We start from the raw sequence: 260,204 nt of genomic DNA on the forward strand, positions 1-260,204 counted from the left end.
AAGGATTTGAATTGGTCCTATAATAGGGAACGCTACGGAAGAGGATTAGGGTCACATGTGAAATTCTTTTTTGAGATCTGACCGAAAGCGAATGTTTTCTCAAGATCTGAGATTAAAGTAGGAATTTTGAAAAAAAAAAAAATCATATATGGGTAGAAAATAAATCTGATCAGAAAAAAAATATTTCTTAAACATTTAATATTCTGGACAGCTCATCTTGTATTCATGAGGAATGTGTGCTGAGCGTCCTATCATAAAGTATATCCAAACTAAAGAACGATAGCAGCTATGTTTTATGTAATCTACTACAGACTACAGTGTTACTCGATGCATGTTCATCAACTTCAATGGTAACATCCCCTGCCTTCATGAATCAACCGGCTTTGAAACAGTAAACAAGGCACAAATCACTCAAGGGAAAACATATATTTAAATAATCATAAAAAAACATTAGTTTAGATCTGAGTCAAACAGCAATGATCTTCATACTGGGTTTAAGTTACTTGGATTTACCAGCATCAGATATTAGAGAAATGCTTACAGTTCATTAGAAGAAGTACATGTGTATGTTTCCCGTCTGTTCCCGTTAGTGTCGCTGTAATACAGATGAAATGCTGACTTGCCGGGAACAAGACTCTGAAGTGCTGGGTTTACTCATTTTCTTTTTGTGGAGGGGCTTAAAATTATTTGTTTTGTTAACATTTCTAGCCACACACTGGCCTTCCAAGCAGATAAAAACAAACCCAGAAATGTATTTGAGCACACTCTTTGACTCAGCTCTCGCTTGGTAAGGCTGTTTGAAGCAGCAAAGTAAAGTATCAGGATAAAAAATAGAACGTTTTAGTTAGCTCGTAGTTTCAGTTCTCCGGGATATAGTAATGATGAGAAGGACTTGTACGTCTTTCATCAGAGTTATGCAGGTCAAGGTGACATAGTTTGAGAGTGATTTCTGAACAGCTGGAGCAGGGAGTAAACAGGATGGACCGGAGTGAAACAACATGTCCACCGTTACGCTGAGCAACAATGAAAGAGTCAGAAGTCCTGAGGAGGAGTGTCATCAGTGATTGGATCTGCACCTCCACGCAGCGGGGCTGTGCTCCTGCAGCCTCCTCATCTTCTTCCCTAACCACACCCACCAGGCTAGACCGATCACCACACACACCACCGACTCCACGTAGTAACCGTCCAGTGTAGTCACACAGGCGCCGCCCTCCTTAACGCACAGCTGGAGGGACGAACGGGGACAAAGGAGTCAATTAGTAAAGTCTAACTAAATACACATGTATGTGTTCTGGTGTTTTTCGTTCCTGCAACAAGGTGCATGCCGAGTGGGGACTGCTAGGCTGCGTCGAATTTTACATTTCTCTCAGGAAGTTGTGACCCGGATATCTTTAAGTGTCAGCCATGATAAGAGCCGTTTGAATTCTCTATCAGGGGGGTCAACCTCAAATACACAGTGGGCCAACATTTAAAAATGGGTGCTAGTCGAGGGCCGGACTGGTTCAATGTTTATTGCAAAACGTATTGAAATGAACTTATTGCACATATTAAACCTGGAACAAACAAAGCTTAAATGATTGCCTATAAAAACAACATTAAACATTAAATAATCAGCTGCATTCATTTCTTATGGCTCTATCTGCAGCTTTCCAGAGTCATTTCTTATCATTACATTTTCCCACAGGCCAACAACAGCTTCAACAAAACGATTTCCCTCAAAGAAAAAACAAACATGCCCTGTTGTCGTGAGAAACAAAGTGCAGAAGGAAACATCCATTAAACTCAGTGTGCTGCTCTGTGATGCTAGTTCAGATACTTGGCCTCTCATCTTGGGGGCAAGGTCATCAATGTTTGGGGTCAGGCTCTGAGCGGAGGAGACCCTCAAGATGGAGTGAAGGTGTGCGTGCAATATACCGGCGGGCCAGATCTAATAGTAATTAGAAATTATCCTGCGGGCCGAAGTTAAATCCACCACGGGCCTGATTTGGCCCCCGGGCCTTGAGTTTGACACCTGTGTCTAGTCTAGATGATAGGAAAGGAGCTTAAATACTTCCTTTACTATCTCCTTTAGCTTAGGAAACACTGGACCATCCTATAGAAAAAGAGAGGAGATAATGCCGTCCCACAATACCTTGCGGCCGCAATGTCACACAACATTGAGACGTTCATGGAAACAACCGAAAGAGAAGCGCAGATCATGTAAGTTACGCTGCTTATGAAGCTTATTTAAAGTGCGTATATGTTCTGAACCTTCAACACTATTTAAAACCAGAAGGGGAAAAACCTGAAGGTTGAAACATGTATTAGAATTACTGTAAAATGAGCTCAGTGTTTACCGAGCTGTGTGGGTTTCTTCAGCTTTGTTTCAACATGTTTGAATGGCGATACAGGCTGAAGTACCTCGATGTCTTATAGTAGACGCTGTAGTGTCCCTACAGCGGACTCAGTAACATCCTCCCACCCAGTCCTGAGGAATTCTTCTTCTTTACATTACATGACACGTCACTTGTTAGACGCTTTTATCCAAAGCGACTTCCATACTAAATACTGTGGGCAATCCCCACAGGAGCAACTTGGGGTGAAGTGTCTTCAGGGACACAACGACATGCTGACTGCAGTGGGGTTCGAACCTGTGACCCCTGATCCCAACACCAAGCCTCTATCCACTGCGCCACACGCCTCCCCTTCACACCTTTTCTTAACCCTGCGACGTTTATCACTGAAGTAAGGAAGCTTCATTTTCCATCATTTGTTAGCAACCCTGTTGTTTCTGCCTCTCAGCCTAGGATGTATATTGGTTATATGCGTCTTTGTAATAAATCTTATAGTTTGACAGTTTTAAAGCCGTCTTTCTGTGGTGTATTTGGGTCAGTGGAGGAATTGTGTAAACCCCATAGGGCTGCTTAAGGGATTAAAGGGGGCCCTTCCAGGATCTTCCTGCGCGTGTTGCAGCAACGCAGCCCAACTGGGCAGATCTAGGAGGGAAAAAGGCCCAGGAACACAGGTAACCACACCACTGCAGATTTTACCTCCCTCCCTCCCTCCCTCCCCCCTCTTCCTCTTTCACTCACCCCCGCCTCCTCCGGAGAGCCACAGCTCTGCCCCGCCGCCCCCTGACACTCCTTAGAGGTGAGGGGGTCCACCATCCACAGAGCCAAGGTGGAGGGCCAGTTCCCCCCCAGGTTGGTGACGGTGTTCAGCAGCGTCATGTAGGTCCCCCCGATGAGGGGGTCGCTCACTTTGGCATGGAAGGCCATGCAGGCCACGTACATGCTGTACAGCGCCACCTGGGGGGCGACATGGGAAACATCTGTTAAAGCTGGTTTTCGGACTAACCATGGCACTCAAACACTTGACAGCCCGACAGCTAAAATACAAGGGCCAGAAACAGAATATATATTTCGTCAATTACTCCTAAATCCCCATCTCTGATCAATAGTTTTAATAATCCATTGAAAAGAAACATTTTCTAATGACATTTAAGATTTTCTTCTGTTACACAGTGACATCTCGTGGAAATTAAACAAAATAAAGTGTATAGAGATAGTGCAAATCGTGTTGTGTACCTTTTTAAACAATAACTTGAAATATGAGACATGACATCCAAGCTCGCAATGACGATGCACAAATGTGGATTAAATAAGATTATATGTAATTTGTTAATCCCCAAATCGGGAAGAAAAGAGGTCATAGCAGCGTATTTACAGGCATAACTCAGGAGTTACAAATATAATACAATTAAATACAATTGGTTAAAATTAAATAAAAACATAATATCTTGTATTTTTTTGCACGTGTCTTTCATATTTAATCATAAACTACGAACAGAAGAATAGGATTTGAAAGTTAAAAAAAGACCTGACTGAAAAACAAGAACTGAAACCTAGTTTTTAATCCAAGGGCACAACATTTGCAACTGTTCAGATTTGTCTAACCAACCATGAAAATAAACGTTCTCATTGAAATCATTAGCCTATAGAAATGAATAAGAACGCTTAACTATTGGTTGCACACAGGATGCAGGTAAAGGACTTAAATATATTTGGTTTGAATGGATCTTCTTTCCAACAAACAATGCAGTTGTCAAAGTGAAGTTTGTTTGCATCAACAGTAATAAACAAGTGGTGCTTGTTCTCATCAGCTCTCAAACTGTGTGTTCACTGAAGCAAACGGGCCACGCTTTACAAGGGCCACTGATTTGGGGAATGGCGTCTATTTGCGGTGCAGCGCTGCACAGAACCAACACCTGGTCCCCCTAATATAATGTTAAGTAGAAATGTGCAGAGTGTTAGGGAAATAATTGACCTAGACTCCTAGATAGGACGTACAGGACCAACCCTGACGTCTCTCATCTCCTTTAAGGACACAGGCTGCTTCAGCCATAATGTTATTGTTCCCATTCTGTGACCGGTCACCACTAGGTCACAGATGGTCTGTTGTTGTGGGTGCACTGGGACACTTCCTTCTTTGTTGTTTGCGGACTCCAAGGTATGACATCTTCGAGGCCATAGGTGACGGACGCAAGTGACTCAGTGTGCCCAACTGGTTAAACTATCTTATCAAGAGATGTTGATTACTCTGTGAAACCAGTTAAACGAGAGAGAGGCGCTCCAGAGTTGACGTGGCAACTCTCCCGTGCAGTCTCCCCGTGACTGTGTGACTTGTGATCTGAATGCTCCGGCCGTAACTCCAAATAAACCTCCAGTGTTTGACATGGAAGCTCCTGCTCCACCGTGTCTCCTTCCTCCCACTGCACTGCTCCACAGAAGCTTCCCTTACACAGAGGGTCCCGAGGCCTTTTTTAGAAGCAAACCGTCACTGTCTTACGGCGCATTGCCACTACAGCGTGGAGCGCAGTTTAAGCGTGCCGTGCCCCGTTTTTGGCTGCGTTTCCACTAGACGTAGTTCCGGTGTCGTGCCGTAGATTGAAGCCCTGTTCGCGGGGACGCAAAGGTGACGTCATCGGCTGTATTGAGCGTTCGTCTAGTGCAATACGCTTTTCTCTCTTTCCCATCAGATTACTGGCTGAATAAATAATGTGCATACAATTGCGAGGTGGCTCGTTTTCAGGACACAATCTTCGTATTGGAACAAACTTCCGTTTTTAAGTGCAGTCCCACTCCGTTATGTTCCTCCTTCCTACAGAACCGTGACAATGAAAGGATAAGATGTCCTTTGTCAGTATAGTCCTACTTCTTAAAACCTTCTCTGTTGTTTAAGTGTCTGATAAAGCCACTCATATTTTACTTTAAAGTGACATTGAATATTTTGAAAGGTGCCCTAAAATATAGTGTATTATTCATCTTATATCTGTGTCTATAACACACTATTAATGTTCCTTATTTTAGACTAGGTTTTTCCTGGTGTCCATAGGGAAGATCTGCACTGTTCTCTACATAACATGTTCAGCAGAGCAGGTATTTCTCCTGCCAGATACAGTATGGCACCCACCCTACAACTGCACCGGCAGAGAAGGTGTTGTGGCTGCCGGATATGGAAGCCCCTCTTTAGTTTTGTACCTGCTGGGCCCAGAGTAAAATGCTTTTGCGAGCACAAACTAGAGGGGAACAGCAAACACCAGTGTGATTTTGGTGAAGTTGTGACTATCCTGGACAAACATATAGGGGGGGCTTCCAAATCCGACAGCTACAACACCTGGTCTGCCGGATATGGAGCGAGCTCTGAGTGCTAACAGCTAACGGCTGATGTTGGTTTTGTGTTTCGCATTGAAGATGACGTCACGCCTCCGCCTACACTGCGTTACTATAGTTACTACCCCAGTTCCTAAACTGTAATGGAAACGCAGCATGAAGTGAGCCGGGCCTACCAAGGCCTAACTATACCGTACTAAGCCGTGCGAGGCCCTGCAGTGGAAATGCACCACTAGTGTTGCTGACAATCCTAGAATAGCGACCCAAACACGATTACATCATTTGAAAAAGGAAGAAAAACAACATATTCAAAAAGCAACAGAAAAACACACCTGATGCAATGCGTAGCTAATCAGCACTATGCCGTAGTAGTAAACAGGGAACCCTCCATCTTGTTTTAAACTGGGGGTCAACCACACCAGCAGAGCGTACCCCAGTCCTATGAGCAACCTGCAAGCACAAAACCATACGATATGACACGATAATACTTTACATCAGAGCAAGTCTGAAATGTGCATCACAGCAGCTCCATTTGCAACATAAACAAGGAACAATACTAAGAGAAGATACAAGGAAACAAACGGCAGCACTCTGTTATCTGTTATTGTATGTAATGCTAGTGCATGGCTGTGTGTGCTTGTACCTAAAGGGAAAGGCCTTGTAGAAGACATCCAGGGGTCGGGGCCCCGCGGTGTATTTACTGATGATCACAGGGAGCAGGATCTGCAGAGGCACCATGGGCACGGCCAGCAGGGCCAGCTGCTCCTTCGGGACTCCGGCCTCCACCAGCTTCAGACCTGTGACTGCGTCCGCTGCAGAGAAGCCAATCTGAAACACAGAGAAATCTGTTAATCACAACATATGTTCACGGTAAGACCAGGCAACACTCTCAAAGTCATATTTCAAAAAGATAAACCGAGTGATGGTGAAGTACTTTGGCAGTGAGGAGCAAGGCACAGAAGGTCAAGACGGTGGGCATCTTGATGATGTTGAACAGCAGCTTGTAGGTTGCCATGACGCCCTGTGTCTCCTCTTGGACTCTCTTCTTCCCTTTGCCCTGCTCGTTTTCCTTTTTCATGATGGCTACCAACGTCGTGGAAACCAGGAACACTATCCCCCAGAAAAACAAGAAGTCTGCACAGAAGAAAGACGGCATTAGAGACTTCATTCAACTCAAATTCCAATGCAAGGGTCAAAAGGTGAATATGTTTCTGGTAAGTTTATGTCAGGGATATGTGATACCTGACAAGGTCACGATGCCTGTGTCCTGGGGCTCTGTTCTGAGGTATTTGTTGCAGAAGTCTGCAGACTCCAGAGCCAGGAAGAGCACATTCCCTAAGAAGTATCCAGCTGTCTGGCCCACTGAGTTGCATGTAGAAGCATAGCCCACATTCTCCCGGGACAACATAGTCAGGGCCCAGCCGTCCACAGCGATGTCCTGAGAGGCAGAGACGATGCAGCCAATGGAGGCAAGATTCCAGGCTTTTATTGTCATGTGTACATCGCTACAGTGTAGTTATGACAAGGAAAATGGCTGGCTCCTCCAACAGTGCAACACAATAAAACAGATAAAATAGTGCAAGTAAATAAAATAAAATAAAATATAATAGGGAATAGTGCAGAGTAGTCTATATACAAGTAATTGGAATATTGATATATATAAGTTGCAAACAGATGAATGTTATGGATGTTCTTTCAAAAGTTCAGGTGTTTAACAGTCAAAGAGAAACCATCAACTTTAATGTATTTATCCTCCAGAATGTAGGATCCTGTCACAGTGACGTCCTACCTGTGTGGCTGCCAGGAAGGCAAGCATGAAGAAGACAGCTGTGAGTGTTACCACTTTTGGTCCTCCCTCACTCTGCAGCAGGGAATTGACCGTCACAGAGAGGTAGAGCATGAAGAGGCCCAGCAGGTACTGTGTGGGAACCAGCCATGACTTTCTGCAGAAAAAGGTGACAAAACATACACAGTGTACGAAAGAGGGGCAGCAAAGCCACACAGATGAAAACAGCAGCATGAACACGTCATTCTTACCTTCTACCAAACCTGCTGAAGTAGAGCGCGTCCACCAGCGGAGCCCAGAGGAGCTTGAGACTAAATGGCCAGAAGACAAAGCTGAAGAAGGCCTGGTCCTTGTAGCTGACGCTCTTACTCTGTAAAATCAGAGGGATGCTCCCCGCCAGGCCCAGAGGAATCCCCTGCAGCACGTACAGGAACAGAAGGAGCAAAACGTTCCCCAACTCTCCACGGACCCCAGCAGGCCGGACCCTGTGCCTCCTGCCCTCAGAGTCAGACCCTCTGATGAGACCCTCTGCTTCCTCCTCTAACTCCGGATCAGAAGAGCTCATCTCTACCCTGTCCATGTCCGTCATGCCCTCAGGTGAGAAGGCGACACTCGCCGCCTTCCTCTGGCGCCCGTTCTTGTGTGTCATAAAATCAGAGTGCTCCATCTTGGAGCAGTGGGCATCAAACCCGCTGTGCCCTCAGGAAATCTGCAGAATAAAGATCATTATAATAATACCAATAAAATAAAATAAATGCTTTTTGCTCAAAGTCGCTTTAAATAATATAGAAATACAATAATAAATAAATAATATAATACAAAAAAAAATCATCGAATAACATACTTTTTTTTTTTAAATAGATGAAAATAAGATACCCAAACATCTAAACTGAACGATATTTCACTACACGTTTTTAAAGCTACCATAAGTCAACCTTTGAATCCCATTCAAATTAAACTTTTTTTTTTGCACTGTCATCATGACAAAACCTCAGAACCTCCCAGACAGACAAGCAAAGATACAAACAACAATACGCAATACCGTATTGAATACACAGGTTTGTGTAATGCTAGCACACTGGATAAGTGGAAACATGCATTGAGCTACATTGAGCTCTTACCTACATACAAATAGTTGCAAGAAAACGTTTTGGTGAAAGGTGAGTTTCTGGAATGATGACCAGCAGACTAATATATGATATACTGCTTGGCACAGTGCACATGGCAAGAGGAAAGAGCAAATACAGAGAATAATTAATTATTTATTGATTATGTGGGTGAAAGGAGACACTTCCAAGGTCTCACAAAAGATCCAGGATATTCTCAATTTTAAAAAATGCTCATTACAGCTATAGCTTTGTATTTATGAGCTTAATTATTCAGTTTGGATTTTTTTTAATGAACTCTCCCACGTAAAGATGTTTTCTTTATTACTTAGTTACTAAACTATGTAAATCCCTACCAAAGGTTACAAGAAATACAAGCTTTCTGAACATATCTAAATGAAAATGGACTTTTGTTAAATGAACTATCTATCGCTTCCTTTTTATCATTCTTACACTAACCTTTGTTTCAGTCTTTTGTTGTTGTGTATAATGGGTTTCTGTTATTCCTATAATTGCTTGGTCTTAAAGAGCAGTACTTGCATTTCTTTGGTGTGTTTTAATTGATTTGATTGTCAGCAAGTTGAACAGCACTCAATGTATACTAGGTACTATTTAAGTACAATTTATATTATTATAGTACAAGTGAACTAGACAAACTGTCTGACCACATTGTGAAATAAGTCCTAATGCAAAGCAATGTTTCCACATGAATTGCTTGGCTCGCTGACACCATAGAGAGAAATTACATTAAGAATAATTATGTAAATCATTGAATGGTTAACGCAGGTGTAACGGTATAGAATACAACTGAATTACAACATGCAATTAAATTAGGAAACAATACATTTCTCCATTAGATTAATTACAGCAAATATGAAGGCATAGAAAGGGCATGCAAGCAGTTGGAAAAATCAATTTAAACAAGATTGAAGATGATTTCATGCATACCTGGTGATAACAGCATGCTAAATCACCCATGCTAAACACAAGCGGCTGGATTACAGGTGAAATCAACCGGAATTGGTTTTATTCGTTAATTATTCTTTCGCAAACAGGATGGCAACTTAATAACGGTGATAAAACCCAATAAAAATACTACCGTTTGACTTTGAACAGTTTACATCGGCGAATATCAACACAGAGGAACCAGGATACGCGGCGCGTGCAACAACTAACTGCGTCCGGCACCTACAGCTGACGTGTCAGAGCGCACGAGAAGTGAGTTCCGGTTCTGTGCTGATACTCTGTAAAGGGGAGAAGATCATTGTATTGAGTAAAGCACACATATTGTAAAGTATTGTTAAATATTGTTCCAACGTGAAGAAGTGTATGAAGTTGCATGTTGACAGTAAATGGGTTAAAGTTGAACAGAATTATTTTTATTTATTGATTAATGTATTCATCCATTCATTGATACATACATTTTCTATTATTTATTCTACTTTCATAATAAGATCAAAATCAAGAATATATAGAAATCAGAATACTCTATTTGTTCAGTAAGTGATTGGGTTTTGTGACAGTTTCTACATAATAAAATAAATACGAAATAAAATACATATAATTATAAATGGAATACAAATATCCTCCTGGGAAGTGGGAACCGAGGGAAAAGAATGTTTTCCAATCTTCTTTATTTTTTATTTCCTACCTATTTAGGGTTAAAAAAACATCTTGCAATTTAGAATTTTTAAATTGTATTTTATTTTTAAATGTTACAGTATATCCAGAGGATGTCGGGACCATTTTAGTTTGAAAAGACAGCCAAAATGAACAGATAGACTATGTAACGTATTATGGTTATATATAGAGTGATATTAATACAAGAATACATTCAGTTTTATTTAAAACATAAGTAATTGATCTGAACATTGCTGTTTATTTGGTCAATAAAAAACTAGTTTGGTTTTTGGTGAATCTTTCCAGATCTTCAAAGACTTTGTAGTCAAGGTAGTGGGAAAAGTACCTCATTGACTCCAGTCGGCACGGGCTGTAGGGTCATCTTGACTAGTTTTATGGATGTGGTCTCCATGGAAACAAACTTGGCATTCCTGAGGCAATTCTCATTTTTCATGGCTCCACTTAAAATAAAAACAACAATAAGACATACGTGCTACTCTTGGCCCACAGAGGGACATGTCTTTCCAGCTCGTCCCTATCTGTCTCTATGTCTGTGCCATCATGGAGCCTCCTGCATCTCCCCCTCCTTCTTCTTGACCCTCTTCTATCCCATGTTAAAAGGTTTAGATGTGTGAAATCCTCGTCTCATCTGAGAGCTCAAAATCTGAATCTCCCTGAACTTTCTGGTACAGAAAATGTCTGCTTCAGTTCCGTCTCCTGCAACAATATTGAGTCATTAAGTCCATGAAGATGGTCCTGACGTCCACTAGGATGGACATTTATAAAAGAGCTGTTATTTCAAAACTTGAATTATTGAATTGCTTTCAGAACTAATTATACAGTTCTTCACATAACTGTTGTTAATAAACAAGAACATATAGGATTTTCATGGTAAAAATTACAATTATTCAACAATATTTGACTTTTCCTCCTGCTTCTATAACATTTTGTTTTTGGTATGCCAGCCATTTTGGATGAAAAGAAAGAGGAACTTCCCAGCATGCAATTTTAACCAATGACATATCACTGGAAAGACCAGGATGTCCCCTGTACAGTACATCAGGGATTGATAGAGTAGCTCAAAAGAGTAAAAGGAGATGCATGTTAACAAAATGTGGGCTGGGTCCCAGGATATCTGGATATCTGGGTCCCAGGATATCTGTATAAATATAGAAAAAAGTTCATTATAAAATCTATAGTACTGTGACTAGCCTTGGAAGCTTTTTTACAATTGAATAAATACAAAATGTCTAAATTAACACATGGTTTGACGGCTAAATATGTCAATCTCATGGACATGACAAGAACCTTTATCTATTGATTTCCCTATCAGGAATAACGCGTTTAAATATATGCTAAAAAAAGTAAATGTGTTGTTTCTATATTTGACTCTATAGCCCAGGAATGTATTGACATTTTTCATCTCTTGGTAATGCCTTGTAATCACTACATGTTTATTTCCATAGTTGTCATTCCAAATGAAATGATGAGAACATACACACTCCCGTCTCAAATGTTGGGAAGTAGAAACTAAAGTGGAAATCAAATGAAGAGAGGATCAAAAATGTTTCTTGCCATCCTAGAGTTCCTGAACAGACACCACATTTAAACCCCTTTGTATGCTCATGATGCACCGTTAAACCACATTTGGGTTTGATGTAATGAATAACGGCACGCTCTGCCTTGTGTGAGCGCATGTGAAGCTGCTTATCCATACAGATGGCACGTGACAGCACACATGCATAATTATGTGGAACAGCATGTGATCACAGGAGCTCTGTGAAGCTATCATGTGAGAGAGTGACAATCTGCCTAAAATGCTCCTGAAATTGCAATATTTGTCACCTACATTTCTCTCTATGTCAGAAAATAGTATTTTATTGCACTTATAGTCACTAACTAAAAGAGAAGTTATGCTCTTATCATTCCATCAACCATCCATCCCATCCATGTTTGTTTAGTTTTTTAACTTGTTTTCACCAACTGGGCAAAATATGCATTTGTTAAGGTCCCCATATTCATTATGTCTAAGTTGGTTTGTTGAAATCTGATTACTTGCAAAACATGTTATGAATATGCAGCAGCATAAATCCTCCTGAGACCCAGAAATAAAAAGGTTTCAAATGTCCTTAGTTTTTTAGATCACACAAGTCTTTAGGGTGGTATAAACATAATGACTAACAACAACTACAAATATGTGTTTTATTTTTGTTTTATTGTGCTTCCTCTGTAGAGGACATCGGGTGTTAGTTATACAAGCAACATTAACATACAAGTACATTTAGACAACATTAGAGCACAACAACTCAATGCAACAATATTGAGCCCTCATTTGTAGTACTCCATCCTTTTTTTAAATGCAGAGATACATCTGACACTTGATGTGTGCTTTCCCACTGCATCCACCATGACCCCTACAGAAACCTACGTGGCCCGTAGTGGACCCCATTTGTGTTGTGTAAAATGGGGGAAATAAAAAGTTAGCAAATCCCCATGTCCTCCTCAGAGGACATTCATAAAAACATTTAGTCAAACAAGTATTACACTGCTCTGAAACTCACTAAACTCCTAAGATGTTCCCTTACTATAATTAATTAAAATATTGACCTCACAACACTGGTAATTACAACATTACAACATTACAAAATTACAAACTTACCATTTCTCTTTCTATAAATAGTGCTTGTGTTGATGGACGCTATTTTGAAATACAATGAAATTATCTTTTTCAAAGCCACACCCCCAAATATGTCAGATATCTGAAAAGCCCAGGATGTCCTCTGTGGAGTACAACTGGACTTAATGCTGTGGCATGTATAACCTCATAGTTATGGACCAAAACCAAATGTCCTCTACAGAGGACAAAAATGAATGGGTGGGTCTCTGGAGGATAAGCCCAATATCAGCGCTCATTATATGTATCTGTATTATCAGTTTGCTTGTGTATCTGTGTTGTAGAGATGATCCGTGTCAAAATATACATGGGGGAAAAAAGAGGGTCAACAGAGGCCCGCAGATAAATTGTCCTTTATGGATTATGCTAGACATGCTAATGGCAATGGTTTAATATGTAATATAACAAATGTGTTCACTAATTCATAATATTGCTTATAGTTTGACAGCTTGTCCAAAATTAGTATTTTTTCATGGCCATGGTAACAATTGTGTTTTCATGTGTTTTTTATTACATTTTCCACAAGATGGCGTTAATATCATGAATAAGTATCTCACCCCAGCGGTTGTCAACCTCTGGCCGTGGGGGAAGAAAGCATTACTTCCACACTGGGAACATGCTTTATTACAATATACAAGTAAAGATGTGTCAAACCTTACTTACTGTAAGTAATACTATTTAAAACAATTATAACAGTTAATGATACAAATAATATTTATATAGTGCTTTTCCTTTTTAAAATGTTTGAATAAATTCTGAAAAAAATGCTGCGAGAGCCTTTAATTGTTCCCAAACATATGCGATCCGTAGACTTTATTCACAGCAGACCTTTTAATTTGTTACAGCAGATGATGCACAAGTAGAATTAACAACATCAATGATGGCTTTCTTCTAGAAATCATGCAAAACATATGCCACCATTATAATGTAATTAGTCAGACCTGCATGTGACTAGTCTAAATGCCTGCTTTGAAAAGGTCTATTCAATTTCATTACAGATTTCCCCAGATTATGTTTGCCATTAAGGTAGAAAAAAACTGCCTTACCCTTTCTAAAACCACAGAGGACATATTCTGCAAATGTTCAGGTTCATATTAGTATTGGTTCTTCTACTCCATTAATAAAGGTCCATCTTCTATATTCTACTTCTTAATGTTCAAGAAGGTTTTTATTTTTCTCATACTGATCATGAAACCAGAGCCCTGTCTGCCTAGGTTGTGATTGGTCAACTGCTTAGACACCTCCCGCCCCTTAGCCTGTAACATAAATGTGTTGGAACTTTAGCTAATAAAAGTGTGAGCCTTACATAGTGATGAAATTATGTTCCGAAAGCAGACAAAAGAGTCCAATGGAGGCGTTTCAGGCTCGGGGGAACACAGGGATTTTAACCTTTACAGACCATTAACATGCACAAAAACCAATAACACACTTCATGAGAGGGAAACCCCCAAAGAGCAGAATGGGGCCTCTTTAAGATAGGTTTTTTTTTCAGTTTTTTTATATTGGTAATGTTAAAGACAACTAAAAACTACAAACTTGCTGTGCACAGAGTGGACTTTGACATCTGTCCGTTGTGTTTTTGATGTGACATTCCTTCTGAGCAAGTAATCTTTATGTAAAAAAAAAGGGATAGTGCATTTACATTACTATCAACCTAGGTTAGACGGCGCACCAAAGCCACATACACAATGAGCCTGAAGGTAAAGTATGCGGTAATTCATTTGAAAAAGGAAAAAGAGAAACAATTCCTGTAAGTAATGCTGTAGAAGATGTGTTAAAGTACAGGGTGATCCTCTCACATACTTGTTGTCCCTGACTGACATAAGTACGAGGCTCTGAGTGTGTGCAGATTGTATATCAACAGGACTTGTGTAGTTACTATGGGTGGGTGATATGAACACACACACATAAACTGAGATAATACAATTATTTGAACTATAAGAGATAACTATCCCTTTAATACCACTTGTTTATTAGGCCTGTTTGTAATGTTGTAAATAAAAAAGGATGACTCCCTTATGCAAATATCAAATTCATAGGGTCTTAAAATACGCCATTACAAGTAAACGTCCTGAATTTAAAATGTTTCTTGAGTAAAAGTACAAAAGTATTAGCATCAACGTGTACGTTAACTTGATTATTTATTTTTTATTATTGTGATGCTATGAACTATTTATAGTGTAAATTGGAATGATCCACATCTGTGCTCCCGGGTGTATCTGTGTGTTTTCTTCTTGTATGTTCTTGCCTGTACATGACATGAGCTGCTGCTCATAACCAATTGCCCCTTGCGGGATTAATAAAGTTGTTGATTGATTGAAAAAGTAAAAGTACTCATTGTGCACAATGGCTCACTTCAGAATAACATAAAGTACAGAAGTATTGGCAGCTAAATGTACTTCAAGTACCAACACTTAAAGGTGGGGTAGGTAAGTTTGAGAAACCGGCTCGAGATACACTTTTTGTTATATTCCATGGAATGCTCTTAACATCCCGATAGCAATGAATATTTTAAGTGCTTTGACAAAAAATCCATAAAAAAATGTCATCTGTAGAAGCTGTAATACTGTAAAAAGTACAACCAATCCGTTTAGCCGGGCCGGCTAAACGGATTGGATGGCCTACCTGCCTGTCAGCCTTCCATCAGGGCACAAACTTATCTCGTGCGCGTTCGTGTGTGTTGGAGGAGGGGCTCTATAAGAAAGTGGCAGATTTTCTCCGGTTGTGTATTTTCAAATTCTAGCGATCTCGAGCCGGTTTCTCAAACTTACCTAGGGTTAGAATGGCTCTTTCAAAATATTTAAAAAATAACAATATATTATCCTGTTTATCACTCAAATAATGTAAGCATATTGTATGTTTTTATATAAAAAGTAACTATATGAATGTTAAATAAATGTAGGGGAGTAAAAAGTACAATGCTGACCTCTGAGATGCAGTGAAGTAGAAGTACTTAGTTACTTTCTACCTCTAGTCATAAAACATAACCGGCACCCACTACCCATATTTTTTAACATGATAAATCAAATTCACACTAGTCTGTGTCTAAGCCCAGCCCTCTTGGGGCCACACTCTCCCTCAGTTTCATTTTGTGGCTGTAACTTTGCGCTCCACCCATAACACACACAGACACATTTATTTAGTCTGTTCCCACTGAGAAAGTTATTTCCAGCCGGAGAGGAGGAGTGCCTGTGACACTCCATCTCCAACCCAAGTCTGCTTTGGAAACAGTAGTCGGTTTGCTGAGCCAGGAGCTAACCAGAAGCGCCCTCTCTCTCTCTCTTTTTCTCTCTCCCTATCTCTCTCTCTCCCTCTCTCTGGGACACAGCGAAGGGAGAGCTCCTTCCACAACACGTCTCCATGGCTGTGTGCAACGGAGAGAGCAAGGTCAGTGGAGCAGGGACATAGAAGCCATCATCCTGGGTGACTTGGTGTTAAGACCCCGGGTTGCTGGTGTTAATTCCGGCCTGTGTGTGTTTGTACCTCGGGGGGGAAAGTTAGAGAGCATTACCACCAGGTCCACTGCTGTATGCCTGTTGCAATGTTTACATTAACATGTTGCTCATAGCTTCAGTCAGGTTGTCTTAATTATGTTAGAAACACATATGTTTTACATTCATGTAATCACTGACTTCTTCTCATGTTGTAGCCCCCCGTAAGAGCCTCCAAGCACCGCGTGGGTTTTAGCATAGCCCCGCTAACTTAGCCTCGGACGTGCTGCTAACATGCTAATGCTGCTAACAACTACTGTTTATAATACCAGCGAGCTAGCATGCTACACAGGCAGTTGGTAGATGTAGCTTTAGCTGGGCAGTGCGCATTTGTTGTGATGGTACTCTTTGTCCAACAACAAGTATTATTACTGCGTGTGCCTTTATTTGTGGAAAGTGACATTGAGATTGTGGTTATTTATTTGAAGCGGATGCTGTCACTCACTGTAAGCTAACGTTAACTGACAGGGTTGCTAACGTCGTCACTAAGCTATTAACGTTACTGGTGCGACAACCAGAGCCCCACATTTATTCAGTTACTTTCTAAACTGGATATTATATTATTTTACAATAATGTAACACTGTAAAAACAATCTTTCTGCATCGTCAGTACTTTTGATACTTTGAGTTCATTTAGCTGATGGTACTTCTACTTAACTAAGGCATTGAGTATACAAAAATGTAGAAAGACAAGTATAGTACATAGCCTACACGCATTATTACAAACATATACAATTTAAAATATGCTCTTAAAAGTATTTGTGAGTCATAAAAACTGAATATCATAATATTCTACATGTTAATATTGTAAAAACAACCATTCTGTATTACAAGTACTTTGAATATTGATTTTACTGCTAAATATTGTGTACTTCTATTTAACTAACACATACAAGACGTTTACTTGTTTAAGTAAAGGATCTGAGTACTTCTTCACACTCATTTCCAGTATTGTATGTCTCTGTTGCATGTTTTTGCAACTTGTTCATTCAAATTGAAATTTAATTCGTTTTTTAGGATGACTTTACAACATCTCCCCAGGGACTAAAATTATAATAATAATCATAAACCATTTTAGAATGCTTATTTCTCAAAGACACTAACGGGGTAAACAAATCATACAAAATAATCTTTTAAATTAAAATCATCTGTTTTTTAAGTTTGCTGCAATACGGATAATCTTTCCTTGCAATTAATACAATAGAAAATGTTTCTCTTCTTGCACACAAACTGATCAGCGCACTTTTATTTAATAAACATCCAGACCTACATCTTTGTGTCACAGCTAAAAAAGTGTGCCCTGCTCATTAGAGCCTTTGACTAACTTGTTGGATTCATGTGATTCCACTGATGAGCTGAATGGTTACACCACGTTTCACGAGAGTGTCTCAGTGTCTGCATTGAAGCTCACATGTCCTTAATTGTGTTAGGCCTTTATTAGGTCACATTTTCCACGCTTGAGGTCAAAAGTGGAGCCAGTGGGTTGCCTTACATCACCTCTAAAGAAAACATTAAAACAACATTTTCTTTGTGTTACTCGATAAAAAGTAAGCACTAGTGTGCAAAAGAGACTATGGGTGTACAATTTTCTGCCCACTCAGCACTTAAAACAACACGATGTGTGTTTTTTATGAATGTGTGTGACCACAGCTGGATATCAGCAGCACAGAGCAGAATGGATCATGTGAGGGGGCAGTGGCCATCCTGGATGCCGGGGCCCAGTACGGCAAGGTGATCGACAGACGGGTGCGAGAGATGTTTGTACGCTCTGAGATCCTCCCTCTGGAGACCCCGGCCTTCGCCATCAGAGAACAGGGCTACAGGTGAGCAGGGTTGGGAAGGTTACTTTAAAAAATGTATGTACGACTACTAGTTACCTGTAAAAACCAAATAAAGATGGTTACCTTTGCATGATTGTTCTCTTTCTTCTCCTTCCTAGAGCCATCATCATCTCAGGAGGTCCAGCCTCTGTGTATGCAGAAGACGCCCCCTGGTTTGACCCGGCCATATTCACTATCGGGAAGCCCGTGCTTGGGATTTGCTATGGGATGCAGGTATTTATGTACATTTTGAGTATTTTAATTTGATGTTACTTTATACTTCTACTCCGCTTAATGTTGGGGTGATATTTAACCCACATTTAAATCATGTGATGCGAGGCTTTAAAAGTCATTATGTAGACCATCTTTATACCACAATTCCTTTGTTCGAGGAAGCATTTTCATTGCATACATTTCACAATGAGTAGCTACACTTTACAATCACTCATATCCAGGCTGCTGTTATATCTCCTGGGTACAGCTGTGACTTTACAGCCTTCTTCAAGGGCACTTTAACTGAGAACATCGCTCTCTAAGCTTTCCTAGCTGGCTTGTAAATGAAAACCAGCAGCCATCCATTCTCCATCTCATTTCTCTATACACCCGGCATTCCTAACATGTTTGCAGTCGCACTAACATGTTATTTTATGCCCATGTGTTAACTCTGTTGTGGGTGTGTGTTTGTTACAGATGATGAATAAAGTTTTTGGCGGCACCGTGCACAAAAAGAATTTAAGGGAAGATGGAGTCTTCAGTATTGGACTGGACAACACTTGTTCTCTCTTCAGGTAAATGGTGTTTTCTTTTATGTGTTATTATATTATAAATATCAAACTGTATTTTGATGTGGATTCTTGGATCTGCAAGTCCTAACCCATCTACATTTTAAACTTTATAATATATATAAGAGAAAATGAAAAGCCTGTGGACAATACACTAAGAGGTTGTTAGTGCTGAAGATATACATGTATTTGATACAGGAACAAAATGGCCTGATGTAGAGAGACGTTAGTACATGGCAGACAGTATCACTACACAGTGGAACTACGTAACGTGATGGATCAGTGTTTTTATTTTACTGGCTACCATGGCCCCTTCATCAAATGTTTGCCAGTGCATGTAGCGGCCGAGGGAAGGCTAATTAAGTCCATCTGACATGAATGTAATATATTAAAGATGGCTAGTGTCGTTAAACCCTAAAAAATAACATTCAATATATCCCGTCGAGATCAGCAGGTCGATTTACAGTACCATTTATTTTCTTAAAGAGGCCCTATTATGCTTTCTAGATTTTTTTTTTGTGTGGCGTGTTTTTGTTTCCCGTTTCATTCTTTATTATTTTGAATATCTTTTTTTAAATGCAATAGGTGGACACCTGCTTTTATTTATTTTCTCTTGTATTTATTTGCATTTGATATTGAGGTGATTCAAAAGTATCGGAAAGTAATCGGGTTACATTACTTATATATTGTGATACTCGGATTAGGTTGCTTAGAATATTTTCTTTGCAGGTTACTAGTAATTGTAACGGATTAAAGTACATCTCCCAACCCTGTATATGTGTTGTTATTGTACCTCTGACATCAGTGTGTGTTTATTTGATCAGGGGCCTTCAGAAGGAGGAGCTGGTCCTTCTGACTCACGGAGACAGTGTGGATAAAGTGGCTGAAGGCTTTAAGGTGGTGGCCCAATCCGGGAACATCATTGCTGGTAAGTAGCACATGCAGTGGTATTATTATTTTACTTAATTAAAAGTGCTAATAACTCCATTACAAGTCGTGGGTTCAATACGTTACATAAAGAAGCCCTATTGGTTTTGATGTTTTACTAGTTTTGTTTTGTATGGCTTTAAAAGTAGCATTTTAAAGATGATAATTACCCAGGTTAACAGTTCCTTGGCACATCTGTGTTCCCCACCAGGGATTGCTAACGAGCAGAAGAAGCTGTACGGGACACAGTTTCACCCTGAGGTCGACTTGACGGAGAGAGGCATCGAAATGCTCCGTAACTTCCTGTTTGAGATCGCAGGATGCACGAGTAATTTTACCGTACAAAACCGCCAAGAAGTTTGCATCAACGACATCAAAGAGAAAGTGGGCAAATCTAAAGTGCTGGTGAGTAAAAAATCGTAATGTTCCCTGATTTGTGTGTTTGTTATCCAAACCATTTTCTAGGACCGAGATGACGGATCAGAAGAACACATTTTCTAATCCTGTATAGAATATAAACCTGAAAGTCTCAAGCTGAGTTGCTGAATGTGAAGTGGTGACAGCAGCAGCAGCAGTGGGAAGTAAAGTAGAACCAATTAAACTCTCAAATTAAACCCTTTTTTATCTGGAAAGAGGAAGTGGACTCCCTGAAGTGGCTTCAAACTAGGCTGCATCTCGGGGGGATATGATGAGGATAAATTAGTTTAAGAAAAACCCTCAAAGCCAGACTTATATTACAAAAAAATCTATTTCTTGTTGAACTACAGTCTGAGGGATGCATGCTTCTCTTTGTAGTTATTATGCTATGTTGTGGAACGGAGCATTTTATACGTTCAATGATTATCCAGACGGGTCACGAATGTAGCTTGCTGAATAGTTTCTGATGATTTATTCAGGTGCTGCTGAGCGGTGGGGTCGACTCGACAGTTTGCACAGCTCTCCTGAACAAAGCTCTGGACCAGGAGCAGGTGATCGCAGTTCACATCGATAATGGCTTCATGAGGAAGAGGGAGAGTCAGAGCGTGGAGGAGGCCCTCACCAAGCTGGGTATCAAACTCAAAGGTACAGATTCACATGGGGACAAAGTTCTAAATGACGCCGGGATGCTACAATAAGACCTTCAAGTCAGCGGAGTACATCTCTCTCTCTGAGTACTTCCATGTGATGGCAGCTGATATTCAGTATTACATTTAGCAGATGCTTTTATCCAAATCCACTTACAATAAGCCATACCTTTCTAAATGTGACACATTCCTTCACATTTGATGGATTATATGACTAAGACCGTGGCAACTTTGAATATCACAGTATACTGAAGTGTTGTATAATATTTATTATTGTTGCTCATAACCCAAATGTGTCTTCCGTCTTCTAAAATGTTTCTTTATTTAGTGGTAAACGCTGCTCACACCTTCTACAACGGAACAACAACCCTCCCCATCTCTGAGGAGGACCGGACGCCACGAAAACGTATCAGCAAGACTCTGAATATGACTACCAACCCAGAAGAGAAAAGAAAGATTATCGGAGATACGTTTGTCAAAGTGAGTACTCGTTTCAATCGACCCTCTACAAAAGTATTAAAGACGCTATTATCATATTCTATGATTTATGAACCTGCTGGCTAGTTTACCAGGTCCCTGTAGTGTCTGACTCTTTGCTTCGTGGTGCCCCAGGTTGCCAATGAAGTGATCGGAGAGATGAATCTGAAGCCAGAGGAGGTCTTCCTGGCCCAGGGTACCCTGCGGCCGGATCTCATCGAGAGCGCTTCTCATCTCGCCAGCGGGAAGGCGCAGGTCATCAAAACGCACCACAACGACACCGAGCTCATCCGCAAACTCCGAGATGAGGTACTGCACACACACACACACACACACACACACACACACACACACACACACACACACACACACACACACACACACACACACACACACACACACACACACACACACACACACACACACACACACACACACACACACACACACACACACACACACACACACACACACACACACACACACACACACACACACACACACACACACACACACACACACAGGATCTGAGTATTAAAAAGTAATGTCACCTGATTACTTTTGCATTACCTCAATATCAAATTCAAATAAATACAAGAGAAAATAAATATAAAAATGATGTGTATGTTGTATATTATCTACTAATATGCTCATATCTTTAATCTACCACTTGATTTCTTACAGTGGAAAACATATTGCACAACAAACAACACAATACCTCTTATCATCAAAACAATATGCTGTTTTGTTAACACTTTGAATTTTAAAAGATTACATTTTGAACTGACAATTGGAGTCGTCTCTGAGAAGAAGAACACGTCTTTGTAGCGCAGTATGATACAGCAGTTATACAGATTATCAAACTGTGCTCTCTTACAATGCTTTGAAGGAATATGTGATGCAACGGTGACATGTTATCTTAAATAAGATAACAATTGTTCAAAAATAACAGTTGCAGTTTAGAGAAGGGATTATGAAAGCAGAGCTATCAGGCACTCGCCACATGTTTAAGTAACATTGTTTGGGCGCACAGCAAACATCATATACTCCTTAATTGAAAATATACATCATCCTTTATCCGTTTTTATAGAGGCTTTCGTTTTTCAATAGTGAAGCTTCTGCAAATCACATTCGCCTTCTTTTATTTACAGTTATTTTGTGTTTCGCTCAGCTCTTTTCTTACAAACGAATCACTATGCAACACCTAAGCAAACTCCCACACTGTTTAAATGCTGATTCCTCTCCTTTGTGACCCTCCAGGGAAAAGTTATTGAACCGCTGAAAGACTTCCACAAAGACGAGGTCAGAGCGCTGGGCCGAGAGCTGGGTCTGCCGGAGGAGATCGTCTGCCGACACCCTTTCCCTGGCAAGTAACAAACGCTCGCAAAACAAAAGTGATAATTCACATCGTAAACAAAGTGTTGGTGATGATATTTCTATCACGTCTCCTTTTTTATATGCATCTTCCTTCCCCTTATTCAATCAGACAGACTCAAAACTGACTATTTGCTAAAAAGGGAACTTCCTGTCTGCTTTGCCTCACAGGTCCAGGTTTGTCCATCCGAGTGATTTGTGCCGAGGAGCCCTTCATCTGTAAGGACTTTGCCGAAACAAACAACATCCTCAAAATCATCACAGACTTCTCTGCGAGTATCAAAAAGGTGAGAGCAGTACCGAACCTAATGAACAGTCATCTGAAATTCTGTGCTTAGGGAAAAAACATCTTGTCACCGTAAATTTAAACAAGATATTATTTCTACGTTTCTTTTCCGCTATGTTAAATGACCAACACACAGACTTTTTAAGAGGACGTAATCTTCTTATTGTCAGTTTCATATTTGTATTTTATGCCTCTGCTGTGACATGTTTCCATGCTTTAACTTCAAATTCTAACTTAAAGGGGACCTATCATGCAAAATGCACTTTTTTATGTCTTTTATACATGTGTCCCCGGTGCGTCGGGGAACTCACGCAGCGTCAGAAAATAAAACCCTCTCTTTTCCTCCGTACCCAAATCTCTAAAAACGGGGCTACAACGGAGCTGATCCAGATTTGCGTCCGGTATGACGTAATATCTGAAATGTAGGCTGGCTTTACGCCCAGGGCCCTATCAGAAACGTTGCTATCAGAAACAATGCCCGACTGTTTTGGACATAATATGGTCGGTGTTTACATTAGCATCGCTAACACTCAGAGCTAACCTGTACTTTTTATATTTGTATATATCTGAGACCTATGCTAATGCCTAGAAATAGCATGATAGGTGACCTTTAACCAACTTAACAGTACATCGGAAGCTCTGCCAATATTCCAACTGAGGAGACATTTGTGTTTTTGCTGGTTATTTATAAAGTAATGTGCAACCTCTGCTGGGTGGTTGGCCACATTGCACCAAACCCTACAAAGTATACTGATGCCTTGGGGCCTGTGTCCACATAGCGCCTTTCCTGGTAGAAACATGGTAGAGATGGCATCCTCCCAGCTAAATATAAATAATATATCACTGCTGTTGTGTGGCTTAGCCCCTTTGATTTATATCATCTGTTTGTGCTACTATATATTTGTGGATTTTTTTCCCACCTTTTACAACAAATCGGAAAATTCTTGCTCTCACGTTTTTCTGAATGAGCTTCATGATGATAAAAGTACTACACTCACCAGCAGTTCCGGTTCATGTCCACTTGGCTGATTGCTACCACAAACAGGCTTTTAAACATTTCAAATATTTTCTTTTGCCTGACTCCTAAACAAAACAACAACTCCTAAACAAAAGTTACACTGGTTCAACAGGCTGCTCTAAACCTCTCTCTCTCTCCTGCAGCCTCACACCTTGCTGCAGAGAGTCAAGTCGTGCATATCAGACGAGGAGGAGGAGAAGCTCTTGCAGATCACCAGCCTTCATTCACTCAATGCCTTCCTGCTGCCCATCAAAACTGTCGGCGTCCAGGTAAACCAGTCGCACAATTAACTCATCAGTCAAACTTTTATTTTTCTGTTTTCTCTTCACTGCCCACGAAATACTTTTAAAACACGCATTTTGCATTACATTTTTACAGGGGTGTAAGAAGTCCTCGGATAGAAGTAAACGTAGCCATAACAGTCAATCCTCTATCTCACAACATGTGAATAATGCCTCCAATAATGTGTGCCCCGAATGTTTTAACCTTTTAGTCCAATTTTAAAGAGGACTTGCTGCCGTGACTGAAGTGAAAGATTTCAAAGTTATTTTCTTTAGGAGCTGTTGAGGGTTTAAATGTCTTTAGCAGTGCTGCTGGGGGAAACGGTATGTCCCTCTTTGTCTCGTTTTGTTCCAACTATAACTTAGTGGTTAACCACGAGACACACCCACACACACACACACAACGTCAGTTTCTTTCTCTCTTTAACTAAACATGGAGGCATATGTTCAGGGTTGGGAGGGTTACTTTAAAAAATGTATTCTGTTAATATTTATACGTTTAGATTCACAGAACAGCTTACAGAGAAGAAATACAAATTCTGATTATTTTACAACAAACACTAAATGCTATTTTGTTTGTTTTTTACTAGCACTGCTGGTAAGCAAATACTGAAATGTAACAGTAAGGTCTTTTTTTTTTTATGTAGTTGTAGAATAGAATTGGGGAGGGATGAGTCACACATGCAGAGCACACACAGTGAAATGTGTTCTCTGCATTTAACCCATCCTAGTACCAGGAGTCTAGTACTAGGAGCAATGGGCAGCTATTGCACAGCGCCCGGGGAGCAATGGGAGTTGGGGGGGGGGGGGGGGTGTCCGGTTCCTTGCTCAAGGGCACCACGGCAGGGCAGGAGGTGAACTGGGACCTCTCCAAGTAGCAGTCCACACTCCATATTTAGGTCTGGTCGGGGACTTGAACCGGGGACCCTACGGCTCACAGTCCAAGCCCCACTGACTGAGCCACTGCCGAATACAGTTACCCTTTCTGTATCCTTATTACCCATTACATATAATCTGTTACTCCCAAAGCCTGAATATGCTCAAACGATTGTGGCACTTTTTAGTTTCCTCCTCTGATGTTGACTCATGTTAGTCTGACACATATAAAGTGCTTTGTATCTAAAAATAGCAACAGAAACAACACTTTCCTGTGGTTACTTTTTACTGACCTTTATAGTGAAGCAAATCATCATCATGACTATTTTCGGCCAGCCAGTGACTGTGTGTGTTTCTGTGGGGGTGTGCGCTGCCACTTCCTGTTTTACATTTACCCTGAATCTGAAGTTGTGGGGCAGACGGGAGGCGGAGGACAAACACAGGCAGCCTTCACTGCCTGAGGGATTTTATGGGAGTGAAAACAGACAGATTTCCTCTATTAAAAAAACAGTTAAAAAAAACCACGAGTTTAAAAAAAAAAAAGATAAAATAAGTAATTTTAATTAAAAGACACCTCACTGTTGGTCTATGTTTGACCTTTTTTAGTTAAATTAGTAATATATGATTTTAAATTATAATAAATGTAAGCACCAGAGGACCTGATGGTTCTACTGGGTTCATAAGTTAAACTGATTTAATCAAAAGCTCGGCCCAGGACCATTTAAAGCTTTAAAAACCAATACAAGTATTTTTTTTGTATCAATCATGAAGCTCACAGGTAGTTAAAATCAGGATGCGCTCTCTCTTTCTCTCTCTTTCTTATGCTCATCTAACATTTGTTGAAGATTGATGTTCTCTTGTTTTATTTTATAACAACCCTTAGTTTTTACTTGAACTAATCAAAGTAACTGTGCTGTCCCAGGGTGACTGCCGGTCCTACAGTTACGTGTGCGGCATCACGAGTAAAGAGTCTCCTCACTGGGAGTCTCTCCTGTTCCTTTCCAGACTCATCCCTCGCATGTGCCATAGCATCAACAGGTAATACACACTCCTCTGCTTTACCCTTCGTCCCTCCTCATCCTCATTACACACTGTTCTGTTAACAGCAGTCACACTCACCCGTTCCCTTTCGTCTCTCTCTTTTCACAGAGTTGTTTATGTGTTTGGGTCTCACGTGAAGGAGCCTCCCACAGACATCACCCCCACCTTCCTGACCACAGGCGTTCTGAGCACGCTCAGACAGGCGGACTTTGTAGCTCACTCTATCCTCAGAGAGTCTGGTGAGTGTGTGTCCAAGTGGCTTTAGACTTTTAAATTGACACTATGTTTTTGGAGCATTACAGATTATTAGGAAGGATATATATATTTGATAAATATGTCTGAGCTTCTTGAGTAAAAAGGATCCAACCACAGGAATATCTATCAATACAATGTCTCTAAAACCTTTCACTCCTTTTACCAAGCATGGTTTTATTAAGTTCACATCCAGAGTGGTGTACAAGTCTGCATACTTGCATCCTCATGGGGAATTTAACGTTTCCCTAGAAGCAGACCAGTTATCTGTTCTCTTGTCAAAAAGTTTTTTGGGATACATTGGTATTTTCCTGACTGCCAATTTATGATGATATGATTAACATGGATTTAAAGATCTTCTGGATCATTGTGTCCACATTAGGTATTGGTCCGTATAGCATAACGTAAGACATTTTGCTTTCTTTGTGGATGCTACAATCCATCATACGGATTATGCTTTTTGGGGTTCTCCCTTTCCTGTAGTGCAGTGACCATCAACTGGCGGGCCAAATCTGGCACGTCAGACATTCTCACCCGCTGTGGCGCTGGCGGAGTGGTTAGTGCGGTCGCCCCCAACGTCTTGTGAGTAATGTGCAGTACCGGAGTCCAACAGAGAGGCAGCGGCTGCGGGACAGTAGCTGCGTACTGCGTAGCCTTCCCTGCCCTGAAGAAGAACTTCGTTAGCGTGAAGAGTCTGCTTTATGCGCAGTAGCCCCGGTAGCCCCCCCCCCCCCCAACATAGTCCAACAGAGAGGCAGCACCTGCGGGACAGTAGCCTTCCCTCCCCTGACGAAGAAGTGATCCTTCGTTAGCGTGAAGAGTCTGCTCTATGCGCAGTAGCCCAGCTACGAGGCTCCGGCGACTTGACGGTACATGAGCGTGCTCCACTAAAATCGCTGGCCCCCGAAAGTGTCTCGAGGAATAATGTTGGCCCTTGGACAAATGTAGTTCCCTGCTGTAGTGTGTTCTAATGGCAGCATTAACACTCTCCTCTCTGTTTGTCTTCTTTTCAAGGCTACTCCGGTAAGATCAGCCAGATGCCCATCATTTTGACCCCCCTGCACTTTGACCGTGACGCACAGCAGAAGCAGCCGTCCTGCCGGCGCTCTGTGGTGATCCGCACCTTCATCACCAGCGACTTCATGACCGGCATCCCCGCCCTGCCCGGAAACCACATCCCAGAAGAGGTAAGCCAGGGTTTAACCCCCCCACTGGGTGTTTGGCTAGATTTGGAGCCATTATTTAAACTGTCATCGTGGACATATTTCTGATCTGGCCTAATGGGCACAGACCCAGGGTCCTACTCACCTGTTGAGCTGCAGAGCCTCTGTTTAAAGTTACTGTTAATATTTATCGTTAAAAAGTCATAAATTGTAGCAAAGCGATTTAAGAAGCAAAATGTCTATCAAAACAAACAAACAAACAACCAACCAACCTCAATAGATGCTTTCACACCGCAGTACTTTTCCCACAAAGGTTCATGAGAACTTAGTTCATGAGAACTCTTTAGTTCTCATGAACTAAGTACAGATCGCGTTCACACCGGAATAAGTCCCTGAGGGAGGATTAGGCAAATGAAGCCGCTGACGTCACTTATTCTTCTTCTGCTTTGGGTTTACTGGCTGGCTGCAAACAACTTCACGGCGTATACTGCCACCCGAAGTCCCGGAGTTGGGGAAGGCTTCAGTAGAAGCTGCTGGGACTCCCAGCAGCTTCTACTGAAGCCTTCCGAGTAAATCGCCAGAACGCCGACACCTCCTCATCTCCACCGCTCCCATGTTTTCTTTTGTGCTGCCACAAGTTAGTCTCTCTGCGATTCGGCGCTGGGTGAATGCTAATGCTAATAATGCTAATGCGAGGTAGTGTTAATTTCGTTGATTAAAACTATGACGAAATATGTTCGTCAACGACCTTTTTTTCCATGACGAAAACGAGACGATGACGAGACTGCACCGACGGCAGTAAACAATAACTGCAACGAAATCATCATGCAATATCCAGGGTTCGTACGGGTGCTTGAAATCCTTGAAATTTGACGTGGTGTTTTCAAGGTTGGGAAAGTGCTTGAATTTTGGGAATGGTGCTTGAAATTGAGAAAGTGCTTGAAAATGTAAATGCTTTACTTTTAGAATAAATTGCTGTCTGACTGAATAGTTCGCTTTTTAGATTAAAAGAAAAGAATTGCTTCGCTTCTACATAAAACAGCTCCGCTGCGGCCTTCCCGCGCTATGCGCGCAACCTGCAAGTGTTTGTGTTACTGTGACCTGGGCATTCTGATGAGAGAGATAGATGTGTGCCAGGAGGTTGCCGTTTCAACGAGCGTTGGCTCGCAGAAGACAAATACAAGCCATGGCTAAGACGAGGGTCAAGCCCACGAGTAGCCTCCTGCAAAGTTTGCAACAAATAACGATGGGAGAGTCTGCGCTGACCAGCCACATGAAAGGTACGCCGTAGAAGAGCATTTTAGATTAGGCTAACGTTGCATATTACGTTTGTTTAAGCTAACGTTAGCGAGCTGAATAGCGAACTCGATTGAGGGATAATAATAATTGCAGGGGACAATCATTTCAGAGGAGCGTACCTATGTTAATATGTGCGTTACAGTCGCCATCGTGTGGTGTTCAGAGGACGAAGCACTCACGGCATTTCGTGTTATAGTCATGAAATATAATCTATTGATTCGACACAGCGATTTTGAAAGCAATGTATTTCTACTGGTAGTATGTTTCGTGCCTAAACCAAATGTGACTTGCTCTATCGAAATCAGTCGCATTGACCCGAAAACACATTTTCGTTTGTATTACTGGTCTGGGGGAAGCTCGCGAGTGTGTTTGTGTATTTTTGCGTGTATTGTGTACCGGGGAAACACTCACAAGAAACACCGGCTGTTATGCCTGCTGTGACGTTACATTAGTCCGTTCTCCGCTTGTAATTATGCCGAAGCTTCAAAGTTGTATTTATCATCTGAATTTGCCGAAACAAGTTTAATATTCTGAAAGCCAATACTTTGTTTATTTGAAAACAGATAAAAACAAACTGTCTTTTATATCAAATTGAAGTATTATACAATTAAAACTACATTTTGTTTTAATCCCATGTAATTGTAGAATGAACAGTCTTCCTTTGAAGATGTATAAGTCAGGAGTCTTGAGTAGTCAACATTACCTAAAATCATTGTACACATTTGTACATATTATTTTCCACTTGTTACCATTGTGAGTCTATTTTTATGCAGCTCTGTGTGATTTTGTGGCTACAATTCAGGCTAATACACTACCAGAGGTGGAGAAGTACTCAGATATTGTACTTGAGTAAAAGTAGAAGTACTCAGATCTTGTACTTGAGTAAAAGTAGAAGTACTCAGAACTTGTAGTGAAATTAGAAGTACTCAGGTCTTGAGTAAAAGTAGAAGTACTCAGATCTTGTACTTAGTAGAAGTACTCAGATCTTGTACTTGAGTAAAAGTAGAAGTACTCAGATCTTGGACTTAGTAAAAGTAGAAGTACTCAGATCTTGTTCTTGAGTAAAAGTAGAAGTACTCAGGTCTTGTACTTGAGTAAAAGTAGAAGTACTCAGATCTTGTTCTTGAGTAAAAGTAGAAGTACTCAGGTCTTGTACTTGAGTAAAAGTAGAAGTACCAGAGTGTAGGAATACTCTGTTACAGTAAAAGTCCTGCATTCAAAATGTTCCAAGCGAAAATAGAAAAGTATTCTCATCAAAATATAGTGAAAGACAGTAAAAGTAGTCGTTGTGCAGATTGGTCCATTTCAGAATAATATATATGATATGTTTTATAATGATTGATATTGAAAGTGTTCTCAAAGCTGGTGAAGGTGCAGCTAGTCTGAATGACTTTGTAGACTGCAGGGTAGCTTGTGGATTTACTCCAGGTGGAACTAAAGTCTGATTCAACACTTGATTAGATTTCACATCATTCATCCTCATCTGTGAAGTAACTAAAGGTGTTAAATACATGTAGTGCAGTAGAAGTACACCATGTACCTCTGAACTGTAGTAGAGTGGAAGTACACCATGTACCTCTGAACTGTAGTGCAGTAGAAGTACACCATGTACCTCTGAACTGTAGTGGAGTAGAAGTACACCATGTACCTCTGACTTGCGTTCACTACCAACCTAAAAGTACCTCAACAATTAATCAATAATGTATTGAAAAGTTATTTGGCTGATTGTTTTATATCGGCTCAGCCAGGTTATATGGGAGGCCTAGTCTACGTGCATATCACAAATTTTAAAATATTAAACTTAGTTTTCTTTACTTTAGTTTTGCATCCTCGTGTAGAATGCTATCACGAAACACACATTTGGTTGTTTATAGCATAAAGAACATCTGATTTAATGTGAGGTAGGGAAATAATCATTTGAGTATGTGTATATAAATATGTAATTTACAACAGCTGTAAGATCCTTGAAAAGCTGGAAAATGCACCTTGAAAATGCTTGAAAAGTGCTTGAATTTGACTTTGGAAAAGGTGTAAGAACCCTGAATATCGTTGACGAAAAGTGACGAGACGAAAATGTAGTTTACTAAATAAAAACTATGCCAAAATCTCTCTTTACTTTCGTTGACGAAAAATGAGAAGACGAAATATTATCAAAGATAACGTTACATTTATGATAGTCAGTTTTTCTCCCAGCAGTTCCATTTCCGGTGCTGCGGCAGAGCAGCAGCTGTTTCTGTGCTGCGCGCGGCGGTACATTTGAATTGCAGCGGCACACTGTGAACTGTCAGGAAGACTCGGGTCTAACTCGTGATCTAACTAACCTTATTTAACAGAAAATAAAATGGCAACAACAGGGCTTGGGAGCAGTGGTCGCACTCGCGTTAACCGAATACCCCCCGTCAGCGCGAGTGAGTGATACATTGTGCATTCGACAGGTAATAATGGACTATGACGGAAATGTTACAATCCTGTCCGTCAAAATGACTGACAACGAAAAAGTCTAAAGCCACCATTAATTGGGAGAAAGAAACGATGTGATATTTGGGCCCATTTTCGCTACAATGAGGCGGAGAAAAAAAGCGAATGCATTGTTTTATCAGAAGGGAAGCAATGTGGCCATAACACAGAAACCACCACAAACCTGAGCAGATACTCTGCAAAGCTGCTTAATCATTCAACCTGTGTTTTTCATCAAATAAGGACAAGATATAATCTTATTTATTTATATATATACTAAAATGACAAATTATTGGTTTTGGCTAGACTAGTTTGGAAATAGGAACCTTTTTCTCCCACGAAAGTCCCTGCTCTCTAGCAGGGATGGAAAAGGAGGTAAAAAGGTTCTCATTAACTAATTTTAGTTCCGGCTCTTTTTGGTGTGAACGCAACATTTGTAACTATATCGGAACTAAAGTGGGAAAAGTACTGCGGTGTGAAAGCGCCTAATGACGCAAAACTCAACAGACATGTTATTTGAGATGAAAAATCTCCATGAATAGATGCAATATGACCTGAAAAAGACTAAAAATGATCAAACGGAGAAACAGAATGACAAAAAACACACCAAATACGACCATCGGGACACAAAACGCAACATTTTAAGAGATGAAAAATTACCAAAAAAAGACCGAGTATGACCACCAGGAGGCAAGATTGCATCCTTTTGTAAACATACTACATCTCTTTGTACAAAGTGATCCAAAACAGATACAGAATGTGGCCACAAGGAAACATTACTCTCGAGAAAGATGTTGTGAGAGAGGCAACATGTCTACGAAAAGATCAAAAAGAGACACCAGGACACAAAACACTGGAAAATGATCTTATGGAGAAGCAAAGCGGTGTCTCTCTGAATCTGTGGCTCTTATGAAGGAGGGACCAATAATGTTTGAATCTAAATATTTCTTCAACATTTTAAAATGTATTTGTCCGATCTGCTTTCCCAGGTTGTGCTGAAGATGGTGAACGAGATCAAGAAGATCCCAGGCATCTCCAGAGTGATGTACGATCTGACCTCCAAACCCCCCGGCACCACAGAGTGGGAATAAAACACGACAGGACACACACACACACACACTCAACACACAATGCACAAACACATTTACAAATATCAGAGAGGGCTGGGGAACTTCTCTCCTTTTCTCTCCTTCCTCCCTCCCTTCCCTCACCTCCTCCCTCCCTTCCTTCCTCCTCTCTTCAACATTCCCACGGAAGGCAGAGCGTACTGTGACGGCGCACATGCAAAGGCGCCACCACTCCCCACTGGTCTTAAGATTTTTCGGTGATAGGGACTGATTAATGTTGGTTATTGATAATATATTGTCATTTTTGATCCATGTGCATCTATGTATTTCCTCTGTGTGACTATAAAAAGTAAAAGGCTGCTTCCTGTTCCAGTCATTTAAACGTGAGAAGCTGTGAGACTTCAGAAAGATGTTGTACCTCAGGTTGCATTACGGGAAGAGCTAAAAAATAACAAAAAAACAAGCAAACGAAAAAGTGTCATGAAATTTAAAGAGCAGGAGTTTTAGTAATTTTTGTTTTATTACACCGAAGACTATCCACCCTGTCCATTTACAGCCTGTATACCGAGCTATTTCTTCTTTTTTAAATCGGAACAGGCATCCTTTGTGACCAATCAATTAATGTTATGCTTTTTGTTTTGCCAAAAGTAGAATATGCCGTGTGATGTATAACATTGAGAGGATCCGATCCGAGCTACATGTGTTGACTTGTTGCTCTAACGCATGGTCAACCCCAGATTAGCTTCAGAATGATAAGGAGGCAGGAGGCCAATATAGTGGTGCAGGAATGAGTCTTAAAACGCGGATACGAGTTGGCATTTGACCACTTCCAGTGTTTAGCCTGAAATAAGTTCTGTGGTTAAAACAAGCGAAAGAGATTTTATTCAACGACATAAAATACGTCAGTAAATACCTAACTGATGGTGAACTTACAAACGGCAGTTACTAACAATTGTCTAAACAAACTGCTGTAGCTACGTGACGTACAGCAGTTTGTTGAGACAATTGTTAGCAACTGCCGTTTTAAATTCATCATCACAACGAACATTAGCCGCCTTTAGCTTAGCGGTTGTTAGCATAGCCTATAGATGTCTTTTTACTTCTGCCGATTGCATTTATGCTTAAAAAAATCACAACGTGGTATTAATTGGAGTTTATCCTGCTGAACAAAACGTGTAAGTGTCATGAACGTTTGTTTTACACCAAGCTTATTTCCCACTAAATTCCAATGGAAAAAGCCCGTTGCGTTTTGTCGATGGAACCGTTTGCGATGCTAACTCCCGGGTCGGACTATTACATAAATCAACGCTGCACCACTCTATAGTGATGGGGAACTTTTATATGTGCCCGTTGTTATCGTTTCTGTTTATTTCTTTCCAACCTGGACTCTTAATGTGTCCAGAACAGGAGGATAAAACACCGTTTCTCCTCATGCTGCAATATGTAGGCCTATGCTTTTTATGAAGAATAACACATGGCAGGAGGACTAATTAATAACAAAAGTATAGTAGAGTTTATAACCACATCGTGTACATTGCTGTTGTCATTTCATCATTATTTGGCTTCTCTTTTGCTCATGTTTTTTTTCTTCAGTTCAATATACATCCTTATTAAGTGTGTAGTGTCAAAGGTCAGGTTGAGTGTGTGTCTGTTGCCATCTCTAATGTACGTTCACTCAAAAAGGCATTTATTTTTCTGTTCTGAAGCACGTCATCACCTCTAGTCTGGTCGCTTAGAGCTCAGTGAATACAGTGCTCGGGTTTAACTGAGATGTTAAAAGTGTATTGTACCCCTGTAGAGGCATTTCACTCGGTGGTTCTCATGCCTCCAGATTACGTCTTGGTGCCTCATCCTCTGTTAACCTTTAGTGGCAAAACCCCCCTCCTGCAACATTAATGCTTTTCCTAAGTTGTCACTGTTCGACTTTTTATATATTTTTTCTGTTACATACGTCTCCATGGAAAGCTTGATACTATTGGACACATGAATTTAATTGCAATATCGTTAAGATTAAGTTATGCAATTCAGTGTCTTTCGTTTTTTGTTCCGTTTGATCGCTCATTCTCCTTAGTAACGTGCCTCAAACCAAGCCACTGCATGCTGTTTCAACTATGATGACATTTGTACAATGGAAAAACTGAGCTTTAATAAAGATCTCCATGTTGAAACTTCTCACCTACAAACTTGTCTCTGGTCGTCTACTTTCAGATTTGAAATAATTATGCCTGATGATTTTCAAGAGTGTTTTTTGTGCCATGGTTCTTTTACATTATTGGGCTTTTCAAAGTATCAATCAATCAATGTTTATTTATATAGCCCAATATCACAATGTTACATTTGTCTCAGTGGTCTTCACAGTGTGTACAGAATATCAGTATGACAATACGACACCCTCTGTCCTTAGACCCTCACATCGTACAAGGAAAAACTTCCAGAGAGAAACCCACAGTTTAAAGGAAAAAATGGGAGAAACCTCAGGGAGAGCGACAGAGGAGGGATCCCTCTCCCAGGACGGACAGACGTGCAATAGATGCCCTGTGTTGTTCACACTATTTGATTTACTTTATTTGTTATTTTTTGAAGTCAAGGATCTGATTCTAAGTGCACGTAAAAGTAGATGTGGCTTTTATTAAAGGGCCCTTATTCTGCTTATTTTCAGGTTCATATTTAGTTCCTCTCCTGTGACACGTTTCCATACTTTAATGTTCAAAAAGCTCTTGATTTTTCTCATACAGCCTGTGCTGCAGCTCCTCTTTTCACCCTCTGTCTGAAACCAGAGCCCAGTCTGTTCTGATTGGTTTGCTGACCGGCTCTGTTGTCCACTAAGGAGATGTCCCGCACCCTTAGCCTATCATGTACAATGTGTTGGTAGCACTAGCTAATAGAAGAGTGTTGCATAGGAGGGAGGGGGGAGAAACTCTCTGGAGGGAACACAGGGATTTAGCCTTTGCAGACCATTTACACGCACCAAAACTTATATAACACACCACAGGAAAAGCATAATGGGACCTCCTTAAATTAAGATGTATTCAAAATTTACAATGGTTGTTTATGCACATTATTCTATTTAACCATGCTCCTCTTTACAGATGTCTGCAAGGGCAGAAAGAGTACATTTAGAAAATTACTCGACCCAATTGATTTCTCGCAGAAGTCATCAGTGCTACTCAGACGTCTCTCATGTGGCTGAGACGGATCACAAGGCTGCAGTCACACATTCACCATCAGCAGCCTCCCTTTAGTCCCATTCCTTTAATACAGTGACATTTACACGACTGTAAACAGACAGATTGTTAAAAGACGTTTTGGACTGTATGTCCCTGTGTGTGCCTGGGGGTTCAGGTGTGTGTTCCTCCCCTCTGACTTATAAACAAGATCAGACAAGTTTAGTCAGCCATCAACACACACGCAGACACACACTCAGGGGACAGGGCAGTATTTTGGAACAGTCACCACATGCAGCTGCCAATTAACTGACGGCCTGTGGCAGATTATCCTCAGCAGCTGACTGGTGTGCAGACTGATACACTGGTTTATATGTAGAGGAGGAAATAAATACATCTGAATATGAGACATTTGATTACATTTGTTGGTGGTCCAGTTTGTGCTCTTAGATGGAGACAAAACAAAGTAAATTACAGCTACATAAAAAAACATGTTATCAGATTACTGTTACATTTCTAAAAAAAATTGATTTCTAGCAGGATTACAAAGTTATTAAAAAACTAAAAAGAGCATATTGGGTTCAAATCAAATCAAGTTTTATTTATAAAACACATTTAAAAGCGACTTTTGGTCGAGCCAAAGTGCTGTACATGTAATAAAAACACATTCCTACAATCACAATAAAAGACAATAGATATATAAACAACACAGGGAATAGTCAGGAGCCGTGCTCCGCTCTGACTCGAAGGCCAGGGAGAAGAAGTGTGTCTTAAGTGTAGATTTAAAAACCCCTAGGGTCTGGGCCGACCTCACATGGAGGGGCAGAGTGTTCCAGAGCCAGGGGCTGGTCAGCAGACCTTAAAGCTCTGGCTGGGGTGTAGCGATGGAGGGGTTCGGATATATAGGCCGGAGCCAGCCCATTTAGGGCTTTGAAAACAAATAAAATGATTTTAAAATCAATTCCGAACCGAATTGGAGGCCAGAAATGGGGCGATGTGGTCACGATTTTTATGGCCAGTCAGAAGACGTGCAGCTGCGTTTTGGACAAGCTGCAGGCGTCTAATTGAGGCCTTGTCCATACCCACACACAGAGCGTTGCAGTAATCCAGTCTTGAGGTTACAAAGGCATTAATAACCCTTTCTAGGTCTTTAAAAGATAAATACGACTTGGTTTTGGCCAATAGTCTTATTTAAAAAAAACAGGATTTGACTACGGTGCTGACCTGCTTGACGAATTTAAAAGTGCTAGTGAAGGTCACTCCAAGGACAGAGGGGAGGATGTTTTCATTGAGAGAGGGTTTGTCGTAAAAGGATCAGATTGTATTTCTTCTCTGTCAGCTGTGCTGTTCTGTAGGATAATACTTATTTCTGCTTTTTTAAACTGTAGTATGTGCTCATGTGTTTCATTGTTGGTGTATAGCCTACTGCCTGAATATGCTGAATGAAAGGCAGCTTTTCCTATACATTTTTTTTTTTTTACCCCAAATATATCGGTTTCTTTTTTTCTAAGATAATACAGGTCAGTAAAAACATCTTATTGATATTTATTATTATTTTATTGATTTGATCTGCATTTGATATTGAGGTCAGGTTACATTTAAAATGTGATATTCAGATTAGGTTACTGATTAAAATATGTTTTACAGGTAGATAGTAATTGTAAGGGAAAACATCTTTACAGTAGCACTCTCAACCCTGGTGTTAACACACATTAAGTGTCAGAATCCTCCTCCCTATTTGTGTTCCCATGTTACCTGGTGCATCTCTGCCCCTGGAGACAAGATAACACACCTGTCACACTTAGCTGTCTTCTGCCTGTCCGCCACACACTCTCTTTTTTCTGCACATATAGCATGGAAACCGGTCGCCTTTTGCTCGGATTATGTGCCTTTTTATGCTTTTACAGATCTGTTGCTTCAGAATCGACATGCAAGCTGAAGGCCAAGTTCAACCTGAGCGGCTACAAGGATGTGGAGAAGAAGAAGGTGGTTGTTGGCGGGATGTTTCCTATCCACAAACGCACCATCTCCAGTGATGGAAACACTTCGAGGCTGCCCGTCTCCTCGGGGTGTGAGGGGTGAGTTCAGCTGTCATCACTGTGATACATTATTGTTAGAATATTTCAGTGAAGTTATATTATTTTTGAATTCCTGAAACATAAATAATTCCATGATTTAATTTAATTAAGATGGAGCAGGGCAGCACCCCTGGGACCAATTAGCCTCAGTAGCACATATCATTATGGAGGCAGGCCTTTGCAACAATAATCAGCAAGTGTGTGATATGTCCTCTCGTGGCTCATTTAGGTAATAACATCAAGAGTAGTCACTATACACCAGTCAGCAAGTATTACAATTTTGCTCTATACCACTCTATACAATACATATTTTTAAACAACAGCTAAAAACAGGTTTTTTAAAAAAAAAAGCCTTTAATTGATGTCTTTTTATCTCTTTGAAAATATTTGTTCTTATTATTTAATTGTGTAGTGTACACAAATATATTTAATAATTGTGTCTCATGGGGGTTGTACTTTGTGAAATGTGTGATTATTATTATTCTTTCATATATTCCTTTTCAATTCTCTTTATTCTTTTTTCCTCCTTGTATTCCTTGAAATCTTGTTCATCATTTATGCTGCATGTGTGCTTATAAGCTTGGACCTGAATTTCATTTCTTGCCATATTGTTAAAGTACTTTGAGCTGCATCCTGCATATGAAAAGTGCTTTACGACAACATATTTGTAATTCTTTCTTTCTTTTGTACTCTGTCTAATGTAATAATACATCTCCCATCATGCTCCAGGTTTAACTTCCGTACTTTCCGCTGGACACAGACCATGCTGTTTGCCATCAACGAGATCAACGGGAGGACCGAGTTGCTGCCGAACACCGACCTGGGCTACGTGATCTACGACTCGTGCTTCACCATCTCCAAGGCGGTGGAGGGGACCCTCACCTACCTGACGGGCCAGGACGAGGCCGTTCCCAACTACCGCTGCGGGTCCGGGGCCCCTCTGGCTGCTCTGGTGGGGGCCGGGGGGTCCGACCTGTCCATCGCCACCGCCAGGATACTCGGGCTGTATCACTTCCCTCAGGTAGGCCAGGGGGGGTTAGAGGAAGACAAGAGGAAAGGAACAACTGTTATTTATTGTATTTACCTTTGGTAGACGCTATCCAAAGAGCTTGTTCATATAAACAACATCACCACAGTCTAGCACAGACATAAAGGCGCAGCAACAAGTCTCTTTCTGGCCTTAACGGTCACCTCATTAAGCAAAATCCACTTTTTCATGTCTTTTATACATCACCATGTGTCCCCTCTGAGTAAAGGGATTCTAAAAGTTTCAGGAAAAAAGATTTGCTCACTTTTTGTCCTGATCCATTTATATAAAAACCGGTCTGAAAATGAGCTGATCAGATTTTGGCCACTTTATGATGTCATAACGATTTTTTTGTCTTGTGTAACCATTAGCCAATCACCAACCATCACCATAGTCTAGCACAGACATAAAGGCTGCAGCAACAAGTCTCTTTGTGGCCTTAAAAGAAAAATAATACTTCTCTTAATTCTAAAGTAAAATTGTATCCTTTCTTTTTTTTGAAGTTGTTGAATGTTGAGCTTACAAGAGGGAGAATGGTCAATTATGATTCTGTATTGAGACACAGATTCAAACGGAGAATTGTGTAAAACAAAATTGCGAAAAAACTGCCTGGGTCTGCTCTCTTTTGTGTCTCCTCCAGGTCAGCTACTCTTCAACCTGCTCCGCCCTAGAAAACAAGTTCCAGTTCCCCACCTTCCTCAGGACCATCCCCAACGACAAGCACCAGTCCACAGCCATCGCCCAGCTGGTGCTGCACTTCGGCTGGACCTGGGTGGGCACCATCGCTGCTGATGACGACTACGGGAAGTACGCCATCAAAGACTTCACGGAGCAGGTGGAGAACGCTGGAGTCTGCATCGCCTTCTCTGAGGTCCTGCCCAAGGTGACAGCTATTTCCACCATTCTTCAATCATCTTTCTCCCTTTGCAAACTGAAACCTGCTTTGCTTGTACCATGGCAAATAACCTCAACACACACGCATACACACACAAATGGCAGCTTATCGGGGTCCCTTTGTTTACTTCCTGAACATAGTGACATCACTATGTAGTATGTAACACTCACTCTTCTATTGGCTAGCGCTCCAACATATTGTACATGACAGGTTAATGGGGGCGAAACATCTCTAAGAGGTTGACCAATCATAACAGAGCAGGCCAACTAACCAATCAGAGCAGACTGGGCTCTGGTTTCAGACAGAGGGTGAAAAGAGGTGCTGCAGCACAGGCAGTATGAGAAAAAGAAAGAGCCTTTTGAACATTAAAGCATGGAAACATGTCACATCACTTTATATCAGTCGATACTGATCATCTTTCTGTACCATGAAACATTTTTCAACCAAATGGATTATTTCTAGTGTTATCATAGATTCAACACAAAGAAGGGCTTTTTGAACATTAAAGCATGGAAACATGTCACAGGAGAGGCACTAAATACTAATATTCATTTGTATTGTCTGTTTCCTTCCTCCCAAACCGCAGGTGAGTTCCCCAGAGGACATCCAGCGTATTGTCCAGACGATAGTGGAGGACACAACTAAGATCATCGTGGTCTTCTCTTCAGACGTGGACCTCAGCCCCCTCATCCAGGAGCTGCTCCAGCACAATGTCACCAACCGAACCTGGATCGCCAGCGAGGCCTGGGTCACCTCCGCCCTCATCAACCGGCCTGGGGTGAGAGCTCAGTCCAGATATTAGCCTCTGAAATGTAGTGGAGTAGAAGTATAAAGTAGCATACAATTGATATACTCAAGTGAAGAACAATTATGTTAAAATAGCACTTGATTACAGTATTGATTAAGTTACTTTCCACCACTGTCTTGACCCCAGTTGAACACAGTGCTGGGTGGGACCCTGGGCTTTGGGGTGAAGAGGGCGGACATCCCTGGTCTTGAGCGCCATCTACTGGACATGGACCCTTACGCTGACCCACTCACTGAGGAATTCTGGGAAACGGTTTGTTAATTCAGCTATTAACACTCATTGGCAACAGGCTTTGGGAGTAATGGATAACATGTAACGGGATTACGTTATCAGGACACAAAACAGGGAACTGTATTCCCTTACACTTACATCTCTGAGCAGAGGACACATTTTTTATCCTCAATATCTTGGTTTCTTCTTTAAGGTCAAATTGTTCTGTTGTTTTACATAATACACTTAAAGGTGGGGTAGGTCATTTTGGAGAAACCAGCTCGAGTGCGCTAGAATTTGAAAATACTACACAACCGGAACAAATCTGCCACTTCCTTACAGAGCCCCTCCTCCAACCAGGCCCGGTTCCAGAACAAAATGACTCAGGGTGCATCTGAGATTAGAGAGGGTGCAGTGGTAAAGTGCTATTTTTATAAGTGGGGAGTGGACCCAACACCCTCTAGGGGGGTCCTCACCCCCTCGGGTCCTCACCTCCTCTAAGGGGGTCCGGGGGCATGCTCCCCCGGTAAGTATTGTTTTTAAATATTGAAGTTAAAAGCATCAATCTGGTGCACTTTGAGAGCAACATTAAGAGATCTATGGATCTATGTGCTCTTTGCTTGATTATGCCTTCCCAGTCCCTTATCACGTAGCCTATAAGAGCATGGCGCCAGTTGTTGTAGCCAGTTGTGGTGAAAGCATCTGACTTACTTGAACCGAAATGTCTACATGCAGAAGATGGCATCTTTTTTACATGAATATTCCAGCCAATCTCTGTTTTGAAACCATGAGCTGCAAAATGAGCGCCTCACCCCACTGTACAGGCGAGTTGGGCACTTTTTGAAATATACCTGGGCAGGCTCTGTTTTGCAGAGGTCCTCTGGCACTTGCGGGCCGCTGAGGGGTGGCGGTGTTTGGGGCAACGAAGACGGCTGCGGCTGCTCCGCCTCCGTGGGCGAGGCGGCAGTGTCCACGACAGTGGCCGGGGGTAACGTAATGTCCCCATGATCTGAACTGTTATTACCTGCAGTAGATGCAGTGTTACTGCTGGCGATAAGGGCTGGTTGTTTTAACCATTGTGTGAAGTCCATCATTGACTGCTGTGTCAGCACCTTGCAGATGACGAACGCGCAGCGGCACAGGTCACGCACACCTGACATAATAATGTTACATACCGTTTAAATTGACCAAATGAATGCAGCAAACAATGTTATTTAACCACAATTACAATTTATTTTATTTCAACTAAATTCTTATTATTATTATTATATATGTAATACCCTTATGCACCCCCGTAGAACCGGGCCTGCCTCCAACACACCACACACGAACGCGCACATGACCAATGAGGGCACGAGATAAGTTTGTGCACAGATGGAAGGCTGGCAGGCAGGTAGGCCATCCAGTTATTTTAGCCGGGCCGGCTCAGATGATTGGTCGTGCTTTTTACAGCGCTACAGCTTCCACAGATGACTTTTTTTATGGATTTGTTGTCAAAGCACTTCAGATATTCATTGCTATCGGGATGTTAAGAGCATTCCATGGAATATAACAAAAAGTGTATCTCGAGCCGGTTTCTCAAACTTACCTACCCCACCTTTTAGTAGAAACATCTTATTGAAATGTATTTAGTCTTTGATTGCTCTGCATTGCATTTGATATTGAGATTATCCAAAAGTTAAGTTTGTGACCATTTTATGTTTCCTTTATAGTTGTTTAACTGCACATTGAACTATAGTAAAGCGGTGCGGCAGGCCAGACAGAGGGCGGTGGAGGGGAACGCCACGATGCCCCGGGCGGGGAGGGGGGTCCCTGATGGTCTGTGTACAGGCGAGGAGTCAATAGCCCAGCTGGGTAACACCTACTCGGATGTGTCCCAACTACGCATCACCTACAGGTCAGTTCCCTCTGCTCATCACTAATACAGGGTTAACTGACGTTCTGCGGTGGAAGTAACTAAGTACATTTACTCAAGTACTACTTAAGTAGAACTTTAAGGTCCATGTACTTTATTTAAGTCTGGAGGGGGCTTACATGTTTTTCTTGATGTGATTTGGGTGAACTAACCCTTAAATGATAAAAATATACTGATGGAAATGTGGATGATGGTGTGTTTGATGATGATGATGATGATGATGATGTGTCCCCACAGTGTGTATAAAGCCGTGTACGCTGTGGCCAACGCCCTGCACAACCTTGAGCACTGTGAGGTCGGACAGGGGCCGTTTGTGGGGGGCAGCTGTGCTAACATCAGCAACTTTGAGCCATGGCAGGTAAACCTGTGTGTGTGTGTGTGTGTGTGTGTGCGTGGGTGTGTGTGTGTGTGTGTGTGTGTGTGTGTGTGTGTGTGTGTGTGTGTGGGTGTGTACAACTGTTTTTAGATGACTATAGTAAGGCACATGTGTAAAATGGATTCAACACTAGAAGTTGTAACAGATTACATTTTAAAGTAACCCTCCCAACGCTGACCCTCTCTCCCTCCCTCAGCTGATGTACTACCTGAAGAACGTGCGCTTTAAAGTGCCACACACTGACGAGGAGGTGTCCTTCGAGGAGGGGGATGTAGAGGGCGTCTATGACATCATCAACTGGCAGGTGGACGGTAATGGGGAGATGTTCTACGTCACTGTGGGGAACTACAACGGCTCAGCAGCCCCTGAGGACAGGATGACTTTAAGGAATGACTCCATCATGTGGAACGATGAAGGGACGGAGGTACGCAGCATCTAGAATCGAAACTAATTTAACATTACTAAAAGAGTTCTGCAGTGATGACATATGTAGGCCGTCCCATGAGTTAGCATCTCACGGGCTACTTAGACAAAAAACTAAAGGATTTGTCTGTTTATAACAGTATTATTAATGTTATTTGTATCATCAGATAACTACTTTTTGCAGTAGTTTTTCAGTGTGCAACTAATCTAAGTGTGTTTCTGTGTGTGTGGCAGCCTCCTCGGTCAGTGTGCAGTGAGAACTGCCAGCCGGGCACCAGGAAGGGGATCCGGCAGGGAGAGCCGGTCTGCTGCTTTGACTGCATCCCCTGTGCCGATGGAGAGATCAGCAACACAACCAGTCAGTAAACAGCCTTCAAACTACACATTATAGACGTGACGGTATCTATCTGAAAGGTTGAAGTATTAATGTAATATTAAAACTTAGTGGATAAAGTGAGGATATTGTATTTTCATCAAGCTTCTCTCCCACAAACTCCCCCCACTGCCTGAAACGCCTCCATTGGACTCCTTTGTTTACTTATGTAACATGTGACATCACTATGTAACACTTGCGCTTCGATTGGCTTGCGCTCCAACACATTGTACATGATAGGCTAGGGGAAGGGACATCTCTAAGCGTTCAACCAATCACCACAGAGACGGCCAGCTAAAGTCTGTTCACAAGACAACAATCATGCAATTGCAAATACACCAAAATATACTGTATATAACTTTGCTGTTACCCCCCCCCCCCCCCCCCCCTGACAGACGCTCGTGCATGCATCCTGTGCACTTACGATGAGTGGTCCAATGAAGCTCATGACGCCTGCCTACCAAAAATCATCGAGTTCCTGGCGTTCGGAGAGCCGCTGGGCATCACTCTCATCGCCATCTCGGCCTTCGGAGCGCTCATCACCATCGCTGTCGGGGTGAGAAGAAGTACTCTTATGTACGTTTTGAAATACAATGAAAAAACTAAGACATTAACTTTAATTATATGTATTATATCAACAAATAACACATAACTGTAATAGGTTAGTTTAAAGTATTAAGTTTGAACAAAAAAATACTAGATTCAACTTAATATTATTGCTTTCAACTAACCTATTACAATTATAGTAATTTGTTGACATAATACATTTAAAGAAAGTCAACGTTTCCGTTATTTCAGTGTACTTGGATTTTACTTGAGTATTTTCATTTGATGCTACTTCGCACTTCTTCCCAAGTTCTTTCCCCATTATTCCCAGCGATGCATCAGATCTATAGTTTCAGAGGTTGAGGTGATTCATCTGCTTCATGCAGGTGGTGTTTCTTGTACACCTCGGCACCCCGCTGGTGAAAGCTAACGACGCTCTGCTGAGCTTCTCGCTGCTCCTCTCTCTGGTGGTGACCTTCCTCTGCTCCATCGTCTTCCTCGGGGAGCCTCAGCACTGGAGCTGCATGACCAGCCAGGTGGGCCTCGCTCTGGGCTTCGCTCTCTGCCTCTCCTCCATCATGGGTACGTGCACTGTCAACAAAACCAATATGTTTATTACTGTACGTCCTGAATAAACTGAAACATTGACTTTAATTCAATGTATGATGTCAACAACTTTCAGATAACTGTATTAAGTTAGTTGCAATAATATGAAGTCCAACCTATTTAAACTTAATATTATTGCTTTCAAATAATCTGCATAATGAGTACTTTGGTACTTTAAGTATATTTTGAAGCTAATACTTACTTGAGTCACACTTTGAATGCAGAACTTTTACTTGTAACTGAGTATTCTTACACTGTGGTACTTCTACTTTTACTTAAGTACCAGATCTGAGTACTTCTTACACCTCTGTGTAGCTACTAATCTGAATATGTGAAGTTACTAAAGCTATCATATGGTATATATATATAGTGTAGTAAAAAGTATAAAGCAGCATACAATGGAAATACAAGTACCTCAAAATTGCACTTAAGTACAGTAAATGTTCTTCATTCATCCCACCACTGCTACCACTGACCTCTGTGTGTTTCAGGCAAGACGGTTGTCCTGATGCTGAGAGCTCGGGTTCTGAAGGCGGCTCGACTCAGAGCTAAAGCTGCAGCCACAGCAGCGAAGGAAGCAGCTGAGTCAGCAAGGGAAGCAGCTGAGTCAGGAAACAACATCATTCCTGATGTCATAGTAACCAGCTCCCTCAACACTGATACCAACACCTGCTCGGACCCTGAGGCTGACAGGATCACCTGCGGCCACCAGAGGGCGATAGCTGCTGTGGCGACATTAATACAGGTGATTCATTCAGAATGTAGCTGCCAGGATTTTAACTAAGAGACACACATTTCCCGGGTGCTGGCATCACTGCGCCGGTTACCGTTATCTTTCAGCTATTTTAAAGTGCTTTTAATGATTAATTAAGGCGTTACATAACCTCACCCCTACATACATCAGTGACTGCCTTTGATTTTATAGTCCTACAAGGACACTCAGATCCTCCAATGCCTTTACTTTAGAAGTACCTAAAGTATTTCACAAGAAATCTGGGGAGGCTGCTTTTTGCCTTCATGTCCCCAAACTGTGGACCGGCCTCCTCTTGGATCTTAGAACAGCAAACTCCTTAAAGTAAATTAAAGACTTATCTTTTTAATTTTGGGTAATTTTAGTGGCACAACTGTTCATGTTTTACTGTTTTATGGTTTTGTGATCTAACTCTTTGTGGTTGTTTTTATATCTTGTTTCTAATTATGTTCCTTACTGGGTTTTTTTTATGTGTCCTGTCTTGCTCTGTGAAGCACTTTGGGCTGCGTCTTGCACGAAAGCTGCTATATAAATAAATGTTATTATAAACACATTGGAGAAACACGGAGGGGTAGGATTGCATCACTTAATAATGAAATAATTCCCTGATATTGTTATGAAGTGTCTTACCCAACCTTCTTCTTGTACTTCAGGCTGTAGCTTGCACAGTGTGGCTCCTCATCCTGCCTCCGCACCCCGTGGAGAACACCTCCGCTCAGAACATAAAGATCATTCTGGAGTGTGATGAAGGCTCAGTGATCTTCATCTGTTGTATCTTCGGTTATGACATGCTACTGGCTCTGCTGGCCTTCGTCTTCGCCTTCATCGCCCGCAAACTGGAGGATCACTTCAGGTAGGAAACACACCAAAAACCCGGAGAGAAAATCGAGCTTTTTCCCCTTTCCTGTAGTGTGTTCTAGGGGTTTTAGTGCATGTTAATGGTCTGCAAAGGCTACAATCCCTGCGTTCCCCTCCAGACACACACTCCCCCCCCTGCCTTAAACACCACAATTTGACACCTTTGTTAACTTCCCGAACAAAGTGACATCACTATGTAACACTCTCGTTTCTATTGGCTAGCGCTCAAACACATTTTACGTGATCTCTAAGCGGTCTTTAAGCCATTTTGTTGTAAAGAACATTTCTTTGTCAGCAGCATGTTTCTCACTCTGTCTTCCAGCGAGGCGAAGTCTGTGACCTTCGGCATGCTCGTCTTCTTCATCGTGTGGATCTCCTTCGTCCCGGCGTACCTCAGCACTCGAGGGAAGTTCATGGTGGCAGTGCAGATCTTTGCCATCCTGGCGTCGAGCTTCGGCCTGCTGACCTGCATCTTCCTGCCCAAGTGTTACATCCTGCTGCTGAAGCCCGAGCAGAACCGAGAGGACATGATGAAGCCGAGAGCCAAACCGCGGGACGGGGCCTACACCGGGACGTCCGCCTCGCTCGCTACCGCCGGGACGCAGGTCAACAACTCCATCGCATCCACCGCCATCGATGATTAAAAGAGCAGCACGAAGAAGGAGGCAGATGTGTTACAGATGTTTCATCTGGCAGCTGATAAGGGCTCCTAGGCTTATTCACATATCTACTATCATTAGATCATCAGCAGGCAAAACATATACCTTACAAGATATATATACATTTCTTTTCACATATACTTTAAAATCATCATGTTTGTTCTTTAACAGGCAAGATGGTGACCTACAACATATTTTTACATTTTAACATAATTTGACATGAAAATAATTTATAGGACAAATATACTACTCACAAAATATTTTCTATACATGTTTTTCAAATACATTTTACAATATTTAATTAAAACACTATATTACTTTCAAGTACATTCTATTAACATTTTCACATTTATTTTACAATTAATATGCTTTTTATTTAATTAACAGGCCATAATATTACTTATAAAATATATTTACACTTTTACATTATTTTAAAACCACTGTGTTTTTTCTTTAATAAAAAAGAAATACTATGACTTAAAAATTACATTTACATTAACACATATTTATTTAACAATCTTTATTTCACAGGTAATGATGTTACTTAAAATAAATAATATTTATATTTTCACATACATCTTACAATCATCATACTTTTTTCATAATCAATAGCAAAATAAGTTATTTACAAAATGGTAATGTTTGCATTTTAACTCACTGATTGAATGTGTGTCAAGTCAGTCTTACCTTATTGCATAAGTTTCAATAAGTATCAAAATGTCAATCAGCAAAATCCATGAGGGAAAAAATGGGAAATCAAATTAAGACATTAACACATTTCTATTTTTTCAAAACACGTTCTTTAATTATTACATTACATTACATTACATTGCATTTAGCTGACGCTTTTATCCAAAGCGACTTACAATAAGTACATTCGACCAGGAAGACACAACCTTGAAGAAAACAGAATCATATAAGTACATTAGGTTTCATAGAGCCAAGTATTTCAAGTGCTACTCAACTGGCTTTAGGTAAGCCAGCCCTTTATTAGTATATAAGTGCTCTGTTAGCAGTTCTTTGTTAGTAATTCTATCGCTCGAGGTGGAGTCGAAAGAGATGAGTTTTCAGTCTGCGCCGGAAGGTGTGTAAGCTTTCTGCTGTCCTGATTTCAATGGGGAGCTCATTCCACCATTTTGGAGCCAGGATAGCAAACCCATGTGTTTTTGCTGATGGGAACTTGGGTCCCCTTCGCAGCGAGGGTGCAGCGAGCCGTTTGGCTGATGCAGAGCGTAGAGCACGCGCTGGGGTGTACAGTTTAACCATGTCCTGGATGTAGGAAGGGCCAGATCCAGTCGCAGCATGGTATGCAAGTACCAGTGTCTTGAAGTGGATTCTAGCAGTTACCGGAAGCCAGTGTAGGGAGCGGAGGAGCGGAGTGGTGTGGGAACATTTAGGAAGGTTGAAGACCAGACGAGCCGCTGCATTCTGGATGAGCTGCAGAGGTCGGATGGCACATGCAGGTAGACCAGCCAGGAGGGAGTTGCAGTAGTCTAGGCGTGAGGTGACGAGAGCCTGGACCAGAACCTGCATCGCTTTCTGGGTCAGCTGGGGACGCATCCTCCTGATGTTGTAAAGCGTGTATCTGCAGCAGCGGGTTGTAGCAGCTATGTTTGCAGTGAAGGACAGGTTGTTATCTAGGATCACACCCAGATTCCTTGCAGTCTGAGTCGGGGAAACAACAGAGGTGCCGATGTTGATTGTTAGGTCAAGAGTGGGACAATCTTTTCCCGGAAGGAAAAGCAGTTCAGTTTTGTCAAGGTTGAGCTTGAGATGATGAGCGGACATCCACTGAGAGATGTCAGCTAAACAAGCAGAGATGCGTGCGACGACCTGGGTCTCTGAGCGGGGAAAGGACAGAATTAATTGGGTGTCGTCAGCGTAGCAGTGGTATGAAAAACCATGCGGGCTAATGACAGATCCGAGCGAGTTTGTGTACAGGGAGAAGAGGAGGGGACCAAGAACAGAGCCCTGAGGGACCCCTGTAGTTAATTGACAAGGGTCGGACTCGGACCCTCTCCAAGTAACCCTGTAGGTGCGGTCTTTGAGGTATGAGGTGAGGAGGGAAAGTGCAGAGCCTGAAACTCCAAGTTCTTGGAGAGTGCGAAGGAGGATCTGATGATTCACCGTGTCGAATGCAGCAGACAGGTCCAACAGGATGATGACAGAGGAGAGGGATGCTGCTTTGGCAGTGTGCAGTTCCTCAGTGACAGCAATGAGAGCAGTTTCTGTGGAGTGACCTGCCTTGAAACCAGACTGGTGCGGATCCAGAAGGTTGTTCTGATGGAGATAACAGGAGAGTTGTCTAAAGACAGCGTGTTCAAGTGTTTTAGACAGGAACGGGAGGAGAGAGACAGGCCTGTAGTTTATAACATCAGACGGGTTGAGAGTGGGTTTCTTTAGGAGAGGGTTTACTCTTGCCTCCTTGAGACTGTTTGGAAAGTGACCAGAAGTTAGAGAAGTGTTGATGAAATGGGTGAGAAACGGTAGAATATCAGGAGCGATAGTCTGAAGGAGGTTTGAAGGGATAGGGTCCAGAGGACAGGTGGTAGGGCGGGCAGAGGTCATGAGGGTGAGAACCTCACTTGGAGAGAGAGGGGAAAACGAGGTCAGTGTGTGGGTGAAAGGAGGGTCTGGTGACCCAGCAGTGAGTAGAGGTGAGTCAGAAAAAGAAGAGCGAATATCATCAACCTTTTTTTCAAAGTGGTTAACAAAGTCGCTTGACAGAAGTGAGGAGGGGGGAGGGGCTTTGGGGGGGTCCAGGAGGGAGGAGAAGATGGAAAATAGTTTTTTATGATTTACTTGCTTTACTATGATATCTCTAGCTGGTGTTTCAGATGCAAGTAAATGCAACATTTTACCTCAGATATTGTGACGCTCACACCTCTCAAATGAATTTCAAACACATTTGACAATTTTCCAACATGCGATAATTAAGCCAATGTTTATAATAACCTGTTGAAGTGATGTAACTCTGTTAGCACGAAACCTTTCCTGATAGAATAATAAATGTTATTTACAGTCACTATAATACGTGTTTTTCTTATTGAAAGAATATATATTGATTTGTATGCTTACTTTCGTGCAGTACTTTTCTTATAGTGGTAAAATCTATTGAACCTTGGAAAATTAGTTTTGACTTTTCACAGTTAAGTAAAGCAGATTAATTATGATGAACCAAAGAATAATTGTTGATTCTTTTTTTGTCTTTGGTTGTTCTTAATCCCCTTTTCTTGATGTGTTGTCTATTTAGATTGCTATGTTTATGTTTATTAAGGATCCCCATTAGCTTTTGCTCTTGACAAAAGCTACTCTTCCTGGGGTCCGACACTTAAAACAATACAACAATAATACAACAACATTCAAGACATACTTCCTGACATCATTAACAACATCACCAATATCATCAACAAGTTCCAACAATCTCATCCACTTTCAATATCAATCTCAGCCAAGGATGAGTGCACAAGACACCCACCAGTACAAAGCATGAGATCAAATTAAATTAGGGTTCACAGCCCACAAGGGTACACGGTCATTAGTAGATGGCCCTTCAATCTCTTCTTGAAAAAGGATCTGGACTCTATTTCAGCAAGGTAGTTTGGCAATGAGTTCCATTCCTTTATAGCTCTATAAGACACAGAAGATTTCAGAAGATGTGTCCTGGGGTTAGGTGCCAGTAGATGGCCTGATGTAGCTTGTCTAGTCTTATGGTCATGCTCATCTCTTGTGTAAACTATTTGATCATAAAAATACAGTGGTCTTTTGCTAAATTGGACATTTTTTAGAAAAGTGATAACACAAGATTGCAGACGTTTCTCAACCGGAAGCCAAGCTATGTCGTGGTTATGTCTCTTTGTTGTCCAGTTGTGTCCTTTTTCAGCTGTTTTACATATTTTCAAACTTATTTTTGGGGTCTGTATCTGTGTTATGTTTTTTTTGGTATGATGATGATGATGATGATGATGATGATGATGATGATGATGATGATGATCCTAGTGTTATTCTGTTTCCTGTTTTATTTTTGAAATATATTTTCTATCTGTCCTCTTAAAGGTGGGGTAGGTCATTTTGGAGAAACCAGCTCGAGTGTCCAAGAATTTGAAAATACTGCCACTTCCTTACAGAGCCCCTGCTCCAACACACACGAACCCGCACATGACCAATGAGGGCACGAGATACGTTTGTGCACAGATGGAAGGCTGACAGGCAGGTAGGCCATCCAGTTATTTTAGCCGGGCCGGCTAAAATGATTGGTCGTGCTTTTTACAGCACCACGGCTTCCACAGATGACATTTTTTAATGGATTTTTTGTCAAAGCACTTCAGATATTCATTGCTATCAGGATGTTAAGAGCATTCCATGGAATATAACAAAAAGTGTATCTCGAGCCGGTTTCTCAAACTTACATACCCCACCTTTAATTTCCTGTCTTTGTATTTTCCCGCTTGTTGTGATTGTCTCCAGCTGTGTCCTATCATTGTAATTAGTCCTGTCTGTATATATGCTTGTTTTCTCTTGTGATCTCTGTTGCATTGAAAAGATGCCACGGTGAAAGTACTCTAATGGCGCATTTCCACTGCAGCGCGTTTTTTGTTACGTTTCCACTGGGGGTAGTCCCGGCTAACGGGTACTGTTTCACAGTTTTTCTGGCTCTCCAAAATCCAGGTTCTTTCCGGGCCAACAACTGGGCTGAATATGCTAAACTAGTGAGAGAATACAACAAAATGAACATATTTGACAGTGATTTAATTGTAATACACGTTTCAAAATGATGCCGAAGTAACAACATACTGATACCGGTTAGTAAAAACCATGAATTAATGCTTTGACAAGCATGGGCGGCGCCAGGATTTTTTTGCTGCAGTAGCTTAGCAGTTGCTATATGACAGCACGGCGTTGCTAGTTAATTTTCAAAATATACAAACAATACCAGTGGGCAAAGCACGAGCCTGTTCATATTGTAGCGTTCACCGCTATTCAAGATCACTCAAGCCTTCAATGTCGAAAACGTTCTCTTTATTTACAGAACCAATCAATAGTGTAACACTCATGACTTTCACGTAACACACACCGGAAAACGCACACACATATACACACCTGGAAGGGGCGGTCTCTCCCTAACTCTCACCAACAACATTGCCTAAATAACGCACTTTTCCTCCTCTCTGGCCTCACTCTGTGACTCTCCTCCTCCTCCTCCTCCTCCTCCTCCTCCTCCTCCTCCTCCTCCTCCTCCTCCTCCTCCTCCTCCTCCTCCTCCTCATTCTCAGTTCTCTTCTCCTCATTCACAATTCCCCGTGTTAGATCTCACTGTCAGCACGCCTTGAACAATGCGCCATGTCGGAAAATACAACACATTCTTGATTAATTTAAAATGACCATTTGTAACTGAGAGGAGCGACTGCTCATTTCTGAGCATGCTCAAAGGGTGAGACGCTGTGTCTGAGAATCACTGACTAGCAGAAGTTGTATATTCTGGAGTGGAGCTCTGCAGAGAGCAGGGTGGAGGAAATGAGGGCAGCGGATCATCACGGTGCGGAGAGAAGCAGCGCTTCCACTGCAGCTCGTGGTAGCAGCTAGCTGGTCCTGCTGCTGCGGGTGCAGCGGGTCAGTTGGCGGGGGCACCTGTTCTTCGTGGTCCCAATCCTCCCGGTTTTCATAGTGAACATCGGGATCCTTGTGGATAGCAGGGTTGTCCGGCTGGACCGGCTCCGTTGGAGAACGCGGTCGTTTACGCTGACTTGTGACTGTGAGAAATGTTTCCATTTTCGATCTACTGAGAATTAGCCAAGTAACAGTTCACAGTAAATTACAACGACCCGCCCCTGATAGATCCCGCGAAAATGTATCATATGTATACACATTCTCGCGGGCTGCGAGAATGTGTATACATATGATACATTTTCATGTCAAAACAATGGGGTTGCTAAGCCGTTGCTAGGCCAATTGTTGGAGTTGCTATAGCAACTCCTAGATACCCCCTGGCGCCGCCCCTGTTGACAAGTCTGCAGACAGACGGCAGGCGAAAAACCTTTTAAAATGTGTGTTTTCTGAATGGAGATCGGCTAAGCTAACCCAGTGTATGCTCCGACCGTCCACACTCACAACAATGGCCTACAGACATAAATAAACCAGCGACTGTATTCACCATGACACAGGCAGTCTGTGGTTTGTACTTGTTTAACTTTTGTCTAGTTTCTGTTTTGTGTTTCGCATTGAAGATGGCGTCACGGCTCCACCTACACTGCGTTACTATAGTTACTGCCCCAGTTCCTAAACTGTAATAGGAACGCAGTATAAAGTGAGCCTGGCCTACCAAGGCCTAACTATACCGTACTAAGCTGTGCGAGGCCCTGCATTGGAAATGCCCCTTAACACTAGAGAGAAGTGTGATATTAATGTGTGTGTAGGTGTGTTGGCTGTCCCATAAATCCAGGAGAGTCTAATAACCTCCCAATGCAGAACACAAAGAAGCCATAGTACCTTTGTGTTGTTTCATGAACCTGTGTAATCTCTTTATCGCTTGTGTGTGTGTATGTGTGTGTGTGTGTGTGTGTGTGTGTGTGTGTGTGTGTCTGGGTACAGTAAGTGTGTGTGTGTGTGTGTGTGTGTGTGTGTGTGTGTGTGTGTGTGTGTGTGTGTGTGTGTGTGTGTGTGCTCCTGCTCATGAGCACATCGCTTTCCAGGAATCTGTGAAGCTGTGAAGTCCGACCAAGCTGTCACCGTGCTCGGTCACACATCCCCCCGCTGACAGTGCTGGGCAGGAATGTATTTATCATTTATCATCAGCTGACATGAAGGGACAGGAACAGAAGTGCTAAATTAAGACAATAAATGGTGTGTTTGTGTGTGTGTTCATTTTTATTTACAAATATACAGTGGTGAAACTTCTCATAACTTTTACTCAAAGAGTTCCTATTATGCTTTTGGGGTTTTCCCTTTCCTATGGTGTGTTATATCGTTTTGTGTGCATGTAAATGGACTGCAAAGGCTAAAATCCCTAATTTCCAGAACATAGTGACATCAGTCTATAACACTCACACTTCTATTGGCTAGCGCTCCAACACAATGTATGTGATAGGCTCATGGGCGGGACATGTCTAAGCGGTTGACCAATCACAACAGAGCAGACCAGCTAACCAATCAGAGCAGACTGGGCTCTGGTTTCAGACAGAGGGTGAAAAAAGGTGCTGAACCACACAGTATGAGAAAACAGATAGACATGAGGAAAATGTAATGTATTTATATACACGCATCACTTTATATATATACGCATCACTCACATCTCACTCATCAGCATGTTTTGGGATTTCCTCCTACACTCGTCAGGGAGCACTTCTTAGCCTGAGATGCTTCTACGACAGTTTTGTGAAACTTATTGACTTCTTATTGATTTCTAATTGACAACATTCCCCTCAAGGACGTTACTCGAAATATTTTTCCGTAATTCTCCATGTGATCAATTAAGCAAAATGCAAGAATGACACAATCCAAATGAACTGTGTTTACTGAAGAAAAAATAATAGTGCAGACGGCTAAAGTTAGGCCTGATGATGTTTCGAGATGTTAAATTCACCAGTGGGGTATTTACTGACAGATCTTATATCGTAGAATAAACTTGAAAATCTCTTCAGCTTGTGTTAACCACTGACCTTATTCCAGCCATCTATCCAATAAACACTGTGAGGAATGAGTCCTTAAACTTGGAAATGACTCAGCATTTTACCACTTCCTGTTCTTTCATCTCAAAGTCAATGTTTTTTCAAACGTGTTTTTGGTTAGAAGTCACTCATCAGTAAAGAAATAATTTAACAGTATCAGACACAACCTGTGTGTGTGTGTGTGCGCCTGTGTATCGGTTTTCGTCTCCGCAGGGTTTGAGGATAAAGGACTTGAATGACTGATTTTTCCCGTTCTAGAATTTCTCTCTTGTTGACAACGACACTTCAGAGAAGTCAGATTGGGTTCACTTTGTGTGACGAACACCCCTCAGCTAGCGACCTTGAATGCAACAGGTCCAAGAGCTGTGTGCACCCCTGAGTGTGTATGTGTGTGTGTGCGCGTGTGCACACCAGTACACTACATTTAAGATACTGGGACATTAACCCCCAAGCTCTGATGCATTCAGGATCCTGTAACACAGTAAAACTATACTTGTTTTACTTGTTTATCTGTAAAAGTGGATAAAATATGGTAATGTATATAAAAGCATGGTATCCATCACCCAATATGTAATTTATTATCATCATAGGGGTGTGTTATTTAAGTAGGCAAACTTTTATTTGGAAACACCACTCAGAAAACAGTTATACTGCAGATAAAATGACACAAAGTCTTTTTACATTGATTGAGTTACAAACTTTACATTCCTGCTTTATGGCAAAACAGAGATACAAAATGGTCTGCAAAGCTATGGCACAATCCCTCTCAGGTGATTTATGTCAAGGTATTTATTGAAGTTTAGTTGAGAGCAGTGCCACTTCACTGCCTGGCTAAATGACAGTACCGCCAAGTCTCCGGTGAAAACAAAGAATTGGCGCCAAGCGGAAACAATTGTTTCATTCCTTAAAGCTGCTTTGTCATGTATTGCACGTCAACCGATTTTCCTGAGGAATAACAGTTCATGGCGAACAGAGAATAACGTTTTTAAAAGCAGTAGTGCTGAGATTGCAAAGTGACTAGAATGCGACCACAAAACATTTATATATTATGTCCCATGAAATTAACTTTTCCCCTGTTAATTTTGGGGTTTCCTTGGGAGTTGGGGGGGGGGTACTAGTGGATCGCCGGAGCTGTAGATTAACATTAACATGCTCATTGTAGTTGTAAGTGCAATGCCTTGCGGCCTGTAGCATCATCCTTGATGGAGCATATGTGTGGGCTGGACCTGTATTTTACAGGAAAGGAGTGAGCAGAGGGTGGAGTTCTCGATTCTTGTTTTCTGACTATCTTCTTCCTCACCCTCTCAGACTTTCAGTCGCGCGCTACTAAAGAGACGCGCTACCATGGAAACCAAACATCGCATTTGTGATATTGGGCTATATATAAGTAAACATTGATTGATGGTGTAGCTGTATTAAAGTCCGAGTGGAAATAGTCGTGAGTAAATCTGATTTTGTCAGAAATGCGGGAGAAATATAACCCTGGGAGGAAACAGGGTGAGGGCAGTGAAATCGGGAGTCTCCCGCGAAAATCGGGAGGGTTGGCAAGTATGAACACGACTGTTGTGTCGCCTAGCGTCTCTGCGTCTTGACCAACAGTCGCACTGGAACACACCGCAAAGACTTCAGCCGACGCCGACGGCCAAGTACGAACTGCGCATGCGTGAGTGGCAATAACTCTCCTTACCAGCAGGTGGCGGTAGTGCGTATTCGTCATTCAAAAGAGGTAACAACCGGAAGACAGACTGCGTGATAACAGAGAGAAGAAGAACAGACTGCGTGATATAAACAACAAATAGCGTGTGCGTTCCATTTTCACTCTACAGCGAGAAGCTCACGGGGCTTTCCCGAACCTGAGTCGAGAGCTGGAGTTAAATGGAATCTCAGATCTGCCTTCTTAATAGTTTGTTTGGGTCCATCACTTCCGTTTCGACATCTACTGTATCAACATCTATCGACGGCCAAAATCGGGTTGGTGTGTCCGGGCCTTTGAGGACAGAGGTTGTTTTACCTTTACATAAATTAAAGAACCCTGAGAGAATTGTGTAATTTGTGATATTGCAACATATAAATAAGACTTGATGGATTTATTGACTTTGTCCAGTCAGCAGTGACCCCAGCCTTTCTCCTCAGGCGATCGGGGTCCCATTACCCGGCTGAATAATTCAGCACTGACACTTCATTGCTCATCTCTCCACTTGACCTCTGGGGACACCAACCTCAGGCTATCTGCTTGGATTTCAGGAGGATCCACACAGCTTGAAATAAGAAGACCTTTAATGGACACCTATAAATTACTTAGCTAAAATGTGTAGCAACGGTAACTGAGGTTTATTTTTTGGTCTAGATTTCAGAATCAGCATCAGAAATACTTGGATGCGCTGATCAGAAACGTTAACATATTCTTGACACCGTTTCTTCTTGTCCAAGTTTTCCATTCTCTCTCTGTTAACAAGACAAACATGTTGTGGACTCTCCAGGATCCTTTCCCGCTCAGCAGATGAGGCAGGAACAATGAACAGCAAATAATCTTGATGGTCAGGATGAAGCCGTAGCCTGACATTTTAAATCCAGTGTCTACAGGTGTTGCTAACAGACATTAGGCCTTCAGACAGAGGGTGAAAAGAGGTGCTGCAGCACAGACAGTATGAGAACAATAAAGAGCTTTTTGAACATTAAAGCCTGGAGACACGTAGAGACACTAGATACTAATATGAACCTGAACATGAGCATCATACTGTATGTCCTCTTTTCCTCTTTGGTCAGAACGTTTGTTTAGGTTGTCAGGAGGGAATCCTTAAAGGCTTTCTGGTGTGTGTGTGTGTGTGTGTGTGTGTGTGTGTGTGTGTGTGTGCGTGCGTGTGTGTGCGTGTGTGTGTGTGTGTGTGTGTTTGATATTTGAACTTACAGCAGAACAAACATAAATGGAAACAGAGTAAAACACAAACGGGACACAAGCATTTACATGAAAATACAAGTTGAAGCAAACCTGCTGTCCTTCTAAATGAATATGGTCAAAGGTCTGAGGAAAAGGTGTGTTCTTATTCCAGGAAAAGGTGTTACTTTATGTTTCTCTGCCTGGAGTCTTATGTCACGAGGAATGGTGTTAAGACTCCAAGACTGCGAGAAGGTTCAGGTGGAGAGCAGCTGTCACTGAAAACCAACCCTGCGGATAAAGACACAATGTGTGCGTGCCAGTGTGCATGTTGTTAATACTCGTTAATAGCACAGCTGCAAACAATTTCCACAGTTTCTTGCCTAAACCTGCATCCAAATGCTGAGTATTTATTATTTTACCTTCTCTATAATACCTTCACTTTGTGGATTGAATGTGTGCCCTCCTAAAATTCTCATTTTCAAATTCATATTTGTATTTTGTGCCACAACTATGACATGTTTACATGCTTTAATGTTCAAAAAGGTATTTGGGGTTCAAGCCTTTGCAGACCATTTACATTTACACCCGTAATACTCCATTATTACAACGCTATTATGCCCCTTTTCATACCCATATTACACTGCAATTACACTGTTATTACACCCATGTTGCACATGGACACAGCCTGTCAAATGTTTGTATCCTACAGGATACAGAAACTATTGAAGGGTTAATTTAAAATGTTAATGCAGTGAATCAAGTTGGGAGAATTGTTCAGGGTTATTGAATGGGGGAAAACAGTTCAATAGGTAAAACGAAACTATAAGTGTGTATGTGTGTGTGTCTCTCTGTGTGTGTGTGTGTGTGTGTGTGTGTGTGTGTGTGTTTGTGTGTGTGTGAGCCTTGTTGACACCCTGGCATGTTTCGCTCCCTCCTTTTAGGCCAGGCCTGGTGGTGACGAGGCGAGGAAACCAGGATCCTGTTTCAGGCTGGATACGACTATAAGAGACTAGAGGGCACAGTGAGCACACAGACAGACATAAAGACACAGACAGACAGACAGACAGACAGACAGACAGACAGACAGACAGACAGACAGACAGACAGACAGACAGACAGACAGACAGACAGACAGACATAAAGACACAGACAGACACACAGACAGACAGAGAGACAGACAGACAGACACACACACACACACACACACACACACAGACAGACAGACAGACAGACAGACAGACAGACAGACAGACAGACAGACAGACAGACAGACAGACAGATAGACAGACAGACATAAAGACACAGACAGACAGACAGACATAAAGACACAGACAGACAGAAAGACACAGACAGACAGACAGACAGATAAAGAAACAGATGTGAAAACAAAAGCAGATGCAGAGACTGTGAAGATGGTCAGAAAGTAGAGAGACTAGAGTGTGACAGCAGGACATAAAAAGCTCTCCTCAGCTTCGCATCACCCTCTGGACCGATTCGTCTCAAAGAAGGACCTGGAGGTCTGCAGCTCTTCCTCTTCCTCACCTTCCTCCCCGAACTCTGCCCCTTGAGGGGAGGGGGCGCTCCGCGGGGCCATGCTTGCTGCTGTCCGGAGCAGCGGGGGACGTCTGGGCGGGGGACACCATCCACACCAGCCGCACCGCAAACACTCGGTGGCCTTGCTCAGCGGGACCAAAGCCCACCGCAGCAACTCCCAGGATGCAAAGCGAGGGTCCTCAGCCTCGAGGCTGGGGGCGCAGCAGAGGCACAAGGCAGCGCTGATCAGAGAGATGGAGACCAACTGGTACCTGAAGATGTTCGGACTGGGCAAAGAGGACACGGTCTCTCATCAGACTGGCATGCCCTACAGGTCAGACAAACTCCAAGTGTGTGTGTGTGTGTGTGTGTGTGTGTGTGGTGTGTGTGGCAAAAGGACTCAGTGCCAACATATTGAAGGCCTAATGTTTTGTGCAGAGCTGCTTGTTGATGTCTCCATGGAGAACACACACACACACACACACACACACACACACACACACACACACACACACACACACACACACACACACACACACACACACACACACACACACACACACACACACACACACACACACACACACACACACACACACACACACACACACACACACACACACACACACACACACACACACACACACACACACACACACACACACACACACACACACACACACACAGGCCATTTGCTTGTCTACACATCATTAACAGTCAGCAGAGTAAGCTGCCTGCAGTATACAGTAAATCCATGTGGTGTGTGCAAGCATGCTGATAGATTATTGTAGTATTTTTGGAGTGGACCATCAGGGCTATATCTGTTGACAAGCAGCCCCCCTCCTGTCCTATAATTTCATTTGTGGAGTCCTGGTGGTCATAAAGACCTCCGGCTTAGAGTTGTGTCACCTGATACGGCCGTAATGCTAACAGCCAGCATCTGTCTTGCTGCGTTAGAGCGTGTTGACATCCTCTAACACCATGGTGACACAACAGATGGAGGCTGGAAAGAGTGTTTTGATTCCTGTGTGTGTGACGGACAGACAGAAAGCACCAAAATAATATAATTAGCATTTGACCATTTCCGGTAATGTCTGTATAAAGAAAAGTGGATACAGCGTTGGAAGCAGAACCCTGTTCAGAGAGTGGCGCTTGAAGCCCAAATGGTCCGTCTCTCGGGAACAAATATACCTAGATCAGGACCCACAGAGCCTGCCCACTTGAGTTGTCCTTAAGCCCTGCCTCTTATCCAGGCCCCACGCATTTACAGACATCTCTTTCCCTTAGTAAGTCAATGGCAAAAAGTCTTAGTTCGTCCCAACGTGTTTGCCGCATGAAATAAGGTCTGTGGTTGACACAAGCTGAAGAGATTTCACAATTTGTTCTACGACAATAAAATCTCGGATACTTATATTGTCATCAAAACGGCTAACAAGTGACTAAATGAGACTACTCAACAATCATCACGCCGCACATTAGCTGCATTCGGCTTAGTGGTGGTGATGCGAACCCATGCCAATAGAGCCAGTCAGCAACAAACATGTGTTTTCCACAGAGCTTATTTTCTGCATTATTCCGATGGGGAAATCCCACCCCATGCTTTTTGTTGAAGGAGCCGTTGCCATACTTTCCACGCTGTCGTTCACAACAGTTTTGAAAGTTTGAACATTAGTTTAGCAAGTGGTGGTTATCATATCTTGTCATTTCCTCCCTTTCTATGTCTCTTCTCCTTTTTCTCACACATGGGTTTCCTCCTTCCTTTTTCTTTCCATATTTCCCCTCTAGTCACTCTAATTTCCTTTCTTGTTGCTAAATGTCTAATCCGACTGGGTCCCATTCCAATCATTCAAGTCTAAAGCCTTGCATTCATGCCTTTCTCATTTCCTCTTATCTCCTCTCCTCTCTTTTTTTCTCACTCTCCTTATTCACAATGCACCCCTGCTGGTTCGGTCTCTGTTCTCTCTATCATTTAGAAAAACAAAGTAGAGCAAAGACAAGAGGATGACGGGAGACGAACCGAGGGTGCAGTGTGACAAAACATTTCAGGATCTTTTGATTTTGTACAGCAACAAAGCAGAAGATTTTAGAGCTCAAACTGATTTTCTGTCATCGAAATCTGTTTGTTCACAAGGAAAGAATTGGCTGGTACAGACTCAGCCTGATATCTTTGTCAGAAACTTCAAACTGTTTCATGTGGAAGATTAATGAAACCTGAATTCTGGCAGCTGCTACAGAAAGTGCTCTGTGATCATTTTTTGGCCTTTTTTTTTTTTACATCAGAGGTCACAGAATTACACAACTCAATTGAGTAACAAATTACATTCCCATAACTTCATAATCAACTAAAAACATTGGTGATGTTTAGTCTTAAAATTGCCGGAAAAATAATGTTATTTAGGAGTTAGCTTGGCGACATGTCAGTGGTTGCACTTACTTCCTAACGGGCTCATAAAGACACGATGGCAGCCTCTCGTGGCTCCACTGACAGATTGACAGGTGCATGTGTGCGTGTGTGTGTGTGTGTGTGCCTGTGTGTGTGTGTGTGTGTGTGTGTGTGTGTGTGTATTCAATAGGCATGTTTCTGAAGCTCAGTGGAAGGACCAATACAAATGACTACACTGTGTGAATCACTACAAAATCAACACAACACACTTACAGATATATTCTCACACAGATTCACAGATCACAAAAAAACAGTTTTATAATGCAAACCTCTGGAGAATCGATACTGATCATTACTGTGTGATCCCTGGGACTCCATTATTATAACAGGGAGTGAATAAAAGAACGATTAACGATTGAATGTGACCTAGAAAACACATGAGCATGAAACCCTCCAAAAGTCCCTTTCTTGCCAATCAGCCAACTTGTGCCGCACGCACGCACGCACGCACGCACGCACGCACACACACACACACACACACACACACACACACACACACACACACACACACACACACACACACACACACACACACACACACACACACACACACACACACACACACACACACACACACACACACACACACCCCCACACACGCACACACACACACACACACACACACACATTGTTGCCAGCTTCCCTCTGAGCGCATGACCTGGATGCCAAACAGCATGCGGTCGCTGGGTCCTCTCTCTAATTTGAATTGCTATCAAATGTGTAGCTCTCCAGTGATTCTGCATAACAACTGGGGCAGAATGTAACCACAGAAATCCCCGGCTTTTAAAACCGAGCTAAAAATAACCTACCGGCTTAAAATAAGCATTTGGTCTGCTCTTCCAAATTCATTCAATGCTGGTTGAATAAATGTTGATAGCGATACAGTATTGCAGACTTAATCGTCGCATGGATTAATGTAATGCTCAATACATTATCAGTTAAAGGTGGGGTAGGTAAGTTTGAGGAAACGGCTCGAGATACACTTTTTGTTATATTCCATGGAATGCTCTTAACATCCCGATAGCAATGAATATTTTAAGTGCTTTGACAAAAAATCCATACAAAAATGTCATCTCTGGAAGCCGTGGCGCTGTAAAAAGCACGACCAATCATTTTAGCCGGCCCGGCTAAAGTAACTGGATGGCCTACCTGCCATCTGTGCACAAACTTATCTCGTGCCCTCATTGGTCATGTGCGCGTTCGTGTGTGGGCTCTGTTAGGAAGTGGCAGATTTTTTGAAATTCTAGCGCACTCGAGCTGGTTTCTCCAAAATTACCTACCCCACCTTTAAACGTCCTTGTAATCCATTTTCTGTCACAACAATCACCTTGTACATCTTGTTTTTGTAGCCTTTATTTAACCAGGTGAAAGCCCCTTGAGATCAAAAGATCTCTTTTTCAAGGGTGACCTGCAAATCTTTCTTAAGATGGTGTTGGTTGTTCTATTGTATTGCGTTACGATAAATGTCCAACACAAGCCATCAGTGCACCTGTCCAAGCCCCTGCAGTGCAGAACCTGTAAGGCAAAGATGATCGTTTTTGGTTCAAATAGTAGCCTGCATTTTTCTGTTTCTGTTTGGTTGGTTTGTCAGCAGGATAACAGAAAAAACAACAATCAACCCATCAGTGTGCTATTCAACAAGCAAACGTTAGCTTTCTAGCTCATCTAGCCTATACCAAGCCAACTAGCAAACATTAGCTACCTACTTTACAGGCTATCTAGCTAGCTATCCCCTTGGTGGCTCTCATCATTTAAATTGGAATATTATTCCCCACCCTATGGTCAAACTTGCAGTCTGCAGCTGTGTCTACTGATTTGACTGTGAGGCTGTTGACATGTGATTTGTGGATGCGTTCATACAGCTAGCAGCTTCTCACAGATCCAAACATCCACAAAATTGCACAATTTGAATGACTAATCTCTTATTGGTAATCTACATGGTTAGTTTCCCGCCTGAAAAAGTGTTCAAACGTAAAATCAGTTACTGTTTATTTGTCTGGTCAAGGTTGATAAAGCTTACACCGCTGTGCACAGGAATACGGTTTAACCGGAGGTACCAACACTAATAAGGCAACCACTCTGGAGCACGCGAAGCGTGAGGTGAATGACAGCCAACAGTCTCACTGCCCTCCTCTAACCATTGGCTGTTAATATCCTCGTACACTTGGCACCAGCAGACAAAGGTGTGGCAACATGATACTGAGAGGAACAAGAACACATGTTCCAGTAGAGCTTGATGGATGAAGTGTGGAGCTGCTGCCAAGAGTAGTTGTTCGATTCACACGACAACTACCTTTGCACGGAGCATGATAACGCCGTACGTCTCATATGTATCTCATTCTGTTGGATGTAGCCAAACCATAAACTTCACGATTTATCTCCTTGGTTCACCTTTTATTATTAGAAGATGAAAGGAACAATAGGATAAAAAAAGCCTTTTGGACAGATTAAGAATAGCTGATTTCCATATAAAGTATTTTGTACAGTCAATGTAATATAATGTTATCACCCGCGTTGAGCCGGTTTAGATTTTCAATGAGAGTAACATTGGGATCTAATGGAGAATGTAGGCCAGCACATTGGTGTTGAACAGGACTGTCCCTCAGGGCTGGGGTCTGATCACTGGCATATGAGCTTTCTCATTCAAGTAAACAACACGGAAATATTATTTGTATACATTGCAGCGATAGAGAGCGGCATTATTGTGAATGCAAATTTCAATTCATCTTTTTCTTTTTAAATGTATGCATAAAGAAATGTACTGTGTTGTGCTATATTATGCTGCTCTACTCATTCTGTTTCTGCCAAGCTAGCCAGTGAGTAATTATCAGACATATGCAATTATTGTACAGGGATTCACTCAGTGGAAGGAGTACAGGAGTAAAGATGGCTAATGAGTCTCAGGGTAAATGCAGCTGATGGGAAAAGCTCAGAATCACATTAGTACTTAAAGGGGCCCTATGATGCCCAATTTAAAGCTGTAATGCTCAAAAAGACATTTTCTTCCTGTGCTGAAGCACCTCTTTTCACCCTCTGTCTGAAACCATGAGCCCAGTCTGCTCTGATTGGTTAGTTGGTCGGCGCTAGTGATGTCACTATGTTATTGAAGTAAACAAAGGAGTCCAATGAAGGGGTTTCAGGAATGGGGGGTGAGAAACTCCCTCTCAAGGGAATAGGAGATGTTAGCCTTTGCAGACCATTATGCACACACACACACACACACACACACACACACACACACACACACACACACACACACACACACACACACACACACACACACACACACACACACACACACACACACACACACACACACACACACACACACACACACACACACACACACACACACACACACACACACACACACACACACACACACACCTATATAACACACTACAGGAAAGGAAGAAACCCAAAAAGCATAAAAGGTACCAATTAGGTGAGAAAAGTTCACATTAATAAAAAGCACTTCCATTCTCCTCAACTGGAGCCCCCAAACTAACCTCTCTCTGATCCCCTCCCTCTTCTTGTTGATATTGTTGTCAGTGACTCACCTGCCCACATGCTGAGTGGCTTTAAAGAAGCATGTGATTGTTAAGAACACCAGAGGTCAAAATAATAGGGAAACAACAACACCCAACAATTCGATGTGAGGGAAACGTGTAAAATAACTCTTTGATGCAAGAAACAGCATTCATCCTTGTGGTGAGTTTAACATCGGCTGTAGGCATCGCATGGGTTTGCATACCCGTGCAGTGTGTACGCTCCCTGTGTATGGATATGTGCTTCGAGTGGCTATAAATATGCTGCTGAAAATCGTTGCATAAGCTCAGCTGACATTCCTGCTAAAGGGCAGGATCAGTTTTTCCACCCATCCTGCCGGACAATGGACACATCTGCCCCTCCGCCTCAGCCTGCACCTCGCTTACTCTGCGTATGAAGGTGTGTGTGCATGTACCCGGTGTACTTGGCATCAGCACAATCACTTTCTGACACAGGTTCACCTTAGTTCAGTTTATGGTGGAATAAAGTTACGATAGAAATGACATGTTGGTTGTATTGAGCACGTTCTGTTGTTGCAGCTCGTTTATTTGTGCAATTTCTTATATTGTTTGTGACTGAATCAGAGTTGGAAGAAGATATTTAACTTAAGAAGAAGTACCAACTATATAATCCCTGAACGTCAACAAGCCTCCGGTCCCAGCTGTGTGCATCACGTAGTAGTGTCCCGTGGTTTCCGTTGTGGTTTGAGCTTCTTGCAGCGTTTGATTCTATGGGCATGTTGGACCTATCAACGTGTGTGTTCTTTGGCCATTCTTCATGAGTCCCACAATACACTGACAGACCAGACGTGATGTGTGTATGTGTGTGTGTGTGTGTGTGTGTGTGTGTGTGTGTGTGTGTGTGCTTGTGTGTGTGTGTGTGTGTGTGTGTGTTGAGAGAGAGAGAGAGAGCACTCCAGAGTCCTTTAAATCAGACCATCAGAAAGTGGCTTCCATATTTTATTTGGTGGTTCACTTCATTATGAAAACACTGACCACAGGCTCTGCAATTGTGCACAACTCGCTGTGGGCTTGTCTGAGAGAGTGTGTGTTTATTTGAGGTGTTTTTATGGGCGAAACTCCAGAGTACATTATGTTTAGGGAGAGAGGGAAGGCACGGTTAAAAAGAGACGGGCAAAAGAGATCAAAAAGGAAATTGTAATTCAGTAAAAAATGACATATTTGTTTATTTTTGCTTGATACAAAGAGATGAGTGGAGGAAAATGAAATAACGGGAGACGCAAGTAAGTAAAAGGGCTTGTGACAGAGGGAATACTGAGATACAAAAGAGGGATGATGGGGAAAGAGTGAGAGGATAAGAGGGAGTTGGAGAGAAAAGGGGTAAAAGAAGGAAGAGAGAGTGAGAGAGAAACATACAGAGAGAGGGAGGGAGAAAGAGAGGGAGGGAGGCGGGAAAAAAATGTCCCAGATTCCCATGCCATTTAATAGGGAGCATAACCAAACTGAGCTGATAATGTAGACAGGCTGAGCAGGGGGCAAAGTGACAGTGTGTGTTGTGTGACAGGGAGAGCTGTCTCTATATCTCTGCATGTGTGTGTGTTCAGGGAACGTATGTGTTTCTTCTGGATGTGCAGCCTGTAGATAGATTGGACTTAGTTTAATTATGGGCTCTGGCATTCTGTGGCATTTTGGATCTTCCTGCTTTTAAAGAAGAAGAATAATATCCTGAATGTGGAGCTTTATCCAGGGGAATCCTTGACTGTCCTTTGAGCGGTAATCACACACACACACACACACACACACACACACACACACACACACACACACACACACACACACACACACACACACACACACACACACACACACACACACACACACACACACACACACACACACACACACACACACACACACACACACACACACACACACACACACACACACACACACACACACACACACACACACACACACACACACACACACACACACACACACACATTCACTAGAGTCCTGTGCTCCATGTAGCGCTGTGTGGGCGAGGCGGCCTACCTGGATTACTCTGCAGAGCGTACATGTTCGTGGGACAGACTCACAGAAGACGGGAGAGACTGAAAGAGAGGATAAAGTGAAGAAGACCGCAGGAAGATGTACCTGTACAAAGCGACATGCCCAGACATCCCTAACCCCAAGCAGAAGGGGTCCAGGAGTCAGGGAGGAGGTCAGGGAGGGGTCCAGAACCAAGGCCTGGGGCAGGGACGACTCGGCAGGGAGGCCACGGTGAAAAGACCCTACGCCCCTTTGATGCTGTGGACACAGAAAAAAAGCAACGCTGTAGCACAGCTCAAACAGCTGGAGGAGTTCCTCAACTTCCACACGCTGTCGCTGCACGACACGGTGAAGAGCCAGACGGGCATGGTCTACAGGTAACCCCTCTGTGTGTGTGCGTGTGTGTGTGTATATATGTGTGTGTGTGTGTATGTATGTGTGTGTGTGTGTGATTGTTTAACTGACGTTCCTGTAGCAGTAGCTGCATCCACATGGTACACAGTTATGACTGCGCTAACGTTGCCATCGTGTTGCTATGGTGAGAGCGATGCTAGGTGGAAGTGCTAGCCTTGACATTGTGCTCAAATTTGTTGCTGAACACGAACATTTGATTTTGTCAAACGCTGACCTTTCAGATAGCAGCTGTAGCGCCGTAAGCTAGCAGGGGATTTATTGATAGAAACAAAACTTACCAGGTGTTGTTACTTTGCCCAAACTCGTCGTTAGCAAAGAGCAAATCCCATATCGTGTGAAGGCAGCTTAAAGCTAGCCTTGCTGCGAAAACAGGGGTGAACCGGCCCAGGGACTTCAGATGGCGTTATGCATCTTTTCATTTTCTGAGATTAATATCTTCTATCTTTTATGTTTTTGTTCAATAAATACATAAGAAAATGATATTAATGAAAATAACAGACTTCAAATGGCTGATGTTTTGAAGTAGAATATTTAACTGTTCAATATTTTTTGTTTTGAAGATCATTCACATTATGAGTGTTTCTCAGGTACTGGTAGAGAAGTACAGTCGTCATGTGTTTGTTGTGTTTCCTCTAGTTTGTGTGACAGAGCATCCTGTTGGTCATGGCGGGACATTATGGATCGCTGCTCAGCCCTCAGGCTACAACACAGCATGTAGCTGCTCTGCCTTCATTGTGTTGTGGAGAAGAATAACGTTGAATGAAGAATTTCTTTCTCCACTATATGTTCTATTGTTGGATGTATCTTGTTATTTATAGGGACATATTCTGCCCATTTTCAGGTTCATATTTATATTTTCTGCCTCAACTGTGTCTAATGTGTCCATGCTCATACGTATGTTCAAAAAGGTCTTTATTTTTCTCATACTTCCTGTGCTGCAACACCTCTTTTCACCCTCTGTCTGAAACCAGAGCCCATTCTGCTCTGATTGGCTAGCTGGGCGGCTCTGTTGTGATGAGTCAACCGCTCAGAGATGTCCCGCCCCTCAGACCATTAAGTACAATGTGTTGGAGTGCTAGCCAATAGCAGTGCAAGTGTTACATAGTGATGTCATTATGTTCTGGAAGTAAACAAAGGAGTCCAATGGAGGCGTTTCAGGCAGGGGGGAGTGTGTGGGAGAGAAACTGGAGGGAACACAGGGATTTGAGTCTTTGCCGACCATCCACATGAACAAAAACCTAAATAACACTACAGGAAAGGGGAAATCATTAGTTATCGATGAATGTTGCCTGATCACAAGGCTCTTTACTACAGACATCCTCTGTCCTCTATAGGCATTAGAAACACAACATGCCAATGGAAGTAGCGAAACACCTGAGCAATTTTCCTTTTTAATTTCCGCCAACAGCAATGCCAACAAAAATAGGCTCCGCAGTGTTGATGAGGAAAGAGGTGCCCGTGTATTTTATTTTTGGACAGACTGCTGCTGGCTTAACATTTCCATGAACTGTATTTCGGTCATTTGAACCGCCCAGTGCAGACGCTCTCATCACTGATTATGGGGCTACATTCTGCAGACATATTTGACTATATTACCATCCGTGTAATAATAAACAGAAACTTGTTGTGTCGGTACAGAGGATGTGACCTTTCCATGACCCCACTGTGTCCACTACTGGAGGGAGGAAGAGGGGAAAAGTCGGGGGGTGATGGCAGTCTGTTTCCCTGTTGGGTCCACCTCGCTATGGGAGCTCATATGGCCCTGTGCTGTGAACATGTCACCTTGGGACTGTGGCATATGTGTACATGGGCCTGTGGGTGTGTGCTTCATCATATCAGTTCATCGGCATGGTGACCTCTTCAAACAGCTGGCTGCCCATTTCCAGACCTTTCTCAGATTAGTATGTGTCAAAGACCTGAGCCCTCTGACACAAAGATACACTCAGGAAAGAAAATCTGCTTTCATTCAGGGAAATGTTATTTCTCCATCATGGAATTGATGAAACTGGGCTTGATCCACAAAGTGTCTTTTTCTGGCAGAAAGATGCTGGCAGGGCCTCGTACAAGTGTTACATTGAAAAACACACCCAGCGCTTTTGACTGTTTCTATAACAGCTAACGATATCTCAACAACGTATCACCTCCGTTGTATGACACACTAGCTACACCACCCTTGCATTTTAGTTTCTGTTTGTGCTACTAATTTGTTTGACATGTTTTTTTTCACCATCAAAAGATGCTTGCTCTCACACTTTGTCTGATTGAGCTTCACCACTCAGTCTGACAGCCGCTCAGTGAGGAGGACTATCTGCGTACGGAATTATTTGAAACTATTTCGTGTTTTACAACTGAGCCAGGAAGCAAAGCTCTCAATCTACCGGGCCATCTTCGTCCCCTATCCTCACTTGGTCATCTTCTAAACAAAGACATTTCCACTCAGGACACTCAATTGTAGGTTGTTATCATTTATTTCCCTTTTGAATACTTTATAGGGTTTTAACATAAAGATTAGGGAAATGTTAGTGATCATGCAGAAAGGCTTATTTTTTGATTAATCCCGTGATACCTTAATGGTGTCCTGGCCCGACACTCTCAAACTAAATCCTCTTAATAAATTCAAATTCAAACCCAATGTTTGAAGACACACTATAATGCATGCACATCAAACACATGCCTGCTTTCTTTTACAAACCTTGTGTTCATTTTAAATAAAAAAAGACAAAGAAAAGACAAACTAGATGCAGCTTCAGCTTCACATCGTGTCCTCGCATGCCCTGCAGATTATTATTCATGACTGTGAAGGTGTGTGTTAGGCTTGGTGTGTGCTTTCAGTTGTGAAATCTGTGTGTGTGCTTATTTTCTCTGTGTGTTCACTTCATTGTGGGCCAGATATATTGTCGCTGTATGTGGCAATGTTAGTGAACCGTGTTGGAAGAGCAGGGATCCACCACTTTGTTCCAGGGAGTTGTTTCTAAAGAAAACCTTAAGAAAGATTTGCCAGTCAGCCAGTCTGTCCTTGAACGCCTCATCACTGAATAAACATTCGGCTTAGGTTGACTCTGTGTCTTCATTTTCTTAATTTTCTTCTTGCAGGAAATTAATTAGGACGAGCTACATATTTTTCTTGAAATTTCTTTCTTTTGTTGCAATCTCATTTATTATAACCATATTTAATGGTTTACAGTTTTCACACGCTTTGTGTAAATATGAAAATATGCTCGTATCTTAGATACTCAATACTGTGGGCAATCCCCACAGGAGCTATTTGGGGGGAAGTGTCTTCCCCAGGGACACACCGACATGCTGACTGCAGTGGGGTTCGAACCAGTGAACCCCTGATCCGAACACCAACGCTCTATCCACTGCACCACACACCTCCTCGATACCAGCTGATTAAGTGCTGAAGGCAGGATCCATCTTTTCATTTGGGGAACTAAATGAATATGAAGCTGTGATATGAACTGTCCTGTAAAAAACTAAACAAAAATATAAATCTAGAACATCCCCTTTTAACCTATATTGCAAATGCACACTGATTTTTGATCACAAAGCCCAAATTACAGCAGTCCTGAATTCAATAAGCCTGGCGGGGAGATACATTAATCAGAAGCCGAGGATATTATTGGATACGGCAGCATGGATTTACCCAGGATGCTGGGTGAAGGATTGACAGCGAGGGGGCATTTAGACCTCCAGGGGGCAGAAGGTCACATTATGAAGCATATACCAAGTGCTTGTATTTGTGTGTGTGTGTGTGTGTGTGTGTGTGTGTGTGTGTGTGTGTGTGTGTGTGTGTGTGTGTGTGTGTGTGTGCAGTCTGGATGTTTGTCGGTCTGTCTGATTCAAAGAGCTGCCCGCTGATAGCCATCAGTGTGAAGGTGACAGTTACAGTGTGTTCTTCTACTTCCTCTGTCTCTCAATTATTCTTATACTATGTTCTTATTTGTTGTCATTATATTTTTCCTTCAAACAACTTTTTTAAAAACAGCTTTAAGTTGGAAAAATGTGTAGGAGCTGCAAATATCCCTCTGTACTATTAGGGTGACTCTCTGCATCTGAATCTGAATCTGTCAGCATACACAGGTGCACTTTTTAAAACATATCATTATTTGCCAGTGCTTATTTAACATAAGGCAGTTTTGCCTTAGCACTGCAAATGCACTCTAATCCTTTTTGGGAAATAAAGTGCACATAGTAGAGTTTTTAGGCTCGACAATACTTTGAAGAAATAAAACAAAACAACACAATGCTGCTTGATCCCCAAATAAGAGAAAGCAACAGTGAATGTGTGTTGCATGCAGCCAGCTGAGAGATAATCCTCTCTGGACTGCAGCCTTGTATCCACTCAAAGTGTTTAGACTCTGACATCTGCCTATGTAAGGAGAAGCTGTCCGGGCACGCAACTTTATTTATTATGGTGCCTGAATAGAGTGAAGAGTTGGAGGAGGAGGGGTGAGAAGAGACAAAGCTAAATATACAGAAATAATAGGACTGTCACAAACGAGCTGAGGACCAAAATGCAGAACACGGGAAACCAGGGATAGTCGGTAACCAGCTTTATTGAAGGCAATAGGCTGGTAGGAGACACAACGGCAGATAGTAGGCAAAGGGCTGGTCGGGGACAGGCGAGGGTCCCAGGAGAAAGCAGGACGGGAGTCGCAGGTACAGAACGGGTCAGGGAGCAGGCGAGGCAGGCTGGTCAGGGACAGGCAGGGTCAAAACCGGGAGAGCAATCTGAAGGGTAATGCGGGAAAGACTGGCATGCTGCAAAATACGATCTGGCACTGAGGTGAAAGTGAAGTGGGCCTAAATACTAATGGAGCTGATGGGTGTAACAGAGTGAGAGAGAGAGACAGGGTGTGACTACCAGGTGACTAAGGAAAGTTAATGCAGAAAATAGGTGAGTGAGAAAGCAGACTGGGACAAGGACCAATTTAAAGAGGACATATTATGCTCATTTTCAGGTTTATATTCTGTGCCTCTACTGTGTCATGTCTCCATGCTTTCATGCTCAAAAAGGCCTTTATTTTTCTCATACTGCCTTTGCAGACCAATTACATGCACAATAACCTACAGTATGTAACACACTACAGGAAAGGGGGAAACCCCAAAAAGCATCAAAGTGCCTTTTTAGAAATCAAAAGAATGAATCAGAAACACAAAATGTAAACTCTCGCTAAAGAAGTAAAGTGGTGTGTGTTCTCATGGGGGGTTGATTAGTTGATAGTTTGTGTGTGTCAGTCTTTGTTCTTAACCGGAGCCTAATGAAGCCGTAACATCGACACTCGAGAAGCAGTGAGTGCAATTGTGCACTCAACCAGCGCGCGCGCGCGCACACACACACACACACACACACACACACACACACACACACACACACACACACACACACACACACCACACACACACACACACACACACACACACACACACACACACACACACACACACACACACACACACACACACACACACACACACACACACACACACACACACACACACACGCACACACACGCACACAAACACACACACACACACGCACAGACAAACTGATACAGAGATAAATGCGTCAATTGCTCATCCTTTATTCATCTTGGAAAACATGTGAATATTTAACAAAGGAGTACGGTATCCTCACTAAATACTTAATTGGTCAGGCCTATCACAGCAGAAGTGTGTGTGTGTGTGTGTGTGTGTGTGTGTGCGTGTGTGTGTATGTATGTTGTGTTTTTGTTTGTGGGGAAATGCATCCAATTGTATTTCACACTCATGTCTTTTTTATTAGTGGGAAATGTATTACAATGCAGTTGTAAGTTCAACTTTCTTTTTAACCTGTTTCCAATACTGTATATACACAAAAAGGTAACAAAGAATAAGCTTTTATTCAGAAAGATTCAAGTATTGATAGTGTTTCTTAAACAATAAACACACTTCCAGCTAATCTCCACCTGTATTTAAATAAAGCAGTGGATGGTGTGTAGCCTCTGTTATTATGAATGCTTATTTACAGCCCTGCGCTGGTGTGTTAAACTGTAATGGGCTTTAAACACAATGTACTGTTAGACCAACCAAGATCCTTTAACACCTTTGGCTTAGAACCAGTCATGTAATAAATTACTTTAGACAGTGAGAAAGAGAGAGCATCATTTTGTAAATAAAATATGGGGAAATCCCTTTAAACAGGGGGGTTTATTTTACAGTGTGTATTATTAATTTATACACTGTTGCAGCAGCTAAATCAAGACGAATTTAAGGAGTTATTTCGCCTTTTAAAAGCATTTTTTTCTAAAAGCCTTTTTCTACAAACTTATCCTACTTATTTTTATTAGTAAAAAACATTCATCCATTTTCTTTATTACGTGGTATCTATACATTTTGGGGAAACAGCGCCCCTCTGGTTTGTAACGGCAGGCCTATGCTAGCGAATGATTGTGGTCATAAATGGTATTGCAGCCCGACCTAACGCGAGTTCAACTTGTGCCCAGGTGAAGCCAGGTGACATTTAAATCCGTTGATTAGCATTACAAACAAAACCATGTAAGATTGTCAATGTTAAACCACTTCTAGTACACTGTGAACGGACAATGTTTAAATGAAAGGACGTCGAGTCATAACCTGCTTGTTATCGTCCCATTAACGAGTGCAGAGGGACATTTTAAGACCCCGAATGGCGTCTTCTTCAAAACAGCGTGAGTCAAATACACCATTATATATTGTTGTCATTAACTGTCCATATTATCATATCTCTGTGCTGTTTCTGTGGATGTACTGCTTAGTAATGTGTGTTGCTGCTGTGGTTACCTGCTAGTTACTTGGGTAAAATGCATGCTTTTCTGAACACTGAAGCTGTTATGTTGAGAGTCTTTGAGCAGAGACATGTAGAGCCTGATTTAAAAGTTAAAGGGGACCTATCATGCAAAATGCACTTTTTGATGTATTTTATACATATATATGTGTCCCCGGTGCGTCGGGGAACTCACGCAGCATCAACAAATAAAACCCTTTCTCTTTTCCTCCGTACCCAAATCTTTTAAAAATGGGGGTACAACGAGCGGATACAAGTTTTCTGCCGATATGATGTAATTTCGGATGGTGGACCCACATAAAGTTGCTATCAGAAACAATGCCTGACGTGTTTTGGACATAATCTCGTCTTTGTTTACATTAGCAAGCCTCGTTAACACTCAGCTAACCTGTACTGGAGAGCACATGTGTTTTAAAAAGCAGGAAATAAAAAAAGGAACTCACCTTGTGATAAACCTGCAAGAGAAAAAGCATTTGAGCTCCATACTGTTTCAGAAATAATCCTTGATGTGGTTTAGAACAGGATGACGTTTTATCACAGCAGAATTGAACTGATAGGAAAACATTCAGGATCTGGATCAGTCTTATGCGACAATGGAAACTGAACTAAAGAGAACATTTGAAACTTTAGCAGTCTGCAGTGATCTGCCTGCAGGGAGGGGCGGGCCGGCCCTGCGAGTAAAGTAACGAGTAAAGTAACGAGTAAAGTAACGAATTACTTTATGTAGAGAGTAACGAAGTAGTGTAATATATTACTTTTTTTTAAAGTAATATGTAATATGTAATATATTACTTTTTTTTAGTAACGACCCCATCTCTGGATATGAGCAGTATGAGGCATGACTACAATGGGTGAACTGTTTGGTATTTTAAGCAAAAAACTTCACAGACATGTTTTGTATAGGAATGGCCCGACAATATATTTGTCCAATATAGCATAATAGGTCCACTTTACGATTGTCTCCAGTTTTTGTTTTTAGTGTCAATTATACCCTGTTTAATATGTGGTTTGTTTGTAGCCTGTGTTTCCTATATCTTTTAAATCAAAGTTGTGTTGTAAATGAGTACTTACATATGCTGATGTGTATACGTTTCAAGTTTCAAGGCTTTTTTATTGTCATTTGTGCATAGCTACAGTGTAGTTATGACAAAGAAGATCTTAGGTCACAGTCATGTGTTTGAAACATGCACTGCTAGTTTTTGATTTGAAGATCATCTTTTTTTTATATTGCATTACACTAACCTGTACTCAGTGCCTGTGCTAAGCTTTGCTGATTGCTTATTTCTAATGTGAATCTGTGGCCTTCTTGTCACACTGTTCGATAGTTTACTAATCACCACCAAGCAAAAGTATTACAAACATCTTTCACATTTGTATTTATATAGCCTTTCATAGTGTATATACTATGTGCTCCAACATCATGAAACATGAATAACCTTTAAAAAATACTGAATCAATAAATAAATTAACGCATTGCAGTTGTGGCATCATTGTTTAAGGTTAAAATAGGTTTCATTTATATTGACTTTTACTTGGTTTTCAATATACAGTCTTTAATAAATCACTGAAAAGACAAACGTCCAAAATTTGGAGACAGAAATTGAATTAAGTCCTGACCTGTAAATCACTGAAACGTGAGTTGAATACTAATTACAGCAGTTCTTATTTATCTATATCAGTGTTTCTCAAAAATGTTCATACCAAGGACCACTTAACCAATATAAAAACACACGCGGACCACCTAACTCCACAAATATAAAAAAACACATGGTTTTTCTAGAACAGATTACAAATCGCCTGAAAATGGAACAAACAGGTGTCAACATGTGTGACGAAGGTGTTGCCCTGCTCTATATCATGCAATATGCATATTTCAAATTTAAAATGTTACCAATATACTCACGGACCACTAGGGGACGCTCACGGACTACCAGTGGTCCGCGGACCACACTTTGAGAAGCACTGGTTTATGTGATTATGTAGTTTGAAACCCTGTGAACATTCAAAAGAAGACTCTACTGGGAATTGAAACTCCATTCAAGTCAATTGCTTAAAAAAATATATAGGTTCATTAAACTGATGTAATAGTTTTTCTCACAAGAATATAACACAAATTCTAGAGAATCTGCAAGCAAGAAAGTCACGTTTGTGACCAATAATGTGGCTCTGTGGCGCAATGGACAGCGCATTGGACTTCTAGATATGCCCAGGAGAAGGTATTCAAAGGCTGTGGGTTCGAGTCCCACCAGAGTCGACATTTAAAGGTTTATAAAACATTTCAAAATCAAGATACATGAATCAACCAAAATATCCATGGTGTATGTGATTATGTAGTTTGCAACCCTGTGAACATTCAAAAGTTGACTGCTGGGAATTGAAATTCCATTCAAGTCCATTAGCCCACAAAAATATAGGTTCATAAAACTGATGTAGTAGTTTTTCTCACAAGATTATAACACAAATTCTAGAGAATCTGCAAGCAAAAAAGTCATGTTTGTGACCAATAATGTGGCTTTGTGGCGCAATGGCCAGCGCATTGGACTTCTAGATATGCCCAGGAGAAGGTATTCAAAGGCTGTGGGTTCGAGTCCCACCGGAGTCGACATTTAAAGGTTTATAAAAGTGTTCATAATCAAGATACATGAACCAAGTCGGCGAACATTTGCAATTTCAAAAGAAGACTCTACTGGGAATTGAAACTCCATTCAAGTCAATTGCTTCAAAAAAAATATAGGTTCATTAAACTGATGTAATAGCTTTTCTCACAAGATTATAACACAAATTCTAGAGAATCCACAAGCAAAAAAGTCACGTTCGCGACCAATAATGTGGCTCTGTGGCGCAATGGACAGCGCATTGGACTTCTAGATATTCCCAGGAGAAGGTATTCAAAGGCTGTGGGTTCGAGTCCCACCGGAGTCGACATTTAAAGGTTTATAAAGGTGTTCATAATCAAGATACATGAACCAAGTAAAATGTCCATGGTGTAAGTGATTATCTAGTCGGCGACACATTCAAAAGTAGAATCTGCTGGGAATTGAAACTCCATTCAAGTGAATTGCTTTTGACCTCCATTACTTCTGACACTGCTTTTTCTTTGTCAAGGCCGTTTCTATATTGTTCTCAACAAGTGATAAACTGCTTCTTAATGTGACACACACACAAATTACCAGTTCATTAGAGATTAGTGGGGGAGCTAATGCATGCTCTTAACAACTCTCATTAACAAATAAACCCACAGCCTGGAAAATCAATGGGATGCATCGCTATAACTCAGGGTGTTTCTCAATGTTCAGGACGCTTGCTTGGTAGCACATGTCTGGTAGCACAAATAATTGTGGAACAGGCTAACAGGTGTGCGTAGGGATGGGTATAGTTTGAAATGTATCGATTCCGATTCCGATTCCGGTTCTTATCGATTCCCCGTTTCAATTCCAAAATTGTAAAAGAAAGAGGTAAAACGTTTAGATAACAAAAATATCTTTTCAGCTTTAACTGACATTTTTACAAATAAAGAAATATACATGCAATACAAATGTATTGCACAATAGCTGTGCTTTATTGTAACTGAGCTATGCCTGTGGCAAGCTATTAACAGGCCTTGTCTTTTTCTTTTTTAGTGTAGTGGAGCCTCACTTCAGAGCGTTTACCGCGACCCATCTTTGGTGTTATGAAGTGACTGAGCTCGTGAACTGTCTACTGGAGGGCGGGGGGAGCCTCGCTGCGGGGCAACTGTGGACCTCTGTCGCCTGTCAGCACAACTTACATGATGGCGTTTTAAAAAATGAAGGGCGGTGCCGGCCGTCAGCGTACCGAGCCGGCCGTCAACGGCCCGCTGACGACCGGCCGTTCTGTGATTCTCCAGAACACACAGATGGCCAGTCCCCTATGTATTCCACCAGGTCATCGGGTCACCGCAGCGCCACGGCGCAGACGGACCCGGTGGAATACAGGGTCTACCGCGTTTAGGAACCGTTAAGCAGAACCAAAATTGTGTATTTTGTATGGGCACCCGGTACCCGGCATTTTCTTATCGGTTCTCATCTGGAACCGAGTTTCGGTTCCCAACCCTAGGTGTGCGTCATATGCGAGGCCCCGCCTTAAATGGAGCGCGATTTCCGCCAAAGATTTGGAAATTGGTCCGTGCGCAAAGCATTGTGGGGATTTTAAGACCGCGGAGTCTACACATGTGCAGCCTCGGAATTTTAAGTACGCCGGCCTCGGTAGAATTCCAAGTATGCTGGACATTGGAACAGTCCTTCGGCGGCACTCGATGACGTAGTATGCTTGATATAGTGGCTCTGGAGCAGCCTTCCTTGACATTGAGAAACACTCTCATGGCCCGTCCACACAACAGCGTTAAAAATCTTAAAAATCTTGGAGGTGGGCGTATCTGAAAGCTTGGGGATTTTTTGCGACCAACAACCAATCACATGAATCTCCCGCCCCCGACATACAAAGCAATAGCAATGTTAAAACGAAGTAAACTGGATATAAACTCCCCAAACAGGCGAAAACCTACCAGTTTCACCCACTGTCTCTGCCACCTCCCTCCATGCCTCGCTCCTCCGGTTTGTATCCAGTTACGTTATTAGCGACTGGTCATAAAGAACCGGGTGATTTGCTACCGCAATAACTCTCCTCCATTTTCAGGAATATAGAAAATGAACTGCGGTCTGGCTCTCCCAGCGTGCACGCGGTTTGATTGGCTAGCGCTTGTACTGTCAGATTTGCATAAACGGGATTTGATTGGCTGACGCTTCCACCTCAGCTTCAAAAGATGAACATTGCTCAACTTTTGAATCCTGAAAATCCTGAAAATCCTGGAAATCCTGGAAATCTTCGCTTTGCTTCCCCACAATGCAGTTCGGCGAAAAGCGAGGCAAAGGGACGTCACCCCATTCAAAGTCAACGGGCAGAAGCATTGGAAGATTTTTTTAACGCTGCTGTGTGGACGGGCGTCAGTCTCTGCAACCACACACACACACACACACACACACACACACACACACACACACACACACACACACACACACACACACACACACACACACACACACACACACACACACACACACACACACACACACACACACACACACACACACACACACACACACACACACACACACACACACACACACACACACACACACACACACACACACACACACACAGGTAAGGTAAACATTTACTTTATTACTTATTCTTGCTTGTTTGAAAGTCATGGTGTTTAAGCAACACAAATTCAACAGCTCTGAGATGTCATATAAAATGTTTCAGAGCACTAGCCAGCAGAAGCGCACATGTTACATAGTGATGTCATTATGCCTTTGAAGACCATTTACATGCAACAACAACCTAAATAACACACAACAGGAAAGTGAACACCCCTAAAAGCAGAACCTCTTTAATAATGCTAACATTGCAATTGCACGGCCTATAGATTGTTTCTTTGCTTCTTCTCTTCTCTATTTCATTTTTTAGTGTTTCACCTTTTCATTAGTTGGGCACAGACTGTGATAAGAGGAACAAAACACCGTCTATTAGGACATGAATGTGTCTTTGTCTCTCCCCGCTCTGCTCTTTAAGTCATCCTCTCTTGGTATTTGTCCATTATTGATGAGGGCTGATAAGCGGTTATTTAAGAGGCAGCGCTGTCCTTGTGTCTCTCTGAGGTCGTCTGAGGATAACACCCCGGCGCAGCTTCATCTTACTTTCCCACACTTCTTTATGTAAAAGGAAAGGAGTCGTGCCAGCTTTAACACACTTGTCTTGTTAATGAAACTATTAGTTGATTTTCAAGGTGACTTGGAAGGCTTTAGCCAGATCCTAAGTGTCTTGATGCAGTCTGTCTGAGCACATATTCACGTAACTCAGTTATAAATCCCCACAGGGACTCACTAAGGGTTAGGGGGGTTACTCTAAAAGTGTAATCCATTACAATCACTAGTTACATATATATATATATATATATATATAAAAAAAAAATCTAATCTGAGTATCACAATATAAAAGTAATGTAACCTGATTACTTTCTGTTGCTTTTGGATTTACGCAATATCAAGAGAAATCCAAGAGAAATTAAATATCAAACGGATGTTTTTTACTGAAGTGTATTATCAACAGAAGACAACAGAACAACTTAGAAAAGAAGAAACCAAGATATTTAGGATCAAAAAGGATTTTATTTAAAGGGAAACCTGCCTTTCATTCAGCACATTCAGGCAGTAGCCTAAACACCAACATGAAACAAATGAGCACACACTACAGTTTCAAAAAGCAGAAATACAATCTGAGCTGACAGAAAATGCTCCATTTTGAACCAAAGAAAGTGAGAACCATAAATCAGATTCAGGCAGTAGGCGTATAGATTCACACTTAAAGTATTAACCTACAGAACAGGACAGCGTACAAAGAAGAAATACAATCTGATCCTTTTACGACAAACACTATTATGCTCTTTTTAGTTTTTAAATGTAATCCTGCTAAAGTTCCATACTTTTTAGAGACTTACAAGCAATCAGATTTGTCCTGATTACATAATCATGCTACCTGTAAACCCCAGGCCTGTTCACTAATAGGTGGGTTTGTAAGGAGGGGATGTGGGATGGGACTATTTTCTTCTCACCATCTTGCAAGATAAAAGAGTAGCAGCTAAATAACTCATTTGTAGTGGTTATGCAGTGAGGGGTAACAGCGTGGGTGTGTGAAGAACCCAGAGAGATGAAAGTTGTGTGTGTGTGTGTCAGTGTGTGTGTGTGTGTGTGTGTGTGTGTGTGTGTGTGTGTGTGTGTGTGTGTGTGTGTGTGTGTGTGTGTCAGTGTGGCCTAGCATTACTATACTTGTGGGGACCTAAATCTGTTTACACAGTCACGTGTGGGGACTCGCCTCCCTTATGGGGACAAATTGGAGGTCCCCATGAGGGGGATCATTAATTTTAGGGTGAAGACTTGGTTAGGTTTAGAATTAGGGTAAGGGTAAGGGTTAGGCATGTGTTGGTTATGGTTAAGGTTAGGATAAGTCTCCAGGAAATGCATGTAAGTCAATGTAATGTCCCCTGAAGTGATGTATACATGGTGTGTGTGTGTGTGTGTGTGTGTGTGTGTGTGTGTGTGTGTGTGTGTGTGTGTGTGTGTGTGTGTGTGTGTGTGTGTGTGTGTGTGTGTGTGTGTGTGTGTGTGTGTGTGTGTGTGTGTGTGTGTGTGTGTGTGTGTGTGTGTGTGTGTGTGTGTGTGTGTGTGTGTGTGTGTGTGTGTGTGTGTGTGTGTGTGTGTGTGTGTGTGTGTGTGTGTGTGTGTGTGTGTGTGTGTGTGTGTGTGTGTGTGTGTCAGTAACAGAGACAAGATGAGAGTCTGGGCAGATGCAGCGAGAGATGAAAAGAGACCCGGAGAGATGTCCTGTAAGTTGTTTTAAAGTGCCATTAGGCGGTTCCATCACTAGGGGGAGCCGTGGACCAGCCGTTGCTGTGACTTATAGTTCATTTGTTGTTTTGCACACATCTAAATGTCTATATCAGAGAACAATTGATATAGTCCAATATTTATGTACAACAATTCACAATAGTTAACCCACTTAATAAAAGTAAGGAAGACGAAATGCTTAAATATAATAAAATGATAACATAAATAAATACATGCATGTCTGAAATGGTAAGAATTACAAACATGATGTAAAAAAACAAATGCAAAACCTTTTCAGCTGTCATTTAAAGATTTCAACTGAGTGTGCCTCTCTTATGAATTCAATAGTGACGTCCAAGTATTACAACAACATATAAGAAAAAAAACAGGACATGTGATTGTGAAAAGTGTATGAGTATTTGGAAAAAGGAATAAAGTTTTAAAACGGCAGATAGTTAGATCGTTTTATAGTGGGACAGTATTTGGGGGAAAGTATGGTCATAATTCGGTACCCCTCAATCCGATGGATAATCATCCTCTGCAAGTGAGGTGGGATGGAGACTGATGATTGGCAAGTTGGAAGAAAATTAGCCTGTGATTTAACTTGAAATACATATTGAAGTACTCAGGAATATTCCTTCAACCGGAAAGTATCTTGTACATACTGTATAAACACTATTTGATTAGGGGGATACAAAAGCTTTAGGATACTGTGTGTGTTTTTAATGTGTTTGAAGGAAGACTAGCTTGTCAACAGTAGACTGTCACTTCTTCGTCTTCTTCTTCTTCTCCCCTTCTTGTTTTTCACCCATACTTCTTCTTCCTTTGTGTCATGTTCTCAAAGCTTAACTCGAGCGACACACAATTAGAAAAACAGTAGCAGAATAATGTAGACATCTGTGCAGAATTTGATATATTTTTACGGCTCTATTTCCTCTTTTTGTTTATTGACTACAGCTCGAAAACAAAAGCCAGTTTACGGCCGATGGCGGTGATTCAGAGCAGCGAACAGTGCTTGTGAGTTCCCAGAGAACCAGTGCCAGGAGAAGAGAAACACTGCGTTGCTTTAAGAGCTGCTGCAGTGCTCATGCAGCGATTGAATCAGTAGGAGTGTCACCCACTGGATGCAGAGACCTTTAAAAACCACAGCTGGAGAGGGGGCAATATTATATCCCGTAAAACATCACCTCCTTTTCACTCCGAAAGCAATCTTCCCTCAGCTTCCTATCTGTCTTTCTTTCTTTATCCTTTCTCCCTTTCTATCATCCGATCTCTTTTTGTGTCCTCCACACCCGGTCATTAATTGTGTCCCATCATCATCTAGGTTTTTGCACAGTCATGCTCCAGAATGGACTCTCAGTTTTAGTGAGATATATCTCCGCTGTACAGCACTGAGCGGATACACTGACGCAGGCAGAGTTTATGCTTCATCGGATCAGCACTTTTTTAGTTTCTCCAGTGTGTGTGTGTGTGTGTGTGTGTCTCTCAACAGATTGTAATAGAAAGAAAGTGGAGTCTGTGTGTGTGTGTGTGTCCACAGATTGTAATATAAAGAAGGTTGTGTGTGTGTGTGTGTGTGTGTGTGTGTGTGTGTGTGTGAGATCGAGAGAAAAGCTGTGGATGTGTGTTCTGTGCTCAGGTGCAGTGCTATCTTTGTTAAGAAAATGTAATATCCTGCGGTCTCCAAGGCCTATTTAGAGAAACAAGGTGAGAGAACAAGGGACAGAATGGAATATTAAGTATTTCCACCATAACACACACCCCCAGTGTAGACTTTACTGCAGTATTTGTCCATTAAAACATTGCAATAAATGCAGTGACATAGGCGATAATCTTATGTTTAAATACTGGACAAGCAAATGCGTAACATTTAAAGTGAATGGACAGTTCTGTTTTTTAGTGGCTTCAGAACAATGCAGCAGCGATGTGTGACCGCAGCCTCTTGTTGCAATGTGTAATTTCCTTTGATACACAACAGCGTTGCGGAATAAGCTTTAAAATGTTTACAGAAGTATTACAAGATAGGCTTTGTGAAGAAAAATGTATAATATCGCATAGATAAGAAGATATAGAAGTGCACATTTTGTATCATGTATTCCTCTTGGATCAATGCTAAAAATGTAATGTTCCATTAAAATACATAATATAGTGTTGTATTGTATTTGTTTTACTTTTTTAACACTGTCCTGATTCGGTGTCTAGATGTTTGTGATTCAACTGGATTTAGTGTTGTTGATTATAAGACTCCGGTGTATGAAACATGCTATATCTGACCCTTGACCTTACAGAACGGTCAAATAAAAAGTGTTTTTATTGTTGGTTAACGGCTGTGTAGTCTGTCTGGAATTTCATTGCAGCATTACGCTCTATACAAGGATTTAAACTCCCCTGCAGGAACAGATACTGATGGAAACAATCTCACCTTTTTCACAGTCAATAAATCTGGCCGAATGTGTTGAACAGATGATATAATGGCTCGAGATGTGGTTCAGAACTTCCCTGTCAGCGCACACGAGTGCTGGGAACTCCCTCGTGTGTAGATCATGCCACACTAAGTGCTCACACACGCCCTCATAAATCCACACACACACACACACACACACACACACACACACACACACACACACACACACACACACACACACACACACACACACACACACACACACACACACACACACACACACACACACACACACACACACACACACACACACACACACACACACACACACACACACACACACACACACACACACCCTTTTATTATATTTTTGGGAATCCCCCATTGGCATTATTTTTTTTTTATTGAATTTTGTTTCCATGCTTATGTCTTACCTTTCAAGTTTTGCCATCGATCTTTGTGGGATTGTTAACACTTGACTTTAGGCACAGACCTTTTAATGTTCTCTCACTTTGACGATGCTCACAGACCAAGTCGAGCATGATATAAAAAGCACTCTTTGTTACGACCACATCACCTTTTTCCATTATTTTCAAGTGGCCTTGTGTAAGATGCAAGTCTATTAAAGAGGCCCTATTCTGCACATTTTCAGGTTCATATTAGTCTTTAGTGTCTCTACTGGGACGTGTCTCCATGCTTTAATGTTCAAAAAGCTCTTTGTTTTTCTCATACTGCCTGTGCTGCAGCACCTTCTTTCACCCTCTGTCTGAAACCAGAGCCCAGTCTGCTCTGATTAGTTAGCTGGCTGGCTCTGTTGTGATTGGTCAACTGCTTAGAGATGTCCCGCCCCTTAGCCTATATACCGTACAATGTGTTGGAGCGCTAGCCAATAGAAGCGTGAGTGTTCTGTCGTGATGTCACTATGTTACGGAAGAAAACAAAGGTTTCCTTCGATTTTAAATATTGCCAAAAAATAAGCGCTGTGGCAAACAGGCATACGTGATACGTACAGGTTTTGTTTAGTAGGTAAATATCGAACTATGGCCATGAACAAACTACATCGACTAACTCACCTCCCCACCGCTAACCTAAAGGCAGCTAATGTTTGGCGTGATGAGGTTTAGTCGTTTCATTTAGTCGCTTATTATCAACCACCGTTTTATGACACAGAGTATATGTTGTATTCACATGTGGGGTATTTAGTACTGATGTTTTTATGCTTGAGAACAACAATCTCTTCTCCTTGTGTAAACCACAGACCTTATTCCAGGCTTCTAAACTAAAACACATTAATAATATGTAATATGTGCTCCCTTACCGTAAAACCTAAGTTGTTCCCTTTGTAACAATAAATAAGAATATAACACCACAACGTAAATCTGACACTGAAATAGTGGGGTAACGTAAATATAGTGCGCTAAGCTAATATGTAAATGTGACGGGAGGTTGATGGAGATGGTAATCATGCTCAATGTAAACACACCCACGCAGCCTTCAGAAAGGTCTAATTAGCCAAACATATTAGAACTACCTGCAGGGGGTTTACCGTAGAGGCTTTTCAGCGCTACTTTTCACATTTGAATTAGATTTCAAGATCAATTCTGTAGGGTTAATGAACAAATCAAAGACTACACACGCCTTCGCTCAAGCTCAAGTGTAATGTGTCCATGTAGGAGATGTAAATGAAAAGTATGAAAGAAACTCAGTGAGTAATCATCAGATAATTAGAGCATGACATTAAAGCGGAGGGAGATGCACATTAGACGAGACACAGGTGTTTGAGATCATCCGATGAAGTGATGAACTCGTCAGAGCCGGCAGGTGAAGCACATGCTATCCACTCTCTGTTTTTAATATCTTCTGAACTCTTTCTCTCTTCATCTGGCACACGCTGACACGCTGATGTGGGACAACATGGACATGATTGCACATGCAAAGGATTTCTTGCAAGCACAAACACACACACACAAACACACACGCAAACACACACACGCACACACACACACACACACACACACACACACACACACACACACACACACACACACACACACACACACACACACACACACACACACACACACACACACACACACACACACACACACACACACACACACACACACACACACACACACACACACACACACACACACACACACAAGCACACACACACGCAAATTATTTCTTGCAAGCACAAACAAATGCCAACACATACACACACATGATTTCACACACACACACACACACACACACACACACACACACACACACACACACACACACACACACACACACACACACACACACACACACACACACACACACACACACACACACACACACACACACACACACACACACACACACACACACACACACACACACACACACCATCTGTTAAATTCTTTAAAAACACTTTGTATCTGGGATTCGGAGGAGAATAGGCTCCATATTTGTGCTCTCTTTTTGTGGATGTACTGTGTGTTTGTCAGCACTGACAGTGGCATAAAGTGGTAACACGTCTCTAGGTACTTTTTGCAATGTCATTGTCATTTTTCTGGCCAAATACTTTGAAAAAACCTTCAGTTTGTCAGACATCAGATCTGTCTCCATCCTCCTCGTTCCCCACTCGCTGCTCAACCAACGAGTCTCTTTCTGCTGGTGTATGTGCCGTGACCCTGCAAAGCAGCAACTTCACTTCAGAGCAGCCAGCTCTCCCGAGGCATGATTTAATATTGGACAATACTCCGGCACGTGCCATTTCTATCCAAATCCAACAATCAATACCAATGTTATGCTAAACTAAAGAACTAAAGAGTTCGCATGAACTAAGTTCGCATGCACCTTTGTGGGAAAAGTACCGCAGTGTGAATGCGCCTCATGGTAGGGCTAACCCATACAGTGGTGGGGCTCAAGTCAGTATTTGCAATGTAATTACATACACGCTCCCCTTGACAGTGAAACGCCATGCGTGAGGGTTCGATTATTTCCTTGTCTGAATCCAAATTGAACTGTATGAAATAAAAAGGCACATTTGTCTTGTAGTAAATAAAAAGGGCGACCTGGAGCCAATCCTGCAACTTCCCCACAAGTGAAAGAGTTGACATGCTGAAAACCCAACCCCTGCAGGGAGTCTGGGGAGATTCTCCCCCAGGAGATCTTTTGAAATACTAACATAAAATACACATTCTGGTACTCTCTTCAGAAGAAAAATAAATACATCTATTACTACACGGCATATTTAAAAAAATGAATGGTATTTTAGTTTTTTGTTACTTTGTTCTGAAAGCTGAACCTGCTGCTCCTCACAGAGAGAGGAGGGAAGAGGCTGTGAATTACTTTACATTGTGGATAAGGGTGGATAGCCCCCATTGTTCTGTGTGTCAAAATGAAAGACAGCCCACACACCTATCAATCATCACACCGTGGGTTCTTATTTCATTACGTGTTGATTTCTATCAACACGTAATGCTGTATCGATGTATATAGAGATGTACTGTAACTACAGCAACAATTATTCTCCGTCGGGACTTCCTGCAACAACACCACGCCGTTATCTTGATTCTGATTGTCCAGAAGACATTATCAAAGATGTTCTATTGAGAAGACGATCACTACGTGACAAAAGTTTTCAAAACCGTTTCTAGTCTTCGGTATTTCCAGGCAAGTGGCTGCTGAAATCAATCTTTCTAACTGCTGTCTGTGCAATTTACTCCACGCGAGTTGGCGGACTTTATTTTGCTTACTTTAACATCATTTTTCATGGTGGGGCTGAGCCATTTCCACGCTCGCGCCAGGGCCGGGGGAGGGGTTACAAGGCTCGCGTCTTGTGCTGCATTCACTTGCACTCGGACATTCGAGATTTTCTCTCATGAGTCCGATGAGCCACAACTTTTCTTTCAAAAACAAAGCTGCCAAATGGGGTGGCAAGGCATTTTTCTGAGGTGGCAGCTGCCACCCTGTGCCACCCCGTAGAACCGCCACTGAGCAGAACCAAAATTGTGTATTTTGTATGGGCACCCGGTACCCGGCATTTTCTTATCGGTTCTCATCTGGAACCGAGTTTCGGTTCCCAACCCTAGGTGTGCGTCATATGCGAGGCCCCGCCTTAAATGAAGCGCGATTTCCGCCAAAGATTTGGAAATTGGTCCGTGCGCAAAGCATTGTGGGGATTTTAAGACCGCGGAGTCTACACATGTGCAGGCTCGAAATTTCTCGCTACGAAGTACGCCGGCTTCGGTAGAATTCCAAGTATGCTGGACATTGGAACAGTCCTTCGGCAGCACTCGATGACGTAGTATGCTTGAAATAGTGGCTCTGGAGCAGCCTTCCTTGACATTGAGAAACACTCTCACGGCTCGTCCACACAACAGCGTTAAAAAAATCTTGAAAATCTTGGAGGTGGGCGTATCTGAAAGCTTGGGGATTTTTTGCGACCAACAACCAATCACATGCGGTCTCCAATCTCAAAGCAATAGCAATGTTAAAACGAAGCGTATCTGGAAAACTCCTAATAACAAACATTTTAGCTTTGATTATAAAACAATGGTCCTTCGACATCGGATCGAAGTGTCTTCAACATCCAGTTTGATTGTATTACATACTTCTCTTCTCCAAGGTAACCGGTATGTGTATTCGCTCCTCCAGATGCTTCCTGGTTGCCATCTGGTATCTTTTTCTCCTGCCTGGTGTTATTTTATTGCTGCTATTTCCCACACACAACGCCTCCATACCGTTTCCATAGCAATGCCTTTACTGAGATGACGGTTCCCTCTCGTTGATACCACTCTTCACTATCGAGTGTCCATATCTGGAGACTCTCTAGCAGCCAGGAACACGGCTCTCTGCAACAAACAGCTAATTGTGGTGCAGGTGGTGTAGGCGGTGCTTATTACGTGGTGCAAAGTTTGAGAATGACCTTATTATGTCACGCATTAAGGTGCAAAGGAGAACATTTTCAGAAAAAGTTCTGCCGTTCAACTTTGTTCTCAGAAGTTATTTTGTAGATCCATCATTTAGAGACGACATTTAGCTCATTTTCAGGTTTCATATTATTCTTTATTTCCTCTACTGGGACATGTCTCCATGTTTAATGTTCAAAAAGCTCTTTATTTCTCTCTTATTTGTGCTGCAGCACCTCTTTTCACCCTCTGTCTGAAACCAGAGCCCAGTCTGCTCTGATTGGTTAGCTGGCCGGGTCTTTTGTGATTGGTCAAGCGTTTAGATATGTCCCACCTCTTAGCCTATCACGTACAATGTGTTGGAGCACTAGCCAATAGAAGCACAAGTGTTCCATAGTGAGGTCACTATGTTCCTGAAGTAAATAAATGACTCCAATGGAGGCGTTTCAGGCAGGGGGGGAGTGTGTGGGAGAGAAACTTCCTCACTCATATTTACAACCGAGACCTTGAATGGCCATGACTTGAGGTGCAGTGGTAGTTAGTGTAAAGCTTCAGCACACACACACACACACACACACACACACACACACACACACACACACACACACACACACACACACACACACACACACACACACACACACACACACACACACACACACACACACACACACACACACACACACACACACACACACACACACACACACACACACACACACACACACACACACACACACACACACACACACACACACACACACACACACACACACACACACACACACACACCTGCAGAAGTGGGAAGCACAGTGCTTGCAGGCACATTTTAGCAAGGTCCTTTTTGCTTTTATTTACTGCAAAACATTTCTGTTCAGACATATGGTACTTACAGCATATGTGGCTCTTCGCACAGATATTGCCATGGTGACAAACCTGGGGTTATAAAGAAAACTAATGGTATGTAAGTGTAAGGTTTATAATATGCAACATTTTTCAGTGTGTTTTAAAGCACTTTGGAATTAAGTCTATTAGATTGAATATGAAATACTTTCTTGATTCCAATTTTGGAAAACAGCAGCCTCTTAACAAGGCAATGCATGAGTTAAAAATAGATAATACACTGTATACATACAACAAGAAAGATATACAGTATTAAAAAATGCTATGGGATTTTCCATTGGATTTTGGATCAACGCAGAAATACTCTCAAGGTTCAGTATCACTCTGGTCTCATTTAGATTTAAATTCACCGTAGGGTATTTACTGCCGTATTTTATGTAAGAGAATACAAATCTCTTCAGCCTACAGATATGCTTATACATAAATTATGCTACAGAATAAATTGTATTTACCCTTTTAGTACCTATGTTTCTATGGGAAATGTACACTACAAGCAGCAGCATATTGCAATGTTATATAAGGGATTGCAACAATCTTGGGGAGAGCTCATAAGGAGCGTGTGTGGATTTAATTTCCTTTGCAGTTATTGAATATTAGCAGGGCCTTGTGTGATTGTGAAATGTGTGCAAGTGGGGTCAAGGATATGACAGCCCTGAGCGTATTGCAGTGATTAGCCTTGGCCCTGAGGTCATGCTAACGTCAATCATGAAGCAGAACATGAAGATATATATGAGCAGGGTCTCCAACGAGTACCCCCTCCTCTATCACGCGCGCGCACACACACACACACACACACACACACACACACACACACACACACACACACACACACACACACACACACACACACACCACACACACACACACACACACACACACACACACACACACACACACACACACACACACACACACACACTGGTTCATAATCCCCAGTGTATCCATTTAGTCGATCCATGAGACATTGTTCTCAGAGGAGTGTTAGATTACAGACAGTTATCAGGCTGCTGAAGACAATAAAGGTCAAAATGTCACGACCGTGGAGGGTTACTCTAACAAATGTATTGTATTGTATTATTATGTAATGTAAGTTACTTTTGGATTACCTCTATCAAAAGCAATGCAAATAAATCCAAGAAAAAAACAAAACATCATTTTTTTTACTCGAGTGTATTACGCAAGACAACAGAACATGTGACCTTAGAAAAGAAGAAACCAACATATTTAGGATCAACATTTTTTTTATTTATTGGAAAACCTGCCTTTCGTTAAGCTTAGTATCCTAACATGAAACATATGAGCGCATACTACAGTTTAAAAAAGCAGAGATAAAGGTTACCATCTTTCTTTATCGTGATTAGGCTGTCTGCATTGAGGGGTGAGATGGAAATGCTGCTTGTATGGAATTTAATGGATATGATTGACTAATGAAACATGATACGGTCCCTCTTCCTTTGTCTTTCTGCCCTTCGACCTGTGACCTCAGATAGGGCTGGTAGCATTTGAAGATTCTCTGTGTATACGTGGGTTTCATGATACGTTTACATTTCCCTCTGAAACAACAGGCTGAATTGTCCTTTTGCTCTTCAAAAAGCCTTTTATGTAATTATGTTTTCACCTCAAACACACATAGTTGTGTAATTTCTTTTTTTAAACGTTTTTCATTACTTTTTAAAACAATATGTAATAGTCACAGTTAGAATTTATCTGGTGAGGAGAAGTTAAATAGTTTCCTGTGAACGAGGTAAAGCAGTCTCATTTTGTATTCTGTCAGGAATAACTTAGATAATTTGGAGCAATAGACTGTTGATGTTGGTGTTTAGGGAAATCATTATTTTTGCACTTTAAGCTGTTTTTTGGAAAGCAGATTATTCCCAGCCTCGCCAGGGGTCTAAAACAGTCTTATGTATTTTGGCCTTGAGTACTGGATGGGATTTAAACACTGTTTGTGCACACCCAATGTGAGAATGAGAGCATCATTCATTTGAGCAAAACAACATGCTTTTGGCAGTAAATATTATTAGATTAGATATAAAAAGGAGAAGTTAAGGGGATGTTGTTTGGACGAGGTGGATGCCTAAATCGGCAATAATTACACTCATGGAGACAGCTTTGTTTCCGGTTTCAGGGAGATTGTTACGGCCCGTCTACACTACAGCGTCGACAGCGTCGACAGCTTAGAAAGCTCCAATCTGCCCATTCACTTTCAATGGGGTGACGTCACGTCACTTTTTCGCCGAACTGAATTGTGGGTAGCAGAGCGGTCCGTCTCAGGCGTCTCAGGCGACAGAAGTTGAACAATGTTCAACTTCTGTCGCCTGAGATGCCGGAGTAGCCAGCGCCAGCCAATCAAATCCCGTTTCCCAAAATCTGACAGCTGAAGCCGTAGCCAATCAAACCGCGTCTAAGCTGGGAGAGATATCCCGCCGTTCATTTCTATATTTCAAAAAAAGTCGGAGGAGAAACTAACTATCGCCGTAGCGAATCACCCGGTTTGGTATGACCAGACCCTCTTCACCTACCGGGATACAAACCGGAGGAACCAGGCATGGAGGGAGGTGGCAGAGACAGTGGGTGAAACTGGTAGGTTTTCGCCTGTTTGGGGAGTTTATATATATATTGCTCGCATAAAATCCCCGGGGGTTTTTGCTTTGTATGTCGGGGGCGGGAGATTCATGTGATTGGTTGTTGGCCGTGTTGCTTGAATAAAATCCCCAAGCTCCAGACACGCCCAGCTCCAAGCTATTTTTGAAGCTGTAGTGTGGACGCTCCGTTATTGTTGTTTTTTAAACCGTGATCATGATATAGTGCCCAATTACATTACCTAGTTGAATACTCGATTCTGATTGGTCTATTTGGACATTCCAGAGGTTGTTATTTTTCGCTAACAGACCATTGCTAAGGAGAGTAGAACGTTGATAAGGAGGAACGAGGGACTTTGTGCACTCATATCAATCCGCAGAAAGAAGTCCGGTCAATTTAATGTCAGCTGTGGACAAAACGTTTTTGAATATTTTTTTATTTGTGAAGATCAAAATTCATGATGGCTAAATTGTCCCCAGAAAGGAAAAGAAAAAGAGAACAAGTGAAAGAAAGAGGTGGAAAGACAGAGAGCTGGACAGTCAGAGAAATCAACAGAAGACAGACAGGAAGTAAACACTAACAGTAATACAGTGGGTGTTTCTCAATGTCGAGGAAGGCTGCTCCAGAGCCACTATTTCACGTCGAGTGCCGCCGAAGGACTGTTCCAATGTCCAGCATACTTGGAATTCTACCGAGGCCGGCGTACTTCGTGAGAAATTTCGAGGCTGCACATGTGTAAACTCTGCAGTCTTAAAATCCCCACAATGCTTTGCGCACGGACCAATTTCCAAATCTTTAGTGGAAATCGCGCTCCATTTAAGGCGGGGCCTCGCATATGACGCACACGTGCACACCTGTTGGCCTATTCCACAATTCTTCGTTTTCCGAGGCTAGGAAGGATTCTTGCCTCGCTTCTGAAGCAAGTGACTCGGAAGACATGTGCTACCAAGCAAGCGTCCTCGACATTGAGAAACACCCAGTATAGGCTCTTAACAATATTTGTACCTAATTACGTACGGCTTCTTTAAACTATTAACGTAATGAAATATAAATTCTTCACCTGGAGAAGCTTTCTAGAGCTCCGACTCTCCATGGGTTGGTTGCTCTGAAAGTTTTAAGATGTTGAAAAAACTGCTTGCAACCCCAACAAGGGTCATGTTGTTTTTACCAGAGTTGAAAACCAAGTCTCTTCTTGTCTTGTTTTGCTGATTGCACAGTTTTGGTTTGTCAGATTGGCTCCTCAGCATCAAACCTCACTGTTAAGACCCCGCACTACAGCTGCCACAACTGATTCAGTGTTAGGCAGAGGGAACACTCAGTCCTTCGAGGAGCTAACAGTCATAAGGAGAGCTGACGTGCAGAGGCACAGACGACGGCTTGACAGTATGTTCTGTACTCACTGTGTGTATATGTTGTGAGCTACAGTACACAGTTATCATTGGTGACATTTTCTTATGGAATGATGTTCCTAAAGCTGGCTTCAATGATGTTATGTTTCCATTCTTTCACACACAGTGACGCCACGAGCTACCCACAATGCAACACGCACCATATATATATATATAAATACGCCATTTTCCTGGAGGTGCAAATATCCTGGAAGTGCAAATATAAACAGCTAGCTAACGTAGCCAGGCAGAGCGCACTAGGTTTTTTTTCTGAATTAACGACCGAAGAAATCGCTGCATGTCTTCGGATTACTTCTCTGGACTTGAGGGGTGTGCTCTCGGTCGTTACCAGCGTAAACTAGAGCTGTGTGGGTTGTCCGATTGCCCTACAGACTGCCTGCAGATGTATGGAAAACGACCCTCGAAAGTGGCCTCCGTCCATTTTGGCTGCATCTACGTCTATCTTCTGGAATCACCAGGTGAATACCCCACTTGTCACAATAATATTATCATGCCATTGCATATATGTGGTATTTTAGAGTTGACTAGATATTGATTAAGGCAATAGACTATGATATTCAGTACAGGAAGCTTAGCAACACCTAGACGGTGTACGGCTGCCTGCTTGCACCTCGCGTAAAACGGCGGATACCGGAAGTACGGTGTCGCCCTCGGCCCAATACGCGTATGTGTGTGTGAAAGAATGGAGAGAGCTGTGCCGGCAGATTTTGCAGAAGCGTTACCCTCGGAGTCGAGCACCGTTCAAAGTTGTCGCATAACGCTGCTCTAAGTTCAAAATGATTTCAACTTTGACCAGGATTGCATCAGATGACAGCTGTGCTAAGCGGCACACTAGCATGAAAGCTAACCATATAAACAAAACCTAACTAGTTGTTTTCACCGCGATGCTCTGGACCCAATCTTGCAGTGAGCAAAGAGCAAATCCCATATCATGTAAATGTTTTAAATGTATAGTTCTGTATTGATTGTAGCAATTGCGGTGGCGGCGGCCCGCGGTGAGTGTGTGAAGCGTTCGACAATACATTTTTTACGTTTTAAAAGCACCATCCAGGCACTCGGAGTGCACCAAATTGCCCTACTTTGCATTGTAGCACACAGTTAATCAATCAAAAATAGCATATGTAATAACAGAAGTACGCAAATCGAGACACAGCAGAAGTCTACCTTGTAAAAATCTAACTGTATTATATTTAAAACAAAAACTAATAATACATTTCAAAGCAGTGAAAGAAATAAAGTCATATTACATTTGTTTTTGGATGAGTAGGAAAGGCCCATTACCTGTCTCACATTACTTCATATATTTGTTCAGCACAAGCAGCACTACAACATGCAATTTGTCACCTTTTGTATTTTAATATGCAATATATGCATGTATGTTTACATCATAGAAAATATCTTCAAAGAGAATCCCGTTAGCCCTGGTTTGAATATGACCCTTGGCTTTTGCTGCATGGTGTCCCCTCTCTCCCCCATCCTGTTTACCTTCATCTACTACATGATAAAGGGAAAAAGCCCTACAAATGTCACACTTTTTACAAACAAACAGACATACACACAGAGTGGGGCATCGCGTGGGGATTACAATATGTAGTGTGTGTGGGCTTTTTGCTGATGAAGCTCATGACCCAGAATGAAGTAGAAAACAAAAACACACACACAGGTGCAGAAGTAGGGCAGAGTCGTTACCCATTAAGAGTTATGATGGTGTCCTCGCTTGCTTCTTTTGGGGACGGTTGCAGGGAAAATAAAAACAAAACATAGATGATATCAGAATGATTATGAAAGGGGCATCAGATACTGTATGTATAACCTGAATTCATACTAATAGGGGCATAATTATCATAATGGCATGAAACAAATCTTTATCAGGATGACTGCTGCATTAGTTTGAGTTTTACGTGGCAGAGCCGGAAACCCCAAGATGTAAAGAATCAAGTATTCACACCGCTAAGCTAAAGGCAGCTAATGGTTGGTATAAGGAGGTTTAGTAGATTATTGATAGCAACCGCTGTTTTCAAATTCACCAGTGTTCACTGACTCGGACTTAGTTTCATTAACTAGAGTTTATAGCTGCACACATCCTTCACACACTTAGCATTATATGGTAATTATATGTCGTGGGACCAGTGATTCACAGCAGAGGAAGACCGACAGGAAGTCAACACTAACAGGAACACAATATGGGCTCTGACAGTGTGTAAAGACTGGTTAATGGAAAATACCTGCATCAAGGCACACACTATTGTAAGAAATGTGACAACACACACATTTCATCCTGCAGCTTCTGACACTGATGGATGGAGACTGATGTGTTGCTCCAGGACAGTAACACACTTTGCAACCACAGCCCTTTTTCACTCGGCACGTTTCATCTCCTCATTAGAGGAAAGATGATTTAACCCGGCTTCAATTCCATGTGGTTGGGAATCTGCTGTTCCCCTGAGGAGTGGGACGCAGTCAGTCTCGAGTGAGCTGCTCGAGTACAGCTTTTATTTTAGGTTTGAAATTGATTTGAGACTTTGTACATCTTGGCAATAAAGGGGGAAAGGTTGGACAGGAGGGCTTGAGATTATATGAAGAGTTCATTTCTAGAGGACTGAAATTGTTTTTCTAAACAACACTGTACTGTATATTGCATTACAAACAATCGGATGTCCTGTACGTTCTTGTTAAAGTCTCTGTTTTTGTTGAGTGGTTTATAGAGGGGCATAGATGAAAGCTGATTAGAAGGCTCATTGCAAGATGGAGCCGTTGTGCTGTTAATTAAATAGATGAAATACAGCAGTGGAAAAACACACTGCTGTTCAGTCACAGTTAGATGTAATGAATTGCCTCAACAGGCAGTTCGGCCTCGGTTAGTCTCTGTACTCCACAAGACTCATTGAGCGACTCCAGAGCGACAAGGTCATTTAGCAGCAGCAGCCATTTGTATTGAGGTTTGTAACGTGGTTGAATCTATCGTATGACCTCAAACTATTATATTCTAATCATTCAAAACAGATGTGCATGTGACTCACATTGTGTGAAGCGATGAAAATACGTATTTTCCATGTAATGTATGTATATTTATTTGCTTGGCTCTGTGCCTCCCAGAACCAGATGTGATAAAACAGGTGCTAGTGTTGCAGTGTCAATATCCTCTTCCATTCAAATGTTTTAAATGATGTGTTGATGTTAGACAATTATGAGCTGTTACAGTAAAAGCATCTGCTGACAATGTAGATACCCAACACAAACTATTTCAATGTTTTGTCCAGAAATATGGTTTGATTATCCCGTCAAAACAGTTTCATGTACAAACACGACACTCCTGACATTTAAACCACATGTACACACACACACACACACACACACACACACACACACACACACACACACACACACACACACACACACACACACACACACACACACACACACACACACACACACACACACACACACACACACACACACACACACACACACACACACACACACACACACACACACACACACACACACACACACACACACACACACACACACACACACACACACACACACACACACACACACACACACACACACACACACCCTGCAGCATAATGCTCCATTTACCTCCACTTGACACCCCTTATATAAAAACTGTAAAGCACCCAACATTAACATCTTACTCTGCACACACACACACACACACACACACACACACACACACACACACACACACACACACACACACACACACACACACACACACACACACACACACACACACACACACACACACACACACACACACCACACACACACACACACACACACACACACACACACACACACACACACACACACACACACACACACACACACACACACACACACACACACACACACACACACACACACACACACACACACACACACACACACACACACACACACACACACACGTATGCTTTTATCAGCATCACAGCAGCATTAAGTCTCTCTCCTCAGCTCTTACTGCTTTCACTGTTTTCCTTTCTCTTGATTTCAATCTCTGCACACCTCCCCCATCTCCCCCATCCTCCTCTCGTTGCTTTGATTTGTAGCTGCCTGTGGGGGTTATTTTTACAGTGTGTGAGGGGATTAAGGGAAACAAATGACTTTAATGTCAGCAAATATGTGTTTTTTACTTGCACGTACTGTAGCTGCTGCATAATGATGATCTATGTATGTGTTCAAAATCAGGCTCTGGAAGTAATGGATTACATGTAATGGGATCACGTAATCAGGATAAAGGTGACTGTATTCCCTTACATAAAAAAGATTATACCAGGTTTCATTTCTAAAAAATAATTACTTTTATATTGTGATTCTCAGATTAAGTTACCGATTACATATTTTTGTAACTAGTAGTCATTTTAACCCTGGTTCAAATACAGAAACATGCACAGAATAAGACCAATTAAATGTACCTTTCCCAGTAGACATGCTGGTATTGTTTCTTCTGGACTGTTCCAGAAAATTGAAAGACACATACTGGAGGGAAACAAAGAATACCATTGTTAGTTCGGAACAAAGTGACATCACTATGGAACACTCAGGCAACAAATGTTACGTGTTAAACAGTTGACCAATCACAACAGAGCCAGCCAGCTAACCAATCAGAGCAGACTGGGCTCTGATTTCAGACAGAGGGTGAAAAGAGGTGCTGCAGCACAGGCAGTATGAGAAAAAAAAATAGCTTTTTGAACATTGAAGGAAGCAAACATGTCACAGTAGAGACACTAAATACAAATATGAACCTGACAATTACCAGAAGATGTTCTCTTTGAAGCCATTGCATTTTAAAGCAAAGAGCCAAAAGGTTTCTTATCTTTTCAGGATTTAACAGCTGAAGGACATGGAGCCAAAACCCATTTGTTACTTGTGTACTGTTCCAGAAAATCAAACATTGTGAGAATGGTGTGTCAAACGCAGAGGGAATATAGGAGTGGATGGATGATATTAGAAAGGATGAAACCTTCAAATATAGTTGACAGGTGAGACAAGTAGTGGGAGCTACAGAGAGAGATAGTGGCAGTGACTGAGTGAAAGAGAGAGAGAGAGTGTGTGTTGCGCTATGTGCCTCTCAGATCCCTGAAGGTGCGCTGTCGGCTAAAGTATCTGCACTGCTGAGAAAATAAAAAATAAAAACAGGAAATATCAAAACAAGACAAGAGCATCCAAATATCGGGAAAGAGAACAAATACCGGAGAGCGAGGGAGACTCAGAAGAGAAGAGGGGAGAGGGGTGAGACAAGGGGGGTGAAACTGGGGCACATGCACATTAGTGACACGTTTATACCAACCCGGTATCATGGCAAGACGTGAACATGTGACGATTTACCATGCTGGGAGACGTGAAGATGTCACGATTTCGTCCCTTCAAACGTGACAGTTACACAGTATTGTTAACATGGCCCAAATACCCGGAAATGCCAAGCAAATGCTACCACGACGGTCGGTTGTTATTGTCAATATTAATATAATAATGATTTATTTTTTTATTGTCACACTCGATTTCACCGATTTTTCTTGTTGCCCCAGCTGGTCGACACGTCTTTTAGCAGAAACACTGTAGTTGTGTATAATATGATATGTCAATAAACCTTAGAACATCTTGAAATCTTGAAAGGGATGTGCAAAATAGTCATTATATACAGTCTTTAATTAACTATTAGTAGAGAACAACGAGTAATGAATATACTTTATACAGGGATCCTATTCATATCTAATAATACAAATAATAAAATTCAATAACATGCTTTAACCACTAGGTGTCCCTTTATATCAGCTGTGCACCTTTATGGTGTAAATACAGCCTATCTACCAATTGGATCAAATATAAAAGTCAGCCGAATTAGTGTTGATACTGCAAGGAGACGTATTATGTAAAAATAAATCTAAGATGTTGTTTAATTGCTGATACATTTATGATCCACGTCACGTTTTCAGTTCCTCATGTTTGTCTAGAAGTCTTCTCATCAGGGCTCTATAAATACAGAACTACGGCAGATATGTAATATTTAATGCAGCCGAACCGTGTATCCAGCGTGCATTGCGGCTAAACCATCCAATCACCGAGCTGGGGATCTTGCCTACATCTGTTTCCGGTATTGTTAATGATGGATGTATTTTGTTATACACACATTCCTTCACATTTAAATTTAAATGTACATTAAAGAAATCGTGAGGCCTTCTAAAATGTTTTTAAATATAACTACGGTTCTAGTTGAAGAGTTTGTAAATGAACATGAAGCCAAGTTGTTGCCTGGCAACCAGGGGCGGCGGGTGCTGTAGGCTAGGGAAGGCTTCCCAAATATTTGTGTCACTGCATCCCGGTAAAATACAAATATAATGTATAATGTCTGTGACTTTGACATTAGCGCTGCTCGCCACCTGTGCCCTGTACTACGAAGCCAGTTCAACAGACCCCGGATATGTTTGAGTAACAAACAAACGAACAACAACAAACTAACAAACGAGATCTCGCTAAGCGGTCCTACGACGCTGGTTATCAACTCGGTAAATCAAGCCAGGGTTTCTCTCTCCAGCTGAGAGCGCGTTCACGTGAAAGGGGCGGGGTTAGCTATATTTGACCAATCACAAACAGGGACAAGTGTACCGACAGCGCAGCGCCATACTTCATTAATGAAAAGTAAACTAATATTAGACAAATATGAGCTATAAACATCCATGACTTAAACATATAATCCAGGATACAAGCCACCTGCAAGGTGAATACAGAACAACTGGTTCAAAAATAACTAGGCCTACCGAGTGTTTGAAAGCGTATAGTTTTATGATATCACTGCCCCATCTAAGACACGAGTGGATCTGACTTTAATTACATTTGAGTTGAGTGTTTCGTCAACATAATGTGTTGCTTAAAATAATACTTCTGCATCCAGTCTGTGACACTGTGAGTGTTGCACGGCCAGATGAGGCTGGAGAAGCTGACTCAGATAAGGAAATATATGATATATTATGATATTATCTGATCGATGATCTGATTGATGATGTAATATGAATGATAAGTGCGACACGTCGGCGTCTTCTCTGCATACGGCAGTTTAAACTGTATTTCCTTTATCCTGTATATGACTTGAGAGATTTAAACTCCGCACACTGAGTTGATCTCTTTTCTATAGACGCCGGAGGCGGGCAGCGTCAGGTAAAAAAAGTTATTTAGCCTTCCCAAACCTGAGCCTCACACGCCGCCTATGCTGGCAACGCAATCGCACAACGTCACGTCCGTTAATTCCACAACCGCACACATGGATTAACATCGATTTAATACATTAATGTAGCCTTTGTTTCTGCTAAAAGACGTGTCGACCAGCTGGGGCAACAAGAAAATCGGTGAAATCGAGTGTGACTATTAAAAAATAAATCATTATTATATTAATATTGACAATAACAACCGACCGTCGTGGTACAGCATTTGCTTGGCGTTTCCGGGTATTTGGGCCATGTTAACAATACCGTGTAACTGTCACGTTGGGACGAAATCGTGACATCTTCACGTCTCCCAGCATGGTAAATCGTCACATGTTCACGTCTTGCTGTGATACCGGGTTGCCTTACACAGCAGACAGAAGAGGAAGAAACTGAAGAAGAGGAGATGAGATGAAGAAACTGAAGAGGAGGAGAGGAGATGAAGTGACAAGACGCCAAAAAAGTGCTGATTGCAGGTGCAAGACCTGAGCGTGACTCCTCTCCTTGCTTCCTCTCTGACTTGTCTCCTTATCCCTTTTCTGACCCTGTCTCCTCCTCCCTCACTCCCCCCTCTCTCTCGTTTGCTATCCTCTCCTCCCTCTCCTCCCACAGAGCATGCAGGGAGAGCCTGGGTTGCCTCTCTCTATCTCTCTCCCTCCCTCTCTCTCTCTCTCTCTCCCTCCCTCCCTCTCTCCCTCCCTCCCTCTCTCTCTCTCTCTCTCTCTCTCTCTCTCTCTCTCGCTCTCTCTCTCTCTCTCTCTCTCTCTCTCTCTCGCTGCATCCCTCTGCTCTCCCCAGCTGCTCCGTTTGTGATTCTGCAGCTGAGAAAAAAATCCCCCGAGCTCTGCACCAGCGAACAGGACACAGGAGCCGCGAAAGCGAAATAAATTGGGGGATTCCTCAAAGAACAGAGGAGTCTTTTGTTCTTCTCGTGCTTTTGATGGTTGATCTGTTCAACTGCCTACATCTCCTCTACAAGGAAAGTCTTTAAATGAGAGGACAGAGAAATATTTTGCAGCTTTAGAACAAAGTGATGCAAATGGAGAGACTGCTTCTGGAAGCGAGGAACTAAAGACTTAATCGATCTTCAAGAAATAACTGCAAACTGCCGAACGTTAACACTGACTTTGAAGAGGACGAGACGCTGAATCAAGACATAAAAACAAAGACCTCCACCACCAGACTTTTCCTTCTCTCCTTCTGTGTCATTTTCACTTTTCCTTCCTTTTACTCAAAGACCTCCACCACCTGACTTTTTCTCCTCTCCTGTGCCATTAATACTTTACCTTTTTACACAAAGACCTCCACCACCAGACTTCATCTCCCCTCCTCCGTGGTCCTATTTGTACTTCCTTCGTCTCGGGCTCTGCTCCCCCCCGACTGAAGCTCAGCCATGCAGGTGTCCATCGCCTGCACGGACCACAACCTGAAGAGGGGGAATGGAGGAGACCACGGCAAGCAGAGCACCACCAGCCCCAACGTGGTGAACCAAGCCCGGGCCAAGTTCCGCACCGTGGCCATCATCGCCCGCAGCTTCGGATCCTTCGCCCCCCGCCACATCTCTCTCAAGGAGTCCACGGGGAAACACACGGGCATGAAGTACAGGTGTGTGTGTCAAAGTGAGGAGTGTGTGCTTAGTTGTAGGTTTCTTGAAAAGACAGTTTGTTTTTCCTGCACATGTTTGTTTGGCTGCCATGCTTCTCGTGTTTCTTTCTATACTTCCACTCCAGCACAGCTGCTGCGCCGTCATGATTATTTAATTACGATGCTCAATATTTAATTATACAGTATAGTTGAGTTGCTTACACTTGTGATTTGCAACCATAGGGTGTGCAACTTAATGCTTTTGTTGTGCACTTTTTTGGAATCTTTCAAAGACGGACACTCCCGCTAGAAAGACGCTTTTATCATAGTATCATTGTTTAATGAAACATTTATCAGAAACCATCCATTTTTACATGTTTTAATCATATTGCGAAGCTCTTCTTATGCTAAATCCAGAGGAATGTGTTATGTAGTGCTTTAACTCGTGTTGTCGCAACTTTTTACAGTTTAGGATTAATATAGTATAACAAATGATAACCCACTTCTCTGGTAAGCCTTCTTAACCAACGGAAATACAAATATATTCATTTTTCTTTTTTAAATCAATGGTCAATAGACCTAATTGACACTGAATAAAAAAAAAAGTCTAAATAATATAAACCACAGATGCTTTACATTTGAATAAAACAACAGCAAGCCTTTCCATTACAAGAACGTAGCATTGAATCATCCATGTGATTTTTGTTGCAATCAGATATTTCTGGTATTAAAACATTTAGTCAAATTTGGCCCCAGGAAAATGTGAAGGTTGTCGGATCTATCAACGCAGGTGGAAATTAGATGCCTCGATCAGAAAGCCGAGTGCAGAAAGCCGAGTGCAGAAAGCCACAGAATGTTTTTGATCCCCACTTGCGAGCCTTTTGTTGCCGTCATATTGTGGAATTTCATAAAGCCACTCTCGCCAGCACCATCTGAAGCACCTTCTGCCGAGCCTGCAGTATGTTGAGCGTGCGCTACACATTGCAAATCTGATCCTCAGTCTCAGCAACTCATGCAGAAGCTGCTCATTTACTCTGGGAGTCGAAAGCAAACCTGTCTGGGCTTCTGTAGAAAATGCTGTCTGCAACAATGTACTGACAGTTCCTACAGGTCTGTTCTGTCTATCAATGTCTCCTCTCTCCTTCCTTCCTACAGTTAATTTACACTTCTCACATATCTGTATGCCACATATGTCACAGTAGAGGTATACTGTAGAAACATGATCCTGAAAATGAGCGGAAAAAGTCTTCTTTAAGATTTGTTTCGATGCTTTAAAGGGCCCATGTCATGCTTTTCCGGTTATTGCCCGTCCCCTTGTGTGTTATGAAGGTTTGTATGCATGTAAACGGTCTGCAGAGTCACAAACCCTCAAAGTACACCCTGTAGCGAGTACAACTCTAACAAAACGCCTCGTTGGAGATTTCTCATTTTCCAATGTTTTCTTCCTGGGTATCGCTACGTAGGGATACCCGGTAGCCACGCCCAGAGCTATGGCCGCACCCTCTTCCAGCCTTTCACGAAAAACAAAGCTTTCCAAACCTTTCAGCGATTCATGCCGGATATGTACAGCGTATACGGGCACTGAAGAACGATGCTCAGCGGATCACTGTGAAATCAGTGTGTGTGTGTGTGTGTGTGTGTGTGTGTGTGTGTGTGAAGACATCTTGTGTGTACATAGAGACAATATAGTTGCTGCTCTTCTGTATTTGATGGTGTTATTCTGCAGTGTGAATAAGGGGAATTAGACCCATCAGACCTCCATCTCACAACAGTTTATTTTAGGTCTTGCATATGTTCTGCTGACTGCTCTGATGAAAGGAGGCTGCTTTTCACACTCGTGTTAAAATAGGTTAACGATGCATAATTTTGTTGCGAGACAAATACAATTTTCATCCACAATAAAAATATTTAATTTAAAAAGATGACTTTTGATTTTTAACCTGGATAAAAATTAATATGTGCATTAACCTCTCTTAAATATAACCTTTGGTAGATGTCTCAGGGGTTTCAGTGTTGGTAATCTGGTGTTGTTTAGTTAAGTGTGTTTATAAGAGTATGGGCTAACTGTATCTCGACTTACTGCTGTGTGTGTTTGAACGAAATCATAAACTTGTCTACTTTATTGTTTAACAACGAAGCTAAGGACCCTAAAGTAAACTGTTATAAATGATTCAAACATGTGATGTTTTGTCCAGTATTACAAATGACATCTTAACACCTGGCTAGCATTACCATAACACCGTTCATGGCTGATCGAAAGCTGTAAATCTTAGGTAACATATCGCCTGGCCTCTGAAGGAGTCTAGACAATATGTCACGTCAGTGTGCTGTGATGCAGGTTGACCAGTAATGAGATCTGCAGGCCGGCTGGCACGGTGCCACGTCGCTCTGCGCTGGAAAGCCCAGGGTGGCAGGGGCAGAAAGTACAAACATGCCAGGATCAAATATGAAATGAACACAGCGACACCTGGCATGTGAAACTGAGCTGAAAGCAAATCATCCATTGGACTAAAACCACCAGACTCAGGGACACTTTAATTCCACAGGCCATAAGACTGTTAAACACCTGAACTAAGAACATCCATAACATTCACCCGTTTGCAACTTACAAATTATTTATCACTTGTACTTCTATTCTATTTTATTGTATTTACTTACACTATTTTATCTGTTTTACTGTGTTGCACTGTTGGAGGAGCCTGTGACCTAAGATGTTCATCGACATAACTACACTGTAGCTCTGTACGAATGACAATAAAAGCCTTAAATCTTGAATCCCGCGAGCAACACATGGATACAGTTCTGTAGATCTATAGAAATCACATAAAGCCAGCAATATGTGGTGAAGACTCAGATAGTGAGAGTTTTCTCCTCAGAGTTGTGTCCAACAGATTGGGTTTGTTTCTTTAGAAGCTCTCAGGTCAAAAAGAAACATGCCAGAAGCCTGAATAATATGTTGTTTAACTGTCCGTCAGCTGAGTGCCAGGATGTTGCTGACATGTTAGTTTGGGAACTTTGGCCCGTGGGAATTTTCTCTGCAACTCATGTCAGTAAAAGAAAAATCCAAATGCCTTCGGTTAATGAAATAAGGCGATTAAAAACATGTTGTATCAGTTCTCGTGAACAAGAGATGCTCCAAAGTTGAGCAAAATATCCTGTTCCTGATTTGACCAATGATTTGATGAATAGTAAACAATGCCGTTAGGTGCTTGTGCGTAAGTCTTACATGTGTTTAATTGATGGTTGTTCAGGGGTTCCTTTACTATTAATGCCATTTTGTTCACGGCTTATCCAGGATTTAGGAGTAAGAAGAGTGTTATGCAGCGACTGACAGTCACATCCAGTGTTATTGTGTGGTGTTAGTCATATGCTTCATACGCAGAAATGTGTGGGCAGAGATAATTACATTACATTACATTAGATAAGAGTCATTTGAAAGACATTCAGATAATGTTTCCGGAAAATATATGTAGAGGACGCCATATTCATCGCAAGAGTTAATCTTATCAGAAGCTGCACTTTAGTTGAGTCGGCTAGTTCTGATGCTGTTTGCGTTATGTAATAAACTGTTACATATGGTAATACTAAGTTATAATTTAATAAAAGGAGGAGAGGGAAAAGTACAAAAAGCATAATAGGGACTCTTTAAGTTAAGTAAAAGTACCATTACTACAGTGCGAAAATACTCTGTTACATGTAAAACTATAGTATTCAATATCTTACCTAAGAGAAAGTACTAAAGTATTGGCATCAAAGTACCATAAGTGAAAGTACTCGTTATGTCTACCTTGTCAGAATCACATGTATGAAATGACTGGATTCTGATTATTGATGCGTGAATGTGTTCATCACAGCTGGTAAAAGTGGAGTTAATTTGAATGACTTTGTCTACTGCTGCTGGATATCTTAAAGGTCCCATGTCATGGCCATTTCTACTGATCACAATTCCATTGTTGAGGTCTAGTCTACTAGAATAGATTTACATTGTGCAATTTTCCAAACTCACATTGGTTTCTCAAACAGCATCTCGTATAGTCTGTGTATTCACTCTCTGTCCTAAACGGCTTGTTGGAGCTGCTGCCCCCCCCTCCCTGTGAGCCCAGTGGCTGTCTGCGAGACAGCGAAACCCAGCCCGAGCACACACACACACACACACACACACACACACACACACACACACACACACACACACACACACACACACACACACACACACACACACACACACACACACACACACACACACACACACACACACACACACACACACACACACACACACACACACACACACACACACACACACACACACACACACACACACACACACACACACCCGCAGCCTGGCTGGGAGTTTGTGTGTGTGCTCACTCGCCGCGTCCCGCCGTCTCAGGGAGGAGAAATCGGCGAAGCTGCAGCTGAGAAAATATTGTGTGTGTGAAGAAGACTTAACGTAACAGCTCCACGGACGTAATGTAACTTAATCGGCTACAGGGTGTACTTTGAAGGTTTGTGACTTTGCAGACCGTTTACCACCAGATGCTAATGCTAAAATAGCGCTAGGCTACCTGCACAGTGCTATCAATTCACAACAAAGCACATATCCCGAAGCCGCCCATATCATAGCTGGTGATTTCAACCATGCAGACTTGAAGACAGTTCTCCCAAAGTTTGTACAACACATAAAATGTGCTACCAGGGGTAAAAACACATTGGATAAGGCCTACTCAAACATTAAGAAGGGATTTAAGTCTGTACCACTACCACATCTAGGGCAGTCAGATCACCTGTCCATCCTTTTAACCCCAGCATACACCACTGTCAGGAGGAAAACTCAACCCACCACAAAGACTGTTAAAACATGGCCTGAAGGAGCTTCCTCGCAGCTACAGGATTGCTTCGAAAGGACTAACTGGGATATTTTTGAGGTTCAGGACTTGGAGGAGTACGCATCAACTGTACTCTGCTATATACAGAACTGTGTGAATAATGTGACTGTTGAAAAACGTATTCAGATATACCCCAACCAGAAGCCCTGGATGACGAAGGAGGTCAGAGCTCTCCTCAAGGGCCGAAACATCGCCTTCAGGTCTGGTGATAGTGCTCAATACAGTGCAGCTAGAGCCACCCTGAAGAGAGGCATCAGGGATGCCAAAGTAGCCTACAAGAGGAAGATTGAGGACCACTTCACCAACAACGATCCACGGCGGGTGTGGCAAGGTATACAGCACATCACCAACTACAAGAACAATAACAGCACAACGGTGGACGGGGACGCCTCGCTGGAAGAGGAACTTAATTGTTTCTTTGCTCGTTTTGAGGTCAATGCAGTAGAGACGGACACAGCAACCTCACCAGCATCCAACAGTCACACCCTCACGGTGCAGGAGCATGATGTGAGGCGTGTGCTCAGAGCGGTGAACCCGAGGAAAGCTGCAGGCCCTGATGGTGTGACGGGAAGGGTGTTGAAGGAGTGTGCAGACCAACTTACGGAGGTCTTCACAAAGATCTTCAACCTGTCACTCTCCAAATCCATCATCCCTTCATGCCTGAAATCTGCCACAATCATCCCTCTGCCGAAAAAAAACAAAATCTCCAGCCTCAACGACTACCGTCCGGTAGCACTCACACCGCTCATCATGAAGTGTTTCGAGAGGCTGGTCCTGCAGCACATCAAAACCATTCTCCCACCCACCTTCGACCCAAATCAGTTTGCGTATAGAGCAAATAGGTCTACAGAGGATGCCATCGCCACTGTCCTTCACAGTGCACTGTCCCACCTTGAACACCAGGGGAGCTATGTGAGGATGCTCTTTGTTGATTACAGTTCTGCTTTTAATACAGTCATCCCGGGAAGATTGGTTTCCATGCTATCTGACCTAGGATTTTCCCCAAACATCTGCCAATGGATTAAGGACTTCCTAACTAACCGCCCCCAGACAGTGAGAATAGGCCCTCACCTCTCCTCCACCCTCACACTCAGCACCGGTTCACCACAAGGCTGTGTGCTGAGCCCCATGCTCTACTCCCTGTACACCTATGACTGTGCCCCCACTCACCCCACCAACACCATCGTCAAGTTCGCGGACGACACAACCGTGGTTGGACTGATCACAAGAGGAGATGAGTCAGCCTACAGGGATGAAATCCAGAGACTGGCAGTGTGGTGTTCAGATAATGACCTTGTTCTGAACTCCATCAAAACAAAATAACTCATTATAGACTTCAGGAAAAACAGCACAACACCAGATCCACTGTACGTCAACGGCAACTGTGTGGAAAGGGTTCCCACCTTCAGGTTCCTCGGCACACACATTGCTGAAGATCTATCCTGGTCTATCAACACCACAACATCTGTGAAAAGGCCCAGCCCAGCAGCGACTCCACTTCCTGAGGATCCTCAGGAAAAACAACCTGGAGGAGAAGCTTCTGGTGTCTTTCTACCGCTGCTCCATCGAGAGTGTGCTGGCATATTGCCTAACCACGTGGTGTGCCAGCTGCTCAGAAAAGGACAGGAAAGCCCTTCAGAGGGTCATCAACACAGCGCAGAAGGTCATCGGCTGCTCACTGCCTTCTCTGGAGGAACTCTTCAGCCAACGTTGCCTCAACAGAGCAGGCAAAATAATTGCAGACTCTTCACACCCTGGACACTTCCTGTTTGCTCTTCTGCCCTCCGGTAGACGCTACAGGTCAATTCAATCAAGGACAAACCGAATGAAAAACTGTTTTTACCCCAGAGCCATACGAGAACTGAACACCGTCAAACGCTGAACTGAACAGTTACAACTTCCAACTGCACTACTTTTTAATAGTTGTATTAACTTATGAACTGATCGACATCAGAGATGCAAAATATCATCCCTGTGTTGTTTTTTTATATTGTAAACTGTATTTAAATAATTTGCGGGCATGTATGGATGTGTGAGCATGTTTAATGTGTATATGTTTATATAGATAATATATTTATTCGTTGTATGTGGAAATGCACTGCGAGGATTGCTTTTTTAAATTTCGTTGTACCTGGTGCGATGACAATAAAGGAATTCTATTCTATTCTATTACATGCATACAAACCTTCATAACACACAAGGGGACGGGTGATAACCGGAAAAGCATGACATGGGCCCTTTAACCTATAATTATAGTAAATATTAATCTATTGGTTGATTTATATTTTGTATTAGCTAACAATCTGTAAAGTAAGCTGTCAGATAAATGTAGTGCAGTCGAAGTACAAAGTAGCATATCATTAAAATATCATTAAAGTACATCAAAATTGTAAATGCACTTTGCTACTTTCCACCACTGAGTGCTACAGCTGTTGAATTGAGACTTCGTATATAGTATATTGTACACACACTTCTCTACACACAGCCTCCTATACAGTAGGATGTTACACCATATGTCCTCCTGTCAGCTTGTCATTAAAAGTTCAGTAGGCAGAGGATTGTGAAAATTACTTCTGACAACAGAAGAAGACGGGCTAGAGTTTCTCTATAGGAACAATGGGGGGAAGGATGGAGAGAAAAAAAGAGAGGTGGAAATGTAAAAACAGACAATACCTGTGTGTGTGTGTATCAGTCAGTACTGCATTGTCTCCTGCTGACAGTAATTCTTCGGGATGGACAGTGTGTGGTGAGATCGACAGTTTCCACTCCTCCATATCTTTCTTTCTCCATCCCTCTCTTATTTTCTTTATCTCTTTCTCTCCATTTCTTTTTGATTCAGGAAGTTAACTCAGGGTTGTACACACCAGCTGCTCGGGCACTGAGTTCTAGGTGAAAACATGACGAGCAAGGACGTGTTTGCTTCTCAGTGTGTTTACCTGTGTGTGTGTGAGCTTCGTTGGATCTGCTTCTTACAGTATAACACACACGGGGATATGGCAGCACGATTTGGAAAAAATAGCGTATTGAGATAATTTGGACTGTTATGTTGAAGGGATTCATAATATATGCCTTATTCAAAAAGCTCTTTATTGTTCTCATACTGCCTGTGCTGCAGCACATTTTTTCACCCTCTGTCTGAAACCAGAGCCCAGTCTGCTCTGATTGGTTAGCTGGCCGGCACTGTTGTGATTGGTCAACTGCTTAGAGATGTCCCGCCCCTTAGCCTATCATGTACAATGTGTTGAAGCGCTAGCCAATAGCAGCGCGAGTGTTACATCGTGATATCACTATGTTCTGGAAGTAAACACAGGAGTCCAGCGGAGGCGTTTCAGGAGGGGGGATTCTTGTTTGTTATAAGCACAAATGTACAGTGGAGAAGAACCTACATGCGCTCAAATGAAACTGATATTGTGTTGGGGTATTTGGATAATTTGTAAACTGCATCAGCAGATTTTTTATTCTTTTCTCATTATCTTATTGACTTAATGTGTTGTTTACTGCTCTCCCTATGCAAGCTTGACTGAGCAGAAATAATTTAAATTGTAATAAGTTCTGACCGCAGCAGAGTAGAAGAGTGTGCGGGGGTGGAGGATGCATTGCTGTGCATGTTATCAGGATAATAAACAGGATTACGAAGGATTTATGTATCCACTGTTTGGATTTCTGGAGAAAATCTTTTTTTCAGTGTTACAAAAATGCATCACGTCTGATATAGCGCCTCTCTGATGGACTGTGCTCATTCAATTGATAACGATTTCCCTGACTTGGTAAACAACATTAGCATCAGTCAGTCATTCAGACAGAAGACGCATAGAAGTGAGAGAGGGAAATCATTTGACGGGTTCAATGAAAGGAGGCTACACACTTGTATCGGTCGAGTCTCCAGGGTGCAACTTGCTCCCTGTGTCCCTTTCTCTCTCTGTGTGTTGCGATAACAAGCCCAGAATCAGTCCGGGCTCCTATCGTGGCAGGATTTGAGATGAGTAGCAGTGTTGGATTTATGTTTCCTTTTGACACAGAGATAAAGGGTGTGAGAGAAAAAAGTACAGACAAAAAAGGAGGAGCAGGAGTTAGGTATAATTTAAAAGAAGGAAGCATTAGGATGATGTGCTTGATTTCATCACAAATCTGTTAATAAATCAGTTGTGTGTGTGTGTGTGTGTGTGTGTGTGTGTGTGTGTGTGTGTGTGTGTGTGTGTGTGTGTGTGTGTGTGTGTGTGTGTGTGTGTGTATGTCAGTACAATCCTCAACAGAAAGGTGTGAAACGCTGTTGTCACTTGCATATTGCCCTGCCCTCTAACAGGCATCACTATCTGTGAAATATTGACACCATTCTGCTCCAATCAGGTGGTACCATTCTCAATGAAACACCTGAGAGACTGGTGTTTTACCTGCGGACGATCATAATGGGATGTTTCTTTACAGTGAGTTCATAGAGAAGAGAGCAGTTTAAATCCTGCTCTGGCTACATACTTAATAAACCAACGACTAGACTCACAATATGTTTTGGTTTATATATAATCGTGTTGTTTCCACCTAGAAAATATAGTCAGTTTCACTGCCTACTAAAGCACTGATCAAGGTTTCCTGTAACTGTCCAAGTCTGTTTACATTTTCTTTACCATTAACCAGTCTGTAAACACTGCCGGTGTCGGTACACGATGTGTTCGGGGTATACGATGTGTTCGGGGTACACGATGTGTTCGGGGTCCGTCTCTTACCAGTGACGTCACGACGTACGACGTCACGACGTACGACGTCACGACGTAATGACGTCAATGACATCAATGACATCACGCATTGTGTGAGCCTCAGTCACGCACTGACTGAGGCTTTCATAATTCAGGCATGAAAGGGTTAATAAAACACTCAGGGGAGTTTCCTGAATGTTCATGCCCAAAGCCAAGTACTAGGCCCTGGGTAAATTAAGAGGCTGATCTGGGGCACTTTTGTCCACTTTCCCTGGTGCTAGAAACTCAAGTCAGGCATCCCTGGAATCGTCTCAGAGAGTAGATGATCAGTGGGGCCTTGTTTTTACTGAAACATGGTGTTTCGATGTATATTTCCATTTAAAATGCTAACCGCTAGCCGCAAAGCTAGCATCGCAGCCACACGCTAGGAGTATGGGAGTAGTAGTGTAAACATAATTATGTAAATAACCCAATTTGTGTTCTGTGAAACGGAAAAGGATTCTATGGAAACAACATCACGAAAGAAGTAATATCTTCTACATATAACGGACAAAGTAAAGAATGAAGTGTAGGCTATGTTTAAATGTTCGGAATTTGACCGGGTATGATGGTCCTCTTGAGTTGCCGTACAGCCAATGGCGTACAGCCATTGCTCCGTTTTCATGTTTTTTTAACATGTTTTTCACAAACATTTTCACACGCTAGGAGTATAGGAATACTTCAATTCGGTTCGTCTGTAGATGTGATTTTCCCCCGAGCACCCCTGGGTAAATTACCGTACAGCCAATCACAATGCGTACAATGTGTGACGTCATTGGTAAGAGACGGCCCCCGAACACATCGTGTACCGACACCGGAGCCCATACCATGTTCCTGTTACGTATCGTCCACGCTTCGACGGATACTTTGAATGGGGCGACGTCACGCTTTGCCGAACTGCATTGCGGCTTCCTTGCTTCACTTTGCCTCCGTTGCTCGCGCTGAAAGTTGAGAAAAGTTCAACTTTTCAAGCGTCGACTGAAGCGCCAGCCAATCAAATCATATGCCACTCCAAGCGCTAGCCAATCAAGCCGTGAGCTTGTGTGTCCGTGGCGGGAGATTAATGTGATTGGATGTTGGTCGCGCGCCAGACGATACGTTAGTGTTTACTTCCTGTCTGTCTTCTTCTGCTGTTCCCTTTAGTGTTTACTTCCTGTTTGTCTTCTTCTGTTGATCATTCTTACATCCAGCTGTCTCTTTTAACCTCTTTCCTGCTCTTATAAAAGGTTTCTGAATACATTATCTTTACATGTAACCAGTGATTGTAACAGAATATATTTTTAAAGTAACTCGCCCAACCCCGAAGAAGAACGAAACCTAAGAACTAAAATACTAGTAAGGCAAAGAGCTCATTCCTGATGATAGTTCAACATGGGTTGCAATAAAAAAACAAAACATGAAGGCGCTGTGAAGCTTTTGCATGAGCCAACTCACAAAGTGCTAATTTGTCAGAAGAGGGTTGGCGTCAGCGCCTTGAACGCAGCGTGCTGAGAGCCTGCGCAGCACAGTGGTGTGAATTAGCAACTGCTGTAAAAAGTGTGTGTGATGTGCCTTCCTGATGATGGCGGAGGAGGTGTGAAGCTGCTCTGTGAGTGTGCGTGATGGACCTAAATGTTTTAATTGTCATCTTTAATCAAGTATTTTCCAGTAACGTGTGAACACACTGACACCGAAAGACCCTCTACAGAAAGATGACAGCTGTTCATTTCCACCTATAGCTTCTTCTGCACAACAAATGATATTCTACAATGATTAAATGAGAGGGATGGTGATGAATAAAGGAATACTGGTCGCGCTCCAAACATCCACAAATACTCAGCGGTCCAAATCACTGCATTGTCTCAGTCTCAGTGTGTTGCTATGGTAATCATGTCCTTGGCTGAGTAGCGCAAACATTTAAATTGAAACACTTAAAAACAAACACTTTATTTTTTATTGAAGCCAGGGGTGTCAAACTCTAATACACAGTGGGCCAAGATTAAAAAATGAGTACTAGTCGAGGGCCGGGCTGGTTCAATGTTTATTGCAGAACTTATTGAACTGAACTTATTGCACATATTAAACCTGGAACCAACAAAGCTTCAATGATTGCCTATAAAAACAACATTAAACATTAAATAATCAGCTGCATTCATTTCTCATGGCTCTATCTGCAGCTTTTCCTCAGTCATTTCTTATGATTACATTTCTCCACAGGCCAACAACAGCTTCAACAAAACGATTTCCCTCAAAGAAAAAACAAACATGCCCTGTTGTCTCAAGAAGAAAAGTGCAGAAGGAAACATCCATTAAACTCAGTGTGCTGCTCTGTGATGCTAGTTCAGATACTTGGCATCTCATCTCGGGGGCAAGGTCATCAATGTTTGGGCTCAGGCTCTGAGCTGAGGAGACCCTCAAGATGGAGTGAAGGTGTGCGTGCAATATACCGGCCGGCCAGATCTAATAGTAATTAGAAATTATCCTGCGGGCCGAATTTAAATCCACCACAGGCCTGATTTGGCCCCCGGGCCTTGAGTTTGACACATGTGCTTTAAGCCATAGGGGAAGGAGTGTCAGGAATAATGGGAACGTGATAAAGAGATGGTTATAGGTATGTTGTGATAAAAGCAGACTTACTTGTTTTGAGGTGTCATTTTGAGCTCTGACCTTTTGACCTCTTTATGTGGGAACAATTATTTCTAGAAATAAGAAGTCCTCTGAATAAAAAGTCAGAATCCTGAGAGAAAAGTCAGATTTCTTTATAACCTTTTATCCTATGGATCAGTGGTAAATGTAGTTCCAATGTGAAAACACCAGAGAAGAACTGTGGAGGCTGTATGTGGTTTGACATGGATTTAAACTCAAGAAAGAAACACAGATACTGTTCTGAGTATTCAGATCCCACAGATCCAGGGAAGCCAGCTGAAAGACAGACGGCAAAGAGAGATAGTGTCAAATCTATGAACGATTATACTGGGTAATCCCTACGGGGGCCAATTATATTGCACTGTGGGCAGAATAACAAAAAGGCCGTCCTGCAGTTGTCTGGTAGTTTGCCTCTGAACGGTTGCTGTGCCCTTGGGCGTCCTGAAAGGCAGTGATTGTAAAATTAATTATAGTGACAGATCCGCAGCTCTCACTTCCACCTTTTATCTCCTACAGTATGTGGTAGCAATTGGAAAGACTAATACCCCTCTGTGCATACATAGGAATACAACATTTCACCCTGTCTGTAGCAGTTTGGTTCTGAAGCTCAATGGAAGATTACAAATGCAATGATTGTGCTGCCTGGCATTTTATATCTGTTCTTGTTGCTGCTTTTTATCCTAATAGCCTTGATGTTAAGGATAATGGAGTCGTCCTCGTTCAACTGCTTCCAGAGCTGTATTCAATCACTTTACCTTTTCATTAAAATAAGTGCAGGGATATATTGTCAGGGTTGTTCAATGGAGAGAGCAAAAACTAAAAAGCAATCATCAGTACACTGATTTTAAAGATGTTATGCTAATCAGAAAGATTTCGTCCCTCAGAGGGGAACATTTGCATAGATTCAGCAAAGAGACAGAACTGATGAAGACACACATATGACAGTAGTGAGGAAAGTGGAGAACACACATTAATAAAATAAAAATACAATAAGTAATTGTGATTTATTTGCATCAACAGTTTTCTGACACTTATCTAAAGCAAGTTTCCAGATTTAGCGTGATCGTTAACTCATTAAATACAAGAGAAAATATATATCAATAAGATGTTGTTTACTGAAGTGTATTACGTAAGACTACAGAACAATATGACCTTAGAAAATAAGAGAGTACACAATAGCCGCTTTCACACCAAGTACTTTGCCGTACTTAGTTCCCAGCACTTAGTACTTCCATGGAACTAAGAACCGATAATATGTTCCCTGATGGAAGATTACGCAAATGAAGCCGCTGACGTCACTTCTTCTTCTGCTTTGGGTTTAGGCCGCAAACCACTTCACGGCGTATACTGCCACCCGAAGTCCCCGGCCGGAAGTCCCCGGAGTTAGGGACTGGCTTCAGTAGAAGCTGCTGGGACTCCCAGCAGCTTCTACTGAAGCCTTCCGAGTAAATCGCCAGAACGCCGACACCTCCTCATCTCCACCGCTCCCATGTTTTTTTGTGTGTTGCCATAAGTTAGTCTCTCTCCGTTGGTGCGCGGGGCTAATGCTAATAATGCTAATGCCAGCAAATACAATGGCGGCTTCAAAAATACTTTTCCGAGTTTTACGGGCCGTGGTTTGCAATTCGCCCAGCTAATCAGAAATTGGAAGTTTTTTCTCCTCAGGAAAGTACCACCTTTTAGCAGGCACTAAAAAGGGGGTAAAAGTTCTCTTGAACTAAAGGCGCGTTCACACCGCAGTACTTTTCCCACAAAGGTTCATGAGAACTTAGTTCATGAGAACTCTTTAGTTCTCATGAACTAAGTACAGATCGCGTTCACACCGAAATAAGTTCCTGGGGGTGGATTAGGCAAATGAAGCCACTGACGTCACTTTGTCTTCTTCTGCTTTGGGTTTACTGGCAGGCCGCAAACAACTTCACGGCGTATACTGCCACCCGAAGTCCCCGGCCGGAAGTCCCCGGAGTTGGGGACTGGCTTCAGTAGAAGCTGCTGGGACTCCCAGCAGCTTCTACTGAAGCCTTCCGAGTAAAAGGGGGTAAAAAAGGTTCTGATGAACCAATTTTAGTTCCGGCTCTTTTTGGTGTGAGCGCGACATTTCAGAACTATATCGGAACTAAAGTGGGAAAAGTACTACGGTGTGAACGCGGCTTAAGTTATCTTTTTGGTGTGAACGCAAAATCCCAGGAACTATCGGAACTAAACGGGAAAAGTACTCCGGTGTGAAAGCGCCTTATGATGAACTGAAGGATCAGCTGGTTTTACTGTGTTTTGACACTCAGGAAGTCTTCAAATGTGTGTGTGTATGTTTCTTAATAGTTCTTTATTTAAAAATGTATTGTAACATTGTTATTGGGGAGGCTGTGGCTCAATGTGATAGTGCGCTCGTTTTCAGATCAAGTTATAGCTAGATTGAGTCCCACTGCAGTCAGCATGTCTTTGTGTCCTTGGGCAAGACACTTTCCAGCAAATTGCTCCTGTGGGGATGGAGAAAAGCGTCTAACAAGTGAAATGTAATGTAATCCTTCTACTAATCCCCTTTTTCTTAACAATCCTGTTAATTGTAATATGAAAAGAAAAGAGAACCCTTTGAGAACTTTGAGGTACAGTTGCACAAGAGGTTGTGTACAATATTTAGAACGGTTATTCCGTTAACACTTGCTGGGTGTCTTTCTGAGGTCCAAAGCGGTGTCATTTGGACACCTTTTTATCACAGTAAACTTTGAATAGAAAAGAAACATCGCTCTTGTTATGCAGAAACTTAGCACCATAGCTACAAATAATTTCCCCTTAAAGGTGGGGTAGGTAAGTTTCAGAAACCGGCTCGAGATACACTTTTTGTTATATTCCATGGAATGCTCTTAACATCCCGATAGCAATGAATATTTTAAGTGCTTTGACAAAAAATCCATAACAAAATGTCATCTGTGGAAGCCATAGTACTGTAAAAAGTACATCCAATCCGTTTAGCCGGCCCGGCTAAACGGATTGGATGGCCTACCTGCCTGTCAGCCTTCCATCGGGGCACAAACTGATCTCGTGCCCTCATTGGTCATGTGCGCGTTCGTGTGTGTTGGAGGAGGGGCTCTATAAGGAAGTGGCAGATTTTCTCCGGTTGTGTATTTTCAAATTCTAGCGATCTCGAGCCAGTTTCTTAAACTTACCTACCCCACCTTTAAGTCTACTGTTTCTAAAAGGACTGTTAAACGTGCATCCACTGAGAAACTTCAACAAATTATTAACTTAGTTTCTTATTTTTTACAAGTTTTCCCTTCTCCATCGTGAACATGACAAACTCCAGCTTGTTCACGGAGAATAAAGCAAAAAGTAAACTTTGTTCCCCTTCTTCTATTGAAAGGAACTGTGTCTAAAAGGAGAGCAGCTACTGAAGCAAACTCGTACTGAAACAAGCTCTCCACATCCTAACGTCCGCCCCAGTGTAGAAACCAGAGTCCCATCAGACTGACTGCTGCTGTCTGATATCCTCCGGCCTCTGTCTCTTCTCTATCTCTCCTGACGGCTCTTTTACCGGATTTACAACGATCCGCTGTGAACGGTGTCCTGCTGGCTGACAAAAGGAAACGAGAAAGTGTGAATTGCAGTGCAGCTGGTGTGCAGAAGATATTCCAAAGCGTGTTAATGTGCTTCAGCCGGAAGTTTTCTTTCATTATAATCTTTTATATGGAAGCAATTACATCCTTATTTCTCATTTTAATGGGTAGAAGAAGCAGTTTTTGTAGCCCTTCTTTCTCGGTTCAAGCCTCTGTTTTTTCTGTCTCTCTTGCAAATTCACAAAATTCTCAAAAACATTGATGATCTATTTTAGGCCTGCAGGATTTGGTGAAAAAGCCATATTGCCATTATTGCGATTGCAATATAATACACAGATGGTGTCATGGGTCTACTTTCTTAGATGGAAAATGCAAAGACTACTGATGTATTTCTCAAGCCCTGCATAACAACTTAAAGTAAAACTGTTTTTAAAATTACTTAACAAATCATTAAATGTCTTTTATAATCCCCGGACGTCAACAAGAGATCCAGTCCCAGCTGTGTGCATCACTTTTTACTGTCCCCTGGTTTGCGTTGTGTTTTGAGCTTCTTGAAGCGTTTCGTTTATGAAGGTACAGAGACAGAGAATACGTTCACACACACATACACACATTTTTTAAAATATTAAATCGCAGCTTTTTGCGGTTATCCAACTCGTATCGAGTCGCATATTCTATTGTGATTGCAATTAGCTTAATCGTAAAGCCCTCATCTATCTGAAGTTCTATTTTTTTCCCGACCTGTCTACATACTGTAAATGTTGACTGAGATATTAGAGATTGTTTAAAACTCTGAGGCCTTTTCTTCAATGTGCTTTGATCGCTGGCATGTTTCAGTCATATATTCATAGCTGTTTGCTGATGAGATGAATTACATTGAATTTCTGTCAGAATCGTGTCCAGAAATAATTCAGAGGATGGGAAAAGAGAAAGTGAGAGAAGTTGTCAGAAGTATTATTTATTGGTTTTATTTATATCGACTTACGATAATTAGGATATGTGCGTTGCTTGTGAATGTGTGTATGATGTGTGAGTACTGTGTCGTGCCTGTGAATGGCTCATTCCTCACTGTGTATGATTTACGACACACACTTCCTCCCCTAACAGATGTCCTTTCACTTTTTCTTCCTCCCTCACATTATATACCCCCTTCAGACTTTCTTTTTCTGAATTGATGTCCTTCCTTTTTAAATGCTCCTCCCTTCCTCTTCCTCTCCCCCAGCAGACAGCAGTGGCATAGTAAACGCTGTGTGAGGAAGAGGAGTTACTGTGCGCTGTTTGCTAATTAAAACCACCCAACTGTGCCCCTGAGGCTCGTGCCATGTTTGCCGCATGCTGTGCTGACTTTAACTTAATCCTACTGTACACCCAAAGAAAAGACGAGACATTTCAATTACATTTTACACCTTCAGAGTTTAGTGAGCAGGTGAACAACACATGCTAGCTGTTGATTAAAGCATTCATGCACACACTCAGTGTTGGCGTGATCTTTTGACCTTCAGTATGGAACAATATTCAACAAGAGAGAAGCGCACACTTCATTCAGGAGGACACAACGAGGAGTAATTTATGGCGGTATGAATTAAAAAACTTGAATCCTAATGGTTAATTATTTACGTGGTAAAATGCTGACTAATTTCTGTGTTTAAGGACTCATACACCACTCTAAAAGAATGGCATTTTAAAAGTTAGTGTACATAAAAAGTACTGCACTAGCATCCAGTAATAAGATCATTAAATTGATATTACACATTGTTATTTCCCAACAGTGTTGCTACAGTCTAAGGGGGTAGCATATTGCCGCAGGTATCTTTCCTTAAGACAACGCTATCTTCAGTGTTTGTGAGAGAGGAAGTTTAGTATCGGTCTCCACTCTTACCGGCTTGTTTTGTCGTCTATCCAGAAAAGGAAAGGAGCTTGACTCTGAAGTTTGAGTCGGACCAGCCGCGAATTCATTTAATGTACGCATGCTGCTGGCGAATGTGCAATACACATGTGGACTCAGTCAGTTATATCTGCATGGGTAGTGGTGGTGGTGTGGGGGAAGAGGGACTGTGTGGGTGTGTAACCGTATGAAGGCCATGTAATTGACTTCAATCTCCATGGTGATGGTGAATAAGTGCAAAACATGTGACTTGCTGGAGGTTTTGTGGCTCCATTTTGGTTTGTGCAAACTGTGGTTCTTCCAATGTGTTATAACCATGAAGCAGTCTGTGGATATGTTTGTGTAAGATGTACACAGTGTCCAGTGAGTTATGATTATTGCTCACGTGAGAGAGATTTTTTTATAGAGATCGTTTCAGAAATGGGTTCTTTGATGTTTTTACATTTGCAAATTTCTCTCTTAGCCGGTCTTTTTTCTTCTTTTGTCTCCATCTCTATCACACACTCTTACACACACATCAGAAACCTTTACAATCACCTCTTATAACTCATACTCACTCTTTCACTGTATGCAAATCTATAGGTGGGAGTTTTGAAGACCCTTTTATCTGTCTTTGTTTACTTTCAAAACATATTGACATCACTATGTAACACTGTATACACATACATCATTGGCTAGTGATTTGATTAAGTCACTGAACCAAGTGCTTTTCCCAGGAATAGTTCCCGAAACTTTTCCCTGGAACTTTTATTTCCTGGAACTATCTAGTAAATCGCGTTCACACCGGAATAAGTCCCTGAGGGAGCCGCTGACGTCACATCTTCTTCTTCTGCTTTAGGTTTACTGGCAAGCCGCAAACAACTTCACGGCGTATACAGCCACCCGAAGTCCCCGGAGTTGGGGACTGGCTTCAGTAGAAGCTGTTGGGTAGCGTCTTCCGAGTAAATCGCCAGAAGCGCCGACACCTCCTCATCACTCCACTGCTCCCATGTTTTCTTTTGTGTTGCCATACGTAGTCTCTCTCTGTGTTTGTGCGCTGGGCTAATGCTAACAATGCTAATGCGAGCAAATAAAATGGCGGCTTCACAAAAACATTTCAGAGTTTTACGGGCCGTGGTTTGCAATTCGCCCAGCCAATTGAAATTGGAACCTTTTTCTCCCCAGGAACGTCCCTGCTCTCTAGCAGGGACTAATAAGGGGTGAAAAGGTTCGCAAAAAGTAGTCCCAGATCTTTTTGGTGTGAATGCAGAATCCCAGGAACTATCAGAACTATTCCTGGGAAAAGTACTCCGGTGTGAAAGTGCCTTTTGCTGTACTAATCCTTTGAAATGTTAAACCTCCCGTAACACACCCAGAGTTCCTTCAAATGTAAATTACCTCTCCTAACCCGAGGAAAGAGACGAGGATCTTCTTCTCATTGATTCTAACGCTGATAACTGCATAACTGTCATTAGTGAAGGATCTGAACCACATTAATGTGGAATCTTGTCTGTGGTCATAGACGTTAAAAAGCCAGACTGATAGCAACACTGGCGAGGTAGATAAAATAACTCATTTTAAACTCATTACTGTAAGAGCTGATCATATTTCCTTTCCCCTTTCTTGGCTGGACTTTAGTGTCTGCTTTTAGATTCTCCTGGATTCAGCTTACACTTTCAAACTCTTAACCCCACACTGTAGGACTAGGAGTGTATTTGCTATCACTTACTGTCTCCTTTTATTTACTAATTAGTAAGGTCATTCTGATAGGAATGCGATGACACCTGATACCCCTTTTACACCGAAGCAGTTTCAGGACAAGTTGGGAGTCACGGCCCGGTTGCGAACCCGTTTTCAGTGCAGCCCTGACCACTCTCGGCCCTGAAAACTAGTTTCCATTTGGGAACAAAAGGCTGCTGGACATTGAGGTGATGTACCTTTGTGACGTGCAACAACATTAACATTAACCTTTCTGTTGAAGCAGACCCTTCACGCGATGGCAGAGCGAACAGGTACAGGCAGGGCCCATAGTGATAGCTCTATAGTTTAAATCTACTACCCACAAATACACATATGGACATGGGTTAGTATTTAAAACAAATTGTAAATGTATTTAGGAACCTGTCCATGTGATTTTAAGTGGGGGTGGACCTCAAATCTTCTAGGGGGGTCCGGGGGCATTCTCCCCCGGTAAGATACTTTTTTTTTTTTTGGAGTTAAATGCATCAATCTGGTGCATTTTGAGGGGAAAATAAAGAGACTATATATATGGAAACACCTATATGAAACATAACTGTATACATTTCAATAATCATAAAATCATGGTCATAACCAATAACATACCATTTCCAATATGAAAAAACACTGACACCCTCAAATGGAAATATGTGTTTACATAAATGGTGACCAAACCGTTTGAGACCCACTGAGAACTTAGACTAAGTTAACGATCAAAACACTCCTTTACCTCACCTGAGCTGAGGTTATGCCGAGCTTGAATGACACACAGAGACCAATCAAGGGCTTTGATTTATGATCTGTATGACAGTGGCCATGTCGGCAGGCCACATCATGTAGACAGCCAGTCACCCTGTGTGAGGCAGGCCACTTAACAGGCCAGGCCATCGGGAACCCCCCCGGTCCTCCCGATGGCCAGTCCGGGACTGGGTACAGGAGGCGTAGAGAGAGGGATCATTGTCCACAAGTTAATCGATCGCAGATGGCGTCGTGGTCACGGACGAAAACAAAAAAAACAACTAAATGGGTCGTGAAATATACCTGGGTGGCCCGCCCAAGTAAAGTCTATGTGTGGGAAACCCTGAAGTATCATAAACGTTTGTTCCCCACAGATAATTGTTTGCAACAATCCAAAAGCCAGTGGAAAAGTAATAGTAACAGAGCCCCTGCTAAGCTAACTTCAGGATCGGCCTACAAAGATAAATCATCAGGGCACTGTATGATCTCCACATTGCAGAAGTGTGGTTGCACTGAGACACTTTGCTAATTGGAGCTTCAGTGAATGATCTCTTTCCTTTCTCCTGCTCCTATAATTACCCCCATAGCCTCATTTCCATTCCCTTTTTCTTTCAGCCTGGGTTGTGTGCTATAAGACCTAATGCACGTTGGTGTGTATTCTTCTGTTGAAGCCACAGTATAATTTGGAAATTGCTCCCATTTTTTGGCTCGTTTCTTTTTGGTTCATTATAGTTTAGCCGGCCAGCACAAATTAATCTGTTTGCATCACTTAGCCAGCACTTCTTACCTGAAGCCTAATTTATCACACTCACTCTTTGAGGGTCTGATGAGGCCTTCATAAACAGCTGACAAACACACCTGGGGACTTGTGTTATTTAATCCCTTATATCTCTGAACAGACCATGTTCTCTACCTGCCTGTTATTTCCTCTGACACTTAATAACTCTGGGAAGCAAAAATGTAGTAAAGCAAATATTGAAATAATGAACTTCAGGCATTAAATGGTAAATATTAAATAGATCCGCTGGGTAAACTTCATGAAAGATACCCCACTGCAGTCAGCATGTCGTTGTGTCCCTGGGCAAGACACTGCATCATGCATTTTTAGGGGGGGGTCCCTCTCTGTACTGTTATATAGGTTTATGTGCATGTACATCGTCTGCAGGAGGGAGGGAACTTTGGGATTTTAGCCTTTGAAGACCATTTACATGCACAAAAACCTATTACATTACATTGCATTTAGCTGACGCTTTTATCCAAAGCGACTTACAATAAGTACATTTGACCAGGAGACACAACCTTGAAGAAAACAGAATCATATAAGAACATCAGGTTTCAAAGAGCCAATCGTTTCAAGTGCTACTCAACTGGCTTTAGATAAGCCAGTCCTTTATTAGTATATAAGTGCTCTGTTAGCAGTTCTTTGTTAGTCATTCTATCGCTCGAAGTGGAGTCGAAAGAGATGAGTTTTCAGTCTGCGCCGGAAGGTGTGTAAGCTTTCTGCGGTCCTGATTTCAATGGGGAGCTCATTCCACCATTTTGGAGCGAGGATAGCAAATCCACGTGTTTTTGCTGATGGGAACTTGGGTCCCCCTCGCAGCGAGGGTGCAGCGAGTCGTTTGGCTGATGCAGAGCGAAGTGCACGTGCTGGGGTGTACGGTTTAACCATGTCCTGGATGTAGAAAGGGCCAGATCCATTCGCAGCATGGTACGCAAGTACCAGTGTCTTGAAGTGGATTCTAGCAGTTACCGGAAGCCAGTGAAGGGAGTGGAGGAGCGGCGTGGTGTGGGAGAATTTTGGAAGGTTGAAGACCAGACGAGCCGCTGCATTCTGGATGAGCTGCAGAGGTCGGATGGCACATGCAGGTCGACCAGCCAGGGAGTTGCAGTAGTCTAGGCGTGAGGTGACGAGAGCCTGGACCAGAACCTGCGTCGCTTTCTGGGTCAGCTGGGGACGCATCCTCCTGATGTTGTAAAGAGTGTATCTGCAGCAGCCTATATAACACACTACAGGAACGCTAAAACCCTGCTCTAAACATTAAATAAAAAAGCATCCAATCTGGGAGTGGATGATCTCTGGGTTACTTCAGCAAAACTCCAGTCCATTTAGAGAATTTAAACAACCATAAAAGTGGATTAAATAATTCTGTGGACCTAAAAGGAGTCCAAATTAAGAGAGAGAGAGAGGAGAGACTTTAAAGTGACAGTATATCGAGGAGAGAGAGTCGGGATGCTGCAGTTTGGTGCGCTGTGAATAGTGAATGATCAAGCAACACTGCATGTGCTTATAGTCCACATGAAGCAATTCATAGCTGGACCAACAGAAGAGGAGAGTGCATGAGGAAGCTGCATCTATTTCTCCAAGTGCTGAGCAGAGCCTCCGTTACAGACAGCATGCAGATACTGTACTGGCTGATTTTCTATAATTTGTCTGCAAACCAATTAACTACATTTATTACAAGGCTTAGCTGAATACTTGATTCGTCAATTTGAACATTCCAAAGGTCTGCTGCTATTCGCTAGCTGGCTGATGCTCACCAGGACGCTCTGATCAATGTGCAGTCATATCAATCTGCAATAAGAAGTACGGTCAATTTAACGTCAGCTACGGTCATTAAACATTAGTTTTCATCCATCAGGAAAAAAACAAAACATGGAATACATTTTGAGTATTTATTTGTATTTGTGCAGAGCAAGTAACTTTTGATTCATGACGGCTAGACTGTCCGCTGTAAAGAAAAAGAGAACAAGAGAAGGAAAAAAGATTGGTTAATGGAACAGTTACAGAAAACTTTGATCAGTGCTGCCGTATTTTTTCATTACGTTGCTGTCGCCGTTGGTACGCAGTGGAACGGACTAACTTTTTTTAAGCGAAAACAATGCGACCCTTTTTAAATAAAAAAACTCATCATGAGTCAAGTTGTTGGGTTATTAAGTAGAGTCTGTTTCCCAAGCTTTGACTTATTTGTTTCATATTTTAATATAATGATCATGTAAGTGTTATGAATTAGCAGTAAGGATATAAGATTTATATAATTGTATCGAACAATGCTAGCAAATATGAACTAATGCCTGTAGTAGTATCGCCTGTAGCAGAATAATAAGGTGTGTGGTGCTGAATACTGTCAGTCAGTGTGTTTTGTGGGTTTATCACAAGTGGATTTAATAATATTTTATGTTTTTTAAATGCAAGTGTAATGTAATGTAAACAAATATTTACTCAAATGCATCACTTATTGGACATAGCCGACACAAAGTATAGTTGCAGTGAAGTGTTTCTGTGTTTTCAGAACAAGCAAAGTAAATGGAATCTTTTTATTTATTTTCACTTGGAAGTCCCTTTTTCTGTCCAAGTGTGCAACATTCACATTCATTCTTAATCCCATTGTAGTTCGGCAAAGGTCATCTTCAAGATTTGCTTTATTTCATTAACCTTTATTTATCTGACAATTTAATCGAAGAGCTGGAGACTTTTGTTGATCCCTGAGGGGATTCAGATTTCACGCAGCAGGCAGGACGCTGTGATCCAAATGTCAAACAGTCACCTTGTTCTTTTGTAACATACAATATAAGAGGATTATGTCTTTAAAATGGAACATACATATTGCATTAAAAACATGACAAATATCCCACAACTTTTGTTTAAGCTTTTAAGAAATGTTTCCTTGAATAAACTCAAGAGAACAACAAAGAGTTGAACAAAGAATGAGCAATGGGCAAAAAAAAGAGTCACATTTTGAATAAAAACCATGAAATTCAGTTAATTCTGCCTAGATACATTATAATATAGCAATACATTATTTTTACAAATATTAATAAATATGCTTGCCCATTTAAGGGTCATAAGGCGCTTTCACACCAAGTACTTTGCCGTACTTAGTTCATCACAATTTAGTTCATCTGAACTCTTTAGTTCTGATGAACTAAGTACAGATTGCGTGCACACCGGAATAAGTCCCTGGGGGAGGATTAGGCAAATGAAGCCGCTGACGTCACGTCTTCTTCTGCTTTGGGTTTACTAGCAGGTCGCAAACAACTTCACGCCGTATACTGGCACCCGAAGTCCCCGGCCGGAAGTCCCCGGAGTTGGGGACTGCTGAAGCCTTCCGAGTAAATCGCCAGAACGCCGACACCTCCTCATCTCCACCATTCCCACGTTTTCTTTTGTGTTGCCATAAGTTAGTCTCTCTGCGTTTCTGCGCTGGGCTACTGCTAATGCTAATGATGCTAATGCGAGGAAAATAAAATGGCGGCTTCACAAAACTTTTTGGGAGTTTTACGGGGCGTGATTTGCAATCCGCCCAGCCAATCAGACATAGGAACCTTTTTCTCCCACGAAAGTACCTGCTCTCTAGCAGGGACTGAAAAGGGACTGAAAAGGTTCTCATGAACTCATTTTAGTTCCGGATTTTTTTAGTGTGAACGCACATTTTCAGAACTAAAGTGGGAAAATTACTCCGGTGTGAAAGCGCCTATAGCAGGTTGGCAGACGCATGAAAAACATTGTCTGTGTGGAAGAAACACTTTCCTTTTATGTGTAAAAACCATAAAAACCTATGGTAAAAACAGTGCGACCTCTGCTCCCTGAAGGCTGCAGCTGCTTTTCCCTCTGTAAAAACAGAAACCCTCCTTTTCTACCTCCCAATAGCCATCTCTGATTTACAGAACATTTCGCACATTACATCTTAAAGTTGTTTATGATTATTCATTAAAAAACAAGGGTAGCTCATTTTATTATTGCTTTTTCAGTGTCATGTATTAGCTCTATAAAACAACACAGTAATAACAACCATAAAAAGCAATGAGTAATAATAATATGCTGGAGATTCAGCAGGGTTTGTCCGTCCTCTGGGAGAGTCTGGGTGTGTGAATTAGACACTCTATGGTCCACAGCAGTTTATGTGCAGAAATGCCTGTGTGTGTGTGTGTGTGTGTGTGTGTGTGTGTGTGTGTGTGTGTGTGTGTGTGTGTGTGTGTGTGTGTGTGTGTGTGTGTGTGTGTGTGTGTGTGTGTGTGTGTGTGTGTGTGTGTGTGTGTGTGTGTGTGTGTGTGTGTGTGTGTGTGTGTGTGTGTGTGTGTGTGTGTGTGTGTGTGTGTGTGTGTGTGTGTGTGTGTGTGTGTGTGTGTGTGTGTGTGTGTGTGGGTGGCAAAGAGTATTAGGCAGTAATTTAGTGAATTTAGTGAATTTAGTGAATTTAGTGAATTTAGTGAATTCATCGAAGCGCTTCTGGTTCTGTTAGGATTTATTGATTCTGTCCCACACACACACTCCAGCTCTCGGACCCCCACAGTTACGGCCAGAAAATCTGCTGGCTCCGACTTTTCTCTTCATCCAACGAGTACATTTGATTCAATCTCTAAACTGGAGTGTGTGAGTAAGTGTGTGTGTGTCAGTAGGCTACTAGTGCTGCTCGATTATGGCAAAAATCATAATCTCGATTATTTGGGTCAATAATTGTAATTGCGATTATTAAATGTGATTATTCATTGACTTTGAAAACATCCATTTATTGGAGAAAATAAATGTGAACATTATGTTTTTAACAGTTGATTACCCTGAACTTTAAAATTCAACTGAAAATCCAATAAAAAAAAAAAAGATAAAAAAGGATTATAATAATAATTAAAAAATAATCGTTTTATTTCGATTACGTTGTTTTTGTAATCGTTGCAAGCCATAATCGTAATCGCGATTAAAATACGATTAATTGAGCAGCCCTAGTCAGTACTACTGTATTGTGTCTATGCTGGTAAAAAGACTGGATTCTGTCCGCTAATTTCCATGCATCTGTAATTTTATGCTTTTGTATGCCTTTTTTTGTCTGTGTGCGTCAATTCAAGTATTTCACTGTGTGTGGATGAAGATTTGTTGCAGAGTGTGTCACAGTTTAGATACACTGTAACGCTGGCAGTGTGGTTTTGGGAAAGAGCTCATTTTAAACGAGGTGGTTACCTATTAAAAAGGACATATTCTGCTCATTTTCCGGTTCATATTAGAATTGTGTGCCTCTACTGTGACATGTTTCCATACTTTAATGTTCAAAAAGGTCTTTATTTGTTCTCTTTTAAAAGAACACATATTCATTTTTGTAATCATTATTCTTGGAAGGTTTTAAAGAAACGTAACTACCTAAAAAAATCCATCCTTAGCCCAAGGTATGCCTCCCCAATAATATATAGTGTTTACGGTCCTTATTCAGATGTATAAATAAACCATTATATTGTAAGGAAAGACATTAGAGCTTTTCAAATTTCTGGAGTATTTAGTTAATGCACGATAGACCTGCATGATAAACTGCACTTGCTTTAAAGTGGACCTATCATGCTATATTTGAATAATATATTGTAGGGCCATACCTATAAAACATGTCTGTGAAGTTTATTTTTCAAAATACGAAACGGATCATGCATTTTAGCCATGCCTCATTTCGCTCTATTTGCTCTATTCTAGCCCTGTTTTTACAAGGGCTGATTCTGTGACTACAGCGCCACTTACAGGCCTGGCATATGTACTACAGCGTCTCCAGCGCTTTCGAGCGGTCTCTCATTCCCTTGATAGGTGGAGAGTTGCCCATATAGGCGGAGCACCCCTTTTCTGACATCAGAACAATTCAAATAATAATTAGCTCCGTTGCAGCCCCGTTTTTAGAGATGTGGGAATGGAGGAAAAGAGAGAGGGTTGTGTTTTCTGACACTCTGTGAGTTCCCTGACACACCGGGGACACATATTCATGTATAAAGACGTACAAAAGTGCATTTTGCATGATACTGTAGGTCCCCTTTAAATGTGCCTCTGTCCACACGAACAACTGAGGGGAGAGGACACAACTGTACAACAGATGTTTCCATGAGAATGTTATTCATCGCTCATGTTTCTACAACAAGAAGGAGATAGATGCTGACAGTAGAGCATTGTAAGACGACCTGAAGGCTACACGATCTGAACTGATATATTCAGCATGTTTTCTTGCATGATAACCACAGAAAACAGGCCATGAGTGAAGACATGTTTATCATGCTATCCAAAGCCACATGGACAGAATGCACTTTTAAACCTACATAATTAAAAGTGCATCATGGACAAAGCCTCTGTGATCCCCCTCTGAATAATGTGTGCTACAGTATGATCTCTGTGCTATCACACTGCAGCACTATCTGTTCCTACAGTGGAACACCTCAAGAACCAGTGCATTGTGGGAGTTATGGTGGAGGTAGTTATGTCCAGTGGTCTCCAGTGTAACACATGTCTCTGGTGCTGATTCCTCTGCTCTCTGTGCCTGTGAGGATTCATGGGTCAAACTTGGTTAAAGTGTTAATGTTTCCAGATTTATAACGTGGGTCAATTCTTGAACAACAACTTTGGCAGCACTAATTTGTACATGTGTTGTTTTCATATTGCAGCCTTTACCACACATATTGTTGCTTTCTTTCATTGCACAGTAGAATCCGTGCATAGAATATTAAACGACGGATAATGTCTGTTTTCCTTTTCGCCAAGACTTCATTTCATTATTGAATACTAATCACTCAGGGCTGCACTCGCTCATTCCTAGTGGACCTTCCCATCTGCTCATGGATTGACATGCTTTTGTTGGACATTGTGATATTGTAAGCCGTGACCCAGAAGATAAAATAAATGCTTATCTGTTTACATAATGAATTATTCGCATTGTCATTATCAGATAGCCTGCTATGGGCTGCATAGATTACAGTTGTTGAATGGGAGGTAGGTAATGTCAGGTGGTTTGATTGTATGTCAATGCAGGCAGTCACATATGGCTTAGCTTGATGTGGCATGTTCTTTCAAGTGATTCCTAACAGACCTGTGCAAACGGGTCCATTCAAATGTCCCCACAGCTCCCATTCAATAGTTATTTATGAATAGATTCAGGTGTATGGAAAGAAACGTAATAATAGGTTCAGTTTAACATCTCCATTGAGGCTTCCATGCTGCTGAACAATACGAGGTGATTTTAATTGAATCACATATTACTTTAACTAACAATACCTACAGTCAGTGAAGCAAAAGTAACTATGTGTTCAGCATGAATGATGTGTTCAAACATTGTTTTTAGGCATTTTATAAATTATAATGGATTTTTGGCTACTTTAATCTAGGCAAAGTAAATGGTGCAGTGAATCCAGGTGCATAGTTATTGTTTTTTCTTAATACGTTTGCGCACTCAACCCAATATAATTTCTTCAAGCCGTGACACATGAAAACAAGAAATGAAATTGTAGTGAAAAAAACAAGTGTATGCATGGCTTGGTGTGCATTCCTCTTTGTTAACGATGTGTCCACTCATCGATCTCCTTTATTGATTGAATTCTTCATTAGTCTATTTAATGACCCATTGATCATGCTGCAAATCATGTTATTGCTCTTTAGTCATTGGTTTTGGTGATTCATCTATTTGCCATGAGGTTTATACAATTTATACAATACGATACGATGTACTTTATTGTCCCCGTAAGGAAATGTGTTCTGGACTCCGTCCTGCAGTTCCGCATACATCTATATACAAACATAGTGGACATTAAGAGACATACACATATCATCAGTCATACACCGTTTGAACAAACACAATACACAGACGCACATACTGACAATAGCGACCTATTGCATTACCCTCATGGCCAACATTTAAAAAGTACATTTCATTACATTTGACTACATTTCATTTCATGTGAATGTTCAGAAGCCTAATGGACATAGGTGAGTGCTTATAGCGGTTCAGCCTGCTCTTGGGAAACCTGAATCTTCTTCCAGAAGGTAGGAGCTGGAATTCTGGGTGGAGTATGTGGGTGGGATCAGACACAAGTTTTTATTTGTTTTGCCTGTCTGATAATGGACTGCTCGTTTATGTTTTGGAGAGATGGGTGTTTTTTAAGCCCCTTAGTTTTCATAGCAGTCTGTACCAGGCGAGTGATCTGTGACTTTGACTGCACTGTCAAGTTACCGTACCAGGCAGTAATACCATACCTATTGATGCTCTCCAACACTGCATGATAGAACAGTCGCATGAACTTCTGGTCGACTCCGAAAGCCCGGAGTCGACGCAGAAAGTACAGACACAGCACAGGCACAGACCTTGAACTTGCACCTTCCAGCTGAGTGTATTAGATGGACACCAAGGTACTCATAGGAACTGACCTGTCACAAACAAGCCGAGGACCAAAATGCAGAACACGGGAAACCAGGGATAGTCGGTAACCAGCTTTATTGAAGGCAACAGGCTGGTAGGAGACAAAACGGCAGATAGTAGGAAAAGGGCTGGTCGGGGACAGGCGAGGGTCCCAGGAGGAAGCAGGACGGGAGTCGCAGGTACAGAACGGGTCAGGGAGCAGGCGAGGCAGGCTGGTCAGGGACAGGCAGGGTCGAAACCGGGAGATCAATCTGAAGGGTAATGCGGGAAAGACTGGCATGCTGCAAAGTACGATCTGGCACTGAGGTGAAAGTGAAGTGGGCCTAAATACTAATGGAGCTGATGGGTGTAACAGAGTTACTGCAGAAAATAGGTGAGTGAGAAAGCAGACTGTGACATGACCTGAGTTATGGGTTCATTAGGCGCATTCACACTGTGGTACTTTAGTTCATGATCGCATTCACACCAAAAAGAGCCGGTACTAAAATGAGTTCATGCGAACCTTTTTACCCCCCTCGAAAGTCCCTGCTCTCTAGCAGGGACGAAAGTCCCTGCTAGAGAGCAGAGAGCAGGGACTTTCGAGCGGCTCTTTTGTGAGAAAAGAGCTATATTTCTGATTGGCTGGGCGGATTGCAAACCACGCCCCGTAAAACTCCCAAAAAGTTTTGTGAAGCCGCCATTTTATTATCCTCGCATTAGCATTATTTGCATTAGCATTAGCTCAGCGCAGAAACGCAGAGAGACTAACTTATGGCAACACAAAATAAAACATGGGAGCGGTGGAGATGAGGAGGTGTCTGCGTTCTGGCGATTTACTCGGAAGGCTTCAGTAGAAGCTGCTGGGGAGTCCCAGCAGCTTCTACTGAAGCCAGTCCCTAACTCCAGGGACTTCCGGCCGGGGACTTTGGGCGGCAGTATATGCCGTGAAGTGGTTTGCGGCCTGCCAGTAAACCCAAAGCAGAAGAAGAAGAAGTGACGTCAGCAGCTTCATTTCATTAATCCACCCCCAGGGATTTTTTCTGGTGTGAACTCGATCTGTACTTAGTTCATGAGAACTAAAGAGTTCGCATGAACTAAGTTCGCATGAACCTTTGTGGGAAAAGTACCGCAGTGTGAATGCGCCTATTGTGGATAACCACCGGCCTTAGGTCACCCACTGCCTTTGGGTCCCACACCATCTCCTCAGTCTTCTTCACATTCAGCACAAGATGGTTAAAGTCACACCACTGCACAAATCTCTCTATTTCAGAGTGATAAGCCGATGAACTGCTGCCTTTGTGCATTAAGCCAAGGATGGCTGTATCATCTGAGAATTTGATGATATAATTCTCCGGGTGGATTCTCGTACAGTCGTTTGTGAATGCTTTACAGAGGACATATTCTGCTAATTTTCACGTTCATATTTGTATTGGTGTCTCGACTGTGACATGTCTACAGGCTTTAATGTTCAAAAAGCTCTTTATTTTTCTCATACTGCCTGTGCTGCAGCACCTCTTTTCACCCTCTGTCTGAAACCAGAGCCCAGTCTGCTTTGATTGGTTAGCTGGCCAGCTCTGTTGTGGTTGGTCAACCGCTCAGAGATGTCCCATCCCTGAGCCTATCACATACAATCTGTTGGAGTGCTAGCCAATAGGAGCGCGAGTGTTAACTAGTGATGTCAGTATGTTCTGGAAGTAAACAAAGGAGTCCAATGGAGGCGTTTCAGGCCCCCCTGCCTGTGGGAGAGAAACTCCCTCAGGGGGGAACACAGGGATGTTAGCCTTTGCAGACCATTTACATGCACACAAATCTATATAATAAACTTCCGGAAAGGGAAAACCAAAAAAAGCAAAAAGGAGCCCTTTAACGAAGAACTTGGTTATTTAATAGAAAATATAAGTCATTTTTGCGCACGATTCGCTGATGACAAGACTTAATTACAGTATCTCCACGTTCCCTGCTGTTTCTCTTTGTCCGCCTCCTTCTGTTCCTCCCTCTGTAGTCTGACACTATTCCAACTTCTGTTCGCCTTTACAGCAACACAGATGCTGACTATAGACGAGAACCGTAGCCAGACAGATCCTTGGATGTCAGACAGAAAATTCTGCTGACTTTTATTTCTCGGCCATCGGCCTGGCACACTCCTGTCCCTCCTAATTTGTAAATGTAATCATGCACATTGCAGAGTCATCCCTGTAAGCTGCTTTTCTGTATTAATGACACGGCTTTACCCGCTATTTGGAGCCTTTGAATATTAAGGCAATGTGTTTGACAGATAGTGTGGATCTCTGTGTAGAGATGTCTCTTTACATTTCATTTACTTAACACAACATTGAGAGTTTGTTGTGGTTAATTCCTCATTTGTTTGCAGGCAGGAAAAGGCTCTAATCCCTATTTAAAGTAGATTACAGTTTGTTAAAAGTGAATGTTGCAAGTGACATCATTTTAATCCAATGGGAATCTGATGTGGCTGTATTTTAGAAAAGCGTGTAAATCCAGAACGACTCTACTAAAGTTTAGCACACTCTAATTGGGCCTGACATGCAGCAGATTATCTAACCAGCTGCTCACACAGTAGTAAAAGTGTGTATCGGCGTGATTTCCAAGCGAGAGGACAGCTGTATTATATATATTTAAAGACAATGGAAAATAGTTCACGTCCTGCCCCAGTAAATTGAATCCAGGCTGAACAGTGATATAAATCGTCACTACGAAATGCAAGGCTGTGAAATCAAGAGTACTTACAAAAGTGTATCGTGTGCACACATCGATTTCTATCGTAGGCACATCACTCTGTACACACCATGGAAACATACTCACAGTGAGTTATGTGTCAAGTCAAAGAAGCAGACAAATGAAAGCTCTTTACTGGAATGGAAACTTTGAGTGTATTTCAGTGTCTTGTATCTGGTAATACAGTTTCTATAAAAAAAACAATTGTAGGTAGGGATGCCCCGGGGGGACAACATTTTCCAACAGTTGGTAAACACATATTTTAGGGATAGATATTCGTCTAAAATCACTGATCTTTAATCTTAAATGAAAGATAGCCGCCCACTCCGTTCAGACTTTACAAATTAACTTTATTTTCTCTTCCTCTTGACGGACAACGCCAGCTGTGTTTTGTTTTCTGAGGCCAACCAATGTATAAATTGACTTTGGATAACTTTAAGAAAGAGACAAGAACTTATTTTACTCGTAAGACATCAAACAATTCTAAATAATGTCAATGTGTACGTGCTGGATTGAGGTTCACAGATGTGAACACGATAACTCAATATAGGATTATGTTTAAACATACATTCATATACTATCGGTCAAGTGCTGCCCCTCGACGTAAGATTTCCTGCCGACCAGCAGTCGTCAATCGAGGTGATTCGTTTTTATGATTGTTTAAAAAAATAAGGCTTCAAAAATCAGGGCCTTTCAGTTTCAAGACCGAGAAAGAATATGAACAACGTTATGGTGCCTCGTGCTACATATCAAATATAATATACTGGTGGTATACATATGGTATGCTCTAAGAATCTCTTAATATTTGTTTTGTTTTGCCTCCGGGCTCTACAGTCATCTAGGTATACAGTTGAGGGTTTGGGGGAATGAAACCAGAGCTACAGTATGTGGGTTACACACTGTGATTTCTCCTTCTACTCAAATGAAGAACACTAAACAATGTTCTGGAAAGTGTTTTGTTGAAGACTGCTGCTTGTGTTTTTGCATTACTAACACAAGTTTAGTTTAGACTTGTTGCCCTCACGGTTCCCTCCCCTATGAATACTATCATTTTCACATCTCTGATTTCCACTGAATTCTACACAGCAGCTACGCAGTGCCAGTTCTTTTAAAACAAAACTTGGATGAAAAGTTTCTCCCACCACTTCTCCTCTGTCAGCATTTCCTCCACAGTGTGTCCTTGGGTTGCACTTGAAGTTGCTGCAGCCCCCCCTTTAACAATATCTTAATCTTCTGCCCTGTAGGTCCGTAGTGTTTAGAAAATGTTGGAAATGCCTTGGATAAGATTCCCATCAGCACGCTGCAAATTGAAAGGAAATAGTTTGGGTGGGGCGCTCTTTTAGAATGATGGATATCACCTTGAATATAACCCGAACAAATAGCAAAATGAAAATAAACCAGGACCAGATATGAGAGCATTACCTGAATGTCTGCCAGAACAACATTGAACAGTGTTACGGACCTTGGCGTGTGGAAATTGCTTCTCCTTTTTCCGATGCACCGGCTTTACATAGCTTTGGAAAGTCGTTATCTGTTGGTGCACAGGGAGCCACTTGACAACAATAGATCAGAGACGCAGAGATTCAGGCCTGAAATGTGAGGATCTTTAGCCCACGCAACACTCTGAGTCACTGCAGCCACATACAGCAACTACTCAACTGTTCCACTGTGCACACAATTACTGGTGTGTGTGTGTGTGTGTGTGTGTGTGTGTGTGTGTGTGTGTGTGTGTGTGTGTGTGTGTGTGTGTGTGTGTGTGTGTGTGTTGTGTGTGGTGTGTGTGTGTGTGTGTGTGTGTGTGTGTGTGTGTGTGTGTGTGTGTGTGTGTGTGTGTGTGTGTGTGTGTGTGTGTGTGTGTGTGTACAGTATAGGTTATAGGAAATGTATGACAAACTGGTAAGAGAAATCCGAGGGTCATAATGATATATACACAAAGAAAACTATAAGACTGTATCTGAATCTTAGTTAAACATCCCCTCAGCCTCTCCTCAGTCTATTACGCATCCACAAATACTTCTAGCTTTTCTCTCTGAACGGGAAGCTAATTGTGGGTAATTTGCATTTTTAGTGCCAAACTTAATGCAAATGTGCCTGAGGAGAAACATCAAGACATGTGTTTATATTTTACATAACAAGGGAATCACCAGGACAGCAATCCTGTTCTGACAAAGGTAAACGCATGGAGGTAGCTGTGCTGCGTAGTAAACTGTTATGGCTCCTGGTGGAGAGACTTTACACTACAATGTATGTTTTTTATATTGTCGTATATCGAGAGAGACATTGTCAAGTTGTCAATAATCTCTCTGTAAACTGAGACATTACACAGGGGATAATACACAGGTAGTACAAATTAAGAAGGATATCGGAGAAAGTGGAAATGATTTTGTTAGCATTCAATAATCTCCCGTGAACATGCATTTAACATACTCATTTTGCATTTTAAACTACGAAGACATTCAGAAGTCGCTTTTTCTAGCAGAAATGAATAAAGAAGACGTGAAAATAAAAGATCTCCATATAGCAGGATACATGCAAAATGTATGAGCATAGTGAATACTCAGACAGGGAAGAGTTCTACTAAGGTTAAACATTAACACGTAGGTACAAAGTATGCATTAACATAGGTGCTGCTTAATGTATTGTACATATTTGATATATGGCTTGTTGAAGCATTGCATTTTGCAGAAAGCTAAGAGTTGCATGAAAGAGTTTGAACCCGCTCCAGATACACGCTTTACAACATCAGGAGGATGCGTCCCCAGCTGACCCAGAAAGCAACGCAGGTTCTGGTCCAGGCTCTACTACAACTCCCTCCTGGCTGGTCTACCTGCATGTGCCATCCGACCTCTGCAGCTCATCCAGAATGCAGCGGCTCGTCTGGTCTTCAACCTTCCTAAATGTTCTCACACCACGCCGCTCCTCCGCTCCCTCCACTGGCTTCCAGTAACTGCTAGAATCCACTTCAAGAGACTGGTACTTGCGTACCATGCTGCGAATGGATCTGGCCCTTCCTACATCCAGGACATGGTTAAACTGTACACCCCAGCACGTGCACTCCGCTCTGCATCAGCCAAACGGCTCGCTGCACCCTCACTGCGAGGGGGACCCAAGTTCCCATCAGCAAAAACACGTGGGTTTGCTATCCTGGCTCCAAGATAGTGGAATGAGCTCCCCATTGACATCAGGACAGCAGAAAGCTTACACACCTTCCGGCGCAGACTGAAAACTCATCTCTTTCGACTCCACCTCGAGCGATAGAATTACTACCGAAGCACTTATATACTAATAAAGGACTGGCTTATCTAAAGCCTGATGTACTTACTTATATGATTCTGTTTTCTTCAAGGTTGTGTCTTCTTGGTCGAATGCACTTATTATAAGTCGCTTTGGATAAAAGCGTCAGCTAAAGGCAATGCAATGTAATGAACACGAGTTCTCCGTTTTTCTATTTCTGGGTCTATTTCAGGAAGTGTTGATCTCTCAACACAAGGGTACATTTTTTTTAAATCTCTAAGCGCTGCATTCATTCACTAGATGCATGCACCATGATAACAAATGCATGCTAGCACAATCTGAATCAAATGCACAACCACACTTGTGCACGGAGGCAGCGCCACAAATCTCACCACACATTTTCCGGTCTGGTCACAGTCTTTATTGTATCTGCAACTGTGGAGGTGTCAAAAGGCTGATTGGTTAAAAATGTGCTTCCTCCTGGTCCCGTTGGTGGTGTTCTCTCGCCTCGCCTGCCAGGTGACAGCTTTTATATTACTCCCATACACCGGCTGCTGCATTACTCTGCCTGGATGTAGCCTTTGAGAGCTGCCCCCCCCTCACTTCTCACACCCCCCAGACACTTTTAGAGCTCGGAGCTTGATAGGCATGAAATAGCCCCACTTTGAGATTGCTACTTAGTTCGAAGAAACAGTTATGGACGCACAGGTTCAGACTTCAGACACATACAAGAGGCTTCTCAATACTCAAATTTCCCCTCCTCGACTCCCCTCCTCGATACTTAGACCCGCCCACAGGAGATGCGAGCGGAGGACCGAGGAGGGGAACCGAGGAGAGAGGAGGGGAAGCAGCAGACGTTTAAAGAAATGAGAACTCCTCTCCTCTGAGCGGTCATATTAAAGCGACGTCCGTTCATTATTACGTGGCAACAGCTGCATCAGCTGTCGAGTGTTTTGTCATATTTTATAATCTCTGTTAGATCAGCTGAACATTGTTCCCCCACATATGTACTTTTAATTCATTGAGAGTGCGGTATAATGAGACAATAACAGGCTACAGATGCGGACACACACACACAAATATATTTATATAAATATATGCAATTTAAAGTATGAGAGCACTCTCATAATAACGTAACACAATCAGAGACTGGATATATCCCCCCCTCTCTCTGGTCGCTGAAATGGGGAATTGAAATTACGGGCCAAAAGTTGTATTTGCAAGTATTAAAAGTAAGCAGAGGACACCAAACCAACTGAGACCCGTCTGTCCGCCGCATCTGCGCACTGTACAACACACACCTACACACTGTACCACACGCACCTACAGCTCCTAACGCATAATCAGGCTACAGGCAGCCGTTGTGTATTTTATTATGTGAAGCACTAAATGGTCTTAGAAAAACTCTTTGTAGATATCTACTAAACTAAAGCAAATAAAGAGAGTAGGTCTGTTATACTGAGTGATATATATTTTACACACTGCTCTGCTTTCTGCACGGGCCTCACAGCTGTTCTCACTGTAAACATCGCGTTGCGATGAGAGCAGTTTCTAAAATAATACCCAGGGGATGCATGCAGAGCTGTCATTGGCTGAGATAAGTCCGGCCGTGCGTCACGCCTCCACCGTTCCCGGAAATGCATCCGCGGAGGAGCCGTGGAGGAACCATCAGTGTATCCTCGGTTATAGCTCCTCCAGAGAGCCTCCTCGACGCTCGATCCTCGGTCCTCGGTGTGCATTTAGAGAAATGAGACGTCCTTCAAAATGGCGGCTGAAATTCATTTCCGGGTCACTACCGGAGGACCGAGGAGTCGAGGGCTGCAGTCGGATAGTTTAAAAATCAGCTCCTAAGTTCTGACCCTATCGTCTATTCCTTGACCTCTGAGTGAAACGTCACGGGGTTAAGGGATAGTGGATAGGAGAATTTAAAAGGACTTAGGAGAAGAGACTGCGGTACTTTAGAGAATCCGAATGCACTTTCACTATCCGACGTGTTTATGATGCGCCAGCGGACGTCATTGTGTGCGTCTGCTGCTGTGGGGAAACTATGGAAACCACAATTTTCTATACAGCGGACGACAACATGGATGTTTAATAAGAACGAGGGACTACTGTAAACTCATCTAGAGACTCTGCACCGTGCTCTGATGCTGCTGCTTTGCTTTATGAACGTGGACAACAGAGAAACATATTCTTCAGGACCAAAGTTGGAATTGAAATAAAAAGGAAAGTGAAACTGCTCGTCACCCTCTCCCTCCGGTCCACATTAATACAAATGATCCCAATACGTATGATTGTATGAACTAAAGATCTTAAAATCAATACAGATGTATTTATTATAAACGTTAGTCCTTAACATCTATCACTGTGTATATCACCATTCAAACATCTTGTTGTTGTCAAAGTTGAACAAACCCCACACAGCTCAGTGAAGACTGAAATGTTGACTTTATTTGATCATTTCAGTAAAAACTAAGGTTCATATTTCTCTCTTTGATTATAATACTGATGAACGTTCAAAACAAAGCACTTTGGCAACTTACCACCTATGTTTTAAAAAGCTTAATAAGCACCGTAACTTTCATGATATAATTTCTCCGTCATAATCGTTTTTTTCCGTGAACGGCCGACTGTTGAGTGACGGCAAATGCTGCGGCTGCAAGGCATTGTGGGGCAGCATTTTCGCTTCTCCTGCCGGTTAGGGAAGTCCAGTGGTTCCTAAGCTAAAGGAGGTTATACAGGAAGTTTGAAACCTCCTTTCCTATCATTCTCATCATTCTAGAGTATTCGAACGGCACTTATCATGGCTGCCACTGAGGGACTTCCGGGTCATTTCACTCCTTTAGGAAGGTTCCTAAGCTAAATGGACTATTCGACTTCAGCCGAGGAGTTGAGGAGGGGAAATTTGAGTATTGAGAAGCCTCTACTGACTCAACATGCAGGCAGGTGCAGATGTTCAGTGGAGCACCCCCCATGCACACAGATGTGATCATGGATTTATGAATGCATGACTGCAAAGGCACCATCACGCGCACACATGCAGCTTGCTTTCAAAAGGAAGAATGATGTTTGGGGCTTTCTATGGAACTTTATAGGCAGTGTAAAGGTTAAAGGATGAGCTCTGGACCTGCAGAATATTGCAACACATGAGACAACATGGAGAATATTTCCCCTGTGTTGTATTGGTTTGTTTTCAAGGCTTAGACGGATGAACTTTAATAATAACAGTGGTGGTATTATATTTTTAGTTTATCAACAAATCTCATAAAAACTAACTACGATTCTTTGCCAAGTTTCCTGCCTATCAGTCAAAAAGTATATTTGTTCACAAAAATACTCTTTTTCTATAATGATATATAAAAAAGCCAATTTGTTAAGGCAGATGCTATTTGCACCCGGTTGTCACAGGCTAACAAGGCTATTAGCACCCTGTTGCTAAATAGACATTCTGTTTAAGGTGCTGTTTACACGAGAACGCAAACGGTTGTATCTGCTACTTTTCTCTTTCGTATAGCCCGTTCGTTCACAAGAGGCCGTAATGGAAACGCGGAAACAGACCCCGCAAACGATAACGGGTCCCAAGGTGGATAGATCTGCAAACGTAACGCTCTGGGGGGCCAAGCGGCTCCGTGTGTACGCCCTATACGATAATTTCCTGATAACGATGAAGCCATAGCCCCGCCTCTCCCCACCTCTGCTGCTCACTGCTGTAGAATGGTCAGTAGCTACTGTCAGTAGCTACTGACCATGCTACTGACCATGCTACAGATGTTAGTGCAAAATCTACAGCTCCTCTACCACAACCATCAGCAACAAGTGGACATGGAGAATTACATGAACTACATGTTGCTAAATCCACCGCGGCGCATAAACAGAAGGGCAACCATGGCAACCATGCTCGGGGGTCTTCTTCGCTGCTTTTGGTGTATTTTGTGGCAGAAGTACAGCGCCACTTACAGGCCCATGTACAGCCTAAAAACACTGAAGGATTTTAAAATGTTAACATCGGAGACAAGAGACAGAATGATAGATTGGACTCATGATTCTTTACCCGTAAGAACCTACATCTAAGTGCTGATGTTGGGCTCTCATGGAAGATTGTGTTTTCAAATGTGACCTCAGGACAAAAACCACCAATAAACAAAGTTAAAAGACGGTTCAAGGGGAACGCATCTAAAGTCGCGTTTGCCTCCTTTTTTCCATTGTTGTCATTAATGACAAGTTGTGGAGGTGTTAAACAGAATTAGAAATAGGCCACCAACAGCAGGAGGGTGTGAGCGTTGATACTGAGTGTGATTAATGGATGTTTCTGCTCTCTCTCCCTCTGGCTGGGGCAACTTCATTGGTCTCATTTTTCACCCCCAATATGAATTAAATATTGATTGAATTGGTAGATCATTAATCACAATATACACAAAGTCACCAGGTTCACTCTTGAATGGGTGCATTTTCTGCTCAGTGAAGCTATACTGGTTTCTTTCTCTTCACTTGTTTACAATTTCTCCGTGATTTCCATCTTCTCATCATAATTCGACTTCTGTGATAATAATAATAATAATAATTTCAATTTATATAGCGCCTTTCACGAAACCCAAGGACTCAGTCAATTATATATGGGGAGATAATGAGTCCATGTAGACTGGTGATTATCTCCAGATGGCTGTTTTTTCTTTTCAAGTGAAGTCATTAGCATGGCAGCCTTTTAACCAATAAAATATAATATGCAAATGTCTTATTACTACTTGCTATCGCTGCGTATGAATCAGACTCCCCCCCCTTATGATTAAGTCTATAGAATATAACGGCTTTATTCTCTACATCTCTTCCTCTCAACATCACTGTCACATTAGCAGAGCTTGAACAGCGCTTTTTATTCCCTCTGGTGATGTGGATAAATCTGCTGTAAGATGTTACAAGGAGAAAACCAGAAACTCTCAAGGCAGAAGCCACTATTAGAGAAAGAGTGGGGGGGTTTTGCCAAGTTTTTCACCAAACTGCTGCGTAAATCAGGCCTTTTGACAGAGTTGAATATGTGAGTGCTAGTGATGGAAGTGTGCAGTGGACAGGCTGCAGAGTTTCCATGTTTAAAAGATGACGGCATGAAAGTTAGTAGCTTAGGGTGAGAGGATGGGTATTTTATTGATCTGTGTGAAAGGACGAGAGGGATGCTAACTGCAAAGACTTCTTTTGAATTACTCAGAAAACTGAATCTTAACAGTTTCCAAGAAAAAGCCTAGTAATAAATGTATTTTCTTTTCCACTATTAACATGCTTTTTAATACTTAATAGTGCATATGTTAGTATTAGATATTAAGTCATGAAATGCACTCTATATAAAGATTGCCTTGCATCCCGTATGGGTTCAAATAGAGTTTCAATTTGAATTTGGGTACATTTAAAATAACTTTCAATTGTAACTCATTTGCATCTTATATTGTAACTTGCACACATATTTTCAAATAACAAAATATTTCCATCACCTTTAAAAATGTATTTTAAAACCCGTTCTTGCGATCTTGCCAAAGAAAAGTGAAAGGAAACTTCTCAATAAGTACACATTATCCTGCACGGATATAGCCAAATGATACTCTTTATTTAATCAATATTGAGATCACAAGTATTTATCATGATTATTTATTGGTGTACATTTAAATACCCATTTCTTCCATGTTGTCCTATAGTCCTGCTAATATACATATTAGGGCTGCACAATATTAGAAAAAACAGACTTTCAAATATTACTTTGGACCACAATGTGGATTACAGAGAGTTTTGTAAACCTAACATTGTTGAAGAATAAGTTAGCAATAACGATAACCAGAGATCGAGATCGATATGAAGACAAAGCAGATCAGTTTGCACCGTGAGATCACACTGAGTCACAAGGTCGACTCTCCGGGAGAAATACGTTCATGTATTAAAAATGAATTATGTGTAGGTATCAGCGAGCGTATCGGAGAGGAACTAAAGCTAAGAGGGTCATAAAAAGAGGAGAAAGAAAGAGAACCAATGTGACGTACAGAAGCAAATACAAAAAGGCTGAGAGTTTAATGAGGTCAAATGAAAGTGACGTAAATGCTGTCGTCTTCAGTGTCACCAAAGATAATCTGTTCTCTGCCAGAACTTGAGCGATTACTGTAACATGTAACCTACTTTAGCTGGAGCTCAGGTGGCCGTAGGCTTGCTCTGCTCCTGCCTCCTCCTCGTCCTAGCCCCCTCCCCATCTCATTTACTCTGACACACACACACACACACGCACGCACGCACGCACGCACGCACGCACACACACACACACACACACACACACACACACACACACACACACACACACACACACACACACACACACACACACACACACACACACACACACACACACACACACACACACACACACTGTTTCACACTCAGGAAAAGTGTGTCAGATTGTCTAGAGCAGGGATGGGCAACTTTGATGGTGGTGGGGGCCACATCATTGATGTACTGGCCATCAGGGGGCCGCAGATTCACTTGGAACACACACACAAAAATTCCATGTGTTGTATGTAATTATTAACAAATATACTAAGTCTGACATCTTCATTGACATTTTACAATCAAAGGGAACATCCTCTAATAAGCTCACTAAACAAATATCAGTTCACAGAAATGTTATTTCATTTTTACAAGTGGCATGTTTGTATTGAACAGGTTATTAAACAGTGGAATACAACTATTTTAAACTATTGGAAAGCACGGAAAATGTGTGTGTATTGAGATTAACCATTAGATGACATACACATGAAGTCATGAACACTAACCCAGACATTAGTTGTCTAACTTGAACCTAAAACACTTGTAGCCTGTCTCTGCATTCCCCTTATTCCACAATAAGGGGAATGTCAACACAGACACCTGTCACTCTGCTGTTCCTCAGCACCACTCCCCCTCCCTCCCGCTGAAATTATGAATGAAAAGCGTAGTAATCATAGATAACACGGCAGGGTCCGTGACAGTTTGTTTTCATCTGATTTCAAATAAACAAAGTCTTGGTTTTAAGAATATTAAACTTGTTTCTCCAAATTCAGATGATAAATACAACTTTTAAGCTTGTAAAGGCATAATTACAAGAGGCAACTTAACGTCACAGCAGGCATAACAACAGCCGGTGTTTCTTGTGAGGGTTTCCCCGGGAAACAAACACAATACACACAATATGCGTCACAGATTATTTTGCGTATGTACGCAGCTCGCGACGTAACTAGGAGTATAGTGGACGGTATCAGAACTACAAGTAAAAAAAAAAAAAAATTAATTTTTTTTATTTTTAATTTTTTTTTTATTAATTACGTTGTTTATAAATTAATCTGAGGGCCGCAAAAAGAGGAGGTGGGGGCCGCATGCGGCCCGCGGGCCGCCATTTGCCCATCCCTGGTCTAGAGGTTCAGAATTGTTTTTTCCGTATCATAAACAGCCATTTGGGGTTCATTTCCAAATGTGTCACAACCAATCCCTCTGGAGGAGAGCCACAGTCATTAGAGGAGAAATACTGCGAGAAATAAACCAGTGATCAACGATAACTTACAAAGGCAGCCAAGTATCGTAAATTATACCGGTGGGCTTTCGTCCAAAAAAAGAGATGAACCATTACCGTAAGTAGGGATGTCCCGATCACCTTTTTTTGCTCCCGATCCGATTCCGATCATTTGATTTTGACAATCTGCCGATACCGATTTTTCCCGATCCGATCTTTATGCAATGCATTAAGAGAAAAAAAAGGTAACAGATAACGGCTGGTCATCCAACGCGATGAATTCAGCTATCTTGGCTGTTATTCTTTTGGCCTTTTCACTCTTCTGGGGCAGTTTCTCTTTCCTTTTAAAAGTCTCTGAAAGTGTCGGTTGTTTCAGTGCCGTTACCTGAGTGGCCGCTGTGTACTCGTTGTGTTGTTGTTGGTGTTTGTTTCTCAGGTGGCGTATTAGATTGGTCGTGTTGAACGTAGCTCTGTTCTTTCCACCACGCGGAACCTCTGTCTTGCAAACATTGCATCTGGCACTGCCTTCGCTTTCAATTTTATAATACTTCCAAACTGCTGACATTTTCTCTGTCCCGACTCCCGAGTCACCAGCTGAACGTAGCCTCTCGTTAGCTTACTGCTACTATTAGACACTGCGCCCACTCTGTTGCCAGATTTCAGAGAAATAAGCAACCAGGTCTATGAAAACAAGCCCAACAGAAGCAACACATACATGATGTTGTGTAATTTTAAACCAAAACTAAGTCCTCAGGATGACTTTAAGACGTGAACATGGTCATTTTTGTTTTGTAACATTAAATGAAAAAAAAAAAAAAATTATATAAAAAAAAAAAAAAAAATCCCGATCCCCGATTTTTTTCTCCCGATCCCCGATCTTTTGAAAATCACGTGATCGGCTCCGATCTCCGATCACGTGATCGGATCGGGACATCTCTAACCGTAAGTACGTACGTATATTATATAGCATTGTTTTGAAGTCTTAAAGAGCGCTTCACAGGGAAGGGAATATTAAGGGAATAAAAGCAAAAAGTGTCAAACGGATTGTAAAATAAATAAATATGGAATATATTTTGTTCACATTGAAATGATCAAGGAAACATCCATAAAATGTCTTTATGATAAACTTGTCGATATAACCAAGACATTCTCACTTACATTTTGTCAGAGTTTTATCCAACAGTCCAATTTGTAAAATATGTCCAGAGTATGCAAGTGATTCAGTTAACTGAAGGTTATAAACATAAACTGAAGTCTTGTAAAGTGGCTTAATGAACATTTTAAGTAATTAATCTCATGATTAGGTGAATAAACATTTGCCTAAACCCTCTACGTTAAAAGCCACATTTAAATGCTTTGTCACTGTTTTCCAATGACTCTTAATCGTCTGGTAAAAGGTGGAGGTAGTGATGGTTCTTACTGATGTCCAGTGGTCTGAGGTCAGTGTAACACATGTCTCTTGTGCTGACAGCTACCTGGTTTATTTCTCCCTCTTGTCCCTCCTTAGCGGCTCAGAATCAGGCCACGAGTGTGCTCTTACTGATTTCATTTCCTGGTCAGTTTTCTGGATTTAAATGTCTCTAAAACCCAGGAATAGATGATTGATTTTAGACGTCACAAGGATGTTTCCATAAGGACTGCATCATACACAATGACAAGGTTGAAATGGTCACATCACATAAATACTTGGGCATCATTTTCAATGACCACCTCAAATCTGATGTGAATACTGAGTGTGTTGTGAAGCGGGGTCAACAGAGAATGCCCCTTCTTCGCAAACTGAACTCTTTCTCTGTCAGGCCTTTCATTCTTTGTCGTTTTTACCAAGCATTCATTGAGAGCCTTTTCTTTTATCTGCTGGTTCCATAGCCTTACACTGAAAGACGGGAACAGCCTGAACAGCATTGTTAAAACCTCGGCGTGAAACAGAGAGACTTAAACTCCTCCTGTAACCAACAGATTCTGCGGGAAGCAGCAAGCGTTCCGGCCTCTCGTTGCCATCAGGGCGTAGACATGCTCGACCTGCTCTTAGGACTAATCGCTTTGCAAAATCATCCCCTCTGCTCTCAACCTTTTAAATTCTTGAAAGGCTTTTAACTTGATTGTTTATTTATTTATTATTGTGATGCTATGAACTATTCATTGTGTATATTGGAATGATCCACATCTGTGCTCCCGGGTGTATCTGTGTGTGTTCTTCCTGTATGTTCCTGCCTGTGTTCATGACATACTGTAAGCTGCTGCTCATAACCAAATGCCCATTGCGGGATTAATAAAGTTGTTGATTGATTGAAATGCAAACATTTGCCGAAACCCTCTACATTAAAAGACACATTTAAATGCGTTGTCACTGTTTTCCAATCACTCTTAATCGTCTGGTAAAAGGTGGAGGAAGTGATGGTTCCTTCTGATGTCCAGTGGTCTCAAGTCAGTGTAACGCATGTCTCTTGTGCTGACTCCTCCTCTTTCTTTCTTTGGCTTTTCACTGCCATGTGATTCATGGTAAACCTCTGTGCTGGTGGTACACGAGCACATTTGGGTCAAACTTGGTAATGTGATTCATTTGCATTCATTTTTATTTTTTATGATTGAAGGTTTCCAGGTTAATCACAACCGTTGACAGCCCTCGAAAAACCCTATTTCATAAGTTCTCATACTATCAGCTCCTCTCAATACTTCTTTAAAGTGGAGAAGGTAATCATTGACAGATCTCTGGTTACAGCAGATACAGAGAGGATAATACTGCCACAGCACCGGGGGTATTGGAGAAAGTCATTACTGTCCATCATCAGCTAAGAAGACGTGTTTAAGTGGAGATGAATAGCCTCATTGATGTGGAAGGCTTGTTATTGTAGATCTGTTTGGAGAAGCGGCTACGGGGGATTCATATTTCAATAAATATTTGATGGACGAGGACTACTGTATTAGTGTGTGTGTGTGTGTGTGTGTGTGTGTGTGTGTGTGTGTGTGTGTGTGTGTGTGTGTGTGTGTGTGTGTGGCCTAGCATTACTATACTTGTGGGGACCTAAATCTGTTTACACAGTCACGTGTGGGGACTCGCCTCCCTTATGGGGACACATTGGAGGTCCCCATTAATTTGAGGGTGAATACTTGGTTAGGTTTAGGGTAAGGGTAAGATTAAGGGTTAGGGATAGATAGGCATGTGTTGGTTATGGTTATGGTTAGGATAAGTCTCCAGGAAATGCATGTAAGTCAATGTAATGTCCTCTGAAGTGATGTATACATGGTGTGTGTGTGTGTGTGTGTGTGTGTGTGTGTGTGTGTGTGTGTGCGTGCGTGCGTGCGTGCGTGTGTGTGTGTGTGTGTGTGTGTGTGTGAGCCATTTGAAAGGAGAAGATCACTTTCTCAATCCATCTCCCAAGTGGCTGAATCTTATTGAATCTTCTTGTTCTCTGCATCATTCCCTCAATCTCATCTATTATCCTCTTCACTGCCGCTCTTTCGCCCGTCTCTCGAGAGCTGAACGAAGGGATGCTTTGTGCACGTTCAGCAGTATCCGAGCCAACTGAGGAAAGTTATGCGAGTGAGCATAAAGAGAGGATCCCCCAGATAGTATCTTATATTCAATACTTTAATACTGCTCGTTCTCTTCCACTGATGAGCAAACACATACTGGAAATACATTTAAACATGGGAGAAACACATTCAACATGCATTTTTATTTATTCATCGATCAACATTACTGTAAATATTTTAGAAATAACAGAAGGAGGCAGACGATTTGAATGGGATTAGGCACGTATGCAGGAGGATGCTTAATCCATATTCATGAGTAATATTTTCTGGGTCCCGCAGAGCAAAGCAACTCAGACTTGTTGTTCACCTCCAGTTTCCTGAGTGGATATTTTTTAGGTAACAGCAGATTTAATGAGTGTGACTCTGAAAATGTATTTTCTGTGGGTGGCTTGATTTTTGTTAAGCCTGATTAACCGGAGGTGACGTGTCAGTGATGCAGAACTAAAGCAGTTTTGACAGGTGAGAAGAAAATGAAATATTACTGACAGCTGTGAGTAATGTTCTCATAAATGAACCAACCTGAGTTTTTAAATCCTAATATTATCGTTGATGTGAGGAATAACACTGCTTTATAATGAAGTGTGTATAGGCTTTAAAGCTGGGTGACTTCAATTGTTTTAGCTTAAGAACGATCCTTTTCTGCAGGGATTTGTAATAGTAATGTCTTTTATGGAGAAGTGTAATTAATTATGTCTCCCAGTGTCAGTGCTGTCTCTTATGTCAAGTCCTAAGGAATTATCCTTCACTTCTTTCCTTAACCCCATGACGTTTCTCACTGAGGTTAAGGAATAGTGGTCATCAAAAGAAGTAGGACCTAATTTTTGGGGGTAATAATGCACCAATGTTTTAGGAATACATCTGGGGCTCTTTGGAAACAGAACAAGAAACTTTAACTACAAAAGTTTGGTATAAGTTTATCACCAACTTGTATTCAACTAAAGTTTTGCCTATAGTCGTCACTTCTTAGATTACGACTAAAAATAACAAGTTTCCAGAACAAAAACGATGACATGCATTTTTCATTTCAGATCAATTCTCGCGTTTCCTCTCTAACAAAGGTCCCTGAGCAAGTGGCAAAAGTGCTGACAACTAACTATGAGCTGTGCCCACCTGTACGGCCTTCATGCTGATGAATAGGAGCCGTGCTCATAGCTGTGCACCTGCTCAAAACTAGAGAGCCTGTGTGTGTGTGTGTGTGTGTGTGTGTGTGTGTGTGTGTGTGTGTGTGTGTGTGTGTGTGTGTGTGTGTGTGTGTGTGTGTGTGTGTGTGTGTGTGTGTGTGTGTGTGTGTGTGTGTGTGTGTGTGTGTGTGAGTGTGTGTGTGTGTGTGTGTGTGTGTGTGTGTGTGTCACAATGTGAGTAAATAATAGGTGAACCTGTATGTTCATAAAATAGTGTGTTTTGGTGTTAGTGTTTAGGCTACTGCCTGAATATGCTCAATGTAAGGCAAGTTTTCCTATAAGTATCATCTCTGAGCAGAGGACACATTTTGTATCCTAAATATCTTGTTGATTTTTACTTTCTCTTGGATTTGAGGTTATCCAAAAGCAACGCAAAGTAATCAGATTACGTTTCTTTTATATTTTAATACTTACATTAGGGTTACTGAAAAAAAATGTTATGACACTGTTTGTTCTCCCGGCACACTGGAAAGAAACTAATTAAACGGCCTATTATAAACATTTCATTTCATGAACCCGTTTACACATTGTGGAAGAGAGTCATCTACCTAGAGGTCCTGGAAAGTGAAATTCAATTTCCTTTCATCAGAGAAATCAGAAGGAATGTCAAACTGAATTATTGAAGCTTCCTGTCTTTTGTAAAAATGAAACGCCTGCTTGTTATTTACTCGTCTCTCATTCTTTTCAACAGTTTTCACAGATTGATATGTCCAATAAAACTTTTGGTTATTATTGAGGTGAAGTTAGATTAATGGATGATTCTTATTCTTTTGATTCAAATGTACGGTGGCCCTGAAGTGCAAGACACCACAGCATTTCAAAAAACACTACAGCATTTCAGAAAACACCACAGCATTTCACAAAACACTACAGCATTTCAGAAAACACTACAGCATTTCACATTGGACGGAAAGGGTATTCCTTAGGGAGAACACTTCTTGTTTGTGATTGGACAGAGCCAGCCAGAGAAGCACTGCTGTGATTGGTTGTTTTTGCTGCCAGTCAAGAAATGACGCTTGTGATTAGCCCAACACATCAGCTGTTAGCTGTTAGCACACACTCAGAGCTCACAGCTCCTCATATCTGTTCAGAAACTGGACAAAAGTTAAACATGTACAAACCACAGACTGTCTGTGTCATGGTGAATACAGTCGCTGCTTTATTTATGTCTGTATGACGTTGTTGTGAGCGTGGACGGAGCAGCTACAGGTTAGTTTAGCCTGATGGATCCGATTCACATGATTTACATGGAGATACGGCCCGCCCCCTCTCCAGCGTCTTGTTTGAATGACAGGAGTAAACACAGAATTAATGCTTTATTAACTCATGGTTTTTAAGGGGCTTATCTCCATGTAAATACTATGGTAGACCACCCAATATTCGCATCGCTCTAATCGCTCGAGTTTCACCGCGGCTGTCAGCTGTGTTTGCTCCTGTCAGCTGTGTTTGCTCCTGTCAATGCTGTCATTCAAACAAGAGGCGCTGGAGAGGGGACAGGGCGTATCTCCATGTAAATCCTACAACAAAATGAACATATTTGACCGTGATTTCATTGTAATACACGTTTCAAAGTGATGCCGAAGTAACTAAATACTGATAGCAGTTAGTAAAAACCATGAATTAACGCTTTGACAAGTCTGCAGACAAGACGGCAGGCGAAAAGCTTTTAAAATGCGTGTTTTCAGAATCGGATTCATCAGGCTAAACTAACCTGTAGCTGCTCCGTACACACAACAACGTCATACAGACATAAATAAAGCAGCGACTGTATTCGCCATGACATAGACAGTCTGTGGTTTGTACTTGTTTAACTTTTGTCCAGTTTCTGAACAGATATGAGGAGCTGTGAGATCTGAGTGTGTGCTAACGGCTGATGTGTTGGGACCATACGTTGTGGGACCATGGTTGGGACATATTTCGCTGTCGGGTGTTGACCAATCACGAAGCGTCATTTCTTGACTGGCAGCAAAAACAACCAATCACAGCAGTGCTTCTCTGGCTGGCTCTGTCCAATCACAAACAAGAAGTGTTCTCCCTAAAGGAATACCCTTTCCGTCCAATGTGAAATGCTGCGGCGTTTTCTGAAATGCTGTGGTGTTTTGTGAAATGCTGTAGTGTTTTGTGAAATGCTGTGGTGTTTTCTGAAATGCTGTGGTGTCTTGCACTTCAGGGCCACCGTACAAATGGATGTGTTAGTTCAACCGGTTTAGCACAAAAATGGCCTTTAAGCTCCGCTATGAGGAATTACAAAAAGTACTGAAACACACCGGCCGGCTGGACACCATACTAAAACTCATGCGGACAGATTAAAATAACTCTCACTGCCAGAAGGTTGGACAAAGGTCAACAGTGTGGAAATGTCTAAAAACAAGTTAACCTGGAGACAAGCAGAAATTAACTATACTTTACAGGCTATAATGTTTGCTATCTATTTAACATGCTAGCTAGCGAATGTCAGCTTTGTAACTAGCTATTGTCAAATTTGTGGTTCTCAAATCGTTAATTAGAATTATTATTTAACACCCGATCGCTACATTTGAAGTGTGGACCTGTGTCTACCGTTCTGGCAGTGAGAGTAATTATAAGAACATTGTTTGCATCTGCCTTTTTTAAGCAGACCGGCTGCTTTCATTCAGCCAAGCAACTTCTCAAGGCTCCAGCTTAATTCAGTTTAGTTCACTAAAAAGCTAATGAACAGTTTCTTTGGCAGATTGAGGTTGATAAAGCTGGCGACGCTATGCAAAGTAATAGCACTTTAACAAAACAAGGGCAGTGTGGAAGCTCTATTCAAGCATTGGTGAATATGTTCCACCAGTCACTCAGGGTTTCACTGATGTAATGTCTGGATCTTATTGTGTGTAAGGCGCTTGTTTTATTTTCGGTGTACAAGAGATTTAATTCCTTTTTTTCTGTCTTTACAGGAACCTTGGAAAATCAGGACTCCGAGTATCTTGCTTAGGACTGGGTGAGTAGACTCTTCACTATTCATAATGCAATTTCTCTCAATACAAACAAACAGTACTAATTACATAGACTAAACAAATATACTATAACGAGAGAAAAAGATCTCAGAGTAAAAAAAAATGTGTGTAAGCATCAGGTTTGGGGAGTGACGGGTTACATGTTACTGCATGCGAATCAGGATACATGAAAAAAAACTAATCGGATTACTGGTACAATTATAATATAGGGTTTAAGAGCAGGATTACCATGTTTCAAGACTAATAAAAATAGATAAATTGCAAAGCACATGCTGTGAGTGATCTTAATCCAGATGCTGTAGTAAACTAAACCTTTCAAAGTCCAGGTAACTTATGTATTTCGCAGATATAAGAAATATATTGGATCGTTGGTCTTGTTATAAAATGACAAGGAAGAAAAAGTAAGATTGTGATGTGTGCATGTTCTGTGTTTACTGTAGGTTATGACACAGTACTGAATGCTAAGCCGATTGTTTTTGTTAATTCCACCCGTAAACAGATTTATACAGCATTGTTTTCTGGGATGAGATAACATTCTTTGCATAAACCCACATTTCTAAATTCCTAGAAAAGATAGTAGCTCTGGATTAGACCCTGCTGCTCAGAGTCCCTTGAGGGCTCAGATCAGCCAGTAAATCGGATAAAAAACATCCAGTTCTCAAAGGACATGAGCTTTAGCCAGATTAGGGAGGCTGACCTTCACCGGGATGTTTTGCACACCGTCCAAAAACATGCAATGCTTCGGTGTGAAAATATCATGTTTTCTGTACCTGTTTTTAGAGCACGATTATATAAGGAAAGAGACACGATAACAGCCTTTTTTCCTGACATTATAATCACTGGAGACATTATTTTCCAGGTCCTTTAAAATACGTTTGATCTCCGTTTGTAATGTTAGCATTGACTTGTGCACAAAAAGCGTGCTGTCTAACCTCATTACAACTTGAGATCGTGTATCAGGACATTGACTTTAAATTTGACACGCTCTCTAGTCCTGCTTGAGCGAGTGTTTGATAAGTTGCCAGCACTCCCTTTAAGCTGCATCCTTAAATAACTCCTGATGGTCTCCTCGAAAATTCTACAAATGTCTCCAGATCCTTTGGAGCGCTACATCTACTAAACAAGAAGTCCTCCAACTCATACGACCAAATAGACCGATTGTTCAGGCCCTTATTACGACCAAATGTGTCGTTTGTTCAAGCGCTTAATACGACCTATAATTACGTTTAAAGTTTTCGCCCTCTAGTGCTCCCGTTGAATGCTAATGTTACAGATGGTCGTTTATTCACAAATAACCCTCTCTGTAAAATCCTAAATTGTAGGATAGTTTGGCCATAAAACGCTTTTTGATTAGATTTCTAGCAAGAAGTATATATTGTACTTTTAGAATCCACGACCACGTCCAGTCGATATGTAGGATCTATAGTTTGATAGATATTACGAAGATGATTTGAGGTATGCGGCAGCCTCCATGTAAAGTTACGTGTTGAAAACAGTATTTCCGGTCTCGACGTTTTCATAATAAAACCAATGATCAAATGATGTAACAGTGATATCTGCAGTACTCATCCACTACAAAACATCAGTTTATCCTAGTTAATTATACGACATTTATTGGTTTAAATTGTGTACAATGCTTTTGTGTTTTTCCCATAGCTTTTTCTCTTTCGATTCTGAGAGACACCTTTCTTTTTTCAGAGGTTTTGATAGGCTGAAACATCGATTGTTTTAGCCGCAATGCATGTTGGGAGATGGTGTTTATGGGATATGAAATCGGAAAAACGTTTTTTTAAATAAAATACTTTATTCCGAGTGTTCTTGCTTTTCTCTTTGGAAGTCATCACATGACGTCATTGTAATACACGGTTCGGCTGCATTAAATATTACATATCTGCCGTTGATATTTATTTATTTATAGAGCCCTGATGAGAAGACTTCTAGACAAACTGTAAGAAATGCCGCCAAAACTGAATATGTGAAGTGGATCATAAATATATTAGCAATTAAACACCATCTTCCATTTCTTTTCACACAATACGTCTCCTTGCAGTATCAACACTAATTCGGCTGGCTTTTATATTTGATCCAATTGGTAGATAGGCTGTATTTACACCATAACGGTGCACAGCTGATAGAAAGGGATTTGTTTGTAGTTTTTTTTAAAGATATTATTTACTACCTTTCCAACTCCTCATGCAGTTGACTGTTACAGGTTTATACAGGTTCATGGTACAATGCATAAGCTTCAAATCGAGAGACTGAAACTGTATTTTCCTTTACCGTTCTGTTTTAATTTCACAATAAAGTTAATAGAATAGTTTAATGTCATTATACATGTACAATGAGATAAATGCTTCTCCCTTTCAAGGGTGCCATAATAGTCATATTAACTACACCACTGGTTTTTTAACCCGCACCGCCTAGTGGTTAAAGCACGTTATTGAATACTGTTGTTGAATACGTTTTATTTGATGAAAACATTTAAATATTACGAGTAGCCTACATACAAAATTGGGGAAAAGCAGAAGGCATGATAGAAATATAGAATAGAAAATATCAAGAAGATACTGTAGTGATCTCTACAATAGTGCAGGACGTCCAAAGATATTAACAGGAGGATGTGCAAAACAGACAAACTAATGAGGCTTTATTTAAACATTAAAGATTACTTTAAGTTAAGGTCTTCCTTTGAATAAGAAAAGACGTTGGGGTTATCCACAGATAAATATGAAGTCTGACAAAGTACTTAACGTCCAATATATTGCATAGTTTATTTTGGCACTTGACAATCACCTTCCCTGAATTTGACTCAGGTGTAACTAAAGCCTGATTTAAGGGTTTGTTACGTCCCCACTAAGGTCTAGGGGACCTGGAGACAATAACGTACAACCAATAATTATGAGAGAGTCAGAGTAAAGGTTGACAAAAGGTTTATTCCTTGTAACCTATCATATAATACAATTAAACAGAAACTCTGTTTGTGAGGAGGAGGAGGAGGAGGAGGAGGAGGAGTCAAAGGATTGTGCCAAACAAAAGAAACAAGCATAACAAAACCAGGCCTCTCTACAACTATCCTTTGAAACCAAACTCAAACAAAAACAATATACAGGGGTGGCAACAATCCGCTTACCTAGTGTGTCTAAACAATAGTTAGCTCGGTGGTGAGAAATGTACAGGGTACCCCAGACTTACCTAACTCCTCCACCTCTCAACACACACATTAACAAAGTTCAGATTATTCAAATAGCTTTAGTTGCTAAACACAGCCGTGTTCCTTCCTCAGCAACAGGCCCAGAGTGAGAGAGAGAAGACTTCCTGGGTGCCTCCTTTATGGTCGGCCCTGGTTGCTGATAGGCCAGCTGAGGGTGAGAGGATCCAATCAGCCATCAGACTCAGGTGCACAGGCAGATACCGATCAGCTGCTGATTAGCTGTGCAGAAGACAGGGAGAAGAGAGAAACACAGGAGGGAAGGAAAACCACACATGTACAGCCTGCCTGGCACGTAACACCCCCACACATATAAATCCAAACAGTATGTTTGGCCCTTACAATGAACCTTCTATTTACATAGCACGAGATAGTGCATCGGCAAGAACATTATCGGACCCCTTTTTATGGCTTATGTCAAGGTTGTAGTTCTGGACAATCAACGACCAACGCATAAGGCGTTGATTGTGGTTGTACATCCTTGAAAGAAAAACCAGCGGATTGTGATCAGTGTATACCTTAATAGGTTTTACACTGGAGCCAAGATACACCTCAAAGTGCTGCAAGGCAAACAATAGAGCTAAAGCTTCTTTCTCAATAGTAGAGTACTTCAACTGATGTTTGTTGAACTTTCGGGAGCAGTAGCTCACGGGGTGATCGATAGCCTGTGCATCTTCTTGTAGAAGAACAGCCCCTGTCCCAACTCCACTGGCATCGACCTCGAGCTTGAATGGCTTCGAAAAGTCTGGTGCAGAAAGAACAGGAGTACAACACAGAATACCTTTTAGGCTCTCAAATGACTGCTGACACTCACCGGACCAAACGAAAGACTTTGAGGGACTGGTCAACGTAGTGAGTGGGGCCGCCACCGATGAGAAGTTTCTGCAGAAACGGCGATAGTACCCTGCCATTCCTAGGAAGCGGCGAAGTTCCCTCCTGGTGGATGGCACTGGGAGGGAGGCAATTGCCCTGATCTTTGCATCAGCAGGGCACACCTTCCCCCGACCAACCTGCTGACCAAGGTAGAGAACGGTACCTTTTCCAAACTCACATTTGGCAAGGTTAAGCGTTAGGGATGCGGCCGACAAGCACTTAAAAACTTCTCTTAAGGTAGACATGTGGCTAGACCAGTCCTTAGAATAGACAACAATGTCGTCCAGATATGCCTTACAGTCTGGAACATGTCCTAATACAAGATTTACAAGCCTCTGAAAGGTGGCAGGTGCGTTACACATACCGAAAGGCATCACAGTATACTGAAGGAAACTGTCAGGTGTCACAAAGGCCGAGATGTCAGAAGCACGCTGTGTTAAAGGAACTTGCCAGTATCCCTTTAACATGTCCAGTTTACTGACAAATTGTGCAGGACCAATTTCATCGATGCAGTCATCAATGAGCGGTAATGGGTGTGCATCGGGAACAGTGACAGCATTAACCTTGCGAAAGTCAGTGCAGAATCTGGGACTGCCATCTGACTTTGTGTCTAGCACACAAGGGGAACTCCAGGGACTGGAACTAGGCCTTGCAAATCCGTTTTTAAGTAGATATTCAACTTCCCTTTTCATAACCTCTCTCTTAACTGGGTTAACTCTGTACGCCCGCTGTTTGATGGGCGAGGGGTTGGTCAAAACCACATCATGAGCTAGGCCAGAAGTTTGTGATGGAGTGTCATTAAAAAGACATGCAAAGTCAAATATCAGTTTCTGTATATCACTTCCTTGGATATCAGGAAGATGAGACAAGTAATTGGGCAAATCAGCTAATACCTCAGTATTGCTTAGTCTTGCCCCCTGTGGTGTTGCACTGCGCATCACCAACTCATCCTCATCCTCATTTGAGCTCACCTTTGAAACTGAAGCCATAGGAGAGACGGTTTTCTCCACCTGGTGAGCTTTAGAAGACTCACTTTGGTCTTCCCTGGTGCAGTACTTCTTTAGCATGTTGATATGACACACTCTGGTAGGACGTCTGCGGTCAGGTGTTTGAATGACGTAGTTTGTTTCACAGAGCTTCTTATCTACAACATAAGGACCAGCAAATTTAGTAGACAGAGCAGAGCCAGGTACAGGCAATAGAACCAACACCTTGTCACCTGGCTGAAACAAGCGTGCTACCGCCTTCTGGTCGTAGCGTTTCTTCATGTTCCCCTGGGTAGAGGTCAAAGCTTCCCTAGCCAAGGAGCAAGCACGATTTAGACGATCCTTAAGTTTGGCGACATACTCCGGGATACTGCAAACTGTTTTCGTAGGCATGATCAAATGCTCTTTAAGAACCCTTAAAGGACCTCTGACCTCATGTCCAAACACTAGCTCAGCAGGACTAAAACCTAGAGACTCCTGAACAGCTTCACGGGCAGCAAATCACACTAAAGGAACACCGTCATCCCAATCTTTATGAGACTCATGGCAATGTTTTCTTAACATGCATTTCATAGTCTGGTGAAACCTCTCTAATGCCCCCTGACTTTCAGGATGATATGGGCTGGATGTCACATGCTTGATACCTAAGGTGTCAAGTACCCGGGCAAACACTTTAGACATGAAGTTGGTACCTTGGTCTGTTTGAACTACCTTCGGTAGACCAAACATGGAGAAAAACTTCAGAAGTGCCTTGGTGATGACCGGGGCAGTAATTTTCCGTAGTGGGATGGCTTCTGGAAACCTAGTGGAAGCACACATGACAGTTAAGAGAAACTGGTTTCCAGTTTTAGTTTTAGGTAAGGGTCCCACACAATCCACAATCACCCTTTCAAATGGCTCTCCCATTACCGGAATAGGAATGAGAGGAGCAGGGTGAATCACCTGATTCGGTTTACCAACAACTTGGCACACATGACATGTTCGACAATAAAGAACTACATCAGACTTAAGTCCTGGCCAAAAGAAGTGTTTTAAAACTCTTTGATATGTTTTTGTTACCCCCATGTGACCTGACCATGGATGATCATGAGCCAAGGACATCACCTGAGAACGATAGGTTGTTGGCACGACAACTTGATAAATTGCTAAGGAGTCTGACTCCTCACAGGCATCACTAATCCAGCGACGCATTAATAGGTGATCTTCCATAATGTAGGCCATCTTCTTTGACTTGGCCTCTTCCTGACTGATAACAGAAGAGACATTTAGAAAGTGTTTCATCACTTAACTGGGCTGCCATGAATTCTTCCCGAGTGGCAGGCAGTTGTACAAGCTCTGCGCTGTTACTGGGTGATCCAGCACCAGCAGACCGGGCCTCCTCTGGCAGTCGGTCCGACACTGTCATGTCTTCAAGAAACTGCCCTGTAGCAAGAAAAGAATCAGACAAGTCCTCTCCGTATTTCTTTGACTGTGCCCCTGTAACAACACAAGCAGGAAAGATTTCGGGAGGTACTTCAGCTGATTTCTCTGCATCTAAACTTAGATCAGGAGAATCAATGACCTCAGGTACTGGCTTAACTTTGCCCCCAGCCAAGTCATTACTGAGGATGAAATCAACACCTTTGATGGGCAAGGCAGGGAGGACAGCTACTTTAAAGAATCCTTTGACAAGAGATGAGTGAATATAAACATTGTGCAAAGGAGCCGCAACTAGTGTCATGCCTACCCCTTGAACAACAGCACTTGATCCACATGATGATCTGGAGGTTAAAGGTAAGATGCCTTCCCTAATAATGGACTGAGAACCTCCTGTGTCCCTAAGTACCTGTACTGGCAGCTGGTCTTTAGGATCCCCTGTTAAAGAAACAAAGCCCTTGGAAATAAAGGGTTTGAAACAGGGATCAGGTACATCATCTTCCTGGGACATTTCTATGTCTGATAGGGAAACTCCTTTAATGAGTCCCATGCCTTTTGGCGTTTGAAAGCGTTGCGAAAATTGTTGTTTACGCTTTAAGAAATGACACCCTGAAATAAGGTGTCCTGTTTTATGGCAGTAGTTACACTCACGGGGCCCCCGTGGAGGTGATGGTGGTCCTCTAGACCTTTCAAAAGTTGTTGGGCCAAGATCAGGTCTTCCGGTTTGTGATATTGAAACTCTATCTGGGCGCAAGGGTGAAGAAAACACAGTCTTGTGAGTGAGCATAAATTCATCTGCTAAAACAGCTGCCTTAGCCAGTGAAGTAACCTTCTGTTCATTTAAGAATATCACCATCCTTTCAGGCAAAGAATTCTTAAAATCTTCCAAGAGAAGTAACTGACGAAGACTCTCAAAATGATCCTTCACTTCATTAGCCGCACACCATTTATCAAAGAGAATGCCCTTCTCTCGCGCAAACTCAACAAATGTCTGCGTAGCAGACTTTTTATGGTTTCTGAACTTTTGTCTGTAGGCCTCCGGCACAAGCTCATAAGCACGCAATATCGACTCTTTAAGCACTTCGTACTGCAAGCTTTCTTCCAAAGAAAGTGAAGATACCACTTCCTGAGCCTTACCTACTAATTTGCACTGAAGTAGGATTGGCCACATGTCTTTAGGCCAGACCAGTGCGGTAGCAATTCTCTCAAAAGCACAAAAATATGAGTCAACCTCTGACTCTCTAAAAGTTGGCACTAAAGCAATATTTTTACTAACATCAAAACTCTTTGTATGAGAGACTGTATGTGAAGGTCTTGACCTCTCAAATGTCTGCTCTGAAGAGATTCTCAGGGCATCAACTTCAAGCCGCTTTAACGTGATTTCTTTCTCAGCTTCTATCTCTAACTTGCGAATCTGCAGCCTGTGTTCATAGTCCGCTCTACGCTCCTTTTCCTGGCCCTCCATCTGAAGACGGACAAGACGAACTTTTAGTTTGGCATCACTACTTGCACCTAAGCTACCCGGAGAGAAAGCCTCAAACCTAGGAAGCGTTGCAGGAGGAGCTTGAGGACTAAACTTGTCAACTCTAGGTGTAGCTAATACTCTTTCCCTATAATCTTCAATAGACACCTCAGCCCTAGGCTGAGTTGACATGCTTGGGATTACAAGAATCTTTAACTCCTCTAGTTTGTGCAGGATTTTCTCTCTTATCTCTTTTTTTACTTTATACTTGTCTACTGAAATGTTAAAGTGAGCTGCGATACATAACATGTCATCTTTGCGACAGGAATACAACGTATCAACACTTGGACTTTCAATAAAGTCCTGTAAGTCAAAACCCATTTTTCAGCCAATGTACAACACCTACAATGACTTCTCAATTATTGGTTGTTTTTATTTCAGGAAAATAGATATCCCGGACGAGCCCCCATTTGTTACGTCCCCACTAAGGTCTAGGGGACCTGGAGACAATAACGTACAACCAATAATTATGAGAGAGTCAGAGTAAAGGTTGACAAAAGGTTTATTCCTTGTAACCTATCATATAATACAATTAAACAGAAACACTCTGTTTGTGAGGAGGAGGAGGAGGAGGAGGAGTCAAAGGATTGTGCCAAACAAAAGAAACAAGCATAACAAAACCAGGCCTCTCTACAACTATCCTTTGAAACCAAACTCAAACAAAAACAATATACAGGGGTGGCAACAATCCGCTTACCTAGTGTGTCTAAACAATAGTTAGCTCGGTGGTGAGAAATGTACAGGGTACCCCAGACTTACCTAACTCCTCCACCTCTCAACACACACACATTAACAAAGTTCAGATTATTCAAATAGCTTTAGTTGCTAAACACAGCCGTGTTCCTTCCTCAGCAACAGGCCCAGAGTGAGAGAGAGAAGACTTCCTGGGTGCCTCCTTTATGGTCGGGCCTGGTTGCTGATAGGCCAGCTGAGGGTGAGAGGATCCAATCAGCCATCAGACTCAGGTGCACAGGCAGATACCGATCAGCTGCTGATAAGCTGTGCAGACGACAGGGAGAAGAGAGAAACACAGGAGGGAAGGAAAACCACACATGTACAGCCTGCCTGGCACGTAACAGGGTTGTTTATATTTCACATCATTAATCAGAATTTGTAAAGTAACTAAAATAAATGTAGTGGAGTAAAAATACCAGGTTAACCTCTGAATTGTAGTGGAGTAGAACAAAGTAGTATGCTGCTGTAACAAAAACATTTCCCAACTTGGGATCAATAAAGTATATCTTATCTTATCTTAAAGAGCTTACGAAATGAAGGACAATACTGTTCTTATTACGATAATATATATACTATTATTAATGGGAAATCATGTCATTCATGACAATATGCCCGCAGTATTTATAAATCGTGGTTTATTACAACTTTCCATGCTCACTTCCGATGTTACACGACCGCTCGGAACAAAACAGCTTTCGCCGGTTAGTGACGTCACGCACGTCACGAGTAGAACACCTGTTGAATAATACACTACCTCTGTGGCTGATGTCGGACTCTGGAGACAGAATCGAGTGACAGACAAGACTCATTTGGCGGAGATCCGATGCGGCAACAGAACACAGACTGGTATACATTTGACTTTAATTCATAGAGATTCTCAAAAAATAGTAAATAAATAATAATACATCGTAATGTAGCAGGCAAACTTGGCTCAGGCAACAGAACAGAGACTGGTATATACATTTGACTAAAATTCATAGAGATTCTCAAAAAATAGTAAATAAATAATAATGACTCTGTTGAAATAACCAGTTTAGATACATGTAGCTGGTCAGGCTGTTGTAAATTGACCAGCCAGTATATATTAGGCTGGAATGGTTGGCTGGAGAGGGGTTTTGGACACTTCAGCTGGCCAGGATGGCTGGTTTATCCATCTATCACCAGCTTATGTTTAATAATAGTATTAAATATACCCTGCTGGGAGCTTACCAGGATTCCAGGTGACCAGCATACATTAAATACTGGTATGATTATTTAAACAAGAGAACATAAATATATTACAAAGATTCATTGTGTCATGTATTCTGGTATCTACAAAATAAAGACATTGTATAGTGTTCATAATAGTATTTTAATTTAATAAATAGCTAGTTAATATAATAAAATACACAGTAACAATACAATAATTATACAAATAACAACCAACCTGCAAATCAACCTACACATCAAAATAAATATATTATCTAAAACCGGTGCATTTGATTTAAAATAAAAGTAATACATAGAATTCAATATTTAAATGGTAACAAAAACCGTAACACTATGTATGATAAGAACAAGGCAACAAAGAAAGTGTTTGTTGTTTTTCCTTGTTCATGTCTATAATGTTTCCCGTTGTGTAGCGTCCAGCCTTTCCCAATCTGGCCTGCACTTCTGTCTGTTGAAGCCACTTCTTGAAGCAAACTGAAAAGAAATGTACAGATATAAGTACACTGTAAAAAGAAAACTTAATATTTACGTTAACATTTGGGCTGCTGTGGTTGCCAGAACCGTTAAAGTATAATACATTACAAATTACAGTTGGTTGGCATAGAGTCTAGACGTTACAGTCAACAATTGCTTATGGTGAATTACAATGGCAAAAACAAATAGAGCTAGTGTACACGGTGCAGCTGTATTATCTGGGAAATCGAAGAATAGGATCAGGATTCGGTATTGGCAGACAATCAATATCAAATGAATCGGATCATTATTAGCATCTGATCACCTTTGTCGACTTGCAGCCTAAATACAAAGATAACTCCACTCCTCTCCTACTACTCTTACCTCTAATAAGCCTTGGTAGAACTAGTGTCCGAGTCATAGGGTCCAGAGGCCTGTACTACGAAGCCGGTTCAACCTAACCTGGATATGTTTGAGTTAGCCGGTTGGCCTAATCCAAAACATACGCGCTCTCGCTAAACGGTACTACGACGCTGGTTATCAAGTGGATCGCTCAAGCCAGCCGTGTCCTATCTAGTTAGGTGTTCACATGAAAGGGGTGGTATCTGGAGCATTCGACCAATCACAAACATGGAGAAGCGTACTGACAGTGCAGCGTCATACTTCCTGAATGAAAAGTGAACTTTAATACTAGTCAAATATGAAGAAGTTAAACTTTAAACATCCATGACTTAAACACTTTATCCAGGATCAAAGCCACAGAGCTGCACCTGCAAGGTGAATACAGCTGGAAAAAGAAAAAGTGTTTGAATGCGTCCATCAACAGGTTTATGATATCACTGCCCGTCTAACACACCGTCTGACTTTCATTACCTCTGACTCCAGTGTTTCCTCAACTCAACGTGTTACTAAAATAATACTTCTGCATATAGTATGTGACGCTGTGAGTGTTGCACGGCCAGATACGGCTCAGTGACTCAGATCAGGAGATATATGATACATTATGAAGTGATGTGCCGCGGACTGTACTTAATGTTACTCTGATCCGGTTACTTATGTCGTGGCAGATATTTAAGTGCTTTCTTAACGCTAATGTTATAATAGTCAGATTGCTCTGAAGATGGAGGTGATATTCTGTTCATGTTCACGTTCACACAGTCAGTGATTTTTGCCGGCCGTCTTTCCTGCAACGGCAGCTTTTCTGTGTTTCCTTTCTCCTGTAATATGACTTGATCGCTTTAAACTCTGCACACTGAGCTCTGATTGGTCAGCAGGCGGTGCTTTCACTGAGTTGAGCTCTTAGCCTGCAACATAACCTGCTCCGGGGCAGTTTAGCCGTTCAGCATAAGTTACCATGGAGATCTAGCCCGCTAAAAAGAGAACCAGCTTCGTAGGACCGGAAAGCCGGAGTTTTCCCTGAAGTTAGCCGCGAAGAGAACATCCTGCTTCGTAGTACAGGCCTCAGGACTGACTGAAGACATGTGGAACAGAGGACAGGCATGGTTCCATGTACAGGAAACTGGAACTTTGAACAGGTGTTTTCATCTTTTCTGCCTGAAGATTCACAAGTTCTTGATCAGGTGTTTGATGTGGGCTGGCATGATCCTTTCTGCAGCGATAAATAAAGAAAACAAAGACATTTTTTTTAATAATGGTAACAACAATAATATTAGTATAATTATGTATAATTATGTATATAGCACTTACACAAAGTGATTCTCACAACAAAAATAAAGAACAAAACAATATCAACAATAAAAAAAACAAATTATTACAGGAATGTTGAGACAAATAAATGTTTTTTCAGTCTTTACAATGCACCTTCCAAAGGCTAAATTTAAACTCAATACCATAAATAACTGGGTACCAAAGTGCTTTACCTGATAGAACACGTTCCACACGGAGCAGCAACCATCCGGCTCGGCCTTTTGCTGCATATCATCTCCTCCCTCTCCACTGTTTCCAGTACATCTCTACTGTCCAATACAACTTAAATTCCCCAAAAAATCCTATTAAAAAAGTTAAAAACAATGACTGGCTGTTGGCATTGAAATGGATTAGAATCTCACCTTTTTCCTGGATGTCAGGAAGGCCATGGAGTCGTTCCCTTCAAGCCCGCAACCAGTCATAGGAGTTCAAATGCAAAGCCTGAATGATGACAAGAGCGAGAGACATACATTTTACAATTATATTTTTAATTCATACCAGAGCAGTGTGTACAGGCCCTGTACGACATGCAAAGAACAGATCAAATCCCCTGACAGACTCACACACTTTGGTGATGCCCTCATCTGATAATGTTTCATTTTTTAGCAGCATAGTAACATTACTCAAAGTATATGTCAGACCCAACTCATTTACAGTATGTTTTGCATCTCCTCAACAATGGTCTGTATAGTTGAGTAGAAAAAAACTGTCCCTACAATTTCAGGTAGATTAACACACATTTGTAAGAAAAGTTTACAATGAAGCACAAAACCCCTCTTTGTATTAAGCGAGCTGCCACAGAAAGTGCAGCTTAACATGCTAACCTTTGGTGAGCTACAGTAAAGCTAACTTCATGCTCAACACAAAACCTTTAACGTGCATTAAATTGACGATTTTAAACACAACTTAACTTTCTCTACTTGTAAGATAACGTTTAGTTAACTTACCCTTAAATAACTACATCACGTTTTTCAGTGGAAACACAAACTGCAGAAAACGTTAGCTGCTAACTGTTGTTAGCTAAGACAGCTAGCTCTTAAGGAAAGTAACATAGCCTCATGGCAAATGTAAGGTTGAGTTAACGTAACGTTGTAAGAAAGCAAAACGAACCTTCGAGAAAGCGTTTACTCTCTCTCCTTAGCGGGCATTGTTGATTGTTCGAAACACGATCTCTCGATGTGCTGCCCACACATCGTCGGTTTCATCGACCCCGGGTTACCTGGTCTAGCAAACGTCCGCCTCGTACGACGCACTTGTTTTGTCCATATACGCAACATTTGATCATTTTTTGGCCACAAAAACATCCCATAACCAGATGTTGAGACGGCCCTACATCCCCATACAACATATCGCTTGCCAATTATTCTTGGCGTCTTATTGCTGTGCATCCCTTGTCGTAATATTTGGCCCTTCAATGCATTCAAACGGGACTGAGCTCAGCTGTGTTCCACTCATGACGTCACCGCCGGAAATGGCCGAAGTTGATGTTTCCGGCGCAACGAACGATTGTTACTAACTGACAACTTTTGTATGCTGTTATAATCGTGATTTATAAAAAATAGATCAATAATAAAAAAATCATATGGCACATTCCACAATACAAATGCAACCTCTATCATATACTAAACCCACTAACAGGTGCTAAAAGCATTTCGTAAGCTCTTTAAGATGATCGATGGCTACTGCCATGTTTTCAAAATGTGCCTCTGAACCTTGACAAGTGCATGTTTCAGGCGTATCAATGAACAACAGGAGGGGTCACAGACATAAGACCAGCTCTTCTGACCTTAGGTGTCATGTGGGTATATTAATTCACCCATTTATTAATTATATGTTTTAAATTTGATAACACCACTGTGTTTCGTATCCCCTAAACTTCCAGGGAGTACACACTTTAATACTGGCAACTTCTAATTGTGGGAAATACGAAAACGTCTTATGAAGAGACGTGCCATAGAACATGTTGTGAAACACACAATAGCCAGCATGTGTAGTCCTGGGGGGGGAGTCTGCCGTGGTTCCATTCCATTTCATAAAGCTGTTTGACGCTTAGCGTAACCTTGTCGCACTGCCACTCCAACATCCAATCACAGGGCTTGATGACTAATCACGGGGTTTGTAAAACAAGGCGGATGTTGTAGTCCCAAACGATAGCTGGGGATTCTGGGTAGTGTAGTGTAGTGTCTAAACTCCGAACAAACTATTTGTTTCTCTGAATCGAAGGTTAAAAACACAAAAGCATTGTACACAATTTAAACCAATCAATATTGTGTAATTAACAAGGATAAACTGATGTTTTTTAGTGGATGAGGAATGGAGATATCACTGTGTAATCATTTGACAGTGAGGGGAATATATCCGGTTTTATTATGAAAACTTCGAGACCGGAAAAACTGTTTTCACCCACGCTAACTTTACATGGAAGCTGCATACACGTTCTCCTGGCGAGACCTCAAATCATCTCCGTAATATCTATCAAACTGTAGATCCTACACATCGACTGGACGTGGATTCTAAGAGTACAATATACACTTCTCGCCAGAAATCGAATCAAAAAGCATTTTAATGACCAAACTATTCCACAATTTATGATTTTCCAGAGAGGGTTATTTGTGAATAAACGTCCCTCCGGAGCGTTTGCGATGAACGGGCCGGGAGCATGTTGTTTCTTACATGACCACTAGAGCACCTCTAGTGGTCGTGTAAGAAACAACATACACTTTAAAACGTGTCTCTGGGTCGTAATAAGGGCATGGACAATCGGTCTATAATATGGTCGTTTTTTGTAGGAGGACAGGCTGCTACTAAATAAGAGTCCTCATGTTTACAAACTGAAAATAGATTTTCTTAAGAGTTTTTAGGAACTGCAACTCTACATTCTCAATAGTATACCTGCCGTACAGCGCACAGTGGACATGTTTCTGTTTTTCTATTTTACTTTGACAGCCCTGACTGGATTGACATTTTGCAAGGGAATCCTATCCTTAAAATTGCTCATGTATGTTTGACCTTTCTGTGCAGATGTGCATACGAGAAAGCTGGGAAGTGGGAAAAGTTCGTCTCTGCTTTTTCCATCAGTTAGAACAATTGGATGTGCTTTTTGTTTTGCTTGTTGATTGAGACGATTGAGAAAAACTAACAGGCACAATTTATTATTTATAGTTAATATGTCGAAGGGATTTTTAATGTTTAAATAGGCCCTATTATTTTTAGGGTTTTACAGTCTTTGTGCATGTAAATTATCCTCCAGAGGGAATCATACATCCATGAACATACTGACATCACTATGTAACAGTCACGCTTCTTTTGGCTAGTGCTCCAACATATTGTACATGATCTCTAAGCCGTTGACCAATCACAACAGAGCCGGCCAGCTAACCAATCAGAGCAGACTGGGCTCTGGTTTCAGACAGAGGGTGAAAATAGGTGCTGCAGCACAGGCAGTATGAGAAAAATAAAGAGTTTTTGAACATTAAAGCATGGAACATCACTTTATATCAGTCAATACTGATTACCTTTCTGTGCCATGGCAAAATACAGTTTTCAACCAAATGGATTATCTCTGGTGTTGTCATTGGTAGATTCAACACAAAGAAGGGCTGTCGTTTTATCACAGTGTAATGCCTGGCTCTCAGGGTGGCTCTCACAGACTGGGAGGTCTGACTCTCTCTGGCTGAGATGCACTGTACAGAAAATGTCAGCATAATGCCAGCTGCCGACCACATGCTGCGCCCGGGGCGGACATGATGCTGGCAGGGGAGCGGAGGAAGACAGAGGGCAAAGAGCAGGACGCTAAATGGTGTTTCACTGTTTACCTGGAAGAACAACACCAAGATAAAAGAGGTTGTGGTGTGTATGAGTTGTGTTGAAAGTGGTATTATCCATGCTTGTTGGATTAGCTGCACTGTGCTTTTGAAACTATGAAACTTGGCCGCACACCAGGATGAGCTTTGGATGTAAAAGGTTGTGTAACAATAAAGCAGCAAATTGACCTTCATATGTAGTGGCTGCCTAACACCTTCTTAACTTTGTTGCTGCAAGGAAAGTGATTATGGATTGCAGCAGCATTCAGGATGCAGACCAACATGAATCCATCAGCAGATTCAGATTCATCCATCAGCTGACTAACCATTTACACGGCTCTAGTCGAAGAATTTATCAAAATGATTGCTTTTCTCTGCTAAAAACTCCTTGCTGTTGATTGTTTTTGAAAAGCTCTATTATAACGTACCAGATCATTTTCAAGTACAATTATCTTTCACCCTTTCCATAGAGAACAAATCCTGCATGCCATATTTAATTCACACATCAAATGTATTATTCATTTGCTATCAGACTTTTGGGGGTTTTCCCTTTCCTGTAGGCTTTCCTGTAGGCTTGCGAAACGTGTTAAATTTCCCAGATTAATCTCAAGCCTAACGTTGACAGCCCTGATATTGAGACCTTTAATAGATAAGAGCAGGGCCGTCCATGGCCAACATGAGGCCCCACGCAAAGTTATATGATGAGGCCCTCTGTTTCGCGAGCGTCGTCGACGGGGGGCTAGTGGAGCCTCGCAGCGGCAAAACCGTGCCTCGCCACACTAATTGCGCTGCATAAGCGCATAGGTGCGCCGCATTTTCGGCTCCGTTGAGGCACCCTCCGCAAGATGAGGCCCCACGCAGTCTGCATGATCGGCCTGTAGGGAGGGACGGCCCTGGATAAGAGGAATTGATACAGTCAGTCAGCAGAGTTGTGCAGCTCTATTTATTGACCTGTCCAAAGCGTTTGATACCGTCGATCATCGCATCTTAAAGCAGAGGCTACTCAGTATTGGCATATCCAGCCATGCAGTGGGGTGGTTTGTGAACTACCTCTCTGAAAGGTCCCAATGTGTTCATTTTGTCTTCTGAGTGGTTAAACATTACTAATGGTGTTCCTCAAGGTTCTGTTTTCCACTTTTATTCTCCATCTACATCAATAGTTTAGGTGAAAATGTCGATGAAGCTACTTTACATTTTTATGCGGACGATACCATTATGTACTGTGCAGGTCCCTCCATTAAGGAGGCTGTTGTTGAATTGCAAGCTGTTTTTAACACTATTCAGACTCAGCTCTCTGAACTAAAGCTTCTTTTAAATGTTGAGAAAACCAAGGTAATGCTCTTTTCAAAAGCTAAAAAGACACCAGAGCCTGTTTTAGATAATGTAACTACGCAAGGAATAAAACTTGAAGTGGTTACCTGTTACAAATACCTTGGTATCTGGCTTGATGATTGTCTCACTTTTAAACGTCATGTCAATAACCTGCTTAAAAAGCTGAGGGTTAGGCTAGGTTTCTTTTTCAGAAACAAGTCCTGTTTCTCGCTTGAGGCCAGGAAAAGGCTAGTCACTGTGACCTTTTTACCTGTGTTGGACTATGGGGATCTGGTCTATATGAATGCACCTGCCCATTGCCTGGTCAAGTTAGATGCTGCGTATCACAGTGCACTAAGATTTGTGACAAACTGTAAAGCATTAACCCATCACTGTACCCTGTATGCAAGGGCTGGTTTGCTTTCACTAACTGTACGGAGGCTCAGTCACTGGTACATTTTTATATATAAAGCCATGTTAGGGAAACTTCCATCCTACATCTGCGCCCTGATCTCACGGCGAATTGTAAGTGGCTACTGCCTGAGATCGCATGCTGTAGTTTTATTAAATGTGCCAACTGCTAGGACTGTCTTAGGGAAGAAAGCTTTTAGATGCGCAGCTCCTCTGTCTTGGAACCGTCTGCAATTGAAATGGAAACTGAGCAATCTGGTGCCACTAAATGTTTGTAAAGCTCGGTTGGATGCTACTCAATCGGAAGCTGTTGGTACCTGCTTATGTGGATAGTTATGTAAATTGTAAATCCCTGTAATGATGCTGTAAAATGTCCTTTTGTTGTTCTGTTTATGTTTTTATGTTTCATGTGGAAACTACTTGAGCAGGTCTCCCTTGAGAAAGAGATCAATGATCTCAATAGGATACACCTGGGTAAATAAAGGTTTCAAATGAAATGAAATGAACAGTCGAAATAAATCTTTCTTCGTCTCGTGCTCGACTCATCTTCCTCTTGTTTTTTATTTTCTCCTCCTGTGGGTATTATTCTCTCGGGACCCAGCTGCCGTTACTCGTGGCTTGTTATTTGGTTTAAAAGAGGTTGTATAGAGGTTAGCTTTGTGCTCAGGCAAGATCAAGGGGTCGCTCACACACTAACACACAGCTTTTGTTATACTGCAGGCAAAAGAAAAACTTGACATTTGTAGACAATAAAAACGATATATATTTTATCGTATACGCAAATGAAAGACACTTTTTTCATTTTCCACACACCAGCCTTGTTTAATAACCAGTGGTGGAAAAAGCATTGAGATCTTACAGAGGTAAAAGCACTAATACACAGGCAAATATATCACTGTACTGCTGTGTTTCCTGGCAACAGTCAAGATTGAGTAACCTTCTTTTAGAAATTAAATGTATTCCTATTACAATTCAATCTCTATTTTAATAGCCTATTTCTGAGAGTCAATTCAACACCAGCTATTTCCACTCTACTAACTATATAAAAAACGAATTTCACTTTCCAGCAGAACCTAATTTAATATCAGTTAAATTGTAAAAGCATCGGAGAAAGTCACATACTAGTCACCACACTCTCTCTAAAGTGTGAAACCTCGTTAATGGTGACTGAATGGATTCATAAAGAACTGATGATCACTCCAGCGAGCCTGGTAGTCTATTAAAGGATAAATGAAGTGATTAGTGAAGTCAGCGTGACCTCTCACCATCTCTTCCTCCACTGATAAGCCCACAGGGAGGAATGCTGTCAACACACACACTGCTGCCGATGATGCTAATTGGTTGGGGGATATGGAAAAAGAGAACATTTGTGTCTGTTTGCAGGTGTAATTTTAATTGGGTGAAAAGGAAAGTTGATGCAGAAATGTACAACTCAAGATTGTGGCCGTGATGTCGTCTTTTAATCAGGAGGTTGTGGGTTTGATCGCAGCCCTTACAGTCAGTGTACAGTCATGTCTATGTAACCTTGGGCAAGAAACGTAACCCCAACTTGCTGCAGATCGTGTGTGTGTGTGTGTGTGTGTGTGTGTGTGTGTGTGTTCCCTTGAGCAGGTGGCACCTTACATGACAGCCCCTGCCTCTTTATGAATGGGGTGTAAATGGGTGAGTGATGTGATGACTTGTAAATGTAAACGCTCTTTAAGGAGTCATGAAGCTTTGACAAAGTGCCGTATATAAATACAGTCCATTTACCATTATTCAAGCCACCAGTAGTTCCTTTATTCCTCACCCCACGCACATGCAACACAGGTTTAGGTTTCTGCCCTTGCTCCAAGCTGCGGTGCTAGTGATTGATCATTCTTAAAATGGTTCTCCCAGAGATATCCTGCAGAGAGGATGGACCTGAGGGTGTGTCGCTGTGGTGCCTTTGCAGAAAAGAGTTTACTAATATGTGCTTTAGTGCCTTCTCCCTCTTCTTCTACAGCGCTTGTCTTTCTATTTTATACTTTTTCTTGTTTACCTACAATACATCTGTTAAGGCAGGACACAACATCATCACCTTTTCAGACTTGGTGTTTACATAACCGTGCTTCTTTCAGACTAGTAAAACGAAAACACATCCACAATTCACATCGAGGTGAGGTTTTTACTTACTCTGTCTATTGCAGGGGCGGTTCTAGGGGGGCCAGGGGGGCCAGTGCCCCTAACACTGACCTGTGGCCCCCCTAACAATGAAAAGTTTTTTTTGTTTTTTTAATGTATATTTTCTGGTACTCGGTTTGCCAAAAACCGCAGGATTTTGTTGCTGTAATGTGAGATTGTGCAGACACCCTTATGTAAAGTAGAGATGTAACTGTTCATTGCCTTTATTTTTATATAAATATGGTGTGAGTGCAAACATTGCACTATAACTTAAGCTGAAGCTAACAGTAATAACTATAAGATCTATCTGAAATAAATAAGTGTACTGAAACAAATACCAATAACTGTATTGCATTGTTTTCTTATGCGCAATTACTTCATACTGTCTAGTTCTCTTTTCGTCCTGCATTTATTGTGCCCCCCTCAGAAAATAACTGGCCCCCCAGTGGCCCCCCCAGTCAAATTTGTCTAGAACCGCCACTGGTCTATTGCATTTATAGATTTATAACAAATGCATTCAACAAAATAGTTCAGAATAATCGTCATACAAACACAAGTATTGTCTTAATGTTAGTAGGAATGGGGAAGTTGTATGCTGATATAGATTTGTAAAATGTTACCTGTGCTGTGTTGCACAATGTATGACGTTTTAGAAAAGATGCCTTTAAAGAGTTTTTCTCCTGCTATGAGATAGAAATCCCAGTTTTAGTTTCACTTACATAAACACAGCTTTCTAGTTGAATATCCATCAATATTCTGTTGTTACCAAGGGGTTTGTTTATATATTATAAACAGCCTGATTGATATAACATTTATTCCTAAAAACATGTCAATTGTATGGCTATTGGCAGTATTTTCTGATTTATAGAGTAATACAAACAGCGAAATAAAATTCCCTCTGTAAAAATGTTTTACTATAATCCATCAAAGTAATTTAACACACCTATATGTATCCAATATTGACATTTCTGTTTGTTTGAATCTATGCAAACAAGCACATATTCATTAAGACTTCCTGTTTGCATATTTGAACAAGCAATTTCAGACAACTTTCAAAACAAAAATAACTTTCTTAATGCAAGTATTCAGCAGTAGAAGTTTCACACAAATATTTACTCAAACTTAAAACACTTTGATCTCCCTAAAATCTATATTTCACAGCTGTGGGGGTCAGCGTTAATGTCATCACATATTCCTTCAATACAAAGGGGATCATGCAACCTTAGACATGTGTCACTTTCTCATTGCTTTTGCCTTTTTCTCACCATACATTATAAATATTTACTCTGATAGACACTTCCCTCTCCTGCTGAAAAAGAAAGTAGTCCTCACATTGAATTCGACTTGTTTTGTTTTGCTATAATCAGTAAAGGTACATTGAATAGTATCAGTCCAGCTGTGATGATTGTTGTTGATCATAACTGTACAGTGTGTGGCCGCAACAATATGTATAAAAAAAAAGGGACGCAACTAAATCCAAAAGCCTTGCAACAAATAGCAATGCTTATTATTTTCTACTTTTGACAATTACACTTTGATGATTTGTGAACCGCCATTTGTGATGCGGTTTTTCTACTGTTATGTCAACCAGGGTGAGAAAGAATAACAGACAGCACATTATGTTTGTGTTGTATTACATTATAAAGAGTTTGTATTGTTGTGTCCGCCCCCGTCAGACCGCTGCGTTAAGAGTAAAGAAGCAGGAACAGATTTAGATATGACAGACTAAGGCGATTCAATAGAAGAAATCAATAGAACTTGAAGAGGCGGTACAAGAGACAGCGGCATTCAACAAGTCTGAAAATAAGTGCAAAGCATGGCGTGTGTGAGTATCTTCCTTTGTGTTTGCGTGACGCTCTATATACATATAAAGTGTATAAGCTTTAACTCACACACTGACAAATTCTAAATGCTTATTTACCCCTCCTCTTGGCTTCGGGTCAAATCTGACCGATTTACTACTTTCATCAATCATAACTTTTTTGTTTTACATTCGATTGCATTCAGGCTTTATGATATCCTTCACAGTAGACATTTGAACATATCAAATTGCTGATCACCACTTTCATTGCATTTTGGATGATTTACTCAACTTTGTAACACCCATGGCGCCTTCAAGGTGCCTCAGGTCTTCTGGGACGGGTCTGCTATCGGTTCCGAGAGTAACAACAAAACATGAAGAGGCAGCGTTTAGCTGTTATGCCCCGACACTCTGGAAGAAACTACCCAAATCATGCACGTCCGCAGAAACGCTTACTATTTTTAAATCGAGACTAAAAACATGTCTCTTTGCCACCGCTTTTAATTGAGATGATCATATTCGAACTACAGTATGCCTTTTAAACATGTATTGTATACCTGTGGTGTTTATTTTTATTATTTTATTATCTTTGCTTCGTAATGCCTGTTGTAAAATGTGTTTTTACTGTATTTATTCCTAAAAAGTATTTTAATTTGTTTTGTAAAGCACTTTGTCGCGTACAGAAAAGTGCTATGTAAATAAACTTGCCTTGTCATGGTGTTCCTGGTCAAAAATGACTGCCATAAAGAAAAGGAATTAGTAACCATCTGGATCAGATAAAACACACACACACACACACACTAGATGTGTTCCCCCCCACATGTGCCCATCCCCCCACATGGATCACACCTGGCCCACGCAATACATGTGTCAATTCTTTGTATATTTACTGCAGTCATGTGTACCAGTAGTCTGATACAATATTTACAGTTTGAAAGGGTGTTAAATGAAATTTGGTGATGATTAATGTTTTTTGTGTTAATGTAATAGCAGTTAAAACAGGACCGGTCAAATTTGAAGACAATAGGAGGGTTAAAGATATACTCGGAGATTTTGGACTTGGCTTATATATGGAACACTGTTTGGCAGCATTACATCTTGAACAAAGATGGTTATGCAGCATGTGACTTCAAGCCGTCTTCTGTAGTATTTTCTGAACATATAGGTTCACCTACTATGTACTTACTAATACTGTAATCCTGCTAGTAATCACCTGTGATTATAATTTTACTGCAAATAAGTGAAAGGGCTGATTGCACACACACGCTCTGTGTGTGTGCGTGCGTGCGTGCGTGTGTGTGTGTGTGTGTGTGTGTGTGTGTGTGGTCTTTATACATGTGAGAAAATAACAAAACCATTTCCTGTATAATAAGGGCAATCCGTAATGACTGCAGTGTAGGTGCATGAGGTTGAATGATGTTGCCATGGTTACCGGTGTTAACAATATCCAAAAGCGACTTTTTTATTTCACCCACTCTCCTCTGCAGCAAAACAAAAAGTGGAAAATAGTATGATGCACATTGAGAACTGCAGTTTGGAGCTCCTTATTAAGGAGGATATAGTCCTATAATACCTACATTATGAATCATGTATAAATACAACGCCATATGCATACATCAAACTGACACTGTAATCCCCCTGACCCCCACCCTTCATGTTATGTCCTGTCCTTCTTGTGATGTGTGTGAGCCATGTCCTTTTCCCTGTGTTTTTGTCTTTTGAAAATGTTTAATCAAATATAAATGTTAAAAAAGGAGGACATAGTCTGCTCATCTTCAGGTTCATTGTGTGTCTCTACTGAAACATGTCTTCATGCTTTAATGTTCAAAAAGCTCGTTATGTTTCTCATACTGCCTGTGCTGCAGCACCTCTCTTGCCCCTTTCACACCAGCGCCTTTTCAGCTCCGGCTCGGAGCTAGAGCCTGAAAAGCGCCGGGTTTTCCAGTTCACACCGGAGCTGCGCCGGCTCTTAGCTCCGGAATCCGCTTCATTTCCAGCTCCAAAAAATTGTCGGTCCAGAGGCAAGAGCTTTGGAGCTAAGAGGTGACGTCGCTTACGTCTCTCTTACGTCGAGGCGTGCAGGAAACTAAACCCACCTCCCATGGGTCGACTGTCATGCCTGCCTACAAGCAGTAGTGCCTATAAACACACTTTATAAAGTCAGGCAACACTAACCAGGCTTCGTGTGATTCTGTTTATTTGTACCTTACTTTGACCATCCGTTCACAGTTATCGATCATTGTGGAGAGAGGCAGACGTGTTGTTTTGTATTATTGCAGCTATCGGATGCAAGTAGTCAGTTTAGCTTCGGTTGCTATGCCAACATCACCCGTTTTATACCAGAGAAACTTTCATAACAGCGTTGTGATACCAAACAGTGTCAATTCAGACTGACACACATTCACTTAGGCTAAGGGAACTGGGGATATGCATCAGCTGCTTGTGTGAGTCGGACAGTGAATACTTTAGAGCGGCCGCTGCAGTGTGAGCTAACCGGGAGCTAACGGGAGAATAAACTCCGTGGAAGAGCAGCCAACACTGCAGCGGTCGGTAAATGCTGCAGAAACACATTAATAAACAATGAACCACGGCACTCTGGAGCAAAGTATAAGGTTGGAGAAGTCGTTATTCAATTTATTCTGGCTTCGTGTGATTAAAAGCAACACGATCATCGACCCGACGCTGTTGTTGTTGTTGTTGTGAGCTGCCGTTGGGGGGCAAATCAGCGATGTAAACGGTGACGTCATGACGCAGCAAGGGCAGCTCTGGGGCGCCAGTGGGCGGTGTGCACAGAGCGGGAGCTGAAAAGGGAAACCGGAGCTGAACCAGAAAAGCTCCCGCTCGGAGCTAGAAACTGAAAAGCGCTGGTGTGAAAGCCGCATTATCACCCTCTGTCTGAAACCAGAGCCCAGTCTGCTCTGATTGGTTAGCTGGCCGACTCTGTTGTGATTTGTCAAGCGCTCAGAGATGTCCCGCCCCTTTGCCTATATTCCCGAAGTAAATAAAGTCCAATGGAGGCGTTTCAGGCAGGGAGAGAGTGTGTAGGAGAGGAACTCCCTTTGCAGACCATTTACATGCACAACGACCGATACAACACACTACCCCAAAAAGCAGAATAGGGCCTCTTTAAGTGAGGATCACATCATTATGCAGCAGCAGATCCAGGGTGTCTTCTGTGAGCTAAACCTCCGTGGAGTTGATGGTATGGTGTTATTAAATCATGACATTGTTTCTTTTTTAAAGAGCAGATGGTTTAGTGCTGTTTCCGTGTCTCCGGTCTCTGTCCAATTGTTTTAAGACAGTGGAGGTCAACGGAGTCAGAGATAAAATATTTTTCATTTATTTGGTGTGAAATTGGGAGGACTCAGGAAGAGAGTGAAATGGCCTCAACAGGGAGATAGACTTTTATTAATCCCTCGTGGGGAAATTGTTTCTCTGCATTTGACCCATCCTAGTGTTAGGAGCAGTGTGCTGCCATTTTGAACGGTGCCGGGGAGCAGTGTGGGGAACGGTGCCTTGCTCAGGGACACCTCGGGAGCACTTGGTCTTGCCGGGACTTGAACTGGTGACCTTCCAGTTGCCAAGCCAAGTCCCTATGGACTTCGCCACCACATTCCATTAAATTAGAGATAAAGAGAGCAGTATTATGGCCTGAATGGACTCTATATAATATCCCCAAAACATGGTTAGCTGGACGGGGTTTGTTGAGGTGAACAATAGGAAGGAATATGTTGTGTTACTAAGAAGACATTCATAAGTAAGAAAGAAAATGAGATAAAAACGGAAATGAATGTTTATTTGTTGTTGTTCAAATAATGCAAGAAATGTATTAAAATAGGATTTAACTTTCCTTTCGTCTTCAAATCAATGGTTTATTTGGATGTGTTTTCGGTTGTTAGCATGAAATAAGGTTGGTGGTTAACACAAGGTGAAGAGATTTTAAGTTTGTTCCACGACATAAAACGCTTAACTAAATACCCCACTGGTGAATATAAAAACTGCGGTTACTGAGAAGTGTTTAAAGTGGTGTTAATATGTGGAGATTATCCTGCTGGACCAAAACATGTACGTTTCATAAATGTTTGTTTGCCAAAGAGAAGAGAGCCTGTTACGATGCTATCTTCCAGGTTAGCCTCCAAATGATGTAATGTAGGTACTTCCTTTCCCTCAGTTAGAAACCTGTGTAAGAGACATTGACAATTTTACAGCAACCTTAAAGTCACTTACGCAGGACACACACACACACACACACACACACACACACACACACACACACACACACACACACACACACACACACACACACACACACACACACACACACACACACACACACACACGCACACACACACACACACTCTTAACAGCGGGGGACACAAAGTCTTTCAAATATTCATGACTTCAAAGAGTCAACTCTCTGAAGGTGATCCCTCAGTATTGAGCTGCAGCTCTCTCAAGGGATCTTCACATCCTTCCTCTAACGATGGGGACACAGCCCAGGGATTTACAGTGTTTACAGCAGGATATCTCACACACACACACACACACACACACACACACACACACACACACACACACACACACACGCACGCACGCACGCACACACACACACACACACACACAGAAATAACGTATTGTGTTGAAATGTGTCTCTCTCTTCCCTGCAGGCACATGGGTGACGTTTGGGGGACAGATAACAGACGAGGTATGAAACACGTTTCCTTTATTGACTCTGACTCTGAGTGATAGTGTGTTGTATGTGTGATAGCTGAATGACTGGGTTGCAAAAGGTCCTAAAATGGAAGTGAACATGTCTTTGAGCGCACTATGGATAAATATAGATAACTATGCAACTACTACAATTTATTTGATGATTGAAAGGTTAATCGTTTTGTTTCGCTTCCACCCTTGATTGTTTATTGCATGAGATGAGTTGCTTTGTTGGTTTATGTGTGTTTGGTTTATGAGGCTTTAGTGCAGGGCCGCCCCTCCCTCTACGCAGAACACGCCCAGGCCAAAAACAGTTGGCTGAACATTTGGGGATCAGAGTCCAACCTTAGCTGAGAGCCGTTTTGGATGCAAACTGTAGATTTGTATTTGACTCAACCTGTAGAACATCATTAAGCAAATGGTTTGTTCAGCGTTTCGATCAGTGGTCTATCTCACGTTCTTATTTTAAACTAATATATGCACAGCTGTGGTCACTGTTAACCTTGGTCGGACCGTTGGCTGGATGACAACGTTTTTATTTCCAGAGGCTCAGTTGACCCAGGACAGAGTTTTTGAGCAGAGAAAAAGGACACACTGAGGAGTTGACACATCATGTGTGCTAGTAATACTTTACGCCCCTTTACACTCACACTAGTTATTAACTCTAACATGCGGCTGCAGGGGTCTTGGACTCGGTCATCAAACACACACAGAAACACACACTTTAAGTGACTCTTCGGGGGACGAGAACAAAGCTCACCGGGGGAAACAGTCAGCTTATGTAACAGTATAACTTTTATTACCTTAAGGTAGTGCCATTAACCCACAGAGTACGCTCAGAGCTTCACACTCCCTCAATTGCTCTGAACGTCCCCAGTTCAATGTCAGTGATATCACACAGTTCATCAACGAAGATTAATGATGGCTTTATGGCTCAGATCAAATCTGTTTTAAATACTGCTGTCAATCGATTATCTGATGCAGATACGCTTTGTCGAGTTCAACACAGTTATTATTTGTATCGTTATAAGCTGTTGATAATAAAGTTCAGTGTTTATGTTGAGCTAAATACAAAGTGGTACTGGCTACCTGTGATGCTAATTTCTGAGACAACTGTGACAGGAAATAGCATGCCAGTAGAGTTTCAGAATCACATTATCATGCCACCTCATAACAAACTGTGATAATGTGAAGGGTGTGTTCAGCAGGGTAATCCACATCTTAACACCACTTTAGGATTTTTGAAGCGTCAATGCGATCTCCAGATGTAACAAGGTGACGTTTAAGGAAAACTACGTCACTGTCACATGACTTCACCACCGCTAAGCTAAAGGCCACTAATGTTCTGCGTGATGACGTTTAGTAGTCTCATTTAGACACCTGTTAGCATCCGCCATTTTTTTTGGCACATAGAAGCTTCGTACATTCACCGGTATTTATTTACTGACATCAACTCAAATCAAGTTTTATTTATATAGCACATTTATAAACGATTTGTGGTCGAGCCAAAGTGCTGTACATATAATACAAATAGCCTACAGTAGAGACACTTTACAGCAAATACAACAGCACAGATTGTTCAGAATATCAGTGTGAGAAAAACGACACCCTCTGTCCTCAGACCCTCTGTCCTTAGACCCTCACACCGTACAAGGAAACACCTCCAGAGAAAACCCACAGTTTAAAGGGAACAAAAATGGGAGAAACCTCAGGGAGAGCGACAGAGGAGGGATCCCTCTCCCAGGACGGACAGACGTGCAATAGATGCCGTGTGTAAATCGAAGAGATAATACATTTTACAGCATATAGACCGAATGTTAGGAAATGCATGTGTCTGTAATAAGAAGATGAATCCACGAGGATGTCAGCTACAATCCTGAGGAAGCCTTCAGGGAAGCAGCATGACGAGACCCGAGGCAGGACCGCAGAGACAGGTTCAGCCACGACCCGAAGTCCACGACTTAATCATATACTTAAGACATATTTTATGTCGTAGAACAAAACATGAACATCTCTTCAGCGTGTGTTAACCACAGACTTCAGGCTTCTAACCACAAACTGTTCAAAAATATGTGATACAGTATGTTATCCTTTAGTCATCTGTCTTTTTGTATTGTTTCTCATTATAGGAAAACCACACACACACACACACACACACACACACACACACACACACACACACACACACACACACACACACACACACACACACACACACACACACACACACACACACACACACACACACACACACACACACACACACACACACACACACACACACGTGCGCGCGCACGCACACACACACACACACACACACACACACACACACACACACACACACACACACACACACACACACACACACACACACACACACACACACACACACACACACACACACACACACACACACACACACACACACACACACACACACATACCATTACCATGTATACATCATTTCAGGGGACATTACATTGACTTACATGCATTTCCTGGAGACTTATCCTAACCTTAACCATAACCAACACATGCCTAACCCTAACCCTTAACCTAACCAAGTATTCACCCTAAAATTAATTATCCCCCTCATGGGGACCTCCAATGTGTCCCCATAAGGGAAGCCAGTCCCCACACGTGACTATGTAAACAGATTTAGGTCCCCACAAGTACAGTAATGCTAGTACACACACACACACACACACACACACACACACACACACACACACACACACACACACACACACAACCACACACACACACACACACACACACACACACACACACACACACACACACACACACACACACACACACACACACAGTAAAGGGAATATCAATCACCTCAGCTCTTAATTTCATGCTCTGGATATTTCTCACTGTGTTCACACCGGTGTGAACACAGTGAGAAATACAGAAGTAGCGCCCAGACTGACTTATCCTTATATCTCCACTACACTCACCTTCAGAAAAACACTGAGTCACTGTTATGCTGCAGAAATACATGAGTGGCCACGCCTCAGGCTTTCTCTTTTTTGGCACTACAGGTACAGGAGAATTTGATTTCCATACATAGCATAGACATGTCTTCAGTCTCTCATCCCCAGAATCAAGGCCGTGGTTATCCTCCCACACACTCCCACTCAGCCCTGAGATGATTTCACGGCCGCGCTGCCTCCTCCCCCCCACACTTTCGACTTCAAAGTTAAAGATCGACAAGACACACTTTCTTCAAATCCACGTTATGATTTATGGATACACTCGTGGCCTTTTTGAATGAGTAAGCACCGTTAACTCGCAGCCCACCATCACGCTTCTGAGCGCTCTGTCTGGAAATGTGTGGCTGCCAGACAGGACAGCGGAGAAACAAACGTAGTCCCTTTGATGAGGTATACTTGAAGGGTTTTGTTAAAGGCAGATGCATACACACATCTTAGTAAGCGTATTATCTAAGTGGCAGTAGAGATTTCTGCTTTAACTTTTCTTTTAGTTGATTGTAATGGCTTTTAAATGTAGATAACCTTGGATGAGTAGATGGACCCTGTATAACTCACTCTGCACGGTAAACATGAAGCTATAAACTGCAGGTGATCGGATTAGTTTAGCATAAACGCAGGATGTAGCGAGAATCGGCTAACCTGGCTCTGTGCATATATAAATCCACAGCACAGAAAATGTTAGGCTTACTAATGGGTGCAGCTATTTCCTGGAATCTACTGGGGTCGTCTAGTACCATCACAATGACGTCAACTGCACCCAGCGGCTGGTCGCCAAGTTACAGAACATACTGCCCTTTACTGTAAACGTATCATCTTTGGCGTGCGGACAGATATGACATTTTAATTAATGAGCTTTTGAGGTGCTTGAAGATGGCTGCTATCTTCAGTATCTGAATGCTCTGCAGCTTTTAAGCAGAAAACCAACAGTCCATTTGAAGTGTTGCAGTGGCTCATATTAGGAATCCATTAGTTAAAATGTATTAAAAAAAAAGGCCCAAATGCTACAAATTAAAAAAGAGAAGACATTTGTTTACCGTTTGCTTGTGTGTTTGTATAATCAGTGTATTTGTGCAGCAACACTGAGACATATGCAGTAAGTGTGTTAGTGTGCCAGTTTGTGTTGTATTTTTTAATTAGGACAGGGACGCTGAACTCTGCAGAGGACATGTAGTCCAACTAGCTTGCTTTTGATAACAATGACATTGAACAGGGGACATTCAGGAACAGCATTTACCCCATATTGGTAATCCACATGTTAGTTTCTAGCCTAAAAAAGTGTTCAAACTTAACAATTGTTTTATTTATAAGCTTAATAATTGTTTCTTTAGCAAGTTAATGAAGCTAACGAGACCGTGCAAAGTAATAGCGAATTTGACGTACCAACACAAAACAAGGCAATGTGGAAGTGCCCTCGAGCATACGGTGAATGCAAACCGCAGTGCAGTCATGTCAGATGTCAAAATCAAAGAGAGATGAGAACAAAGGCTGCACTCGCTGTCCACTTTCACAATGCTGTACCTCCTGTGAGAGAACACTGCAGCTTCGCACTCAGCTCGGAGACTCAATTCAGTACACTAACTTCAGGGCCTCTTCGACACTGAGATTATAAATGCATGTGTTTATGTATTGTCGATTGGCAGTGTGTCGTCCCATTACACAAAATACCTCGCCTTTTACGACTGGTCACATTTTGTTTGTTCAAAAGGACCCTGAGTCTGAGACAGTGAAGCTTCACACGTCCTGACCTTGTGAATGAGACCATAAGAACTCCCTCGACCTTTCAGTAGCATCCGACTCGTTTTGAATGAGCAATCAGTGAACGCCCAACACTCAGCCTTTTTAAAGGGACAGCATCACCCTCGCCTTGGCTCTCCGTCTCTCACTATCTCCTCTTACGTGTCTCCTCGTCCGTCTCCGTAAAGCTTTCATCATCATGTCCCTCACCTTACGCCACCTTTCCTGCACAACGGTTCTTACCGCTGTCCTTAAATTCTGCTTTCCATCTAACGCATCCTTCGACCACTTGCTCACTTTTCTTCCTCCAACTTGTTCTTCTATTAGAACTCCCTCTCCAGAGATTGCTTTCTGTGTGGACCAGTTATTGAAAGCACACTGTGTGTTCATATATCACCACCGTGTTCTCTTCTCCTTCCTTATCGTTTCCTTTATCCAGCTTTGTCTTTTATTCGTAATGCCTAAATGAGCCTTTCCCCTCTCTCCTCTGAGGTCATTGGCTTTGTGTCTGATAAGGATTCAGTTCTTATTATGAATGCCTTCAGAGCTGCAGATCACTCCTCGTTATACTAAGCCGTTAAACATTCTAGTGTCATGTATCATTAGTTTTCATTTACAGCCTCGACTGTTCTGGCTACACAGCTTTCAAATCACTTTTTAACACCCATTTTTATTTGATCTGTTATTGTACTTGTTATCACATATCTCTGCCCTTCTCGTTACATTGATTTACATTCTCATGATATGCATTTTTATTGTCTTGCTTTAATCATTAATTTAATTTAGTCCATCAAAGCACTGCTTTTATAGTCTCTGATTAAATAAAGTTTATTATTATCGTATCATTATCAGATTGGACCGCTGCCCAGTCTGTGCTGTTTGCAGAGAGAGGCAGATTCTCAGAGGAGAGATGATCAACTTTTTATAGGAACAACATCTCTGCTGTCTGCATGCCTTTCACGAAAACAGACGCACGCACGCTCGCTCGCACACACACACACACACACACACACGCACGCACATACACACACCCACACACACAGCACATTCACTTCCAGGTTCCCACACAGAGGCAGACAAACAGATTTCATGCACACACACACACACGCACGCACGCACGCACGCACGCACGCACGCACGCACGCACGCACGCACGCACGCACGCACGCACGCACGCACACACACACACACACACACACACACACACACACACACACACACACACACACACACACACACACACACACACACACACACACACACACACACACGGCACATTCACTTCCAGGTTCCCACACAGAGGCAGACAAACAGATTTCATGCACACATGAACATACATCTCCACAGGGAAATTGTATCTCGGTCTGATGATTTATAGGCTGCAGAAATATGGAGGGATATCTGCACATATGCCACACACACTCACACTCATTCACTAAGAGCACTGACTGCAGAGGAATGACTGGACACCACAGTCAGCATGGAGGAGTGATTTTCACAGACACATTGGCTCAATGTGATCCCACTTTCTAAAAGAGTCTGCACTTCAACAGATTTACAGTACAAGCTCAGTTTGAGTTCTCACACCGGACACGCAGCACGTCTGAAGCTGGACACTGTTGTGCAGCCTTTGTTCTCATGTCTGTTTGATTTTGACATCTGACATGACTTCTGCACTGCTGCTTGTGTTCACCTCGTGCTTCGCCTGCTCTAATGGGCGCTTCCTGTAAGAGTGTGTAGTTGTTATTACTGTGCAAAGCATCGCCAGCTTTATCAACCGTTACTTGCCAAATAAACTGTTATCAAGTTTGAACGGTGTAAGCGATAAACTGGAATCTGCACGTTGTCTATACCACTCAATACAAGATATAAGACATCACATTCTATACTCTACTACTGTATATACAGTAAAGAAATAGTATTGGATGATGTGCCTTTTTCTTGCAAGTAAACACCCAAAATCGTTGGCTCCCATCTCCAGTCTTTTTCTTGAGATTTCCAGAAATGATACAAGTATTCGTTAAAGAGGACACAACACTCCTAATCCTAGGTTTGAAATAATTGTTTGTATTCATTTGTTGATGAATGATGCCGTGTTTGTATTCCTGGTTATGCATTATGAGATCTCTCTGGCCTCTGTAAAATATATACTGCATCTTGTGGATATTTGAGAGTTGGTGAGGTCTGCTGTATTGAATAAAGTCACTGCGTTGTTGCTCTTGTGTTTATATGTGATTTACAGTTAAGCAATATTCACGCTTGAGGGAGACCTCAGCATGTTAATGAAATATGAAGCTGCTTTGCTTTAATGGTGTGCCACCTTTTTGTAAGCCTTGGATACTCAAGCTGTGGAAACGCATACATATTTATACTTGATATTAATATGCAGCAATGCTACAGCTCTTTAATGGATGTTTTCATGCAGGTTGCAGAGCAGCTGATGACCATCGCCTACGAGAGCGGAGTCAACCTGTTCGACACGGCTGAGGTGTACGCAGGCGGCAGGTACGTCAACTCGCCTCAAAACCCTGGTGGAAAGAACATTTACTCATGACTGTACACTTTTTAGGTGCTTCTACTTCAATATTTTGATGTTATGCGACTTTATACGTCTAATCCACTACATTTTGGAAGCCTATCTTGCACTTTCTACTGGGGCTGCTCGATTATGGCAAAAACCATAATCTCGATTATTTGGCCCTGCCCTATAAAACATACACACCCGTTTTGAATTTGCTATTCCTAAGAAGCATTGCCAGATGTGAACCATGCCTCGCACAGAAGAGCTCTCAGAAGACCTACGATTAAGAATTGTTGTGTTACGGCCAATAGAATTTTGGATCCCAAAGCAAAAGACTGGAGAGAGATGGTCGATAAACAAAAAGCTTTATTCAAGCAGAAAACAAAACATACGGCAGTGGAGTCAGGAAGTTGGCTGGCAAAAATCCAAACAATAAATCCAAACAACGAGGAGAGCAGCGAGACACACCGGAGGGTCGAAACACAGAGGAATGATCTGGCAGGGAAGTGGCATGAGGACCGGACTTTTATCTCTACAGGTGAAGAGGTGAGTGGAAACAGGTGTGCATCGTCTGCTACTGGGAGGAGCCAGCCAACTCCCTGTCACACGCCAGCCCTGCAGAGGAACACAGAGAAGAGAGGGGTGAGACAGGAACAAGCACACAAAAGCATACAACAAAAATACAACTAAACAGAATCATCACATGTTGACTTGCATAAAGCTGGAAAGGGTTACAAAAGTATCTCTGAAAGCCTTGATGTTCATCAGGTAAGACAAGTTGTCTATACATGGAGAAAGTTCAGCACTGGTGCTACTCTCCCTAGGAGTGGCCGTCCTGTAAAGATGACTGCAAGAGCCCACGCAGAATGCTCAATGAGGTGAAGAAGAGTCCTAGAGTGTCAGCGAGAGACTTAAAGAAATCTCTGGCACATGCTGCTAACGTCTCTGTTGACGAATCTACGATACGTACAACACTGAACAAGAATGGAGGTCATGGGAGGACACCACGGAGGAAGCCACTGCTGTCCAGGAAAAACATTGCTGCACGTTTGAAGTTTGCAAAAGAGCACCTGGATGTTCAACAGCACTACTGGCAACATATTCTGTGGACAGATGAAACCAACGCTGAGTTGTTTGGAAGGAACACACGACGCTATGTGTGGAGGATCCAAAGGGTTCACACACGGTTCTTGCAACTGTATATTTCTCTCTCTCTGAAATGGGCCTTTACACATAAAGAATAATTTTACTTTTGGTACTTTAAGTATATTTTGAAGCCAACACTTTTGTACTTTTACTTTATTATAAAAGCAGGAGTGTTACTTTTAATTTAGTGAAATATGTAAGTACTTCTTCCACCGCTGCCTCTAACGACCTTTGGCTGTGATCAGGTGCAAAAGTGTGTAGCTTCAGGAAGGTTTTTTATTTAAGCTTTCATACGTGCAGAGAATATAATTAGTTTTACTCATATACCGAAAAACAGTGAGCAGGTCTGGAGTGTTATGCAATATGCTGTTATTCATGACTCTACAACAAGTATTTTCACACGCCCTGCCCTATGTATTTTGTCTGGCCAGATAAATAATAGAGAATCACAGCTGGTTTTATGTGGAGTAATTCGATTTGAATATTTTGGCCCTTTGCTTGAAGAAACCTGAGCCTGTGCGTTCGGATATTATTTGAATATGATACAAAATTATAATACCAAATATGTTAAATTCATCTGTATGATTGAAGGAATGTATTTAGATTTGTATGTAAGAACAAAGTGCATTGCAGCTCTGCAAGGCTTACGTTTGGAGCTAATTAGCAGAATCAGATATTTATTATGTTTTATTTATTGAAGTCTCATGACTGAGTCTGATGCAAACATGAGGATAAACCTGCAACACCTTTCCAGCCTCTGTCAGGACAAATGAGACGGTATTTTCATTATTTTCTAAGCATTCAAAAGAATACATTTCTAAAAAGCACAGTGACAAAACTTTAACACAATTGAAAAATTCAATCGTAGTGTCAGTGGAGTTTGATGTTTCTACAATTTATCATCAGGAGTGCTTTAGCTTTACGAAAATACATCAAAAAAGAAGACAAATCTGTCAAACAAATGCTACACTTTTGATAAAAATGTTTCTTTTAATGCACCATATATTTGCCTATTTATGGACAAAATGGTTTGTCATATTTTTATAATGCACAGGGCGTTGTTTAGTTTGAAAGCGATGAATTGCATGGTCGATATTGTGGATAAAGTGTATCTACGACTCCATTTTAATAACGCCACATCATTTATGTTGTCTTGCAGGGCCGAAGTCATACTAGGAAACATCCTCAAGAAGAAATGCTGGAGGTAATGACGACGTCAATGTGTGTAATGGCTTCATCACTCTAGTTGTGAGAGAGAAATATTATTATTATCATATATGGACAAGGACGGTGTGTCAGATGGTGGCGGCAACGAAAAAATACTTTCTTTAAAAGACTGCATTCTGTATTTACAGTAATTTCTACACATATTGCATCACAGTACAGCAGCATGAAAAAGTATAAAGATATGTCTGTAGGCATTTTCAGTTTCAACCTCAAATATTCCTTTTATGGAGTTATTTAAACATGCTCAGTCTTTCTTTTTTGTTATTGATCAACTCAGTAGGAAACGAGAAGGACAGACTTACAGTAACATCAAAGCAAGTAACTCATAGTAATAGGAAGATCCTAATGAATCCTCAGCATGTCCGTGTGAAGCAGCTGCTTTCATACTTCTTAGTCTGATTCATCTTAGCTGGCTCTATGGCTCTATGGCTCTATGGCTCTATGGCTCTATGGCTCTATGGCTCTATGGCTCTATGGCGCGTCCCCATTGCTTAATTACGTGTTGATATTACAGTTAGAATGCAAGTGCTATTGAAGAAGATTCAACTTATTGTCATTACGTAGTACAGGTACTATGTAACAAAACGGTTTCTCTGCATTTGACCCATCCTAGTGTTAGGAGCAGTGTGCTGCCATTATGTACGGCGCCCGGGGAGCAGTGTAGGGAACGGTGCCTTGCTCAGGGACACCTCGGTAACTTGGTCTATTGCTTGCCAAAGAAACTTTGAACAAAGTGTTATTAAGTTACAACACTTTTTCAGGCAAGACACTAACCATTTAGATTACAAATATGTGAATAGTGTATCCCAATAACACATATTTGAGAATGTACTCTAATGTTTACAGCTGTTTGGAGTTGCTAAAGAGCGGCAGGTCGGCTTTAACAAAACACATGCAAATTATCAAATGTTTTTAGAACGACTCTCACCGCCTAAACTGTAAACAGCAAGTCTAACGATAGGGTGCTAAAAAACAATTAGAATTTAAATTACGAGAGATAATGGTACATTGAGCTATATAGATGACCTTCGCTAGCTAGCTTGTTCGATGGATAGCTAATATAACCTAGCTAACTATTTAGAAAGATAACAAACGTTTCCTGGTCAATTGGAAAGATAGATAGATAGATAGATAGATAGATAGATAGATTTCGTTCACCAGCCAGATTGTTACATAGATAGCTAACGTTCGCTAGTTAGCTAAATGGCTAACAGTCCCTGGCTTAAAGGTGGGGTAGGTAATTCACTTCAGAAACACTTTTTGTCATATTCCATGGAATGCTCTTAACATCCCGATAGCAATGAATATATTAAATGCTTTGACAATAAATACATTAAAAAATGTCATCTGTGGAAGCCGTGGCGCTGTAAAAAGCACGACCAATCATCTGAGCCGGCCCGGCTAAAGTAACTGGATGGCCTACCTGTCAGCCTTCCATCTGTGCACAAACTTATCTCGTGCCCTCATTGGTCATGTGCACATTCGTGTGTGTTGGAGGAGGGGCTCTGTGAGGAAGTCTGAAGGAAGGGGCAGATTTGTTTCGGCTGCGTACTTTCAAATTCTAGTGCGCTCGAGCTGGTTTCTCCATTCTACCTACTCTACCTTTAATAGCACACTTACAGATTAATTACATTGAGTCTCAGGTCAATTCTTTTAAATGTCTACACTGTGAACCTTTGTCTCCATTTCTGGCTTCTTGCTTTAGACTTCAAATTCATTCACCTCATTGACAATGTGGGAACAGCTGATTTTGGTTTTTAACTCTACTCAGCAGAGAGCAGGATCAGCACATAAGATGTGCTGGCAAGGACGATTTAAGATTACACTGAGTAAGCACAATGCTTGATGTATCACTCATTCTGCTGCTTCTCTTCTTCTGTCTTTCTGTGTCCGTCTCCGCACTCCTCTCAGGCGATCCAGCTTGGTCATCACGACTAAACTCTACTGGGGAGGAAAGTAAGTCAGAAACTCTCTGAACTGTCATTTAGAAACCTGAAGACTGTAGAAATGACATGTTCTGGTTTCTCTTGCACATTGACCGTTTGTTTGTATGATTGTTTGAGGAGGTCTCATTTAGGGCTTTCACACCAACGCGATTCCCGTTCTAGCTCCGTGCTAGAGTTTTTCTGGTTCAGAACCGGTTTTTCTTTTCAGCCCCCGTTTTGTTCACACCGCCCAGAGCCCGACTGGTGCTGCTGCTGCTGCGTCATGACATTTACGTCTCTCCCCAACGGCGTTACGGCGCTCACTACAACAACAACAACAACAACGGGGGACTGCGTCGGGTCAATGACCGGTGCTTTTCAGGCTCTAGCTCCGAACCGGCCCTGGAACCGCGTTGGTGTGAAAGCCCCAATTGAGATCAAGATCTGAAACACAAGAGAGACCTGAGAACCAATTACACATATAAGACAACTCAGTCACAAACTAATTAAAACATTCACAAATACGATTAAAATAATAATTGAATAAAAAAAGTCCATCCAAGGACTTATATATTTGAATTCAGTCACCCCAAAACAATTATGTAGTACACAAATCTAATACAAATTGGTAACCAAGTCATAGTTAGAGCCACTTGGGAACACTCAAGCGTACATTGATAAAAGTGTTTGACCGTGTGATACCATGTCAGCGGGATAACATGTTGGCAGTGGACTCTGGATGCAATGTCGATTTGGACGCTGTGAATTATTTGAATGCCTCAAGACTTTTTGATCTTTTGGAAATGAGTCAGAAAGAAATATCCTTGCAGACTAAAGTGTACTAAGAACTATTAAACGGCCACCATTTATATATCCTGTTATTCTGTAACATTCAGCATTTTCCATTTCGAGCAACATCACGTACAGTAACCATTACAATACAAAAGGACACACACACACACACACACACACACACACACACACACACACACACACACACACACACACACACACACACACACACACACACACACACACACACACACACACACACACACACACACACACACACACACACACACACACACACACACACACACACACACACACACACACACACACACACACACACTCCTTGGTGGAGCCTGTGCAGCTGCGTCTGGTGATAAGGCTGAAGTTATACCTTCATCCCTGTGAGGAAGATTCTCTCCTCCTCCTCTCTACTCCAGAGTGTTGAAGCGTAACGGTTCAAGTGCTCTGACTCATTTACATAATATAAGCTTGAGATGCACATTCATGTCAGGCCCTCCAGCCGGGGTCAAAAGGTGTCTTTCAATGACTTTCATTCTGCTTAAAGAGATATAGGTATGACTAATGTTTGAAAGTTGATTTAGTAGCAGAAAGTTTAAATAGTATAGAAGCTTCTTTTTTAAACTCCTACAGTCTATTCATTTATGTACATGTAGGACACTTTGCAACAATGACACGAGACCTACATTTTAAAAGAAAAATCATGATAATAATTACATTTAAAAAATCAAACGTTTTTTACAGTGAAGCTTATTGTTGGTTTGTTTTTGTCCCATCAGAGCAGAGACAGAGAGAGGGCTGTCCAGGAAACACATTATTGAAGGTAAGACGCATGCACGTACGTACGCACGCACACACACACACACACACACACACACACACACACACACACACACACACACACACACACACACACACACACACACACACACACACACACATACCATGTATACATCACTTCAGGGGACATTACATTGACTTACATGCATTTCCTGGAGACTTATCCCAACCTTAACCATAACCAACACATGCCTAAACCCTAACCCTAAACCTAACCAAGTCTTCACCCTAAAATTAACAAAATAAAATCTTTGGAATTGTTCAAATACAACAAACGTTAAATAAATGTCGTATTCTACACCGCACTCCGCCTTATTATCTTTATTATTTACTGTATATCTCTTTTTTCTTTCTCCCCCTGTGTGTCTCAGGTCTGCATGGCTCTCTACAGAGGATGCAGTTGGAGTACGTGGATGTCGTTTTTGCCAACCGCCCCGACAGTAATACTCCCATGGAGGGTGAGTCTGCCAATCAAAATCTGATCCTCTTACAACAAACACAACTTGCTCTTTTAAGTTTTACTAACACTTTAATCCTGCTAGTAAACCTAAAAAATATATTATGTAACACTTTTAAAGTCTAATTGTAAGGGAATACAGATACCTATTTCTGTATCCTGATTACGTAACTCCGGGTACATCCAATCCGTCACCCCTAAAGTCTGGTTGTTTTATACTCGACTTTAGTTTCTCTCTTGTTTTATCGGCCATGAATTCTGGCAAGTAGCATTTAGATTTGAGTGGAGTATCTGGAAGACAGCCGAGCAGAGAGAGGGATGTAAAGAAGGAGACATTCTTTACTCTCTGCTTAATGCTGTGTTATTTCCCGCGGCAGGATAGTATTTAGTGAGGCATCTGTGTTATAGGTTGTCCTTCGTCTGTAACATTTTAAAGGGGAACCATTTTATTGTTTCTCTGACCTCGTATTCCCTCAAAGTCTGTCTTCCTGCCAGGAGCCTGTTAGTGAAATAAGAGAGCGCTGCCTCGGTGAAGGATGGCAGTGTAATTGGAGAGAGTGCCGGGCGAGGATGAATAACCTTAATGACAGTCCTAATCCAGTTTGTGTTGGCCCTGACTGCTGTTGGCGCACAGTACGCAGTGTCGGAGCTAATTGCCTCATTAAAATGCAGCGGGCTGAGTGTGATCTGAGGGGCTTCAGAGTGGGAGCTTGTGAGTGTTTGCTGGAGTTGTAAGTATCGCTGATGAGCCGTCAGCAGGAGGCAGGTGGCCTCTGAGGAGGGTTTTATTTAACTTCATCTGTGCGTTAATAATAATAATTAATAATAATTCCTTGCATTTATTATAGCGCTTTTCCAGTGCTCAAAGTGCTTTACAGATACACATTACACATATTTTACATACATGCAATGGTCACTGTGGACAATACCCACAGCAGCAAGTTCAGGTGAAGTGTCTTGCCCAAGGACACACCGGCTTTACAGACGCAGCAGTGGCGGGTTTCACCCCTTGATCTGATGATCATTGCACAGCGCACTGCGCCACACCGTCCATCTTCACGCCTCGAGGTCATCGAGGCGCTTTTACAAGTACACATTGATATTATACATGTACTGTGGACAATACCCACAGGGGCAAATCCGTTACAGAACTTAAACAAGATTAAGACGTTTGTTTGCTCATACTGTATATTAGACTTCTAGTTATGAGTTATATTTTTGGAAAGTTTGACTTCAAACTTCTTTTGTGATCCGTCAAATATACATAAAAATGTTTTGTCCTCATTCACAAATTGATTGTTATTTCAAAACACACATTATGGTTTCTACTACGCCCTTTCCTAGGGTTAGGGTTAGGTATGCATACGGGATATACATGCATAATGAACTACTTAAATATATCTTATTTTGAGTATAGATCCACAATCCCAGAAAAATACATGTTTTAAGTGCATAACATTTTTTAATTGATTCCTAATGATATGGTTTGAGACAACAACACGTTATCATTATCTCTGACCCTAACTATGTCCTGAACAGTGAATATGAATTATTTCCATCAAATCCAAGATACAGGGTCCCACGATTTGATAAGATAAGACTGAAGCACTCTTTGGGGCACCAGTCAATCCTTAAATTAAATACAGTTTAATTCCCATGTCAAATGTAAATTAGTGTTTTGAACATATTGCCTTCAGTGATGGTTATAATAATAATAATAAATTATATTTCTATAGTGCTTTCCTTGAACCCAAAGACGCTTTACATTTGGGAGGGAGGGTAGACAAACAAAACAAAACCAAAAAGAAACAAAGACACAAAACAAAACAGAAAATCAGTCAGGAGGAAGTTGGTTGAGAGGGAGGGGGCGGGGCTTATGGATACAGAGTTGAAGAGGTGGGTTTTGAGGCGGGACTGGAACAAGGTGAGGGACTCAGACTCACGGAGGTCTTGGGGGAGGGAGTTCCAGAGCTTCGGGGCTGCCACAGAGAAGGCTCTGTCCCCGAAGCTCTGGAGTTTGGCCTTGGGGATGGAAAGCAAACCGGCTGAGGAGGATCTGAGGGACCGGGGTGGTTGGTAGAGGGTGAGGAGGTCAGTGAGGTAGGGGGGGCCAGATGGCGGAGGGCTTTGTAAGTGAGGACCAGGAGTTATAGTATGTTCAATGTGTTTCCTTGTTTCTTGTCTAATTATTTGTCCCTTGTTGATGTTGCAAATGGAGCTGCTGTGATGCAACATTTCAGATTGAATCTGACAATAAGGTATTATCATATTGTATAAAATTGTCTCTGACTGCTGTGTGTATCTCTGCAGAGATTGTCCGGGCCATGACTTACGTGATCAACCAGGGCATGGCGATGTACTGGGGGACGTCTCGGTGGACGGCCATGGAGATCATGGTGAGCAGCACAGAGCTACACTCATACATCGCTGTGTAACACTCGTGCTTCTATTGGCTCGAGCTCAGGGACGCGGGAAGGGGGGGCGCTGAGGGGGCTGCAGCACCCCCATCTGTTGGCGGAGAGTTGTAACCGCAACGCCAAAAAGTTCACTAAACAAATCAATACAAAAGTTTTATTTTGAGTTACTATTTTTGAGTTAGCATTTTAGTGTAGGCCGTCTATAAAAAGCTTCACTATATAAGAGAAAGTGATAATGCGGTGTGCTTCTTCTGTTGCTCTGCTACAGAAAAGAAGTGCAGACAAGATCAGGGATGGGAGTTTTGTGAAAGGAGGATTTAAGAACTGGCGAAAGGCAGAGGAAACATTTAGGGAGCAAGAGAAGTCCCATCAACACACAGGCCGTCAACAAACTGGCAGCATTCAAACGAACACCGATGAATGCACTGCTCTCACAAGCTGTTGCTGAAGACCAAATGACTGCATTTAATATGACGTTATTATACAGGGCCGCCCGTCCCTACACGCAGATCACGCAGACCCCTCGCGATGGAGCCTCATTTTGCGGGGCGGGGGCTAAGGGGTGGGACATCTCTAAACGGTTGACCAATCACAACAGAGGCAGCCAGCTCCTCATTCAGAGCAGACGGGGCTCTGGTTTCAGACAGAGGGTGAAAAGAGGTGCTGCAGCACAGGCAGTATGAGAAGAATAAAGACCTTTTTGAACATTAAAGCATGGAGACATGTCACAGTAGAGACACTAAATACAATTATGAATGTGAAAATGAGCAGAATGTGGACCCTTTAAAAGGAGACTAGTTAAACCCTCCTCTTCAATCTCTAGGAAAATGGAAAATGGGTCGGCGTGAAGGTTTGAGGAAAGAAAACGTGTTATTCTCGGCCCGGTGGTGTTATCCATCTTTGTTTCTTCTTGCTGTCAGAGACAATCTACCTCCTGTTTCAGCTCTCGAAACAAGTAACGAATACAGAAACATGACGCCTCAGCAGAGTTATGAAATGCACTCGTGCCTGAAGTGACACTCAAGGCCCGAGCGCCCATTCTCCCCTCTCTGATTTCTCTCTGATCTCTTCCTCCCCCTCCATGTGTTGACATCCCCTCTCTGTGATCACGGTTACAAAAGGGGAGCAGATCTCTTTGTAGAACACGAGCCCAGATGAAGGCTGTGTAATTTAGATAGCATCAATAACGACAGGGGGTAAACACGGATCCTCAGTGTACGTGACAAGGCAGCAGTACAGAACACACACACACACACACACACACACACACACACACACACACACACACACACACACACACACACACACACACCACACACACACACACACACACACACACACTCACACACAGCCTTAACATATACCAATGGTTGCTGAAACATGTAATTTGTAAGTGGACTGATTGCACCCACATTATCCTCGCGTCGCGCTAAATATATTCCCCTGATGTGTTTCACCTCCAAACTAAGAGTGTGGGGAATGTTGACATCTTCACGTGTGTTTCCTCCTGAAGGGCACATGCTAATGCAGATAAGATGTTAGAGGGACATTTGGATATGATGCCTCGGAGAGCTGTGATATGGAGTATCGATTGGGTTACTTACTGTGAGCCCTGCATTTGAATGTGTGCCAGGCGAAGCTCCTAAAAGCTGATTAACACTTTCCTAATCTCTTCCCTGAGTTAAACCCAACACTCTCAAATGTATGTTGATACAATTACTAGTTACCTGGGGGGAAAAGCACCAGTAGCCTAATCTGAGTATCACAATATCAAAGTAATGTAACCTGATTACTTTCCATTACAAGTATTTAGTATTAAAGAGCCCATACTATTCACGTTGTATTTCTTCTGTGACATGTCTCCATGCTTTAAGGTTCAAAAAGCTCTTTATTTTTCTCATACTGTCTGTGCTGCAGCACCTCTTTTCACCCTCTGTCTGAAACCAGAGCTCAGTCTGCTCTGATTGGTTAGTTGGCCAGCTCTGTTGTGATTGGTCAACCGCTTGGAGTTGTCCCGCCCGATGTGTTGGAGCGCTAGCCAATATAGCACCTCTTAAAGTGATTGTCTGCACCTAGTATCTGATTTTTGCAAATGCTTCAGACCAGCAAGGTTAAATGCAAAAATTAATATTATTATATTACATTACATTTCATTTGGCTGACGCTTTTATCCAAGCGACATTTTTCTGTATGTAGCACTTTGAAAAGTAGCACTAACAATGGTTTGGCAGGATTCTTGCTTTTTCTTCTTGATTGAATGCACTTATTGTAAGTCGCTGTAAAAAAAAAAAGCATTGGCATAATGTTTACGTAACAGTGTAATTCTGCAGTGAGAATTAACTTTTCATGAAATCTCTCCCTCTTTTAATCTGTAGGAAGCGTATTCTGTGGCACGACAGTTTAATCTGATCCCTCCGGTGTGTGAGCAGGCAGAGTATCATCTCTTCCAGAGGGAGAAGGTAGAAGTGCAGCTGCCTGAACTTTACCACAAGATAGGCAAGTAGTGTGTGTGTGTGTGTGTGTGTGTGTGTGTGTGTGTGTGTGTGTGTGTGTGTGTGTGTGTGTGTGTGTGTGTGTGTGTGTGTGTGTGTGTGTGTGTGTGTGTGTGTGTGTGTGTGTGTGTGTGTGTGTGTGTGTGTGTGTGTGTGTGTGTGTGTGTGTGTGTGTGTGTGTAATCATATCTATTCAAGTTGTATTTATATAGCACAATATCACATCTATCTGAGGGGGCTTTACAGACGGCACAGATTAACAAAACATGAATGACAGACACAAAATAATATAATAAAATTACAACGTAGACAATCCAAATGATACTGTAAATAACGATCATGTATATAATAAAAGCGTCCAGGAGGAAGTTTGAGGCAAGCCTAAGCCTGCTCTAACTATAAGAAAAAAGAGTCTGTTACGTACCAACACCTGGAACTGCAGCGACAGCAACGTAACTTTAAAATGACGGCATCACTGATTGAGGTTTTCTCCATGGCGACAGGAGTCGGGGCGATGACGTGGTCCCCGCTGGCGTGCGGCATCATCACAGGAAAATATGAAAATGGCATTCCTGAAACTTCCAGGGCTTCCATGAAGGTATGAAAGCTTAATGAACCATATCCCAGGTTTTTCCACTTTCACGTGAAGGTTACTCTGCTCCCAAAATAGAAAGAAATAAGAGCTTTAACGCTGGACATAATTGACTTTTTATATCTACTTCAGGTAGTGTCAACATCAGGGAAGGCTAGTCAAATTAGAGGGACTCATGATGAATTCTTGTTTAATGTCCTTCAAAAATCAAACTTTTTTTGCTGAAGCTGTTAAAGTTTTGTGTTACCCAGACCTCATAGATCATCACTGCTCTCTGAGATGGTACGAGACCTGGTACAGAGTGTTTTATAACCTGGAGCCCCAACACTGATTGATATATCGGGCACATTGGGTAACTTGAGTCTTTACGTTTAAGTTGTTCTGCTACACACAGCGCATTCAGCCACAATGTGTTCCAGAGCACATCAGACAGTGTTTCTGGAATAGTTTGAGCTGTTGTTCACCCTCTGGTGTGCAGACAGCACATAACGTCCCTCAATGTTCCTCAACCTAACTTGCTACATCCTTAAACTAGCTTCATCAGCCACACCAGCGATATAAACCGTAAACAATCTGCCAATGCAGCGGAAAATAAATGTTTTAAGAAAAACGCATTTTGACAACATTGACATTTTGTTCAAAACAACACACAATAATTTAAAATGTTCCTCTCTAATACTTATATATTAAATAAAAACTATCTCTCAAAGTAAACCTCTCCTAAATCAGCTAGCCTTGCTCTGTCCAAAAGTGGCAAAAATACCCTTTTCTGTCTTTCATTATCTCCATACACACCTCCTCTGCTTTGTGTGTCTTTGTCTGTTGTGTTCCTTCTTCGCTCCTATGTCTCTGCTCTCCGTCCTCCTGCAGTCGTATCAGTGGTTGAAGGAGAAAATAGTGAGTGAAGATGGAAGGAAGCAACAAGCCAAGCTGAAAGAGCTGAACCACATCGCAGAGAAGATGGTGTGCACACTGCCTCAGCTGGCTGTGGGTAAGACTTCAGCCAATACGCTCTTTCTGCATGTTTTAATAACATTGTTATCTCTCTAGTAATCCCCAACTGTTAGAAATGTACCATTCGTCTGTTTACATCTTGTTGTATGTAACTGTAAGGGAATACAGGTTGTTTTCTTACTCTCCAAGCCCGTATGGCATGTATCACTTTGTTCGGTAAAACCAGTCATTTATTAATGTAACTAGGTATGAATAATAAGCAGCAGTGCGCCATCAAGTGGCCGCTTTGTGAATATCATCTTCTCTCTCTGCAGCGTGGTGTCTAAGAAATGAAGGGGTGAGCTCAGTTCTCCTGGGAACATCCAACCCTGAACAGCTCACTGAAAACCTCGGAGCCATACAGGTGGGAACACACACACACACACACACACACACACACACACACACACACACACACACACACACACACACACACACACACACACACACACACACACACACACACACACACACACACACACACACACACACACACACACACACACACACACACACACAGTTTTTTCAGCTGCATCTCTCAATTCCTTCCTTTAAGGCATATTAAAGGAGTCCTACTTACCTTTCCTGTAGTCGTGTGTTATATAGGTTTTAGTGCATGTCAATGGTCTGCAAAGGGAGTTTCTCTCCCACACACTCCAACCCCCCTGCCTGAAACGCCTCCATTGGACTCCTCTGTTTACTTCTGGAACATAGTGACATCACTATGGAACAGTCACGCTTCTATTGGCTGGCATTCCAACACAGTGTACGTGATAGGTTAAGGGCGGGACATCTCTAAGTGGTTAACCAATCACAACAGACCTGGCCAGCTAACCCATCAGAGCAGACTTGGCCCTGGTTTCAGACAGAGGGTGAAAAGAGGTGCTGCAGCACAGTATGAGAAAAATGAAGAGCTTTTTGAACATTAAAGCACGGAGACATGTCCCAGTAGAGACACCAAATACTGATATGAATCTGAAAATAGTTATAACATGTCCTCTTTACATACAACTTCTTTATCTGTTTGGCAGGTCCTTCCTAAGATGACGTCTCATGTGGTGTCGGAAATCGACAACATCCTGGGCAACAGGCCGTACAGTAAGAAGGATTACCGCTCTTAGACCAGCCTCCCGTCCTCTCCTACCTACGTCACCATTCTGTTACCATGGACCCGCCGCTGTTCAATGTTCACAGTTTTCCCCTTTGGGCCCGGCTCGGCTCGAGCCCACTTCAGCCCACTTCAGCTGGAACTGGAAGCCTCGTCCCGCTCAGATCCTCTCAGGTCAGCTGAGCCAAGAGACGCTTCACAACCTCAGCTTCTTTGCAGCTTCGAAACTCCCCAAGAAACCCTTTCAGCGCCCATCCATTCCAAAATAACTATGCAGAGCTTAGTCTTACCCATGCTAATTTGTTTAAAGCGTTACCCTTCAGTTTATTCATTTAGAAATGTTTGTTTTCGCTCACGTCAAAAAGCAAGAAGAGCTCTGAATAGCTTGTGATTGGCATGTACAGTTGGGATTTGATCCATAAAGTATTACAAATTGGGATTTTGGCCGTATAGTAATGAAAAAGTTAAGTATTAAGTCATAGTGCCTTGTTCAAGGGCACTTTGAAAGTCATTTTTTTATGATATGCTGCTTCTCCAAAACACACCTTCCCAATTACTCGTCCTCTCCTACCCACAAGCTGAGCACATAAATAAAAGCACCTCATTATTATAAATTTGAGGTGTCTTAGCAAAGTGTACATGAAGGAGCCTCAGATGTATGAACACCCCCGGTGGTCAGTTAGTCAGCGCTTTCATTCAATTGTTATGCAGCGCAGCAGAAAGATTACCATGCGAGCTCAATACTGTTCACCTCTCGTGTCAGAGGTGCGCGCTCGAGTCGTGAGATAAAAATGTTTTTCTCATGAGCTTTAGCAATGACAATGCTCTTGACTTTTTTAGATGAGGCCTCAACAAAACTACTGGCTTGAATGACCTTCTACCAAATGTACTCAGTCCTGTATTCAGTATAGCACAGATAATATTCAGTAGATGTTATAGGCTGCAAATCCTGAGTGTTGTTAACCAGCAGGTGCATGTTCCTCCTGCGCCTCTGTTTACTTTTATACCGAGCACATCAGAAAGGAGTTTGATCAGAAATGCTGCAGGCTTGTCTGTGAAGCAAAGGATTGTGGGACATTGGTGTTATGGGAGAGAGTGAAGCATGTCGCCCCCGTGTGGTATTTTCCATGAACTGCTGCTCTGCTTCAGTACATTATAGAAGAGAGAAATTACGCAATTTATTTTGCAAAAGACGTGGACTACTTTTCTCTCAGTTTGCTTTCATTATGGAGACATGTATCTCCTCTTCTGTGACCTGAACCTGCACTGCTGAATGCACCCTGCAGAAAAGGAATATAATACATCTATGTAATAAAAGGATGACTACATATCCTGACTGATATTGGTTATGATAACTGCAAAACATCGCTTGTTTATGGCACAAAAAGACGCATAGGGGATGTGGCAAAAAAAATATGACAGTATTTATTGTAGAGTAGATGAATGATAGGATTTTATTTTGACATTTTGTTTCGCGAATTATGGGGGTTTTACGTGTACAAATGCATACCTTGTATCATAAGCAAAACCATGAAGAAACCTCCGTGCAGATGAGGACTTCACAGTACTGTAAGGATGATATATAATATATAAATAAGATGTAAATAGAGTTATTTTGTTGCTCCTCCTCAGTAGGATTACTGCTACAGCGTTCTCTTCATACCTTCCTCCTCCAGCCTCATTTTACACAGTATTCATTTCCTGGTTTGTGAACATTATTTATAGCATTTATAAGGATTAAAGGGTGTTTTTTGTTTCTTGCATTGCCAGACAAGGAAATCTGTACTAATTGTGGCATTATTTAAAGAAGGCGCACCATCCTCATCTCTGAGCAGGTGGCTCAGGTTGTGTTGCCTTCATGCTATTTCTTTTTCATCTGGAAAACAAGCCATCACAGAGAGCAGAAATGTTAACCAAGTTTCCGTTGAGTCACTTTTCTTGTAGCACTAACGCCCTTCAGATTCGAATCAAAGGACATTTCACCCCATGTTGACTTTAACCAGAAATGATGCATATTGGAAAAAAGCATCAAAAAGGCTTGGCTCACAGTTGACTTCTAATTGACTTAATCTGGCACAATTTACTGACACCGAAAAAGCAGTTACGGCTGTATTTATACCTATTTGACTCTACTTCTTAAAATGTGGTCAATATATAAACACTATAATTGGTAACATGGTATAACTCCTGGTGGTAAAATGTGTAATTTGTACTAATGTGCACTTTTAATTGTTGCAAGTTAACAAGCTGCCTCTCTGTTAGTCTGACCGTACATGTGTGGGAACTTCTCCACCCGATAGAGTGCCTTGGAAAATCAGGGATGTCTTTCATTGCAAGTTGTTAAATGTGTTTGGATGCTGTCCTGCAAACAAAGAGAGAATAAAACTATATGTATGCTGATTCTACAATGTATATGTAAGGGATTTGATCAAGATTAATACATGGTGACGTACTAAAAAATGTACCTAAAATTAAGTATCGTAACAGGAATTAGCACCCTTGTCTTCTCAGTCTGACCCTTCAGTTTTCAGAGTGCACACCATTAACTTTGCTCCATTCTGGCCGAACAACACATCTTATGGGAACAGTCATTCACAGCTTTCAGTTATAGACCCAATAGGAGACCAAATTCATATCAATAAAATGAATTGTAATGCATAACACAGTGGTATTGTAAGGGTATTTTCATACATTGGTCAGTGTTGTCTGAGAAAATCGTTAAGCAGCAAATAAGATAACGTATTGATTAATCAGTGTCGAGAACATTTTTAAAAACATTTCAGATGGTGATTTTTTTAATGAATCTCTTTGATGTGGTATTTTTCTGCTTATTAGTTGAATTGTTGCAGCTCTAGAAAATCATAACTTGTTAAACATTTTTACTATGGAGGCCAAAATGGAACAAAGCTACAAATCTAAACAATACATGGCTATATTTTCTACTTTAACGCAACAAAGAAAGTAGCGAAATGAACCCACTGCACCTCGTGGATGGAAACGACTTAACATTATTTGTATGTTGAACTGACTTGTTTCATCAGTGTTTCTCTCCTGAACAGTGTTTTCTCTGTAAATAGTCAATATGAAAGTGTGATTATAAATAAATGCATTGCCAATGGAAACAGCAGTGTCTCACTTTTGTCTCAAACCGTATTAAAAGAACCTCTCAACCCAAAATTACACTAAATATTTTTTCCTTAAACAGCACTATATGTAAAATATGATTTGGATTCTGTTCCTTTTATATCCTCAAATGGCATACACACACACACACACGAGATTAACACAGAGGAAAGTATACCTGGTGTCTTTATTTGTTACAAAAAACCCGACGTGGAGAAGCACCTCCAGACATTTGATCATGAATTTCATGAAGTTGAAATGTGATATTTCGGTCCCTCAAACCCCATTCCTAACTTAAGTGAAAAACAAAATATTGTATACCCACTTCCTAACCCAATCCCACCCCTCCAGCTTTTATTCCATGATTTGTTCTTCCTTTACTTGGAGCCAGTGGACAGCAGAGCGATCAGTCCTGAGGAAGCACTGATGGACAGGATGTAGTTCCTGGAGAGATGTGGAGTTAAGGTCAAAACAATCATAGACAGAGTGATGATCAAGTGTTAAATGCATATATACATACAAACAAGCATTAGATGACTTATCACGCAGTTTAAGTAAAACTGCCAATCTGCAATTGTGATATTACAGTGTGATTGAAAGGATACACGGTGGGGTTGAAGTTCCTGAGCAGGAAGAAGGAGGCGACGATGACGAGCACCAGGAAGAGGGTGTTGTTGTAGAAGATGGAGAAGGTGGTAGCCTCGTAGTCGGCGACTTCGTTCTTCTTCCACAGGATCCTGGGAAAAACAAGAAGAACATTCATGGTCAAGTAAACATAAAGTACCGTCAGCCCCAGTCCATATGGCTACTGGCTAGCGTGAATCAAAGCGACATTTAAGGCTCGTTTCTTATTTCATCTGCATCAGTTTTACAGCGCTCAGAGTAAAGTGGACTAAATGCTGAGGGGCGTGTAAGAGGGAGCATGGCTGGAAGTCAATTAGCATCTTTTTTATTGGTCAGAAATGTGCTGGTGGAAAATGTAAACAGAAATACAAAATGGAGCAAAGTACCTTCTCCTCCAGTTTAGTCTGTCCTCTCCCACTCATGTTAACCCACCCTCACAAATGCCCTGCATGCAGCCCATAATGGGTTTCGGTTCAAATTCTGCAAGAGGCTTCGATTTTGTTCTCACTGCAATTGAATGGCACGAGGGTACAGACCCGTTTCAGTTATGTCTGACCCAGAGTGCGATTACTGCGTTAACAACTGCCCAAATGAACCGTATGAGAGTCCATTAAAAACATTGACTTGTGAAACAGCCTAAAACAATAGACTTTAAATCTGTATCAGAGGAACTAAACATGTGGAATGTCTACGAAGTTCAATCTGTGATAACGTTTTATTAAAGTGCTCATGTTTTACACAAGACTACATGCTGTGCGCAGCTCTTTGAAAACACTTTGAAGAGTCAAACGTCACACAACTCGGTGTGTGACACGTTTGGCTTCACAAGATGATGCATGTTTCACCTCTCGTCTTTCTCCTTGCGGGACATCTTGCGGTTGTCTGCCTCGGACAACTTCCTCGTCACCTCCTTGGAGACGGCATCCTCTCGCTTCTGGGCAACTCTGGAGGATGACGAGAAAATGCAAATATTTAGTAAGGGTGACCGATTTGTCAAGCTTCAAAATTAAAAATCCTCCGGTCAAAACCCATTCAATGAGAGTTGTTTACAGAAATTGGCTTTTAAAAAAAGGCAGATGAACTAATAACATATGAAACTAAATATATGGTTTTTATTTAACAAATATATTGACAGTAATCATGAACAGATTATAACTTAGTTTCAAAGTTTTCTCCTATTCAAATAACTTGATCAAATTAAAAGAAACCAGACGGGAAAGAGAAGCTTCAGAGGGGAAAGTGCTTTTATGCTTCTTACTTGTGCTTGAGAACAAACTTGACGTTCTTGTAGGCGAAGGCCACCAGGTAGGTGCTGACCAGAGTCATCACAGCGTACAAAACTGCAGACTGGACAAGGTCCATGTGCCAGATCCTCCAGAACAGCCCTAAAGAAAGATAAGAGTCGATCAATAACAGTGACATGATCAAACCAGTAGATATGCATTAAGCTTGTTGTTAAATACATGTTATAATCCAGATGTTCTCCTGCCTATCTTAACTATCTGCTGAGGTTGGAAGATGATCGTGTTTTTCAAAAATAAAAACATAATTACAAAGACTAGTAGCTTTCAATATTGTTTATTACTATAATGATAGCCTGCATCCAGTGGTGGAAGAAGTATTCCAAATCCTAATGTATAAAGTAATTAGTAAATACATCTGTAAAATAAATGTAGCGGAATGTGAAATACAACATTTGCTCCAAAGACGTAGAAGTATAAAGTAGTATAAAAATGAAAATGCCCTGGTAAAGTACACGTACCCCAAGTGTGTACTTGAGTATGTGTACTGCTTGCATTCAAACCTACAGTAACTTGACATCAGAGTTAGCATTAGCATACCACAGTCAATCATACTGATTATCATGTGTTACTGTATTCTTCTGTCTATGAAAGTGTATGAGGTGTTATAACTCACTCATTTTATGCATAATTACATCATAATCTATATTTTGACTACTCTGTCAGGGAGTCAGTGTTAGCCTGTTAGCTTCTGTTAGCTCCTGATACTCACAGATGGGGATGGCAGAAACGATGAGAGCGTTTCCGTAGAACAGCGCGGTGGATTTGGCGGAGAGGTTTCTGCTGAAGTCCTGGAGGAGAAGGTCTTCCTCGGACTGCTGCTTGCTGCTGCCTTTAGGAGCCATGTTTCTGCGGATTCACCGGTCTGTGTTGCTGCTGAGCTCCGGACAGAAGATCTACTGACACGTAGAGAGTGAGGAGAAGAGGGACGCGTCAGCATAAACCCGGAAACACACCGTGGCTCCTGCTTCTTCTTCTTCTTCTTCTTCGTTTGTGGTTCTGGCACTTCCGCTCACTGCTGCCCTCCACCGGAAGACAACCGGAACTGATTGGACGTCTCACTAAACTTGCAGGGGTGGGGAACCTTTTTCCTCTCAAGGGCCATTTCAATTTTTTCAACATCCGTATAAATTATTGACCTCTGCTTACAAATCACAGCACATTCATTTGGCCTTTCTTTCATGCTGTGCAAAGAAAAAGCAACCTCTTAATCCAGATATCTTGCCATGACTCGCGCATGCATTCACGTGCACGGTTGTGGCATGACCACCAAACAGAAAGATATGGACACAAGATGTGTGCAAATGTATTTAGTTTCCTATCCATGGACATGATTTAAGTGGGGGGGACCTAACCTCCTCTAGGGGGGTCCGGGGGCATGCTCTCCCGGGACGATTTTTTTTTTTTTTTTTAAATATTGAAGTTGAAAGCATCAATCTGGTGCACTTTGAGAGCAACATGAAGAGATCTATGGAAACATCTCTCAACATCCATATGAAATAGAACTGTAAGCAGATTTACTTTTTCTTTATGGATATTTTACAAATCACTCTCCTTTCAAACTGTATTCTTGTTTATTAATAACAACTTTTTTTTTACTGTCATATAGTATTTTATACCTGTTTACTTTATTCTCTTGTTTTTTGATAACTATAATGATCATATAAAGATGGGCCTTTACCTTACTGGTTGGAGAAAAGGCTTCTTATATTCGTTAGCATAGCTAGCTAGCCAGATGCTAATAACAACAAAGTTATTGACTGTATGATCAGAATGACAGATGAACAGATCGCCACTGGGCTTACAACTAAAGACACAGCCACGCAAATACTGCAGCATGTGTAGCCTACGGATTTATGGGTACTGCCGTTTTTTTTAAGTCCCGGAGTGGCGTTCTGGTGCTCTCCGTCAGCACTGCACCCCTGTCAGACGAGACATATACCACGTGATGACACTTTAGGCTCGTGTTGTGTTCAAGGACCATGACCGTTGCCAGGAAAAACAGGCACTCGCTCGTTTAATTATTTTGCGGTCTAGATTTCTTTAATTTTTTTCTTTTTTGCGTGTGTTTATAAATTACCTCGAGGGCGAAACCAAATGGTCTCGCGGGCCGTATACGGCCCGGGGGCCGGAGGTTCCCCACCCCTGCACTAAAGGGTACATTTCCCCCCCAAAACACGATATTTCCTCACTTTCCACTGTGAAATCAGGATTTGAAAATTAAAATAAACGTGGTTACTGAAGAAGCTATGTTCCACAGTGTTGGATATTATAGAAGTCCCCGGGTCACTACAACACATAATTCACAGTCTGACTGAGCAGGCGTGTGGTCACACAACATCCTCTGCTTCTGATGGTTAAAGAGGAACAACAATCATTCATCACATTCATCTTTTATCACTGAAATGTGGCATGAGTTCATAGAAGGAATTTATGGATCTGTTTCCTCTAAAAAGTGTTGGTCACTCAAGTTATTTCCAAAGATAGAGAGCAATCCACAACACAGCTTTTTCCTGCTAACAGCAGCTGAAAACTAAACACTACTTATCCAGTGTATATTTTGCTGTGTGTGGCTCGCTTAATCATCTCTGATATATTTAACATTTAATATTCTCTGGGATGGACGGCGGTGGAGGGCAGGGACATGGTGCTAATGTATTTTGTTTTAACCAATCACTATTAAATAAGGGTCTTTTGCACCCTAACCCTTATTTGTTGCCATTATTGTGTTTATTTTGGTGAACAGTTACACACTTGGTTGTTATTATGATAGAACCTGATGTCCAATAACATTAATAACCTAACATATAAAATGTAAGTGTGTACAAGAAGAGTGCAAAGTATGTAACTACTCTGGTCTTGAAAGAACATTATTACGCATCGAACTGATGTCCACAATCACGTTTATTCTCTTCTTTGCACAATCATGAAACACCGTGAAAACGTGTTTGCCTAGTAGACCAGCAGTAGAATTACATTATCACATCATTGACACTTTTACCGCCCTTTTACTCTCTCCCAAACACAATATAAACATCCGGGTTAAGAGGTCACATGACTTCCGGAAAGACAACTATTATCATTTTTACAAAATAAAACAAAGTTCAAGCATACATTAAACACTCTTCAAAAAAGGACAAAACAATAATAAGGGACCTTTGAGCGTCAGCTACAAAGTAACACTGGGGTTACGTACTGTAACCCAGTTTCTATGAGTATAGGCGCAGCCCTCTAAGGCTATCGCTATTGGGTAATCCCCTCTGCACGTGTGCAGCACTGACAGACTTATTCCACGCCCACCTATGACTTGGGCCCCACCTCCGGGCTCACTTCCGTATAAATAGGAAGTAGGCCCTACAATCCACTCCAACAGCTTTTCTTCAGCTATTGGCGGAGCCAGTGGGGCCCGAACCTTAGAGGGCTGCGCCTATACTCATAGAAACTGGGTTACAGTACGTAACCCCAGGGCTATATCGTATAAGGCTTCGCTATTGGGTTAAGGGCAAAGCAGGATGTAGTCTACGCCCCACTGGTTCCGTCTGTTACCAGAAGCACAAAACACACCTACCCAGTTAATAACCCATGTCCATTTCGCCATGCGTAAATGGAGCATCACATTCCAAGGCAATATAGCATTAAAAAATGAATATTCTCCATCAGGGAACGAGGGCTTACTCGGGCTACCTGTTGTTTATAAAAAGTAGAGATCGAGTCTCACTTGTTAAAAACAATCAAGAGGGGGGGGGGGGGGGGGGGGGGGGGGGGGCAGCTCTCTAAGTGCCGACAGGCAGGAGAGAGGCCATGCAATTGAAAAACCCCGACATTACTCATTCTGGCAGGCTATTCAGTACTGAATGTGTCAGAGAGGAATGGGAGACATCCCTCAAATACAAACGAATAAAAGAACAGGGGGAAGACCGAGATGCAGCAGTGCAAATGTCTTTCACTGTCATTCCTCCGTGCAACGCCGTAAAGGAGGTGAGGAGGAGGAAAGAAGCCATCCAAATGTATCACTCTCGATCTAAACGAGCTTGTGATAACCTTTGGCATAAAAACCGGGTTAGGGCGCAAAACAGCTAAGCTGCCATCTCCTTGGATCCGGAGACATGACGGAGCCACAGAGAGAGCAGACACATCACTCACCCTTTTAGCTGATGTCAGAGCCAAGAGCAGAGCTACTTTGGCTGACAAAAACTTCAGGGGAACCTGATCTAAAGTTTCAAATGGAGCTTTACTCAGTGCGCGTAACACTAAAGCCAAAACCCATTGAGGCGCCAAAGCGTGTGACACAGGTCTGAGTCTCTGTGCTCCCCGTAGAAAACGTTTTGTTAGAGGGTGACTAAACACCGTGCTGACACCAATCTAAATGGCAAGATGAAATGGCAGCAGCATATGTTTCGACTGTGCTGTAAGCCAATTCCTGTCCAGCAACAGCTGGAGGAACGACAGCACGAGGCAGGGGGCCCAACGGGGTCCAGGCTTTTCCCTGTACACCAAACGGAACATTGTCCATTTGGCTGTGTAGGATGTGTGTTCAGCAGCTGCACTGATCGAACACCTCCCTGGCGATTTATGTAGGCCGCCGCTGCTTTGTTGTCTGTTCGAATCAACACATGTTGATTGTACAGCAACAGGGCGAAGTGCTGGATTACTTTCCATATAGTAATTCCAGCACGTTTATATGGAGAGACATGTGACCCGGCCACTGTCCCCCCACTGCCTGCGACATGCACGTTCCTCAGCCTGCGAGAGATGCGTCTGTGAACACTGCGGTATGTGACGTCACTCTGCTCAGGGGCACCCCCACTGACAGGACGTGGAGATGTTTCCAGTGGGTTCAATCCAAACCCACGGAAGGAGGGATGTACACCATGCGTCTCCTCTGACGCACGGGGTCGATACGCAGGCAAATAAACCACCTCTGGAGTCTCCTCACTGTGAAGGAGACCCAGGGGAATCACCACATGACCAGCTGATAGCATGCCTAACAGCTGCATCACGGAGAGGGCTGTCACCGCCCCGCGGGGTGTGACGCGCCGGAGGAGAGCTGTCCGAGCTGCTTAAAAACCAATAGGTTTTAAAGACAGCCGGTTTATGCAGCGAGCTATGCTGCCGATAACCGACAGGTCAGGGGCAGCCGGCTTAACCAGTGAGCCTTGCTGCTTATTATTATTATCCATCTGTCCATTGAACACGCGCGTCGCCACTCTGAGTAATACTCTGAGAGCGCACAATCTGCTCTGGATGTGCTGTGGTTGTCATGGTGACGAGCCACGTCAGAGCCCTCGCCGCCGTTGCCCATGAAGCAACCCAAGAGGGGCCCGGTCCGAAAAGGCTGCGAGGGGGCCTCCACACACTACATCTCACACCGGCTCTCATCCTGTCTCTGTTTAGGAGAAGGCTTGTAAACTGGACATTGAGGCGCGTTCACGCTCAAACCTGCTGAGGAATGAGCGGAGGTGTGTGCAGTGCTATTCACACAGTGCGTAATAACAGCCCTGGGCTCATTACGACCGTGTCTAGTATAGGCACATCTGGGACAGAGGAAAAACCGTGCTGCCTGCTAACCGACAGGTTAACAGCTGCACCGGAGGAGAGCTGTCACTTTCTCCATTCTCTGCTATGAGAGTCGCGCTCTCATGCGGGCTGAGTTCAATTCCACTCCCAGTTAAATGTCTGGGAGGGAAGAGGACAGCTCTTCTTCCAGTTGATAATGAAACCCAGGCTTGACAGATGAGATACGAGCTGTATCGTCTGAAAAACCGCTTCCTCCCTGGAGCGAGCCAGCCACAGCCGGTCGTCCAGGCACAATAACCCTCATCCTCATTCTGAGTAGCTGCTCCAATCGTCTCCACCCACTTTGAAAAAAGTGCGTGAAGCCAGGAATGAGAAACGCAGGAATTTGCTGTGTTTCGGGATGATGGTTACGTGGAGGTAAGCATCCTTCAGGACTATGGATGTGAACCTCCCTGGTGAACACACTCCAGCACCTGTTTGATCGTCAGCTTGGGAAAAGGCCATTCCCTTGTTGGACACTGACAGATCCAAGATGGGTCTCATTCCCCCCGCCCCGTCTCCTTCGGGACCAGAAAATAGCGGGAGTAAAAACCCCTGATGTTCTTTCCTTTGAGGAACCCTGGGAAAAGGCTTTCTTTAACCAGAGTTCCTGGCGCTCTGCACGGAGCGCGAGACACTGTTCCTGGGATGACAGGACTTCCTTTATCCCGTAGAACTGCGGGGGGGAGAGGCGAATGGCAGAGACTACTCTCTGCCCATCCGCCTGCTCATCCATCTGTCCATCAGACACACTCACCGCCACCCTGAGTACCATACAGTACTCTGATAGCGCCGGGTGTACATTCTCTGGATGTGCTGTGGTTGGTGGCAAACCATGCCAGAGCCCTCCACACGCTGCAGTTCACACAGGCTCTCAATATGTCGTCGTTTAGGAGAATACTCGTAAACTGCGCGTTCACGCTCAACACCACTAAAGGATGAGCGGAGGTGTGTGCAGTGCTGTCCACACGAGGCGTAATAATGGCCCTCCGTGGGCTTATTAAGACCGTGGGTATGTGGTGTCTTAGACAGAGGAAAAATCCATGCTGCCTAAACCCAAAAAGTTTACGGTAGACGGATTTGAATAGCAAGCCCAGCTGTTTTATTAACCGATAAATTAACAAACCCAGCCGGCTTAGGCAGCGAGCCATGCTGCCAAGTAACCAATAGGCTATTGGCAGCTGGCTTAACCGGGGAGCCTTGCTGCATATTAACTTCCCTCTGTCCATCTAACCCACGTGCCGTCACTCAAGGCGCGAACCTGCTCTGGATGTGCTGTGGTTGTCATGGTGACGAGCCACGCCAGAGCCACGCCAGAGCCCTCCAGACGTTGCATTTCACACAGGCTCTCCTTATGTCGCGTTTAGGAGAAGGCTCGTAAACCGTACATTTAAGGTGCGTTCACGCTCAACACGCCTAAGGGATGAGCGGAGGTGTGTGCAGTGCTGTCCACACTGTAATAATGGCACTCGTGGCTCATTACGACCGTGTGTAGGAGGTAGGTTTGGGACAGAGGAAAAAAATCCGAGCTGCCTAAAAACCAACAGGTTTTAAAGACAGCCGGTTATGCAGTGAGCCATGCTGCCTATAACCGACAGGTTAGGGGCAGCCGGCTTACCCGGTGGGCCTTGCTGCTTATTATTATCCATCTGTCCATCGAATACACGCGTCGCCACTCTGAGTAATACTCTGAGAGCGCACGCATGTTTTGGATGTGCTGTGGTTGTCATGGTGACGAGCCACTTCAGAGCCCTCGCCGCCGTTGCCCGTGAAGCAGCCCAAGAGGGGCCCGGACCGAAAAGGCTGCGAGGGGCCCTCCACACGCTGCATCTCACACGGCTCTCATCCTGTCTCTGTTTCGGAGAAGGCTCGTAAACTGGACATTGAGGTGCGTTCACGCTCAAACCTGCTGAGGGAATGAGCGGAGGTGTGTGCAGTGCTATTCACACAGTGCGTAATAACAGCCCTAGGCTCATTACGACCGTGTGTAGTAGGCACATCTGGGACAGAGGAAAAACCATGCTGCGTATAACCGACAGGTTTAGGAGCATCAGGTTTGACCGTCAAGCCCTGCCGTCTAATAAACGACTGGTTAATTACAGCTGGCTTGTGCCGCGAGCCCCGCTGCCGCTGTCATAGTCTGCTCCATCATTCACCAGTAGTTTTCCATTCACCTGTCTCACCTGTTTTCCACACCCACTCGTTAGCTCACTCTCTTTCTCTTCTGCACCCATTAGCTTCTGCCAGTATTTAAACCCGCACCTGACACACACTCTTTGCCAGATTGTACTTTGCCTCATGCTTGTCTTTCCCGTGTTTGAAACTAGATTGCCGACCCGGTTCCGACCCTGCCTGTCCCCGACTATCCTGTCTGGCCTGTTATCCGACCCTGCCTGTATCTATGCTTACTCCCTGACTCTCTGCCTGTCCCTGACTCACTTTCTGTTCGCTGTCCTCCGGTGCGTTAAACTGCTCGGTTGGTATTCCTCAGATCCAGTGGAATCTCCAATAAAGTTTATTACCAATTCTCCTTGGTTTCTCGAGTGCTGCATTTGGGTTCTCCTTAAGATTGTTACAGCCGTGCTAACCAACAGGTTACAGCCGGCTCAAACGTTGAGCCCCGCTGTCTGTTAACCGACAGGTAACAAACAGCTGGCTTATGCACCTCCACACGCTGTATTACACAGCGGCTCTCCTCATGTCGCCGTTTAGGAGAAAACTCGTAAAACGGACATTGAGGTTCACGCTCAAACCTGCTTGAGGAATGAGCGGAGGTGTGTGTAGGAGGCACATCTGTGACATAGGAAACAAACCCGGGAACCTAGGCTCGGCTACCAGGCTGACCCGGGGCCCCCGCCCCGTCTCCCCCGCCGGAGGAGAGGGAGACAGGGCGGGGGAACCACATGGCGATCCGTGAATGGAGGGGAAGGAGTCGCCTGACTGCTGCCCGCCACTCGGATCCAATAAATAAAGGGCTTGGTCCACAGAGTAAAACTCCTGGACTAGCAAATCATCCTCGGCCGCAGCAGCGAGAGCGTCCGCTCTCCACTGTCTGTGGGCCAGAGGGAGACGGACACAATGAGTGCACGACACCTGGGGAGTGAGAGCCACGTTTGCGTGCTCTAATCCCCGGCAAATCTCACACCGTGAGCTCCGGTCGTAACTCATATGTCGGGTTGACACCGGGCCCCCACCCTGTTTCCCCCGTCCGGAGGAGAGGGAGGATGGGCCCAGGGGAACCAGGAATGTTTGCTTTTTTAGTAAGTAGCTCTTAAAAGAACTTGTTTTGCCTGTCAATGCTTCTGCAACGGAGTGCTGAAGAAAAGTAGGAGTGGATTGTAGGGCCTACTTCCTATTTATACGGAAGTGAGCCCGGAGGTGGGGCCCACGTCATAGGTGGGCATGGAATAAGTCTGTCAGTGCTGCACACGTGCAGAGGGGATTACCCAATAGCGATAGCCTTAGAGGGCGAAGCCTTATACGATAGAGAACAACTCAAACTAAAAAACAAATAAGGATAGGGAGAAGGTTGACTTACACATACTTGGCCAATATTCAGTTAATCAAACCGTCTTTTTTGTTTGTTGCAGTAGGCTCATAATAGAAGGTCCAATTCCAGAGAAATGTTGTCACACTGCAAAATACGTGCAACCAATGATAATTTTTGAAATAAGAATAATGTTTCCTAAAAACAAACTTCATCATCTTACACAAGCAGCTTTTGCTCTAGTACATTAATCTCAAAACAAGTCAAGTTAGAATAGGATATGGCATGGTAAGTCTTAGCAAGATAAGGAGTGTTTGCAGCGCAGTTCCTTCAAATTGTGCATTAAATCAGTTTTTTAAAATAGAATAACAAGAGATACTCTCAATTCGCTATGAGATCACACCAGCCTTGACACCAAATTGTGCTGGGGACCAATGGCCCCTTGCTCACTTCCAAAAAAACAAAACTTCATAAATGATACTTCCAATCCTATCCTAACTAAACACACAACATACAACAACATAGACTGGACTTCTATTCAATCGTATCTCCTATCCTACAAAGGAAATAGATACACAACAAAGTTTCTACTGCTCCATGAATCATGATGAATGTCTTACCACATCCCATCCCATTACAGTCACATTAGCACATGTATCGTCTCTTGATACTTTTGATAACTCTTTAAATCTCCATCTCAGCCTTTCTCTTGGCAACTCAAATAGGCCTCTTCCTGCATCAATCTTTCATTTTTGCCATATGAAAACTTGTATTTAGATGGTGTGAAGAATAGTCTTTCTTCTCGAGTGACTGCAGCATCGTGTTCAAGCACTTGCATGGTTCACATTTAGCCCACTAGAGGTCAACATCTACATGTCAGCTGATGCACTCTTCCTGGACTGGAGTGTGAGTAGATCTGCAGGTCTTAAATCAAAAGGATTACTAACAATCAAGGAGAGTGAGGTCATGGCCTCATAGTGCTACTAGTCCTTATAGAGTAAAAGTATTTGATTTTTATAGATCAGTTAGGAAGAGTGGAGCGGGGAAAATCCATCAGGAGTGACAGATTTGATGTAGTTATTGAGAAAAATGTGTACTGGAGAGGCTTTTAAGGTTGATTGGATAAGAATATGACTTCAAAGCAACACAACTGATATTATCTTCACACACAGTAAATCCACCCTACAGGCCCAAACGCCTCAGCTTTTTAAGTGCACCCATTCAGGATGCTATTTAAAACTCCTCCTCCACACATCTCATCTGACAAACATGATGGTGTGCATGAGAGTGTGACCATGCAGCTACAGATGCACAACCCATTAGCAGAGCACGAGCATCTGCAGACGTCCCCCCCTTTCTCCTCCTTATCTCGCCCTCCAACTCGTCACATGCCGGGCCCCGGAGACATTTAAGAAGTTCGAAAAAACCAGCCGGATACTTTGGCTGCTGCTGCTGCTGCTGTACAGTGCTTAACCCCCCGCTGAGCTCTTCTCTCTCGTTCTCCGTGTTTACAGGAGAGTGTGTGTGACTGGGTTTGCGTGATTGAGTATGCGTGTAGAATGCAATGCAGACAGGCAGGTTTGCGTGATGTCCCTGCCTTTAAATGGGGATAGAGTTTAGGGATTAACGGCGCACTTCAGGGGTGCAGGAAGGAGGCGAAGAGGGAGGGAGGTTGGGGGTGATGCCAAAAGGCCTGCCAACACAATGCCAGGCAGGGCTGGTGATCTCTCCCTCCCTCTATCTCCCTCTTATCCTCATGTTTAAATTCTTATGTTTGTGCCAGATTACTTCGGCTTTGGTAGTACCAGACAAAACCACAGGAGCCAACACACTGACCAGCCACTGCAAACAGGGAAACACACACACACACACACACACACACACACACACACACACACACACACACACACACACACACACACACACACACACACACACACACACACACACACACACACACACACACACACACACACACACACAAGCGCACACACACACACACACACACACACACACACACACACACACACACACACACACACACACACACACACACACACACACACACACACACACACACACACACACACACACACACACACACACACACACACACACACACTCCTCCGGGCATCGTGCCTGGCCGTGCTGGTATGTTCGAGGAGCGTTTATGACAAATCACCTATCATAGTGACAAATTCTTTCTGAGTTATCCCCCCTCACTCGCCCACAGCTAAACTCTGTGAGGCCTCTTGCATCTGCATGCCACAGTGCTGTGTGTGTGTGTGTGTGTGTGTGTGTGTGTGTGTGTGTGTGTGTGTGTGTGTGTGTGTGTGTGTGTGTGTGTGTGTGTGTGTGTGTGTGTGTGTGTGTGTGTGTGTGTGTGTGTGTGTGTGTGTGTGTGTGTGTGTGTGTGTGTGTGTGTGTGTGTGTGTGTGTGTGTGTGTGTGTGTGTGACAGTGCTGTGTAAAGATAGCACCATTGTGCCACAGGCTTTCTAAGGCTATAAGATCAACATGAATCTCTTAGAAAATGTTATTTATTTATATTTCTGCAGCTTCAAATAATGGAGGATTTCTGACATGCGAGAAAAGTAGATCTGACGACGAGTGTGACATTAATTTAGACGAAGTCAGGCTTATTCGATTTGAGAAGTTTCAAGTGGTTTCTGAAGCAATTTTCCACAGTGTTTGATATTAAGGAAGTACCCCGGGCCACTATAAAAATAATATAATAATAAAAACGCACGAATGAGAAGGCGTGTGGTCACACAACATCCTCTGCTTCTGATGGTTAAAAGAGGAACAACAATCATTCATCACATTCATCTTTTATCACTGAAATGTGGCATGAGTTCATAGAAGGAATTTATAGATCCGTTTCCTCTAAAAAGTGTTGGTCACTCAAGTTCTTTCCAAAGAGCAATCCACAACACAGCTGAAAACTATGTCATCAAATAAACAACTACTTATCCAGTGTAGAAATGGAAAATGGAAATACTGAAGTAAAGTAGAAGTACCTACAAATTGTACTTAAACAGGACATATTATGCTCATTTTCAGCTTCATATCTGTATGTTGTTCCTCAACTGTGACATGTCTCCATGTTTAATGTTCAAAAAGCTCTTTATTTTTCTCATACTGCCTGTGCTGCAGCACCTCTTTTCACCCTCTGTCTGAAACCAGAGCCCATTCTGCTCTGATTGGTTAGCTGGATGGCTCTTTTGTGATTGGTCAACGGCTTAGAGATGTCTCGCCTCCAGCCTATCACGTACAATGTGTTGGAGCGCTAGCCAATAGAAGTGTAAGTCTTACATAGTGATGTCACCATGTTCCGGAACTTTGGGATTTTTGCCTTTGCAGACCATTTACATGCCAAAAGACTTAACTCACTACAGTGAAGGGAAAACCACGAAAAGAATAATATGACCTAAGTATAATACTTGAGTAAATGTACTAAGTTATTTCCCATGTAGGGGACAGAAACTCCCGCTTTCATCTTTTTGTTCACTTCCCCTCACCTCTCAGGCCTCAGATTGCAGTATGATGATATCAGACGTGACGTAAACATGATATCCTTGAGTCCAGGTGATGAAGGGATCAGGGCAGGGCAGAAGAAGCACCTGTGTGACGGCACTGGAGGCGCCATGTGACAGTTTCAGAGTCTGGTGACATCCCTGTCATATCCTGCTTTCGTTAAGGGAGGGATTGTATTCCACCTAGCCTCTCCCCCCTCCACCTCCCCCATAATGCCTCTCCCTTTCAGACATTTGCTCAAATGGTTGCGTGTGCTTCTTCCCCTTATATCTCCTTTGTGTCCTGTGATTTATGTCCCCCCCTTCGGCTAAAAGGCATGGAGGAGAATGCGATATGGTAGAGGTGGATGGTGGAGGGGGGAGAGATGAAGGGAGGGGGGGTGGGGGTCCCTCAGAGAGATGAAGGGAGGAAAAGGAGTGAAATATTTGTCTTTTCAAAGGATGCCAGACATGTGTTTACACTTTCTGCCCACTTTCACCATAAATAGTTTCCTCACCCTCAGGGTTGCGCGCTTTGGCGTGAACTTGCATGCAAGCCAATGTGGATGTGTGTGTGTGTGTCTGTGTGTGAGAGTGTGAGAGAGAGAGAGAGAGAGAGAGAGAGAGAGAGAGAGAGAGAGAGAGAGACCAAACTGCAGACTTTGATCTATTTTTCTATTCCCTTTCCTCATTGTTGGTCAAATGTGTTAGCAATAAAATATGCACATGTCACTACACACACACACACACACACACACACACACACACACACACACACACACACACACACACACACACACACACACACACACCACACACACACACACACACACACACACACACACACACACACACACACACACACACACACACACACACACACACACACACACACACACACACACACAAAGAGAGAGACACACTCACCCTCACACACGTTCAAAGTGCCTATTTTTGGAAAATTCCTAAAAAGTCATACACGTGCATGCGTGTTTGTGTGTGTGTGTGTGTGTGTGTGTGTGTGTGTGTGTGTGTGTGTGTGTGTGTTTGTAGATGATAAGATCTTTGGACATTCATCTATTTCCTTCATTCCATTTATTCATTGGTAAAATGTGTTATGTGTTGCACAAACAACATATTTTTGGTGTTTGTCTGATCACCTATCACGTACAGCGCGTTGGAGCGCTAGCCAATAGGAGCGCTAGTGTTACATGGTGATCTCACTATGTTCAGGAAGTAAACAAAGTAGTCCAATGGAGGCGTTTCCGGCAGGGGGGAGGAGTGTGTGGGAGAAGATATTTGCAAGTAATCAGTGTAGATAACTGACCTCTATGTTCTTTCAATTTATTTCAGTGATTTTATTCAAGTAGCCGGTCAATCACTCGAAGTTGCTTTATCTGTCTGCTGTGTGTTTGTGTTTGAACTTCCTCGCTAATGAAGACTATGGTGGTGTTGGAGTCACGCTGTAGGTGCGGAGGTGTAGCTGCGCTCAGATAAACATTACTTATCGGGTCAGCTAGACCCAGGCGCTGGGATCCTAAACTACCCAGACTGCGATGACACCGGCTCAGCTTCAATTTGGCAGAGTTATGGTGACCCTTCAGGGAGGGCTCAGTCCCAAAACAAAAGCTTCATTCTAACGATCCAACAACCTCCAGATTTCAGCGTGTGCTCGTAAAGAAACACACAGATAAGATTGTACCGCTCGGTTTTAATGTGACACAGTGCACTGTAGGCATGGCTGTCTATTCGCAGGACTGTTGAGTGAATTACGTGGAATTGATATCCTTTGACAAATGTAATAACGAGAACGCTGTGCACAGGACATTGTGTGTGTGTGTGTGTGTGTGTGTGTGTGTGTGTGTGTGTGTGTGTGTGTGTGTGTGTGTGTTGTGTGTGTGTGTGTGTGTGTGTGTGTGTGTGTGTGTGTGTGTGTGTGTGTGTGTGTGTGTGTGTGTGTGTTTGTTCAGCCAATGTGCAGAGACATGAAGGCTAACCTGCTGCCAACTTGGCTCTCCTCAGACGCAGAGAGAGAGAGCAGAAGATGTTGACATTTTGGCAGCGGAGAGAAGCCACTGTTCCATCTGCATCTGAAAGGTCACTGCGGTGGGTTTTTGGAGCACAGCATGTGTGCAATGGTGTTTGTACTTGTGTGTGTGTATGTGTGTGTGTCGCTGTCCCAGTGCCTGCCAAAAGCAATGTATTTCTCACGAATTCTGTGTGAAAAGACCAGAGGAGAGCTATAAACAACCACGCTGGAAGTGTTGGGCATAGCACAAACAGAATAGTAGGAGTCCACCCCCCACCTCTCTCTCACACACACACACACACACACACACACACACACACACACACACACACACACACACACACACACACACACACACACACACACACACACACACACACACACACACATTCGTACACCCACATTCTTGCTTTGAAGATGTTTATACAAACTATCTAGGAGGAACAAATATTTACAATTTTGTTTAAAGGAATATTTTTTTGACATGTGAACCTAGTGACCAAGATGATTTTCATCTTTGTGTGTGCAGAGGAAACACACCGGTGTACACCCTGTATACTGTTGTGGTAAAAGTTGTGTTCTATATTAACACATCTAGCACACACAAAAGTAGATGTAAGGTAGGGTTAAAATTGCCTTGCTGCACATGATCCTGCTTATTACACCTCTTTGTACTAAATTAACCAATGACATATAGCAACAGTCATTTACTAAAAAAGAACGGATCGAAGAATGTTAGAAATTGACCAATCAGCATTGAGTATTTGACTAAGCCGTGTAATAACAAACTTCAACACGTGGTTAACTTGTGTAATGAATTTAAACAAATCAAAATGTATGTTTTTTTTATTTATTATTTTAGTTGCTAAGTTCAATCCATTATATTAGTTGACTTAGTAAGTCAAAATAAGTCAACATTGACCTCTGACACAAACACTGAGTGAAAGTCCTGTTTGTTTTAACGTTCTTTATATTACGTTACCTGTCTCTCCTCCTTAACCCTTACGTCATAATGTTTATGGACAATAGAGGCAGCACTGGCAAATGTTACACTCGAGAGGTTAGGCACTACAAAGTTTGATGCCCAGGGCCAGAGATACCTTAGGAGTGACAATGAGCTGTGTGCACCTGAAATGGAGTTTTTAGTTTTGGACATAAACAACAAACAACGTTTCAAGGGTATCAAACGTGTGAGGATGTGCTGGGTATACCCGGTTTGGAAATAATGTATTTCAACTGTCACCTCATGTGTGCCTGAGGATGTTGGCGAGAAGCTCCGGCAGTTGATCCGCTGTCATGGAAGCAGCTGCATGGAGTTATGGCCAAAATATATTCAGTATCTGTCATATCCGCGACCTCAGGCTGGCTCGGTACTTCACAGCCCGGCGGTTAAAGAGCTTGTGATCCGCACCAAGTGTCGATCCTCAGATGCACAAAGAACAATGCAGATTCCATCCTGGTCATGTAACCTCAGACCAGCTGTTCAGTCTCCGAGATAATACATGAATAATGAGAGTTTAGCTAATTGTGTCGGCACGTTTTATAGATTTGTAAAAAGGCAAATGTGTCCTGAGAGAAGTATGTGTGGCATGTGATGAGCCGTGAGTTTAGCCAGTTTGCACTTGCTGTGAAGGCTGCATTCTTGGCATTAAGTCAAGTTCTTCTTAAGCTGGGTGTCAGATGTGCTGTTTATGATGTCCATGGAGGAAGAACAAGATGCCAGAAGGGTCTGCAAGTTCAAGTGACATTACAGCGGTATCTCTGTTGCTGCAGATGAGGCCCGCCCCTAATGCTGTATCCAGTTCTGTTTATACATCCATGGTGGAGAGTGGGGTCTTTGTCAAAATGAGGTGTGGGGGTGAACAAACCAAAGAATATGCATCTTAGTCAATTCAATGTAAACCGAGTGGATGGGGATGGGTTGACTGTGCGCAGCTGTGCATACATCCTGCATGTGTGTATATACAAATGCATGCCTCTGTGAACATCCCTGGTGTTTGTTTGGGTATTTGGGTGTGTACGACCCACCATAGGAGAGCGATCAGACAGTGTGGTTGGCGAACATGTGTGAGATAACAGAAGGAATTCTTCAAGGATTTACTGCATGACCCCCTCCGTATAAAAACAGGATCAAAGCTGCACTGCAGACTGTCTGCCACACTTCAAAGATTCATTTTGAATATTATTTGTGTTTATGAATCAGTTTTAGATATCATCTATCTATCTATCTATCTATCTATCTATCTATCTATCTATCTATCTATCTATCTATCTATCTATCTATCTATCTATCTTTCCAATTGGCCAGGAAAGCTAACGTTTGTTATCTTTCTAAATAGTTAGCTAGGTTACATTAGCTATCCATCGAGCAGCTAGCTAGCGAAGGTCATCTATATAGCTCAATGTACCATTATCTCTCGTAGTTTAAATTCTAATTGTTTTTTAACACTCTATCGTTAGACTTGCAGTATTTACAGTTTAGGCGGTGAGAGTCGTTCAAAATACATTTTATAATTTACATGTGTTTTTCATTTTTAATATTATTTGTGTTTGTGAATCAGTTTCAGATATCATCTATCTATCTACACTGAACAAAAATATAAACGCAACACTTTTGTTTTTGCTCCCATTTTTCATGAGATGAACTCAAAGATCTAAAACATTTTTTATAAACACAAAATAACCATTTCTCTCAAATATTGTTCAAAAATCTGAAAAGATCTGTGATAGTGAGCACTTCTCCTTTGCCGAGATAATCCATCCCACCTCACAGGTGTGGCATATCAAGATGCTGATTAGACAGCATGATTATTGCACAGGTGTGCCTTAGGCTGGCCACAATAAAAGGCCACTCTGAAATGTGCATTTTTGCTTTATTGGGGGGGTCTAGGGGGGTCCGAAAACCAGGCAGTATCTGGTGTGAGGGGTAGGGTTAGGGTTAGGGTTAGGGGTAGGGTTAGGGTTAGGGTTAGGGTAATGTTGTGAATCGAGTGGCCCATGGTGGTGGTGGGGTTATGGTATGGGCAGGCGTATGTAATGGACGACGAACACAGGCCACTCGATTCACAACATTACCCTAACCCTAACCCTACCCCTACCCCTAACCCTACCCCTCACACCACCCCAATAAAGCAAAACTGCACGTTTCAGAGTGGCCTTTTATTGTGGCCAGCCTAAGGCACACCTGTGCAATAATCATGCTGTCTAATCAGCATCTTGATATGCCACACCTGTGAGGTGGGATGGATTATCTCGGCAAAGGAGAAGTGCTCACTATCACAGATCTTTTCATATTTTTGAACAATATTTGAGAGAAATGGTTATTTTGTGTATATAGAAAATGTTTTAGATCTTTGAGTTCATCTCATGACAAATGGGAGCAAAAACAAAAGTGTTGCGTTTATATTTTTGTTCAGTGTATCTATCTATACTATTTTTTATTCTTTCTTCTGTTTCTCTGTTCTGCACGTGGAAATCTTATCAGTTCTGCATCCGTCTGTTTGTCAATAACTCTGTGTGTGTGTGTCTGCCAACACAAGGTCAAAGATATTCCCTCCAACCGTCATCCTGGTCCTAAGACTGCTACTGACACACACTGGTGTGTGGTTTGCATGTTAAACACCACCTATGCCTAATGTGTTTTCTGTGTGTGTCAAGAAGGAATTGTGCCTGGGCTACTGATGGGATGGTAATAAAACACATATTTGCATGATACCCCGCATGTAAAGCTGTGCATATTGGAGTTCTTTGTTTGCTGGTGTGCGAGGCCTCTTTGATCATATGTTCAAGGTGCATGTGTGAATCGCAGTTAATGTCCAACTCCCTGTGAGAGGTAGACACACTCGCATGAGAGAGTGTAATCCGTGTGTGTTTGTGTGCTACTGGGTGAGGCCGGGGCCAAGGTCTTATGAGAAGAGTGCTGTGCGTGTTCGCATGCAGGGGGGGAACGAACGTGTTAGTGAATGGGATGCTACATGAGGAGTGGAAGAGGTGGGCAAGAAATGTGTGAGTGCTAGTGTGTGTGCGTGTGTGTGTGTTTACATGTGTGAACCGCTAGCCTACGGCTCTAATGAAATGTGAAAGCCCTCCAAGTCACCTCTGCCCCCCCCCCCGCTGTGCTGAATCCCGTCGGCCCTTCTCTCTCACACACACACACACACACACACACACACACACACACACACACACACACACACACACACACACACACACACACACACACACACACACACACAAATACCGACACACACTCCTATCCCCTCTTTCACACACATCATAAACAGACATGCTCGTGTTAACACAGAAGCGTTAGCGTGGAAAGAGGTCTTCTCTCTGTCTTCCCTGTCCTGTGAGGCAAGGCTCTCCCTGGGCGTGTTGGGAGTACAGCTGGCAGTCCGTGAGCCTCCAGACACACACACACACACACACACACACACACACACACACACACACACACACACACACACACACACACACACACACACACACACACACACACACACACACACACGCACACACACACGTATATGCATGCAGACAGAAGCACGCTAGGCAGTAGGTCATGAAGCCGCTGGCGTGAAGGATAGACGGGTCTGACACCAGAAGAGCAGACAGCCTCTCTGACATGCACTGGGGAGCATTATAGGATAACAATGGCGTGCTTGTGACTCCGTGTGTAGCGTAGCTTCCTGTGAGTCTGTGTGTGAGGCGATGTGTTCAGGCAATCTTGTATGGCAACAACATGCATGTGTATGTGTGAAAGTGGGAACAAATAATACTCAAAGACCACCTTGCTTGTGTTTGAAAATGTAAATGTAACCTCAGACAAAATGTGTGTTGGATTATATCTTATAATACAGGAGCTTCTTAATGTCATCAGGTTAGCAATAATTAGTTTGAGTATTTTTTTGTCTAGCATAGACTTACTTAAACTAACATGAAGGTTAACGTTAGCGATAACCCACCTGAGATCTGAGATAACATTATGTTCAAACAGTTTTCAGTCCTTTCATTCATTTTGAAAGTGATACATAGTGAAAACAAACTAAAAAGCTGAAATCTAGAGTGGTGCAGTAACAGATCCTTACCCTTATGAAACAAAAATATATTGTAATATATTGGTAAATATAATACAATATACTGGATCATATATTTCCATATATGGGAAAGTAGTCCTTATATTTTTAAATATATTGCAATATATGCATGGACCATGTATGGCTATATATTGATACATATAAAAAAATATATTGCAATGAAAACAAAAACTGCACGATACATTTTTATATGTAAGTTTTATTGAAACACTCATTTATCTTTCATGAGTTACACAAGTTTACATAAAGTTGAACAGATATTCATAAACAGTTATCTCACTTCGTTTTGTATAGTTACCCACTTTATAAAATGAACATATGTTTGATGGTATATATTAAAAAAGAAAAAATACTCCATTGAAAATAATATACAGTTTATAAATATATACAGACACACACATGCATATATACATGCATATATATATATGCATATATATATATATAGCCTATATATATATATTACATTACATTATATTGCATATATGCATGCATATATGCATATATATACACATATTTATATATATATATATGCATATATTCACGCATATAGCCTATATACATGCATTTATATATTTTTTTTCATTCTTGAATATACTATAATATACTTACTTATTATTTCTATTTGTTTAATATATATGTTGATTTTGAAATTGGAAATAACCCAGTACTGAGATATTCTTGGAAATAATAGAATCCATAAAACAGCTTGCGTTTGGATTCTGGTTACGGCCGACCGGCTATTTGGAGTGGAATGCAGCCCATCCACGGCAGTAAACCCAAACAGTAATCGAATGCGCTACTTCCGGCTGACAGTGGCTGACCTCGGTCATGGATGTAGACCTCGGTCTTCGCTAAAACGTGTTAACGTTCTCATTGGACACATTACGTGGTGCCATGCCAGTGATCATCACCAATCAATCTCACAGATTTCGGGGAGCCCCCCCCCCTCTCCAGCAATAGATTGATCTGATTGGCAGATTCAAATGTACGTTGCCGCCTCTGTCTGTTGATGATGGCGCTGTCAAAGAGAAAGCATTCATCAGGTGCTTCGAAACGGAAAACGAAACGAGAGGAAAATACAGCACGAGTCAGGTATGAGTGTCTGCATTTAAAACTATTTTAAATTGAAATAATTCTGCATGTACACTAAAGCAGTCTAGTTGCTTAATCCGTATGTCCCGTCTCTCGGCACTACAACAGCTACATTAGCTAACGTTAGTTAAATTAGCTATGTTAGTTCCCTTGTGTATAATGGCGCATTTCCACTGCAACGGGGTAGCCCCGTTTAAGCGTCCCTAAGCGTCCTCGCTCAGGCCTCGGGCTGCCTCGCTGGCCGTCCGAGGCCGTGGCGCATTTCCATTACAGTTTAGGACCTGGGGTAGCAACGCAGTGTAGGCGGGACGATCGGCTTTTTGGGCGGAGCGACGCTGGGTAAAACTGCAATGGCGTCATTTTCAATGCGACACAACTCACAAAACACACACAACAATGGAGGATGTGGAAGCGATCGTTTTCTTGTTTATTGTGAAATCCATGGTGCTGACATGCTGTGCTCTGCATAACGTCTGCGAGAGTCATGGAGAGGACTATGATGATGGGTGGAATGCACCAGCAGCAGAGCCTGGGGTAGCAGTGTATCAAGGTGTCCTTGATGCGCTACCTGAATACCTAAATATGCATTGTATTGCATTCATTGTATTGAACATAAATACATCTTTTTTTTTTCATATACATGTGTTTGTCAAATGTTTTAAACAAATGTTATCTGAATTGAATATTTAGTAAATATTTGAATTTCAAGCACCAGTAAGTACTGCCCCATAATAAGAACATTTGAGGAAATATCAGATCATGAAAAGAAAATCTTTCTAATAAATTAAGCGAATATCAAAGCTAACTATAAACATAAATACTAAAGTGTAAAACACAGCAAAACTATATTCATAAATGCAAGTGTAAAATAGTGTGGACAATTGTAAACATGGATGGAGACTAAAGTATCCACAACATAAAATAATATATTAAATATAACCTCAATCTTTCTTCTAGACATGTTAAAAGCTTGCTTGAATGGGTTATAGGTTTATTTTGTTCTCTCATCTTTGAAATATATAAGGAATGTGTTGTTTGAGTCTAGTAGAACGAGGGTATTACAATTGAGCAATTTCTACATGTATTATGTATTTATCATGTATTCTTAATACCATTACAAAATAAACATGTAATAATGTTTTGGAGTAGGACCTCAAGCTAGCAAACTCAATTTCTTGCTTTAAATCTCTTAAAAGTAAGGGGCTTTTCCCTAACTGATGGTGTTTGTTATTGCTTTATAAATTCATGTATGTTTATGATTTTTTTATGTTGGGTGCCATTCATTATCAACAAGAGATAAGATAAGTCAAAGAAGTACTTTATTGATGGCAGTATAAAAATACAAATGTTGTATCAAAAAGGCATGCCATTAAACAATACAAATAAAAAATGTAAACCTGTATTGCAGCCAGCATAAATATACATGGAATTGTAAATATAAAATGAACATTTTAAAGAAAATAAATAAACAAGGAAGTACAAATGTTGCATTTAAAAATTAACTAGATAAAAAATATATAATATGTACAATAACTATTAAGGTTTTTTGAAGTATCAGGGAGGAGACGGGCCACGTCGGCTGCCCAGTCATGGTGCCGTTCCTGCTGGGCCCGATCCTCTCCTCCTCGTTTCCTCTTGCCTGGGTGACAATAAGATAATAATTAGCAATAAGGAAAACACACAGGACAGGTACAGGTCACACAAGGATATAAGAATAACATGTATAAACAGAACAACAGTAAGGTGAAGTAAAGAAAGTTCTGGCCCTAGATGTTTACAATGATTGTGAAAGTGAATTACATTATGTCCAGCCTGTTGATAATGAATATAAATATATGTATATGATAGGATGTCACACACAACTGTACTAGCTGCTTACTAGCTAAGACTTTACTTGTAACGGAGCATTTCCACACAGTGATATAGCTTATTTTAATTACTGACGATGGATGATCCAAGGTTTAAAAAAACAAAACACAATTCCAGTCGTTTTGCCATTTCTATTTCTTACCTAGAACCACACGCTGCGGTGTCGTGATGGCACTAAGTGTTGGTGGTTGAGTCGGTGTCGATTCTTCGGCTGGGGTCCGTTCTGGATTTAATGACGATGTGGACGGAACACTGCCATCAACCGTTGTTCGGGAATGTTCCTCCTCACGAGTCCCAATGTAATCATCTAGAACAGCAACATGACTAGTTAATTCCACAAACTACTGCAGCACAATACTAAATAGCAACAACAACTATAGAAAAGAAAAACTGAACGTAAACAATGGCACATATGGTGTTAGCAAACAATAGCTCTAGCTAAGGCTATCTGCCTAGGCTATCTGCCTTAGCTAGCTATGTAGCTCTTCGGGGCTCCATAAAAGCACGGGTTGTCGAACATTAATGTAAGGATAAAATAGACTTCTTTGTTAGAAGTGAGCGTACCTTGCAGGGACTCCAGTAAAGCCGTTGCCGTTTTCCCTACATCGCAGGAAAGTCCTCGAAAATCCGCGTTCGGACATCTGTGCAGAGACATCCTGGAACACTTTCACATTTCGCGTTGTTCCGTCGAGCTCCCGCTGGATTTTATCATCCCCAATGAGGTGTAGGAACGTCGTCACCTCCTTGGTCGACCACGGTGTGCTTTTCTTCGACGTTGCCATTTTTGTAGCTCCTCCGTTTACAAAATGCTGCAAGCTTGCTTCTTGATATATATGTGACGCGAGGGATGATCTCGCGCGCGATCTTGTGACGATTCTCTCTGACCAATCAGCAGTCGAGTGTTGACGTCACAGCCCTGGCCTGGTCTGATAGAACCACGATTTTATGGGGCCGGAAAAAGAGGGAAAAAGTACCCGCTAGCCGGTACTAGGCTATATGGAAATGCCACCAAAAACTGGCCTGGCCGCTTGAGGACGGTTCAGGACGCTTAAACGGGGCTACCCGCTGCAGTGGAAATGCGCCATTAGTGTATAACCAGTCCGCAGCTTTGTGAACATTCACTTTCGAAGATTTTCGATGTTACAGTCAACTGAAGTCGACCCAAAACAGCCAAAAATAGCGGACCTTTAGATCGCTAACATTTAGCATAAGTCAATGGAGTTTAACCTTAACATAGCGGAAATTAGCATCGCGGCCAGAGCCATATAATAGAAGAGTTACGACAACGGAAGTCCAAAAACGGTTATCATCACGTGGTTCATGTAGACGAGGATCGTTCCCCGGAAGTTCATGGCGGGCAATGTGAATGCATTGATAACAGGAGATAGAACTACGATTTGTGGTAATCATTAGTGAATAAAGGTTTTGATTTGCAATATTTATACAACAAATCAATATGTGTATGTATTTACATCAATAGGTTTTAAAAAATAAAATAGAATTTGCAAATATTAAGTAATAATATTAGGATTAGTGTGAACAACTAGTTTACATGTTAGGCTAACAGTGCCTTGGTTAAAGAGCCTGTTGCTGTTTATTTATAGCTTTGAATTCTTTCAAACCACTGTTGATAGTGCTATAGATGCGCTGCGAATAAAATTAGACTCTGTTGCTCCTTTGAAAAAGAAGAAAATAAAACAACATAGATTAGCTCCATGGCATAATGCCGAAACCCGCAAAATAAAGCAAAAGTCTAGACAACTTGAAAGGATATGGCGTTCCACTAAACTTGAAGAATCTCGTTTAATTTGGCATATTACTCTCAATGAATATAAGAAAGCACTGCGTAAAGCGAGAGCAGCCTACTACTCTTCATTAATAGATGAGAATAAGAATAATGCAAGATTTATTTTCAGCACTGTAGCCAGGCTGACAGAGAGCCACAGCTCGATTGAGCCTTCTATTCCCATAGCACTCGGTAGTAATGATTTTATGTGCTTTTTTAACGATAAAATTGTTACTCTTAGAAACAAAATTAATGACCTCTTGCCTTTGACCAGTATAGTGTTATCAACAGCTCCCGGAAACGTAAGTTCTAATATTACACTAGATAGTAAACTAGAATGCTTTTCAGCCATTAACCTTGAACAATTACATTCAATGATTCTCTCTTCTAAACCATCAACGTGGATGTTAGACCCAATTCCAACTAAGCTGTTGAAGGAAGTTTTTCCATTAATTAGCACTTCTTTATTAAATATTATGAATATGTCTTTATTATCAGGCCATGTTCCACAATCATTCAAAGTAGCAGTGATAAAACCGCTTCTTAAAAAGCACAACCTCGATCCAGAGGTTTTAGCCAACTATAGACCTATTTCTAATCTTCCGTTCCTCTCAAAAATTCTTGAGAAAGCGGTCGCAAAACAGTTGTGTGATTACTTAAAAAACAATGATTTATTTGAAGATTTTCAGTCTGGCTTTAGAACACATCATAGCACAGAGACAGCTCTGGTTAAAGTCACAAATGACATTCTAATAGCCTCAGACAAGGGACTTGTCTCTATTCTTGTTTTGCTCGATCTCAGTGCTGCATTTGATACTATCGACCATGATATCCTATTGCAAAGACTAGAGCACTTAGTTGGCATACAGGGAACTGCTTTAGGCTGGTTTAGGTCCTATCTATCTGAACGCTCTCAGTTTGTACGTGTTAACGATGAATCTTCCACGCAAACCAAAGTTAGCCATGGAGTGCCACAGGGCTCAGTGCTCGGACCTATTTTGTTCACATTATATATGCTTCCGTTAGGCAATATTATAAGGAATCATTCTGTAAACTTTCATTGTTATGCGGATGATACTCAACTATATTTATCAATCAAGCCTGATGAAATTAATCATCTAAATAAAATTCAAGACTGCCTTAAGGACTTAAAAACGTGGATGACCTTAAACTTTTTGATGTTAAACACGACCAAAACTGAAGTTATTGTACTTGGCCCGAAGAATCTACGAAACAAATTATCTAAAGATATACTAACTATGGATGGCATTTATTTGGCCTCCAGTGAGACTGTAAGGAATCTTGGTGTTATATTTGATCAGGATTTATCCTTTAACGCTCACATAAAATCAATTTCAAGGACCGCCTACTTCCATCTACGTAACATTGGAAAAATCAGGCATATCTTGCCTCAAAACGATGCAGAGAAACTAGTCCATGCATTTGTTACTTCTAGGCTGGATTATTGTAACGGCCCGTCCACACAGCGGCGTGCGTTGACGCTTCACCATTCACTTTGAATGGGGTGACGTCACTTTTAGCCGAAATGCATCGTGGGAAGCGACGTGGAGCGTAGCTGGCGTGGCTCACTGCAAAAGTTGAGCAATGTTCAACTTTTGACGCCTCGGCCGAAGCGTCAGCCAATCGAATCATATGCCAGTACAAGCTCTAGCCAATCAAACTGCTGCTTGTGTGTCAGGGGCGGGATATTCATGTGATTGGTTGTTGGTCAAGCTTCAGACTTCAGACTTCCTTTTCCTCCGTGTTGTCCTGGTTTGCTGTGCTGCCTCCTAGTCGCCACCATGGTTTGCTGTGCTGCCTGGGGATGCTCCAATCGCTCAGAGAAAGGAGTACGAATGTACGGCTTCCCCACTGACACAGAGCGGAGGAAAAAATGGCTAGCTCAAGTCAGCAGGAGCAATTTCACGACCAACAGCAAAAAAATATGTGATGTAATTATATACAAACACTGCATTTGCACTTTTTCACCAAACGAAAATCACACCATTGGGAAAGCTTAATGTTTTGTTTAATACAAAAAAACAGGGAAAGGCTTGAAAAACACAGAGTTGAGACTCAGGGTGCAGGGTGAGGGTCTCAGTGCAGGTATTCAGGCTCCATTGAATCCCCCTCTGGTTCTTGTGCTGAAAGAGGGAGTAACAGACAGGAGAAAGGGTTATACACACCTATATAGCACACCTATTGCCTTGGGGAGATAAGGTGTGGTCTTTGTTCCCAACTGAAGTTATGGAACTTTATTATTTGTGAGTTTAACAAAGTATGACAAATGGCATCAGTAACAGATGTGATATGAATTTCTATAAAGTTGTCTCACATTCTTGGTCATATTTTATATACAGTATGTAATGAGTATAACATGTCCAGTAAGTATAAAGTGTTTCCTAATACTGTGTATTCGACCACTATGGAATATGTATGTGGGCAGACAAAACTGAGTTGTTCTGTGTGTGAAGTAACCTCAAGTCACTCCGCAGGCACATGTTGATACAGACCAGTTTGTCAAGAGAAAAAAGGGCAAGACTAGGCTGAGAGCAGAGGCTATACCCACCATCTTCGTGCATCGCCCCGTGGTCAAAAAGAGAAGGGCCCCCGCACCACGATTCACCCCGGGACCTGTATCTACAAAGCCCATAGCTCATGATCACAGCTGTAGGAGCCAATTAACTGTGGGTATAAAGGTAGGAACCTATGTGTGTTGGGGAGAGGTTCCGCCAGAAGGCCCATACAGTTTTTGAACACACACACAAGGAGCACACACGGAACACACACACAAGGAGCACACACACGGAGAACACACACACAAACACGGGATTACAAGCAAAGCAAAGGTATTGTGTAAACAGTAATATCGTGTGGTGAATATGGAAAGAAGCAAGTAAATGGAAACCAGTAAAATGGAAATAAATGGACTGTTTCAAACTGGAAACTTTGTTTCTGACCTTTATTTGGCAGAAAACTTGTGTGCGTCAATTACACCCACCAAGCGGATCCTCAGAGGCTTAAAGCGTTGGCTTAGCCTCTACAACAGCTATAGTGTGAAAGGTGACACAGGTATAATAAGTATGAACTCTTAGTAACAAAAGTAATATTTCTTATTTTTAAGTGGTATAATATTTTAAATGTTCGAAAATGTACAGTGCCATGTCTTCTACTTACATTAGTCTCAAAGATTGAGGGAAGAAGGGAAGGGATCACTGCCCTCCACCTGCCAGCACCCAGCCAGAGGCAGTAGGGCCTGGCTCATTTCGTGGCATCTGCAGGCAGTGGCAAGTCCTTCCGGCATATGCCACAGAGGCCGCTACTCTGTGGTAGCTGTGGCAAGTCCTTCCGGCATATGCCACAGGTGCCACAACTTGCCGAGGCATCTGCCGCTGCTCAACGGGAGTTGCCACAAGATGTCAGAGTAAGAGAACGTTTACGGTAGCTGCCACTCGCCTTCCGTGGCAAATGCAGCTATTTAAACCCGTATTTATCGTGTAAAATGTCGCTATTTTGGCATGACTTTATCGAACTGATCTGTACACAGGACTGATGATCTGTACACAGGGTTGGGTTGTAACGGAATACATGTAACGGCGTTACGTAATCAGAATACAAATACCAAGTAGCCTAACTGTATTCAGCTCGCGTTACATTTGAAAAACAACTAATCCGAATACAGTTACTTTCGTAAACCTGAATTGAATACATTTTGGAATACTTATTGGAATCATTGGTGGAAAAGTTTCCTCACAAAATGTATCCTAATATTCATTACCGGCAGAACTGTGTGCACAGTGCAGCAGCATGTCTGTGAGGCCTCGCCCCCGCACGCAGATGAGAGAGAGATCTCTTTTTAAATATTGAAAGTTAGAAACGGAGATGGTTCGATAAAACATGCAAGATAACGTTTATGTAGCATTTCTTTATTGTCGAAATGATGACATTTCATAACTGGATCAAATCATGGCCTGCTGCTGCTGAAGGCATGGGGCAAATATAAGTCCTTTACCTAATGGAAATGTATCAAGGACCTCCTTCATACTCCTTCATACTAACCTTAGTATCTCACTAGCAGTGGCAACTGCAATCAGTTACAGCTGCCCTAAGTCTGTAGCCAAGTCTAATAACACCAGTGTACAAGTTGCTGTGTCCATACAGATATTTATTTGTTAATTATTTGTTTTTACTAGTCATATACCTGGTTTATCGTAGCAAGCAGTGGAAACTCCCCTCAAGAAGCGACAATTGCTCACTCGCCAATATTTCATCATAAATATAGCACGTTTGTTTATTTTAGCAAACCATGCTTCAAGTAAAATTGAATAGAAATGATGAAAATCTTTCCATCAGTCCTGTGTACAGATCAGTTCGATAAAGTCATGCCTAAACAGCGACATTTTACACGATAAATACGGGTTTAAATAGCTGCATTTTCCACGGAAGGTGAGTGGCAGCTACAGTAAACCTTCTCTTACTCTGGCATCTTGTGGCAACTCCCGTTGAGCAGCGGCAGTCGTGATGGCACTCGGTGTTGGTGGTTGAGTCGGTGTCGATTCTTCGGCTGGGGTCCGTTCTGGATTTAATGACGATGTGGACGGAACACTGCCATCAACCGTTGTTCGGGAATGTTCCTCCTCACGAGTCCCAATGTAATCATCTAGAACAGCAACATGACTAGTTAATTCCACAAACTACTGCAGCACAATACTAAATAGCAACAACAACTATAGAAAAGAAAAACTGAACGTAAACAATGGCACATATGGTGTTAGCAAACAATAGCTCTAGCTAAGGCTATCTGCCTAGGCTATCTGCCTTAGCTAGCTATGTAGCTCTTCGGGGCTCCATAAAAGCACGGGTTGTCGAACATTAATGTAAGGATAAAATAGACTTCTTTGTTAGAAGTGAGCGTACCTTGCAGGGACTCCAGTAAAGCCGTTGCCGTTTTCCCTACATCGCAGGAAAGTCCTCGAAAATCCGCGTTCGGACATCTGTGCAGAGACATCCTGGAACACTTTCACATTTCGCGTTGTTCCGTCGAGCTCCCGCTGGATTTTATCATCCCCAATGAGGTGTAGGAACGTCGTCACCTCCTCGGTCGACCACGGTGTGCTTTTCTTCGACGTTGCCATTTTTGTAGCTCCTCCGTTTACAAAATGCTGCAAGCTTGCTTCTTGATATATATGTGACGCGAGGGATGATCTCGCGCGCGATCTTGTGACGATTCTCTCTGACCAATCAGCAGTCGAGTGTTGACGTCACAGCCCTGGCCTGGTCTGATAGAACCACGATTTTATGGGGCCGGAAAAAGAGGGAAAAAGTACCCGCTAGCCGGTACTAGGCTATATGGAAATGCCACCAAAAACTGGCCTGGCCGCTTGAGGACGGTTCAGGACGCTTAAACGGGGCTACCCGCTGCAGTGGAAATGCGCCATTAGTGTATAACCAGTCCGCAGCTTTGTGAACATTCACTTTCGAAGATTTTCGATGTTACAGTCAACTGAAGTCGACCCAAAACAGCCAAAAATAGCGGACCTTTAGATCGCTAACATTTAGCATAAGTCAATGGAGTTTAACCTTAACATAGCGGAAATTAGCATCGCGGCCAGAGCCATATAATAGAAGAGTTACGACAACGGAAGTCCAAAAACGGTTATCATCACGTGGTTCATGTAGACGAGGATCGTTCCCCGGAAGTTCATGGCGGGCAATGTGAATGCATTGATAACAGGAGATAGAACTACGATTTGTGGTAATCATTAGTGAATAAAGGTTTTGATTTGCAATATTTATACAACAAATCAATATGTGTATGTATTTACATCAATAGGTTTTAAAAAATAAAATAGAATTTGCAAATATTAAGTAATAATATTAGGATTAGTGTGAACAACTAGTTTACATGTTAGGCTAACAGTGCCTTGGTTAAAGAGCCTGTTGCTGTTTATTTATAGCTTTGAATTCTTTCAAACCACTGTTGATAGTGCTATAGATGCGCTGCGAATAAAATTAGACTCTGTTGCTCCTTTGAAAAAGAAGAAAATAAAACAACATAGATTAGCTCCATGGCATAATGCCGAAACTCGCAAAATAAAGCAAAAGTCTAGACAACTTGAAAGGATATGGCGTTCCACTAAACTTGAAGAATCTCGTTTAATTTGGCATATTACTCTCAATGAATATAAGAAAGCACTGCGTAAAGCGAGAGCAGCCTACTACTCTTCATTAATAGATGAGAATAAGAATAATGCAAGATTTATTTTCAGCACTGTAGCCAGGCTGACAGAGAGCCACAGCTCGATTGAGCCTTCTATTCCCATAGCACTCGGTAGTAATGATTTTATGTGCTTTTTTAACGATAAAATTGTTACTCTTAGAAACAAAATTAATGACCTCTTGCCTTTGACCAGTATAGTGTTATCAACAGCTCCCGGAAACGTAAGTTCTAATATTACACTAGATAGTAAACTAGAATGCTTTTCAGCCATTAACCTTGAACAATTACATTCAATGATTCTCTCTTCTAAACCATCAACGTGGATGTTAGACCCAATTCCAACTAAGCTGTTGAAGGAAGTTTTTCCATTAATTAGCACTTCTTTATTAAATATTATGAATATGTCTTTATTATCAGGCCATGTTCCACAATCATTCAAAGTAGCAGTGATAAAACCGCTTCTTAAAAAGCACAACCTCGATCCAGAGGTTTTAGCCAACTATAGACCTATTTCTAATCTTCCGTTCCTCTCAAAAATTCTTGAGAAAGCGGTCGCAAAACAGTTGTGTGATTACTTAAAAAACAATGATTTATTTGAAGATTTTCAGTCTGGCTTTAGAACACATCATAGCACAGAGACAGCTCTGGTTAAAGTCACAAATGACATTCTAATAGCCTCAGACAAGGGACTTGTCTCTATTCTTGTTTTGCTCGATCTCAGTGCTGCATTTGATACTATCGACCATGATATCCTATTGCAAAGACTAGAGCACTTAGTTGGCATACAGGGAACTGCTTTAGGCTGGTTTAGGTCCTATCTATCTGAACGCTCTCAGTTTGTACGTGTTAACGATGAATCTTCCATGCAAACCAAAGTTAGCCATGGAGTGCCACAGGGCTCAGTGCTCGGACCTATTTTGTTCACATTATATATGCTTCCGTTAGGCAATATTATAAGGAATCATTCTGTAAACTTTCATTGTTATGCGGATGATACTCAACTATATTTATCAATCAAGCCTGATGAAATTAATCATCTAAATAAAATTCAAGACTGCCTTAAGGACTTAAAAACGTGGATGACCTTAAACTTTTTGATGTTAAACACGACCAAAACTGAAGTTATTGTACTTGGCCCGAAGAATCTACGAAACAAATTATCTAAAGATATACTAACTATGGATGGCATTTATTTGGCCTCCAGTGAGACTGTAAGGAATCTTGGTGTTATATTTGATCAGGATTTATCCTTTAACGCTCACATAAAATCAATTTCAAGGACCGCCTACTTCCATCTACGTAACATTGGAAAAATCAGGCATATCTTGCCTCAAAACGATGCAGAGAAACTAGTCCATGCATTTGTTACTTCTAGGCTGGATTATTGTAACGGCCCGTCCACACAGCGGCGTGCGTTGACGCTTCACCATTCACTTTGAATGGGGTGACGTCACTTTTAGCCGAAATGCATCGTGGGAAGCGACGTGGAGCGTAGCTGGCGTGGCTCACTGCAAAAGTTGAGCAATGTTCAACTTTTGACGCCTCGGCCGAAGCGTCAGCCAATCGAATCATATGCCAGTACAAGCTCTAGCCAATCAAACTGCTGCTTGTGTGTCAGGGGCGGGATATTCATGTGATTGGTTGTTGGTCAAGCTTCAGACTTCAGACTTCCTTTTCCTCCGTGTTGTCCTGGTTTGCTGTGCTGCCTCCTAGTCGCCACCATGGTTTGCTGTGCTGCCTGGGGATGCTCCAATCGCTCAGAGAAAGGAGTACGAATGTACGGCTTCCCCACTGACACAGAGCGGAGGAAAAAATGGCTAGCTCAAGTCAGCAGGAGCAATTTCACGACCAACAGCAAAAAAATATGTGATGTAATTATATACAAACACTGCATTTGCACTTTTTCACCAAACGAAATCACACCATTGGGAAAGCTTAATGTTTTGTTTAATACAAAAAAACAGGGAAAGGCTTGAAAAACACAGAGTTGAGACTCAGGGTGCAGGGTGAGGGTCTCAGTGCAGGTATTCAGGCTCCATTGAATCCCCCTCTGGTTCTTGTGCTGAAAGAGGGAGTAACAGACAGGAGAAAGGGTTATACACACCTATATAGCACACCTATTGCCTTGGGGAGATAAGGTGTGGTCTTTGTTCCCAACTGAAGTTATGGAACTTTATTATTTGTGAGTTTAACAAAGTATGACAAATGGCATCAGTAACAGATGTGATATGAATTTCTATAAAGTTGTCTCACATTCTTGGTCATATTTTATATACAGTATGTAATGAGTATAACATGTCCAGTAAGTATAAAGTGTTTCCTAATACTGTGTATTCGACCACTATGGAATATGTATGTGGGCAGACAAAACTGAGTTGTTCTGTGTGTGAAGTAACCTCAAGTCACTCCGCAGGCACATGTTGATACAGACCAGTTTGTCAAGAGAAAAAAGGGCAAGACTAGGCTGAGAGCAGAGGCTATACCCACCATCTTCGTGCATCGCCCCGTGGTCAAAAAGAGAAGGGCCCCCGCACCACGATTCACCCCGGGACCTGTATCTACAAAGCCCATAGCTCATGATCACAGCTGTAGGAGCCAATTAACTGTGGGTATAAAGGTAGGAACCTATGTGTGTTGGGGAGAGGTTCCGCCAGAAGGCCCATACAGTTTTTGAACACACACACAAGGAGCACACACGGAACACACACACAAGGAGCACACACACGGAGAACACACACACAAACACGGGATTACAAGCAAAGCAAAGGTATTGTGTAAACAGTAATATCGTGTGGTGAATATGGAAAGAAGCAAGTAAATGGAAACCAGTAAAATGGAAATAAATGGACTGTTTCAAACTGGAAACTTTGTTTCTGACCTTTATTTGGCAGAAAACTTGTGTGCGTCAATTACACCCACCAAGCGGATCCTCAGAGGCTTAAAGCGTTGGCTTAGCCTCTACAACAGCTATAGTGTGAAAGGTGACACAGGTATAATAAGTATGAACTCTTAGTAACAAAAGTAATATTTCTTATTTTTAAGTGGTATAATATTTTAAATGTTCGAAAATGTACAGTGCCATGTCTTCTACTTACATTGGTCTCAAAGATTGAGGGAAGAAGGGAAGGGATCACTGCCCTCCACCTGCCAGCACCCAGCCAGAGGCAGTAGGGCCTGGCTCATTTCGTGGCATCTGCAGGCAGTGGCAAGTCCTTCCGGCATATGCCACAGAGGCCGCTACTCTGTGGTAGCTGTGGCAAGTCCTTCCGGCATATGCCACAGGTGCCACAACTTGCCGAGGCATCTGCCGCTGCTCAACGGGAGTTGCCACAAGATGTCAGAGTAAGAGAACGTTTACGGTAGCTGCCACTCGCCTTCCGTGGCAAATGCAGCTATTTAAACCCGTATTTATCGTGTAAAATGTCGCTATTTTGGCATGACTTTATCGAACTGATCTGTACACAGGACTGATGATCTGTACACAGGGTTGGGTTGTAACGGAATACATGTAACGGCGTTACGTAATCAGAATACAAATACCAAGTAGCCTAACTGTATTCAGCTCGCGTTACATTTGAAAAACAACTAATCCGAATACAGTTACTTTCGTAAACCTGAATTGAATACATTTTGGAATACTTATTGGAATTATTGGTGGAAAAGTTTCCTCACAAAATGTATCCTAATATTCATTACCGGCAGAACTGTGTGCACAGTGCAGCAGCATGTCTGTGAGGCCTCGCCCCCGCACGCAGATGAGAGAGAGATCTCTTTTTAAATATTGAAAGTTAGAAACGGAGATGGTTCGATAAAACATGCAAGATAACGTTTATGTAGCATTTCTTTATTGTCGAAATGATGACATTTCATAACTGGATCAAATCATGGCCTGCTGCTGCTGAAGGCATGGGGCAAATATAAGTCCTTTACCTAATGGAAATGTATCAAGGACCTCCTTCATACTCCTTCATACTAACCTTAGTATCTCACTAGCAGTGGCAACTGCAATCAGTTACAGCTGCCCTAAGTCTGTAGCCAAGTCTAATAACACCAGTGTACAAGTTGCTGTGTCCATACAGATATTTATTTGTTAATTATTTGTTTTTACTAGTCATATACCTGGTTTATCGTAGCAAGCAGTGGAAACTCCCCTCAAGAAGCGACAATTGCTCACTCGCCAATATTTCATCATAAATATAGCACGTTTGTTTATTTTAGCAAACCATGCTTCAAGTAAAATTGAATAGAAATGATGAAAATCTTTCCATCAGTCCTGTGTACAGATCAGTTCGATAAAGTCATGCCTAAACAGCGACATTTTACACGATAAATACGGGTTTAAATAGCTGCATTTTCCACGGAAGGTGAGTGGCAGCTACAGTAAACCTTCTCTTACTCTGGCATCTTGTGGCAACTCCCGTTGAGCAGCGGCAGATGCCTCGGCAAGTTGTGGCATCTGTGGCATATGCCGGAAGGACTTGCCACAGCTACCACAGAGTAGCGGCCTCTGTGGCATATGCCGGAAGGACTTGCCACTGCCTGCAGATGCCACGAAATGCGCTTGCTGTCTCTCGCCAGAGGAGCGCAAACAACAAAAACAAGCAAGGTGTCCCGTCATGTACCTGGAAGTTTGGGTTGGCAAAATGGAGTAAGAGAGGGACTTGAAAAACCTTGGTGGCTCTCTACTCATGGTGTTACAGTTGTCTTGGTTACAGCTCTCAAGTTTTATTTTGTTGCCATTTCCACATCTTTAGAAAATATGAAATAAAAAATTGAAGTGAAATCAACCTCTTCTCTGGAGAACAAACTTTGATTTCTCTGTCTTGTGAGTTTGCAGTCTTGCTCCTCCACCTGTAACATCACTGTCCCTCCACCTGCCATACAGTAGGTTACTAACAAGATTACTTATATAATACAGTGATATAATACATGTTTAGTATGCTTACTTATATAAAACAGTAGTATTAAACTTACCTTGTACAGACAGGTAATAATCAACATAATCACAAGGACACAAATATGGCTCTGCTAAAAACACTCACTCTTACACGCACCAAAGTTATATTTATCTAATATTTAACTCCCTCCACCCCCGCATACAATCCCGTTTAGAAGCCCCTCTTTTTTCAACGTTGAACGAAATGACATTAAGAGAACGGAATTTACAATTAAAAGGCTGTTCAACGTGTGTTGCTAACTTGCTTCGGTATGCTAGCTTAATCTGTTATCTGTACACGTTCCCTAAATCTACTAATTTAGGGATAATCCACTGACATCCTTTAATACACATGTTCATTTGAATCAGATTTACTGATAATATCCGCAATATACATCTTTAAACTTCTTCTTACCTTTTAAAAGTCCGTCACGAACGGTCTATTGTGCTGCAACTCCACAGCTCTGCTAGCCTTGGCGCTAACTTCCGGGGAACGATTGAGAGGCTCCACGATCCGCCATTGCTGTAAAAAAGTGGTCCATTGGAGTGAACGGAGATGTCGTAACTCTCAGTCTATATGGCGCTGATCGCGGCTAACGGACATTTTCTGACCGTGGTAAATTTGGTTTTATATTGGACGTTGGATATTCGACACATTCGAAAAATCTATTTAACACTGGCTTCGATGGACGAATTTTTGTCAAACCAACTTCGATGTGTTAATACAAGGCCTGCCTATATAACAGAAAGCTTCTTTTGTCAAAAAACCCACCTGTTGATTTTATACTATTTTTTTAATGTTAAAAAATGCTATAAATCTATTATGCGGCTTGACCTTTTCACCTACCCATGTCAAAACACATCTGATGAACCCAGCTAACTGCCCTACACTTAACACAAAGCTTCTTTTGTCAAAAAACCCACCTTTTGATTTGATCAAAATTCGACCAAGTACCCCTGACAGGTAGCATTGTGTTGATACAGGCTCTTTGAGCACATTTTCAGATTTAATTTAGTTTGACCGCCCTTATATTGAAATCTTAAAATTTTTTAAGGTGATTAGGCTACATAGAATTCTTTAAATGACTTAAAATAGCTAAATATACATCTTCACATAAAACAACCAAAGGCACAGGCAATAGTAATGAAAGTTACTTTTTTTTTAATTATTATGTAAGCATTTTCAAGGATATGCCAACAGAAAGTCACCTCAGGACGACAATAATCGGGATATTACTAAATCGCTTCCATACAATATAAGGACTTCAGAAATAGTAGGCAAGAGGATATTTTTAACTGACAGTTGAAAACACGGTATATGTCCTATATTGCAACATGGTAAAAAAGACAAAAACAAAGAACTGTTACCAATTTTGATGATGAGGAACATTTTTAACAATCAGAGTGTTTGCGTTTTCTCATGCAGAGGGTACTTTTCTTTGTTCATCGGATGTGTTATGACATGTGTAGGTAAAAAGGCCAAGCCGCATAATAGATTTATAGCATTTTTTAACATTAAAAAAATAGTATAAAATCAAAAGGTGGGTTTTTTGAAAAAAAAAGCTTTGTGTTAAGTGTAGGGCAGTTAGCTGAGTTCATCAGATGTGTTTTGACATTTGTAGGTGAAAAGGTCAAGCCGCATAATAGATTTATAGCATTTTTTAACATTAAAAAACTAGTATAAAATCAAAAGGTGGGTTTTTTGACAAAAGAAGCTTTGTGTTATATAGGCGGGCCTTGTATTAACACATCGAAGTTGGTTTGACAAAAATTCCTCCATCGAAGCCAGTGTTAAATAGATTTTTCGAATGTGTAGAATATCCAACGTCCAATATAAAACCAAATTTACCATGGTCATTTACCGACTGGTGAAGATGATGAGCTGGTTAAGTAATGTAACCACAGTTAGCCTATGTGTTCTGATGTTAGTAACTATGTAAGCTAACATTAGTTAGGCTATGTATTGTGGACTAATGCATTCAAGTTAGTTCACATTTTAGACGTTGTTATTGCCCGTGCTGACAATTGTGTGGATAATATGTAGCCTATACAGTCAATGGAATATCACATTTTGCTCTCCAATGTTTGCTCTCCAATGTATGTTATTTTAATGTTGACCAATAATACTATAACTATATATTTTACAGGAGCATTGTTGAAATTCATAGGTCGAACTAAGCCTGCAGAACCACACGTCAAGAGGACAGAGGAGCCAGATCGCAGTGGTGAGGAACGCACTGTCATTTCATTTCACTGTCATTTCATTTCACTGTAATTTTTAAAGTTTTCACATATCACTTTATTCACTATTCAGCTTAGTTATTTATTCAGTTATTTTATTACTGGTACTGCTAATTGCACTATGCGTATTGTTGTATATTGTATATACGTGTGTACAGGGGCGGATCTAGAAAAATATTCATGCGGTGGCAGGAGAATTTCAAGGGTGGCATCCCCTGGCAGAAGAATATGCTAATTTAATCGCAGTCATATCAATCAATGTTAACTTGGAAAGCCACAATATTAATATTTTAACTCAATAACATTAGGTGACATTATTGTGGCACATCAGTAAAGCCTTACATATAAATACAAGGTGGCACACATCGTTTAATGAATTTTAACTAGGGATGCACGATATTGGTTTTTTGAAACCGATACCGATAACTTCCTGCTTCTCAAGACCGATACCGATAACCGATAATAAAAATAAAAATTACGCCACTAATTATTTTAACGCGATTAACGCATGTGTATTTTTTTTCCTCGGCCGCCCCGTAGCTTCAGAGCGCATCGAGTTTAAAATACCATCTACAAGCTGATGCTGACAGCCCCGCTGATGCTGACAGCCCCGCTCCTGCCGCCCGCTTGTGGCAGACCACACTTCCACGCTCACCGGCAGGCACCGACTGGCCATCTGGAGGACCGGGAGGGTGTCTAGTTAGTGTATAGTTAAATCAAAGTGGTTACTTTCTGTTTGGCTGGGCAGTGTAGTGTTACCCATCGTCTTATTTGACTTTCTCAGGACTTGAAACTGTTTTTTGGGGGCAGACCCCCACAAAGAAGAAAAATATTATACACACGTAAGGTCATCATCTTAACAGTTTGTTATGCTCATCGAGTCATCCGTGAGCAGAGCATCAAGTTGGCATGCCTCTAACAGTTGAATGTGGCGATTACCATCTTGATCAGCAAAACGCCTCACAAACTTATTAAGATTTAAAGCTATGGTGCGTTTTGATTCAATGCTGAGTACAGCCAAACTTGACAGGCTCTTCTCTATCATTGTAGACCGCAAACAGTGGCGGCGCCAGAGTATTTGTGTTTGGTAATCTATAGGGATAACCCATAAAGTGGTGGGGCTCAAGTCAGTATTTGCAATGTAATTACATACACGCTCCCCTTGACAGTGAAACGCCATGCGTGAGGTTTAGATTATTTCCCTGTCTCAATCCAAATTGAACTGTATGAAATAAAAAGGCACATTTGTCTTGTAGTAAATAAAAAGGGCGACCTGGAGCCAATCCTGCAACTTCCCCACAGGTGAAAGAGCTGACATGCTGAAAACCCAACCCCTGCAGGGGGTCTGGGGAGATTCTCCCCCAGGAGATCTTTTGAAATACTAACATAAAATACACATTCTGGTACTCTCTTCAGAAGAAAAATAAATACATCTATTACTACACGGCATATTTAAAAAAATGAATGGTATTTTAGTTTTTTGTTACTTTGTTCTGAAAGCTGAACCTGCTGCTCCTCACAGAGAGAGGAGGGAAGAGGCTGTGAATTACTTTACATTGTGGATAAGGGTGGATAGCCCCCATTGTTCTGTGTGTCAAAATGAAAGACAGCCCACACACCTATCAATCATCAAACCGTGGGGTCTTATTTCATTACAACACGCCGTTATCGTGATTCTGATTGGCCAGAAGACATTATCAAAGATATTCTATTGAGAAGACGATCACTACGTGACAAAAGTTTTCAAAACCGTTTCTAGTCTTCGGTATTTCCAGACAAGTGGCTGCTGAAATCAATCTTTCTAACTGCTGTCTGCGCAATTTACTCCGCGGGTTGGCGGACTTTATTTTGCTTACTTTAACATCATTTTTCATGGTGGGGCTAAGCCATTTCTTGGTATGGCTGTAGCCTACCCCAGCCATACCCTGGCGCCGCCACTGACCGCAAATACCTCATTCCTTCCGTCTACTTGGATCCGAAATGCTTCTCGTTTTGCGCTGTCCCCCGTTCAAATTAAATCGCCGCCAATCATATTTCCACGCTCGTTCCAGGGCCGGGGGAGGGGTTACAAGGCTCGTGTCTTGTGCTGTATTCACTTGCACTCGGACATTAGAGATTTTCTCTCATAAATGTCCGATGAGCCACAACTTTCTTTTTCAAAACAAAGCTGCCACCTGGGGTGGCAAGGCATTTTCCTGAGGTGGCAGCTGCCACCCCGTGCCACCCTGTAGAACCGCCACTGCGTATGTATTTACTATTTACTACAAACACTTACAAAATTGAGGGTTGTAGCTTTGTGTCAGTGCATGTTTCAGGGTTTTTCTATGCCTTTGTTCATCTAAATTCTAATACTCATAGGCGACTACAACTCCTGCCGATGTCGAGGCCCAGTTCTCCCTTCCCACCACCCCAGGCTCATTGTGCTTGGTAAAACTCTCATTCAATAAAAGTAGTCTTTTAAAGGTGGGGTAGGTAATTTTGGAGAAACCAGCTCGAGTGCGCTAGAATTTGAAAATACACAGCCGGAAAAAATCTGCCACTTCCTCACAGAGCCCCTCCTCCAACACACGAACGCGCACATGACCAATGAGGGCACGAGATAAGTTTGTGCACAGATGGAAGGCTGACAGGCAGGTAGGCCATCTAGTTATTTTAGCCGGGCCGGCTCAGATGATTGGTCGTGCTTTTTACAGTAGGCTACTACGGCTTCCACAGATGACATTTTTTTATGGATTTTGTGTCAAAGCACTTAAGATATTCATTGCTATCGGGATGTTAAGAGCGTTCCATGGAATATAACAAAAAGTGTATCTCGAGCCGGTTTCTCAAACTTACTTACCCCACCTTTAAAGATGAATGCGATTACATTTTAAAACATTTTAAACCGAACTGTTACAGTAGCGCTACACTCAGACGAAAATGTACAAAGCCTATTCTTCCACTATTTGCATTCCCACATTATTCACCAAGCCAGCCCATGCTTTAATATAGATATTATGGATATTGTTATAATTCCTGCTGTCTTTTGTGAACTTCTAATTATTTGTAATTGTTCTGTTCCACAGATGCTGTAGCAAACCACCATCCAGGGATCAAGACATCAGATATAAGAAAATCCATTAACACAAGAATTTGTGAGTTAAGGCACCAGGTGAAGCGAAAAAACAAGATGGACGATTAAATAGGGTACAAGACTGTTTTTTTTGGCCCTGTTCCGGACCTTGTTTTAATGAGTGATCAGCTCATGTATAAAGTTGTCACCAGGTGAAACAAAAAACAAGATTGTTAAATACGATAACAGACTGCTCTTTTTGGCCCTGTATGAAATAACAATGCATCATTTATTAACTATACCTATATAAAATGTAATACATTTTCCCTTCATTATGTAATAACACCTCCTTTTGTAATAATTTGCCCATTATGTAGTAAACAAGTTCAATGCAAATATGTAATGCATGTCACCACATTTTGAAATATATTATTACATATTGCAGTGGTTATTACAAAATTAGTTGCAAACAAATGAGGTTAAATTGTTAACATAGGTTCAGGAGCATGGCCACGCCTAAAACTCCCCCTCGAACCACGGCCACCCCTATTTATATCCGGCAAAACTTCCGGCCACTGCTCGTCTCCATCCTTTCAAGGACTGACAGCCAGACCGTGATTCACGCCGCGCGTCGTCACGGTTCAAACAAGCTAAACGCTACCACGAGAACATTCAACTTACCATGGATTCCGAACTGCTGATCAACTCACCGGAGTCAGACGAAGATCTCTTCGACATCGGCTACCCGCCATCCACGTTTCAGCAGTTGGATCTAAGCCAAGCATCCGAGGAGCCGCGTGCGCTCGGCAATCAGTGTCCCACACACCAGCCGCCACCGCTCCCACTCAAGCTCCCCCAAAGAGACACCTCCAACTCCAGACAGGTCCCAGGCTTCGTCTACTCCGCCAGCGAGGGCAAACAACCGGGGCCACAACAGGCACAGCCAGCTCCAATCTCCCCACCACCGGCAGCCTGCCTCATTCGCAGCCCCCAGCCACTCGCAGCGGCGCACTCGACACGCCTCTCGGACGGAGCCGCGCTCCGAAACGGAGCCCGAACTACGGAGCCCGAACTACGGAGCCCGAACTACGGAGGTGAACAGTCACTCAACTCCAACGTTTCCTGAGAGAAAACGGCATCCACTTTCACCGAAACGACAACAAGGCTAGACTGTTCAATCTCTACAAAGCCTACAGCAGCACAACGGCAAGAGCAACGACACACACAGCTCTTCCTGCTCCAGAGTCAACCACCATGCGGCGCGTGCGCACCACGGGTCGTGACGTCACAGGCCGCCTTCCTCCTCCACGGACACAGCCCGACTCACCAGCAGCCCCTGGTGGGGGCCAGGTCGTATTGCCCTCTGTGCCCGCGCTCTCTGCGTCCGACATGTCGCAGCTCATGTCAACCTTCCTCTCATCCCTGTGCTCACAGGCTTCACAAAAATCCCCTTGCACATACATCCCTCCATCCCTTCTTTTTCTCTACCTTCAGCGGCCCACAGCAACCTAGCTCCCGCTTACCTTCCTCCTTCAGCGGCTAACCCCGTAGAAACAGCGCCCCACCCAGTAAGCCAAGGGGCCATGCTACACGCTAACCAGTTAGCTGACTCTTACCCAGTACCTTCTTTCCCAACTGGTCTATCCTTTCCCCCTCCCCCTACCCCATCCCTTCCCCAACACCCAAATGTTTTTCCTCCCCGTGCAACCAGCTACACTCTAGCCACAGCAATACAACCCATCCAGCCAGCCTCCTCAGTCTACCACCCTTCCCCCGTGTCCCCCGTCTTGCGCCAGCAGATTCTCCTGGGCAACTACGTAGACCTGGCTCAGCTACTACAGCGATCAATCACAGACACTAGCCAGCCCAGGGAAATACAGACCAATTTCGGTTTAGTCCAGCTACGAAATCCATCACCTACGAGGTCCAAGAACTTAACCCCCGCAGAGTTCGCCCTAGCTTTCTCCCTTTACCGCGAAGTCATATGCTCAGCCTACCCCACACGCAGAACCGAGTTAGATGAGTATCTTCGCATTGAGCTCGACATGGCCTTACACTTCGGAGGCTCAGGGTTTTACACCTACCATGTCCACTTCGCTAGCCAAGCCGCCGGCCGCATCAAGCAGTTCAACCAGGGAACATACTGGGGCGCTCTGGACGCCGAGCTTTACTGCCGCATCTTTGCAGCACGCGCATCCCTCTCTTGCCAAGTATGCGGAGCCCCCTCCCACCCGGCCTCAGCATGCATAGTCAGCACTCCACCACCTCAAACACCTCACTCACTTTCCTCTCCATCACGCAACGCCTCAGACTTTAACCGTCTATCACCCGCAGAGAGGCAGTAAGGCGTCATAAATTCAATGAGCTAGGCTGCTTTCTCTCTAATTGCTGCCTAATTCACATCCGCTCTTTCCGCAGCGTCGCTCACATCAGGAGCACCCGCCCCCACAACCCAACCTAACATTTAAGGCATAAACGTATTTTCCCTTTAGAGTGTAACGGAGGCCGGTGCTGGGCAAACCGCACGCGCATCATTCTAACTCCTCCAGGTAATGTTTAGTTGGATTTAGAAGTGAAGACGTAGTCATTCGTTCCGGGCATGTTATTTTCAAGCCACATGTTTCTGGTCCAGAAACACTTTCAGAACATCCCGCACATTTTGGGGGCATTCTCAGAACATTATTAGAGCCATTTCTCCCGCACCGGCGCAGCGTCCACAGCAGCTAGACCGGGCATCTCTTATCCAACCATCTAGGCCCTCGGCCGCTCGTCATCCAAGCGTATCATGCTTACATCCGCAACAATCTAAACGACGTCAGACACGCACAGGCTTAAGTCAGCTGCTTTAATCCGACTCTTTTGGGGGCCCGTAATCAGCCCACGCAGATCATGCCGGAGACGGAACCCCCACTCTGAGTCTCCCACTGCACGGACCACAGCTCGTCCTCCCAGATCATCTCTTCACCCCCCTCATATCATTCACATGTTACTTCAATAAACTTACAAACATCACATTGTTGTGGCGTGGTTCCTGCTAGTGAATAACATTACAACTGTTTATTTATTTATTCAACCATGAATCATCCTTACTCATAATTAATTTAAAAATATTTCAGTAGAATATCTTTCATTGGCCAAAACTAGATCAAGTGTTCATTCATTAGCCAACATGTATATCAACATCAATTTTGGGATATATTTACAGTTTGGTTATGGTTACATAATGAATGTTACAGTTTTTTAAAAGGGCAACTCACGCATTTTGTAATAACCATTTTATATTGCGTTCAGGCTGTTGATTACAGAATGCAGCAGATTATTACAAAATGTGGGTTTTATTACATAATTACGTGAAAATTGTCTTGAGTCATAATGTGTTTATATTATAGGCTTTTATTCTTTCCTTGTCCTTCTTTCAATGAGTATGTTGATAACTGTTACACATTGATAGAAAAAAAACATAAAGATTTGTTTTACCAGAACATGCATTTCTCCTCAGTGAACATATATTGCACTCATGTTCGGAATATATGGTACTATGGTCTTTTATAAATCTATATATATATATATATATATAGTGCATACATGTCCCCATATAATTGTGAATATATAGTACATGCATGTCCCCATATAATTGTGAATATATATAGTACATACATGTCCCCATATAATTGTGAATATATATATACTACATACATGTCCCCATATAAATCTGAATATATACTACATACATGTCCCCATATAAATCTGAATATCTACTACATACATGTCTCCATATAATTGTGAATATATACTACATACATGTCCCCATATAAATCTGAATATATACTACATACATGTCCCCATATAATTGTGAATATATAATGCATACATGTCCCCATGTAAATGTTAATATATAGTAAATGTATGTTCACATATATACACAACCAATATATTTATATATTTATATTACTCAATATATGGAAAGCGGCAATTACTGATGTATTATCCCATATATTGCAATATATTAACACAATATATTATTCTATATATCAATATATTGTAATATATTAACACACAATATATTATTCTATATATCAATATATTAACACAATATATTCTATATATCTTCAATATATTTTGTAGATATGAATAAATATGTTTTTCATGTTGATTATTAATCAGTATCAGTTGGTGTAGCCAACAGCAAGATTTCCTTTATTAAATCTTTTCAATTAACCAGTAAATCAGAAAACAACATAATGCAATATATTGACAGTTAATATATGGGGAAATATATTTTCTTTGTGTAAAACTTGGGACTGACTTATTATTTTACCACTTTCTGTTCCTCCGTCTGGACATTTTTTTGAATGTGTTTTTGGTTAGAAGCCTGAAATTCTGTCTGAGAGATTTCAACATTTTGTTTCAACATCAAATACGACAGTAAATACCCCACTGGCAAATTTAAAAGCAGCGGTTGCTAAGTGTCTAAATGAGACGGCTAAACGTCATCACGCCCAACTGTAGCCGCTTTAGCTTAGCGGTGGTGACGTGAAGTCATGTGACTGTGATGTAGTTCCTTTAAAGCCTAACGTTAGCTTTTTAGTTCTGGTGATAGCACTTACGCTTCAAAAATCATATAGTGGTGTTAAGATGTGGACATTATCCTGCTGAACCACAGGTGGTTTCATCTGAGTTTCAACAGTCACATTAAAACAGTTACTAAATCAGCCTACTATCACATAAAGAACATATCTAGGATTAAAAGACTAATGTCACAGCAGGATTTGGAAAAACTTGTCCATGCTTTTATCTTCAGTAGACTCGACTACTGCAATGGTGTCTTCACAGGTCTCACTAAAAAATCTATTAGAAAGCTGCAGCTGATTCAGAACGCTGCTGCTCGAGTCCTCACTAACACTAAGAAAGTGGATCACATCACTCCTGCTCTGAAGTCTTTACACTGGCTTCCTGTGTGTCAAAGAATATATTTCAAAATACTGCTGCTGGTTTATAAAACACTGAATGGTTTAGGCCCAAAATACATTTCTGACCTCCTGCTAAACTATGAACCATCCAGATCTCTCAGGTCTTCAGGGACTGGTCAGCTTTCTGTCCCCAGAGTCAGAACTAAACATGGAGAAGCAGCGTTCAGTTATTATGCTCCAAACATCTGGAACAAACTTCCAGAAACCTGCAGGTCCGCTGCAACTCTGACTACTTTTAAATCCAGGCTGAAGACTTTTCTTTTTGTCGCTGCTTTTAATTGAACTATTCATATCTTAAACTGCACTGTAACTTTTATCCATGTACTTTTCCTTTTAATGTTTATTTTATTAGCTTTTCTTTTTTAATGCTTAATGTCTTTCATTTTTTGTAAAGCACTTTGAATTGCCTTGTGTTGAAAAGTGCTATATAAATAAACTTGCCTTGCCTTGCCTTGCCAAAAATACATAGGACTACTAATAAAAAAAAGGCAAGAAAGTCCAAAATGCTGACTCATTCCCGGGTTTTTGTAGCAATTATTAATGGAATCTAAATGTAAAGCAGGCATGGCAACAGTAACAGACAGTCTAACAGTAGCATGTCAAACAACGCTCCTCGGCAATACTTGTGCAAAATATAAACAAATTATTTCATTTTGGACCTTGCTGGGAAGGTATTGGCCATGCTTAGGCCAATTGGAAATGGCCTATGCTTATTACTTAATGGCCTTCCCGTCAAGAGTTGAGTGATGAGTGATTGAGTGTGGGGAAAAGCCAGCGTAATGGAGGAATCAACAATGAGTGATCTGTTCTTTATTACTTCTTATGAGGTCGTTTTAAATCGATCAGGATGGAGTGTTTCCTGGCACTTCCCTGAACATTCCCAGGATGTTCCGCGACATTCCTGGAAATCTCGTGGATGACGGCTGTACTGGTGGTGAGATACGGGGCTCACTGATGCACGTTTGTGTGTGTGTGTGTGTGTGTGTGTGTGTGTGTGTGTGTGTGTGTGTGTGTGTGTGTGTGTGTGTGTGTGTGTGTGTGTGTGTGTGTGTGTGTGTGTGTGTGTGTGTGTGTGTGTGTGTGTGTGTGTGTGTGTGTGTGTGTGTGTGTGTGTGTGTGTGCGACTTGTGTGACTTGTGTAACTTGTGTGACTTGTGTGACTTGTGTGGGAGGGTGTGGTAGGATAAATCATTTCGTTCTCAAGAAAACTAAAAGGTTTTTACACATGTTGGTTGCACATATGCAGCACAGACATACACAGGCACACACAGACACACACACACACACACACACACACACACACACACACACACACACACACACACACACACACACACACACACTGTTAGGAGATTTAGTAAATAACTAGGCCGCATTTCCAAATCTCCGCGCGTCCCTAAACAAGCTGTTATCTTACATGAAGGAAATCCAGAGCATACACTTAACCGTTAAACAATAATCCACTTTAATGGTAATACACAATGCAATACAATCAAATACATTACCATACACAACCATATCGTATCATATGTATAATGTCAGGAGTTGGCCTACTCCTGGCTCCTGCCCACAGGCCGCCACGACGTTCCAGTCCGAGCGACGCGAGAAGAGAGAGAGAGAACAGCAAGCTGGATAGGCTTTCATACCAAATGATACAGGAAGGTGTGTGTGTGTGTGCGACTTGTGTGACTTGTGTGACTTGTGTGACTTGTGTGACTTGTGTAACTTGTGTAACTTGTGTAACTTGTGTGACTTGTGTGACTTGTGTGGGAGGGTGTGGTAGGATAAATCATTTCGTTCTCAAGAAAACTAAAAGGTTTTTACACATGTTGGTTGCACATATGCAGCACAGACATACACAGGCACACACACACACACACACACACACACACACACACACACACACACACACACACACACACACACACACACACACACACACACACACAGCTGTCTTCCAGATGGGTCAGTGGTCCTCCAGTGAATCATACAAACTGACTTAACCGTTGCACACAGTCAGTAGCAAGCAGCACATTTTCCATTTTACCACCTCCTCCCTTCTGCTGTGTCAACTCCCACCCATGTCTGTGTTTCAGTTTCCCTCGCTCACGTTTTCTCTCACTATCTGCTTTTCCTGTCCACTTATATCAGAATCCGAAACGGGTTTATTACCTTGCTTATTAATTAGGGATTATGCTCTGCTAATACAAACAGACTCAACTGAATATCTCTGTCTCTTTTTAGCCTCTAGTTTTATTAACCCATTTCGTGCATGTCAAAATAATCTTCCTCACCTCTTAATTCGATAATTCTATCATAAATGAATGCAGTATTGAATAACTATCATGATCTCAAGGGGAGATATAGATGCTTCCCTCAAAGTTTCTGTAGCCTTCCTTCTCTTTGGTTTAATTTGTCTTCAAATTCGGCCGATATGCCAGAGACGGATCTGGACCCTGAGAGCAGAGAAACAGAGAGCAGGAAACATTTTCAGGTTTTACAAAAATAGAAAAAACACATATGCTTTCAACATAATATGAAGTAGTAAATGTGTGTGTGTGTGTGTGTGTGTGTGTGTGTGTGTGTGTGTGTGTGTGTGTGTGTGTGTGTGTGTGTGTGTGTGTGTGTGTGTGTGTGTGTGTGTGTGTGTGTGTGTGTGTGTGTGTGTGTGTGTGTGTGTGTGTGTGTGTGTGTGTGTGTGTGTGTGTGTGTGTGTGTGTGTGTGTGTGTGTGTGTGTGTGTGTGTGTGTGTGTGTGTGTGTGTGGACTAGCATTACTATACTTGTGGGGACCATCTGTCCCATCTACATCTGTTTATATAGTCAAGTGTGGGGACTCGCCTCCCTTATGGGGACAAATTGGAGGTCCCCATGAGGGAGTTCATTAATTTTAGGGTGAAGACTTGGTTAGGTTAAGGGTTAGGGTTAGGGTAAGGGTTAGGCATGTGTTGGTTATGGTTAAGGTTAGGGTAAGTCTCCAGGAAATGCATGTAAGTCAATGTAATGTCCCCTGAAGTGATGTATACATGGTATGTGTGTGTGTGTGTGTGTGTGTGTGTGTGTGTGTGTGTGTGTGTGTGTGTGTGTGTGTGTGTGTGTGTGTGTGTGTGTGTGTGTGTGTGTGTGTGTGTGTGTGTGTGTGTGTGTGTGTGTGTGTGTGTGTGTGTGTGTGTGTGTGTGTGTGTGTGTGTGTGTGTGTGTGTGTGTGTGTGTGTGTGTGTGTGTGTGTGTGTGTGTGGGTGTGGGGGGGGGTGTGGGGGGGTGTGGGGGGGGGGTGTGGGTGTGTGTGTGTGTGTGTGTGTGTGTGTGTGTGTGTGTGTGTGTGTGTGTGTGTGTGTGTGTGTGTGTGTGTGTGTGTGTGTGTGTGTGTGTGTGTGTGTGTGTGTGTGTGTGTGTGTGTGTGTGTGTGTGTGTGTGTGTGAGTGTCCGTGTTGATCCTCTCTTGTGCAATGGCAGCAGCCGGCCATGTGGGGGAGCTAAAGTCCTCATATTTTCCATTATTTTTTCCAGGAGCTCAAATAAAGTAATATGATTAATGATTAATAGCTGCAGAGAAACTGTCCCTTGTTTTGCTTCCTGTTAAAAGGATATTAGATCTAGGTCAGATACAGAGTCTAGCTCAAGGACACTTCAGCAGGGAGTGTGTTTATCCTCACAAGGCCATGAACTAAACCCTTCTGCCTGCACTTCCTGGCCTTTGCGTCATAAAAAAAGAAGATTTATCTTTTACTTTCTTCTTCTTCTTCAGATTCCTCCTCTCGTCTCATGCCTCTCTGCCCTTTTTTGCCAGGAAATTAGTTGATTGACTCCGTTTCAAAACAACAGAAAGGCAACTGCTGTCCATATGCTTCCTGTGAAGAACGCTCAGGGGATAAAGTTCACCCTCTGTGTGAGTCAGTTGTCCTACAACCCACACACTAACACATCATGACTACATGTGTATTTAGTATCCAAAAAACACATGTACACACACACACACACACACACACACACACACACACACACACACACACACACACACACACACACACACACACACACATACACACCTTTCACCCTTAGCTCCATTACTCATCTCTGGCACTTATTGCTGCTTTATTACATAAGTGGCATGCTGCGGTTGCCATGCAAGCAAAAACAGAACAATGTATAGAACAATGCTTGTGTGCATGTGTGTGTCAGTATATACTGTATATATATATATATATATATATATATATATATATATATCATTACCCCATGCTGCATGCACTGAGACAGAGGGGGAAGCAATAAACGAATACTCCGTCCTAGCAACAAGCTGTTTTCCTGTCAACATTGCTGTATCTGTGCATGAGTTTGTATCTGGGAGCATTCAGCCCAAAATCGTTTTTCCAGGCAGGAAATGGAGGAGTGTTATTCTCTATATCATCCTCCACCACTCCTTCAGTCCATACACTTGAAATCTCAACACTAGCCAACGGCCCTCGTGCTCCTTTTCTTATAGTTTTTCTTTCTGTTTCTCTCCCTATTCATCTGATGTCTTTGTAATCTTGTCATTGGGGGTGATGGATGGTCAGTGAGGGAGTTGGATGAGGAAACATAATATGACGGATAAGCAGAAGAAAGGGGGTATCACAGATCAGTGGGAGAGACAGACAGGACCGAGAGGAGAGGCGTTTGGGTAGTAGTTGACAATATACTGGAGCCTGTAACATTCATTGCATAACATTAAAAGAAACAGCTGGAAGACACAACTTTGGTTTTTCATGGCATGACATTGGGTTATTACATTTTACAAAGTGTATTTTATGACAGTATATCTTGTAAGGAAAGCACCTGAAGTAGCATAATACAAAGAGGTCACTGTCTTGAGCGTGTAAAGTTAGCTTGTAAATGTCAGGACAAAGGTTCTGGTGGTAGTAAGATTATCCCACTCATAATACGGCTTTATACTAAATAAACCAAACACTTGATTTAAAAATGATGTCAGTTTCCCCTAAGAAAAAATAAAGACTTTCCTTCTCTTGTTCTCTTTTTCTTTTCTTTAGACGGTTTAGCCATCATGAATCCAACATTTCGTGCTCTCCACAAATACAAAAATAATACTCATAAAGTATTCACAGCTCATGTTAAATTGACCGGACTTCTTTCTGTGGATTAATATGACTGCACATAGTCGCCTAGCTAAAATAGCAGACCTTTGGAATGTCCAAATTGACTAATCAGAATCAAGTATTCAACTAAGCCTTGAAATAAATCTGGTGATTATTGGGCCATTAGCATTTGCCGAGACTAGTATTGATCTGGACAGATGACAGGTCAAGAGGTCATCAAAATCATTGGGAATCAGTTTCTTGGGAGTTAGATATTGTATGTCTTTCATGGCAGTCTTGCTCTTTGACGACTCGGACAGATGGACGGATGGACAGATGGACCAAACGATTGACACTGAAATCCTTAAGTCCCACTGCTACCAATCAGAGGCGATACAGATCAATACTAGGAACTATAGAGAATCATAAAACATGTGTGAGGAAGAATAAATGGCGGATCATTTTGACATTCAAGTCCATCTTTCTAACTGTATTACATTTGTCTCATAGCTTTCCAAATATAAGAAGATTCTTCATAGTTACAATCAGGGTTCGGAGGATTTTTCTTCAAAATGTAATCTGATAAAACTACTAGTTACCTTAGGAAACAATGTAATCATTACCTTTTTAACCACTTATTTTGTATCCTGATAACATAGTCCCACTTCCTTGTAATGCATTACTCCTGAAGCTTGGTCATAATCACATACTGAATAATATTTGGCTGACAAAACAGTTAAGGCCCCCGCATTCCATTTATAAATATGCAAACAAAGCACCCTGTGCCACTTCCTGAAAATTGTATATAGATATGTTAAGTCCTCTTTTTCTTTCTGTTTCCTGGGTCCTCAAGTGTCTGTGGTTAAATCCTGCACGCCAGGGGCCGTATTGGTCACCATGGCGATAACGGCTCTCACTCAAGTACATATCCTGGTCAACCGCTGCAGCAACGTCTCAGGAGTGATGGCCGACTTCATAACCTATAGATTTATTTCTAATAAAGATTATCATAGCTGCATTTTACCCATTGAGCTCATTTCTAAAGTAATCACCAACCAATCATCTTTGATAAACTCTATGAATCAGCCTTCCATAAAAACATATTTAGATTGTCTCTGATCCTAACCATGTTTTGAACAGTGAATATAAATTGTTTCCATCAAATCAAAAATACAGGGTCTTAGAATTGTATAAAGTTAGACTGAAGCACTCTTTTGTGAACCAGTCAATCCTCAAAATAAATACAGAGTTTATTTGATCAAATGTATGTTAAAAGGTCCTGAACATGTTGTCTTCAGTGATTGTATTAGTTTGTTAAATGTTTGTTTCCTTGTTTTCATTTTGTTAATATTTATCCTTGTCGATGTTGCAAATGGAGCTACTGTGATGCAAGAAAAATGCCAGACTTGATCTGACAATAAAGTGTTACCGTATAGTCTCGTATCGTTTCGTTTAGTATAATTTCGTATTATATCGCAAAGTAACATAAAGTAACAAACTGTAACGTATTGCAACATAATGCAGTGTATTGTATCGCTTTGTTTCGTTTTGTGTCATACCGTCTTGTATCAAAACAAGTAAACACATTTGATTCCTGTAAACCAGGGGGGTCAAACTCAAATACACAGTGGGCCAACATTATAAAATGGGTACTATTCGAGGGCCGGACTGGTTCAATGTTTATTGCAAAACGTATTGAAATGAACTTATTGCACATATTAAACCTGGAACTAACAAAGCTTAAATGATTGCCTATAAAAACAACATTAAACATTAAATAATCAGCTGCATTAATTTCTTATGGCTCTATCTGCAGCTTTCCAGAGTCATTTCTTATGATCACATTTTTCCACAGGCCAACAGCAGCTTCAAAAAAACTATTTCCCTCAAAGAAAAAAAAAACATGCCCTGTTGTCGTGAGAAAGAAAGTGCAGAAGGAAACATCCATGGAGACTCAGTGTGCTGCTGTGATGCTAGTTCAAGCCGGATACTTGGCATCTCATCTTGGGAGCAAGTTCATCAATGTTTGGCTCTGAGCTGAGGAGACCCTCAGGATGGAGTGAAGGTGTGCGTGCAATATACCGGCGGGCCAGATCTAATAGTAATTAGGAATTATCCTGCGGGCCGAAATTAAATCCACCACGGGCCTGATTTGGTCCCCGGGCCTTGAGTTTGACACATGTTCTGTAAACTGAGCATTTTAATATGGTGGGGAACAAAAGAAGGCAACAAATAGCCAATAAGTATATGTTTCAAACAATGAACTATTTAAGTGACAAGTTAGGTCTATAAAAAAAACCTTGCACATGGAGCGCGGATAACATGTGCTAAAACCAAACATGGGACCAAACCAGGTACAGGGAATGAAAACCAAAACCTTCCCAACCCTGGTTGTAATGTCATTATTGAGAGAGAGAGAGAGAGAGAGAGAGAGAGAGAGAGAGAGAGAGAGAGAGAGAGAGAGAGAGAGAGAGAAAGAGAGAGAGAGAGAGAATGTTGGAGAAAGGAAAGCAGCAGATCAGACCACTTTGCAGGAATGTCGCGGCTCGTAACGCTCAGGTCAAAGTTAGTCTTGAGACATCAGCTGATGAGGTAAAGGGAAAGGCAACATGTCAACAGAAACTGAGATAAATCATTAACTAGCTTTGATACTTGAATAGAAACCCGGATTCTTCTTCAAACACACAGAAAGACAAACATAAACAGTATCAGTGTATTGATAGCACACAGGTCAGTGTTGGAAAAGTACATTTACAAGAACAGCCTATTCAGTTAATTAATTTGCAAATGGAAAGATAAATAATTGGCATTAAAAAACGTTTAAGTAATTGTTCTCCTTTTTCATTTAAATTATTTTATTATATTTAAATGGAAAATGATAAATGTTATTTACTTCTTTTACGTTTATCATGTAAGAACATTTTGCTCATAATACTTCATTATTTTCACTGATGTAACAGTTTCCAACGCAGGAATTTTGCTTGTATCAGAGTATTGGCTAGCGCTCCAACACATTGTACATTAAGGCTTAGGGGCGGGACGTCTTTAAGCGGTTGACCAATCACAACAGAGTCGGCCAGCTGACCAATCAGAGCAGACTGGGCTTTGGTTTCAGACAGAGGGTGAAAAGAGGTGCTGCAGCACAGGCAGTATGAGAACAATAAAGAGCCTTTTGAACATTAACGCATGGAGACACGTCACAGTACAGGAACTAAATACTAATATGTTCTCTTTAACAATGCGGGGAAGTATAGATTTAGAGGGGGAAGGTTTCTGAGGCATTCCTCCTCTTTAAACCTGCTGGGCTGGTTTCTGGGTCATTAAAAT

The 260,204-nt window shown here is 42.1% G+C and overlaps 5 protein-coding genes, 1 long non-coding RNA gene and 3 other non-coding genes across 10 annotated transcripts; 6 read left to right on the forward strand and 3 right to left on the reverse strand.

Moving 5' to 3' along the window:
• Positions 1–411: 411 nt before the first annotated feature.
• Positions 412–9,751, reverse strand: slc33a1 (solute carrier family 33 member 1). Of its 2 annotated transcripts, none has more exons than XM_034096728.2 (9): positions 9,643–9,751; positions 7,689–8,146; positions 7,441–7,594; positions 6,894–7,089; positions 6,586–6,785; positions 6,295–6,479; positions 5,984–6,101; positions 3,072–3,287; positions 412–1,225 (listed from the first exon to the last, which is right to left on the reverse strand). In XM_034096728.2, the coding sequence occupies exons 2-9, from the start codon at positions 8,102–8,104 to the stop codon at positions 1,058–1,060; spliced, it is 1,653 nt and encodes a 550-aa protein (XP_033952619.1). In that variant the 5' UTR covers positions 8,105–8,146; positions 9,643–9,751; the 3' UTR covers positions 412–1,057. The 2 variants fall into 2 exon arrangements, with proteins under 2 accessions (XP_033952619.1, XP_033952620.1); XM_034096729.2 differs by lacking the exon at positions 9,643–9,751 and adding an exon at positions 9,492–9,631.
• A 6,174-nt stretch (positions 9,752–15,925) lies between these two features.
• Positions 15,926–34,695, forward strand: gmps (guanine monophosphate synthase). Its single transcript, XM_034097053.2, has 16 exons — positions 15,926–16,224; positions 17,979–18,151; positions 18,268–18,382; positions 18,839–18,936; positions 19,755–19,858; positions 20,069–20,262; positions 20,754–20,919; positions 21,250–21,401; positions 21,534–21,707; positions 22,659–22,764; positions 22,944–23,059; positions 24,220–24,345; positions 26,156–26,271; positions 26,383–26,513; positions 27,541–27,713; positions 32,435–34,695. The coding sequence occupies exons 1-16, from the start codon at positions 16,198–16,200 to the stop codon at positions 32,534–32,536; spliced, it is 2,073 nt and encodes a 690-aa protein (XP_033952944.1). The 5' UTR covers positions 15,926–16,197; the 3' UTR covers positions 32,537–34,695.
• Positions 34,696–36,560: 1,865 nt separating this feature from the next.
• vmn2r1 (vomeronasal 2, receptor 1) lies at positions 36,561–47,186 on the forward strand. Its single transcript, XM_034096924.1, has 15 exons — positions 36,561–36,568; positions 37,584–37,754; positions 38,484–38,775; positions 39,422–39,664; positions 40,263–40,454; positions 40,611–40,736; positions 42,407–42,591; positions 42,847–42,967; positions 43,182–43,409; positions 43,643–43,766; positions 44,177–44,337; positions 44,714–44,909; positions 45,425–45,678; positions 46,338–46,537; positions 46,865–47,186. The coding sequence occupies exons 1-15, from the start codon at positions 36,561–36,563 to the stop codon at positions 47,184–47,186; spliced, it is 2,823 nt and encodes a 940-aa protein (XP_033952815.1).
• A 29,478-nt stretch (positions 47,187–76,664) lies between these two features.
• Positions 76,665–76,756, forward strand: trnar-ucu (transfer RNA arginine (anticodon UCU)). Its single transcript is given in 2 exon segments — positions 76,665–76,701; positions 76,721–76,756. It is a non-coding gene; the product is annotated as a tRNA-Arg (tRNA).
• A 256-nt stretch (positions 76,757–77,012) lies between these two features.
• On the forward strand, positions 77,013–77,104 carry trnar-ucu (transfer RNA arginine (anticodon UCU)). Its single transcript is given in 2 exon segments — positions 77,013–77,049; positions 77,069–77,104. It is a non-coding gene; the product is annotated as a tRNA-Arg (tRNA).
• Positions 77,105–77,332: 228 nt separating this feature from the next.
• Positions 77,333–77,424, forward strand: trnar-ucu (transfer RNA arginine (anticodon UCU)). Its single transcript is given in 2 exon segments — positions 77,333–77,369; positions 77,389–77,424. It is a non-coding gene; the product is annotated as a tRNA-Arg (tRNA).
• A 24,721-nt stretch (positions 77,425–102,145) lies between these two features.
• On the forward strand, positions 102,146–204,029 carry kcnab1a (potassium voltage-gated channel subfamily A regulatory beta subunit 1a). The gene is made up of 14 exons (XM_034097079.2): positions 102,146–102,939; positions 153,297–153,340; positions 179,601–179,638; positions 186,805–186,884; positions 189,206–189,250; positions 191,185–191,229; positions 192,788–192,831; positions 193,220–193,306; positions 195,616–195,701; positions 198,098–198,218; positions 198,718–198,812; positions 199,677–199,797; positions 200,075–200,163; positions 200,831–204,029. The coding sequence occupies exons 1-14, from the start codon at positions 102,728–102,730 to the stop codon at positions 200,918–200,920; spliced, it is 1,197 nt and encodes a 398-aa protein (XP_033952970.1). The 5' UTR covers positions 102,146–102,727; the 3' UTR covers positions 200,921–204,029.
• On the reverse strand, positions 198,784–200,480 carry LOC117457170 (uncharacterized). Its single transcript, XR_004553312.2, has 3 exons — positions 200,380–200,480; positions 199,602–199,670; positions 198,784–198,869 (listed from the first exon to the last, which is right to left on the reverse strand). It is a non-coding gene; the product is annotated as an uncharacterized lncRNA (long non-coding RNA).
• Positions 204,030–204,198: 169 nt separating the features above from the next.
• Positions 204,199–206,905, reverse strand: ssr3 (signal sequence receptor, gamma). The gene is made up of 5 exons (XM_034097080.2): positions 206,668–206,905; positions 205,913–206,039; positions 205,500–205,598; positions 204,636–204,767; positions 204,199–204,474 (listed from the first exon to the last, which is right to left on the reverse strand). The coding sequence occupies exons 1-5, from the start codon at positions 206,798–206,800 to the stop codon at positions 204,408–204,410; spliced, it is 558 nt and encodes a 185-aa protein (XP_033952971.1). The 5' UTR covers positions 206,801–206,905; the 3' UTR covers positions 204,199–204,407.
• Between the last annotated feature and the right edge of the window lie 53,299 nt (positions 206,906–260,204).

Source organism: Pseudochaenichthys georgianus, chromosome 13 (assembly GCF_902827115.2).
Source record: "Pseudochaenichthys georgianus chromosome 13, fPseGeo1.2, whole genome shotgun sequence".
NCBI classification, from domain to species: Eukaryota; Metazoa; Chordata; class Actinopteri; order Perciformes; family Channichthyidae; genus Pseudochaenichthys; species Pseudochaenichthys georgianus.

Coding starts and splice junctions, on each gene's coding strand:
- ssr3 (XM_034097080.2), bottom strand. CDS start 206,800: ATGGCTCCTAAAGGCAGCAGCAAGCAGCAGTCCGAGGAAGACCTTCTC. Junction 206,040..206,667: donor CGTTTCTGCCATCCCCATCT/GTGAGTATCAGG, acceptor ATCTTTCTTTAG/GGCTGTTCTGGAGGATCTGG. Junction 204,768..205,499: donor CGCAAGGAGAAAGACGAGAG/GTGAAACATGCA, acceptor TGTTTTTCCCAG/GATCCTGTGGAAGAAGAACG.
- gmps (XM_034097053.2), top strand. CDS start 16,198: ATGGCTGTGTGCAACGGAGAGAGCAAG. Junction 18,152..18,267: donor ATCAGAGAACAGGGCTACAG/GTGAGCAGGGTT, acceptor TCTCCTTCCTAG/AGCCATCATCATCTCAGGAG. Junction 18,937..19,754: donor AACACTTGTTCTCTCTTCAG/GTAAATGGTGTT, acceptor TTATTTGATCAG/GGGCCTTCAGAAGGAGGAGC.
- kcnab1a (XM_034097079.2), top strand. CDS start 102,728: ATGCAGGTGTCCATCGCCTGCACGGACCACAACCTGAAGAGGGGGAAT. Junction 191,230..192,787: donor AAACTCTACTGGGGAGGAAA/GTAAGTCAGAAA, acceptor TTGTCCCATCAG/AGCAGAGACAGAGAGAGGGC. Junction 199,798..200,074: donor ACTGCCTCAGCTGGCTGTGG/GTAAGACTTCAG, acceptor CTCTCTCTGCAG/CGTGGTGTCTAAGAAATGAA.
- vmn2r1 (XM_034096924.1), top strand. Junction 37,755..38,483: donor GTCTCCTCGGGGTGTGAGGG/GTGAGTTCAGCT, acceptor ATCATGCTCCAG/GTTTAACTTCCGTACTTTCC. Junction 45,679..46,337: donor CTGTGGCGACATTAATACAG/GTGATTCATTCA, acceptor CTTGTACTTCAG/GCTGTAGCTTGCACAGTGTG.
- slc33a1 (XM_034096728.2), bottom strand. CDS start 8,104: ATGGAGCACTCTGATTTTATGACACACAAGAACGGGCGCCAGAGGAAG. Junction 7,090..7,440: donor CCTTCCTGGCAGCCACACAG/GTAGGACGTCAC, acceptor TCTGCCTCTCAG/GACATCGCTGTGGACGGCTG. Junction 6,480..6,585: donor CCTTGCTCCTCACTGCCAAA/GTACTTCACCAT, acceptor TCTGTGTTTCAG/ATTGGCTTCTCTGCAGCGGA.